Raw genomic sequence first — 288,358 nt, forward strand, 5'->3', positions numbered from 1 at the left:
CAAGAGACTGACACCCACCTGGCTACAACCTCCTTTCAGGTAGTTGTAGAGAGTCATAAGGTCTCCCCTGAGCCTCCTTTTCTCCAAGATAAACAAACCCAGTTCCCTCAGGTGCTCCTCAGAGGACTTGCTCTCTAGACCCTTCAACCAGCTCTGTTGCCCTTCTCTGGACTTGCTCCAGCACCTCAGTGTCCCTCTTGCAGTGAGGGGCCCAACTCTGAACACAGCGTTGGAGGTGCAGCCTCAACAGTGCCGGGTACAGGGGGACAATCACTTCCCTAGTTCTGCTGGCCACACTGTTTGTGGTACAAGCCAGGATGCTGTTGGCCTTCTTGGCCACCTGGGCACACTCCTGGTTCATGTTCAGCCGGCTGTCGACCAGCACCTCCAGGTCCTTTTCTTCCAGGCAGCTTCCCAGCCACTCTTCCCCAATCCTGTGGAGTTGCGTGGGCTTGTTGTGACCCAGGTGCAGGACCTGGCACTGAGCCTTGTTGAACCTCATACAGTTGGCCTTGGCCCTATTGATCCAGCCTGTCCAGTTCCCTTTGCAGAGCCCTCCTACAGCCAAGCAGATCAACACTCCTGCACAGCTTGATGTCATCTGAAAACTGACTGAGAGTGCAGTTGAACACCTTCTCCAGATCATTTATAAAGATATTGTTGTTAGGTAAGAGTGCGTACACTTTGGTAGGAACTGAAATCAGTGTGTGGGTACTGTTATCAATGGTGGCTGCTCTCACAACAGGGGTAACGGTCACACCACATCTCGCAGGTAGATGCATCCCATTAAAATATCTTATGTGCCTGTCCTTCTTACCTCCTGACACTGCCCTTTAGAGACTACAGGGCTCTGCAGTATCCAATTACATGCCCATTTATAAACAAGTATAGATGATTAAATTGCAGGAATCAAGTCATTTGGTTAATGTTAGGTCAATTATTAAAGTAGGTTGCACCTTCTGGCATGTCAGATATCTCTAGTTTGGTCCTGTGATTCTGTCCCTGTTTACTGCCTGCAGCATACTGCTGTTAGCATCGTCCAAAAGACATTTTTTCCTCAGTTTTATGTATCACACTTTCAGTTTCAAAATAACTTAGTATTTTTTTTCTACAGCTAGCATTTATAGTAAAAAATAAACGCAAACACAGACCACAAGTTAAAAAGTATATAATCACAGATCTAGCTTTAGTTCAGTTCCATGAGAATTTCTTATAACACTTACATACATATTTAAATATTTTCTGAATCAGAATTCTTTAGGATGATTGTCCAGAAATCCTTATATCGTTCTTCAGTTTCAAAAGAAATGTTTCAGCAAGTCTGTTCATCTGTGACTTAAATGCCTTTTGGACTATATATTTAAAAAAAAAAAAAAGAAAAAAAAATCAGGGAAAAAATATACCTTAAGGCATAAAAGGGGTTCTTTCTTTTTCTATTGGATGAAGTAAAAGGTATTAAAATTTGCAAAGTTAATCTGGCATCTCTATCATGAAAATTGATGGAAACATTTTCACTTCAGTGCCAAGTGGCATTTCAAAGACTTGACTCAGGTAAAGTCTTAAAAACAAAACAATAACAAGAAGACAACATTAAATTAATTTATCCAAATGGAGGTGAGACTGATCAGATTTTTAAAGATATAACTTGTGATTAAAATGACATTACTGAAGCACCTTAAAGACTCACTGTATTCATTGATTTCTTATGTTCTTCAAAGTCTTTTTCAGTGTTTGCACACTGCTTAAAGAAATGCTCATGGTCATACTGTGTGTTGTTGCCTTTCTAGAAAGGTGTCCAGATGGAAAATACGTGATTCCTCTTCGACTTCTATCTTGAGTAATCATTTATGTCTCTAATAAAGTGATGTAATATAGGGAGATTAAAAGTCTGGTCTTAGCAGCTTTGTAATGTTTTCTGTGCATGTATTTATTTTAAAGCAAGTAACTATGTCTTTGTATGAGTATAGTATGTGACCATGTGTTCTGATTTCAGCTGGGATACAGTTGATTTTCTTATTAGTAGCTGGTGCAGTGCTGTGCTTTGGATTTGGTGTGAGAACAACATTGATAACACACAGATGGTTTTAGTTGTTGCTGGGTGATGTTTGTACTAAGTCAAGGACTTTTCAGTTTCTCAGGCCCTGCCAGCGAGGGGGCTGGAGGGGCCCAAGGAACTGGGAGGGGACACAGCCAGGACAGGTGACCTGAACTAGCCAGAGAGATATTCCATACCATGGGATGTCATGCTGGGTATATAAACTGAGGAGGTTGGCTGGGGTGGGCTGATCATTGCTTGGGGACTGGCTGGGTCAGCGGGTAGTGAGAAATTGTACTGTGCATCACTTCTTTTCTTTCTTCCCTTCCCCTTGGATTTCATTCCTCTCCCCTGCTCCCTCCTTTTCACTATAATTGTTGTTGTTTTAGTAGTAGTTGTTGTTGTTGTTATTATTATTATTATTATTGCTCTTTCACTTTTATTTCGTTTCAATTATTAAATTGTTCTTATCTTAACCCTTGAGTTTTACATTCTTTTCCAATTCTGCTCCCCATACCTCTGGGTGAGGAGGGAAGGAGTGAGCAGCTGTGTGGCACTTAGTTACCAGCTAGGGTTAAACCACATCATATTTTTAGGAAAAACCTGGGGATACTATATAACTAATTGTCTAAATCTAAATCTAATTCATTTATTTACATGAATTAGCTGAGTTTTTAGACAGTCTCCTAAGACTTTATCTGGGGTCTTGAAGTACTTTTCACAATGAGATAAATGACCAAAGCAAGCAGATGACCATGCCCACTAGAACTGGAAAAGATTCTTGTAGCAAATGATTCTGTATCCCATTTCATTTACTTTCACCACTAGTTTAGAATTATCTGTAAGGAAGTCAAAAGAATTGTACTAATGTAAGTTAAAGGGCAACTGGATATGTTAGTTTTCCTAGCTCTTAGTACTATGTATAGAGTACAGAGTACAGTATGGTGTTTTGTCTCACGGTCAGGTAAGTTGTCCATGAAGCATACAGAAATCCTAAAGCAGAACATGATCTCTAGCGGAACCATTTCTAGTGCAAGCAGCTAGAAGACTCCCAAACATTCTTTTTGATCCCATTTTCTTATTCTTAACAATCTGAACTTCTTGGGAGAATATGCTTCCCCATTCCCACTTGCTCATGCAGCTTCTGGGTTCAAGGAAGGAAAAATTTAGTTCATTATGTTTACAAAAACCTTTGAAGTTAAAAAGTTGCAGTAATGTAAAACTATAATATATTGTCTTCACTTTTAAAAATCTGGTTAATTAATTTTAATATTGGCTCACTGTAATTTATATTTATGTTTTATTTATATTGATACTTTATATATAAGGTTTGTTTCATACTACTTTGTAAACCAAAGGAGATGCCATGAAAATATATATGAAAAGATGAAATTTAAAGTTCAGTTTCCTAAACTGATATGATAATTCTTCTGATACTAATGAATGTGCAAGATTTTTCTCTGTTACTTACATGGAAGCTTTGGAAATCTTCTAGGCTGCCTACCCTGATACAAAGTTACCACAATCTCATGCTCCTTCTAGAACTGCAAGATGGGACAATGGTATGGACATCTGAGCTGGCCCTGCCTTTGGTCTGGAAATGCACATTCTGCTACATTCAGACAGTGCTTAACCTGATCTAATAAATGTTACCTAGAGAGGCTGTGAAGAGGCTTATAATAATTAAATAGAATTATGGGTATATTGGATTGGGTGAGTAAAAGCTTATGGACACTTACAATTATGATCCAAAGTGTTAGCAGATCCATATCTATATGTAAGTCTGTATTCAGCCCTAAAGGAAAAGGCACCAGGTCAGTGAGGTAATACTAGAAGTACATTCAGTTTATAAAGTTCTAAGAGCTATCCTGCTGCCACTAGAAGTGAAGAGTTTTTTTCATTTAATCAAGTACAATCATGTTTAGAAACTTTATACAAAAATCATATGGAAGTTAACTTACACGCTTAACATTTACAAACCATCAAATTTAAGAGTAGGGGGGAAGCCCAGTAGGAAAAGAGAACAAGAGTAAATTTCTTGTGGTAAGGAACTGGATGAAGGTAAATAGTTTAGAAGAAATATTAGTATTTCAAGAGAAAAAAAATAAAGAAGGTGTCCTAAGTTATTATAAATATAAGTCATTTATAATGACTGTACTTTGGACATGCTTCAAACACTAATCAAAGACTGAAAGTGTATAAATATAGCACAAGCCTTCCTTGACTGAGTTCCAGTGGTGACCAGCCGAAGGGAATATTTGATGAAATGATAAAAGAGTTACATAGTTTGAGGTTTGTAATGTTTTATTAAATATGAGTAATTCAGAGTCCTGTAAGTTAGCATGGAACATTAATTACACAATGGCAACTAGACAGGAAAAAAAAAAAAAAGAAAAGAAAAAAGAAAAGGAAAATGCAATTTTTCTGTAAGATCAGTCTTTGCAGAAAATTACAGAGAACAATTAATATAATGCAGATTTCTTGCAATTTCCTCACAGGAGGTAGTTTCTGAAAGAATACTGAGATTTGTAACGGAATCAAGACTGTGGCAAAAGAACTGTATTGCATAATTTTACAGTTAAGATGCTATTTTGGTTGGTTGTTGGTGTTTTTTGGGGGGAGGTGGCTTTTTTTTCCTAGCATTTAACTAAATGTAGACAGGTTTAACTTGCAAGAAACTTTTTCCCTACAGTGACTGCTCTGGTTGATCATAATATTCCATTTCCTTTCCTGAAATCAAGTTTTTAATCTGAGACAACTTCAACATGCGATGAATCCTGCCAAAGAAGTTTCATTTCTATATTTGTGTTTGACATCTAAAATCCTCACTGTAGATAACTGTGAAATCCATCCATCCTTTGCTGTGGTTAGTACACCCCTATTCTGTCCACTAGAAGTTTTCCCTGATGTTAAAGATCTTTTTAGCTTGTTTTCATTTGCCTGACAGTGAACAGATAGGTCTCCATTTCTGTTGTTTTCACGGAGTAATTAAACTGTCTACATTGAAAGGGAAAATCATAGCAAATTGGTGTCTTCACTATAAATCTCCCCATGCAGTCAAGAGAGCAGGAGCGTGCTCTTAAAATTGAGGGGGGAAAAGGGGAGAAGGGGCAGTAGAGAGGAAGGCCCCTTCAATTTATCTGTGACTCACAGTAAAACCCTATTCTATTTACAGGATCACATTCTGGAAGTTAGAAGGGCTTAGGAAAAAAAATTGTTTGCTTTCCTATACAACACATCATCTTCTGTTACCCAATATCCTAAAGTGCTAAAACTTGTATCTTTCCTAGTGTTTCTTCAAATTCCATCAAAAAGTCCAGGACTGCTTTTGGAGTTTCTACCAGTGTTATTCGCACACCACTAAAAATTTGTGAGCTGGTGTTTTATTTTCTTGAAAAGCAAGTTTTCAATGAGGTTATCTATCAGGAACCTCTAAGATGAGTTTTTGAAACCTCTTGTTATGAGGGCAGAGCTCTGTTCACTTGTGATCCTTGACTGTCTCACTCATATTTGCTTTTCTAGCTCAAATTTCTCAGGAAGGTGGCTACATGTAGTGAACAGTTCACTTCCCTCCCCGTAATTTTTGTATGCATGTCTAAATGCATAGAAAATAAACCAGAATCTAAATACAAAGACACGTTTTCCTGTTTTCTTGCTATATACACATAAGTATAAAAAGATAAAAGATAGAGGGTTATTCACTTTTATGACACTGTTGTATATAAATGCTTATCTTAGTTCTCTGCCATGGTTTAATTGCATTATTAGTTGAACATCCCAAAAGAGAATATTCCCTAGTTTCTTGACGTCAAATTTGTCTTTGCATAACATTTTAATTTAAGTTACTGTTTAAGCACCTAGTGAGCTCTGCATGTTGCAAGATAAAAAATATAACCATGTGCCTGTTTTGAATATTTTACATAACAAAGGAGGGTACATATTTTGAGTTAATTTCCACAAGGTATACAGGGTATAAGACATACTCAAATGACCCTTTTGGTCTATTTGAAAAACCCACTGTTTTCTTTAAAGTGCAGTAACTTTAAGCACATCTCCAAACCTTTTACAGGTCTCTTGTAGAATGTAGGCATGAAGAAATTGTATGTATATTACATGTTCAAAGTTGTCTTTGCTACAGAGACAATTGCAAATGCATGAGTTGTTTTATTTCTAGATTGAAATAATGATTTTAGTTCCTTTTATGTATTGAAACAATTGGAGACAACAACAAATAAAAATAGCAGTGGCTAACATCCATAGTTTTGCACTGCCCAGTAAGGCCTGATCAGAAGAGAAATTGTGATGGCTGTGAGATCTGCTTTTTGCAAAAAATAGGAGTTTGGAGCTGTTTGGTAAACTAGGTGAAGAAGATATGCAGCAATATTGCTTAGTTATGGAAAATTCTGGAGAGAGAGACTTAAAAGTATGGATGAGGGAAGTGCCTTATTTTGAGAACCATATCGCTAGGGAAACAGGATTCTTGTGTATGTTTTTTTGCATGAGATACCTTATCAGTTTGCCCTATTAGAACAGTCCTGCTAGACACCAAATACTGTTAATCATTATGAACATAGGAACAGTCACGTGCAAAGGTAAGCTAAAATGGGCATTTATAGTGGATATCTTTTACTGCCTACTTTGCCATGCTAGCAGTGTCATTAAGCTGCTACAAGAGCAAATGTGATATATTTGTAGTTTAATCTGCCATTAGGCAGAGATAGGTTTCCTTATCCCTCTATGTATATAGCTTCTAGGGGAATAGAGTCCTTACAAGTACTAGTAAGTACCTCTATGGAAAGAATAACTATTGTCAGTCTATAGGTGAGCTGAATGGCTGTTCATGGGACTGGTCCAGAACTGTTGTGTATGATGGAGGCCACCAGCTTCTCCAGTATCCACATGAATAAGGAATCCAAGGTTCTTCTTCCATTTTCAACCTTTGATACAAGTAACAGTTTGATCTTCTCACATACTGGTTTTATCTATTTTGTGTACTATTTAGGAAAGAAAATATTTAAAACATTATGTTGTAGGATAAGTATGTTGATAAATGCAGATTTAAAGCCTCCTGGGTATGCCTGGAGGCATAGTTCGAACATTGCCTCCATGTTCCCCTTTTGGGACCCTTTAAGGCTGCTGACACATCATAAGACATTCATTCAGAGCAAACCCTCTTTATGTGTGGCTGATCAAAAATATATGATACAGCATTAATAATAAACTTCTGTAGGAATACTGTTCCTGGGCTTCTGAATCTGATTATCTCCAGCAAAAATTAAGGTGAAATAAATTATGACTTTCTTTAAGCACAGTTCATCTGAGACTTAGGTCAGATAAACCAGCTGATTTTTGCTGGGAAAAGATCTGGTGGTTTATTTACTCTTTCTTCTAGAATTTTATATGATTTAATATAGCTCATAGGGTAAACGGAAACTTGCATGCTGTGTCACGCAGAGTGGCATATTCTTTGAGCAATGCTTGGTAACTTAACAAAATGCTTATAATAAGTTGTAAACCTCATCCCAAAATACTAATAATGAAAGAATTATCAACTCTCTGCTTATCTCACTTTTCAATAAAAAAAAAAATTGTGGGTCACTGCAGAAAGTTTAATATATGTGGCATTATTACCAAGTATTCTATTAGCTCCATATTACAGAAACATAAAAAGGTTCAGAATTTGGGGGGGGGGGGGGGGGGGGGGGCGGGGCAGGGGGAAGGGGGCAGGGGCATGAAACTGTAGAACACATACCTGCAAAAACCACAAAGATTGGGAATGATTTTCAAAATGGGAATAAACTTTAAGGAGAAACTGACTTGTATGCAGACTTCCCTTTGGTAGGATTTACAGATGAGCCTTGAAGAGGAAGACAAAATCAATCTGATTCTCAAAGAAAGCCCTACATAAAAATTATCATTTTCTCAGAAAAGAAAAGGGAGAGAGAGCAGGGGAGGGGTGAGAAGGGAAGAACTACACTATTCTTATCAATATCTCAAAAACAGGCTTTCATTTCTTGATTGTACCTCATGCTGACGTGGATAAAGGAAGCAAAAAACATCAAGGCAAAGATTTCAAGAAACAGTCTACATCATTCACTCTTCCTGTGAATAGGAACATGGACAGAATATTAAGAAGAAAAAATGCTGTCACTAATAAGCTACAAGGAAGTACATGCATACAGAGTACTTCTACATTCATTCGCCAACCAGGAGGATGTAAAGGCTTAAGTTACAATATTAAGGACCAGAGAATCTGTCCATAGATGTTGCTCAGGAGACATAAAGCTGAACCAAGGAGGGAAGGGAAGGGAAGATTATTTCTCTTGGGCAGGGTGTTGATGGTGGGGATGATAGAATGTAAGTTTTCAAAGCCGATACAGTTAAGTGACTGTGCTCAGTGCTTTGAAAACATACCTGCTAATAACACAGTGTAATGCTCAGGTGGATTTGTTGTGTCCCTAAGCTAATTGGTATGAAAAATAATATGCATTTGGAGCCTGGAAGAATGAAGAAGCAGTGAAATGGCATAAATCATGCCACCGTAAGCCACTGAAATCAGCTGCTGGGAGTACACTTGGATTTTATTAACTTGAATGCAAGTTTCATTTGGTTCCTGTGTCTAACTCCAAACACTAAGGAAAAATAGCCTGAAAAAGGAAAAAAAAAAACAAAAACAAAAACAAAACAGCTTTTGGGTAGAGCCTGTCTAGAAGTACTCGATTTGACAGACTTAGCACCTGGTGACAACAGATGAGCCACCTTGTAGCCATATGCACACCGAAAAAAAAGCTTACAGTAGTATGCCCCTGAGAGGAAGAAAATGGAGTTGCCTTTTTTTTCTCCAGATTTTTTTTTTCCTGTTTTGCTACATCTAGCTAAAAGATTAAATAAAATATTTTAAAAAAAGTTTTACTATACCAAGGACAATCATTGTAGCTTTAACAACATGGTCATCTGGAGAAAGACCTTTGAAGACATTTTTGAGATGAGTTCTTAAAAATCTGTTCTTACTTTCTGAAGAAATAACAGTGGTGTTAAGCAACCTGAGCACTTTAGATTTTGGAGTAAAAATTATGTGACCCTAGATAAGTTCCCTCAATGTCTTAGAAAAGTGATAGCCTTTTCCCCAGGGGAGACTCTTTTCATTCACATGCAATTACTCTTATACTTGTTTATGTTACTGACTTAAAATGTCCCCTGTGAAATCTGTATCAGCAAGAAAACCATTCTGGATTCACTGGACACTAGGAATCCCACACTGCTTGCCATATTGCCATATCTGGCCACAAATATTACAGCTAGCAAGGTCAATGAATAGCATTTAGACCAGACATAATCAGACCTTTTAAAGTAATAAATGGCTATTGCGTTTTCTAGCAGAGAAATTCAGGTCTATTTTTAAAGAAAAATCTGATGTATTTCTCGTTTCTTCAACAGAGGCATCGGTCTGTGTGTTTAAGTGTTTGTAAGCAGTGTTGTCTGCTCTGTCATGGTATGCCACTTTTTTGCTTCAGTTGTGATAAAATACAATTCTTTTGAATTAAATGCCTTGGTATGATTCTCTGATGATATTGATACTTTAATAACTTGAAAGATATTTTCCCAGAATTACCACAGCTAGTAACAGGTCAGACACTTGCCTTGCTTTTTACTGCTTTCAACAGAAGCCTAAGGCTGTCTCCAACCTGTCTCTTCCATTTCTTACATTTCTTATATTCCAGTAAGAATGTGATTTCTTTATTTATCTGTTTAATTATTTATTTCTATGAATGGCAAGAACCTCCCCTACATTCAGGACAAGTTTTGCATTTTGTGTTTGTACTGGTGAGGGGTGGGGAGACAAAAGGAGCATTTGCTGTGGAAAGAAAGAAGGTTTGGCCTGGAAGAAGATCTGTCTGTTTCATACTTCTTTCATGTACTCTCCTTGAGTGAAGAGCAGTAGATCCATAAAACATTAATGGTCATGCTGGGGGCTTTATTTAATCCCAGCCAAGCTGGCATGGAAAGACTTGACGATTCAATAACTCAGAGTTGTTATTTAGATGTATTTGTTGGGTTTTCATAGGTAAGGGAAATGAAAAGAGATACTGTAGTAGGTGGTTAATGGTATTCCATGTACCTGTTGATGAATACAACACTCATGGGAAAAATATTTTATCCTCTCTCTTCCTAGTGGAAAAAAAAAATAAATCAGGTTTTGTGGCTGCTAAAGAGGAAGTTTAGATAAGCATTTCATATTGTAAGGAGTCATTGAAAGCATGTTTAAAGTGCTGTTTTTTATGGACATATTTTTAAACTGCATTTTCTCAGCCTAAGCAAAAGTAGGAAGGCAAAAAAGTGTGGTAAATAATATTTGTGTTATTCATTTCACACATTTAGGGGATAACCTTTACTTGAAACCAAGAATGGAGTAGCATATGGTAAAATCTGTATTGATTTGACCCTACTAAATTGGTATCCAATGTGTCTGTTTAAATAGCCACTTTCCTTGTACCTATACATATGTTGTAAAGAAATTCAATAATGAATTTTTTAATCAGTGTTTAGCATATCTTATGAAACAAAATTTGCTTTAATGCACATTAATTTTATACTCCACATGAGTTTCAAAGATATTAACATGGTTGGAGGACTTCAATGATATTTACCTGTCAATTAGACTTTTCTGAATTTGCCTTATCATGGCACAGACTGGCTCTAGAAACAGTTTAGAAAACCCTGCCTGGGTAGCATTGGGCTGTTTCTAGGTTTTCTTTCTCTTAATAGTGTGTGAGCAGGAAGCATGACTCTAAAGTAAAACAAAGTACTTTGAGAATTTCAGAGCATCCATTGTTATTATAAACTTAATTTTTAGGGTCTAACACTGTGTTGTAGGAAAGGTCTGGATTTAAACAGCATTTTATTCATAAAAATGAACTTTTCCAGATGTTTACTATCATCTCAGGACTATGAAATGAAGTAGCAGAAGCTCTGTAAAGTCTTGCTTTGAGTTGATTTAGATGCAGAAGCTGGTGGTCTCAGTTGGGAGACAGAGTTAGTTCAGTTTGCTAAATATAAGCTATGTAGCAAAGTCAAAGTGCTGTGAACCTAGGAGTAAGGAAAGAAAAAGAATTAATATCAAAGGTAGCTTTTGTTTACATATGGAAAGTACCTCCATGGACATAACAGATGTTTATACTGGATTTGTCTCTGCTGCTGCAAAGAGCAAAGAAATGACATTGAACATAAAGGAATCTCCTTTTTTTCTTTTTTTTTCTCCTTCCAATTTAATTTCAAAGATTCACTACACAGTCCTAGGTAATGTGTAACAGAAAGGAGTATCTTATTTCTTAAAGCTGCAAGTAACAGATTAAAACTGTGTCATGTGTGTCATCATCCTTTTGGAACTAAACACGCAAAAGAAACTGTTCAGCATATAAAGGTAATGTCAGAAAACTAAATATAATTGTATCACAAATTGTTTGAAAGAAGGAAGAATGGGTAGTGAATGGCTTCATCCAGAAATTCTATCGCTTAGACTAAAACAAATAAAAAAGAAACCCCTACTTCCCAAAACAAGCAAACAAATTGACAGATCTTTTATTTTGCTATGCCTGAAATTGCTGACCAGGAGGCAGTGTGGTCACCTCTGCTCTCAGCCATGATCATGGCATCAAAAAGTGTCATTGTGAGAAATTGGAAAAGCACAGAAATTCCATCAATGACTGAGTGGACACACACAATACAGGATGTGCTTGTTGTGGAAAAAATTGACACATTACTTTTAAGATAAAAGCAACAACAAGGCTGCCACCTGGTACCCTGCTTTTTTAGTTTTAAGGGGTTTTTTTTGCTTTTTTTCATTTTTTATTCTCTTCAGATGTTGTATACTTTCTAGTCACCAAAATTTGAGCAGTTTTAGACATATAAAAGTTAACACATACGAAGAAGCTAGCTCTGTGTGCGCTGCTAAGACAATGGCTTGCAGGCTGCACTGGGGCTGTCTAGCACTGTTGTTCATTTATTATTGGATAGTGTGCTGTAGCAACAATTTAATTTACCAAGAAAAACCTATCAGGGACAGCCAGTGGTGGCACTGATAGTGGTGCACAAAGATTTCATTTACAACATTAAGACAGAGTATAAATTGTTTGTGTATTCCAGGAAAAAGTTGGATATATTCTTGTTTAGAACCACCTAAGAAAGTCCATGGGTTTTGAAATGGCATTTTAAAGTACATGTTATGCTAGTATTTGTATTTTATTTGTATTATACAAATACAACATTTTTAGGTGTTATCTGATATCCTATTTTTTTCATCATTCATGTTCTGAATATTCTCTCCCAATATTATAAATATGTTTGCAGTAGTGGTCTTTAATGATAATTACACAAGATAGATGTTAAGTTTTTTGACACAGGATTGTAAAAATGTGCTTTTCTAAAAAATGAATGTGTAACAAAACACTTCAAGCACTCTAATGCCTCTTAGAAGCAGTTTTCACTGCACCTCTACCTCTTATGGTCTGACATGAGAAGTATAAGCTGACTATTTTTTACTAGTAGTACATCTGAGGTGTATAAATACATGAAAAACATGTACATCTCAGAAGAGTGCCAGATGAACTCACTTGTTACTCACTGGTGAAACTCTTGTTCTGCAGCTTAAACCAGGGCTTAAGTAGCATCGCCAAGACTGGAACTCTTCAGTATAATACAGGAAAAGGAAATACAGCGGTCTAATTTTTGCACATGTACCTCAGGCCACCATCACTCTGGTTACTAGTAAAATCGGAGTAATTACAGCAGGCTGAATAACAAAATCAAAGTTGTTCAAAAACTTTTTCAGTTTATAAAAATGTATGAAAATACGTTTTCCAGTGTATGGAAAGTCTTTAAAGAAAGCATCAGAGGTATTGATATAATGAATAACCTTTTTCTGCCTTATTTTATAGAACTGTATTACATGGAAGTACTTGGGGAGCAGCATACCACACCGCTGCGTACATGAGACAGATTTGGATCTTCAGTTGTATTTGCAGGCATCATGATACAAGTGTGATTCGTGTATGGTACAGAAATTATTTTGATTAACACAAAGTTGGGACTATAGTCACTGTGCTCAGTTTCTAGATGGCAGATGAATTGGACAAAGTTTGCTATTATTTGAGATGTTTAGTAGTATGAAAGAAATAAGAAAACTTACCAAGGGAGGCACCCTGCAGTCTGAGTAAATGTACCACCATGTATCCTTTGCATTTGGGTTCCAGATATCCTGTCTGTAATAACTTCAAATATCAGCTTCGTGTTCCTATGCAATTTACTTCTACTTTCTATTGTCCTACACACTTGAGAGGGTCATTAAATTCTCTTGGTGAAGACAGTGATACAGTTTCACTTGTAAGATTTCTGATAGGACATTAGTTGGAGGGGCATCAACAAGGAATTTTCTGACCTTGTTAACTGATCTTGCAGAAATATTATTTCGTCTAAAGAGAGGGAAAGGTTCCAACTGACTTGACTGATATTTTATTTCTAAATCATTCCATTCAGGAGAATATGATTACTAAAGATTTCTTTCAGAGTAAAATATCAGTCATTGTAGATTACAGCGTGGGAATTTGGCCTATATTCTTAATATTTCTCCCTTTTGATGGGAGGGAGAGAAAAGCTATAAAAATAACAAACCTGACCACACCGGTGTGATACTTCTCATGGAAAATACTTTCTAGAGATATTGATGTCTAAACGGTGAATCTAAAAAATTTCATTTTTCCTACCCAAACATTTCAGCATTTGAGTGAGATATGATGCTGTTTTTCATATTTTGGTGTATAATATGACTTATTACACTCTTAAATAGCTACATAGTCTGCCTTCAGAGCTGTATTTCACTCACATCAGGTGTTATGTCAGATGATTCCAGAAGCAGTAAAATAAAAACTACTAGAAAAAAACAGAAAGCTAGTCTGTTCCTCTGGGTTTTTTTTATAATCATGCACTAAATCTTTTTTGTAGTCAGATATAGAAGAGAGCTATTGCTTCCATAGAAAAGCTTTGGAAGCTGAAGTATACACTGGGAGAAGTCAGTGCCAGTCATCCACTCTTATCACTCACTTGCTTTGTGACCTGAGGAACCCCGTTCTGTACTTTTAATCTGCTGAATGAAAACTCTTTAACAGCTGATGACAGCTGTTGTGCTCTTCATGCTTGCACTTAAACAGTGAGAAATGCAACACTTCTTTGTGGTTGTATGCTCTGGATATGAGAGTATTAAACAAAACAAAATAAAGCAAAACAAAATAAAAAGTTTAAAAAGCTGAGTTAACTAGCAAGAACTGATAATATTGAAAACCTAACTTTTCTTGCAAACCAAATTTAACTGTACTGGGATCGTCCATCAGAAGATTAAGTGAACCCTGAAAAGATAAAACTAAAGTTAATCTGGGGTGAACTAGTCAGGTGGTTAGGCAGTAAATAATTAAAGTTACCAGATGACTAGAGATCAACCTGTTGTGATGTCACACTGGGAAATATAGCAGAACATACAGCTTTGGAAGAAACAATCTATTCCCAAATTTGTTGATATTTGCCTTTAAATAACATTGGTTTTGAAGTGGGATAGTCGTTTCAGGACAAATGTTACTCATTCCGCCCACAGCTTCCTCTGCTTAAGTACTAGTCTGCATGCCAGTCCAAATGGATGTTCAATTTTTAATAAAACTGATTTTTTGCAAATACAGATTTCTAGAGAGCCTTACATTGGAACTCCGCAAAATTGGGGATAAGCATACTCCCATTAGTGAGTAAAGAAATTCAGATATGGAAGTTTCTGGACTCAATGTTGACTTGCTAGTATTGCCAGTGTAAACAGTTTGTCAGGCATCATCTTGTGTTACAGGTGCGTCAAATATCTGACTAACAGATCTTAGTAGCAAGCTGAGAAGCTTCTAAAATGGAAAGTACAGGCATCTGAGATAGGATAGGTCACCAGCATCCTTATAAGTGTGCAACTGCAATTCTCAAGCTTTTCAAACTATGATTAGTCATCTAATTGTGCGTCCAAATTTAGTTGGTGCATTTTGCATGCATAATTAATTGATTTCCTGAAGATCTCTCCTAATTTTTAATTACAGCTGAAGCTAGCGTTAAATATGGAGTGAGCCAGTCTGCACACCAATTTCCTTTAGAAACTGGATGCAGACAGCTTGTGACAAGCATGAGTATTCATGGAATACAGAAACTGGCTGCTGTCTAGGCTGGGATATGTGAACTTGACCACATGTTCAGGTTAATTCACTTGCTGTCTGACTGAAGTCATTCAGTCTTAATTGGTTACTGGAGCATTGCTCAAATATCGGCATAGGAGGAAAACTTACATTTAAAGAAACTCTTCTGAAGCTCTTGCCATTTATACCTGTTAATTATACAAAAATAAAAAAGCATAATACAGAGTGACAGAAACTTTTATCTAATCTGATTTTCAGTGCTGAAATCAGAAACTAGATGATAGTGTATCTGCCTTGTTATGGTGTATATTTCCATACCTTGTTAATCAGATGAAAACCTCTGCATGCAACAATTATCTGAACAACAATATGAGACAAACAGGAGCTTTGTTCAAGCAAGGACTTAGTGATTTGGCACACCCCTTTCCTCTAATTCATGCTGTTTTGTGAATATGAGGAATTTTTCTTTTAGGTGTACATCCCAAAACTACACAGTTACCCCACACATACACTAAAAATGGTAGCAGCACTAAACTAATGCTCTGTGTGAAAGAGCTTTGCCTTTTGCTAACAAAAAGGTCACAAATTTGCTGAAGATGTCCCTATTAGCAACACCCTATCGCATTCCCCTTTCTCCATCATCTAGCAACAAATGGCTTTAATAAGCTTTCTTTTTTTTTTAACAGCTTTGCTGCTGTTTTCCAATTTTCATCTGAGTCTCTGCGCTGCTTCTGTAGAGCAAATCTTGACAAACAAAAAATGGAGGTCCTAGCTCCATTTTCTATTTGTTCTTTCTTGCCTTGTTAAGTTAAACTGTTAGTGTGTAAATTAACTTAAATATGCTCCATTAGCCTTTTCCAAAGGAAAGGGGTAGTGTTGGTCAAACAGGAGATCACAGGAAATAGTGTTTTTCACTTGTATGGCTTCTTTAACATCCCAAAGCACTTCACAAAGTGAAGCATTAAACTTTCTGGATTGTAGGGGGTGAATGTTCAAACCACAAGAAAGTAAAAATATGGAGGAGTAACTGATTCTGTCACCTGCAGGACAGCCATAGGTAAAGTTTAATTCATATAATTACCAAATCATTTACATATATTTTATATTCCCAAAACTGAGATATATGTACTGGGATGTATTTAAAACAAACTTCTCTCTTACGCATTTTTTCACTTTATTAAACATGCATTGTATTTTATGGCTGCTGTGGTGGTAGATGTTACCAGTAGGGCCATAAAGGGGCTAGACAAATCTGTGTTCAAATCAGTGGACATTGAAAGAACCAGTCTGGGGTGTCCTGTCTAGTTTTTCTGATATCACAGGTACAGATATTGGGTGAGTACAAAGGGAACAATACACACAAAATTACCAAGTCCATGTGTTTAAATAGGGTTTCCTATTGTTACTGCCAGACACAAATTTGGCCACAGAGACTATTGGGCTTATCCATTAAGGCATTTCCTCTGTTTTTATGTATAGTTTCTTCCTGCTGATATGCCCAGCACCAATCCTTCTATTATAAGTAAAAAATTTGACACAGATATTACAAAATGTATCAAAGGAGTTTTCTTTCCTTCTACTTTCATGAATGTACCAAATATGCCTGTCACTTAAACTTATCAAATATTCTAATTAAATTTTGTTTTTAAAGAAACTGTGAAAAGTGTCCAAGCAAAAAGTTCAGTAAGCACTTACAGGTTTTGTTTTGTTGTGCTTTTTGTTTTTTTAAACTACATCAGGTCTTTGACTGTAAGAAAATCCCAAGCTTTAAACTGAAAACTAATTCTGTTTTTCAGATGAATGCCTCATCATGACTCAAAATGGTTTTCTGTTCATACAGATGTGGCTAGTAACTGTTTCCTTCCACTCATCTCTTGTGCTGGTCTATGGTCTTTTCACTCTGTATCTCACTTGTACAATCTCCTGTCTTTAAAGAAAATTGTAACCCTTCACAGGTAATTATATTATTCTACTAGAAGCCAACCTCTAAAAGAAATGGAAACCTCCTTTACTTTTAACTTATTCTTCAAACTATAAAATCTACTTTGTCCTCCCATGGAGTTCCAAAATTGCAGTAACAACTATTGATTATTGACATACTTTTCTATAATCCAACCCTTACTCATGTGTCCATTAGTACACATTTCTTTTTTATATGTATTTTGCAGTTTATTTACTCTGTTTGGATTCCGTATTTATTCATTGGTTTATAATTTAGCAGAAAATGTGCAGGGTGTTATGTGTGCTCATAACTCTATTGATGAAATACATACCATATAAAAAAATCAGTATCTTGTACTAATATTCCTCAGTCTTCCAGTATGACCAAGAATATTTACTGTTTTAAGACCTGCAGTGTCAATTCTAACTGGCATGAGTAAGACTGTTAATATATCCAGAGGATATCATAATAGCCGCTCCATCAGAAGAAGCTCTGTTATTTCAAAGGCAGTATCTTATTTAATAAATGCCTAAAGTAACAAAAAAGTGTAAAAAGTTACTTTGTGTTGAAAAACCAATATGATGACACGATTTTGGTTGAACTTTCCAAATATTGTAGTAGAATTGGGAAGAGTTCGTGCTTGAAGTCAAACTTTGCCTGCAAGGACTGAAAGCTTTTCCACATGTATACTAGATACAGCTGTACTAATTTCATCATTGGCTTTAGATATTTGACTTCAGCTGCATAAGAATAGGGACTTGTCCAGGTGTTTTATGTGACTGTGGGGTTTTGTGCTACAGACAACAAAGTTTGTCTTGTTGTCTTGTCTGACTTGTTCTTTTAAATTCCAGACAAATTCTAGTGCCATTTTTCAGACAAAATACAGTTTTACACACAGCAGCGCGTGGAATTTAAGTTAATGGGTCCATTTGGACTTCCACTCAGTGCAGTTATGGGATTTGGGATGTAATTCTCTATGATGACCACCGAAGGGATACTGTCTAAGAACCACCATCCTTGCACATAACTATCTTTTCAAATGCACAGCCCTTGTTCTGAGTTTGCAGAGAACCTTTCTGGAATAAGATCATGTCTGAGTGATGTTTCTGCTGCAATAAATACCATGCAATGTAAAAAGTATGGAAATGTGATCTTTTTAAAAAGTTTTTAGAGACTTCAGCAGTTTTCAGTTATAATTTGTTTTTGTGGCGTCTTCTAATTTCTGTTTCTAGAATATAAATCCATTAGGGTAACATCATGGAAATGTTACTGAAGGGAAGTTTCAGAACTAATTGCAAGATTTTCTTAACAGCGGCTACTGGTTACACAAGTCTGATTCTGCTAAATCAGGAGAGGATTATATATCCTGCTAACAATGCACCCTCAACCAGCTCTTTCCATATAGACTGGACTACCAGTTGCACACTGTGGTTGTGACAGGGTAAGGCACAAGGAGAGATTTATTTGGATATATTCCATGTCATATAGAAATCTATAGTATATTTCAAATATTTCTGCAGTTAGATTCTGAAATCCTTCTTAAAGTTTCTGCAATCAGATTACTCCTCCCTCTCACTCAAACACATCCATGAAGAGAGGTTTAAGAAAAAAGGCTATATTGTACAACTTGGATGTCTGAAATTCCTTACCAGATATAAAATATAATTTCAGGATGAAAACCAATAGACATCATGTGCAGAGTTAGTATTCAAAAGAAAAGATATTTAGAAACGGAAAGAAAAATACTATCCTTGCTGTAGATACTGTTTGGGTTTTTTTGTTGTTGTTCTTTGGGCTTTTTTGTCTGAAAAACGTAAACTTAAGTGATCAATGGCAAACTTAGACTACTGTTCAGGGTGAAATTATTAGTCCACCTCCTAGATCCTCTCTTTTCTCACCCAATAATCATTAACTGTTTTTTTTTGTCTGCTTTTTTTTCTGCAGCCATTTCGTACCCTTGCACACTGGGTAGTCAAATTAAGTGACACAGACACAAGACTAAGAACTGATGCAGAATAGCTGTGTTATCTTACATTTAAAAATGAAGACAATATTTGGTGTGATTGTGAATTTGTGTACATGTCCACACATGCTCTTGCGTATCTGTAACATGTACATAATTGCTTTTAATTATAGACAATATGTCACAAAGAAAATCTTTGAAATATTATTTTCATTTGAATTTCATTCCTTAATATTACTAAAATGCTAGATCTTTTCTTCATACAATATGGAAGAGTAAGAACAGAGAACACAAGTATCCATAATATTACTGACAAGTAAGATACATCAACACATACATGTATGTATATGTGCCTTACCCTGACACAACCACAGTGTGCAACTGGTAGTCCAGTCTATGTGGAAAGAGCTGGTTGGGGGTGCATATTTGTCTACACTTTTGCTTGCTCAGTTCAATAATAGAACATCTTTACAGGCAGAATCTGCTTGTTCTTAACCTAGCATGTTAAGGACCTCATTTCTGATCTGGGAGCTCCTCGCAGTAATATAATATACCTTATCCCAAGTCTTATCCCAAGTAATATTTTCCTTTAGATTTCACAATATTCTAGTCATTATTTGGAGGGCTGGGCAATATCAAGCCAGACTGTTCTGAACAAATGTGACTAAGAGAGAAGCCTCTCCTTTAAAGACCTAGTCCTTAATGTAAATAAAGAAACAAAGAACATGTTCAAATATCAAATAATGCAATGACTCACAAACTTAGTAATTATTTCAAAGGAATGGCCTTAAAGAAGTCATTTGACTTCACAAAGATGTTGCCATGTACTTAAGCTGATGTGTCAGAGTGGAGGATTCGCACTGAAAGGAGATTGCTGGCAACTTTAGGTTTGTATTTCCAAATTAGGAATCAGAAACATGCTATGGATTCTCTAATCCATTTGGCAAATTGAAAATCAGCATTTTATCTTCTGATACAGCTGTAATAGAGAGAGAATGGAAACTGTCTTATGTTTGTTTTTAATTTCTGCACATTACAAACATTAACGATGTCCTGTACACTCTATGTAATGGGGAAGTACTGCAGCAAATGAGATTCTTTCATCAGTGAAAAACTTCTATATTTGCCAAACAACTTCTGAATGTTTCTAAGTGTTATGATTAGAAATGCAAATAATTCAGAGGATTTTATTTTCAAAAAAGTGTAAATATTTTTACACACACACAATCATATACCTATATATGATGCTAGATGATCATACCCCAAAAATGCAACATTTTAGTTTTATGAAGAAATATAGTAGAACTCTCTGATAATAAGCAGGCCAATTAACTGGAATTTTCTTTTATTTCAGTGTGTTGTGGTTTAACCCCAGCTGGCAACTAAGCCCCACACAGCCACTGGCCCAGCCACCCCCCACCCCCCACCCTGGTGGGATGGGGGAGAGAATCGGAAGGGTAAAGTGAGAAAACTCACAGGTTGAGATTAAGACAGTTTAATAGGTAAAGCAAAAGCTGTGTATGCAAGCAAAGCAAAACAATCAATTCCCCACTCCCCAACATCAGGCAGGTGTTCAGCCATCTCCAGGAAAACTGGGCTCCATCACACACAACAGTTACTTGGGAAGACAAATGCCATCACTGCAAACGTCCCTCCCTTCCCTTTTTCTTCCCCCAGCTTATATACTGAGCATGATGTCATATGGTATGGAATATCCTTTTGCCCAGTTGGGGTCAGCTGTACTGGCTGTGTTCCTTTCCAACATCTTCTGCTCCTCCAGCCCTCTCATTGGCAGGTCCTCAGAAGCTGAAAAATCCTTGATTTAATATAAACACTACTTAGTAGACAATGAAATACATCAGTGTGTTATCAAAATTACTCTTAAACTAAATTCAAATCATCCCTGCACCAGCTACTAAGAAAATTAGCTCTACCCCAGCTGAAACCAGGACACAGTGTTTTAGTGATATGCAGTGTGCTACCATCTGGAATGTCAGGGGTACTACACAGATCAAAATTCTCAATATCTACTCATCTAAAAAGGTCATTCATATTTGCTTTGAGACTAAGATTAGATGATGAAATATGTTTATTGGTTAAATCTGGTCTCCAGGAGCATTTACAGAGGGACATCATAAATTTCCCATGGGTATATTTTGGCAATGAAGGCCTGCAGCATCAGAAATACATGCTGAATACTAGTAACAGCCATGAAACTTTCTCTGTAACTTCCTCAATTTGAAGTATGATGGCCTATTGGCAAAGACCAATTGCCAAAATTAAAGAAAGAAGAAAAAAAAAAAGTATGTTTATACAGCAGAAGTCAGTGAAAGACAGTACTTTATGATTTTTTACATTAAATTCATGAAAATCAATTATTAGCCACAGCCAGGACCTACTGAATGGATCTGACCATGCTACTGTTGGTTTTCCTTTGTCAATACTTTATCTGTGCTTCTGTAAACTTCTCAAAAAGGAAGAGTACAGCTGAAAACTAACAGAGTAAACTTGCTTTACATGAGCAATAATTATAGAATTACTGTAGACTGATTAGGCAAGCATCCCAGAGAACAGACCTATAGATCTGGGGACACATTTATTCTCAGTATCACTGAATACCTATCATGAATATTAGTTGATCATTTTTTCTTGTAATTTTTTATAAAAATGAGTGATTCCCATAATAAAAGTTCTTTTCAAAAGAAACAAAGTATATCTGGTGGAAAATAATTTATTATCCAGAATGAATAATAGCACAGTACAGATTCACATTGAATAATAGCACAGTACAGATTCACATTTGTATATTCTTTCTCCGCCCTTCCCCCCTCACCCTTTTTTTTTTGTGTGTGTGTGTAAAAAACTATTATATTTTTTGACAGTCACAACAAAAGAACAAGTGACAATATTTGAAGTGTTATAATTATTCATGACTTAGGCGGAAGAAAGCCCTCTTTCTCTCTCCACATTTGCAGGCTCTCCAAAGCATGCACCGTTAAATGATCAAACATTCCAGTCATACTTAGGGAACAGTTTAATGTGTTCTAAAGTCAATGGGAATCTTTCCACTACTCTTTGCATTAACTTGTTAGTTCATAGAGTTTTTAAGATGGGGATTGTCTTTTCATTAGGCACAAACCACGCAAAACAAACATTATTTCAATCTTGATAACTTAGTGCAGATATAATTATCATAGAAAATAGTACTGGGTTTTCAATCCAATGTGTCAATGTGTAACCTATGTGAGGAAAAAAAAACCTCAGTAATACTTTAAAATATTTCCCTTTTTTCTTTCTCTTTTCAGTGCTAGGTGACATCCCAGCCTCTGTTACATTAACTTGCCTTTGGTATTGACTTTAGCAGTGCCAAGATTTTTCTGAAAGTATCAGTCTAACACACAATTCTACATGATTTTATTTAAGGTAATTTGATGCTATAATATTTTTCAATTTTTTCTAATTGGTTCCCATCACCTACTTTCTAACAAATTTTTGACTAAAACACAATGAAATAGATGTTAAATACTGAAAGATAGATGAAATTAGATAAAGTATTTTACAATGCTTCAGACTTGCAAATAATCCATAGGATTCCTATAGGTTGGAGCTCGTTTACCAGATAGCACCAAATGTTTACCATAAGATATATTACAAGTTGGTTTTGTTTGGTTTTGTTTTGTTTTTTTCTGTATTCAGAAGTATAACCTGTCAAAAGAATATGCCTTTTGCCTGGAAGTCTAAATATTTTTAGGTCAATTGATTCATATCTACTGCTTACTGTGCATTATTAGGTTAGTCAGCTGCTGACAAATTTTACATAGATTCCAAATAAGGTTATTTTTATATCACTGTTTACAAATCTGAGTTCTCAGCTGGGTTTAGGGAGATTAGAAAGCATAAACCATTAAAAAAAAAAAAATCATGAAGATGTGTCAGCTTGTGGTAAACCAGCAAATCTGTTATCATCTTTGGTTATCTTCTGTGTGTTTTGAACATAAATGTTGCCTATGGCTAAAATTACTCAGTAGAGACAAACAGTAGACACACATGGTATGTCCATACCATGCACAGTGTTCAACATACAAATTGGATTTTGGGTTCTAGTTGGATTCAGCTGGCCTCTAGCACAGCCTTAGGTTTTATGTCATCTGCACTGACAGACAGAAATGCCCAAGGAGCTGCTCTGCCAGAAAGGATCACAATGTCTCCTGCTCAAGCCCCCCTCTAACATACCGTCATGTCTGGAGGTGGCAAAAAGTCAATGTTCACTTGCACAAAGATACTCCTGCCTGAAGATACCATTCAGTTCCTTTACATTGCCAGACTGAAACAAGCTGTATTTTTGAGGGGTAAAGCCTGGACTTTAAATGGTTTAAAACATGTCTGCAGTAAGAACATAGTGCTCCCACAGCTAATCGAGTCAAGTCCAAAGGGATCCATAAATGGGAGTTTTTTGTCTTATTCACCCACAGCCTGATGTAAAAAGGTAAACTGTTGTAAACTGTTGTTATAACACAAGTTGCCACTTATAGCTGTGAATCCTAGTCTCAGTTAACAGAAAAATGGTAAACTCTGAAAACTGAGGAGCAGATGTGCTACCCATTCTATTGACCTTGCTATAATATGGCAGCACCTCACAGAGCAGCACAACAGACAGCTATATGTAGTAACCTGCTGAATAATCAAATCTTGTAAGCCAGAATGCTTAGAAACCACCTTCTGAAAAGACCTAAACAGCTGCTTGTATTGTTCAAAGGTATCAGCTGCTATTTGAAAGCTTGCTTCCTCCAAACCAAACTTTTGCAAGCAGAAACATTGCTTTCAGTTTTATGTGACCTTACCAAGACACACTTAACTTCATATAACCTCAGGGCTTCAGCTGGATTGCTTTTGCTTAATTATTTATTTATTATTTCTCTAGACACCTAAAAACCCAGTTATGGTGGCTTCACTCTGCAGGTTAAGTAGGAGAAACAACGCAGTCCAATGAGAGCTAAGCCACAGCTTTCTTTGGAGTCCTCTCAAAGTATTTGATGATAATATCCGTCGTTAACAGAGTGCTAATACAGTATTATTCCCAAACTGCAAAGGTGAACCCATGTGGAGATACAGCAGCAACAGTGTCGATGCTAGCTGTTATTTTGCATTTCAAGGAATCCAAGTTTGAGAAATTATTTATGTAAGTTATCATCTTTAAAAAGAGCTATCCAAAAAAGAGGAAACAAGCTTTTTTTAAAGTATTGAACTAACAATTATTCAAAATGTGTAGGAAAACTACATGCATGCTCTGTTAATATTGTCCAGAATATAGCATTTTTTTCCCAGCTTGCTAACTTAACTGACTTGGTTGAAGTTGAGGCAAACTGCAGTTTTTTCCAAATTTGGTCTTGACGAGTGCACTTCTAGCAGTGGGTTACAAAATGTTTTGTGAGTCATGTCAAATAGTGATAGAAATCCACTGCTTTCACCCCTCTCTCTTGAGTCCAGTGAGTGATCAAGGGGTGCTGAGAGACAGTAACTGCATTTGATCATAGCAGATTGTTTTCACTCACCCTGCTGGCAGCATGGAATGACTGACAACCATACAAGGAAATAATAAGTGCTAAAAGGGGCAATGATATGTTGGGAGAAAGGAAAAGAGAGAGCCAAAAATCACTCTGTTGTTAAAAATTTGTAGGTGATGGCTGTAATAGTTGCTTACCACTTTTCAAAAGTGTTTTTACTATAATCTTATACAATCTATGCTTCCACTTGCTGCATCCACCAGTTGTCATATTAAATATGTGTAATAACTGCTTTCAGGGTAGACACTGCCTTTTTTATGTGATTGTACTAAGCCTCATGGGATGAAACTGCAATAAATGTAATTGTTAATGCAAATAAGATATCAGTTAATATTACAGCTTTATTAATAATATGAAGTCAGGAAGGGCAGGTGACGACCAGCTAGGCCTGTCATTAGGGATGGCATTTTGTACAGTTCACCTTTTTTAAAAGGATAATACAATGCATCTTTTAATTTACAGTCCTGTAAAGAACACTGTCTGTGGTGGTGTTTGACAAAGAATTAGGAGATTTTTTTTAGATTGTCTAGTCTTATATGTATCCGTCCCCCCATTTTCCCAGGCTGTCACATGTGTAGACATATCAGAATCACATAATCATAGAATGGTTTGGGTTGGAAGAGACCTTAAAGATCATCTAGTTCCACCTGCTCTACCACAGGCATGGACACATTCCACTAGACCAAGTTGCTCAAAGCCCCATCCAACCTGGCCTGGAGCACTTCCAGGGATGGAACAATTATAACTTCTCTGGGCAGCCTGTTCTGATGTCTCACCACCCTCACAGTAAAGAATTTCTTCCTAATATCTAACCTAAATCTACCTTCCTTCAGTTTAATGTCAATTTCCCTTGTCCTATCATTACACGGCCTTGTAAATGTCCCTCTCCAGCTTCCTCATTGGGCCCTTTTAGGTGCTGGAAGGCTGCTAGAAGGTCTCCCCAGAGCCTTCTCTTCTCCAGGCTGAATAACCCTAACGTTCTCAGCCTGTCTTCATAGAAGAGGTTCTCCAGCCCTCTGATCATCTTTGTGCCGCTCCTCTGGACTCACTCCAACAGGTCCATGTCCTTCTTATGTTGAGGGACCCAGAGCTGGATGCAGCACTCCAGGTGGGGTCTCACCAGAGTGGAGTAGAAGGGGGAGAATCACCTCCCTCGACCTGCTGGCCACGCTTCTTTTGATACAGACCAGGATTCGGTTGGCTTTCTGGGCTGCAAGTGCACATTGTTGGGCCATATTGAGCCTTTCATCTACCAGCTCATCCAAGTCTTTTGACTCAGGGCTGCTCTCAATCCATTCTCTGCCTGGCCTGAATTGATACTGGGGGTTGCCTTGACCCAGGTGCAGGACCTTGCACTTGGCCTTGTTGAACTTAGTGAGGTTCACATGGGCCCACCTCTCAAGCCTGCCAAGGTCCGTCTGGATGGCATCCTTTACCTCCAGTGTGACAACTGTACCACACAGCTTGGTGTCATCGGCAAACATGCTAAGGGTGTACACGGTCCCACTGTCCATGTTGCCAACAAAGATGCTCAGCAACACTGGTCCCAGTACCGACCCCCTTCATTACTGGTCTCCACTGGGACATTGAGCTGTTGACCTCTACTCTCTGGGAAGTGCTGGGTCCTGTACTTGGGTCACAACAACTGCACCCACCACTATAGTCTTGGGGAAGAGTGGCTGGAAAGCTGCATGGAAGAAAAGGACCTGGGGGTGCTGGCTGATGGCCAGCTGAACATGAGCCAGCAGTGTGCCCAGGAGGCCAAGAAGGCCAATAGCATACTCCGTCTGAACTGTGTTCAGTTTTGGGCCCCTCATTGCAAGGGAGACGTTGAGGTGCTGTAGCGTGTCCAAAAAAGAGCAACGAAGCTGGTGAACGGTCTAGAGAATAAGTCTTGTGGGGAGCAGCTGAGGGAACTGGGGTTGTTTATCCTGGAGAAAAGGAGGCTCACGGGGAGACTTTATGACTCCCTACAACTACCTGACAGGAGGCTGTAGGCAGGTGGGGTAGGTCTCTCCCAGATAGCAACTGACAGGACAAGAGGAAACAGCCTCAAGCTATGCCAGGGCAGTTTTTAGATTGGATAATAGGAAAAACTTCTTCACCAAAAGGGTGGTGAAGCAGGCTGTGCAGGAAGATGGTGGAATCTCCATGCCTGGAAGTGTTTAAAAAATGTGTAGATGTCATGGTTTAGTAGTGGGCCTGGCAGTTAATGGTTGGACTCAATTATCTTAAATGCCTTTTCCTACATAAACAATTCTATGATTCTTTGAGTGCAACCATCCAGCCAATTCCTTATCCACTGAGTGGTCCATCTGTCAAATCCATGTTTCTCCAGTTAAGAGATAAGGATGTTGTAAGGGAGTGTCATATGCTTTGCATAAGTCTTTGAAGTCTATGGCAGGATTTAATTCTATCAGAGCTTTAGCCTTCTAACCTGATCCCTGGCTGCTCAGGCAAATTCTCTGTATTCCTCCAAGGCTACCTGTCCTTGCTTCCACCCTCTGTAGACTTCCTTTTTGTGTTTGAGTTTGTCCAGGAATTGCTTGTTCATACATGCAGGTTTCCTGGTGTTTTTGCCTGACTTCCTCTTCGTTGTTTTGTTTGCTCCTGAGCTTGAAGGAGGTGATCCTTGTATACTAACCAGCTTTCTTGGGCCCCTCTTCCCTTCAGGGCTTTAACACATGGTACTCTACCAAGCAGATCCCTCAAGAAGGCAGAGTCTGCTCTTCTGAAGTCCAAGGTAGTGAGTGTGCTGTGTGCCTTCCTTGCTGCCCTAAGGATCTTGAACTCCACCATTTTATGGTCACTGCTGCCAAGGCTGCCCTTTAGCTTCACATTCCCCACTAGACCCTCCTTGCTGGTGAGACCAAGGTGTAGCATAGCACCTTTCCTTGTTAGCTAGTCTGCCACTTGGAGAATAAAATTATCATCAAAACACTCCAGGAACCTGCTGGATTGCTTATGCCCTGCTGTGCTGTCCCTCCAACAGATATCAGGGTGGTTGAATCCCCCATGAGAACCAGGACTTGTGAATGTGAGGCTGCTCCCATCTGCCTCGTGTTTGATCTTCCTGGTTGGGTGGCCTGTAGCAGATGCCATAAACTCCGGGTTGATCAGCTCCTCATCCATCCCCAGGTGGAGCTCTGAGCACTCTTGCAAGTCACTGACATAGAGGGTGACACTTCTTTCTCTTTTCCCCTTCCTGTCCTTCTTAAAGAGCCTGTATCCTTTATTTCCAACACTCCAGTCACAGGAGCCCTCCCACCACGTCTCTGTGATGCCAATAAGATCTTAGCCTTGCGGGCATGTGCATGTCCATAACTCCACTTGTTTATTCCCCATGCTACATATGTTTGCATAGAAGCATTTAAGGTGAGCCCCTGATGAAGCTGACTACTAAGCAGTAAGACTGGTTGGAGTGGCTGGAAATCCCTTGTGCAGCTATATAAGACAAAGAAACTAAGCAAGATTGACTTTTCATTACTTGGCATGAATTTAACACAGCTTTAAGTCAAAACAAGCAGCAGAGCCATCAAACTAATGGAACACATGGTTAAATAAGTGTGCTTACTTACATTTATTACATATACCCATATTAGTTTTAAACATGTGTACTGTGATGGTATCCAAAGACTCCTATCAAAGTTAGGACCTGAGTGGAGATAGGTAAGAAAATATCTCTCCCAGAGAGTTATGTTCTAAATGTCACACAAGAAGATGAAGGCTGAGAAGGATATGACCTATAAATAAATGAACATGATGGTGACTGACACAGTTTTATTTATTAAATGTTTGTTGTTGCTGCTTTTCCCTAGATAACTCATCCTGGGGAATTATCTTACAAACTTGCTGAAAATAATTAGCAGAAAAAATATCCATGGCAGATGAGGTTTTCAAAGCTTTTGATAGATCCTGTCTAGGTCAATGGAATATTTTACCAATGAGGACTTTGATAGCAGTAATGGAAGTCCACCTGAGCCTCTACTGATGATAATACTACCAGCAGACACACTGATAAATTATAATGGGCACAGCAGCAGCAGCAGCAGCAGCAGCCACTCCAGAAACATCCTTAAAGTGAATTTCCTTTAATGGCTGGGAAGACAAATGGCTCACATTTTATCATTGGATTCCTCCTCTTTCAGAAAATTGCCAATAAACTTCCTGTTCTTAGCTGAAGATTTGGCAGCAACTTGGACATAACAAATTTAACCCATTCAGTGGCTTTCATCTGTTTATTTATGTCAGCTATTTGTTCAAACTGTTTTTCTTAAGCCGACCGATCTTATGTCTTTTCATACCTGAAATTAAGATAATTTGTTTTTTAAATGGCTCACCACTGAAGTAGTGTTTCTGAGGAGGCCAGACTCCTGTAAAGTTGTTATTCAAAAGTGATTGCCTGTACTGTAAGTACCTAAATTCATGAGGTACTTCCTATTTAGATTGGGGAGTTATTTTCTGGTCTTCCCAGACCCACTCAGCATGAACATCTTGTACCTAACTCTCCCTAAACCCAGCCAGAACCCCAGAGCATTAGCTGCGGGCACCAAACAAATGTCACCAAATTTCTGTGGCTTAATGAGCTACCTCACATTGGCTGAGCTTGTGTGGTCTGTTAGCACTCTGATTTTCTTTCACTTAGCAAACAGTTGGAGCAGCCACAGCTTGAGACATTATTCCCCTATCCCATATTCCCCTATCCCAAGTTGTTTGCTCTTGTTCTGCTGCTGAAGACATCCTTGCAGCCAGCGTGGCAGAACAAATATTCCTTTTCTCTTACAGGTTAGTTTAAACTCCTATTCACTGCTCATTTAATCTAGTGTGTTGCCTATACTAAGTGGTTAACACACATACAAACTTTCCTTCTGATGATTCAATTTCAGGGAATGATGATCTCTGGCAGTGGTACGGCACTGGAGATAGTTTCACTAGTGCTTGTATATAAATGCTTTAGCTCTTTTAATTACAAGGTAAAACACACGGAAACTGTGTGAAGGAAACTGCCTTACATTTGGGATGGGCTAACAACATGCTGATGAATAGGTGGCTCAGCTGACAGGTAAAACTTGACAGTGTTCTCATAGCTTGGGGATCTCATACCTTGGTCTGGTAAGTGGCTTGATACTTGAGGCATTTCAAAGAATATTTATGCATACCCAGATCGTCTTATGAAAGTCATTGTCAGGTACATTAATGCTTCCAGAATTGCCTGGTTGCTATATAATAGCTCTTTTAGCTCAAGCATTCAGTGAGAGAAGATAGGAGGCTTGGATTCAATGCCTCCATCAGTCTGTGGAGTTTCAAAAATATATTCTCAAAAGACTGCAGTATAATAGAGGTTAGTTTAGGTAGAAAGCACTCTCCACATTCTAGCTGAAACTGTACTTTGGATAGCAAAAGAAACAAAATTATTTTGGCCAGGAAAAGCATGAATGATGTAATCCAGTGAGAAAGGCATTTGGAAATAGATATCACTACCTACTACTGAGACTGTCTTTTATGTAATTATTTTGCAAAGAGGAAAATAATTCCAACACTTCTGATCTTTTAATTGTCTCTCTTTGTAGTCCAAAAGCAGGAGATTTTCTAACAACTTCTAAGAATGATTTTTGCAGAAAATTTACTTGTCATTTGAAGCTTGCAGCTATAGTATTCTTTTGAAGTCCACAGGTCTGTAAGCAACATTTTAGAGGCCACCAGCTGTCAAAGGAGTTACCTGCAGAGCTATTATGTTTGGTTTTGAACATCCAGATCCTTAATGTTGTGGCTGTAGATAAAATTTAAGTTGCTGAAGAAAGCCGTCTTGTGGGTGAATGTGAGCTGTGACATTAGCATTAGGTATTTAGGGACTGTGTTTCATTTCTCTGCTTTCATTTAATGATATTTCTGCTGTCCTTCCTGTGCTATTCAAGCGCAGTTTAAGTTGTACATATACACCAGTAAACTGCTTTTTGTTTCTGACACGGTGTTAGGCATATGCTTTTCTGTAATCCTTAAATTATGCTATAAATAATTCTTTCTAATATTAATAACTCATCGGTCTGTGTAGCACTTTAAAAGGTTACAGAGAGCTTGTAAGTTCTGACTCCAAGGCACTTTGATTCTAATCTAAAAGAGAATGGAAGCAGGGGTGGATAACTAGCCTCTGGTTAGCTCAATCTTTCATATCAATGAAAGTTCCAGACTACATTTGTCAAGATCAAATCAAGATTTCTACAGGTATGCAGGGCAAACTGCACTTTCAGTGTCAATGTGAACCGTACATAGAATTCCCCAAAAGTATTTATCTGAAGCAAAATCTAACCATATAAACCCTTAAAAAATGGGCTGATCTTACAGCACAGGGAATAATCACGCTTATTATTAAAGAAGACAGCATTTTGTCTGTCTGTGGTAGGAGCTTTTTTAATGCTATTAGTCACATGAACTACCACAGCACTCAAGGAGCCTGATGGCACTGTACCTGTACAGTGCCTAATACAGAAGATATAAGGGTCTGTCCTCCAAAGATACAGAGCTAAATGGCAATAGGGCTGTTGGCTGGGAGTATGCATAGGGATTGTCTTGAATCACTATAGTTATAAATATCACCTCAGGCCTTGTGCTGTGTTGATTAGATGCGGTGGTTTGCATGGGCAAACTGCATGGGTAGAGCAAGTTTTCAACTGTCTAAAATATATTGCACAGAAATACACTGTATATCCTTTTTGCCTGTTTCCAAACATGCAAAATGAAAATATACATTAATCTAATGGTTAACTCATTTGTGTCTGAGAGATATTCTGAAGATTAAAGACACTACGCTACAGAAATGTTGCTATTGTGGTGTTGTCAGATATCGATCACACAAGTATTAGCTTTTTATTATTATTATTCACTTTTTGTTGTAGAAAAAATCAGCAAAGGCTGAGCATGTGAGATCTTAGTAAGAATCTCAAGGACAACATTAAATAATTGCAGGAAAAGTTTACAAATGCTATCTATAATGAAAAATACCAATGGCAACCAACCAGCTCTCCATAGATGTTAGAAAAGATGTATGCATTATAAATTGATCTCATTATAGAGTGATACCTGTATTAAAACTGAGAACATAGGTCACATCTTAAGACGACAGAATCATCTTAATCAGGGAAAAAAAATGTAGACATGATGATTAGTAACTAGGAACATGAGTTCCCAGCTCAGACCAAATGTGATCCTTGTAAAAACAAAAATGAGAGTTTGGAGTAAAATACTGCAACAATATGACATCAATGACAATTCCATATCCTATTCCAGAGTTAACATTTTGAAAAGGATCTTGATAAATGGTGAAGGCTGAGAAAAGCCTTGTAAGGATGAATCATAGTCTGGAAAGCCTGACTTGTAGTAAGATGCTAACAAAACAGAATCTAATTATCTCAACAATGAAAAGGTTAGAAGGTGGACTAATCATGATCTGTGAAGTATGTAAGTTGCAAAAAGAAGTTAATACTAAAAGGCTCTTTAACAGACAAAGTCACAGTGAAGTTCAATTTTCTGAGACAATTCAGGAATGTGATTTTGACAGTGAGAGTAATTACATACTGGTAAAATTTACTCAGATGTTGTAGCACCTGCACAAAATGAAATATTTACTTCACCTCCCGCCCCACCCCCCAAAAAACCCCAATAACCCACATACCTATTTCAACAGTAACTAGATGGCTTTATGAAAAAATCCAAAACCAAAAAAACCAAACCCAACAAAAAAACCAAACTGATGAAGCAATAGCCTAAATGATTCAAAAGATCTCTGCAGATTATTATAATGGTCTCTTCCAGCTTTGAAATTACACAGGAAAGTCCAAAGCCCAGCAAATGCTTCCACTCCTTCTGGATTGAAATATTGGCTCCATTAAACCTGATATCTCTATCTCTTTCGGGAAGTTTAAGGTTGCATCTCAGAAGGTATGTAACTACATATTCCTGTACTTTGCTGTTTAAAAAAAGGACCTAAATAGTTGAAGTGATCTTTCTGTGCTGTTATCTGTGTCTACAATGATTTGGGTTTGCACTTTTTGGAGAAAACCACACTAAAATTTTTAGTAAAAAATGCTAAGGAGAATGCAATTAGAATATAAATAGAAAGTCAGGCACATATCATGACAAACATTGTACATTTGGGAAGCTCTAGTGAGTATTAGGTCTCACAGTACGCTACTCTGAAATTATCGTATTGGCCATGCAGGTGGGAGTCTGATTATGTGGCATGTAGTATAAACAGCAGTAGAGTAAGCATTTGATTTTACTAAAAATGAAAGACTTTAAATTTGAAAATATATATGTGATTTTTGTGGGTAGTATTTTTGTTAATTTGTGTAATTTTCTGTGAAAATAGTTACAGATCAACAACTTATTTTATCAGCAAGCCGTAAGAAGATAAGCCACACAGGAAAAAAATTTCTTTCTTGAAATTTAGTAAATAGCATTTTGGGGGTACTCAACTAGGAAGTATTTACTGTTTTCCCCAAATCTTAATTTTCTTCATGTTCATTTCAAAATCATCTCTGGGTTTGTCCTGTTTACTTGGTGGACCTGGTGGACACATTCTATTTCCTTTGAATTCCTTTCTGTTCTGCAGTTTGGCATGGATTTCTTCTGCAGTTCTGATTTACTTGAAGTCTACAAAACACTATGCCTGCTATGTATTATCACCCTTGTATTCGGCAAGTGAGCTCATTCAGGGACCTGAGTAGATTCATTGTGGATTTCACTCCACTGAACACGAGCCTTTTGCACCACGAAACTAGTGAAATATCCCTCCAACTGCATAAAGTGTGTTAGGACCATACTGGCTCATCCTTGCACAAAAGGGAATGGAAGTCCATTGGCATTATGAATATTTGAGTAAGAAGACCAAGCAGACAACAGGAAGCAGTAAAGAGTCAATTGTTGTTCGTGCAGTTGTACAAAGCCCCTCTTGTCCTGCTTTAAGTCTGCATTTTGAATACAAATTTTTTGGAATGAATAACTACCAAAACAAACAAAATTTGAGAGGCACTCCTTTTTCTTTTTTTCTTTTTCTTTTTCTTTTTTTTTCTTTTTCTTTTTTTCTTTTTTCTTTTCCTTTTTCCTCCTCCTTTTTCTCTTTTTCTTTCAGTTATAATTTCTTGCTGTTAATTTGAGCATCAATATGCAACTCACTATACCTGATTTAGAAATTAACCTGTGGAAACTTTGCAGTTACTGGACATGGAAGACCAAATCATGCCTCAGCTTGACGGACACAAAAAGAGGTTGCATGGGATGGAACCCAGCAGAGTCTGGCCTGTCTTCAGTCACACTCTCATGTACTGTGATTTCTTTAGATTTCACTGTTTACAAGTAGAGTCAAGTTGGGTTAATACTAGAATACAATGCCTCCTTGTAAGAAGCAATGGTGTTACTTTGCAAGTGGCATTGTTGTCTCTGAATGATTGTTCCTGGACTCCTGCTTGCAGTTATAAATATGCAGTGGTTTGCTCCAGATACCCTCCCAAATAAGCCACAGCTTCCAATTGTACATTTAGCATTCTGAAAGTTGTAAGAGGAGAAAAGTGCATTCCTGTGTTCTGACCAAATGCCTTTTACTTAAATCCTTTGATCATATACTTGTGTAGAGCCTATGGAAAGTTTAGCTTTACTGCTGTGTTTGAGAATATTTTGGTCATAGTTGCAAGCATTAGTTGCAGGCATTAGAAATGATCCTTCGGTAACCTGTAATAAATTGCCTCCTGATACTACAACACAGGTGGGAGATCATTATTCAGATTAACTAGTGCATACTTTAATATCCTCCAAATTTATCTTGTAAAATGCATGACATACTCATCAAAATAAAAAGACTGTCCTGCAAAATTTGGGACAGATGGCAGTGCAAGATGACATCTTTTCTAAATGTGTCAAAATGTTCACTCAGTCAAGCAATATGATTGGTTGCACATTCTGGGTGCGTTATTAAAATAACAAAAGCAGTAAAATTCACTTGCATGAACACCTGCTGCTAAAGTCACTTAAAATAAGTAAGGCAAAACATATAATTAAGTAATATAAAAATAATTATTTCACTGACAAATAAGTTAACAGTTTAATGTAGCTATTGCATTGCTTAAAATGTTTTAAGTCAGTGAATTACACCTGTACTTAGATTTACAATGTTCAAAACCAAAACACACCTCCCTAAGTGATACTGAAAGAAGTATCCTTCATACCATTTAACAAAACCCTATGTAAGAACAGACACACAACAGGCCTACTGTTGTCTACTAGATGGTATCTTTAAATCAGATACTATATATATTCCATTACCACTTGAAACAGGAGAGCGTAGAAGTGATTGATAGGTCCAATATCACAGCCAGAATTCAGATTTGAGAAAACAAAGCACTATCTGCTCTCTTCTGAGGATCTTACATGGTAGTAGAAAAAAAGCATCTAGAAAAGAAAAGCTGCTGATTATTTTTTTTTTCAACATCTGAAAATGTCAAAGACTCAGCTTATCAAGTCTAAGTGTTGTGGCATTAAGTCTTACCGAGGCATGAATATGGTTTTTCTTTCAAATTATGGAAAGGCCTTCAAGACCCCTTTATTTTTTCTGTGCTTTGTTCTCAGATAACTTGGTCAATCCTTACCTGGTGTCACTGTGAGGTCTCGTGCTCTGGGTAATGTTAAGTGCTGTTATGAAAATGATCGAAGGAACTTGCTGTGGAGTGAAACAGGACATATCTGCTGGAGATCTGAGCATGTTATTTGCTACAGCACCCTCAGTCTGAAATTATACACAGGAAGTGAACCAGAGACTCTGTGTTCTAATACTTGGCAATAACCACAGAGCCCCCTTTTCAGCCCTTACGCTTGACCTTCACAAGAGCGGATAGCTAACTAAAACATGGACATTAAATAACTGGTCTGCTTATGGGAAAAAAAATATGTTTAAAACCATTGGGCACTGGGCAAATGTCTGCTTTGCTATTTTTGTATGGGAGAAAGGGGAACAAGAACAAAATGCCTCAGTGGCTGGTATGCAGTTATACTGTTAGCTCCATGTAAATGCATATGGGCGAATATGGTAACAACAGGCTGGCACTGTAGGAACTGCGGCTTCAAAGGGTTAACAAAGACTGCACTTGCCGTGCGTGCACGGAGCGGGGACACCGGCTGTCCGAACGGCGCGGCTCCCCCGCCGCACGCACGGGCCGGGGCCGGGGCCGCTCCCCGCGCGCCATGCCCACCTGTTCGGCCCCCCAGGCCCCGGCCGGGCCCCGCCGCCGCCGCGCGCCGGGATGCGCCGCTCCTCGCAAGAGGCTGTGGATGGAGATACGGTTTCTGTAGTGATGGGGCCGACTGCGGAGAGCGATTGGCTGCCGGCTTTGTAAATTTCATTCAGTTTGGTCCAATAGCAGGAGGAGAGCGCCTGGTACAGCCTGGACCTCTCTCCCCCCTCTCTCGAGCTCGCTTCCCCCCCTCTCCCTCTCTCTCCCAGCTCGCCTTGCCTTGCAGATCAGTCTCTCCCCGGCTCGGGCTCTCTGCATAGGCAATCACAGCTCCTACTCGCAGACCCAACTCTCCCTCTCGCACCGATTGCAATGAATTTTCTGTTTGAATGTAGCTCGCTTACAACCGAGAACACGAGTTTCCTTCAAATCCAGTATTGTTGTCTTTCTTGTTGTTATTTTTGATCCCCCCCCCCCCTCCCCCTTCGTGGTCTTTGCATTCCTTTGGAGAAGCGAATCGCGTTGGATTCCAAAAAGGAGAGCAGGAACCGTGTGTGAATAATCCCGGCTGCATGATAGCCCGAGAGGATTTCCTGAAAGAATCTGGCTGTGTAAAAAAAGACCCCAATGCCTCTGCAGCTATTCCAGTGTTAAGGTAGGAGTACTGGATTTGCCGTTTGAGTGTTCATTTTCATTTTTTTCTCTTGCTTCCCCCCCCCCCCCTTTTTTTTTTTTTTTTTTTTTTTCCCGGCGAGGGTGGGGGAGAAAGGGAGAGGTGTTGCAGTTGGTACTGTGGCAAAGGGCGAGCAGTTTGCTGCAGTCGTCTGTGCTTTTACTTTTCCCATCATGATAAAGCGATACTTTCTTTCTGCCATCTCCACCATCATACGCGATCTCCTTGTCACATATGCATATATATGCAAATTTGTTTATTTTTTTATCCGCTTCGGTCTCGTCCCCGATATCCCTCTTGCACCATAATTTGTTTGGAGGCATTTTGCTGCAATCAGCTATTTGGAAAGGCTCTGGGGCTCTGTGTGAGATGTTTACAAAGTAGCTCTGCCTTACAGCCAAATAAACAGAAGAGTGTGGAGGAGAGGAGGGAAAAATATCTGCAGTACAGGCAGAGAAAGAGCGAAGCTACAGTTTTCTGCAAGCGCGGAGAGGGGCAGGAGCGGTACCTCATGCTCTGTGTGCGCCTGTGGTTTTCAGGGAAACACAAACCCAACACGAAGGTTTTTGGTTAACCGCTTCCCTCGCCACCACCACAACCACAGAAAAGCCAAAGGGGACGGGGGCTGGGGGCAGAACAAGGGAGGCGGCTGTTCAGAGGAAATCTTGGCTCTTCTTGAATTAAGCGGTTCACCCGCTTTGGTTTTAGCTATTCCGTGGTGGGGTTTCCTTCTTTTCCCCCCTCCCCCCCTCCTTTTTCCCAACCCTCTTCTTTTTTCTTATTTTCCTTTCTTTCTTTCCTTTCTGGGCTCGGGTAAAATGCCTGCTTTTGTGATGGGCATGGGTTTCCGCACGTGATGGAGCGGGGACTGGCACTGGGGAGAGCCAGCGTGCGCGGAGCGGTGGCGGTGGGGGGGTAAGAAAAGAAAGGAAAAAAAGACAAGACACGCAGCGCCACCGTCCCCCGCCCCCCCTCCCAGGTCGACAGTAAATTGGCTTCTCTGCAAAGCCGCGGCGGGGGCGGGCGGCGTAAGGCGCCTCCGTGGCTTTGCCCCTTTCCCGGGGGAAAGGCCGCTGCCAGCCCCCGGCTGCCCCGGGGAGCGGGGCCGGCCCCGCTGCAGCGGCCGTGATGGACGCTCGTCAGACGGGGGGGGGGGGGGGGGGGGGGGAGCGGGGGCGCCGGCAGCCGCCGTTCAGCCCGCCCGCCCCCACACACGGTTCCGCGGGCGCACAGGGTCGGGGCGGACAGGGCGCGCCCGCGCGCAGCCGCTGCGGAGGGGTTCGGGGGAGGGGGAGCGCGTCGGGGCGGGCGTCCCGCCGTCGTGCCTTGAGCGGGGCTAAGAATAGATGGCGGCGCGGCCGGGAAACTTGGCCGGTTTAGGCGCCCGGCGCGGGGGGAGCGAAGTTCGCGGGGGGCGCGGGCGGGCAGTGGCGGGGCGCGGCCGCCAGGTGGCGGTGCGGGCCCTCCCAGCCGCGCCGCAGCGCCGCGCGCCCCGCCGCGGGGCCGTCCCGCGCCCGCCGGCCGTGCGGGGCTCCGCCGGCAGGGAGCTGCGGGATCCGGCGGGCCAGAGCGGGGCTCCAAGGGGAGCTGACGTGGGTGTCCGGGTTGGGGTGCGGGTGAGAGCGGGGAGGTGGGAAGACTGGCGGCATTGGAGGTAGGGGCGCAGAGCCCCGCCGGAGGCAGGGTGCGATGCGGGGGAGCACCTGAGCGCGTGGCTGGGCCGGTGGGGCTGCCGGTGGTGGCCTCGGTGATGCAGCGAGCAGGGGGGGATGAGAGCCATTGAAACGGTGGTGCAAGGTGCCTGTGTGCAGCTTTTGGCATCTGTCGGCTTTGTGGAGGTGCTGCTTGTCACAAGGGTGGCAGGAAGGCATATGCAAGTTTAGCTGTTTTGCAGTTAAAAACAAACCACCAGGAGAAAAAAAAAAAAGAAAAAAAAAAAAGAAAAAAAAAAAGAGAGAGAAAAGAAAAAAGGGCTTTTTAGCCATATTTGATCGGTGTTGAAAGCAAACGCCTGTAAAACTCCAGACTGGTTTTTATTTCTAAATAATTGATAATGTTAAGGGCTTATATGCATATGTTTAGAAGCAGGTGATCAGAAAGCAAAGCATAATTGGATGAATTTACAAGCCATTACACCAAAACTGAAATCTCTGATATTTTTCTCCTCCAAAAACATAACTGCTAATTTAGATATCTCGTAAACTGAAGGGTAATAGTCCACATCCCATGGGACAAAAAATAAGTTTATTAATTATTAGATTTTAAAATCCTCTGTTAGCACTAAATAATTAAACTATTTTCTGTCACTCTAAGAAAATAAGTTATTTCCACTAACTTTAATTCCTAGGTAAGTACACAACTTTGCTTTGTTACAGTGAGCTATTTCGTATGTCAAATGAACTAAGCATTTTATTTTCATTTTACTTACAAAATAGGTATTTGATATTCTATTAATATCACCTATGTAAGCTTCTATATACATTGCACCCACATAAATATGCATTAAGGCAGGACATTTCAAATATTATTTGCTTATACTACTGAGTAGAGGTTGCATGCATTGTCTTATGAATCATATCCCAATGAATCATTAGAGACTGGCAATATGAAAGCATGTCATGCAGTTTCTGGTAACTCAGAACAAAAAGATCTATGATGGCATGTGTTTTCCTAAGAATAATATAAAATCAAATTTAATTTTTACCTACTCATTTTTATCATCTTGAAATTACTATCCCTTTGTGTATAAATACAGCTGTTACTGCTCTCTCTTTTCCCTATTGATATGCCTGTATATCATATAGATGCAATTATTGTTGGTATGCTGTGTGCAAGTACAACTTATTAAGTTGTACCAGATACTAAAACTGAAATGTAGTTTGGCATCCAAAATGCCTTGGTCCTCAAGAGGATTTAATTCAAGACTACTTTAAATCTCTTTTTTTCTTTTTTTTCGCCCCCACTTAATTTAACAGCCTTTAAGTTTGGTGTCTACTGGAAAGCATTTATGAACACAAGAAAATGTATTTTCTTCATTCTGCATTTCTCCCTAGAATTGTTTTAAAATGCAGTGAAGTATCACAAACATGTAGACTGTAAATTCAAAAATTCCCAATGTTTTTTCTTGATCAGGAAAGTGCAGAGGTCAGTGATTTCTCATTTCTTTTAAAGGCATCACAATGCAAGCAAACAAAATCAAGTCTCAAGAGCATGAATGAAACAGTCCAACTGGATTATATCAGGACAAGTGAAAAAAACAGTGGGTTTTAGTGGAGATGCCATGCTAGCCTATATATTTTTTTTCTTCTTACAAATATTTTATCTTTGTAGCTGATCCTATGTTCTTGGGCAGATCATTCACCTGACAATTTTTACATTTGATAAAAATGTCAATCTTAATAGGCATCCTTCAGCTGAAGACCTGTCATGTAGAGATGAAGGCAAGAGGCAGAAAGAAAAACTGTTTAACTGAAGCTCTGTATTAAAGATATCATATAGAAAAAAGGACTTGTTTTGCTTTTTCTTAAGAAAAGAGTGATTCAAGGAACATTTACTGACTGCTGCATAGAGGTTTGCACATTTGTTTTTGACAGGTTCTCAATACAGCCTCCTCTTGGCCTTTCAAACACGCATGCTGCTATTTGATGGCTGAATCACATAGTGTAAAGAACAGCTCCACCTGGGTAGGACAGGAATAAGCATCATACTATATAACCAGCATATAATTTAGTCATTCTGTCACTTGAAGACTTGTCATCGAGATTCAAGATCTCTTCTGCATGAATAAGATTGGTTAGTTATGTGCACTGAATTACAAGGATATGAGTCTTTAATTTTTTTTTTAAAATCTATTAAAACCAAAACAAACACGAGCTGCACAAATCAATATAAGTCTCTCATGTCCAACTGCAGCTATCCTCTGTCACTGTTCAACTCATGCTCCCAGGCAATGTTTGTAAAGCATTTATGCTGTGAGCCATTTCGATCCTCACACCTGACAAGGTTATGTACTCAACTCTGTCACCTTTTAATAGTTCTCAACTTCCCATTGTGTTTGTTTTAGTAGTCCTCAGATTGGATTTGAAAGAAAAAAGAGAAAAAAAAGCATCAATAAAAAACCCCCGACCGAATTAAAAAAAAACACGTTGCTGTCTAGTGGAGGAAAACCAAGTTTTATTAACAATACTCTTGGAAGATTATTTGCAATGAGATAGGACATAATGCTAATCGACTTTTCACAACTTAAAAATAGATCTAAAGATAGAGAAGAGAAAATTGAAAAATATTATTTATAGACAGTTTGCAGCAGTTTAATTTAAAAGGTAGGAATTTTTTTCTGAAGATGTTACAAGCAAATTCATCCCTCTTTAACTCATGTAAACTAATGGGATGAATAAGCTGTATATGAAACAGGGTTACTTTATGGCCTGCATGCGTAGCTCGCGTAAGGATCTGAATAGAAGCAGCCCTTGTAGAACACTGGCTTTTCCTGTGAGATCTGCAGTGGGCTTTACCAGTGTCATAGCTAATTCAAACTGAATGCATGACCACATGCTGGAACGATTCCTAGCTACGAATGCTCAGATTTGTACTGTAATAATCTAAAAATAAATTGTAGTCACTGATGTCACAATGTATGATTCTTTCTTTCGGCTGTCTTCTGTGCTGAGCCCACACACCACTCAGTGTCATAGGACATATTTCGGTACGTGTATGCCACTGACTAGCTTCAGTAGAGAGTTAGGATTTTCCATGCTTGTCTTTCCTCTGTTATTTATGTGCTCAGTGAGATTTGCAACTTGAGGGGAGGCTGAGCCTTTCAAGAGAGGTAAGCTTCAAAAATGAATGGCACTCTTACTAGAAAAAAATATTTGATACTATCACAGTGGACTGATTCAATTCACTTTGAAAACTGGAGGAGTACATAGCCGTCATAAATGTAATTATTCAAATAACTTCCTTTAAAATTATTCTTTTTCATTGCTTATAGAGGGACTATTTTAAAATATTGCACAGACTGAGTTTTGTATTAGACGGAATGTGGTATTTTAATAATAATGTAACTATAAGAGATTTGTAGAATAAAATGTTTGGTTTTCTTCCTAGAGTAGCCAGCAGTCAATTACAGCTAATTCTGCAGTGGATGTTATGATTTCATATACAGAATGAATTAGCTGATTTTTATTTACTTGTATATTAATTTATTTTTAAATAAATAAAAAGGTAATTTTGAGATTTAGTTACACAACTCATTGAGACTAAAACCAGTTTGGTATTTCACCATAATAGACAAATAGATGAGATAGTAGTGGCATGATTTGATAGTAGCAAACTTCCATCTAACAGCATCTTTCAGATTTGCATCTATTGAATGCAGTAGACAAAAATATATAGCCTGCTGCTGCTCAGTGCAAATGAGTCTAGAGGTAAGACCTTTCCTTTGTCCTCCAAGTGGAGGCAGTTACTGACATTTAGGAGAGAGGTCTAGCACAGCCAGGAATGGAAGAGGACAATCATGAATAGGATTTCTGTCCCGAAGTCTTGCTTGAAGTGCTCTAACTGCTTGATTATTTTGAAAACACCTATTGCTGTAGTGTCTAGGTAAGTTACAGGCCCAGTACAGACCAAGAAGAAACAGATTTTCAAACTCTTGAGACTGTGCTTTGTGGCGTGGCTGTCAATCCTCCTTCTGAGTAGGGCTGGCTGGCCATGCTGATCAGAGCCATCATGTGGTGATCCTGTGATACTGTTTCCAGACATCTCTAGGTTGATGGTCAAGCTTCTCTATGTTTTAAAGTCAGTTTGGACCCTTAGTGAAAAAATAGTCAGTTTAATGGCAACAAGTCCTCTTTCAGAAAACCTGTTTAGAAGTACTATGGACAGGGCTCAAAGAGTTACATTTTCTGTAACAGGATTTCTTTTATGCTTTTGAAATCTGGTGGAAAGTAAGTGGACGAACTTCAGTAGCTCTTCTGTTTGGTGGGTCTTTTTATTCCAAAACAGAATGCAGTAATCAGCTCCAAATACCTATTTTTTATATTCCAACAAACAAATATTACTTTATTTGTGATACTTTGACTTTTGAGATGCACAAGCCTTACTTCCTATCCATCCAAATGTAATAAATCAAGGGCAAAGCCTCATTTTGAAATAAAAAATTTGGAATGGAACCAAATTCTTGGTGTTTATTTTTATATCTTCCGTACAGATTGACTTTTATGGTCCTAATTTTAGACTTAATTTTTAAGGTTTTCATAAATCTTAAGCTAGATGTACCAGTCAGTTTTTATTTTGTTAAAGTTGTTTGCAGACACTACAGAATTCTGCCATTAAAAAGAGCAGGAAATTAGTCAACATTTATCAATAGTATAATTATATATCTAAAAATTAAAACTTTTCTTCCTTTCTATTACTTTACTTATTTTAGTCCACCAGTCTATATCACTTATCCATTAAATATCTCTTTCAAACACTTGGGCATATACAGAACAAATGATCTGAAAATGATATAGGGAATATATTTGTGCTCTGAGATATGATTCAACCTTTTCTGACCTTCTGTGTATGATTTTCAGATCTGTCTTTTCAAATAAACAAAATTAGTGTATTTTTCATATGGGACCATGTAAGTTATGGCTGTGTGCTGCCTAACATACAAGAAATTTTTACTCATTTTCTTATTGGATGTAGCATAAACCATTAATATTAAAAGACTTGTGTAACAGGACTGGCATTAACAGACCATTGACAGCTTAGTGTCATGGGATCAGTTCTTGTTGGATTCGGTACAAAAATTCTCTTAATTTCCAAAGGCTTTTGGTCAGGTCCTATGAGTAAGTACTGTTTGGATAGAATTATATGGGATATTTGCATAGAACTGGCAACATCATACAGCTTAAAAGTTTTCTCCCAACTTCATGTTAAGTTCTGCTAAGGAAATTGTCTTCAAACCTTTGTTGGAAAAGTAAAAAAGGAAGCAGTAGGTTCTGAAAAATGATGCATCTCCATCCCTTCCTTGAAGAGCTTGTTATAGGTGTGGATGTTTATGTGTACTAGAAAAGTATCCTTGAATATATAGGAGCATATACTGTCTCAATTCACGTTCTGTTGGTGACTCTGTTTATAAAGACAAATGGTTGTATAGAAATCTCTTGATTTCTTCCTGAAGTTTCTTGGATTTGTTTTTCAACAGAAGCTGGGTGCATGTTAGTAACCAGACTGATGGAGTACACACAGTTTGTACACCTTTCCATCCAGCCATCTTGTTAGCTGTGGTTGTGCTGAAGAGACAGTTTTTGCCTTACCTCCAAACTAGCTCTGTAGTACTGCTACGTTATCTCCCTGAATGTTCGGTTGTCCTAGTTTGGGATGAGAGATTTCAGTATTATTTTATAGATGATTGTGACAAAAGAGGGCAAAAATTCTCTCCTGGATTCCAGCGGAATTATGAAAGAAGAGGTGAAACCAATGTGAATCTTTGGTACAGCTGCCATTACCAAAACTCTCTCTGAAGTTTGTAAAGTAATAGGACTGTATCTGGATTTCATGGGATATGTCAGGCAAATAAAAAAAGATTCTAGCAACAACCAGAGGAAGAAGCTAGTGAGTTATCGCTGTATGTGATGTACCCTTCACCCAAACTTTAGAGCAGATGGTTCAGTGCAGTAGTTCAGGACAACCTTCATCAATCAGTGTTGCTTCTCAGTCAGGTACATAGTCACTGATTTGTTGGCTGAAGTCTCCCAAACCAAATGTATCTCTGTCACTAATACAATTATTATAATGCCTGCCTACTGCATTTTATATTATCTACATGAAAGCAAAGATAAGTTCTCAGTACACAATGGCGTAAAGGGAAGTAGAACTTCCTGCAAATTATGCACAGCTGGACAGATGAGCTGTGGTGCCCGAGGCTGTGAATTTGTATTAACACAGCCAGCAGTAGGTCTGCTGCCTGCATTAGAAATGTTCAGTGTGTCTAGTTTCCAATGTGCAGGTGGTGAATTGGGGGACAGATGATGTAGATCCACTGGTTTTGACAGATTAAATAACAGCAGTTGGCATAACTGGAAATTAATCACGGAGCTGAAGGAGATCTCCTTAGGGAAGAGCCAGCATATTAATTTCATGCTCATTGTGATAATACTTTGTGTTAGTGTAGGTGCACAAATTATAGTACAGGATAGGTGGACTTACTGCTTCAATCTAAACAGGTTAATAGTTATTAAGAAAATACATGACTTCGTTTAATCTGACTTTTTTTATGTCTTAAGATCTTGTAGCTGAACTGTGGATTATGGTTTTTGAAGGTAAATGCTTAGTGTGTATATTGCTTTGATGTCATCTTTACATATGTTTCAGATACAGTGCCTTAGGAATTTGATAATGCAGGTCAGCTGGCAGAAATATTTAAAGAACAGAGTAAATTAGAAGGACCAGTAAGACTTTTATACTACTGGACTGTGAAAGGCATGCAATATTGATTTGTCTGCCCTGATCTGGTACAGAGGTGAGATATTACTGAAATGCAGTGGGTTAATGGTGCAGTTAGCATGTACCGTTATCTTGCATTGAGTTGATAGGGTCATGGAGTAGCACGCAAGCACAAGCAAATGTAGTTCCCCTCTAGAATAGCTAGCTGGCCCATCCTCATTTGCACTACAGTGTATTAAATATATATTTCTCCTCAGAATTGCCAGTCTGTATTTTCCTTGCCCTGTTTGCTTTGAACATAAGATGTTACAGTGAAGTGTCCTCCTGCCCAAATCTGTCTTGTCTAAGAGTTTTGGCTTCAGAAAAGTGAAATTAAAACATGTAGTTAGGATCTTTCATTTTCTTCAATTCTGCCTTTCCTGCGAGTTGGTTGCTGTTTTTCTTTTTCTGTTTGTCTCTCTTTTTTTCTTTTCCTGTAACGTAATTTGTCTTAGCATCCCAGATCCTGTGAAGTGCTTTCTTCCATTTGTGACTTATTTAAAGGTGTAATACTAGTCAATATGATGATGATGGCTTCAATAGCTAAAGCAAAAACCCCATTATCTCTTTGGTGATTTGCATTAGCAGTTCTGTTATGCTTAATTTGAGTGCCTTTTTGTGAAGTATTTCTTGTTCTGGAAATAGAAATTATATTAGTAATGTAGAAGTTATATTAGCAAAGCTGTAGAAAGGACAGGAGATGGGAGTGATTGTAATAGTGGTAGTGTGTTGAATTCTGTTAGTTATTAGCTAGATAAGAATTGGAAGCTAAATAAATCTTTCATTTTGTATATGAGTAAATGAACACTGGACCATAACGCTTTGCAGAATCATCTTTCTGTGGCCCCTGGAGGGTGGCCATTTGGTTAGGCTTGGTATTTCACTGCTTTCTGAAAGCAGTTAGAGCTGGTTTATTCAAAAGCAACCAGAATACATTAAGTTGGTGAAGATACTGACTGGAGCCAAAGGCATCAATAAGGATGATGGAGAAACGGTCCAGTTCCATTTTTGAAGAAAATTCATGGGTTTCTTAACAGCAATGATAGCATTTGTGGCACCACTTCTCCCTCAGAATACATGAAAGCTAAGCGCTGCACATAATTGCGTCTGAGGAGATTCCATATTCCAGTTCTTACCTGTTCTTCTGTGCAAGATAAGGATGCTTCTTAAATGACCCAGTCTCTCCTCCTCTTATTCATCATTCCTACCTTTGCATGGTGTTTTCCTTCTCTTACTTTTCATCACCTCAAGATGCCCATCCTAGTCAGAGACTGTAAACAGGCAATGAGTCATAGACAGATTACCTGTTTCAGAAGAAGAAATAGAAGGTTAAGATGATTAACTTTCATACAAAAAGAGTAACAGAGAAGAGTGAGTGCGATGTGGTAAGAAGTCAGTTGCAGTTTTGGTAGTCTCAAAACAAATACAGGGCGCTCGCTAAAGAAGTAATATGAGAATGTAAGATAATGATAGGAATGCAGTGATGACACATAGGGACAGTGGACATGCTAGAGCATAGAGAATAGAGTAGTAAGAGGAGTGGCAGTTCAAATACTGGATTCTGGGGAGCTTATAATTAGTGGGATGCAAGTCAAGGCAGACTTACAAGAGGAGGTGATGCTTTTGGACATGACAGTTTTGTTTAGTCTGAGGGGGTGCAATACATTAGAATTAAGTTCACTATATGGATCAAGGTAAAAATATGATGCTTAGTATCATCATCATTCGATAGGGACCTAGATTGTACTCTTTGAAATTGAGTCTGTTTTCTTCTGAATAATCTTTTAAAATATTTTTTTTGTCCAAATAAAGCATTTATTAAAATATCACTATTGCTTTTTAAAGGAAACCATATCCAGTGGATCATCACTGAATATATTTCTATTTAGGATTATTTGTTTGGTTGGGTTTATCCCATTTTTCCCAAGAATCATAATAAATCATCCTTTCTGTTTCATTTCAAATACATTGGGGGTTTTTGGTGATTTTTGGGGTTTTTTTAGTTTGTTGGTTTTGTTTGTTTTGGGTTTTTTTCCCTTAGCATGGCAAAATTTACTATTAACCTGCAGTTCCTCAGAGAAATTAGTCTTGCAGAGAAGTCATACAGAATATGGAGAAATATACCTGGGATTATATAAAGGCAGGCTTAACAAAGTGTGTGGGTTCTGATGGTTCTGTCACTGGTACATGGAGGGGCTAGGGATTAGAGTAAAATGTATCTTCACATGTATCTTCATCCTACTCATAAACATCACTCAAATATGTTAATGTAATAGCTGCCAAAGAGTCTTTGAAGGGGCTGCTGTACCATTATTTCACATCTAAGTTATTTTCCATAGTTACAAATCTTTTCTCGGAACACTTTTATTTTTTTAAATTGATGTACCTCTGCACAGCCCAAAATATTGTCCTTTAAAATAGTAGATCTTTGGTGAGAAATAAAGCAGCCAGGAAATCAGTTTTTCCTCAGAGTATGCACAGTACTAGCCTTTCTTTCATGTCCTTAATAAAGAGGCTTCTCTTAATGGACATATTGCATACATCAGCACTTTTAAGAGCCATTTTTCTTCACTTGCTGTGAGCTGTATATTTAAAAGATTACAAACATGACTAAGATCTCATCGGCACTGTTTTTATATTGCTTTATACCACGCTCTTCAGTGGCACTGTGCCTAATATTTGAGCATCTAGAGATATTAATTTAGTGCTTAAAAACAGATAGTGAGGTTCCAGGATTTTTCTCCTCTTTTTGCAGCTAACTTCTCATCATTTAATGTATTAATTTGGCAGAGGTCTCTTTTCTGCCAAGAAGAACTTGTTCTCTGTGGAGTAAATTGTTTACCAGCCAGCCATATATGTTTGCCCTAGTGAATGTGTGTGAAATGGTCCATCACAAATTCATGTAACAGCATTAACCTTCTTGACACTATGAGTCTGAAAAGTTAAGACAAGGATAGAGGTGAATGACAGGAGGTGGTGAAAATGTGATTCTTGAACATGACACACATTTTACTATGTGTAAATAGGCTTAGAACTTGAGTGATTTTTAGAGATGAATTTATGTTCTAAATTTATTTCCCCCCTTTAGCAAATACAAAATAAATATAAAATAAAAATAAACAATATAGACAAAAAATATATTAAAAAAAAACCAGGAAGATTTTATTTTATCAGAATTTAAAGTCAAGTGGAAATGTTTTAAATTCTGAATCCATGCTAACTTCTAGTATGGGCTCAGGTTAGACAGAAGTTTCATGTACAGGAGGATGAATAATCAAATGGAGGAGGAAAAAAATCCCCTACAACTGACTTTATTACCTTATACCAATTCCTTTTTCTGCTCTGACATGCACCAGGATTGATTATTTATAGTACATACTTTCTATGAATAAGTAAGCATTGAATTTTATATAAGGAGATATCTCAGCTGAGAAGTAGTTTTCTAAAGAAGACTGATAAAAAGTTTTGCTGAGGAACTGAGTTTTTTGTAGAACAATATTTTGTCTTTGTTTGCAAAACCAAACATTTTTGACAAAAAATAAATAGAATAGATTAGAAAAACATAAAGAATCTAGACTGTGTCTAGACTGTTACATGCTTTCCAAAGTCTTTTATATATCTTTGAGAACAGATTTTTTTTGAGGGGGAGAGAGGAGCAAAGGAATTACTTTCTAGGTGTTTTGTTGTTGTTGTTGTTGTTGTTTTGTTTGTTTGTTTTTGTTCTGATTTTGGGTTTGTTTGTTTAGTTTTGATTTGGCTTATGTTCTGTAGGAGGGGAAATGGTTTTCAGGTATCTAGTCTGAGAAAATCCCAGACCTGCAATACTACTCAATCCTGCTTCAGAAGTGCACAAGATGGCCACTTTGGGAAGGAGGGGAGAAGGCGAGGATGCAAGTCTTGCTGAAATACAGAATCAGGATATAGCTCCAGCACTCTGACTGGGAAATGCTTCTGGGTTCTGTGATCTGGGTGTAACTAAAGTCATGCCAGGAGTCACTCTGGCCTCTCCACCACAATTTTGAAAGTAGTAAACTGGTTTCAGCTCTTTTCTTTTTCCCAGGCTGACAGCCTAGAGGCACAGGAAAGAATTTTCATTCTAGATTTTTGTAAGTATTTTTACACAAGGGTGTTTGGACAGGCTTACATACACAGAGTTGTATTAGCGTGATCTAATGCTTAATGCTACTTTGGGCAGAAAATACCAGAAAAATAGTAACCAAATGAGAGAGAGGAAAGGAAAGGGCAGACTCTCCCCAGTGGCAGGTCAGGAAAAGCAGTGGCAGTGGTGGGGAGTCCCTGATGAGCACCTTTCTCCGAGGTTTTTCTCTGGTGCAGCAAGCACAAACAATGAAGATGACAAGGTTGCTGATTCTTTTTTTTTTTTGGCCATGCTTCTCCCTTCACACTGTATACTCAAGACCATGTGAAAAATCCCATTGGTTGTTTCTAATCTTGATGCTATCAATGCTGATTGGACTATGGGAATTTTTAGGTTCAAGTGTTGCATGTTGGTTATTAACATTTATTATTGGTCAATATTTAATACATATTTAAATACCTATTATCTATTTTTCCGTGTGCTAAGTTTTGGGTTTCTCTATTATGAACTAAATTCTACAAAACAAAAGGTGAGGAAAGTTGGTGTGGGATGGTGGACAAAAGAAGGACCGTTCTCACTGTAGAGGGAGTTGTTTCCATGAGTGCTTACCATAGCAAAACTGTTGGGATTTGCAGTTTCAAGACTTTGAGAATAACAACACAAGACGTAGAGTTTGAGGACATCAAGGGAAAAAGAAAGCTACTGCTATAGAGGAAAGCTTACAAAGCCGTGAAATGCAGACCCTTGGCGTTACTAAGGCTGAGGTGCTAGCATACTCAAAGCAAAACGTTCCTTAACAACATTCAGGAATCAAAAATTCCTATTAGGTCACTTGAGCTTAACATCAGAGATATGAAAATTAGGATCATGTAGACATAGCTTAGCATGTTCTCCTGAATATTGCCTTTTCTTCAGAAAGGGAGAGTAGAGAGAATTCCAAGGGTCTTTTTGTTTGTCTAGCTTGCTTTAGGCAAAGGTACAGCATTTCAGAATACCTTCATTTTTAAACTATTCAGTGATCTTTTGAGACAACAAAAAAAAAGGGGGGAGGGAAGAAAAAAAAAGATAATTTACCTTATGTTTTGCTATATTCCTAAAACTAGAGCCAGTATTTGTTTGTACACTGTTTCAAAGTATAAGGTGACTTTGTATGCCCTTATAACTTCTATTATTTTATAATCTATCCTTTGGAAGGAAGGGTGTCCTCTCCTCCTAAGACTACATCATTTATCAAACAGTAATTGCCATGGTAAATTTAGATTCACTGTGACTTTGCAAATCACCACAAGAATTGCCCGATATCCACATTACCCTATGCCTCAAGGTATTCCAAATGACAAAATCTAGCCACAGGCACTAACAACACATACAGTGATTGCTGTCATATCTTGGTGCAGTTCCCAGAAATGCCACATTCAGCAGGCTGTACTTTGAGGAATGATGTTGTAGGATCAGATGGCTGACTTCATTAGAAGCTGAGGTACCACAACAGGGAGTAGAGTTATCCTTGATGATCTAGACTTTTGTAGTGGCAAACAGCAGTGCCCACAGAATTTCTTGAGCTGGGTACCAACTGATTGAGTCTTCCAAACATATTCCAACTGTGGCAGATTTCTTTTTTAATACATTTTCAAGCCTAGCTGCAGTTTTGTTTCCTGAGAAAGCTATACATTGAAGCAATACAAAAGTTCCTTAATAGTCGAAGTAACTACTTCAGATCATGAGATCAGTTGTCCAGTGGTTGAATGTCTCAGACTTAATAGAGGTTGGCTGATGCAAGGTGAAGAAGCTGAGGAATTGTGATTGTGTAGATTTGGGATTGTTCTGATGTAAGAACTGGGGACACCCCCCACCCCACCCCCATCCCCCCAAAAAGAACCAGCCCCTCCAAAAAAAAGTAACATACACACCATCACCCCACCCCCACCCCACCCATTATTTTGCCATATGCTTCACTTGGTATTAGTTGATGAAAGATCTTTGCAGGACTGCTACTCTGTTTCCCACTGTGAACTGTATATATGTTCAGTAAGGCTGTGTTTAAAATTATCAAATATCTATTGGATACATTAGACAAACTAGGATGTCTAGGAAGGAATGCATTATATTTTTAGGCTGAGAAATTTTAGATAACTAACTCATTTTCACATGTGCTGAGCTGTATGACAAAAATCTCATGCTGATATTTTTTTTCTACACCTGGTTCAGTGAAGATGACTTTGGCATGAGACACGAACAGCCTCTGGATTTCCCTGCTGGTGAATGAGCACCTCTCTCAAAGATGTCTCTGTCAGATCAGTGAGAGCTCTATCTGCCTGCCAGATCCCTTTACATCCTAAATCAGGCTTTTATACCTCTAGTTTAGCTCAGATGTCACTGAAAAACAATACCATAGTTCTGAATCTCTTGTAAATGCAGTGGGGTTTGGTTGCAACTAAGAAAAACTATAACTAAACATTTGTTACTCTTCCTTCAGTCTAGATGCTATCATATGCTGGCTAGATTAACTGTCTAGTAGGATTCATTAAAGGTATATGCAGATGACTGGAAGGTTTTTCTAAAGTTTTTAAGAGAAGACCTTGCTTGAGTCCCCTTGTGAGATGGTTTATCTTGCATACTACAGAGGTCTGTTTTCAAACTGTGGACAGTTGTGTGCAGACTAATTATTCTGGGCTGTCATTGCAATATTTAGGAAGAAATAAGAACTTTAGGATGCAGTTTACGTTTGTTAAGGTCTACTTTAGAATATGATTAAGCATTGTGATTAATGCATGTAAGTAATAAATTCATTTGATCAGGTGAAACCTGATAAATGTATGTAAATGTGATCTTGGTCAGTTTATGTTGTTCCACAGACTATACGCTGTGGTCTTTCGTGTTCTACAGCCTGAGACACCCATGTTATTTCTGGAGCAAAGGCCCTTTACAATTGTGTTTTATCATTATCTCTGTTTTAGAAAGTTAAGGGTCTCCTTTTAACATAAAGGTCTGCTCTTTTCATGGCAATACAGTTCTTGATGTTTGAACATTTGTGTCATTTTCAAACATGTTTTCCTTATTAAGGTGTGGGATTGTTGGATGTCTGATGTGCTTGAATGTTGTTGATAGTCTAGGCTCTAGCCTTAATTTGAGGTTATTACTGCACATACCAGAGGCCTGAATGATCGCATACTTGTCCTTTTTGAACTTTTCCATGCCAGCAGGTTTTTCAGTTTGTTCTGGGTTATTGGTGTCAAGAAACCTCATTCTTCCATCCAACATTGTCATTCAATGGGTTTAGTCAAATGTGAAAAATAGAAGCTACTCAGTTATGATGAATGCAGATCATTATGGATGAAAGAAAAAGTATTTTATATGCTTATTACCTACAAGTACATTCTGTGTGAGACATACTTTTGCAAAAATGTGTGGAGGTGTTTCATAGGGTTTTCAATTATTCTAAATTTAAAAGGGGTGAAAAAAATTATAGTAGGCATAGCATCTATTAGAAATAATTACAATAGATATGTTTTACTGTGGCTGAGGTTTAAGTACTCGGACTACCGTCTCTTATTCCTTTGCGAGTTTTGCTAAGCAGATAATAGTGGAGATGGCTGATTTTTTTGGGGGTAGGGAAGTGCAATGTAGAAGACTTACATTTAGAGAGCTAAATTTACAATATAGTCACTGGACATTTCATAGGTCTTTCAGAAGGAAAATCTCCATGTGAGTTACCTAGCTAAATGTCTTTAACTCAAGACATAAAATTTAAGCTTCCAAAAGCAGCAGTAAAACCAGCAGTTTCCATTTCTAGCCAATTCTGAACTTTCTAAACCCCAAACTTTTCTTTGCATTATGAATGAATTACAATATGAAAATTCGGAAGTAGAAGACTAGCTTCATTATTTATAATCATGGTTGAGCACCTTATATAACTCTAATTAATGACAAATACTTCAATTCTATTTTAAATTTTTAATAAAGTGTGCCAATCAAGGAAATAGCTCATGTAGTGGTTTTTGCAACACAGATCTCTCAATTCAAGAGCCACAGTTAGTATTTCTCACTAAAGGATTAGACATGTTTGGATATTTTCTTAATTGAAACTCATGGTAAAAATTATTTTTCAAATAAAAAAATGTAAAGTTCTAATACAAAAAGACATATATATGTATATGGATTCTTCAGCTCTGTTAAATGTTTGGTGTTTTTTATTGCCAAGCAAAAGAATGTATGTATCTACTTGATAATCTTGAATAGCTTTCTTTTCTTTAAATAAGTGATTTAAAAAAAAAATTGAAACAAATGTAAACTCCAATTTTAAAATGAAAAATGACCATCTGTAGTTGTTCTTTTACTGTGAACATCTGTCTCTTGAATACCAGCTAAGCTAGGGAGGTTTGTTTTTGTGAGGGCATACATTCTGCTTGGATTCCTGAGTGAAGAAATATCATTTCTTTGTGCATAGATAATCAGATAGTGACGATTTCTGTTTACATATTTGAAAGCGATTACATAACAAAAATCTCATTTTGAAAAAATATGACCTGTGTTTTCTATAGTTTGGATTTTTTTCCAATATCCCAAGTTCAATTTGAACTTCAGAGAATATTAGTAAAAAAATTATTTTTTTCCCTAAGATAATGCAAAGTTAAGAGTTCTGTTTAAAAATGACAACAAACTGCAGTGCTTTTATGTGTTTGTAAAAAACTTCAAATGGTTGCTTGCATGTAGAATATCTTCATTAGTATATTTACCTATGGCAAGAAATTTTTCTACAAATAGGCAATTACTTTTTGAAAAATTACATACATGGCATCTGGAGTCTGCAGTGCTCAAGAAAGACAAGGATTTCATTGCTGCAGTGGTTGGACACCAGAGGGGTCTTGTGAGGTATTAGGTTTTCAAAGCTTTTGAAAATCAGGTGACTTAGCTGCTGATGTGAGCTTACACTTTATTATTATCCTCCATATTAATACTGACTGCACATGTATGTTTCTGGAGTCTGTCTGTGCTCAGTAGTACTTCTACACAAATTTGGCAGCGCTGTACAATGCGTAACTCCAAGTTACTTGGAGAGCACATATCAGCACAGTGACACAGCAGTGCTGTTCAGCCCTCCACATGCTGAGTGCTTTGCTTGGGCAGAAAGTCCTGTGATGTTCAGCTTCTGGGACCTGAACTACTGTATTTGCACAGCACTACAGTGTAGTATGTGATATACCAGTTTAGTCAAATAGTTTTGTTTCTCCATATAATTCAAGGCATATGATGAATTCTTACAGCTTTTTGAGGTAAAATTTGTCTTGTGGTTTGCAAAATGGCAGCAGTTTTGCTTTTGTGCAACAGACTTCTAAAATATGTTTCTCTCTAATGCTGTAGTTGAGACCTTATGACAGTTATTGCTGTCACAACCATGCTCTTAGGTGTGATTTATAATTTTCCAGCAGCAGCTATCACTGAGTATAGTTTCCTATGTCTGGTCAGAATTTCCTCCCAAAATTAAGCGTCCAGTAGGCTGCAGCTAAGTATGAGACAGCAAATATGAAACATGGATACTTGGATGAACTTCTACAGTCTTCTGAACTCATAAGGACTTTTATTGACCTCAAAGGGCTCTGGATCAATCTCTCAGTTGTTGCTCAAGGCAACTGCAGCCTTTCTTCTGTTTTGGGAAGTAAAATATTAAAAGGCCAACATATTTATAACTCATTCACTCCTGATTATTTCTGTTCTTCCAAGTAACAGCAAGGCAGAGAAAAGCAATTGGCTTCTCAACCAGGTAAGTGGAAAGAGAGTGAAGATATTGGACTCGTGACAATCATAATTTTTTTGTTGTTGTTATGACCTCTAATCAACAGCATATGATATAACCTGTTGCTATTGCAGGCAGGTGACCTAAAGATGACTGACAGTCTTGAGCAAGGAAAGTCTAGCTGAAAACAGAATGTTCTAAATACAGAAAAATGACTTAAAATATATAGCCCTACAGTGTGAGAAATCTTTTCATTTCTCGCTCTGATGGGAGACAAGAGAGGATTTATTAGACTTTTGGGAAGCTTTAGAATCTTCAACAAATATTCCAAGATACGGGAAACGTTTTAGGCAACGTACTCAGTTCATGTAATGGTTTAAATAAATTTGCCAACATATTGATTTTCTGCCCTGGGGAAAGTTAAGGGCTTTTATTATTACTGTGTTTGTTACTAGCTTGTTCAATTAATTATTCTACACTGTCTGCTGCTAATTTTGGAGAATTCTAAATCTAATAGACTCAGTACACGGAGTGGTTGAGTAGCTGAGGATTGAGATAATCCAATGCCAGGAGTTCATGCTTTTTTGTGGGTGTTCCAGGAATCTATCATCACTGTTAACCACTATCTAACATCCGCTATGTGGTTCATTCAACACAGCTTTCTGCACGGATATCTTTTGAATACGTCAAACTTATGAAAAGGCTTTAGGGCCACATTCTCACTTGTTATATATGGTTTGAAGTCATTACATGCAAGGAAGGCACACAGAGTTCTCTTAAATTCTTGCCTCAGTGGTTACTTTTCTAAGATTTGTTTAAGGAACCTGTGAATTAGTTTGCTTCAATAAGAAAATATAAGTGGGTGTAAAAGTATAGATAGTATAGATGGCATATGTAGGGAGTATAGATAAGTATAGGCAGGGAGACATTAGTTTTTAAAGACAAAATAATATTTAAAAGCTATCACACCATTGTATATGTTCAGAAGATTGATAGACATATAGTAAACTTTTTGTGTGTGTGTGTCTAGCACATCCAGCAATTTAAGGTTAGGTGAGAGAGGAATAATAATTTGCACTGTAGAAGATGTATAGCAAATGGTAATAATGAATTGAATGGTGATATGCTTTGGTTTTCATCTTATATTAGTCTGCAAGCATAATTCAGAAGAAAAAGATAAAAAACTCAGAAGTTAAAATGTAGCACATTTAAGGTTGCTTAGGAAAAACAGTTTGTGCATCCAGAATATTAAGTTAAAAAAGCCAGGTAATTTAATTTCAAATTATATCCTTTAATATCATTGAATCATAAGGGGATCAAATTAAGATTGCTTTGGTTAATTCAGTTTAGCATTTGAATTCAAAACTGCAAAAATTAATAACATCCTTTCAACTTTATGACTTTTTTTTTTCTGTTGCCTTTTTGTATGGTCTTCACAGAATATTTTAAGTTATAGGAAAGGAGAAGAAAACCAAACCCCATATGATATTAAGTACAACATTTACCACACCTTCTGCAAAAAACCTTAAAGTCAAACTTTCAAGACTCATCATGGCCTGTTGTCACTTGAGCTACAGGAATTCATATTGCTTAGCTGACAGTAGAGTAACCTGGTAATGAAGAGGGAGGTTGGGCTGCAGGTGCCATGTCCTGATTGTAGAGGGAACCTAGTTTAGTTTTCTGTCTCAAAACATGGAGCTCACTCCCTGTCTCTGCCTCATTTGCTTCTTGAGATCAGGTAATGGTGTTGATCATGAGGTTCCTGTCCAGACAGGATCCCTTCTCTTTTAGTCTCCTCATGCACTCCCAATATAGTAGTAATGCTGGTAGCAGCTGCCATCATTGCTGTTACGTCACATTTTGGCTGTAAAAAAGGATACACATTTTAAAATATTTGCTTTTTTATATACTATGACTTTGGTAAACGGCCAAAACTTTCCTGAAAACAGATTATGAGAGAAGGGGAAAACTGATCGTTTCAAGTACAGCCCATATAAGCCAGAATAGAATTTAATTAGGGGAAAAAAGGTTTCCAGCAAAAGACTTTTTTCTCTTCATTGAACTTGAAGGAAAAGAAATGGGAATGTTAGATATAAATTCTCTGTAATTTGCAGTTGTTGCTTTTTGTTACCAAAGTAAGTTCTGGCTGTATTCAGACTGCAGGCTGGGGTAGGATTTGGAACAATTGAGGCAGACAGGGCTATGGACGGGTTGAAGCATGACCTGGAACTACTCTGTAGTTCCTTTTACTCCTCTCTTTGTGTTTACTCCTACTTAGTTATTTTATCCGTTGGCAGGAACCCCCACATACATAAAAAGGAAATGAACTATGATTTTACTGGGAGGCCTTGTGATTTAGACAACTGTAGGAAGGAGGCCTAGGGGAAGGTAGTAGAGACAGAGCCATTAAGCTGCAAAATAGTCATGTAAAACACAGTCTTGTGGGTTTCAAATGTGTGTGCTTACCCACAAGGCTATGTTTGCTGGATAGAGACTTCCTAAGTGCTTTTTGCTGGATAGAGACTGGAAAAGTGCTTTTCTCTTCTTGCCAGGGAGGCTAAAAGATGTGTAAGGGCACCTACACCCCATTTCATGTCAGTGAGGTCTTTGTAGTGCTGGAAGAAGACTGAGCTGTTTCTTTCCCCTTGTTCTGACTCTGCGACTCTGTTGGTAAGCAGGTGGCATGATGATATAAATCAAGCAGGAAAGAGTTAAAATATGTTTCTTCCCTTGTCTTTTTTGAGGACAGAACAACCCCTGAGATACAAGACTGTAGCAATCCCGGTTCTAATTGTCTTGAATCAGGCTTTTGCTCAGTTTTGACAAAGATAGTCACTTGAGATGTGGGAGATTATAGTTCAAGCTGGTCTTCAGTTGCTAATACCAAATGATGCTCCTCCATAAGGAGAAATAATGATCTGAGTAATTGATGAAGAGATTCACTGGCATGAATTAGACATAACCAAACACTGAACATCTGCTATAGCCTTCACAACAGGAGTCTGGCTTCTCTGAGTCAGGCAAGACTCATTTTGATGGCATGTTCTTCCTTGAAAAAGGTACATATATTCACAGATCACTGAAGCACAGAGTGAATGACTGATTGATGTTGGAAGGGACCACTGGAGGTCATTTTGTCCGACCCCTCTGCTTAAGCAGGGACATCTACATCTGGTTGCCCAGAACTATGTCCAGACAACATTTGAGTATGTCCAAGGAGAGAGACTACAACCTCTCAGAGCAACCTGTGCCAGTGCTTGGTCACCCTCACAGTAAAAATGTGTTTGCTGTTGTTCAGAGGGAACCTCATGTGTTTCAGGTTTTGTGCTTTGCCTCTGGTCCTGTTACGGGGTATCACTCAGGAAAGCCTGGCCCTGTGGTCTTTGCATCCTCCCTTCAGTTAGTTATAAACATTAATAAGATCCCCCCAAGCCTTTGTCTGCTCATCCAGCCCAGGTATCATCAGCTTCTCTATAAGGATCTTAGGGAAAGAGTGTTAAAGCCTTAATAAAGTCCAGGTGGACAATATCCGCTGCTGTCCCCTCATCTACCAAGCCAGTTGTTTCATCATAGTTTATCAAGTTGATCAAGCATGACTTGCTGTTGGTGAATCCATGCTGACTGCTCCTGATGACTGCCTTGTCCTCCATGTGCCTGGAAATGAATTCTGGAATTAGTTCCTTCATCACCTTAAGTTTTGAATTAAGAAAAGATGTCTAGAGAAATCTATTTAATCAATACTTGGATGCTTCTAGCCACACTGGTTGTTTTTGAAGACTGCTAAGATGATTCTGTGAAATCTGTGAACAGATTGCTGTTGTACTTTGGATTTGTTGCTCTGTACTCCCCAACCCCCTCACAAGTTATTTTTGTGATAATATTGTGTGTTCTTATTCACCAATCATTTTAAGACAAGTAAGGAGGCTGGAAAAACACATTCCTTGCCATTTAAATTGGGTAGGTTTTAGTCCATAGACCTATGTAGGATGTGATTATGTCTGCCCCTAGTTTGTGGTGATAATCTCTACGCAAGTAAAAGCCACTTAGAATAAATAAATTATTAAATACCTTTTGGAAGGAGAAGGGGCAAGTGATAGGGAAGGAGATAAAATTTCAAGGTAAATGAAAGGGATTTATGCCTAAATGATCTGAGGCTATAGTGCAGTGATAGCCACCTCTGTATATTTATTGCAGTCTGAGACATTTATTTTCACCTGATGATTTAATGCGAAATGCAGAGAGATGGAACCAGTAACTTCATTGCACCTTCTTTATATGATGCATTCCACTGGAATGGAAACCATTCTTATTTTATGTCATTTTTGATTGTTCAGTTTTAAGACAAGTTCTTGTGTTAAAATTTCAGTTAGGTAATCTCAATGTTTAGCAAGGTTTGTAAAGAGAGCTAACATCATTCATTTTACTAACAGATATACTTGGAAAAAATCATGAGGTTCTGGATGCAGAAGACCATCTCCTAAGGGACTGAAACCAAAGCAGCAAATTTTACACTGAACACTTGATAGCAAAAAGTGTTCTTAGCATTACCTCCTTAGGAAATGTAGATACAACCCCTTTACAACATAATTAACATATCAATTCGACAATCTGACAGGCAGCACCTCTGTAGCAGGTACAGGTGCAAAGCAGGCCGCTCAGACATGTAAAAACCATAAAAATAGGCTATAACAAAAAAAAACCCCTGAGAGCTTCTCCAGAGAAGGGGGCTTAGAGGCAGCAGTAAGATTCCTGTCTCTGTGGAGTCTGTAATTTTGAGTACTTATTGTAGTTAAGTAATTTAATGCTTATGTATATCTTGGAGCACTTAGTCTGGGTCGAGAAACAGGAAAAGTTTCAGTAGTAGAGGAATGTCATAAAAAATTTCAGTGGTACCTAGTTGTTTGCATTCTTGACTGTTCCTATGAGTTTATTCTGCTGCAGTGTTTGGCGTGGGATTTTCCTTGTTTACATGTTTGTTTCCTTTTAATCCACATAGTTTCTATGAAGGTGGCTGGGGAAAAACATGTCACAGGCTTAGGAGATGTGGATTGTGGTGGTTCTGTAACTGGGGTGGGGGGTGGGGGGAATGACAGCTGCCGCGAGAAGGTTGTGATCCTCATTTATCTCTCACCAAGGGTCTGGTTAGAGTTGGATTAATTTGCTGCGTGGGCAGTTCACTTGCAATTCTGAACTTGGTAACGTTGTGTCATGGCATCACAGGGGCCAAGAGCATTGGAGGCTCCCCACAGTGGATCAGGGCAGGGCCCGTCGCCCCCCAGCCAGGAGCAGCCGGGGGCACCGGGGCAGCCCCACCCCCGGGCATCGGGCACCTCCCTGGGGCCGGGGCCGGGCCGGGGCCGGGCCGAGGCCGGGGCGTGGGCCCGCGGGTGGGCCCGGCTCGGCAGGGGCCATGGCCGGGCAGGGCCGGGCTGGGGGAGCTGGAGACCGGCCGGGCTGGGGGAGCTGGAGACCGGCCCTGCTGCGGCCTCGCTGGGGCAGGGGCTGATGGCCGGGGGGTGGCAGGGGGCCCTGGGCCCTGGGCAGGGTGGGGGAGCCCCGGGGGGGCTGGGCAGGGGCAGGTAGGGCTTGTGACGCCCTTAGGAACATGATAGGCTAAAAGATTTTCTGTGGATATTTATTTTGGAGATACAATGTAGGTGGGTTGCATTCTATGTTTTCATTTTAATTTCATTCTGGAGACCTGGGAAACACCATGAAGGTGAAAACAAGAAAGAGCTCAGTTTTCAAAAGAAGGAAGTCTCAGAACTTCTGGTGATGTTACCATCAGTTGAGGCCCTCTGCCTTGTATCCCTGGAAACTTCTCAGTTTTGTCGACACTGTAGGGGAATAGCCTGCCTGTGTAAGTCCTGTCCATGGGAAAGATGTTTAGATAGTGTAGAAATGGAAATTTATGCAGCTAGATAGGCAAAGAACTAAATTTAGATAGATTCTGATCTGCTTTCAATCTGATGGCTGGGATTGCAATTTCTCTGTCCTTACACTGCATTTTTGGGGGGAAGGTATGTGAAAAAGAGCTCAGAGGCTTATATTTAACCATGCATTAACTAACGATAGTATCTGACACATCCTTTGTGTAAAGATAAATAGTTTTTCACTTAAGAGCGCGCTTTGATTTCTGCATTTTCACTGAATGATTTTTCAGCCGTTCCAGTCTTTCTTGCTATGAAAATTTTAAGAGAATTTAATCCTGAGTTACGTAGGTTCTTAAAAAAAAATCATATGGGAGAATGGCAGATATATTTGTCAGAGCTTGCTCGTGCACAGAGGAGCATATATGATTTTATCAAGGATAATTGCTTTACTAGTAATAACTTGGAAGTGACACAGATAGTCAACATTACCTCAAGCATAGCGAGAGCCTTGCTGTAATAGCTGCCTAAGTGCCTTTTTGTACATTTCTTGCTGTTAGTTTCAGAAACACAGGAATAATATTAAAAGGCCCAAGGAGACTTAACTATACACTTCAAGTGAGGATTGAACAGATGATCTGAACTTCATGCCACTGGGTGGATTATTCTGTCTTCTATACATCTGATTCCCCATCTACAGTCTCTGAATGCTGTAACTTGACAGGCTAGAGGGTTATTATGTGGAGCTCTTGCTGTTCCAACTGATCTTTAATTTCAGTATGTCTCAGCATGGTCTTGAAGCTCTCTTTGGATTCTATTCCTTTGACTTCGGGTTTGTCCTTAATCTTTTTTTTTTTCTTTTTTTTTTTTTTTAATTCAGTTTGGTCTTTTCCTCTCCCATTTTTGCTGTCTTTCTCCTTTAGCTGTATCTTGTCCTCCTTTTCCTCCTCCTCCTTAATCTCAGGCTTGACCTTTCTTTTACCCTTGACTTAAGAATCGGGGGGTTTTTTGACATAGGACTGGCACTCTCTTCCCTTCTCTTTGACCGCAGACTTAGCTTTTCTTATGTCCTTTGGGTTTACTATGTCTTATTCTACATGCTTTTTTGGCATTGTTACTTGCTGGCCTAGAGTTCCCCTAAGGGGATTTATTGTTCCATGTACCATTCAGAATTTCTTAACACTGCAAATCACTCTCTTCTGCATCAGCAGCATATCTCTTTGTGTTGCTGTTTTGGGCTCAGTCTTCCTGAGTTTAATTCTTCCTGACTTCTCATAGCAGTTTGCAAATTCTTCAGAAGATTTATTGTGTTTTGTTTTGAATCAAACTGAGTCTAACATCTGTGTTTCCAGCCTGCTTGTTGTGGTTTGGGTTTGTTTTGTTTTAGGGTTTTGGGTTTTTTTCCCCTCAGCATATTTTTTTTCTTCTGGAGCTTTTCAGGTTTTGGACCTGTAGTATTAATTATTAGGTTTGTCTGGAACCTCATTGCACTGATATTGTGATCCTTTCTTCGTCTAGATTTCCATTTGTTGGTGTTGCAAAAATCATCAAATTTTCTAATGGAACATGTATTATATGCTATTCAAATATTTAGCATCATTCATTCTTCTGATGAGTTTTTAATCTGTTTTATCTGCTGTATCACATGTGATATCTTTGTTTTGATAGGTAGTTTGTGGTGATTCTGATGTAGTCAACATGAGAAATGAACCTGTGTTTTGCCAGTCTTACTACCAAAGATTTGTAACTAAATACTTTTGAAGGCAAGAAGATTTTTCAAGAAATGTTAGTACTTTTTTTGAAAAAATAGGGAGCTCTGCAAATTCACATCACTTGTTCCTAGCTGCCATTGTGCCTTACAAACAGCTTTATTCCCCCTCCTGGTCTGCATCCTGTGGAGATGGCCTCAGCTTCTGTTTCTGTGTTACTGTTCTGCTGCTGCTGCAGTTGTGTTTTATGTTTGGTAGCAGCCCGTTTTCTGTAAAGAGCAGTCTCTGGTTGTCATTTGTGTTAGGCCGTTCTGCCTGCTTTCTCTGTTCATCTCTGGTCCCTGATAGCCTGTAGACCTTGCCACAGATTCATACATTCTGATTCTTTGTTTTTCTTGTACTTTCTCTCTGAAGCCACACACCTGTTCTGTGGGATATTCTAGTTGCTTGTGGCTGAGGAGACAGTCTCTGACTTCAGAGGAGTGTCAGTCTTTTTCCTGCCTTCTCTGAGTATGCTACCACAAGGGGATCCTTATGGAACAGGCAGGATTCACGACCAAAGACACAGATAGGCTTGTAGGTTTAACTATTTAAAGCAGAATGAGATGAGCAGAGAACCATAAGGAAGCTACTATGCCAGAGGAAGAGAGAAGCAACACATTCCACCAGATCTTTCTGATCTGCTTGAAGACAAGGAATACAACTCAGAATATATATATTTAGAGAGTGAGTGTGGATGAGAGGCTTCCTGTCCTCTGCTGGTGTGCTGCTTTTGTTTAAAGTGAAAAATGGGTCCCCAAACTGGGAGGTTTTTCTTGTTGATGTATTTCCTCTCTGTAGGCGAAGAGAAAGTTACTGCACATTTACCAAAGGAGAAGTTACATTTCACTGCCATTGCATTATTTGCTACTTACTTACATTTGTTTTCAGTAAAGAAAATAAGATTCCACCACTCATTTCTTAGATAGCTGTAAGTCAGCATTACCTCGGTATATGTGAAGAGTGGGTTGCTTGTTTGCTTACTTTATCCTACACTCATTGACTCATGGAGATAAATAAGCCTTCTATTGTTTGGGATGTCTATTTTTTTTTTCTTAAATACAAAGCAAGCCTGAGGACAGATTTAGTTATTTAGCTTTCAAATACCTCAATCGGAGAAAAAGTTGATTTCATTTGCATATCTCTGATACTCCTCTAGCTGGTCTGTGACCATTTCTTGCTGTGAGATCTACCTGTAGCTGTCTTTCCTCTTCTGAACAATTTACTCCTCCCAAACTGTCCATGCAAGAAACAGTTGAAATAGCATCATCTGCTTATCTGATATTCTTGCTTCTGGACTATTGATACTGAAAGAACATCACAGAACTTCCCAGATGCGTTTATCCATTCTTTAGTCAGTGATTTTCTAGTTATAGTTCCAAAAATTTGAAAACTTCATTGCTATGGAATGTATCACTATGTATGAAATTCTTGAATATAGCAGTGGGGAGAGCTTATTTTTAATGTCTTCAAAAGAAAGAACTTGATATGAAATTGAATCAGTCAGGAAAAGTATGTAAACACTGTAAAAGGGAGAGATTGAAAGATGTATTTAAACATGTTAAGATTGCATTTAAAAGGGTACATTTTTTCAGAGAGACTTCATGAAACTGCTCAAACTGAAGTTAATTACAATAGTTCAGTCATTGTGAAGAATAAAATTGAGTATTAAAGAACAAATTAATATTTATACCCTGTATCTGGGTATTCCCAAGAGCTGTCAGAGGTTTTGGCGATAGCTGGAGATATAGGGTGATCATGTCCAAAACAAAACAAAATTTTTATGAGACAGAGATTTTATTTCTCAGGTAAAGACGAAGATAACTGTGTAAATATAAGGACAGAGTGTCAGTCTTAGTCGCTTGTTGTTCTATCACATAAAATCAGAGGCTGTTGTGATAATTCTGAGAAATGAACCAGTTAAGTAACTTAAACTGAGTAACAGTACAACTAGGGTCAAGTATAGCACCATCAGATTTAAGTTACCTAAGAGTCTGTGGACTGGTGAGAAAAAACAGACTTCAGGAAAATATGGTTAGAAGGACTGCCAGATTCCCTTAATATTTTTATTAAAAAATTATAATTATGAGGAAATAAGTTGTTACAAATATGGTGATAAAAGACACTTTAAGAAAGAAAAATATATCTAGATGACATCTAAATTTTGTCTTAGAATTTGACTACCAGTCTTTTAACAAGTGTGACAATAATTTCTGATACAAAGGAAGTGCAGTATTTGCTGTTGGTTTTTTGAGAGCAATTGCATATTATAGAGGTAAAGTCTAAGCATGATCTGTAAATGGACAAGAGAGAACAGTGTGGTTTACTAGAATGTATAAAGTCTAAATTATAATCTAGTTGTCTACAATTAAGATCAGTCTGGCAAGGACAATTAGAAGATCTGTAAGACAAACTGAAGATGAAAAGGATGAAAATAGGTACAAAGGTAAACCTGGAACACCTAGTTCACAAATAGCACTTCATTCATTTTTCTGCTTTAAAGCTGAAGGATATTTTGGTGCTATGGAGAGATAGGAAATGCAGTCCCTGTGTTTACCAGTAAAGCTGAGATGAGTTTTGTTCTCTTCCTGTAGCAGGGATTAAGCTATAAAGGGTGCTAGAATAAAAAATATGCAAGTTTAAAATAACTGAGAAGGGAAGCTGTGTTAGGTTTAGTGGATTTTCACTGTCCAGCTATTCCTTAAATCCTTCCTTATTTCTTATATCCTAGGTTTAATCACCTACTGCTGTTGGATAATTGGAATGGCTGTCAAAGTCTACATGAGCAGTGAAATCTCCAGTAAAAGTGTCACTGTTTTGTGGAGAGATTTAAGACATTACCGAATGTTGGAATAAAGATTGCCCTAAACTTCAACATCTGATTCCTCAATGGGTGTGTATGAGAAGTTGCAGTGTTGCCAGGCTTCCCCTGCAGCAAGTGTCCAGATGGACACGTTAACAGTTTAGCTGGAGTGTTTCACACGTTCCTTATTCAAAGGAATTTCACTTCGCATCCCTATTCATGAATTTTTCCTTTTCACGTGTATATTCAGATAGCCATGCACTGATATTTATTTGCAATTTGTAAAGATAACTACCGTCTTTACGCAGAATTGAGGCCTGTGTTTGCAGCTGTTACAATGAATTGCACTTACAGGGAGTGGTTTGGCTGTAGTGAGCAAAACATTCATGAGAGGGAGTTATTCAGTCTGATTAAGATTGCATAATCTGCCACTAGCAAGTGTTAAAGCCTGATTTCATTTACACCATTAATTTTGGTCAAAAGTGAAGTCTAAAATCTGATTATTTTTCTTTAAGTGATATGAGAAAGTTTTCTGAAATAACAGATGGAAACTCAGTGCTGTGATCCTTAGGATCTTTATTGCAAAAAACTAATTTATTTCTTAAAATAAAATACATTGTTTGTGGTGATAGTCCATACTTATCAGTTATCTGGAAGTCATGTCTGTTCCTGCTGATGAATAACATGCAGGTGGACCCCGAAAGCAATAGAAGTTTGTGGAATATATTTGTTAGCATATTGCAGAAGTGTTTCTACAGTGTTAATAGACACTGCATTGTGGCCAAATGCCTTGTGTGATTTTTCAGAAATTGTAAGTTTGCTTGACGTATTAGCAAGGTAATAGGAATTTTTGATAGCCTCACCCTTGCTCATCTAATTTGTTTTCTAACATCTAATTTGTTTTCTAACAGTATTTTTCACACAAAGTGCTTCTCCATGTTGATCAACTTAATGAAAACAAGAATAAATGATCTTAAGTGCCTTGGTACTTTAAGAGATACAAAAAAAAAAATAATAATACAAGCAATGCATGAATTTTCCCTGCAAAATGTGGGCAGCTATAAATGCCATAAAATCAACTCTGCTGACCTTTTAGGGAAGAGAAATACTTCAGCTAATGCAGTCTTGGCGCCTATGCAAATTGCCTAAAAGAACTTTATTAACAATATTAAGTACTGAGTTTTAAATTGCAGTCTCAAGAAAGTCCTGACAGAAGATACGGTTGGTAAATATTGGTATTTATCTAAAAAGGATAGACTATTGGTAAATAGTTTGTCCATTGAAATGTCATTTGAAGTATAAGCTATAGTTTTGAATTACCCATAGGAAAGAATAAATAATAGTTAGATGGCTTTAAAAAATATTTTAATATTCTATTTGGATATATTTGAATATTTGAATTGTTATATTTTAGATTTGAATATGTATACTATATGTTTACAGCAATATTTTAAATCCAAGGGGTTTGTGGTAATTTTTATTTTCTTCTTTGAAGAACTTGCATTAGATTTTTTCCGCAGAATGTAAACTTTTGTGGTATATAGGTATAAAGACAATTCTGTTTTTGTAGCAGGGATCAGTCGGCAAAGAAAAGATATTGCTAATAATTTTCATATACTATGATCAATGTATTTATTCTCCGGGTACCAGTATTATGATTTTTCATATTTTTTATCTTGGATGACAGCATTACAGGTGATTTAATAAGTAGCGTTTTTTTCACCATTTGTGACTCATAATCATGCATTTTTTTTCTTCATTTACTGAAGAGCACTATATATTTCTTCCTAACAGGAAAAACTTCTGCTGCAACTAAAATGACATCATGCAGCCTCCTATGGGGGAATTCTGAAGCCTTCTCAAAAATACAACATAGTGGTAAGTACTGAAAGTATGCTCAGAACAATTCTGTTTTCTGTAAAATATATATATAATAGAAATGAGAGCAAGCCTCTGTGGCTGGTGTTCTTAAATGGATTTGAAATATATCTTTGCAATATATATATCCAGTTAAAATGCTTGTTTGCTACATGTTCATACAATGAGACATGGAATATAATCCATTCTAAACATTAGTGCTGTTTATGTGCTTTTTCATGATAAGCATGATTTTTATTTTTTTCCAGTTCTGTAAATACTAACAGATACCAATCAGTCTGTGGTTAAAAGACACAGGATTAAACCAGGCTGTTGTGGCACTGCTACTTAGTAAGGTTTGGGGTTTGCAGGCCACACTGTACCAGATAAAGCTGACAGTCTTCAGTTTACAAAACAAGCAAAGTAACAAGTCTGGATTCCAAAGTTCTTATGAGGCCATATAAATAAAGGGGCTTGGGTGCTGTTTCAACTGTTAACATAAATGTCTGTCTTTTCCTCTCATCTTATTAGCAAAATATGAGATAACATACTTTATGATACAATGTACACACAGATACATACATACATAGATATATGTATTTGTATATATACACATATATAAACATTCTTATGATATCAATATGAGATATGTGACAAGAGTTTAGTTTAGAAATACATACGTAGAATATATCCTATTTATAAAACACTTTTGATTAATGTAATTAGCATTCTTTCATACTGTGCCTGACACAGTGATTAATGAGAAGGGTAAGACATGTACAAATGACCAGAAGAGTTTCTCTCATGCGTAGTTCTTCCTTCTCACTTTATATGATCTATGAACTTGGAAGCAGATGTGACTTTTTCTGTAATCATTGTGCTAGCTGCAGTGCAATGATATTTCAATTCAGTGTTATCACTGCATCCTAAATTCAGGGAAAAGGAATAGTAATATATCTGATGTGATAGTAAAGTTGTGAATAAGCAGTAATTCAAAGTATGACAGGTTAGTTATGAGATCCAAGGGTGCCATTATGTGAAGTGTAAAAATCAGACAAAGAAAATAACAGCTTTGAAAACTCCTGTGATTTTTGCATCACTGAACCATGTTTATTCCAATTCATAGCAATTTAAATGTAATTGAATAAAAAACACTTTATGAACAGGAACCTGTTTAATAGTTTAGCATCCATGCTGATCATGATCATAGCTGAACTATTACTGGTTACTATAGTGAAGTGTACACATATGCATGAATGCCATACGCGGGATTCAATTAGTTTCCTCACAGAACTCATGACATTTTTTTCAGGAAAAAGGTAAGTAATTGATATAAAGAATACAAGGCTAATATAAAGAATAAAAAAGCTGAAGTCAATGTTGAAATAATCACTTAATTTCTTTGGAACTAATGATTTGTGGTAGATTTACATTGTCTTGCACCAGAATTAGCCACAGCCAGGTTCCAGGAAGGAAAAGTCTTATCTCAAGATCTGTCACAGTACACTGAGATAAACCACAGAACCTAGGGAAAGGAGTCTGAAGGGGAAGCTGAGGGACGGCGTGATTTTAGTTTTCACTGTTTTCTCAGCATTTTCTTTGTTCTTCATAATGCACAAGAGGGAAAGTCAAGGGAGAAGGGGAAGAAAGGGAAGCAAACAACATTAAACCAGAAAAGTGAGATAGAACCTATTGATGTCTGGCTTTTAACTCCCACTGCAAGTTAGTGGACATCAGAAGCCAGCTGTGCCTTTTGAAAATGTCCTTGTTCATGTGAAGTGATAATTGAACTATACATAAAAAACCCCAGGAGAGTAGAAAATGAAGTTGTAAAATGGCATCAGATTTAATTCAGCTTTTCTGCTTGCAAATTTCCTGAAGTATATGTAGCCACAAACATACATGTTCAACTACCAGCCCCAAGGCATGCAGAAAATGCACAACAGAAGTATGGCAATATAAGTTAAAGAATTGGGGGTTTTTGTCTGGAAAAAAATATGTTCTTATGAGAAGTTTTTCAAGACACAAACTGAAATGGATCTGAAGGTTTTCAGGAAAATGTACAACCCAAGCCAAACTAGGTTTGGAGATGTGTTTACAACAGACAATAGGGTTCCATTTGGATGAACAGAAGAACTCTGAGAGTGCTGTGTAGAATTATCGGTGTAGGTTCAAAAAACCAACAAGATATAGTAGCTTGGGTAGATTGTAACTGTGACTTTTGCTATATTGTACTCATATTTAAAAGAAATACAGAAAGAAATCCCCACACCTTGATCACATTTACTTTTCTCTTGCTATTGTTCTCATCCATAACTCCAGCTAAAATTCTTTGACAAAAACCACTGCTCTTTCTTTAGAAGGGAAAATTACAATTTATGTTTAGAATATGCAAGAAGTGCTTGCTGGCAATGCACAATATAGTAATAAAAATAAAAGCAAATAAATGGCCCATGCTTTGTCCTCAGATTTTGATCTTACATCACAGGTGTAAGCTCATTTAAATGGTGGGATTTTGATCTAAAATCCTGACCTGACAGCTGAGTGCACAGATGGAGCCCTGTGGTAGTCCATGGGGTGCTGAGTAGTTTCTTTGATGTAGCCACATACTGTCAGATTCTTGATCATGTTCTCAGACTCTGATCAAGCCTCTGCCTTGTATCATTTACGATAACAAATATGAAGGAATAATACAGCCTTCATATTAGAAGGCAGGAATAAACTGTTCCAGCTCTAGTCTTGGGAGTTTTAAGAAATGGATCATCTCTTAATTCTCTGAGGAAAATCAGGGTACAAGGTAATTCTCATTCTTAGAGCTGTCAGCTCTCCTCAGCCTACTTTTCAGCTCTTGGGATTCAGTGTTGTTGATCAGAATCTTTGCTTTGCCTCCTCTTGTCAGGGTTTATGGCTATAAATGGAAGAGCGCTTAGCTGAGCAGTCCATCCTCTGGTTAAGCAGTGCCTTCAACTCTTATTTCTAGTTTTCTTTTGAGGTTCTTACTGTATTATACATTCTTAGATGGAAGCAAAATACTTCCCACATGTATTCTCTGTTGGTGAAGTATTAGCATAATTTTATCATGAAAATCCATCAACTAAATAAGCTCCTAAGACCCTTACTATGATATAGAGGCTGTGCTGATGTTTTCTATAATGTACTCTCTTCCCACCATTTCTCTTAAATTTGAAACAGAAAGAAGGAAAGAACTCGATTTAAAATTCTTCTTTTTTATAAAGATAGGTGTGTTTTCCATACTGGAACATAATTGATAAGCAAGAGCAACCAATGAACTTATCGCTGAACATCCCAGACTTGATGCTCTGGTCATGTTAATTAATTGAGGCTGTTACTCAACATTTCAGTATGTTTCCAAATTGGGAACTGCATCTTCTTCAAGAAATGCAGGTGGTGTCACCTACTGTCTGGGAGTTTAACCAGGATTTAACAAGTCTGTCTAGATGTCGTTGCAGGATGTTCCACATCTCTCCATGCATCTATAAATCTGTGTCTAGGGAGAGTGTTCTGAAATCCTAGATTTGATATAGTTAACTGTGACTCAGCTGATCTAGAAAAAATAAAATAAGTTGCATCAGTTTCTTTGCTCTGAGATGTTACTGGTAAATCTAACCTTAGCAGATTCACTACATCACTGATGTCGTGTGTTTGCCACCTTCTATGAATACTGGAGTGAAAATGTTCAGATTCATTAATGAATATGAAAGGTGCCTTACCTCTGAATTTGATGTATCCGTTCATTTTTAATTGCAATATTTAGTTATGTGTTTCTGTATGACTGACCTTAACTACTTAAATGTAGGTGAACTCTAATGATCTCTAGCAATATGTGGAATTCTGAAGAACCCAAGTGAGAAATGCAAATATGAAGCATTTGCAAATATTATTCAAATATGAAAAAATAAACACCAAAACTTCCCAGGGCATTAAACTTACTTCCAGGTGGCAATGTGATTGAATAATTTTAACACCTTTCCCTAAAATCTTCAGCTTTAATAAAAGTTTTCAGGAAATAGTTGAATGGGTTTGTAGTGATTTGTTGTTGTTGTTGTTGTTAAAGTACAATTTCACTGATGACATCAGTTGGAAAATGTAAATATGTGTTGTGATTACCCTAAATCTTTAAGAAGCATAAACTATTCTTATCTAAGTAACAATTCCATAAATACAATTGATTTTGCAGAAAATTTATTTGAACACTACATTATGTAAAGCATTGTACAACAATAACAAAGAACTGTTAAAATTATGTAATTTCAACATTATGCAGACTGGATGGCCAACAGGAGTTCACTGAATTATTACATTGTAAGCAAGTGAAAGCAAAATGGGAAATAATCACGCTGTTTTGCATAGGCAGCTCATTTGATTGATTAAAGGTGCTTTTTAAAGTTGTCATGTTCAATTCAAAGAACTGGCGTGCAAATTTTACTACTGTCTGCAGTGCTTTAACTTGAAAATGTTTTATTACTGTGACTCATAATTTAAATCTATTGTACTGAACAAGTAGCAGTGTTATATCTGTTTTTACAGGGACCTCTTAACTCTTAAAAAAAGAGTTCAAAACGCCTCATTGTTGTTTTCTAAGAACAACAGTGAAGCTTTTGAACATACCAGTGTAAATGAATTACATGTAAGCAGTTGTCTTCATCTTATGAAGGTTCAAAACGTGCTGCATCTTCCTGAGTAACCACAAGACTGCAATGTTATGTTTGTTTTGTTTGGAGAACTCAGTAATATGGCAAGGGAAGACCATCTATATCTTTTACTAAATTGCTTCCCATTAGCCATTCAGCAGCTACCTTCCTCAGTATTTAAATAAAAGAAATCGCTCTGTTTAACAGCAAAATCTTTTATCTTCCTGGAGTCCCCGTGACTTAATCTGAGCTCTGCACACTGCAGTTTAAGTTGCTTTTAGAAACAACTTGACAGAAGATCATCTCTGGGATCATCAACTCCAATTTCTAGAACAGGAGTCAACCATATCATGTAACCCTTTTTATACAGGTTGTAAGGTAGGTTACGAAACCGAGGGCTCCATTGGTTATTGGTGGAAACCAGTAATAAGTGCTGCCCCTCAAGGGTCTACACTGCAACAATATTATTAAATGCCATATCAATGGCATAGAGGTAATGAATACACCCCCACCAAGTCTGTGGATGACACCAACATGAGTGGTGCAATTGATACACTTGAGTGAAGGAATGTCATCCAGGGGACCTTGACAGGCTTGAGAAGCGGGTCCTTGAGAATCTCACTAAGTTCAACAAGGCCAAGTGTAAGGTCCTGCACCTGGGTCATGGCAATCCCCAATACCAGTGCAGGCTGGGTGATGAGTGGATTGAGAACAGCCTTGCATAGAACAAACTTGGGGATATTGGTTGATGAAAATTTGGACATGAGACAGCAATGTGCACTTGCAGCCCAGAAAGCCCCTATCCAAGGCCATATAAAAGGAAGTGTGGCCAGCAGGTCAAGGGAGGTAAGTTCTTTCATTCACCTCTTCTGAGACCCCATCTGTGTCCAGCTCTGGGGTCCCTAGCACAAGAAAGGCGTGAACCTGATCAAGTGGGTCCAGAGGAGGGCCACAAAAATGATCAGAGGATTGGAACACCTCCCCTGTGAAGAAAGGCTGATAGAGTTGGGGTTGTTTAGCCTGGAGAAGAGAAGGCTCCAGGAAGACTTTATTGCAGCCTTTCAGTATATAAAGGAAGTTTATAAGAAATGTGGAGAGAGACTTTTTACCAGGGCCTGTACTGACACAGCAAGGGGCAATGGTTTTAAATTGAAAGAAGTTAGATTTAGAGTGGGTGTAAAATAACTTTTAAAATATATTTTTTACAGTGAGAGCGATGAGGCCTGGAACAGGTTGCCCAGGGAGGTTGTAGATGCCCCATCCTTGGAAGTATTCAAGGCCAGACTGAATGGGGCATTGAGTAACCTGGTTTAGTGGAAGGCGTCCCTGCGTATGGCAAGGCAGTTGGACTAGATGATCTTTAAGGTCCCTTCCAACTCAAACCATTTGATGATTCTAAGATTTGTCTAATATCATACAGTGATTATCTATGCATGCTTATAAAACATGCAAAACATTAAAGTAAATGGCCTAGTATGAACATAACTGATTAGTTTTAACACAAATATAGCACTATAAATAGCACTATAGGCAGCTCAATATCAGAAGTGGAATTTTGGGATAAAATGGGTGAAAAATCATTAATGATAGAATCAAAAAGTTTGGGGTTTTTTTTTCTGAACTTTTAAGAAATTATGTAAAGCTGAAACTTTTGAGTAACACTTTAATTGTGGCTACTTTCAACTAATTTCATGGATGAGTATGCTAGCTATAGCGCAAGGTTGTCTACTAATATCAGAAGAATTAAGGTTTTTGGTTCTTTGAAAGAGATTTGGGTTCTTAAAAACAGAATTCTAGTACAATTTTAGGAGTAAAACTTCTAGCACCACTCCAGAAAGCCTGGATATCCCCCAAGTCCTAGGTCATATCTGCTAGCTCTTTGTAGTGTTGAACACTCAAACTTATGTACCTATATTTCCATGTTCTGTATAGTTTTCTAGATTGTAATAACTGTCTAGATCAGGGGTCCTCAAACTTTTTAAACAGGGGGCCAGCGCATGAATTAAGTGGCAGGCCATTATCTGCGGCTGCTTGGTTTCCCCCCCAACCCCTGAGGGGGGGGGGGGGGGGGCGCAGCGGGGGCAGGGAGGCGGGGTGTTCTGTAAATACTGGGGGCCTGATTGAGGACCCTGGGGGGCCGTATCCAGCCCACGGGCCGTCGTTTGAGGACCCCTGGTCTAGATCCCTATTGATTTGCTAGACACCAAGCTCACAGGTAGACTACTTCATTTAGCAAAAAATAGGTGTCCACTATCTACAACTGAAAGTGGCCCCTTTTGATCTGAGAACAAACATATGTGAGATGCTGGGTGTCTGGTCAGTGCAGAAGTGTATTTTTTGTGTGTCTAGAGAAAACTGTGGTTTCAGTGAGCTTTTCAGGTGCTTAGAATATTTACTGGGATTTTGAGTGTTACATCTAAAAGTATACCTGGAAATTACTGTGGCTCTGGACCTCAGAGAGCATTATCATGCAAAAGAGAGGGTCTCTGGGAGTTTATGCACTTCTGAGGTTAACTAATAAGTTACATGGAGACTATTTGGATACTGTTCTGAATATAAATCTTGTGTTTGATACCCAGGATTATTTATTATTATTAATTTACCTCAATCCTCTGGAAGTGTATCTCATGGGAAACAGAGGACTGAAGAGCTCTTCAGAGGTTTTCTTCTGGGCAGTGAATGCTGACAAAATGAGACAGAGTTGTTCTGTACTGCTAGGAATTAATTTGGGAATGGCAGTGCTGCTAAGAAGGGTGGAGGAGAGCAAAATGGTCTGGGGTTTGGTTTTGAGAAGCTGACTGGGTATTCATTTAATTGTGTCTTTAAAAATCCTAGTATTGCATAGGTTGGGGAAACCGTAGCATGGCGTCCAAAGAAGGGCAGTGACACTGGTAAAGAAAGGGTCTAAAAAACAAGTGTTGTGAGGAGCTGCTGAAGGAACCCGGATTATCTAGTCTGGAGAAAAGGAGGCTGAGGGAAGGGACCTTATCACTCTCTACAACTACCTGAAAGGAGGGTGTAGTGAGCTGGGTGTTAGGTATGCAGCTGGACTCAATCTTTAAGGTCTTTTACAACCAAAATGATTCTATGATTCTGTAGTTCTTTAATGATGAAAAATACTGAATTATTTCTATTCTGTGCCAAATGCAAGTAATCCACCACAATTATGCTAATCACTGCCCTGAAAACAAATTGATACAGCTGTTGTGTGACTAGGGAAGATGATGGCATATTTCTTTCTTTTTCAAAGAAAAAAATAAAATGCTTTTGCCAGCAGGAAGCCACACTGCTTGTAAAAATGTCTTAGAACTGAAAATCACTATTTGATTCTGAAGGTAAATTTATTTGTTTGTATATGTAAATACAAAATAATTTAGTTTTAATTGCATGCCAATTTAGACCCAGATATCTGGTATTGTACATTTTAGAGCAGTATTTTGTTTTTATTTTCTACTGACTATGCAAAAAATACATATATACAGCATTTTTTATTGAACTTTAAATATGGAAGCTGAATGTCTCTAAAATACTCTTACTACAAGATTATTTTTTAAAAAACACAAAAATTTCCTTTTATATGTACTTCTTTGCATTCCATAGTTGTTTCCCAAGGAAAAAGCCCAAGAAAGGGAACAGAATACAAATATCATAATATTGTTATCCACTACCTGAAAAAAGTTCAGAATTATTTGTGTGTAGGTGAAACCACTCAGGTCAAGTAAAATGCAGATTGTCTGTTTTCAGGCATTGTAGTCTACTTCTGAAGAGGTATGAACTAATAGTATTGTCTTTTTCACCTGGTTGCAGCTGTATTGGTAGCAAAGATTTGCCCATCTGCACTCACAGCATGAACATGGATTTAAAGCTTACACAACTATTCACAGAAAGTTAGGAAAACCAGCTGAAATTTTTATGTTTTAATGTGATGTTAACAAATAAGTGACAAAATTTTGTGCTGTTATAATATTAAAAATCTGCAAGTTTTGTTAGTGTAAGAAATAATAATCTGCAATCAAATGTCTATTAAAATTTGTTTTGGCTCTCCATGGTGGAAACAAAGCTCTTTTATGTGGAACTAAATCATGCATTTAATTCTAATGTAGTTTGCAATCACTGGAGTTAATCATATTGAAAAATTTTTGTTGCTTCTATCATTTGAGACTTTGTGCTTTGCTTTAAATGTACATAGGTGATATTTCCTATGCTATGTTATACCCCTGTGATTGTAACTACTGTTAAGGGTAGACATATGTCATGGATTTGATTCATAAAGATGAGATGCAAATCTCTGAAAATTGCCTATGAATAACAAGGAATCTGTTATGCTTAGTTGCAGGCTACTCTTACTTAAATAGCATTACCAAAATAGAATGTTAGACAAAGTCATGTATTTGGACTGCCTGTAGACAGCCTTTAAGACTAATATCTTCTGCGTGTATTGTGCAAGAGTACTTGCAGAAAGCCTAACTTTGTCTTAATTATGAAATATTACTAAAGTGTGCCAATAGTCTGAATTATCTTCTTTCACTGTAGATATTTTTAATTTAGTTTTATTTTTCTATAAAAAATATACAAAGCTTTGTGTAAAGCTCTAAAAGATAACTCTTCTTCCATTTGCCATGCAACCTTCCAAAAAAGATACATTTACACATAGAATGACCTGAAATGTAAATCCCAAAAAAAGTATGGAAAGAACTTCCAGATACAACATATTAGTAAGCAAATGAACCGTACCTACTTTGTAATGAGTGATATAAAAGAAAATAACTATCACTATAGCTAATTTTCAATTAAAGTTACCATTTAATTTTCACTGTGTAGAAAAACACTTGCACCATATTTATATATTACTAATTCAAGGAATAAAAGAGGGGTGTTTTTTTAAGCAAAAGTTATTTCCATGTCCAGGTTTGCTTTTCTGAAGCTGATCTGAATTCTATCCAAACTCATGTAATAGCATTCCTGTCTTTTTACAAGGTGAGTGCATGCACATTGCCAAGATTCTTTGGGGAAATTAAGTTATCTGTACATATGATATTCATGTTATTCTGACCAAGGTACTTTGGTTCTATTGATTTTAGAGAATTAACAATGACAAAAAACCCCCAAACCTCAAATTGGAGACATTTGACAGAATTATGAAGACCTATTATGATAATTATTAGAATTGGGAAACCTATAAATGTAACAAAAATTCTGAAGAAATTTTTCTATTCTGCAATGCAGGCCAATTAAAATGACATTACAGCATAAACTGATCACACACTAACTTAAATTTAGCTATAATTCACGTTTCAAATTATTTATTTCAAATGCTCTTTTTCTATGTCATTTTGCTTTGAAAATGCAAGCTATCTTTGGGGAATTAAAATTCATTTTTCATTTGAATGATAGTTGATTGGCTTGTTTCAATGACATTTTAAGTGTCTGATACTGAATTCTTGTAAGAATATAAGTATTCAATAAATTGATTGGAAGGCTATTGTTAGCAAAAATATTCATGTGGATAATGTTTCTAGTGATTATGGTATAACTATCATGAGTGAAAAATAGTGTTTATTGCATATGCCCCAATCTTTTCAATATATTTTCTTTTAAAGAAAATAGTACTTTATCTGGGTAACTGTTACATATTGATTTTTTTTTTTTTTTTTTTTAATCTGAACATCAGAAGCTACTTTTTTACTGTGCAGGTGACAGAATATTGGCACAGGTTGCACAGAGATGTTGCAGAATCTCCATCCTTGGAGATACTTAAAAGCTGTATAGACATGGCTCCAGGTAGCAATCTTTAGGTGTCCCTGCTTGAGCAGAGGGGTTAGACCAGTTCACCTCAAAGGTCCCTTCCAATTTCAACCAGTCTATGATCCTGTGATCTTTACATAAGAGCATTCAAATTTTCTTCCCATGGATTTAAAACAACAATACGTCCCTTTCACTCGCATTACCTGGAAGTATCAAAAAAGAGCGAAAAACACACAAAAATTATGTTACAAGTTTGCATAATGACAATCAGTCACTTGAAAAGCTAGGTGATGGACAAAAGACTGAGAGCCTCTATTGTTATTACAGGTCTGTTTAAAGGAGGGTAGTTGCAAGAAATTAACATTATTTGGCCAAATGAATGGAAGTAAATATTTTAAAAGCTACTGAAATAAGGTTTATTTCAGATTTTTTATTAAGTATTAGTGAAATACAACTGATTGAGTGCAGTGGTGTGAATGGCAGAACCAGAATCTGTTTTCCATACGCTTAGAAGCTGTCATAACTAAAACCAAAAGTATAAACAGTGAGGTAATAAGCTACACAAGGGTACAAGAAATTCAGATCTGCTATTTTCAGCATAAACTGTAAATTAGTTTGAAAGCAGAATTCATTAAAGAACATGTATCTGAAAGACCAACCTTTGATGACAGTGTAGAAACGAAGTAATCTAAGTTCATTAATTTACAAAGCAAGAGTTTTCAATAGATGAACTTGACAAAGAAAATGAATGTATTAGAATTTCCTCTATGGAAATTGGAGCTGGGACAGAGCAATCACAGCAACAATAACTAAAAAATCACTGTCTTGGCAGCTTCATTGACTTTTAGAGTGTGGAATTTTCAGTGCTTTTAAATATTAGCATAGTATTAGTGCAACAGGATTCTGAGCTTGTTATCTTTGAAATATTACCACAGTAAGTTTTTGAGTTAATTTAAAAAATGGAGTTAAAGAGTTATCAAAACTTTTGGGCTTATGACTCTGATGTTCAGGACTGCAACATCAGACTTTTTTTTCCCAAATGTTCTATAATTAAAAAAAAGATAGCGGTCATTTGATGCAAAGTTGGGGGTCTTTTGTGTTTGTTTTTTTTTTTATTATTATCTCCTGGATAATTTCATTTAAATCCTCATCTGAACAATTTTTACCTATGGCTGTTTATGGTTTAGTGTTGGAAATGTACAGGCAGGGGATCAGAAAAATCAGAAAAAAGTGAAATAACTCTGAGTTTCTGGTAGTCCAAACCTTTTTGTTCAAAATATAAAGCATGTACTCAATATTGCCAGAATATGACAACAGTACTTACAGGTTTTAGTATTAGCAGTTTAGATCTGGTGTCCAGAAACACAATTATCTCAGTGCAAGAGTTTAGGAAATACAATTGATACAAATATGCCAAAATTGTTGTAAGATTTCAATACGACATGAAATCAGAGCCAGAGAAATAACGAATCAGGACTCCTGGATGGTTGTCTCCTGTGCCTATGGGAAACAATATTAAATTCCAAAAAGAAAGTGGTTAACAACTTGCCAAGGTGATAGTTATATCATCCTGGGGGGCAGACTTTGAGAAGAATAGCAGCTGTCTAAACAAAAGCAAAAAGGATGTGATATTCTTGTTCTAGGTATCAGTAAAAATACTGCTGATAAGACACAGGTGCACTTTCACATCACTTTAAAAATAAATAGTTATACGCAGCAGCAAGCAAGACTTTTAAATTATGTATCTTTCTCTGTCATGCCAAAGAAGGCATTATGGAAGGAATTATTTTGAGGAATAAAAGTGTAAGTCAGATCAGACAGGAATTACTGACATATCTCCAATATGAGGTAGAATAATCTTTTCCTCTGTCAAAGGGATTTAATTGTCTGCCCTGACCTCCATCTGTTCTATTAATTGACCGCATTAGTTTGTGGCAGATATTTTTGGTTAGTATGATGTTTTATTAGTGAGATTTCTTAAGATGATATAATAGAAGCACACAGGAAGCCATAATTCCTGCCATGTGGCATGGTGCATTTTTTTATTCAGCTTTCACCTAAATCAGTTGACTGAGGGAGGGAAAAAAAATAGATCAGTTCTTCCTAGTTAACTTGGCAACTGCAAATTGTCTTCTATTTTTTCTGCAATATCATCCCATATAGACATGAGAAAAGAAAAAAAAGGGAGGGGGAAAAAAACCCCCAAGAAATCCTTTTAAAAAAAATGAAATAGATTCCCTTTACAAAATAAAAGTCAATTTGACATTGAATTGTTGGGCATAGTTCTTTATATACCTTACATATATGTATAAACAGGTGAAGGGAAGCTAGAAACAAATGAGCAGGGAGAAGAAAAGATCTATAGGAGAGAATTATGATTTGGAAAAAAGAACAAGTGGCGTACACTCTGTGAGAAAGATTTGAGAATTAGACAGGGAACTGAGAAGGCCACATGCAAAAGAGTGAAAGGATGGAAGATACTTTTATGAGAACACATTTTCAAGCATGGGAGAACAAGAATAAGACAGGTCTTGGAAAGGTACTGAGGCATAATGTTTTGTCATGAAATCACATTGTTAAAAACTATTTCTTCTCGTTATGAAAGGTGCTAGTGTATTTGCTTACCTTCTCCTGTTCTCTTTTTTTCAACTGATCAGAAAATTATACCATGTAAGAATCTACAGTGCAGTTAGTGTGAGTATTGCTGTATGTATGTGTTACATGGTAAAAGCAATCTGTGAAAAAATGTGTGATTTATTTCTCTTATCTGTTTGCAATTTTGATAGTGCCCATGTACTTTTGAAATTCTCTGAAAACAGCTAGAGTGTGCTAAATAATATGATAACAACAGTGTTTCATGGATCCTCTTAGAAAGTCATTCGTGAATAGTCCTCATTGCATCCAAAAAGTAATGGGAAATATGTTTTCTGACAAGTTGAGAGACAAAATCAAAATGATCATACATTTCTAACATAATACTGTTTTTCCACAAACCTATCATTCCTATGTTAGTAAAGACTGACGTTAGGTGTAGGTGGTGAAAATGGATAAACTTGTTCATCAAGATATGTTTTTGCTTCAAGGAAGGTACCATGCAGAGGAGCTTTCAAAGTAACACAGAGATATCTATGGGAACTATTAATAGCAATAATAAAAATTAAAGGATAATGGGAATTGAATACTAGGCAAGAAAACACTTGAAGTGTAGTCTAAACACTGTATACTGAATTTCGTAGCAATGGATGCTGCATGATCTTTAATCAACCATCAGCAGAACTAATGAAAGAACAGAAAAAAAAGCCTATTAGAAACTTATAGCAGAACATGATCTACCTGATTTACTCACAAGGACTTCATTCATGTATGAAACTAACAGGAAAATTACAAGTTTCTTAACTTTGTGTATCACAGTTCTAATTATGTACATATTGGTAAAATGTGAAAAAGTCATCTTGCTGTACTTCAACTATCAGACAGTTAGTTGTCTAATCTAGGCTAATTACTTGGGCTCCTTAAACAAGCTTCAGGATGTTTTCATGGTTTGGCTTCAAATAATATTTAGTGTCAAATACCTATTTTACAGTAGGAAGAATTGCTGCCTGAAGTATATGCTTCTGCTTTAGAAAAAATACCTAATTTTCACACAAAGTTAGTGGGACAACAAAAAAGTGGGAGCTTTAGTGATGTGTCCAAAGTAGAGGAGGTACCTTTTCATTTTGCTATGCAAAAATAGAAACTTTCCAATAGGGAATGGAAGGGTGAGCAGGAACAGAAATAACAATAACTACATTTTTTGTTGGCTTTCCTTTTTTACTCTGATACCAGTTCTACACACTACAAAGAAAATATGATATATTGTGTTAGATTTATGAAAAGCCTTTGATGGAAAAAAATATAATTAACTAAATGTGAGATAGCTTTGAAGTTAAGCGTGTAGTAGAATGATAGGGGCTGTCATGCAGATAATTTTAAGAAATTTATTTTATATTTTTTACCTAAGAGAAAAGCATTCACTTAGTAATTCTGAGATTTCTTTCAGAATTGTTAAAAGACCGTGAAAAATGTTCTGATTTTTATCATTTGGGGAGGGTGGAGCTGGAAATGGAGGACCTTTTTAACTGAATAGAAAATTACCTACAAAATATTCGATTTTAATACCCTTTTCTTTTCTCATTCCATCTTAACTTTCTTTTCCTGATGCCCTTTTTGGCAACAAATAGATAAAGTTGAAAAAATAGTTATTAAGAACCTTCAAAACTCAAGTAACTGATATCAAGACATCTATTTCAATCTTATGTGTGGAATTATTCTTTGTAGTATATCTTATTGCTACTTTGTGTAACAACTTTAGAATTCATATTTCCAAAGGGATAGAATTTAAGAAGTCTGTTTCTTAGGCTTCAAGATTTTGTTGGACTGCTTGATATTTACTCAGCCTTTACTGTGGATTTGAAAATTAATCCCACTCTTGCTGTTGTTTTTGTTGTGTACATCCTCTCATATGAAAGGTTTGTCAACCTATCTGATGTAAGATTACAGCCATATTTCATTAATTTTATGGGGGAACAAACCCTCTATTTTTCCCCCCCCATTTCCCATATTTAAGCAAAAAATGTACCCTACATAAAAGCAGGCAGTCAGCCTTGGACTTCTGGCATCCATCACTGTGGAGGAGAGCTATATCTGGTGCTGTCTATGAGGGTATGTCTCTTTGTAAATAAAGTGGTCCAGATCCAGTTCTCTGCCCCTAAGGCCCCACAGCATAGCAGAGTTAGCATCTCTATAGATAAAACCCTTCTTACCTTAAAAAAAAAAAAAAAGCCTTATTTGTACTTTCTGTTGAGGAGAACCTCCAGCTTGTCCTGCTCCCTGGTAATGCCTGTGCATTGGCTGGAAGGTATGAATACTGTGGCAAGACGGTGCTGAAAGCAGTGCTCTGGCCTTATTTACTTTACTGCTTAGACCTAAATTCCAGCGCTTACTGCACTGGCCTAAAAGCAGACCAAAATCTGGATCCAAAATGGGACTTCTCTATGGTAATAATCTGCTTAACTTTAGGGGGGTCCACAGTGTATAATATAATTCACAACAGTACTTATATCAATTAGAAAGTTAAGAATTTCACACTTCATTATGAATTCAGTATAGACAGGACAATAAGTAGATTATATGACATGGACTGTCTTCCAGGCAGGCTTTCAAACTCAGTGTTTCGTGGGGAGAGGGGAAGGCAGCATAGGAATGGTTGCCTTGTTATTCTCTTCTAAGATCTAGCAAGTGATTCTGGTGATCTCATCCTTCATAACATTTTGTGAAGGCTTTTCTTGCTGAGGCAACCTCTCTCACCTCTAAAATAAGAGTGGCTCAAGCCAGCATTTAGGAGGAGAAAGCCCATTAAGTTAGGAGTATAGCAGCACAGAAACAAAAGTTGGGGGATGTTCTTCCCTTCTGCTGGTGAAGTTGTCCAACTTCTAGCAAAGAAAGAAAACTTAAAAGGGAAGAGTAAGCTGTAAAAAGTTTCATGACATGATAGCATAGTGAAGAATCTCCAGTCCCAATTTGTATTTCATGAAGTGATTCTCCTACAAACTGCATAAAGCTTGCTTGTAAGGGAGAATACCTGTCCAGCAGAGTTTCAGCTTTACAAGGCTGCAAAGTTAAGTTTTCTTATAGGCCAAGGATGAGAATCTGAGCAAAAGACAATGCTGCTCACAATCCTCATAGCCATCCGAGCTTTATTTTAAGTCTGTTCATTTTAAATCTAACTTTTGTAACTTGAAAGATGGGAGGTGAGAGTTCAACTTTCTCCAGGTTAACGAAAGTAGTCACTCAACTATCCCATTTCCAAGATGAGTGCATAATTCTGACATTATCATATGAATGAAGGCAGTATCACCACCTGGTAACTGAGCTAGGTAATGAAATGAAAGTGTCATGCCTGTGTCTCCTGTATAACCCAGTTTCAGGCTTTTATGCAATAGAGCAGCAACTGGCTTTTTTTGCCATATAACATACTGGGCAGGGGGGGCTATATGCCTAGCTGGTTTAAATTGCTTTTCCCAACATTTTTTGTTATTCTAACATTTGTTGTTTCCTCTTCGACTGGAATGCCAACAGGAAGATATCAAGTTCTAATAATTAAGTTGTCTTAGGAATCAAATTGCCTAACAATCAGTCCCTCAGTTTCAGACAATAGATTTAGTTTCTTCCATCCTTGAGGAGGGTACATACATAGGCTTAAGGGTGAAGAGAGAAAGAGAGGTATAAGACCTGTAAGTTTCTCTGTTTATTATTTAGACAAAACCTGATAGATTCCCTTAAGAATTTTCTTTTTCAGTCATTTGACCTTTCTTACTGGAGAGAAGTTAGACCCAGTCCATGTTAAAAATGTTCATTTTTTATGTCATGCAGTGGTAATAGATAATGATCTTTAATATTTTTGAAGGCTTAAATTTAAAAGTTCTATTCTGCAATCCTAAACAAAAAGTATGAAATAGGGATTTTTGTATTTTTCATTTTTTTTATACTCATGAATTATTTTCATATTCCGGGAATAAGGAATTTTACAGGAGCTTTTGCCTTACAGGAAGTCAGGTCTAAACATCCTGTTTCAGATCATAACCTTTTCTCTTGGAGTAACATATCTGAATTTAAGAAAACAGATGTGTGACAAAAAAAAGAATCAGAGCATGTTGTATTTCTTTTACAGGGTCATATTAGACGTAGAAGCTGGAAATGAAATTCACAATTGTGCTAGTTTGTACTGATGCTGTTTTTCGTACATTTCCCTAAAATATGGACTTGAAAAGCAGCATTTTCTTAAGACTTTGTAGCCACAATTAAACAAATAGACTATCAAATAAATATATCTTGCAATCATAGTCCACAGTCATATTTTAGGCATTGGACTCTTTCAGAGCAAAGAAAAGAGTTAGTACCCTGTCACATTACCTTGCAGCAAAAGTTAATTGTTGCTATATTATTTGAGAGTGTGTCATGACCTCTTCTGCATTGTAGCGTGAGACATTTGAATGGCTACAGTGTCCATTCAGTCCTAGGAAGCTTAAATTTATATCATGAATGGTCAAATTTTGATCTGAAGTGGAACACACCTGGAATAGCTAGTAGTTTCAAGTATGTTTGTAAACAGTTTATGCCACATTTTTTCCATCCCAATATTGAAACCTTATATTTATTTGCAATCTTCATTAATTTATCTCAAGAAGCAGGAAGTATCAGGAGAATTGGCCAACCACTGAAGTTTTTCCATGCTTTTTATGGCAACACCAGTTGAAATTAGAGTTCAAATCTTAGTCAGATAACTGCAACTGTCTTGACTGAGCATTTCCAGTTAGTCTTGGGTCCTCCTCACCAAAACGCTTTTTTTTAACATTTTAAATACAGGGGAAAAAAAATATGGGAAACCATCACAGCACTATCAAAACTAGCTGGCTGCAACAAGGCTTTTACCTTCACATACCATGTGAACTTCAATAAGTAGCTCTCACACCTTGCCTCAGCACAACTGCCAATCCTCATGAGGTTTCAACAGTCCATCTACTATCTGTGCTGTTTGTTCATCCTCTTCAGGCCAGTCCACCCTGCTTCTTGCCCCTGCTGTATCCATCACCAGGACCCCTTCTTCTCTCTGCTTCTCCTAGGGCCTCTCCTACATCCAGGGCACACACTCTGTCCTCCCTCTGCTTCTTCCAGGTCTCTCTTCATCCAGTGCTACTTTGCCACACGCCTTAGAGCTATTTAACTACTTAGCAGGAACCAGCCACAGCTGCACATCATCCACGGCAGCCAACCCTCCACCCCTGAAACAAATCCACAGCTGTGTATTATCAATGTTAATTAACCTGCCTTCATTTCCCTATAATTCCTCTACAGGAAACCATATCTGTGATTCTTCAGCAACAGCTTTTTATAGTTAGATCCAAACACCTGATTTTTTACAGAAGTGTAAAATGCTTAAGAAGTGTATTTCTTTGGTTTTACTTGAAAAGGAGTGATGATCACACTTTTTGTTTCCCTTTGCTTGCTTTTCAAATTGTTTTTTTTTTTTTTATGGAGAGAATTGCAGTTTCCAAAAACTATGTAGGGACCACACAGCCTTTCTTTATAGTCCTATCATTCTGTTTGAGAGTGTATGGGACTTCAAAATTCACAAGGCAGTCTAGCTGCAAGCAAGAAACAATGATATGAAATAAATGTGTGTCCATTTTCTGAAAAGTAAATGGTGATTGTAGATTCTAACCTGAGGGACCTGCTGACACTCCAAGCCTATCTGTGAGACTCACTGAAGAAATTCATAAGAAGGTAAATGCAGCGTGATATTTGGGGGGAAAAAAATCTATTTTATTTAATCTTTGTATATAATTTGCATTGCTTTTCAGGGTTTATTTCTAGATTTTTTAAAAAATAATATGAATTATCTATCTTTGTTCTCAGTTATTTTTAACCATACATCTAAGACCAACTTCAAGGTCCACAGTGATGTTTCTATACTTGGAATTTATCTTCATTTTAAGAAAGGAGATATCACAGTTCTTGAATTTGTATCACTGATGTTTTACTTTCTTTTCATCTTTAAACCTTCCAGAGAATATTAACTGTGAATTAATAAGATACATTAGAATGTGATGTAGAAGACAAATGATGGTATTCTGAACCACTAAAACCCCCTCCAATCCCTATTACCTGTTGAATTGCTGTGACTGAACAGCAGTGTGATACCACAGAAATCATACTGATGTATACCTTGGTCAATACATTAATAATGTTGGTACATAGGTCACATACTCATCCCTAGCAAAGTTTATAGTGGTAAGTTAGGGTTATTATAAGTCTGGATTTGGTTTTGGTTTGTTTGATTGGGGGGATGGGGAGGTGGGGCGTGCTGGGAGGTGGCTTTTTTTTTAATAGTATTTTAATAATACATTGTCGAAATCTATTCTTACTGGAAAATGCTTACAAAAACCCAACAAAATAAACATATAGCTTCTATTATGAAAAATAATTTCTCATAAGACTCTGCTGCATGTTAATTTGAAGGCAGGCATTGCTACTGTTGCAGTTCTGAGATTTAAAATATATCTGATTTCTCAATTTCAGTTAATAACCTTCCCACCAACCTTCTAGGTAATCTACTCCAGAAACTCCCCATTAGTTCATGATTGATGTTCCTTTGTGTTGTTCGCTATGACTTTGTCTGACTTTTCTGAATGACTTTACATAGCATGAGGAAGAACAAAGCTTACCTCGTTGCAGTGTAACAAGAAAATAGTCCTAGAACCTGGGGAAAAACAAACAAACAAATGAAAAAAACAAAAACAAAACCCCGAAATCCCTCCACAAACCTAAAGAAATTATAACTGGTTTTTATTTGAAAAATGGTAGACAAATCCAGTGTGCATTTACTGGTATTTGAAAGAATTGTTCCTGTGTGATTGAGCAAACATTTTGAACACAGTGACATTTAAGAGGTTGTAGTGCTGAATTTGAGTTAGAGTTGCATTTAAACCTGCTTTGGGAAGAGATTTTATGGAAAATCACAGTGTGATTAATTTTGGGCTGAAGTTCCAAATTTCATATATATATATATATGTATATATGTATATGTGTGTGTATATATGTATATGTGTGTGTATATATGTATATGTGTGTGTATATATGTATATGTGTGTGTATATATGTATATGTATATGTATGTATATATTGCTAAAGTTGATACTGTAGGCATATTCAAAAATTGCTGTCTTGGGTAGTTCTTATTTACAGTCTTCTACCAGTACATTTATTATAGAGTTTTATGTATGTTTAAAACAGGATGTTTTTAAATTACTTTTATTAAAAAACCCCAACAAACCACACACCCCTCCCCACACACAAAAAAGCCAAAATTAATGTTCTTAGTAAATGAAATATTTTTTTAAATTCCCATATTCTGTGAAATACTGTACAAAATATCAGTATAAGGAGAAAATTAAGTTTTATTGATTACATTATTTGTTATTTTTGTTCTGGTGACTAGCCAGGGTTCAGCTAATCAAGCCAACTCTATGCTTTCAGAACATATGTCTAAAGAGAGTTATGTGGGTATTTAGCCCTGATTTTGTATTGAGATCAAGCCTACGTACATATAAAAAACCTTGCCCCAGGGAATTTGAGCAGAAGGGACAGAGACCAAAAGTGGTCAGTGACTGAAAGCTGAGGTGCACAGTATTGCACTAGTTGGTTTAGATAAAGTCTGAGAAACCCTAGGAAATCATAGTCCCTTGCGCTCATATAGTTTATATTTGTGTTTGGTTTTCTTTTGACTGTCCATGACCTGGTGAAGCAGTTCAAAAAAAGTTGAAATCACTTCAGTGTTTCCTGTTCTATCCTGAACCAAAGAGGTCTTTTAAACCATCTCATATTTCCCCAGCAGGTGCAGAATTAGTATAGTGCTACTTACATACTCATCTGCTCAAGCTGAAAAAGGGCTAAATGCAGATCCTGCAAACCATCAGGTTAGCCCTGAAGGCCTGATTCATAGACTGTTTAAGCATCTGTAAGTGTGGCTTGGGGCATAGATTCATGATCGAGTACAAATGGTGCTTCTAAGAGATGCACATCCCTGTTAACTTCAATCTGCATTTACTTCATAGGTCATAAATGTCTCATTAGTCTCAAATTATACTTCTGTGCCAGTAAAGAAGTCATGTATGGATATGTGATCTCAGATCTCCTTTGACTTCTCTTTGTGTATTGTGTTGCCAGAAGTTACCGTTTTAAACAAAATATTTTTATTTGGATTGATTGTTTTGGATTGCTTGAGTGGGTAATGCTTCCAACTAGTAAGTTTTTGTAAGCAAGTTTGTACACATTTTTCTAATACTTGAAGAAGTAATAAAATAAATAAAAAATAAAAATGGAAAAAATCCAACAGTATTAGTGATAATAAATAAAGATATTACAAGTACATTTCTTCCTGTATACTCAGTATGTAAAGGTGTATTAAACAGCTGACTGGATGCATATAGATGTGCATCAAACTGGTTTTGATTTAGTGAATATCCAAAAGCATTCTAAAATGCATAGAGTTTTTGATTTAAGATTAATCTGTAATTGCAGTCTGGGATTCCTTGTTTGCATCTTCCAGTCTTTTTAATGATGTACATAGCATAATCAGCTAGTTCACGAATGTATAGCTAGCATGCCTTCTTTCTTATCTCTTGATATTCTTGCTGAAAATTATTCCATGTATCTTTCTCTGTGTATGAATGTGTATGTATTTCATAGTGTGAAACTAACCTTATTGAAATGGTAATTTCTCTAGTAGTAAGTCAATAAACTGAAAAGAAGGCCTAATGCTGTCTTTGCAAAACAGTTTTCTTCATGTGACTGTAAACAGTGGTCATATATAATTTATTATTTATGTAAACTTTTGGAAAAGACCTGTTTAATAAGTAATTACTAAAAAAATTTGATTGCTTCTGTTGCCGTTTAAATGGCTAACAACAATAACTTTTAATAACTAGAACTTGTTACAACAAATAGTGGTTTTATTGTGACTTATCATCTTAGAATTGCTCTTTTATGGTATATACCTTACCTGTGTTAATGCACTTCTCTCTATCTGCTCTTTGTTTATGTCTCTGCACTGGTCGGCAAAGGCTGCAGGTCTGTTATAGGTCAGACAGTGGGGCTGACAAAGCTGGCTATATTCTGTGAGTTAGCCAATGATTTGTTTCCTTATGTAGACATTTAGATCTTGAATCCATGTGCAAGAATCAGAAATGCAAACTTTGTGTATGCTCATATTAAGGTACAGGGGAAAATAAGGCACATTGTATGAGTGGATTTAATACCCATAAACCTAACTTTTGTTGGTCTGATTTGCTAGATAAGGAATCATATAGCAAATTCAGTTCCAGGTCAATAATGAGTGTTTCCCTTTTCCTGTCTGTTCACCCTATTCAAAATAATGGCATATCACCAGATATTTGATCCAAAGACACCCTGTAGTTTGTATGGATAAATATTATTTATGAAGTCACATTTGTGACAGTTGTGAATTATCTCTAGTATGCGTGTCAATTGATGATTTCCACTTTCCATCATGTTGTCATTTTTCATTCTCTCCATGCTGTTAATGTGTTTACTGTTGTTTATTTGTCATTCCCAGTTTGTTTTCTTGTTTTGTTTCCTCTTTTTTGCATTTGCTGTTTGTCCAGACAAGGCTTTTTCTCTGTCTTTTTTTCATTATCTTGATCACTGTCCTTCTACCTTCTCAATTTTCTCAGTGCTTTACTCCGCATTTCTTTTTCTTATCATGTTATTACAAACTTCTGCATTGTGGTTATCAAGAGAATATGATCTGTTGTTCCTCCTTGAACAGAGATTAAATCCTCATTTGAGTATGACTGGAAAATCTGGTTTGTGCTGCATGGTCAGAAAAGTGTACCAAAGTCAGGATGGGAGAGAGCATGAGGGAACACTGCCCAAAATCAATTGCCTGCTGCAGACTTCTGTTGTTAAAAGACAGTATCAAAAATCAGAGGGGAAGGAGATGCTTGAAGAGGAATTTTGAGTGACCAGTAGCTGGCTGACCACTCTTGAGTATCAGGGAACAACCAGAGTGGGGCTGTCCCATGGGGGAGGATGGGCCAGGGCGATACTCTTGCTGATGGGGCATCCTCCTAAAGAACCCATTGAGGCTGGGCTTGAGGACAAGGACAGGACCCTGCCACTGTCCAATGATTACCAGGCCAGGAAGGGTGAGGAGTCAGGTCCAAGGTCAATCTGGGGACCTAGTCAGGGCAAGATCCAGGCTGGGCATAGGTCTGGGCACAGGGCTTCCTGCAGCACAGCTCAGGAAGGGACTAATGGCCCTGGTGGTGCCCTGAGAGGCATGATGGAGCTGTCACTGATTCGTCTTTCAGAAATTGTACTTAGATTGCAAGTCCTTTGGAGACAGCATTTAAGCCTATTATCTACAAGTGAAAGTGTCAATAGAACTTTTGGTTCACCATAAATAACACATATCTGATATTTTTCTGGCCTCTGTTGTTCAGGTGTTTCAAAAATTTTGCAGTATGAGTGCTAAAATGAAATAATTGAAGAATTCCAGGGGTTGTGAAAGAATTAAATATCTTTCTTTCAAAAGACTTTCCTTGTCTTAAACAATCTGCATAGATGTCTGCTGTGGTTATTTTTGGGTTGTTTGGGTTATTTAATGGTTTGTTTTAGGGCTGTTTTTTTAATTTGAGATCACTGTCAATCGCTAATTTATTTTTTTTTTTTCTGCTTTTGAAAATTAATTGTGCATCTTCGTGAGACAAAGCCCTGACTGAAAAAGTGGACCTGGTAGTCCACTTAGATAAGTTTTATCTATAAATCTGTGTTCATCTTTTCAAATGGAAAGCACCAGTTTCCTATAACAAGGATCTCTTTAGGTGTAGAATTATCTGTGGTTTTGGGTTGAATAATGGGTAAAAATGAACTTTTTCATTTCTTGGGGCAGGGAGGAGAATGTAAGTATTAAGAAGTGCTGTGTGTTTATTTATACTACTTGTTATGGTTAGCATATTTATGTGACTTGGTTTTCATTAAGAATTAAGATAATTATTTTATGAATTGCCTTCTGTCTAAAAATTAAAAGCAGGAGCGTGCAAGAACGTAATATTACATAATTGTAACACTATGTGGGTCAAAATCTGACTTGAGAGATTGTATCATGCTTTTTTGTTCTTCTTTTCAGCTTCCAGTGTTCCTTTTTGTCAGACATAGAACAAAAAAAAAAAAAAAAAAAAAACAAAAAACCAAACAAAAAACTAAAACCCAACCCAGATATGAAAACCAATAATTTTGTATCTAATATTGAGTAACTGTTCTCACACTTGATTTGAACTAATGTAATGCTATTACATTATTTGGAATTTCTGAATTAGATGGAGGTAAATTAGGATGTCATACAGAAGAGTAGGCATACCCATGAAAAATACTCTATAGAAGTCATATCACAACAAAGAGAGATTATCCAGTGTGGCAAAACATTTAATGAATGTTTCTTGTGGGAGTGCAAATATGCTTAAAAAGGAGAAGCTGTTTATTTAGGACAGAAAATACCCTGAAGCTAGCACTTAAATGTGGTGCCATTCTTGAAAGCAGCAGTGTTTGGGCTGTGGTTTTGTTTGGAAGCGTATACAGAAGCGGAAATGTTTGGTTTGCGCCATAACCTCTGACAAGTCTGTGGCTTCAGTTTTCAGCTCTCTTACCTTACAAATCTTCGGAAACACATAGCTAACCATGGTGCCTAAAGTTCATAAAACATTTGTGGGCTTTGGCATGGAAGTGGTGTGTAAATTTAATTATATGGTTTGGTGTGGGTTTTTTAGATTTATGCCAATATGAATGTTTCTGTTGATTTGAATTGTTTGTTTTCTCTTGGCCACAGGCTGACTTAGTGGGCTGGACTTCACCAGAAGGAGCCATTTTGCTGTGGAAGTGGAATAACTGCAGATCTCCCCACACACTAGTTGCTGGAAAGTGCTGTGTGTTGCCAGGATTAAGCCAAGCTGAAATCTGGGATGGGCCTTAGGGGCAAACAGTCCCTTGTTTCTTCTGACACTGGGATTTGTCTGCAGCCAGTCAGCTGAGGCACCTACCACGCATCAGCTTTGGGGTTTTTGCTCCCTGAACAAGGTTACTTTTTGTCTCACTTCATCTCCTTCTGACTACTTTTTTATTTTGTTAGTTTTCATTTTCCTTGACTGATTACTTTTCTCCTGGCTGTGGAAAAAAGAGCCCTGCTGATGTTGATTTAAATAATGTCAAAACCAATGGGACTCCTATGGCTGCCTTTGATCTTCACCCCAGTGTGTGTCATGTTGAATTCTAACTTCCTCCTGTGGATAACTGCACTGGCTATAAGATTTACTCTCATCGATGGCCAAGCACAATACCCAGTTGTTACCACGAATTACGGCAAAATACGTGGCTTAAGAACACCTTTGCCTAATGAGATCCTTGGTCCAGTGGAGCAGTACCTGGGTGTTCCTTATGCCTCTCCTCCTACTGGAGAAAGGCGATTTCAGCCCCCGGAGCCACCATCGTCTTGGACGGGTGTCCGCAACGCCACACAGTTTGCCGCCGTCTGCCCGCAGTACCTGGATGAGAGGTCACTGCTCAATGACATGCTGCCCGTCTGGTTTACAGCCAATCTGGATACTGTGGTGACATACGTTCAAGATCAAAATGAAGACTGTCTGTATTTGAATATCTATGTGCCCACAGAAGATGGTAAGTACTCTAAAGACCACACTGCAGTTCACTCACAAGTTCTGCATGTGAGCGGTAGCCAGGTCTTTAAAGCACCTTGTTCACTTTCCTCCATGGTTTGTCTGTGGAAAGTGATCATGCCTCTGAACATGCATTATAAGTAATACTTCGTAGACTGAACACAATTGCATGAATTCTCGCTCATGTTTCAGTGTAACACCAAACCGCAATTTCTTTTGCAGGCAGTGGCCAGAGTGTGTAAGCCAGCTTTACATTTACATCTGAACTACAGCTGAGTATCAATCACAAGAGAGGAAAGGGGAATTAAACATTAACCAGAAGTAACATTATTTATTTGCCCATGCATGAATGGTACAAATACTGCCACATACTAATTTTTAGAGGACAATTTCCCTATTATTTTTCTCTAGGTTTATTGTAATACCTCTGATCTACTGCTAACTCTGCTTGATTTTAATAGAGAATAAAAAAATGTTATAGTAGTTCAGTCTGCAGTTTTTTTCCAGGATCTGTAGCTATGAAACTTTTCAGTCCAACTTGTTTTTCTTCATTCACCAAATTTAAAATTAAGTACACATTATTTTGTTATGCAGACCTTAACAGGTGGCCTTAAAATTTCATGGTTTCTGCAATCCTGTCACAAAAGGGCTACTTTAAACCACTTTCTATAGACATAAAGGATGAACACAACTGGTAACACACAACTCTGAAAGTTTTCACGATCTCAGTCTTAAAAATTCTAGCTTTATGGCATGCTGAATGTATCTTTTGTCATTTTGAATGATATTGCTTCCTACAAACAAGAATACCTGTTTTTTCAGGCCCCAAATCAGTTAAGTTTATTCTGTGTTACAAGGAAATAAAATATTCTACTGGCAATTTTGTTTAATATTCTGTTAAAAACCAGTTCTTTCAGCCACTTAGAATGTAGTTACCAACGCATAACGTGACAGATTTCTCCCAGATATGCAAATCCCTTCACTTTAGCTGAGTTGATTTGCATAACCAAAGGATTGTTATTCCTCAGTAACCATACTCTAAATATGCAAATTTTGTACTTCAATTATTATAATCCTTCTGCCTTGATTGGCTTCTTTACTCAGAATTTCCAAGTTGTTACCAGCAATAAAACATACCACCTTCTTTTCCTGTTCTCATCAGCTGAAGCAAAAACTTGAAAGCTAAAAATAAAGCGGTAAGGTTTGGGAATACTGGGAGCTCTGCAAACATGAATACTACCAAGCTACTTAAATGAAAAGTGCTCTAAAAGAAAAACTGTGTGTAGGGAGGCTGTGTGACTCTGTGTGTGTGTGCGCACGCGCATGCACGCACACGTGCATGCAGATGACGGAGCAGATCTTTCTGCTCAGTTCTTTCCCTCTTCCAGTCTCGTTGCGCTGCATCTCACTCCTTGGATAATAACATGGATAATTCCCAAATTTGTTTATGTTCCTCATTTTATCCTGCAGCTTTTAATTAGTGACTAGGTTAAGCTTGCCCCAAGAAAGCATTTCAGGTTTAGATTTTATTTGTTCATAGTGAAGGAATATCAGTTCTGCAAACTCAGTCTTATTGTAAAACCCAGTGTTGGTAAATTCATATATTCCTCCAATCTAGTAATAAGAAGTTTCATTCATTAATTAAGGAAGACAGGTATTTATACATGTCAAAATGTATACAAATGTCTAGGAAAAGAATTATTTGGTATCAAATGGATAAAAATAAAATACCATGTGCTGAATGACTAACCACCTTTACAATCCCTCACTTGGCGTGTAATAGCTAATGGCATTTGCTGTTAGACTAAAATAGAAAGGACCAATAAACTAAATTTTACCTGTTGTATATCTTTTAACCAACTTAACTCTGCAAAAAGTGTGTCTGACTCTTCGTCCTTGTTTTAGATTCTTTTTCTTTACACTAAATAGCATGTAAATGGAATCTATTTTCTTTTATATATCCTCTTCAAAATATAAACCTGTGCATAAAAGAGCATGTAGCTGAATAATGAGAGACAAGGTTTGGTGTCAGTGATGAGCTGAAGGCAAGATATTTCCTGTACAATATGACAAGCATTTCTAACAGGTTCTGATTGGGAATGAGAAACTTAAAAATTAATAAACGGAGTACATGATGTTTTAATTGCATGCAATATATCTTATCACTAGTTTAATAAAACTCAGTGTCGCTTTTTTTGGTGAGGAAAATATGCAGCCTTCTGTTCATAAAGATGATTAAGGAGAACCGACCTACAAATCACATCTCCTAAGTTAGTGTCTCCAAATCGTACTAAACATAAATGTTTTTGAATTGTAGTCCATACAATCTGATTAAATACATTATACTTCATTATATGAGTCTTAGTTGACAAAAATGAGCTACACTGTTATGGAGACAGACCATTAAATTACTTTTTGAAACAAGTTCTCAAAGTGAGTGACTGAGTTAAACTCACATTTTCAATTCTTTCTCAAGTACAGACTTATTTAAAAGCTTTGAAACTGTTTTCTGTCTGAAGGAAAAGGCAGATGGAATCATTCAAACCTAATTAATGCTCTGACTATGAAACTTAATCTGAATAATAATTTTATGCTATCTTTTTCTTTTCTTTTTTTTTTTAATTTCAGTGAAAAGAATTGGTGAACAGCTAATGAATTAACTGTGGGCACATGCAGAGATACTTCAAATCAATTCTAGTGAATAACTAATCAAAATGCAGCTCTAAGTTTGGCAGTTTTGTTGCTTTGGGGTTTTTTTCTTTTTTTTTGGGGGGGGGGGGGGTTGCTTTGTTGGGGGTGGGTGGGGGGTTTGCACTATATAGCCTGACCTGTTTCTTGTATCTTGTGTGGTTTGATTGAAGGGAACCAAACTTTGATCATGTACTTAGAATAAAAGAACTAAAGAATAAATGCACACACGCATTCATCTGATTTCAGAATTGCTTCAATGGAATTCTGCCAGTATAAACTATATGGAAATAGGAGTAGACTACAGTCCCTTTAACTGGGTAGATAAGATTAGTTATTTAGAATAAAATACTCTGAAATCTTGCTCTTCCAGTCTGAAGAAATATACTGAAATTAAATGACATGAAATTCTATAGTTCCTTAAAATAGCTGGAGCATCTAGGTAAAGAAATTAAAATGCCTTGTACCCACTTTATATCTGTATTAATCATAGCTTTTCTTTTGGCTCATAAGATTCTGGATTTCAAATGCAGAATCCTGCAAGAATTTACCATGTTAGTATGTTCTTACAAAGTAAAAAGTTATCTTTGGTTTTAGGGGCTTATTTTTTTCAGTTTAGATGAAAATAGTATTTATGATAGAAATCAAAATATATACCTAACAGAATATCTCTGCATTTCTATCCATGTGGATTTTTATTCTTTTGTTGTTCTTTACTGGACAAATGGCTTGTACTGACACTTTCCCTAGAGTTACACTTGTATTTCAAAGAATCCAGGGTAGCTGGAAAATTTCAATGTCTGTTTTCATTTGCCTTTGGAAGGGAAAGAATTGCAACCACTACAATCCATCAAGATTTTTTTTTTTTAGTTATACGTATAAATGATAATGCCTTTATTTTAAAGTTACACAGTACAAGCAATAGAACTAAAATTTAGCAAGCTGGTTTTGTTTTATATGTCAGACCTATAATCATAAGAAATTACTCAGAACTGAAGCAAATAAAGTATTTATAGTAAAATTATCATTTTATCCAAATTGCTTTCTAAATATTTGGCTTGATCTTCAGAATCAGTTGTGTGAGTATATATTTTCTTGTCTGCTTTTCCAGTTACTATAAACAGTAATTTTCCTCAAGAATACTTGAATGTCAGTTTTGAGGAGGTCATCTAGGGAAATGATATTGAGGACAGTCTGTTTATTATAACTTCAGTCTGAATATGGGTTTATCTACAGTGGAAATGCTAGATTGAAGAGGACACAGACTGTTAATCGGCTGTGCTTAATCCCTGGCCTTTATCATTTGAATCTGTGGATGCTGAAGGAGATTGATAACTCCTATCATAACTGGGAAAAAAAAATAACAAAAAAAAAAATCACAGAAAAGACCCTTAATTTTGATTTTTTTCTTGAAAAACTTCAAAACCATGTTAATAGCAATGTAAGATTAAAAAAAAATAAATAATCAAAAAAACATGAACAAGTCTTTACTTGTTTGTTCAAAACCTGTTCTGTTCAGATCAAAGCAGAGATGACTTTTTATTGTCTTGTGTGATCAATAGTAAGCTTATCTACTTTACTTATTTTGATATATTGATAAAGGGTACATTTTACACAAATGAGTAGCTACTCAACCACTATATATCTGTTAGGGATTAACTAATGAAGTACTTAGCATCTTCTGAGGTTTGCTGGCTAAAAATGCTCTGTGAGGTCATCTCATTTACATCACAATAAATACAGCTGAAGTGACAACAAAAAAAGGTGGTAGGCCATGATGATTATTAAGTCTGAATGGCTAGGTCATAAATTTTTCACTAGAATAGGGAAACTGAGTTTATTGTCCAGGATTAGTGGTATATTAACTGTGGGCTACCACGAAAGAAAAAGTCCTGGGCAAGAGCAAAGAGATCAACAGTGTTCCGTCTCTGGGCAGTGATGTGAAGGAAAGGTACCCGCATCTTTAGACTGTGTCTATTTGACTAAGAAATAAAGAAACTAAAAACTTGAACAAAGCTGATAAGATGTTTCTTAGGTCATTTGTATAACTTGTATACTGTGCCACTTTTTCATATTAGTTGAATGTCCTCTTAGAATATAACTGTTTGCAGCCACCTTCTTGTCATTGCTGTTGAATTACAATGTCTGTTTAACTTGGAAAATGTCTTCTTACCAAATTATACTGATAAAAATTAATTGATAAAAAATTAATTTTCTCCCCCCTTGTGTGTGTGTGTGTGGGAAAAGGTACTAGAAAGGTGAGTCCCACCTTTACAATTATTTGGTGACATGGCATATAAAAACCCTAAGCTTTTCAATGACTTCTTTATGAATATGAGAAATAAGGGTCCATACATAAAAATAGTATCTTAATGTATAAGATAGTACAATATTATAGAACATTATTTTTGTTGAATTATTAGTAGGTGATAATAGTGACAGTAACTTTTATTTTACAAATAAACCTGAATTTCTATACAATAAATTCTCCTAAACTGTATGTAATTTCAAATTTCAGTAAATGCATATCTGACATTTATCAGGTAATCTCAGAATTGCAATTATTCTATTATTTCTTCATTACATGTTAAAATTTAATTAGCTACTTATGAAATCAAATCCAGCATTTTTGTATATAGCTTCAAAAAGTCAAGAATCAAATATTTCTTGTTTACATTTTTATAGTATTGATTCTTCCTCAAAACCTCTATTATGTGGTTTTCAAAGTCAGTTATAATTAGTGTCACTGATGTAGGAACATAGAGTTTTACTTCTGTTTTGTGAAGTATTTTAAAGAGCAAATTATTTAAATTTAATTATTCTTAAAAATATTGAAATATCTTTTAAATCATATTTAGCACTGTTTCTTTAATAGATGATAATGTTTGAACAGTTTCATATGATAAATATTTTTTCTGAGACAAACCAGAATGTAACAAGATTTTGTTCTCAGTTTCAAAATTGTCACAGTTTTTGTCAATGACTGATTTATTTTTAACCTTCAGTCTTTCGGTCAATTCTTTGTCTTGTTTAGAAAAATACAAATTCGTTGTTAAAATTTTCTTGTTATTTAAATGTATTTCAGTTTATACTGTACAAAAACTATACACAATAAGACATAACCTTTTGTAAAATGCTTATATCACTTTGCAAAGTGAGAGGCATTAAGAGTAGATAAAAATTGCAATACAAAATGATATTATTGGAATTATTGCATATAATCCCATTTGAACATAACCAGAAACTTTTAAGTGTTGGAGAGAAAATTGCTGTCCATTGTGGAAGATAAACTCCCCATTGTGTCAGAGCACTCCAAGCCAATTCTTTCACCGTTTGGGTCCAGTATATCCCCTCCTCCTAATCCACAAATATTGCAACATCTGTGAGAAAGAAGAAGGCATATGTCTGACTATCCTCTGCCTACCAGGATAAAGCTGTGGGTAATCCAGTCCCTTACTTTACATTCTTGCTTTTAACAGTCACAAATACCTTCTGACACCAAAGAACAGAACTCTAATCTAGATGAAATAAAGTTCTTAAATCCTTAGAGTTAAATTCAGATTTAGTTGCTGATTTCAAAATGCTGTCCGTCCCTCCAGGAGCTGCCCATTCCACAGGCACTTTACAGGATTGCACCCAAAAGGCCTTTCCAGGAATTGATACGCAGTGAAGCCTAGCGAGAAGACTCAGCATGCAATCTGAACAGGATTTTTGGCACAGTTTCCTAGAGTCTCATCATTGCCTTATGTTGAAAAACCTGCTAGAATGGGGGGTTAAACCACCATGAATTAATGTTTCTTCCACAAAGACAAATTAATGTTATCATCCTTTTAGTCAGAGACAGTGCCTTTGGAGTTGTAGAGGCTGTGCCATTTGGCTTAGCGATGCAGAAGAAAGTGTAGTCATGTTGGTCAGGAGAGATCAGACAGGCAATTTTACTTTATTCTGCCCATTGACTCCCACTTGTCTCTTAAGGGTATATTTTGGATTTTTTTTTTGGTGTTGGTTTTTTTAATGTAGTTTTCCTTTGCACTTCTGCAAAACATGTCTTTGTGTGCTGCTGCTTTTCACTTTGTGTCTTCTTGCTTTCTGACAAAACACAAAAGAACATGACACCTACTAACACTGAGCAGTGCCTCTGTCCTAGGGCAGTGCAGTGGGTCCTTGGCAGGCCTCTGAGTAGTGAATAGTGTGGAACATGCTCAGACCTTAGCAGTGTCACGGCTATACCATTTCTATTAGCTTTGATTTCCTATTAAGGCTTTGTGACATCATTAATCTTCCTTCAGGTATTTTTTGCAAATGCTACAAAGTTTTGAAAACTATTTGTATCTTTTCACTGAAATTTGGTTCAGTTTCCCTTACTTAGCACATTAATTGTAGCTTCAAACAAAACCAACGCTTGCTGAACAGATCAACTAGCTCACAAGGCTCATAAATCTGTCCACATGTGTGGAAATACTTCAAGGAATTGTCCCCACATCAATATGATAGTCATAGGTTCTGTGTGAACCAGCCAAAGTTGCAATTCTGTTGTAGAAATTTTTAAGTATTTACAAAATAAATTAACACAGATTTGAAATAAAGCAAATGTGCATCATTTGCTCCTTAATTCCTGACAAAATTGTTGACAACTGATATGAAGACAAAAATTTCTCCTGAACGTAATAGCTTTTGGCAGAGTACTTTGGTTTTTCACCCTTTTTAAAGTGAAAGAATATCTCCAGCTTCCTAGTCTTTACAGCAGTGCTTCTCGCTTAGGATTCTGATGCCAAAATGGCACAGAGTAACTGCTCAGAGATGAATTTTGTCTTTAAGCAGCAAAGGTATTTATTTCGTGCAACGTTGGGGAGCTAGCCGATTCGCACCGGCAAACTAGCTCCAAAGTTTTCAGTGAAAAGTCAAGTAATTTATACAGTTTTCATGAGAGGTTACACAACATCTTCACATTTGATTTTGACACCTAATCATTCCATTCACAATAGGTGGGATCTAGGTGGAGTAGACCTTTCAATTTTCTTTGTTCAACGATTTCCTGACTTGATGGTCTCCTTATCTCCTTCAGGTGCCCACCTTCTCTTTTCTAATTATTCGGAGTACATTCCTTTCTCAACAGAAACAGAGCATCACCCAGAGCATTGTACCAAACTCATCCTGTCTATCTTTTTATTTTAAGACCTTGTTCTGTTTCAATTCCAGAAAAAAATCTCAGAATGGCATATAAGTAATTACATATATTCACATTTTGTGATACTATTAGTTGAATGCATTAGTTGCTATTCAAATGGAGGAAAAAAAAGAGAGAGGGGAAAAAAAAGAATGTTAAAGATAAAATATTTAATTTGTGTTTGTGATATTATCATCATCTGAGGGAATATGAATGAATTTATATTTTTAGGGTTTAGGGCTTTTTTTAATCCGGACGTTGCTGCTGGTACCCAAAGAGACAAAACAATAAGAAATAATTATAAAAGGATGAAAATGAACTAATGCTTTCAGCTATCTGCTGCTGATGTGTTAAAAATCCATTACAGAAATATTATAATAAAGGAAAAATTTGTCTTTTACAGCTCTTGCTGTAGGCAAACTTATAGTGAAGAATAAATTTACTTGCAATGCTAAGCCAAATTCCTACACTATATATAGGGAGTTTTTGTCACAAATAGAATTTCTGGTGCCTCGTTCCAAAATGCTTATTATTGCTGGGTTGGTGTTAAATGGATTTTTAATTGACAGGGTGTGACATATTTAATCTAATGGAGAGAAATTACTTTGTGCTGACTCAAATGACTATCCGATTAATCACTGGTAATGTTTACAAGCTATCATCATAGCTGGAAATTATGGATACATTGTCTGATTTATTAAATATGCAGTAGGGCAAATGAAAACCCAATCCAAATATATACATTTCATCATCTTACAAATAAATTACAATCAAATTATCCTCTGATGTGGTGTTTTTAGTGTGGCTAGGATATTTTAAATAATAATTCTGCATTTGTCATGCTGCCCCAATGGTTGTTTTCGGTTGCTCTTCATGCTTTATTCAGCCAGCAGAGGGAGCACAAGTTACCAGCAAACTGCTCGACATCGAGCGCGCCGCAGGTGATGCTGGTGAATAGAGTAGTAAAACATGCAAACAGGTGCTGGTTTATCCCCCTTAAGCAGATAGGAAGGGATCCTATCCACCTTTCCCAATATGAAAATTAATAACATTAAGAGCGTTCGTTCTGTTTTTGTGGATTGAGGCATTTATGTATAGAATAAAACTTATCCAAGCAAAAGATGCACTCACAAACTTACATGAAATTATTTTTTTATTATACAATAGTAAAAGTTTAGGTGAGAAGCATACTTGGAATACACCAGTTTGTAACTGAATAGCGAATAATAATACTTTCTTTCAAATTCTTACAAGGCATTCAATGGCAGAATTAATTCCAAATTAGAGAATTTAATCTGTTTGATTATGGTGAGTTAGCAGAGACATTCCTATGTAAAAAGGCATAATTTTGTCCTTCCAATTTATAGCTTCAACTTAGAGGCAGAATTTTTTTTCAGCGAATGCCATTGATTCTCCATTTTCTGTATTATGCAGCTGAATCATGCAAAATGCCAAAATGTTTTGCATTCTCTTATTTCACTTAGACAAAAAATATTAAGCATACCAAAGTTTCATCCTTACTGAAAGTATAGACCATGTAAAGTTTTTGCTATCATCATGTTGGAATTAACAGTATAATTAAGCTATATTATGTCATTCAAAGTGCCAAATTATGGAGGGCTTCCCCTCTAAAATAACTTGCTTCCAGGCATAATGTATCCGATTCAAAAGGACTGGTACGTTTATGGTCTTGCTGATTTGAGATGCTTTTAGCATCAGGACACCCTCTATCAAAACAATAGATCTTGCACTGCCTTGAGGGAATAGGTGTAAAAGGCTGAGTTGCAATTGATGTCTAGGGTGTGTCCTTGGGAGTTAGATCAAATCACGTTTATTGTGATAGTGGGTAAAACCATCCATGGAATAATTGCTATGCTTTGTCACTAACAATTATCTCAAAGGTATTAAAGTCAAAGAAAATGACACAAACACTGTACAGAAGAAAGCAGCTTAATATGATAGTCTCTCAGCGGGAATATTTTAATGAAAACATATTGAAGAAAGAACTGAATACAAATAAATGCAGTAACATGAATTTAAAAAAAATGGGAAGAGTTTCTAAAAATCATGCTGGATGGCTTATTCTTCATTTTCATTATCAAGGGATTATCTATAATGCCTTCAGTCTTATTCCCAGAACTAAACCATAGTAGAGGGATTGAACAGGTAAATTTTTATTCTTAACTGTAACCATTTTCACAATAAACTGCTGAGGGATGTTTAAACCATATTTATTTTCTCTTTATTCAGTTTCACTGTTCCTTGCAACTGCTTGCTACTGGCTTTTGCCATCATCTCTTTGCTCATAAGTGAATACCTTTGCTCACTTTACATGTGACATACCATAAAATAGATATAGCCTTGGTCTCTATTTCCACAAAAGGTGGATATTCCTCATTATCTTTTTTTTTTTTTTTTTTTTACCAAAGTTACACACAAGGAGCAGCAAAAGATAAGAAAACACCAGCTACAGCTCAAATAATTTTTGGAAGGGAGAGAGCGGACAAATAGGTGGACCAGAAAATAAGCTATGCAGTGGGTGTGAAAGGACCAAGCGAAGAGAGAAAGCCTGATTCTCTTACTCATGTCTTAGTCCTTCTGTACTGGACTCCAACAGTGGGCCACTCAGCTATGCCTGGCAAGCTGCGTTTGGGCTGTAAGGTAGTACGTGAGGATCCTAATATACCCTATGGTGGTACATTAGAGTTTTCTTTAATTTAGTTGTTTGTTGTTGTTGTTTTCATTTTTCATTTTTAACCAAACAGCTTTTGCTTGCCTTTTGGTTGTCATCGTGAAAGGCTCGTACCACATCCTATTGTATAAATATGCCCAGAAAGTATTTGGGATATTACAAGCTCAAGGTGGGGGTAAACTTCAGATATTGAAAGTATCAGTTCTCTAAATGCATAACGACTTATAAAAATGCCTGAGCATCTAGGAAGCCAGTGAAAGATCTCCATTGTGTAATACCTGTCTTGCTTTAGTTCAACCAGTCATTTTCAGCTTCTAGCACCTTTGAAATTGTGGCCTGTAATACTTAAGATAATTTTCTATTATTCTTAAATAAATGAAGAAGTTAGTAAGTAATGATAAGTTTAGAAGGTACTAACATCTATCAGATTTTAAAAATATGGTGAAATTAATATTTTATGCTATTTTTGATTGCTGCTTCTGATTTATTTCTTAATATTGTATCCAACTTCTAAAAGCATGCTATTTTACCATGGTTGTTTCGCATATCTAATACAGTAAATCAGGATGGCTTAGTGTTGAAATTATTAACTGACTTCTTTCAAGATCCAAATACACAGCTTTTGGATTTGCTTGTCTATAAGAGTTTTTTTCTATTCTGATCTTTTTCCCCCTTTTCCTCAACAAAAAGGATGATAATCACCATTAGTTCCTAAAACCAGATGATAAAACAGTTATTTCTGCATTATAAGTGGAGAAGTAGAGCTGTGGAACTAATTTAAAGTGTGTTTTTCTTCATGAGATACTTAGTGAATGTTATTTTAGCACAAGTAACTTTTTTTTTTCCATTTTGTGACTTTTCTGTTTCTTTCGTAAGCATTAATTGGAACCACAAACAACTACTAATTTACCTTCCTATTTCTCTATTTCTTGTACAGATTTGTTGTTTAATACAGAGACATAAAGCAAAATTGCCTGGTTTTTTTTATTTGTTTTGTTTTTTTTGGTTTTTCTTAATCTCCTAAAGAAGTGTATTGCTTAGACACATTGGGACTGAGGTGGTCTGAGGTAATTTCTAACAGAGATGTGAGATAGACTGTCTGCTGCCTTTGTACCTTGGTTGCCCATTTAGAAAATGAGGATCATATTAATTTTCTCTGATTGGGGTTAGAAACAACTGCAGGAAGGAAATTCCTCTGTGTGATAAAAGAGTCAGATTACTTCCTATATATTTTAAAATGAAAAAAACCCTACATTCTTACTTTTATTTGTGTGCATAGTTTTTTCTAGCCTCTATCTTATTTACCTCTGTGACCCATTTACTGGTAGCAAATATCATTGCATTGTATTATGACCTCTAAGCAAAAGTCTGGAAAGTCCAAACGGCAATAGATCTGGGAGCCATTGTACCATGATAATTTTAAAGAATTAATTAAAAAGGTTTTAAACTAGGGCATTTAAATGATGATCTGACTCATTTACTGATAGAAGAGTGAGGCCTTGCTATCAAAGTTTACATTTAATGCTTTACTCTCTATCTTCACAATGTAGACTCAGAAGTGAGATGGCGGTTTTCCAAGAGATGAAAGACATACATGGAGTAAGACTTAAACCAGAAGAGGATCCTAAGGCATTCAAATACTGAAAGATGGGAAAAACTTTGTGATTGTGTAAGGCATACAAGCTGCCAGTGTAATGTATTTAAACTCAGAAGGGATCAGATAAGTTACTGAGGAATGAAAAATGCTGTTACTAATATGTGATGGATAGTTAATAGATTTCTTTCATAAAGCTTACCAAAAGCATGAAATCAGAAATAGATTTTGGAAGAAAGTATGTTGTTTACACATACAACATAGTGGCTTGGAATGTTTCTGTGAGTCCTTTAATTTTCTTCATTATCTCTCAACTAGTTAAAAAATTACTCCTGAGTAAAATATAAACTGTTTGCTCTAGTAGATCTTCCAGCTGGCTATGACCTAGTTGGCATAACCCTTGTAGATCATTCTGAAATGAAGGCTTCACATGACCTATAAACAGCCTCCTGAGACTGGACCTAATCGGATAGGTTCTTGCATGCTGGGTTCAGCACTTTGGGACTGCCAGATGCATTTCTTATACATGGAACACATTTAGTGCCCTTTTCAGTCAGCTAAGACTGTGTACACCAAAGACCCTAACCTGTACTGACTATTTTTACTTTCTTCTGGCTGTTACACAACCCTTACAGGGAACAACCAACTACTTCTCTTTTAAGAGCTTAATTCTTTGAAGACATTACAATTTTTTTGCATGCAGCACGCTTATGTTGTCTAGAACTAGAAAATGTTGGTTTTTACATAATCCAAGAGGTAGTTATTATAAGAAAATATCATACCTTTCCCTGGTTCCTATTTCCTTGATACAACATTTGCTTGTGCATTCCCTAGCTTGCTTTCTCTGATCAGTTACCTGTAACCTTGATTTGATTTCAAAGTCTAAATGATTCTCTGATGGACACATCCCCTCTCTATGGACAGGTGCATTCCTCTGTCTTCCCCACAACTAAGAATGACTGAAAAGAGTTCAGACACAATTGGGCTGCTGCAGTATGAGATAACTACATGAGTGACTATGTGCATTCTTAGTCTATTATAAATGCCCTGACTTTTAATCTAGATGTAAAAATCATTAATGAAGGATGCTTAAGCTCATGCATTTTATCCTATGTTTATTGTGAGTTTGAGGTACATATACTGTGAAAAGCCAGTTTATCTAATGTGTTATAATGGTAGTGATTCACACCCTGATTAAACATGTGCCAGCTCTAGTAACCAAGATGACATATGAATATGTAATTGGTAATTTTATACTAGTTGTAGCTGAAGGTAATGTGAACTTCAGCTGAAACAGAGTAGAATAGCAAGGTCTAGCAGGCTTGTGTGTTCATCAGCATAAAACAAGGTTGACTTCTCCCACTCCCATATGAGATATTGATAAAATGAATTAACAAAGTTTTCTGTTTTCTTATCATTAATATGAATATGGTCATTTGAAAATCACAGATAGATTGTACCTGTGATTTTCTATGTTCTTTGTGGAAATTTTGAGACCAGCTTTTAATAGCACTATTTTTTGGCAACACAAAGAGTGACATACTCCTACAGTCTTGATGCCCTTCATATATAGCCTACAATAGCTCCTGAATTTATGAAGAAATAGATTTAGAAGACCTATGTATTGTTTTCCAAGAATATGTTGGCTTGTCTATAGCCCAGAAACTACATACACTTGTGTATTTTTCATGAACAATGAAAAAGCACTAACCTATTTGCCTGATACTTACTTTTTAAATTGCTTTCATATTTGATTGCTATTTCCTGCAAAATTTTCTGTATGCATTGATAATTTGTGTTACACTTCAATATTCCCTACTGTGCAATAGGGTAGCATAGATAAGGTCTCAGGTAAGAGAGCTAAGGTCAAACTCTACATTTTTGCTGAAAATTACACTTCGTAGGTAAAATCACTGGCCACAGAAATGAGCCAAGAAAAAACAGTGTTCCTTTAATCTCTAAAGAGGACTGTTACTGTTGTAGCTTGGAGGAAATGAATTTAAGGAAGCTGGTAGACCTGTCAATTTTCCCCTGAAAGGAAAACTACTGAGTACAGCCCTTATGATTTTAGGGGCGAGTTTTATGCTCTGTTAGATATAAGCACTGTATTTTTTTTCTTAATTTCAGCAGTCAGTAGGTTGATCTTGCCCAGCCTGCTGTCAGAACAGCCATTAAAGGACTATCTGAGAGCAGCCAAGTCAGGAAGTGTGCCCAAGTCAAATACTTGGGCTTAACGATGGAGAAAGCCAAGTACCTTTGGAGAGTAATCCAAAACTCTAACAAAGTGAAGAACTGCTAACAGTTAGCAAATGGCCATGACAACACATTTCTCTAGTTTGCACCTCACTGAGCAGGACTGACTTGCTAGACAAGGTTGCAGAAGGTGGAAGCAGGAGGGTCTGCCAAAAAAGTCACTAATTTTTATATTCACTGGGAAGCCTGGCTTGAATTCCTACCAGACCAAACGGTACACAGAGAGCATCATTCATCAGCTCTGGTGAGACTTGGGCCATGGCAAAGTAGATCTAAGATGATAAAGAAAACCTACATTCTCCCAAAAATAATAGGACAGATACCAAAGGACAAATGGTTAAAAAAAGTGTTGATGGGGCACAGACATTTCATTATGACCTTTCCGACTTAATTTGTTCCCAAATAGCACATCATCTTCACTATTTCTTAGCTATGCTGCCTTTAGAATATGTCTTCTGTTTTCTCTGCAAGTAAGGTACTTTTCTACATTAACCCTTAGCTTTTTATTTTCTCCTTTTAAAGCTTTTTTTCACAGGTCTGAATAGGCATATTGGTATTTCTTTTTTCATCTTTTAGTGTAGGCCAAAAGCAGTCCTTTTTTTAGTCATAAAAGCATTCATGTTTTCTAGAAAAGTCCTAACCTATACTATGATAATATCAAGAAGTCTTCTCAGGGTTTTATGTGCACAGAAACTAGTTTTGGAACAAGCAGTATGATAGGACCACATTGATGTGTAAAGAATTTGCGTCATACTTTAAAAGTTTAATAATACTGTAAGAAGTGGAAATGAGGTCCAGACAGGTTTTTTGTATTCATTTAAATGTGTTCATTCCAAGAACAGTTAAAATGGGATTTTGCATAAAGTCTTAGCGTGTAATATATCCCAAGTGTGTATATATACATATGTATGTTTGTACACATGTATGTACACACACACACACACAAATAAAATCTATTACTTTTGCCATATTTCTTCTTATCTAATCGATTCTTCAGTAATCTGAGATGAAACGGTTTAGCTGAAGGTGCAACCTGATCCCTTTTAAGGGCTGATGAGAGATTTTAATCTCAGAGAAGATCATGGTTACTTTGACTCATGAATTCTGAGTAGTTAAAGGGAATCTATTCCATTTGCATTTGAATGTATTAATTCTGCAGTTATTAATGAGCATTTATTGCCCGTGTACTTAGAAACTTCTCAGTTCTGCAGTCTTAAGCATCTTGCATCTTGCATATTCTGTCTCTAGAACTGTCATTCTCATTCCTCTCCAATCGTGATATTCCCTAGGATGTACTCCCAGCCATTTCTCCATTTCTTTTGTTTGATTGGTTTCCTTCATTGACACATCCTATGAACTTTACTATAGAAACATCAATAGTTCTTGGAGATTTAAAACGCTGTTTTGTTACATCTGTGCTATCTTGCTGACTCCTTTTTCCTCAATTCATTAGTTTCTTTCCCAGTATTTCTGATTGGAGCATTTGAAAACTGTAGTGCTGTACTTTGTTGCACGCAATAGCTGCCTGCCTATCTGTTGCACATTAATAGACACCTATTCATCCTTTTCTTTACTGTTTCTAACAATCCAGATGAATGTTCCTAATGAAAACAACAACAACAACAACAACAACAACAACAACAACAACAACAATAATAAAGGTTATAAAGTTTTTTTCATCATCACTTCTAATTGCCTACTTACCTATTGCACAATTACAGCACTGCATTCACTGGAGGTTTTGGTATCAGCCTGTACGCTTGAGATTTCACTGGACTGCTAAAGAAACACAAATTTATGCCCTTACAAAACAGATAACTTCCTTAGTTATTATTAATTAGCTTAGTAATTATTTGTTTGATTCTCTTATTTCCCTTTCTTCAAGAACAGGCATGTAAGTAACTCGAAATAAGTATTTGGAAATAAGATGCAAGTGTCATTTTACTGTTTCAAGTATCTTCAATATATACAAAAGAAACGCCACTCCTTGATCTGACATAAATATAGTCATATTTATATTCTTTTGCTGTACCCATCCTGTAGATAAATAGAATATCTCTGTCTTTAGAGCTGTCAGCATAGCACATTCATTAGCAATAAATAGCTTTAAACCTTTTAAATTAGCAGACTAATGGCCTCAAAGCCTGCAGAACAGCATCCAAGTTGTATGGCAATTTAGCTGGCCTTTAGGAAAGCTTTTCTAATTTAATTTATTCTGACATTTTTTGATGAACTCTTCAGTTTGCTCTAGTTGGATATAAATAAAATTTCTCTTTTTACACACACACCACACACACACATTTTCTCCTTAAACAACCACGGCACATATAATGCTAGTACTGATCTTTTTTTTGGTTGACAATGGTATGTCTAAATATAGCTTCATAATAAGCAGAATAAACTCCAGGTAGGAAGTCCTTGTTTTAAGCATACACATTGCCAATAATTAGTATATTCCAATAATTAGTGTTCTAGTCACCATGTGACTTGTCAGATTTATGTTCCAGTTTGATATACTTGGAAGCTATTGTGAAACACAATAACAATTGTTATTTTAATATTTTCAAATTCTTATTTTGATATTTTCAATCTTAGTATTTTTTTTCAGAAACTGATAGAGCTCAGATTTTAAAAAATGGTGTAAGACTGAAGAATGCAGGAAAGAGCTAGTTAAGAGCCAGAGAAAAGATCTAAAGAACTCTATCTGCTTAGCTTACCAAAAAGAAGATTGCAAGTGACTTGATTATGTGTTGAAGTACCTTCACAGGGAGAAAATAGACTCTTTAACAGAAAAAGCATAACAAGAACCCAGGGCTGAGATTTTGAAGCGAGACTACTTCAAATACTGCAAGCATTCCTAACTTTATGTTACTTAAGTTTTATTTTATATTTTTATTAGTAAGAGCAATTCAATTTTGTAACAAAATTCTAATGAAAGTGAAAAGTATTATTCATATCTGGAAGTTTCCATCTATGGTTTGCATTAGCGTAATGCAAGTTGTTGGGCTCGCAGGGTTTCATAATATAAAATATAATAGTAGAGACTTTATGAACATATTGAGTTAGATTTTTTTTTAAAAAAAAACACTTTAAAAGCACATTTTTAATATCTTTTTTTTTCAAGGATTTGGAAAATGCTTGTTACATGGCTAGCATTACCTTCCCCTTACCAGTATGGCTAGGCAATTTATTCCTACCAGAAAGTTTTCAGTCAGGCTGTGGGAAGCATATGTGGGACTGCACAGGTGGCGTTCAGCAGAATTAAAGGGGAGTGTCAGAGAAGAAATCTACCTGCAAACATACATTGTTATTGTTGTCGTTGCTGTGTGCACTCAGCTTCACTTCTTAGAAATAAATACAATTATGTCTTTTACTGACAGGGTCAAAGCAGCATGTGTGGAACTAATTGAAATTAACAATATCAGAGTAGAAGAAAACAGTATTGTGCAGAGTTAAGTTTTATTCTGTGCTAAGACCATATATTGTTTCAAACTATATCAAATAGATTCTAAGTCTAATGAATCCTGGAAATGGTGATTTCATTGTGTTATTGTTGTGTATGCAGATTCCAAAGAAATGTTGCCAATGGAATGTGTTTGCCTGAGCAAACCTGTTTGTTAGGAGTTAAATAGTGGTTTTCTAAAATGGGAGAAATTATTTTTTATTTGTATTTTATTTGTCACCAAGGGGCAAAGTCCCTTTGTTGCATTGCACATATTTATAATATGACCTATGTTGCAGCCTTTAGGCTAATATGAGGTTTAAAAGCAAATTTTCTCAGACTTTTAACACTTTTTTTCTGGAGTACTTTCAGGTAAAAGGAGAACAAAAGAAAAGTGGATTCTCTTTCATTCACTATCACACTTATAATGCATTTATCTAGAGTACAGCAGGCAATCCATCTGTTTCCTCTGTTAAAGGGACAAGAACCCACATGTTCCTCTCGAGGAAAGTGCTTCAACCACCATACCTACAGTAGGGTATTGCAGAGTGGCTTTTCTTAGCCATTTATATTTTGAGGGCATCAGATTGTTGAATGTTTGTTGATCTAGACAGCATCATAGAAAGGGTTGTTCACATGCTATTGAGGGAGGAAGACATCTGGTTTCTAATTCCTTTTTCTGTAATACTTACCTATTGTTAGCTCTAGATGTCGGAAATGAAATTACTTCAACAAAGTTTGAAGTTTTGAAGAAATAGAGTAAATACTTCAATATAAATCATATTGGTTACAAAAGCAGCTAAAATAAATTTATCTTTCTTTTAAACCTCCTTTGATACTGCCAAATTATTCAAATCTTATATTTTTTCTGTCTTGCTACTTTTAAGATTAAATCTCTTGACACCCTTGTTGGAATGCAAGTAAGCTTCACTGCACTCGGTTCACACTGGATATTTAACTAAATCTTTTTCCCTTCCTTTCCCTTTCCCTTTCCCTTTCCCTTTCCCTTTCCCTTTCCCTTTCCTTCTGTTCTTTTCTTCTGTTTTGTTTTTTTCCCCCAACTAAGTAAATAAGACTTACTTTCTTCCCTGGCAATTTTAACTATGCTAGTTTTATACTTTACACCAACCTAGTATAAATGTTCAATGCATTTTCACCCTTCCATTGTGGGGATAGTATTGTTTCTTTGTTGTCAACAGCTTTTGTGTTGGTCACGAATGTTATCCCAAATCTGGGTTCTTCACCCTGTGTTCAAAAGCCGATCAACTCGCAGAGTGGAGATACCTATTTATTTCACATCAGTACAGAGATGAGTGCTGGGTGGTAAACGCACAAAACTAGCATCCCAGTTAACACATGATAAAACATTTCATACACATTAAGCAACTGTTATCAGTTCTTTTACAGTTATGTTCAGTCACCCTTATTATTCTTTGTTCTTCTGAGCCTCATCTCCATTTAAAGGTACAGAGCTCTCTCTTCCCACTGGCTGTATAGGAAGGAGAATTTGTTAGTAGAGGGCTTTCTTTGCTCAGGGGTGGATCTTTTAGTATGCTAATTAGGGTAGTTCACACATAGTTCAAGTAATTTTATGTTTGGCCTTATTAACCATTTGGTTCTCCTTGAGCTTATCTTGCTATTCTTAGCTTGTCCTATTTATAGTGACCTTCTCCCAAGGCCATGTCTTGTTAACTATTCCTGTGGGTTGATTAACATCCTTTGTTTTTTAAAAATTCTTTTGACCTCTTGTTTTTCATTATATATATTTACATATTTCTTTAAATACTTCTTGTATCAAATGGTATCTTGTATTAAATAGTATCTTGTATCAAATCACCCCTTCGAGACTGTATAAAGGAAGAATTTATATTTTTTCCTTATATTAGTCTCAACTTGCCATTGGTTGGCCCACACGATATTAAACAACATCTCCATGCACATTGAATTAATCCATATATACTCACGAATATTAGAACTCCCAACAATCACAATGCATATCACTGTCTTTATACATGAACTTAAATCTGGTACCCAAGAGGTCAGACATTTCCACACTTCAGCCTCCCAAGGATCCTTTAATAGCTGCCTCTCAGGGTTTCTGCATTGTCCTTTCATAATTGAGCAAAGGGTAGCAATTTTGAGTATCGTTTCTTGTTACAAGGCAGTTAGTATTTCTCTGGATGCACTCTATTACTACTATAGCTCCTATTATTAGCATACAACAATATGAAATTAATCCTTGAGTATAGTCTAATTCAAGATACGATTTTACAGAATCCCAAGTACAGTTCATTAAACTTTAGAAAACTTTAATTTACAGCTTACACTTTGTTCAGTGGTCCACTGATTCATCATAAGGCCTTTCCCTACTCAGGTATAATATATTCAGGAGTTGACTCCTACTTTCACTGCTGTGTAAGCAGTCAGCAAAACAGTATATGGTTCTTTCCATTTTTCTTTTAGTGGTTTCTCTTTCCAGCTGCTGAGGTAAACCAAATCTACTGGTCAAAACTGATGCACTAGCAAATCCAAAAGCAAAGGAGCTCTTTGATTCACATATCTTAACGACTTCTCTTGCCCAATTGAAATGGCAATGGAAAGCTTTCAGCCATCCTGAAAAGATGCCTACTAAAACAAGCAAATACTTACACTGATTGCAGGTTGGTAACTCAGAAAAATCTATTTGCCAGTGTTTCCCAGGAGTAATTCCTCTTTCTTTACATATTTTGCTGGTATTTTCTTCTGGATTTTAGGATTATTCATACAACATGTCTGGTACTTTTTCACAGTGATGTCTGCAAGGGTCTGCATTTTTGGTCCTACTGCGTATCTTTTGATACTATCTACTAAGGAAACTTGCATGTTGTAGAGGTTTTTATTCTGGCAGTGGTAATAGGGTGGCAGGGTTCAGAGAGGTTACTGTTTTAAGGTTGGTATCTTGTTCCAGCAATACTGCTTTGTATCTTGCTATTCAACTAGGAGAGATCCAGTGATGTCCTTTCTGTTCTAGGATGCTGTCACTGCATGAGACAATAGGACAGTTATTGGTTGTCCTAAAGTTAATGTTCAAGCTTCTTCAATTAGTAATGCTGTGGCAGCTACAGCTTGTAGGCAAGCAGGCCAGCATTTACTTACTTCATCTTGTTTTGAAAAGTGACTGGCTGCTTCCAATCACCAATCACCTGAGTTAACACTCACAATGCCATCTGCTGTTTTTCATGCAGGTATAGCTGAAAAGGCTTATTGACGTTAAGCAAGCCCAAAGATGGAGCTTCCATCAACTTCCTTTATATTTCATCAAAACCTTTCCAAATTTTGGAGTCGATTCTAACAGTTCTCCAGGACCTTTTATGGCTTCATAGGAGGGCTTAGCCATTAGTCCAAAATCTGGTATCCACATTCTGTACCATCCTGCCATTTCTAAAAATCCTTGTAACTCTTTTTTTTTTCACTTTGACACTGCTATCCCACAAACAGACTTTTTTGACCAGTTCCACATTCTCTGTGCCCCCTTGAAACTTGAAACTAAGTATTGAACTTTTTCTTGAGCTATTTGTGCCTTCCTTTTTGAAACCTGGTAACCTGCAAGTTCCCTGTTGGTTTAATAAATGAACCTTTGCTTGCTTCCAAACAGCTATCACTGGCACCAACCAATACACCATCTACATATTGAAGCAAAGTAGTATCAGGGTATAATCTTGTCTTGGCTCCAGTTCCTTTGCCAATACATTCCCAGAGTGGGACTGTTCTTAAAATTTTATGGGAGCACACTCCAACACAACTGCACCTTTCTTCCAGTGGTAGGGTTTTCCCATTTAAAGGCAAAGAGAGTCTGACTCTGCTCAGCAACAGGTATGCAGAAGAAAGCATTTTACAAATCCAGAACTGAAAAATGAACATTTCTCTCAGGTATGGTAGTTAAAAGCATATATGGATACAGGATGAGCATCTATAGTGACCTGGTTTATTTCCCTTAAGTCTTGGACCAACATGTATTTCTTTACAGGCAATATGGGAGTATTACATTCAGATTGTCATTCTTGCAACAGTCCATGTTCTAGGAAGGTTTTAATTACTGGTTCCAACCCTTTCTTAGCTTTGATTTTATATAGGTCATTGTCTTTTCCTTACTAGTTTCACCTCAGTTTTCACCTCAGTTTTGATAGAAGACACATTCTTTGCTCTTCCTTGTTTCTTAGATGCTGAAACCAAGGAAATTAGTGCATTAAATACCACATTTGGGGTGTTGTCTTCAGGCTCCTCTAAAGTTTTATCTGTCAGCAAGTAAATTTGTGCTTTCCAAGTAGCATCAGGTGGGTTATGGAGCTGTACAAAATTCTCAGAGAGTTATCTGAGCTTTCAGTTTGTATAATAAGTTATATGTAGAAATCCATAAGTTAATTTAGTATTTCCAAGTGTGCATTCCGTTGGTTTAAGAAAAGCTGTATTGTTAGTTTCCCTATTGCTCCAGCAATCGAGACTGTCTTTTTACTTAAGGGTCCTTTACAACTAGTGATTACCAAATGAGTTGCTCTATTATCTATCAAAAAAGCAATAGTCTCATTCCCCAGCTTCATAGGAACCAGGGGATTGGCTGGGAAAATGTCAATTTTGTGCCCTGGTCCCCTTCACTCATCATCTGAATTTTCTAACAAATTAAGTTTTACATCCTTTTTGTCCCCTGACTCACTATTTCCCTGCTAGGTAGGACACTCGTTCTTCCAGTGTCCTTTTTTTTGCATATAGCACACTGGTTACATCCCAAGGGTGTCTGACCTTGCAGATTTCTTCCTAACGCCACTTCCATACTTCCTCTCTTTATTCTTCTTCTTCCCCTGCCTATTCCTGTTACCTGTAGCAGTCTCAGTTATAGCTGCTGCCAATAGAGATGCTTGCAATTTCATCCTATTCTGTTCATTTTTGTTAATTTTACTCCTCTCAGTTGTTATTCACTTTATAGGCTAACTCTATCAACTGCAAGATAGATATTCCTCCTCCCCTGTCAACCCTCTCCAACATTTTCTTATGTCTTGTGATGATTGTCCAATGAATAACATGTTAAACATTTTCTGATTACCTTCCTTGTCTGGATTTAAATCCATCCACCTTTTGGCTATCTTAAAACCTCTCATAAAAGGTCAACAGACTTTCTTTGGGACCCTGTCTCACCTCTTATAGGGATCATGAGTCAACATCATAGTTTCCAAAAGCTGGTACATCCCATCAGTGTTTTCCTGATAAGAGCCAACAGATTATTGTTTTCAGGCCAACAAATCTGAGGTAGCAAACAGCATGTGTACAAAAACTGGCAAGCCCTCCACCCCAACTCCTTGTCTCAGAAGTGCTTGAATAGCTGATCAGTCTTGCCTGCTTATCCTGATAGAAATAGGATTAAAATTTGGCCACTAATGGTTACAATATCTCTTAATTTTTTTCTTTATCATTGGATCATTCCCAAATTATTCCAATTTTTTTCAAAATATACCCCAAACAGCTACAGGGAGGAACTGTGGATTGGTCTGACCCCATCCTAACCAAAAGCAAATACTGCTGGCTGTGGCTGCTCTACAGCTTACCCCAATGCACACTCGGCTCTGACCCCCCTGGTCAATTAAGCCCCCTCTGGCTGGCATCTACACACAACTATTCTCACACTCAGCTCTGACCTCCCTGGTAAATTAAGACTCCTTTGGCTGGTATCTTTGTGTGAGAAATTTAATATCTTGTGAGAGTAAATTTCAAATGGGGTACCAATCCAGGAATTCTTCCCCCCTTTCACCCTTGCACAAACACTTCTATTTGGGTGGTGCACCTTTGAGTTGCTTGTCACTCCATCTTGGGAGAGAATCTGGAGGAATTCCCAATCAAGTTGTCAGTGCTCACTGGAGCTCTATCTGGTACAGTCCACTGTTGGGGACAATCCATGTGACCTGTGTGGGTTGCCAAAACCGTTATCCAATATGTGGGTTCTTCACCCAGTGTGAAAGAGCCAATGAACATACAGACATATTTACATATTTCTTTAAAGTAAATAGTTCTTGTGTCACCAATGCTAAACTGCGTGAGCAAAACAATACTGCTACTACTGTGTATAATAAGAAAAACATAAACAGAAAAGAAAAATCACAAAAAGGTTTTCATAATATAAGTTAGAACTAGCTTTTAATTTGGTCCTGTGGAATCACCATATCTTAATCTGTATATATTAACAGATTAAATTAATAAGAACAGAGAACTCCCCCTGACCAGCCCTCTCTGGTATTTAATGTTACGAGATATCCTACACAATAATGATAAATAATAGTCATTTGGATTAAAAAAGAAAGAATAATTGTTTCTTAAATGTTTTTACCTTTAGTCTCCTATTAAATTTCTCTGACTTCTTGTCTTTCACAGTATTCCCAGATCTTTCCATGTCCCATGTGGCAACTCAAGGCAGCAAGAGATGGCACCATTTTGGTTAGTCCTGACTTACACTCCAGCTGATCTGAACTGGTTACTATGGTTATGCTGGTTGGGCTGCCAGTTGTTGCAGTAGAGAAGGTAGACTTCCTGAGTCAACCCTTGCTTTCCTCAGAGGCAAGATTAGTTGGGATCTCTGCTATTCAGACTACAGATATTTTTTTGCAAAACTTCTAGCAACATAAGACATTGAAATTGAAGCTAAAATGAATTAATAGTGTAATTATTTGTAGAGAATAAGATACATAATCCAGGAAGCTCATTTGCTATGAAATCAAGTGAAAGACGTACTTTCAAAATAAATTTTACAGTCTTTCTCAGAAAAATTCTAGACCGGCCATACATACAGCAGTCAAAAAATGTAGAGCTTCCATCCTGGTTGTCATTGGATGTTTCAAACCAATCTGTGTAATTGATAAGCTTCATAAAAGATTTGTATTTGTAAAGAATAACGTATGTAATATAGCGAAATACTGGGAAATTGTCAATACACCTGGAATAGAGGGTAGTACCAGTTAGCACTGGTAACCAACAGAAAGCACCAAAACTCTCATGAATCAAATTTACTGTTTGACTGTGAAGTAAAAACAGCAGTGTCATATAAATAACTATCAGATATAGAATTGAGCCAAAAGAACTCTTGCTTTCTCCTGTAGAACCTTAATTAAAGCAGTAGAGTAAAATATTTTGCATAGAAAAGAGATTTAATGGTGCCATTAGAATAAGAAAATAGTTCATGACTTTCTGTATGAGAAAACTACTGTGATCTAAGGATAAACCCTTGTTAAATTTTGGACTGAACTTTTGTTTACCATTACCTATTTTGGTACAAAGCTATGACATAACTAGTGTTTTCTTATGTTGTTATTGTTGTTCTTGACAAAACAACCCAGCAAAAAAAAAAAAAACCAAAACATTGTGGGGATACCAGCTTCCTTCAAAGCTTCTCAGGATGGTAATTTTGTACAAATGTTCAACTCTAATGTTGCAGGTATTTCCACAGAAATGAATGCTAGTCAAAGCTAGGTGAAGCAGGACACTACGGGGTTATAAGAGGGCATACTGAAGGTGTCTCCTTCATGCTTATGTAGCACCCATCCCTGTTGTTTGATTGTATCTCTCTAACTGGATGTAGAATTTGACTTTTTCTTGTTACCCAAGAATATGTAACAGAAAGTCTGAGATCTGTTCAGACTGCTCAACATTAAAAATTAAGAACATGTAAGAGCCTACATGAAGCCTGCACATGAAGTCTTAAATACAGTCAGCTGTTGTAGAAAGCTTCATGATAGCAGATGTGGCTGTCACAAGTGTGAATGTGTAGTTCAGGGCAGGAGCCAGAGGACATGTACCCCAGACATGAGCCTTTCACCACAGACCACCTTGCAGATCCATTTCCCAGGTACAGCTCTGTGCCAGTGGCATGTGAGATTATAATTACAGCGAGGGGTGGTAGGCCAGGGTGATTGTCACTGAGAGTTATCAAAAGGGCATGGCACTTGGGACTTCACTGGTCTGAAACTGTGACAGTAGTACAGATAAGTAAATTGTATGTTTACTCTGAGGAATAGGAATAGAACGGTACAGATAAAGTGAATTCAGATTCATTAGATTATATTTTGGTGGTGCGTTTTCAGTCATGGTGAACTGTTTTAGCTGAATTTGCACAATATATATTTTTTTCGTTGTTGTTTAATTATTTTCTTTGAAGAAAATTCAAGTAAAAGGCTACCTAAAGTAGACTTTATCTATTTTTGTTTGGAAATCTAAATTGTAGTGCAAGTTTAGGCTTCTGAATTATATTTGTCTAAATCTTTGTAATAATGCAGCTTGTTTTTAGAAGGGAAAGGGAAGAACTAATCTGCTTTAATTTGGATTTTCCTTGTTCATAATAATTGGCAATAATACTATTTCATTTAATGAAATAAACCAAATGATAGCTTAATTTGTTGTAAATAGTAGTAATTAATTTTGGCAGGATTGGAGAGTCATTAGAAAGAGATTACTCTGTGTGCAGGTATTCATTTAAACTAATACTACATTTATTTCAGTTGTACCTGGCAAACAAAGCCATTATTGTACCACTGTATTGTTTCATTAACTTGTAACAAAAATTGTACATTTGTAATGCTGTAATAAAAAGGATTTTTTCTTCTGCAATTTTTCCCCTATGTAAACATTGCTATTTGATAGTACCAAATTCCTGATAGATACTCAAAGCAGATGCCATCAAAAACAATAAAAAACAAACGAAACAATACAGTGGCCTGTTTGTTAATTGGAGAATTTAGATGTCTTTATTTTGTTTAAAGAGGCTACTTTAATAGTCATGTGAAATTTATATTTTTCTGTATATATATAAAAATATATAAAGCAACCCTTACAAATACAAAAAAGTGTTTCAGAGAATGAATATAATACAGAGGGGGTTTAGCTACTAGAGGCAGAGAACATTGTCACTATAAAAATCTTATGATACACAGTTTACTTTTTGTGAGAAGGTTCAACCTCACATCTGGATTTTGGTCAGAAGCTCCATAGCTGTTCAGGATGCTTTGAAAAAATTATGAAAGTGTCATTACGTGTACTCTGTTATTTTAATTAATCTATTTATTTTCTTTACTGATATTCTTCATTTCTTTTCATGACATTACTATTTTGTAGGTTTCCAGTCCATTTGAATGAGTAGTTTATGTATTTGTGCATGGATTTCTGATTTTGGTTGCTCTTTGACTCTTTCTGATGCATTTGAATATAGTATAAGGCATGAAAATATTCCACTATGACCATTTATTTTGAAGTTTGCTCAGATGGTTACCTTTCGTGTTCCTCTAGTGTTTCTGATAGGTTATTGGTTTCCTTGTCAATTCCTGCCCTATGATATGAGATGTAGCCAGGTTATTCAATTGTGTGTGCCACATACAGCCTTCGATTAGGTTGCCCTGAGTTTTCAAAAGTAAACTGGACAGCAGCTTTTGGCCTATAGCATCACGCTGTTTCCAGAATGAATTCCCAAGGGAACAGAATTGAAGCTAGTGTCTTGCAGTGTGGTCTGAGGCAACTAGACAACAAAGGGAGGTAGTCAAGAAGAACAAGCATTTCTTTCTTTGTACACCATATCAGGGAGTAATAAAGGTCTCGTTGGAAGTTTCATGTAAACATGGTTCTTTTTTTTATTAGCTGAACTGTTTATTAATCTCCTGTTTGTAGGACTCGCTGTCTGCTTTCTACACATTCTCTTCAAGTTTTGTATGGCCACTTTGGAAAGGGACTTTAATGCTGGAACTGTTAAGGGTAACAGAAATGAGCAACAGGGTGAGCTTGTCATGGATCTTTGGGACCAGGTTATGCTGTTAAAACAGCTTCTTCAAAATTCAATGCCTAGAAAATATTTTCTATTTATCTATAGGTATCTCACTTATTTGGATGGACTACCAGAAGTAATGAGTTAGTAGCATGTGTTTTGCAGTTTCTTCTTGTAAATATTTGATATTTTTGTTTCTCTTTTAAATTGCAGGTGGACTTGAAATTATAGTTCTCTGTTAAACTCAAGCTTTCCTTTGTATCATTTCCAGGTTTCCATTTGCAGTATGTGTATAAGCAATGGAACATACAGTACATGGATACATAATTATGATTTGTCATTCTAGTAACATTTTTCGAATAAATGACAGTCACCCTAACAGATCTTATAGCCGAGTTTACATTATGCTTGGTTGTACTGAGGGTAAAGCAAGGACCAAAAATTAAATATCCTTTTTGCCTCTCTGCTACCTTTTGACCGTTTTAGAACTTTTAGGATCTACAAACACACATTTATGTGCACATACAATATAATCCATTTCAGAAAAGAGAAGGTGCTAAATTTAATGAGGGCTGAGGAGGCAGGATTTTAATATACTAACTTTGTCCTTTTCTAGCTCATTTTTCCTAAGCTGCTGAAGGCCCACTTTCCCCCCAATATTGTCTTCTTACAGCAAATGAATACAATAAAATAGTCTTCATCTCACTCCATCTACATAAAATAATAATGATATTTTGTGTGGAAACAGACATATTGTTTCATAACATTAATGAATGTAATCTATGCCTGTCCTGACACCAGTTGTTGTTTTTGCTGCTTATATGAAGATGCATTTCTACAAGTGCAATAAACAGTAAGATTGTCAAGCTTAAAATAGGGATTAGGACTTCGGTATTACAGCAGTGAAAATACTGACAACGTAATGACAGGATAAATAATTTTCAGTGTTCTATTCAGAGTACATGAGGTGAAAAGAATATATACACAGCATTCAAGATAGTAAATGACGTTATGTAAAATAATTTGTAATGGGATTAAAACTCCATGAGACTGGAACTTTTAAAGTTATTATTAGGTTCCACATGGCCCTGCTGTATCTCAACTAGTTATGTACTTAATTTTAAACTTCAGATAAATTTGACATTGTGGTTAGTTTGCAAACATGTGAATGAGAATATAAACAAACATCTGTGAAGATGCACATCAGTAAAAAAAAATAAAAAAATACATGCACTTATCTACTCAGAATTTATTTTCTTATGCCAGGGTGCATTTTTGCAACTTCTGCATCCTGGACTCTACTCTCAGACTGTATATTCCACCTGTTTTTTTTCCCATTGCAAATGTAAAATATGATGCCACAAACTTCATAAACCAAGACATCATTTTGCCAATGACTTCTCTTGTGGGTGACAAACTGCTGGAGTTTTCATTCTGCTAGACTCATTCCTCATTAGCAGAAGCCTGATCATTATAAATTAGCTTGTCATGTCATGAATACTTGTTACTTGGGTGCAGGAAAGACATAGTACTTTTGACTAAGGTGATAGAAATTCCAGAATAAATTGTCCTACTAATTATAACAAAATGTAGATGTTTTAGCATAACCCTTAGAGCAAATTCCTCCATAAACGTAAATTTTTCCTTTACAGGCTTTACATAATCTACAAAGGAATACTTTTCAGCTTACTTAGTGGTTATGGGATTCTGACCTGATTCAGAGTTTAACATTCTTGCTTTAGAAAAGAGTGAGTTTTTGCTGGAGTCAATGATATGAATAATTATTTATGGCTGGATTGTGCCTTTAGGCAAAGCCTTGAGTGAAAGCTGATGCATAATTAGCATTGTCCCAGAAGGAGCCCTGGTTGTCCCTAGTGCCTTAGGGACACCCTTCAAGCTCAGTCTGCTTTTTCTTTATTCTTGATTCAGGGATTCAGATATTTTAACACGACAGAGTTAAAAATTGGTTGCTATTTGCACACAGCATCTGAAGATTGTATTCTTCCTGTAAACCTACCCATATTGATATAATTACTCTGCCTGCACCACTGTATTTCCTTTTTTTTTTTTTTTTTTCCTTTAGAATGGGTCATTTGAGGTGTAACAACTTAACTTCTAGTAAAACAGACTCCAAATTGACCTGATTTCAAAGACGCTATATGCCTGATATGTGTAGACCTTTCCAAATTACCAAAATCAAGACCCCAATCCAGAAATGTGTTTGTCTTTCTTTTATCAATCATAGTTAGTCACTTTGACTATGTTGTGATCCCATTTCAGGCATTTAATTAGTATTTTTTAAAGATAAGAGTATTTTAATTGATTTTTATGTATAGCACGTTTTGTCATTAAAGAAGGACTAGGAAGAATATGAACAGAAATCGGATGAAGTACTTCTTTTGCATTTGGAGTCACAGTTTTTTAAGAATCAGCTGTACTGAGTGTCTTGAGGCTTATAACTCGTTGGCATCTACTCTTTTATCAATTGTAGCCCCTGCTTCCTGATGTTATAATACCACTTTGCTTTCTGACTCCATTCTTAGAGATTGAATTAATGTTTATCTTTTTCTAGTAAATTCTTAATCTTTCCTTTTCTGCTAACGACTTCTCACCTGCTTAAATATTTCAGAGAAGCAGATACATCCTTTTCCTACTGCATCTGTACCAGCAAAGTCACTGCTTGTCACCCTCCAAGACAGCAACTGCTGCCTCTGCTAGTGAAGCTACTAAGATGATTGTCTCCTAACCCATTTCAGTCAGAGTGTTTTAGCTTAATCAGTTTAAAGAGGTGTTCTTTGTTAACCTGACACATTTTTGTCTGAGATGAGCTCTGGAGAAATCACATGTGCAGTTGAATTAGCTTCTAGCAAGAAGACAGTAATAAGCAGATGACAGAAGGTTCAGAAAGGGTGGGATTTAGTTAAGAAATAGTAAATGTTTTCATGAATATAACTGCAAATGGAAGAGGATTCCTTTCACATCTAAATTGAAGATCATCCTTCAAAAATAGTCCATTTAAAATGAGTTCTTCAAGAGAAAATTATATTATCTGTTTGTGTGTGTGTGTGTGTTCGTGCAAGGTATGAGCGAAGTGTGCAAGTGGAGAGCAAAATCAGCAAGACGCTATACACCCTCTGTGTATACCATTTACAAAGATAGGCAGAATGTGAGAAACATTAACTGTGAAAATGCAGTGTGTTCAGCAGATTAGACAAAATTTATGCTCAAATCTTCAGCAGAAAAAGCAAGAGCATACTGGCATATGAAATCAGACCCTCCTTGCCAGCTTTTTTGTATCCTATGCAAATGGCCATTTCTCCATCTAAACTTGAATATTAAGGTTATGGGGCTAATAAAAAAGTTAATGGGTTTGTTACTATACCATTCATCTCTCCTATGTTTAAACATTTAGAAAAAAAGAGTGCTTCCCAAGGGGTAATGTGGAAAAACAAAGTGGAGAAATAACAAACGCATGGTGTTCTGTGACAGCTAAAATCTACAATTATGCATTCAAGTATCTGTCACATTTTCAGATAGAAGATATCTGGAAAAATTGCCCATAGCTAAATCCAAATGTTTCTGCTCAAGCAAGCACTGGCATCAAGGCTAGTCTAAGAAAAGAAAAGGGGAAAGGTAAAACAGAGATTAGGCTTGCTTGGGTTTAATCTTATAAGGTAGACCCTGCTGGGCAACAGCTCCACCATCTTTTTAGTGGTACATCTTTAGGTGGTACAGACTCCAGCATGTGCATTGGAGACACTGGTAATGGGGCTGTTTTGGTTCTTTCAGCAGCCTGCTGCTGCATGGAAATAATTTCTTCACCTAAAGCCGAAGCCTAGTTTAGTCGTGCAAGAGAATTACACCTATGACATATAGGAAAGCTTGCCCTAAAACTCTTACTTTAAAGTTCTATTTGACACATTCCATAAAAAAAAAGCCACCAAACTCTAACTGAACAATAAGATGTATTTTATCCTTAAAGAGCAAACATGCTTATAGTGAGAGTGAGGCATGTGATACTTCTCCTGTGATTTACTTCCTCCTAAATTTACTATATAACATATTAGTGTGGGTGGCTTTTCATATCGTCATGAGACCAAGCCTATCTGCGTGTTCTGCACATTTGTTTTTTATATTTAGAATACATTTCAGTTCTATTTGCCTTCCTTCTTTATCTTAAACCAAGGAAATTCATATTCATGAACAAGCAGAAATACCATAAAAATACAGTAATTTTAATTAAGACAATTAAACCTGTCTTGGCCACGGTGATCATGTGGACAAGCTGAAAAGGTGCTGACTGAATGCGATGTGTGCATTGCATTGCGACGGGTTACATCACTAGTCGTAACATGATGTAACCCAACGCAGCATGATGTAAGCGTCGTGATACATTGGAGATTTAAAGAAACATCAGCATTACCTTGTGTCCCTCTGCCCCTTTCCAGGAATGTGCTGTCATTCTTTGTCTAGAATTAATAAGCCATCCCCGCTGCCAGTCTGTGAATGCTCATGTCTTAATCTTATTCTTACTTATATTCATAATCTCTCCTCTAATTATAGGCAATGCAGCCTGAATACTTAAAAGACAGATGTTAATTTTTGTTTTCTATGTACATGTGTTCAGTTGCTCTCTGTCAGTTATCATAGACATCTGATGAAGAATTTTTTAAAAATCATGCTATGTTTAAAAATGTTTTTCACAGATCTGAAGGGTACAAATAATTTACTCCATTTTTTTAGTTGTTTAGCTAAATCCAGAGTTGAAATATTTTGATTTGCACTGCCAGTTGCATGTGGGAAGGAGGGTCAGGCTTGTCTCTTTTTTTTGTCTTTTTTTTTTTTTTTTCTTTGTCTTTTTTTCTTTCCTAATTGCAATTTGGTGCAGTTTTTACAATGCCATTGCAGCTCTGAACTAGTTCAGCCTGTCTTCTGCATGGATGTTAGGGTGATTTGCTTTGTGCTTCTTATTGCCACTGCTTCTTTCAGGACGTATGTTTGCACATTCCTTTTATTACTGTGTCCATTCTGAAAGTAAGCTAGCAGGCACATACACTGCAAATTTGAATTAACCTTAGAAACTAAGGCACTCTTCTTTTGTGTACAAGCAATTGTGTGCTTGGCTTTTATGTTTTGAGAAAGACTATTTTAAGACAACTGTGAAGCACACATAATTTTCTAGAGATGAACAGAGGCCCACATTTTATCCCTTAACAAAATAGTATTTCTTTTATGATGCTAAAGTTGGAAGAGAATATGATCAAATAGTACAGTAAGTTTTAAAGGTGGAATTAAAACAAAACAACAAAAGAAAACTTCCAATAAATTTTATTCTATGATTCCAGATGAGGACGAGGGACAGTAACAACTCCTGTCTTTAGTCCTAATACCGCTCTAACACCTGCTTTGGATTTCACTGCTGTCACATCTTGAATTACTATGTTGTTATAAAAGTCAGTTCACTCCATGACACCAAACTGGAGTTGAAAGTGTTGTATGATACCACACCAAAATCTGTTATCCTGTTGCATTCTCTCAAATTGGCAGCTCTCATGCATCAGGGTAAGGAAGACTGTTGGTGCAAGAGATTTCTGTCTCAACTAAACTTCACTGGAATTATCCCCCCAGATAGTTCAGTGGCTGATCTATGCTGTGAAACAGACAATTCATGATCTCTGCCCCATAAGCTTAATTTTGAACATAAAGCAGTCCTACTTATTTCAATAAAATTAGACATAACCATCTGTTTGCCTTTGTTGAGTTGTTGGTGTCAGTTCTATGGCATAACACAATTAAAAGTTACCTCAAAATGCTAATAATATAATGCTAATACATGTTTGGTATTTCTGTATGTTATAACTTTATTGCTTTTTTTAAGCATCGACCATTGTTGTTGAGCTGTTCAAGTTTAATAGCTTTTAAATATATTCAGTGATTTAGAGGAATTCAGCACTCTTTGTATTCACAGGAAAGTTAAGTCTCACTTCATACATGCTATAAGTGAACAATAAAATAATGATATCCTTTTCATGTTTCTGTTCTCTAGATGTAATTGAGGGTTCTAATTGAATCTCTTTTCATACAAAACTATTTTGGTCTTCCAGCAATATAGAGTACTGATGGAAGACTTTCTATTTTTGCTATGTTCTCTGTGAAAATGAAACAGGATGTGAATGTATCATTCTTAATAAGACCCACATACCTGGTTATTATACACTAATCTTAAATTGCTGTATTTTCAGAAATACTTCATGCTGTGCTTTGATATTGAGTGTTGTATTTGCCTATTTTTTTAAGGTTCTCATTGCTATGACCTTTTTCTTTGGAAGTTATGGATAATTCGGAATCTAACAGTTGTTTATCTGGCTCAAGTTATCATTTCTGCTGTGCATGACTATTAGTTTTTAAATATACCTCCGTCCCTGTGCTAAGCTTAATTTTTATTCAGAGAGAAAAAAGAGAAAAAAATCACACCTTGTTTGCAATTCATTTTAACCTGGGACAGATATTCTTTATCTCCATTGACTGTTGAGTGACTAGGCCATATTTCACAGGCATTTAGATGTATGTTTGACTTCAGTTCAAAAAGTAGCACCTTAAGCATCATCCATCATTTATCTAGCTTTAAAAACTCTCTTTGAAGATACTTATATTCACTCTGTCTCATGTAGTTTCTGTTACTGGAAAATTGTACAATACCATAATTCATCCCTTTTTCCAGATCATTAACAGAATGTTAAACAACATCAGATTAATATGGACAATACTCCACTAGATCATTAATCTTTTAGTACATTGAAAATTGATCTCCGGTTACAACTTAACATACTCTGTGTAGCTTGTTTTTAATCCATGATGTTACTTCACCTCTTTCTCTGTGAATAATTATGTTCTCAACATCTTTCCACAGAAAAGGATTTATCAAAGGCTTTTTGAAAACCCAAATAAATTTTATTGACAAGTTTCTTTTATCAAGTATTCTATGGAGAGTCCTAAAGATTTCTAGCAGATCAGAGAGTGATGGGTTTTATTAAAGACAGCTGTGGGTTATTTCCTATCAATGTATCTAAATGCTTTATGATGCTTTTAACTGCTTTTTTCCTCAGGCTATAGTAACATTATTTTTCTTGATTTTGATACGCACATTATCTATTCCTACTAATCTTCTATTATAGCAGCTTATTTTAATTAAACACTGAAGTATTTCACTGGCAGATCAATAATTTTTTCCTCAAACCCTTTTTGAAAATAAAATGCTGGTTTATCCTTAATGCATCTAAGGATATAGTGGTAGTGTTTACTCTTCTGACACTTCAGTTGTCAAAACATGGTTTGTTGTAACTCTCTTGTACGTATCTTTAATTCCTAGATACTCTAAGAGAAATGCACATTATCTTGTTGCTTCTTGTAAAACTAGATACCTAAAGAAGAAAAAGAGAGTAAATGTAGAACAAAGTAAGGCTAACAAATATGAAATCAGAGAAACTGAAATAGCATTCAGCTATTACTGAATGCTGAAGATGGGCAATAACTGAAGACAGCATGGGGTTGAATTAGTTTTGATTGCTTAGCATAGTAGAGTATCTGTTATGGGTAGTTAAGCATGACCCTAGGGTAAAGTTAACTAAAAAATGGAACACCGTGAAATAAAAGAATGAGGGAAAAGAAGGATCAAAGTCTTTTAAGGAAGAAGTAAGAACATCATTTTAGAAAGCTAATCACTGTGAAGAAAAGGATGGTGCTAGAGGATGCAATAATGTGTAAAGGAATGAAGAAAGAGTTGGAAGAAAATAACTTGTCAGATAATGTCAGTTTCTTGGTGTGGAAATCTGTGCACTGCTCTTGAGAGAGGGACCATTATCAATTATTTTAATAGTCTGTTTTGTACCCTATTGCATGTACAAACATAGATTTGGAACCTATTTTCAAAGGCTAGAGTCTGAATCACAAATTAGGTGTTGTGACTGGAATTGCTGCTTTTCACAACAGAAATTCTTAATAAAGAGAATAGGGAAACATGCAGAGACCTGTGAAATGAGATACTAAAATGAAATGTAGTAAAGTCAATATGGGACAGAGAAGGGGAATGCACTTTGATCACTAGGAAAATTATATCATCAGAGTTAAAATGGGTGACAGCAAAAGTTTATTTAAATGCTAAAATGTGTAAAGATGTTTGCACTGAACTAGATGCAAATGTTGCAGAACATCCCATCATAGTTTTGTTGCAGGAATTATTACACATATACCAAAACTAATGTGTCATAGATTTCAGAAAACGTGCAAAATAAAACCACACCCCTCAGCAATGCTGGACACACTTTTTTTTATGCAGTCAAGGGTACGATTGGCTTTCTGGGCTCCAAGAGCACATTGCCATCTCATGTCCAATTTTTTTCATCCACGACTGTCTCAAAGTCCTTCTCTTCAAGGCTGCTCTCAACCCATTCATTCCCAGTGTTACTGATACTGGGGATCACCCAGAACGAGGTGCAGGATCTTGCACTTAGCGTTGTTGAACCACATGAGGTTCACATGGGCTCACTTTTCAAGCCTGTCAACGTCCCTCTGAATGGTATCGCTTCCCTCAAGTATCAACTGCACCACTCAGCTTGGTGCTGTCTGCAAACTTGCTAATCAATTCAATCCCACTATGTCACTGATGAAGATATTAAATAGCATTGAACCAGTATAGACCATTGAGGGACACCACTGTTTTTTTGTTTGCACTTGGAGATTGAGCCATTGGCTGTAATCCTTTGGATAACAGCCATGCAGCCAATTCCTTATCCATCTAATAGTCCATCCATCAAATGCTTATCTCTCCAATTTAGCAGCAAATATATCGTGGGGAGCTATACCAAAGACCTTACAGAAGTCTAGGTAGATGACATGCATAGCTTTTCTTTTGTCCAATGATGTAGTTACTCCATTGTAGAAGGCCACTAGATTAGTAAGGCATGATTTGCCTTATTTGATTTTCTTTCTTTTCCTTCCTCCACTTTCTATGGCAAATTTCTATGGCAAATCAGGGATTGCTGGTAAGAAGTATGAAATTATCCACTGTGGTACCTGAAAAGCAAACTACAATGCAATGGACATTCTCAGCATTTTCCTGTGTGGCTAAAAGATCCAGGCATGGAAGCTTAAAAAGAGTGTGAGAACATGGCAAAAAGAGTGTGAACATGGCAAATTTCACACAGACACACATATACAACCACAGACACACAGTGAAACCAACTAAATTGTCCTTCTGGCAGTTTCCCAGCTACAAAAGTCACCTTTCACCTGGTCCCTTTTTTCCTTCCAAATTTTGCCTCAGGTGGAAAAGAGTTGGCAGAAATTGGGTGTTCTTTAGAGTGGAGGAGAGAGTTCAAGTTCACGGAGTAAGTTCATTCTGCTACACCATATAGTCTTTGTCAGGAGGCTTTGAGCTTGGACAGATTTTGTTAATGCCAAGAGAAAACTAAAGTAATACCCTGAAAGATTTGATCACAGCAATATTTTTGCTGTGTTTTTAAGTCTGATACCTTCTTCTGTTGCTGTTAGTGGTAGGGAAGTTGGCTGTGGTGTTGGTGTTTCTGTTTGTTCTTATAAGTGTATTTCAGTACTGATATGACTGCATAGAGGCAGGTACAATTTGGACCAGTGCTGTGCCAGTTCTACCTTCAGACAACCTTGTTAACTCATTTTATCAGTGACCTTCAACACATTTAAGCTCCATGGCTCATTTTCCTGAGCAAAACTGCCAATTATAGTTAATCTCCTTTAAATAGATGGTAGGTTTTTTAAATTGTAAATTGCACTGATTGAGATAAAGAAATATTCAGATCTCTTTTACAGCTGAATACAAATGCAGTACTATGGTTTTTGTTTGGGTTTTTTTGTCCTGTAGGAACTGAAGTACATATAACTACAGATAACATCAGCACACATACAATAATATTGCTTAAATAAATCAAAAGAAGAAAAGCTAAACCTATTCCTTTTCACAAGAACTATTTATATTTAGCCAAGGATGACTGGAATTTGATTTCCCAGAAGTAATTGCATACATAAGCTGTATCATTTCACAAATGATTCTATATAGTTCATACATGATTCCCTTTAAATGCAAAATTCCACAATTCAACTTGCCTTTCTACAGGTAGAATAGTAAAATAGTATTATAATGCATTGATATTATATCATTGTGTAATATTGTATGATACCAGATGGCACATGCCATGTAGTTACTATATCATAAAGGACTTTTTTTTTATTTGCTTCAATTTCCTAGTTCTGTCACATAATCACAATTTACAAGCTACTCTTATTCCTTTCTAAATTTTGAGTAAAGCATGAACAACAACCTTGGAAACATTAAGCTTGAATTATGCTTGAAACATTGCAAAATGGAAAACCAAAATGAGACATGAATTCTCATTAACTTGGGTCAATAGAGAAAAGATTATTCCACCAGAACAGATCTATAATCCACAAACATAGTATGTATCAAAACAAACTAAATGATATTGTCAAATAATGAAGTTTAGATGGATCATATCCTAGTGAGATCAGTGCTGTGGTGTTGAAAGTTTAAATCATGATTCTGACCAACTCTTTTGATGCTAGATTAATATAATTGATAATTTTATAACATATGAATCAAAATTATCCTTGTTCAGCTTTAACATTTGTAAGTAAAATCTCACAGCTTCATAATATGCTCAGAACTTATGTTTTGAAGCAGTTAGAATGTAAATAATATGGAATTCTGCAATTTTGGTCTGTGCTTTTCCCTACCTCCTAACATTTTTCTGTTAAAAATCCAAAAATCTTACCAAGTTGAGGACAAAAAAATATTATCAGAAATACTGTGTTTTCAAGCTCCTTCTAGTATGGACTGAATGTATTTTTTACAGTTGTTGCTAGTATAGATGCATGAAAATCAAATCCTTATGCATAAAGTCCTACAACTGCTTAATCCTCATTAATGCTGCATGCACTAACTTTGCATGCCACAAACTGAAACCTCACAAACAGTAACACAAATGTAAAAGAAATTTCTTCTCAGTTTCTAGAATGTTTTGTTTAAGTTTAGATCTGCTCCATTTCATATACAGGGTCTTAGTGAGACTGGGAAGTAGTCTGCTCATGAAGTCCTTGCCTGTTACCCTCTAAACAATCTCCTGACATTTGGATAGAGTTGCACTTTTTCTGTGTGTCCCAATCATAATTCGGTGGAAATAATGAAAAAGTAGAATGCAAGATTTTCTCTATTAAAAGTATGTTTTATTTAGAAGTCCTCCGGTCAGTATTTCCCTTGGTATCTTCTCACAGCTTAAGTTCTTTGGGATAAGGACACTAATTTTCATTTGGCAAAGTAATTTATGTTTTCATTACTGTGTAATAATGAATAAAATGTTTAAATGAACTTTCCTTTCCAGCTTCTATCATATTTCCTAGGCATTTGATATTCAATGCTAGGGAAAATCTTTTCTGTGCACATACTATTTTTGGAAGTATTAGAATAATTAAATATTCATATTTCAGATTATAAAGCTCTTCATTGTATCCACCTTAGTTCTGTTTTTCCCTGAAATAGCTACAGTATATTATGTCCCACCTTTTCTTTTCATTTTTAATTTTTAACTCCTTTTATTAACATTTTAGTTGTTAATCTAATTGTTTAGTTACTTTGATATTGCTAATTCCAGTAGGAATTAATACATTGTGTTGTGTGTAGGTGAAGATGTAGTTGAAATGTAGTAGAAAAAAACCCAACAAAAACCAACAAACCTGGAAAATTTATTATGTGCTAAAAAACAAACAAACAAACAAATGAAGAAATAAAAAATAAAAACCAACCCTGGATAAAGTTTTGCATATATCTCCTTTGGATGTCTTATATAGACCTCCTGCTTATCTGTAACTAACACTGCCATGATTCCCAAACAAAAACTAAGATGTCAGAGATCCAGTAAACATCAAAATTAGAAGGGAATATGGTGCCAAACTATTCTATGAGCTATTACGATGAAATAAAATTTCATTCTCACAGGATCCACTGAAATAACACACACAATTATTTCCTGAATTCTCCAAAGGCAATTGCAAAGTGAGCTTGTGTTCAAAATGAAGAATTAAAATAGCTGCATCAAATAATTAGAGGTATTCGTAAGAGTTGATTATTCAGTTCACAGCTTCCAGTGGTGCCTACAGTGCCCAAAGGGAGAGTTTGCACAAACAACTTCACCAGCAGTAGTTAAGAGCAGAGTATGTGCTTGTATTGTGCAGAAAGGGTGTAACAGTTCTCTTTAGTTATTAAAACTGGCTGTTAATTCCCTTTTTTTACACGTTCTTTCACATTCATTTCAAATGTTGGTACTTATGTCTCTTAAGCTTATTTAAAGTATTCACCCTTTAGTAATAGACAATGTTAGATTAGCATTACCAAATTCTTTCTGCAGAGTCTAGTTACCTAGATTGCCTGGAGTGTAGTTCCATCTAGGCTTGGGAATTTTGATTAATAACAAATGTTGATTTGTGCCTTCTAATCTGGAAATCCTAAACATTCCTGGAAACTTAATTGTAGTATAATAATCATGCTAACAACCTTATTCCCCTCTGCAGCTAACTGTACTCTACCCATCTTTTATACCTGCTGACTTCCCAGTGCAGTATACTATGTATACTTCTGGACAAACTTTGCAGTGGCATTTATATACCCTACAGGGGCTCTCGTGTTCTTGGATCTTTACTGTAGTATTTACTGTAGAATTATGTTCTTGGTCCTTAGACAGGACTGAAGCCAGCTACATCACAGTGTCACCGAAAGTTGGGAATAAAACTCCACACCACCACCACAGCACTAAGCAGCAGGCATCACTCACTGCGGGCCGGCTGCACGGGGGATCGCTCCACCCGCCATGCATGACAAACTGTTCTGTGCCTCCTGTTTTGTGATACACAGCTATACATATTTATTACATTTCCAGGAATTATTTGCATATGTATGAAGTCTTCCCAGGACCTTCATTACTATTATGATGCCCTTTTACCCCTGTGTAGTTATGCCTGTATGTGGTTGTCTTAGTGGTCTGGTGGTCGTTACTTCCTCTTCACTCCCCTTCATCCCGTTGTTTGCCCCATGACCCCCTAAGTTCTTGCACAGACCCCTTACTTGGCACTCCTTCACAAACCCCAGAACCAGCTTGGCCTTGTTCGTCTGCTGCAGACCCTCTCATCACTTAACACATTCCCTGACTAAGGTAAACACTTCCTTAGATGGTAGCTACATATAAGAACTACAGAGCCTAAACAATAGGTGGCCCCAAGGATACAGCTGACCTGCAAATAAAAGCTAGTTTCTTCATACACTAGAACAAAGGTTCGTGCAGCAATTACAGCATTGTATCAAGTAATACAACTTAAGTTTTGGGTTTTTTGTGGGTTTTTTTGTTACTTTTGTTACAAAAATTACTGGTATTTTCTTTGTAGTGCACAGGACTTCTCATGGGCTTAAAACTGTCTGTGTCTCAGAGCTTTGCCAGCACAGAGCCAGCCCACTTAACACAAAGGGAAACAGTGCCGGTTAAAACATTTCAGTATACTGAACTGATTGTTATATTTTGAATACTGTAATTCAAGAAGGCAGCATGTAGTTATCTTTTCTATATTTCAAAATGGCTTTGCTGATGAGGAAGGTGAGACGGGTGCTGGCAAACGTTGTGCTTTTACATAGCAGTATTGTGCACTCAGACATGTTAGCGTTTTTACTTTCATACCTCATGAAGTGCATCCATTTAGCAGAGAAATGTAAGCTATTTGGGGTCACTGCAACACTTTCATGCTGACAGTGTTCCTCCTGATGTTTGTCCAGAAAAATGTGTGCTTCTGTCTGAATTAATTTAAATAACTATATGGTAGATTTATGCTTTTTAATGAGTAATTAATTATTCAGTCAGTAAGCATTGCAGGCTCACTCCAGCCCTCCATCAAATAGAGCTGATTCAGTTACACTGGAAATGCAGGAAACACTCCCCTGATCTGCTGGAGGTCACTGAAAGGATAGGCTGCACAATGCCTTCTTTCTTTTGAGCCGTTATAGGCTGTTATGTCAAAGCAATGTACTGTATTTAGAAGACCTAAGGTTTAGATGTGGTGCAACTTGCATAACAAAAATCTTTATTAAAAATATTACTAAATTTATGTACCTTCTTAATTTCTATATTAGTTACTAATCTTCTAAAATAATAATTTCTCTATTAAAAATTATCAATACAATAAATCTGTTAAACATGAATGTAGCATTTTTTGAAATTATTATTCTCAGTAATTATTTTTCAAACTTGTTTTGTTTTGTTTTTTTTTGTAAAAAATGGACCAAAATGGATTGATATAGGATCAAAGATAAAAATCATTAGTTTTATAAATTTTTCCAGGATGAATAAATACAAACTAAATAAATGCAGTTATTTTCAGAATAAGAAATAGCTTTCAGGTGTGTTTCTTTTAGTAACTATGACAAAAATTCAGTGTAAATACCAGTGTTTATCTTCATCATAGACCTATATTTAACAATCTTCTTAAAAAAAAATAGCTCACTTGCCAAAAATGAAAAATATAGGAAGCTTTGAAAATTTTGACCAAAGGGAATAGTAGATATACTATTGACCAAAGTTACATAACTCAAAGTTTTAACTTTTGTATTTTACTTGGAATAAGAGTCAATAGCATTTAGCTGCTGAATACAGTATAGTATAATCATAATGTAGACAGACCAAATCTTCATGTAACGACATAGCTCCTAAGTGATGTGTTGTTGACGTTTTTTGTAAGCTCTTTTTTGTCCTAACCAGTGATCAGGATCACATATCATTTGTACAGATAGTTTGAAAATTTTTCCCTACCCTGGAATGTGTGTGAATATTGTATTTTCTCCATTGAGATGGATCCGGTGTAGAATAAACTTGTAAAGAAAGGAACTCCCATATCAATCACAGCACTAATAATTCATACTAAATGATAGTAAATATTTCCACAACATCCCTACTTTTGAAAAGTGCTTGTATTCTTCTGTGGAGCTATACAGGACAACACAGTCACTCTGTATGACAATATATTCCATTGCCCTGTATTAGCTTGTTGGAAGATATAAACTCATTTGAAGTATGTGAAACTGAGTGATGGATGGATTTAATGTACTTGTTGTTGTCCAGGAAAACAGCTTGGGAAAGCAAGTAATTTAGGGCATGGAGCAGTCATTATTTCTGTCTTTATTTGGGAGGAACAGTATACAGAGTATTGGCATTTATAAAATATTATGAATTTCATGCTGCTTTCATTCTCTGTGCGTGGAACAATTAATGCACAGACAGATGCAAGCAATTTTTCTGAAAACAAAGGTGTGTATAATCATGTAATTGAAAACTATAGGCAACACAGAGTACACAGCTGAGGTAAAATTAGAATTTTGTATTTTTTATGTAACTCCTTTTTCAACGGTATAATTTTTCTTTTTCCGTAGAAGCATCTATGTAGATTTTTTTATTGGGTCTCTAAAACTATTTGAAAGAAGCCTATGAAATCACATTTTCTTTTTGTTTTAATCCTCACTGACACATGGAACACAAAATTTTGCAGGGATTTTTGTTGCATTTTCTTACGGTCCATCTAATTTTGAATATGACACAAAATTGTCATTTAATTATCTTTTCTTGAAAAGAAACTTCTCCTGGTTATATACCAGCATCTATACATTTGTTATGGCTTGGAATTCTAGTGAGTGTGTGTGTGTGTGCGTGCACGTCTGTGCACGTCTGTGCACGTGTGTGTGTGTGTGCATGTGTGTGTTGCTGCTGGAGCCATTAAGAACAAAATTTCAATTATGTCACATGATCCATACTTAAATTTTGCTGCTATACAGAGCTAGCAGTTGCGACCCAAGTTGTTTTACTGTTCTTGTTAATGGTATTAGAATAATGGCCACTGTAATTGTTTGTCTTCTGTTGTTCAGTGATAACATAGGAATTATACCAAAACCAAACACATCTAATTCAGGCAAATTTAAGTAAAATTCTGAGCTTGCATTGGCTTCCACATTAAAAGCTACCTAGAACAGTAGGAATCTAAGTCTTCATATTATTTAGGAGAGTTATATGGAAGGCATCTAATTTATGGCTAAGGACTGCTTTGAAATCATTGAATGTGGCTGTTTGCTGGAGTTATGCACACTGCTGACAGATTATAATTTCATTTTAACACCATTAAGGGAAAGGAGTGCCAGACTAAAAAAACCTGTGTTCTTTATGGATGACTGTAAACTGTACAAAGTGTTTTCATATACATATATGCCTATATATTTCCACATATGTATATACCCATACAAAACTGCACACACATGTTGCCAGTATTCAGTAAATTAATAAGAAATAATGGTTATTTAAATCTAGACAATATGCATATATTTCTTTTTCTCCAGTTCAAATTAATAAGCTTCTGAAAATACAGGTATATAGATATGTTGCCTTTCTTTGTGATCTCTTCTAACATAGGTGATCCACATTTAATTTCTAAGACACTTTGACAAGCTGTAATTCTCAATAATCCTTTTCCTCTGCTTCTATTTGAAATGCCAAATGCCTCTTTTGATCTTTCTTCAGCTGCCAAATGGGAACTTCTTGGTACAGCTATAAAGGTAGCTGGAGAATCTTGGCCATAGCTCTGAGCCAGGGACAGTGTTTTAACAGTCAAACTCCCCCACGGACAGACCACTCTCTTGGGGCATTAAATGACTTAAGGCTTGTAGCTAAGTGAGACTCAAAGTAAAGCTAACTCACCGGGATTGGGAGAATCGCAGGAAGGGAAGTACAGTTCTGCTTTCGTAATGCTCCCTCGAGACTGTAATGAACTGTTGACTTGAGCTGATTGTAAAATTATAATAGTCCTCATGGGACAGGAAGCCAAGAGCTTTAAAGATCTATGGAAATGGCTGCATAAATAAGACACATAACTGATAGAATGACTATTAAATCCTGTATTAATCTGGTTTCAGATGGAAGTTTCCAGAAGGTTGAGCATGCTCTATTTGAAACTGGGAGGTCATACAAATAATAATGGGCTCTGTGATTTCTGAAAACTGAGCCCTTTCCCAAAATTAAATGGGGTCAAAAGGTATACTGTGTGACAGATGGAGCAATTACACATAAAATGCAAAGAAATGGCATCAGCTTAAGCAGTAGTTGATAATTTTCTGCTGCCATTAGAGGCTTCAGAAGAGATGCCTAAAATGTAAGCACTGGTAAACTGCTTGCAAGGGACCTGACTACATTACGTATATATGATACATATTATCTGAATGGGGAAGGATGTAGCATAAATTGTGAATAAATCTGGGAAGATCTGCAATCCTAGAAAATCTGTTTCTGAATGAGATTTTTATTCATTATCAAAGGAAATATGAGTCAGAGGATGGCTACAGTGGACTAACTTCTTCATTTGTGATGTATGCATAACATCAAGAATGCATCTGGGAATACAAGGTGACTTTACATCCATAGATAAATGAAATCAAGTATTTTTTTAAAAAAAAATTATTAGCACATGGGTCGGTGTTTCAGATTTAAAAACCCTTAAAGACAGATGCTTACCGAATAAAAGTTTACAGCTGCATAGCACATATGAAGGAGGGAAAAAAGTAGCCCACATGAAACTCTGCTTTATTATGGCTGTATTTAGTAGCACTAGTTTGGAACTGGCTCATATATGACTACATTGTTCTGTAAGTGTATTATCACCACTATATCTTAAAAAAAAAAAAAAAAAAGATTAAAAAAAGAAACTTCTTTTGGCAAGCCAAAATCCTTCACAAAAGAGATTTGACACAGTTCAGTAAGGAAGTATAACATGCCTTTTTCATTCAGCAATGAATGAATTGTAGGACAAATGAAAAGAGTTCACCTGATATGTAATATATACATTATGAAGTCACATCTTTTGTCATTAACAGTAAGACTTCTTAGATCTTTCTAAAACATGAACTTTTATTCAAATGTAACATTCAATAGAGCTACAAAACCTACAGCATATATAGTATATGTAATTAAATAGTTCTGTCCTTGACCATTCAGAAAATAATTCCCCATCCTGTTAACATTTTGAAATATCTTTCTTTGGCACTTTTCGTCAGCATTAAAAATGAAATGCAAACCTTGCAAACCAAGTATTCCAGTCAAACCCTAGGCTGGTCAACAGAGATGCTCCTGGAGTTCAGTCTTTAATGTGCTAGATCACCCCTGCTGTCTTCCCTGCTCTCTGCCCTACTGCCGGTTCCAGGATTGCTAAGATTTACCATCCATGTTTCACATGGTATGAACGAGTAAACACTTCTTAGACTGCAGAAGGGCCAAATCCATTTTCATAGTGATAATGTTCACTTGGTGGATTGGAATCCAAGGCTAAAATTCATGCTTCTGTGATTATTCATATATGAGGAAGGAAAATGTCGCAACCGTGAACACCTGCAAATAAAGCTGCAAAGCAGAGGGAAACACTAGTCTGTGGGGCAAGCAGTGGTTGCAGGCAGGGAATTCTCCTTAGCCATAGGAGTTTCCAAGTCACATTTCCATTCTGTCTCCTAGATTAATGACTTCAAGTGAAACCTTAAGCTGACCTTAGAGACATAGCAAGTCTTTTATTTTCTGATGACAGGGAATATCATCTTGGTGAAGTTTCAGGACAAATTAATTAACATTTTTAACAAAAAAAAGGCAATGTGCTTGGAAAATTCCGATTTTTCCTCTCTTTATAAGATAATATGTTTCTGGAAGCTTATAGTCCGAGATGATCTATATAATTTTTCTAAGCAATGCCTCTGAGTATCTGAAGTGGTTTTGGTGCTACTGAAATGATTCCAACAATAACATTTCTGTTCTCTTCAAACAGCTCAATACCAACATTATTGCCCACATGACTTGTACCAGAAATCAGGACTAAGGGAAGTGATTGTCCCCCTGTACTTGGCACTGGTGGGGCTGCACCTTGAATACTGTGTTCAGTGTTGGGCCCCTCACTGCAAGAGGGGCATAGAGGTGGTGGAGCATGTCCGGAGATGGGCAATGGAGCTGGTGAAGGGTCTGGAGAGCAAGTCTTGTGAGGGGTGGCTGAGGGAACTGGGGTTGTTTAAACTGGAGAAAAGAAGGGTCAGGGGAGAACTTATCACTCACTACAACTACCTGAAGAGGTTGTAGGCAGGTGCATGTTGGTCTCTTCGCCAAGTGATAAGTGATAGAACAAGAGGAAATGGCCTCAGATTGTTTGAGGGGAGGTTTAGATTGGATACTAAGAAAAAATTCTTCACCAAAAGGGTTGTCAAGCATTGGAATAGGCTGCCTAGGGAGGTGGTTGAGTCACCATCCCTGGAAGTGTTTAAAAGACATGTAGATGACTTAGGGTTATGGTTTAGTTGATAGGCTTGGCAGTGTCAGGTTTATGGCTGGTCTCAATGATCTAAAAAGATCTTTTCCGACCTAAACAGTTCTATGATTCTATGATTCTAGGGCTAGTACCCACAGTACGAAAAAAAAGTCATTGTGGTAGAAACACAGAAACCCAGTGTGAGAATTCATTGATGTAATCCATTTTATCAGATCTCAAAATGAATTTTAAACCCCCTCAAATTCAAGAACTTAGTTATAAAAATATATTTAAATTACCAATAGACAAATGAAAGATTGTTCCACAATATGTAAGAAAAATAGCATTCCCACCCACATTGTAATTAAATGCATTTTAGAATTATATTAGGTTGTTGTGAAAATTGGTTGCTCCATGATTTCTTCAAGCTTTGAAAAAGAAAAAAGAAATAAAGTTTAATTCAAGAATTGCAGATAACCTTCTATCACATACCTGTGTCATGTGATATTTGTGTCTCATCACATCTAGCAGCATGGTGTGGTGACATTTTCTAAATTCTCATTACATTTCTGTTGTTCTTTCTGAAGTACACTAAACCACTGAGGAAGAACATTAAAGAGAAAATCCTTGCAATTTGTTTTTTATATATATATGTTCATATATATATTATATGTCAGGGAGGATAGTAGCTGAACTAAAATGTTTTTAGAAACTTCTACTTCTTTCACTCAAAGTACTTCAAATATGCATTACAGCCTAAATAACTGCACCTTTTTTTTTTTTTCCTACAGGCACAGTATATATGAGGTCACAGTGATTTTTTAATTCATGGGAATTTATTTAATTAAATTTAATAAAATTTAATTAAAAAGTTACTTTTTAATTCATGGGAATTATATGTAGTAGTTGATTTTATATTTGACATATGATAATAATTTTTTTCAATCTAAAAAACTAGATTACCACCTCACTGGGGGAACTAAGTTCAAAACTTCTTATATTATCTGCTTTCAAACTTGTGTGTACGTGCATTTTTTGTCTATAAATATTGATTTCCCAGTATTTTTTTACATGAATCAAAAATATTTTAAGGGCATTTTATGGGTAGAGTACTTGGTTTATCTAAATACAAAATTAATTTTATTTGGGTAGCACCTGGGAAAGGAGTCATCCTTCATTGGGCTAAAACTAACCTCGAAAAATGAAAAAAACAAACTTCAAAATTTAGGTGGTGACTGAGATTTAAAGCCTGTATCTAACATTAAAAAAAAAAAAGAAAAAAAAAAAAGGTAGATTAGGAAAAGCTGTATTTCATTGTTAGTGATATTTTACCTAGCTAATTATGTACTGAATATATATATATACTTGAATGTACTAATGTACTACATATACAGTAACTTTTGTACACCTGCAATGAAGATGCAGGCTTTTTGTGGTCTCAGATAGAGTCTCAGACACTGCTTTTCACATTTTGACTCACTAATCACTGTCACTGCACATGTAATGGCAATGTTTCCAGAAAATTTCTATAGAAAACTGTATTTTGTCTGTATCAAGAAGACAAAGCAGTGTACAGAACCCAAAACTATATATGTTAACAAAACTTAAGTACTTTAGTAACAATTAACCATATTCTGTAACCACAATCATAGGCATATTTACATGAAAGCTTGAATTTTGAGGGATATAGGGATATTTTAAATAGTAGAATAAAAGCAAGTAATAAAATAATTATTTTAGATAAATTTGAAGTCTCTGTCACATAATCAGATGTCATCAATAAACTCATACGTAAAGAAGTTAATAAAGTATACTGTTCTTTTTCATTATGTCTTAAAAACAAACTTCCAAATAAAGACTATTCAGGAACAAAATGGTTAGTGGTTGACTTAGACCATTTTATTTATTTAGTAACCATATTTCATTTCTAAACTAAATTGGAAATTGAGTTTCCTATTCATGTTTCACTCTTTATCAAGTAATCTTTTACATTACAGAGAGATACTTGCTACAGGAGTAAGCACAGTATGATGAAACACTGGGTGCAAAGATAGCTTGGTGTGTCTTTTTTTTTTTCCCCTTTTTTTTTGTCAGAAAACAGAAGTGTTGCCTAAAGAGAGGGGTGGGGAAAACTATGTTTATTTCCTCTTGCTCCTATCAGCAAAAACTATGGCATGTATGAATGAACATGTGTGTTTCTATTTGTGTGTGTTTGTGTGCGTGTGCATGTATACACCTCAAAGGTATTTGAGAAAGCATATTGAATACCAATTAAAATGTATTCTTTACTGAATCTTGTAATAAATAAGTGCAAGTTTTTTATCATGGTAAGTAACTGTTTTCAGGTAATTTCTAGGTTTTTCTAAAGAGCATGAAATGTGGTATAATATGAACCAAGGCTACTTTTTAACCTATTTCCTGTCTGTGATTGACTTAATTTTGTTTCATCTTTGTTTACAGTCTACTGTTTTAAATATCTTTTTGCCCATATGGGAAGCAAGATTAAATTTTAAGGAGGTCTTTATGGTTTGTCTTGGTCCATTCAAGTTGTGTAAGAGTCAATGATAATTTTGTTTGCATTGTTTCCATCTAAAATTCAGGTTGTGGCTAATTCTTAGTAAATCCTAATAAGGATGAATGAAATGTTAATTCATCAAAGATAGTGACTGAAGATAATATTTCTTCAAGGTTTCAGAGCAAAATGAAATAAATTGCATTTCTTATGTAGAAACCATAATTTGGTAAATTTTTTAACATACTTTTTTGGTTTATATTATTCTTTTTTAATAGCACATTACTTTTGTTTTTGCAGAAATCACTTTTAACTGAAGTAACTGCATTGTCACAGAATATGATACAGTTTTTCAAATATTTTCAATTTGTTCTTCTTGACATTTTATGTTTATGTGCAGTTTGCATCTTTTTTTTGTTTTTCAATATCAAATGTAACAGATTTTGACATTTTTGTTACATTTTTTTGTACTAGTGGTTTTTTATTTTTTATTTTTGAGAACCTGCTGTTTTTGAATTCTCTTTTTTCCCTTTATTCTCCTCCTCACAATGATCCCAGGAGCCAACACAAAGAAAAGCGCAGATGATATAACCAGTAATGATCGTGGTGAAGATGAAGGTATTTTTTGTTTTTTCAAAGCTCAACCCTGATGCATGAACATAAACTTTTTAATTTTTATAATTATTATTATTATTATTGTTATTGTTATTATTGCTGTTATTTCAACATGAATTTTAGTCCCTTATTTGCAGGAGCACACTTCTGTGTGCTTCTTTATTTTGATCTTTATAAATTACTTTCATTGTTTTTCTTTTTAAAATCCAAATTAGTATATAGATGACTGCGGTTTCTCTGTGGCATAGGTGTAAAGGTTGTTCCTAAATCTATGTGAAGTGAGTAACACAAATGTTATTTGAAACTATGTACTCCCCCCCACACCCCCCACCCCGTTCTTTCTTAGGTTGAGAAAATGGAATTTAAAAACATGCATGTGCTCTTTCCCCTGCTACATATTTTGTAAAACCACCTGTTTGAAATTCATGAAAAAAACTCACATATATCCTTCCTTTCACTTCCACCGTTTCCCTGGCACACATGTTGTACATTGATGCAGTTGAATTGTGCTTTGTTTTTGCTATTTTTTTTTACTTATTAACTGTTTTCTCACAGGATGTGGTTTATTTCAGGACACAAAAATAAAGGAAGCTGTTGATATTGCTTTATTGGTTTTTTTCCTGTAATCAGCTAGCCTCTGAGATACATTTGTTCTGACTTGAACACATTCCCACGGAAATCAATGACAATCGTTTTCATTGACTTCTTTCAGAGTTGGATTGGATTCCCTGAAAGGAAATGTTAAAGTTCACAGTGAAGTACCCCAAAAAAGTTTTATAAGGAAATATTTTTTTCTTGCCTTGGCACAGCAAAGCTGTTTAGGATGCACCAAAATAGAAAGAAGTCATGAAATCCTCCTCTATTCTCACCCTTCCTTTTCATTAAAGTTACACTGAAAGTTTCTTTTACTTTATATATTTAACAAATTAAGAAAAAATATTTTCAAACTAATTGAGAAGATAAGAACCTTGGGTAGTTTACTGGTCTGGTTTTGGAGCAATGTGTTCCCTAATCCTCTCATTCTTGTCCAACCCAAAGTGTTACTCCATGCTCTTTTTCTGTTTTCTGCTCTCTGACATCAGTTCAAGTAACTTTGAAACATTTGTGCTCTCTGTTCTCCTTAGAATCACGCATATTGCAGTGAGGACACTGTCTCCTCTTTTCCTGGGAGTTCAGCTCTACTGTAGCTACTCTATCCATATATAAAATACTGTCATAAAAAATTCTGGTCTTTGATTCACACTGGTTGCCCTCTACTGTGCCACCTTAATCGCTGAATTACCCTATTTCTTATAACATAAAAATGTTGTGCAGAATACTAAAAAAAATTACTCTTTTTCTGAATATCACCTTCCTATTTCTGTGCAACGTTTGTTTTTTTTAAATGATGGTATCATAATTTCATATTCCAAATTTTGTAATTAATGTTAAAGCAAAAGATAAGTAAAAGATCGCTTTAAAAACTTGAGCTAGCTATTGGATTATGGATACATTAATATTCAGACTGCTTAAAAATTATAAAATGTTAGGGTTTCATGATTAACAGGGGCATCCACTTTAGATCTAAGCACATAAAGCATGAAGCTAATTTCCTTTATGTTGAAGCTAATCATGTTCCCATTGAAGGGGAAGAGGAAACCTCCCATTGACTTCAGCAGTGAAAGATTCAACCCTGAGGTAGAACTATGTAATAAAGAAAGATTAAATACAACAAATCATGACTTTGGAGAGAGAAGGGAAAGGTAATTCAGTAACAGAAACAATTGTGTTAAATAATTGTTGCTTTCATTTTTGAGGGCTTAGCTCTGTTTTCACAGAAGAAACAATTTCATGTACTTTGCTGAAAATGCTGAAGATAAAAATACATCCACTAGAATCCACCTCATTGCTTTATATGGTTTGTTCAATGACTGCATCACTCTTACAGTCATAACAATTAAAAAATCTTATCACAAAAATTTGTTCTGCTGCTCAAGTACAACACATAAAGTTCAACATGTAAAGTATGTATCTTTTTACGTAAAAAAGGTGGATTCTATGACAAGCCTTGAACTCTTGACAACTAGATGGGTGTACAAGGGAGCCTGAACATACATTCCTTGAACTCAGCTGACAATTTTTTATATTTAAGTTAGTGCATACACATGAGTAAAGTAAAAGTGAGCCATAGAAATATGACCAGTCAAAATTTACCTTTAAGTATGCTCAAAGTACTTCCACATACACAAAATATTATATATGTAGTATCTTATTGCTGATCACATTTTTGGTATCTTAGGGTATTTCCTAACACACCTGAGGAGAAGGAAGAGTTTTAGAAGGCTTTCAAAACCAGGTCCCCTAACTCTAGGTATTTAGCTCAGCTTTTTCTTCCTCCAATTCCCTTTTTCACTGTTCAATATATAGCTATTTTACTCTAAAGAGAACAGTACTTTTGTTTTGTTTTAATCCTGGTTGAATACTCAGACTCTGCTTTCCCTTGTATGCTGTACTATATGATTGAAAGAAGTGCTCCTATTCCACATGCAGATACACTTAATTACTTGCAAAAGGTGTGTATTTCTAACAGCAGCTTGCTGAATTGCCCTCTGCTTTTTAAAGAAGCTTAGCCCTTGTTCCCACTATTTCTGTAGAGAACATATGTTCCTAATTCAGGTAGTCTGAACCATTTCTGGGATCAGGCCCCTCAGTTTTTTGTTATAGAGGGAGGGAGATGAATCTGGTCCTAAATATGCCCCAAATCATTGATCAGTGCATCTTTATAACTCATTCTGAAGTATAAAAATATTTATATCAATTTCATGTAACTTTCTTTTAGAAATAAAGATCCTGCTGTTTACTTGTTTGAAAGTAGGCAAGAGCTTTTCTGTGTATACAGAAGATCAGCGATACCGTTAAGAAGCATTAATTCAAGGCTGTTATTTAAGGCTTAGCTACCATAACAAGGAAAAATACAACACAAAAGACATAATTTGATTTAAATACAAAGTTCTGGGCCATGAATTCACGTAAATTCTCTTTGGTTTTTTAACTCCTAGGATATTTGAAAGAAGGAACAGTTTACTATGTTTACTTTAATCAGAACAATTTGATTTTGTGCTATTATCTCTTACTGAACTATTGGGAATAAAATTTCAACAATTATGTCTCAGTGAGGAATGGTAAAGTGTGGATCATTATTGTAATTTTATTATTAGGTGTACAGATATTTCTAAATTGACATATACATGAATCAGAATATTCTAAAACCAGACAAGATTATTCCATAATTTGATTTTTCTATTTAGATTTTTAGACACTTATATTCAAATCAAATCCCTTGAAATATTGAAGGCATTTCAAGTGTTCTAAGAACATTTCAGAGGAAACAGTATTTGAAGTAACCAAGAGAAATAGTCATACTATAAATATTAGGCTTATAGGATGATCCTGAACTGTGTAAGTTAGCTGATTAAAGTGGTGGTGATGACATTGAAAACATAGGAAATAATTAAGAATATTTTTAGCACTGTTATAAATGGCTAATGCTGTATTTCCTTATTTTTTATTACTTTATTATGTTTTCCTTACTTGAATTTTTTCAGACATTCATGATCAGAACAGCAAGAAACCCGTTATGGTCTACATCCATGGTGGATCTTACATGGAGGGTACTGGCAATATGATTGATGGGAGCATTCTTGCAAGTTATGGAAATGTCATTGTTGTCACTCTCAATTACAGGCTGGGAGTTTTAGGTAAGTGACTCTTTTTTTCATCACCAATTACATAGAAATATTTGGTTGCTTAATTTATCCACTGATCAATCATAGATCCTTGGGCCAGTTTTGATTTTAAAAGAAAACATTCTTGCTGTTGGATTTTGAATTATTTTCAATATTTTATGGAAACTGGGCTAGGTTACATTCCTTTTTACAGCTGCCCTCACCTTAGACAAAAGTGACTGGATATTTATAACTATGTTAGTGCTGTTTTATGTTAAATTTGTCATTAGATCATATTTGCTCTTAGCTTAGTGATTTGCTCACAATTTACTCTTGGCTCAGCAATTGGTTCACAACCTGCATCCTTTTCTTATTAAAATCTGTTTGATTCCATGTAAAAAAAAAAAAAAAAAAGGAAAAGTAATCAAGAGTGAGTACTCACCAGTTTTAAAACAGTTGGTAATGTTAGGAAGAGGGTAAATATTACTATTTTCCTGTATTTATTATTTTTGTATGCGAATTGTGGTTTAGGGCAGAAGATGTAGAGGTAATACAGACAAAACAAGCTATATGCAGTGATGAAATTTATGTTGCAGGTAATATGGGTCAAGAGGTTTCAAAAGTAGTGTAAAATTATCTTCCTAAATATAAGGAACTCCATAATAACCATTTATTATATTGAGAGAAATTAATACTTCTGTGTTTCAAACAGAACAAGTTATGCATCTTCTTGACGTTATATTCCTTTGTCAGCGTTAGATTGAATAACAAAAGAAGCTTCAATCTATAACAATAGACCAAAAATCTTTCCTGTCTTTGTGATTCCAGCTCCTGGATGTTTGCATGTATGAAGCTTTTCACCAAATGAAAGTTTATTTATTGAAGTTCTACTTTTCCATAGAAAATTAAGCTAAAAATTTTCTCATAATAACAGATACAAAAAATATTTTTTATCATAATGAAAAGCAGACAGTTTCTATAGAATAGCATACGGATGGCTCAAATACTCATATTTGCAGCATTTTAGATATACAAGCTAAGGTATAGTAATTTTGTTTATGTGGTTTTTTGATTTAGTATGGCTTTTACAAAGATTTTTAATCTTGTTTTTCTTGATAGCAAACCTGTTCTGTATTCTTGGCATATACTATTTTGGAACACAGGAAACTTATTTTGCTGAGTTATCTGTTAACATGGTTAATGTGTTTCAACAATATTCTAGCTCACCAGAGTAAAGAGAATCTTTTTCCTGTCCCTGGTTTTGACTTTCATTTAAATACAAAAGGGTATTTTTTCTATGATAAAGTCAGATTGAAACATAAAGCTAGGAATATAAAAAGATATTTTGGTATATTTATACATACAATCTTTGTACTCATGACCACCCCCAAAGAAGAAGAAGAAGAAGAAGAAGAAAAAAAAAGATGAAAAAGAAAAAAAGGAAAGCAAAACTGTAACTAAAGAACTCCAGACTCATTTAAAAAAGAAAAGATTTGTTGTTGTCAAAGAAAGTGTATACCCAGGAACTTGGTAATAGATGTTTATCTGTAAAAAAGGTTATTTAATGGATCTCTTAAAAGGTTTTCTCTTCGTTTCTTAAAACTACCATTGTTGAAGGATACAGATGGTTATAAGCAATTTAGTGTTTCACTGTCCAGCAGCTTCATATAAGTCTAAAGGAGAAAATGTAATATTTGAATTGATTAATTCCTATTTTATGTATTTATATTGAAAGAAAAAAAGAAGAGAAAAAATGCTATATTTTAATATTGTGGCATTTAGGAAAAAAAGCACAATGCAGGGGCATTCATATAAGAAACTAAAAAGTAAGAACTGTGAGGATCTTAAATGGATTAGGAAAAATGTAGTGTTTTATTTAGCATTAAATACTCCTGAACAGAGGCAAATGTAACTTTTGAGACACTATGGAATTTATTCTTTGTTATAGAAGGTCTATGTTTGAATACCAGAAGACATTCAGAATATGCCTATAGCACTTAAAAATTCAGAGAAGTTGTGTTTTATGAGCATAGTTCATTTTTTTCTTCATGGTTAAAATGTAAATGTGATCCTTGGGAGCTCATTAGGTTCTGCCTAGATATTGGAATGTGGTAGGTGAATTCCACCTTTTTTTGACTTACTTCTTAAGTAAAGAAAATGAAAGAGAAAACACAAATTTATTCAGTTAAACAACCATATGGAAAGCAAACATGATTATTCATAAAAGTTAAAAAATTAGTAGAATTATTATGCCATACAAGTTGGCAAAGAGGCTCTTGCGTCAGTTAGTGAATTCCTGCAGAGTAGGCCCGGTCACTGGTAGAGTGGGCAGCGCTACCCACGTCCATGCCTTGCCTTCGTGAACTGCCACACAAACTGCTGCTGCTGCTGCCAACTGATGCCATCTGTGTTTGCACAGCCTGCTTGCAGTGCTCCTGGTGGCATTCCCCAGGGGCTGGTTATATGTGGTTTCCCATGCTTTGAACTGGCCTCAAGGACTGCTGGCGCTGTCTCATTCACCTGCCTTTTTTGCGACATCTGTCTCCTGCTGGCTGGTACCTCCCCCACCAGCATCCCAAGGGTGCTGAGGCCCCCGAAATCTCTTCAGACATTCCCTGGGGACCTGACAACCCTCAAAAATGCTCTTGGCAGGAGGCTACTGCTGCTACCACTGTTATCACTGCTAGCATCAGCTTTCAGAATTTGGAAATGCATCTTCATGGATGAGGGAAACCAAAAAACGTTAGGGACCTGTTACTTTACTTGACTATCCTTCACTGAGTTTGACCTCAAGAAATATCTATACAGCTATGAAATATGTGTCAAGGTAATAGAATATAAACTATATGGGTTTCTTTTACTGCCTTCTGATATAGTATAATTTTAGTTATATTTGAACAGTTCTGTGACCATCCTACAACTTAGTAAAAATCTTATGATTTGAAAAGACTTGGTTTTAACACACAACACCTCACCCTTTGAATTTTAAAATGAGGTTTTCATAGGCACCATAAAGACAAGGATTCTCCATTTTTTGTAGGTGGAAATCAAATTGCCTGTTGGCTATAACTGAGATACTGAAAATTCTAGTCTCAAGTTAACCAGAAAGTAGGCATCCTAGACAGACAAAAAAAAAAAAAAAAAAAAAGGCTTTACTTGCTGTAGCTGTAACATGGTGACCTTCAGGGCTATAAAACATTTTAACTGAATGATAGAGACAAATATCTTCATCTCTGTCTTTTTTTCTTGCTTCTGGCTAAAATATAAACCTTTAGATTGTGCACTGAACAATATTTATCTCTAAATCCAGAATACAGAAGCAGCACATCTCGTCTCTCTGTCTTGGAGGACTGCAGAGCTGCTCTGGGAATATGTACCTCATCTCTCTCTCTCTCTTTCTTTGTGTTCAAGTAGCACCAAGGCAAAACAGCAGACAGCTGGGCCCAAGACTTTCCAGCTTTTAAATTATCCTTCTTTATCCTTTGAATAAAAGTACTTCTGGAGTTATACTTCTTGAGATTTCTAGACTTGCAAGCATGCATGCAGTAATAATATGTGTTGTTGATGTTTAGAAAGCCATATTTTCCCTCTGAGTATAAGTTTGCATTTATCAAAATATATTCCATGGATAGGATACTTTTGGACAATAACAAAAAGATTTAGCTTTTCCTTTTGCGTATTGTGGTGTGCGCTATTCAAAAGGTGGCATGCTGTGGATCTGTGCTTAATTTCTTGGGCACTTTAGGGTTTGGGAGAATCCTGCCTCTGCCCAGCTCAGCAGTTTCTGTTTTGACTCATGCCTCAACACAATGATGACTGAAGACACTGCTGCAGTTAGATGAAATTGCTAACTTTTCCCAGTACAAGGCAGTGCTCTCGTATCTTGATAAATCCAATACTGTAACCCACATTAGTACTAAATCCTACTGTCTCCCCATCCACACCCTATGCTTTGAGCACATGTAGGATGATAGTATTTTTTATAATAAAATTATTTACCAGTTAAGTTGAAATTTCAAATTTCCCAAAATATTTAGAGAATTATTTAACTGAAATGATGGAAATTCAGCAGAGTGGGAAGATATAGCAAAATAGATATCCTAATTCAAAAAATGTTCTAGTATTACAGAAAATGGGATGGTTTGAACAACCTGACTCACTGTCTAGGTACTACTCAATTCCTCTTCATTATCTACATTCTTACTTTTCATGGATATGCTTTAAGAAGAAGTAATATCTTTCCAATCTAGCTATAAACACTGTTTTAGTGCCTTTTTCAGGATTATGTTGGCAGGAAAAATACAGAGAGCGATTTATGTTTATTATTGTTTTATAGTGACATGACTTGAATTGTCTGTCTCATGGTGAGATTTCAATATGCTGAATTCCTGTCTAGCTTGTGGAACAGTAAAAATTAAATCTGACAAATCACCCTCCCTCAAAAACCAAACCAAACCAAAACAATAAAACCAAAGCCCTAAAGCCCTAGCACAATTTTTTTATGCAGTTAAATTCAGTTGTAGTGATATGCACTTTGAAGAAAAAAATCTTAAGCAATCTTAAAAAAGTTATCATATTCAAATATGAACTTAGTGTTCTTGTGTGAGCTATTAAAGGCAAAGTCAGAGATGAATTCTAGAAATATGAAACAGGTATTTTGGAAGCTAGAGTTAAATGAAACATCTAGTGCATCAAATGAGATGCACCCAGAGTTCAAAATTGTGAAATTGGCTTAGCATTTCCAAGACCACTATTGCAGTTAAACATTTTCCTCCTCTTAAAATCCCAAATCATGCAGATAAGAATAGTCTATCTCTTATCTGTCTCCCTTTTTGGCAATAAGCATCCATTTTAAGTACTCTGTCTGAAAAGGCTGGACTTCCTTTTAGTAGAAATTATACCCACATGCAATTATAGCTCTCTATAAGTGATCATATTAGGCAGTGTAATATAAATCAGAGTTCAGTCTGCAAGGAGGCTTAGTACTTCTGCAAGTTCCTGAGAACCTCAGCTCTCTTTACTTCACTGAGCACCTGGGTTGCAAGTTAAAACATCAACGCACTGAAACAGTGTATATCATAAATGAACTGTTTAGTATTTGACTGATCATTTTAGGTGCCTTCCAACTGAAGTATATTCTATTCTGCTCTATCCTATTCTATTCTAGTCTATTCAGTGGTAATCAAAGTAAGTAGTATATGACCTCATGAGCCAGATTCTTTCATACTGGCAGCATACAACAGTCTAAAATCCAGCTAATTTTATCTTCACTAGTGTAATTGCTGTGGAGAATGACTGTATTTTAAATTCAGACTTGCAGCTATTTGTTCACTTTGTGCCTCCAGACAGCCCTCCTCTACCTCCAGTGTGTTTGACTCTGCTGGAACAGCAAACTTAAAGGTGATCTGCTGGCAGAATAGGCCAGGAGTAGATTAGTACACATGGGAATGACCCCAGAGCTGGAGAATGCTAAGTAAATCACAATTTCATGCTTACACAAGAAAAGAGGTTTATTTAAGCTCAGTTTAGCTCATAGAGACTGTTTGCATTGCTGAAGCCAATGCAAACTTCACTACATTGCCTCACTTACATCTCTAAGCTTCATGAAAAAGGTTTCCTGGCCAGTTTAGTCCCTGGCCTGTCTTCTTAGTTGGCCAATAATTGTGAGCTGATGTCAGTTGTCATAGCTGGTTTTCTACTTCAGTGGAACTCCCAAATTCGCAGCAATGACACATAAGTGTTAATTTCATTGCTATCAACACACTTTTGTAGACATCAGAATTATGTTATTTTTCAATTATTTTTTGTAAACCTTATCCTTTCCTCTTACTTTAAATCTATTGTTAAGTCACAGAAATTCTATTTGTGCAAATGCAAGGTGATAAACTCTGTCACTACATCTTCTGTTTCAAATATCAGAAGCAACAAGTGCATAAGTTAGTGTCATCAGAAGCTATGTGTACATTCATAGAGTTTGTAACCTTAGATACATTCCTTTCATAGTGTGAGTACACAGTAACAGTGTGATTATGTCATACAATCATAAATGTACTTAATAACTTGTTTTACTCTCATATGGCTTACTTTTATAGCATCTGAACTCCCAACAATCTTAGACAACTTCTATATAATTCTGTAGTCAGAGGCAAGCATGGACATCCTTGATGTGATTGTCAAAACCAAAATTTAGCAAGAACCTTTTGACAGAGAGCTCCTCTTACCTAAATGTAACAAAAACTGCTTCCTCCAGGCTTGATGGATTGACCCATCTGACTAAGCTAGTACAGTATGTTCTTAGAAAACAATTTTTATCATAGCCTATATAGTCAACCAGAACAAAAAGATACAAGAAAATGTAAAAGAAGTAAAAAGGATATGATTTTTAGGCAATTCACTGAGTTTTGGTAATTCACTGAGTAAGCTGATTCTTGTTCATCACTCTGAGTAAACTTACTTATTTTAAGAACAGTTTTTGTTACCTAAGATTTATAATATATCCTTTTAACAAGTTTATCCCTACCATGTGTGAAAAAAATACAGGTCTGTTTTTTGAAACTGTATACTTATGCTGGTATTTGGGCAGTGCAATAAGAGTGTCCTGATTTCATAAACATCTTCATAAATTATGAGTAACGGCTAGGTGTTCTGTCTCTTTTTGAGACAAATTTTTGTATTGATGTTCAAATATGGATAGAGTACCTGAACTTTAGATGGGAAACAGCAAGGACTTGTATATCTTAATAACAAATATGTGAAAGAAACCAATCAAAAGTTGACACTTTAAATAAACATTCTGATTTTATGCATTAGCTACTTCCAAAGGAAGAATCAAAGGCACACAGTGCTGCATGGATAGATATAAGCATGTGTAACATGCAGTTTTGAAAATGAGATAAAATCATTGTTTTACAAACTAAAAAGATATTTTTTAAAAAACATTCTGTGAGGTTGCCTGTGCAAATAAACTACAGTGAAAATATTAAACATACTTGTACAGTAAATGTAACTCGTTCAAATCTCTAGAAATAATTTGAAACTCACAAACATTTAGACACATTTTGGCGAGGTATATTTTTATGTAATTGAAAGTTTATTTGATAAAGATTTCTGGACATTATAAAGCGTATATATACAGTGAATTGTCACAGTCTGATGGTCAAAATTCTGATTTCATGAAATATTTTAGCATTAAGGTGGGGTTTTATATAATACATATAGTTTGTGAAGATTCCATGGTGGATCAGCTTACACAAAAGATGTCTTTATAAAATGTAAAGGACATTTTTCTGAATCTTATGTAAAAAATGTTGAATCTGTGTTCTCTATTTCTTCCTTTGATATTTTTAATTCCTAATGTCATTACTGATACTCTAAAATATTTATATTAATCAGTGACCTATTGGCACTAAATGTTAACATGCTATGAGGTAGTTCTAGGTTACGTAGTTTACATTTCCTAGTATTGCATACATGTGGAAGCACAGCAGTCATCATTTGAACATTTCTGGCAACATCAAGGTAAGTGTGACTCCATCTAGATTAATCTAAACCATTATTATGAATAAAAATGTGACTATGAAAAGTAACAATTTTTTCATAGTATGTATTAATTTAGTTATTAATTCAGTAATTTCTTTTTTCCTCTGTAATAACACTGACAAGAAAGTATTTCCTGCCGTGTCATTTATTTTTCAAATATCATGCTTTTAGATGATTTATCTGTATTTTTCTGTAAATTCCTAATTCCTTCCTTGAAATTGCATGGTTTTATACTTATTTGGGCAGTAATCATTCCATACGAGTAATATGCCTCTTAAAGAGGGTTTGAAGAACAACAAACAGGAATTATGATACCAGAACTTGCAAACAAGCAATAGTGAAAGTTTTTACTTTAAAAGTAAGAAGTCTTGACCATATTAGGGTTTTTGTTTGTTTTTGTTTGGGGTTTTTTGTGGTTTTTTTTAGACTGAAACTATATTTAACCGTAATTTCAATTCACTAGTACTGAGTGGAGATTTTGCCTGAAATTTTGCAAGAAAAGATCAGTTAGGGTCAAAGTCTATCCTCACATATACCTATAAGTAGGCTGACTGAACTAAAAAGCTTGGAGTATAGCCTGGCACCTATTGTTCATTCTTTTTTTTTCTAATGCATAGATTTTATGTGCTGTTACAAAATTCAGAAATTAACTCAATGACAGTGATAACTTGGTATAAACCTGAAAGTAATGCCTTACTGTCATTGTCTTAATTGGTGACAAAATTGTAACAAACTATTGAAAAAACCTGAGATTAAGCAACAGTCACTGTAAAAGGATAGTTAGCAAAAGACAGAAAGTGATTTTAAAGTTCAAGTGAAGATCGAATTTCCTGCCACAACTAATACAGTATGTACTGATTAAGGAAAAAACCCAACAACTCTCATTATAAAACCTTCCATTTATTCTTTGTTATTGACAAATCTATTTAAATCTGGAGTTACAGTTTGTTTTCTCACAACTACAGAATTTCAGTGTAAATTCTAAGGGGAGAAATGAAACTTACTGGTTTCTCATGCTTCCAAGGATGTGCTGGCCTGCTCTGCAGTTTCTTTCAAAAATCTCATCTTGCAGAATTGAATGACTTAATAAGTTATCCAGTTGATTTTTCTTTTGGGTTTATCTAAGCCTGTGTCAAAGCAGGCAGCTTGCAGGGCAATTTGTGGTAGGGACTTAGAACTTACTGGCCACACTGTGGTTCTTTTTCTACCCTATGCAACTAGTATTCCTTTTTTCAGGAGTTAATCTGATTAAAGTTTGCAGTTTTGGGAACTCCAAATGAGGCTGGACACAACAACACAGCAGACTGGAGTGCCTATCATAAGGCATGTAGAGCTCAGTTTGCATTTGCAAGGGACAAGCTGCTCTTAGCAACTTGCATGAAAGCTCATTTCCAGCTATATTTTGTAAAGACTTACTGGCAGCTGTCAAGTTTCTTATTAAGGCTGTTATAGAAATCAGATGCTGCTTAGGTTTGCTTGGTATTTTCCTTTGCTTATACCTTGTGAGCAGTGATAAAAACTCTTACAAAAGCATAAATTATATCAAATTTTTTGCAGTTAAGGAATTATATTGTCCACAAGAGAAATGAAAAAACGGTCGAAAGAGACCGTAGGAAATCTGAAACACTCTTGGATCTGTGCAAGAAATCTTTGAGTGGAAAGGCAGGACTTCTTCATTGTTTTCTTTTTCTTCATATTCTGGAGAACCAAGTCAGTCATAATATTTGGCTCCTTTTATAATGCTGTTCATACCTATGGGCTAGATCCTGTGGTGGGATAAATCATAAGGACTCTACTGGATATTGCCCATAATGTCAATTTCCCGCTTTTTTTCCTTTTTAAAATGTGTTATGCAACATATATACTTTCTGTCAGCTTAGATCATAAGGATTTTATTCACTGAAATCTGAAACTTTACACTTAACTTCATGTCAGTCAAAAGAAGGTGAGAGGTTTGGAATGCTTTTATATAAGAGAAAAAACATAGGGGAGAAGGAAGAGTCCATGTGTAATTTCTTGTCTTAACATGGATGTAAAATATTTTCACAATATTTATTAGATTCTCAGACCATAACAACTCTAATTTAGAGAACTGGGCTGAAATGCAACGATGATATAATGATAATATATGCATTGCTTATGTTGTAGCTTACCATAGAAAAAGAACTGTGGATGAAGTTCAAAGTGCATTGAAGTCAATACAGATTTAGTAGTCAACTCAAATGGGTCAAGCTTTTGATGCATTTAGTTGCTTCATTTCATAAGAAGCCACCAGCATGAGAGGTTGTGCTTTTAAACAGAGTTTTGTACAGTTTCCTCAAAAGTATAAATACATCCTTTTAATACTGTTACAAAGATTGTGGCTGACTAAAAGGAATAAGTGTTAAATCTTGCAAATTTTTCTGAAGTCCTCTATAATTGCAGGGCATTGCAGTATTTTATATAGAAATTAGAAGGAAAAAAGTGTAAAGTATAACTCAGTCTAACCATCCCTTGGAAATGAGCCTAATGAACCTGATAACAAAAGCAGAATGGCAAACGTGTGTGTGAGGTAGGTGATAATGTCAATATGCTCCTCACGAGGAGGCAGGGGAGCATTATGCAGTCATAGTGTTAAAGTGGCATGATTGCACCAGGCAATGACATATAGTCTTGGAAGGATAGCACAAAACAAATGCATTGTTTTGTGAATTATTTCAGACCTCCATGTCATTCCTTGCAATCACAGATTGACTGGCATTGAAGGATCAAAATCTGTTTACTGCTTCACAATACCCTACCAAGTCTCAGCTCTGTTGTACTAGCCACTGTACGAATATACAGTATACCGAGCTAAAAATATGCTCCTTGTGTGTTTTTTGGGGCTTCCGTTTCAGAACAGACAATTTTTTGCTTTAATAGCTCCAAAAGCCTATAAAAGGTATCTGAGAATACTGAATGAATAAAGCTTTTCCTGGTGATGGATGTTAAGTGCGTTCTTCAATAGATATCTGCAGGTAAAGGTTAGCAGCTGAGACAGGCCATCAATTTTCATCTTTTCACTTCTTTCTAATTGAAAACTATGACTTCCATTTACGGAATCAAAAGAATGTGTTCTTTTGGCATTCATTAGTGCCAGGTCTCCTGCAATAGCACGGGTTCATTTAGAGCTTAAATTGATTAGAAAAATGTATAGCAATGTAAGATCTAATAAAATTACTGTTGGAAAAGCTTTTAACAGGCAAAAAAAAAAAAAAAGAAAAGGCTTCAGAAATTTGTACTTTTATTTTTTCCCCCACTTCCCACACCATCTGTGGATTGTATCATATGTTTTGCCTAAAACTAAGTACCTTCTTTGGGATCTGGGAAAAGGTAAAATAAATCGTTATACTTTAGCAGAACTTAAGAGAAAAGAATGAAACCAGAAGGAACGTAGGTTTCCTCACTGATACAATGTTAATTTGCATAAAATCAGATCTTAGACATGTAAAGAAAATCAAAATCAATCTTTGTAAGTATGCTGCATAAGTTTGTGTTTTCATTTCTGCTAGGAATTTTAAACCAATGCATAACATTTACTCAGGTATGTGACTACTTTTGAAACAATATCATAAGTATGGTTTTTCACATTTCATTTGTGTTCCATGTACAACAAATTATATCTGATTGCAAATATTTGTGCTAAGTGAAAATATTTTTATGTTTGAAAAGCAAGTATCTACCTAACTCCACCATGCCTCTGTTATAGTCTTGTCCATAACTAATTGAGTTTCTATCAAAACCCATTTTAAACCAGTAGAAAGGTATCAAATAGTGCACTGATTTATATGGAAGATTGTCAAGCCCACAATCTGTGCCAGTTTGAGATGGATTAATTATGAAAAAAATTTCATGCCCATATACTTTCAATGGGATTGTGTTTGTCCTAGCAAGACACAATCAGTGAAACTTTTGTTCTGTTGACAGTCTTTTAGGGAGAAATACCACCATTAAAGCTTTGTATCTTTGGTACAGATGACCTAGTTACTGTAAACTTTTAGGAAATTTGACTGTGAAGCTTCTTAACTTCTGTATAATTTTCCTTTTATCAAATAAATATCACTAGAATTCCTGCTTCTTGGACAGAGCAGAAAAAAAGCCCAAACCAACCAACCAAAAAAACCCCACTCTCTCTACCTATCATTTTTTTTTTTTACTGTGGGAAATAGGAATCAATCACATTCTGCCCTAGGCTCTCAATTGTTTTTTATCAAGGACTTGGATTAGTCCTTGATAAAAATACAAGGAATTCAATTCTGAATATCCTTGAATAAAGAGTAGCTTACAGATATTGTGCTCCCAAAATAGAACAGGGAACAAGCTATGACTCATAAGGTCCTAATTTCATCTCTGCTTTTCCCTTGCTCTTGGGACAAATTACATTGCTTCATTTGATGACTTCTCAAAGCAGTGAAAGATTTCTCTTTCCTTCTAACCTGGATTACAGGCTGATAAATGGGGCAAGTATGTTTATTCATAGTAGTAATAGGAGAATAATTTCTTTTCTCCATACAACCATAACCACAATCTTTGACTGTGATTATCCAATTAAATCATAAAGTCTCTGAGGAAGGAACCATCTTTCTTATGATCGGTTTATCCAATGCAACAGCTGTCTCTGTCTGTGACTGCAGCTCCTAACTGTTAACGGCACAGAAACTGTTAAAAGTATGAGAAAAAAAGAACTTCCTTTCTGTTGTGTATGCACTAAGAGCTGTCAGAGCATGATCAGTCAGCTTGGCACCAACAGCTCCAGGGACTTCTGAATGGCTTTGCTCAAACACCTCATAATGAAGGTACAATAAAGCTTCCAGCTTGCAATCTGCCTCCTTGGACCTTATGACTGCATCTGCTTGTGTAGATGCACATGGTCTCTATGATGCCAGACTCACCAATTTTTTTTTCTTTCAGAAATGGTCTCATCTTCATTTGCAAATGCTAAAAGTCTGTTTTCAAAGGAAAGACATTTTAATCACTTATCATGGTGCATGGAAATATTTGCTGCTTTTCAAAGTGCAGAGTTTAAATTGCATGGTTATTTTATCAGGAAAGAAAAATGAGGCCTTTGTGAAAAACCTATGGACTCTCATATATTTGATAGAGTAGAATATTTCAGTTGGAAGGCACCCTGCAGTGACCATCTAGTCCAACTACCTGACCAATTCAGGGCTGACCAAGAGTTAAAGCATGTTATTAAGGGCATTTTCCAAATACCTCTTAAACACTGATAGGCCTGGGGCATCAACCACCTTTCTAGAAAACCTGTTCCACTGTTTGACCACCCTCTGTCAGTAAAGAAATGCTTCCTAATGTTCAGTCTAAACCTCCCCTGGCAGTTTTGAACCATTCCCATGAGTCCTGCCAGTGCATCCCAGAAAAAATTGCTCAGCACCTCCCTCTCCGCTTCCCCTCCTCAGGAAGCTGTAGAGAGCAGTGAGGCTGCCCCTCAGCCTCCTTTTCTCCAAACTAGACAAGCCAAAAGTCCTCAGCCACTCCTCATAGGACATGCCTTCTAGCTCTTACACCAGCTTTGTTGCTGTCCTCTGGATATGTTCAAGGACCTTAACCTCCAGCTTTTGGCCAGCTGGCTGTGCTGTCTTTGATGCCCCCCAGGGTGCAGGTCTTTCTCTTGGCTACTGGAGTGCACTGCTGAGCCTGCTGTCAGCAGTACCCCTAGATCCCCTTCTGCAGGGCTGCTCTCCAGCTATTCCTCTCCCAGTTTATACTTGTGATTTTTCCTAGGATTTTAATCAAGGCCCAGTTGAAATGCAACCTAGTTTTACTGACATCTTTAAAGTGCCTACTGAAGCCAACTAGCCATGCCTCTGTTTGGTAAGAAAGAATCAAACTTTGCTAGTCTTCTACTTTTCTATAAGGGTTGCTGATGTATTTTAGCTCTTAGGCCCCCTTATGAAGTTATTTAATAAAAAAATACCCATCTATCCTCATAAAGAATATTTTTATTAAAACTCAATAGTTTGCCCCATGACCTTCATAAAGAATATGTACATGGGCAGCATTTATGACAAAATATTCTAGAGATTTACTTCAAATAGTCTTCTGAAAGAGAAAACGTATAAAGAGGAAAAAATCCATTGTGCATGCCTACTAAAATAACACGAGCTTGAATTATTATTTCTTCTTCATAACTGCATTCAATATGTTCAATAACCTGTGGGACAAATTTTTCTCACATTCATGATGAAATTCTCCTGCTGTTTAAATCAATAGAAGTTTTACCTTTCAATTTAAGGCATCCAGTTTTCACCTTCAGATTGCTTTCCTTAAAAGGCAACATCTTCTCTTACTGCAGAGACTGTCTTCCTTTCATTTTAATAACTTGACTCTGACATTTGCAAAGATAACAGGAAGCAAATCACTCAGACAAAGAGGTATCTCAGTCTGGTAATCAATTACCTATACAGCTGACTCATCAAGGACAAATTGCCTGCATCTCGGTATCAGTCAAAATATAGTACCTGAAAGAATATATTAAAATTCCTTTATCTGGAAACATTTTCCATGTTGTCTTATTGAGGAAAATATACATTTAGAACTTACAGAAGTTCTAAATTGGTGACATTTTACCCTTTCCACTTTTGCCTCCACCCCCCACCCCCATCCCCCACCCGAAGGCAGTACTCAGTGTGCATGACATTAATATACCCTGCCTAAGGGAAATCAGACTCGTGGCTTAGGGGAATAATATATAGATACTGCTTTAGAAATTTTAATGAATCATCTATGCAATTTTCTGTTTATAACAAGAAGTAAACAGAAGACAGGATCAGAAAAATAAGAAAGAGCAACGTTTGTCAGATATTAATATTTTTAGTATGTATACAATATAATCTGTTTTACTTAGGAACCAACTGAGCATCTTCCCTTTATTGGTAAAATGAAACATGCTTACTGTTGTTTACAGGAAAAACAAGACTGCACAAAAAAATTCTGAGCAGGGTCTTTGTTTAGTCTCACTGATCACTGCCACATGGTATTTGTTAACAGCGTAATTGATGCAGGTTGGTTCAGCAGAAAGTTCCTGTACTCAAGACTATGATAACAGAAGTTTACTCAGCATGCTGGTAGGCAAGTTGGGATTTTCTGACTTTCTGTTTTATGTTTTTTAAGGACAAATGCAGGATCAGCTTGAACTACAATAATATTCAAAGAACTACATCCAATTCAGTGTGCTGTAATATTGTATTCTACATTGTTTTTCCTTGATACTTCAGGAGAACTAGAATAATTGATCAAAAAGACAGCATCCTACAAGTGGCAAGGCTGACTTGCAGATGTTAAACAAATTTGGTTAAGTTGCCTGTAAGCAACTACTTGTATTTTAGCAACTGTGACATTTTACAAAATCTTACAAAATATTCAAAACTACATTGGTTTAAGGTAGGGGTTTTGTCCATATAACTTTAATCCTGAATACACACATTCTTTTAATGGCTAGGAAATAGCATAGTTCCCTTTATGTACAGTCATGGAAGACAATAATCTGGAATATTTGCAAAATAAATTTATGATGATGTACTGGAAGGGCTATTAGCACCTCAGCTTGGAAAAAAAAATGATCAGGCAAGCAGCACTTGCATATAAAAAATACTTTTTAGTTTTCTTGAATGTCTTGTGAGTTATAGTTTAGGGGGTAACCCAGAGTTCTGAATATGACACACAACAAAAGTTATTACGTATTTACTTCTATTGCTTTATAGTGATTGTGAGGTAGAATATAATTAAATAGCTTCAAATAACATTTGCTTTTCAAGACAAAGTGTTTGAAAAAGTTTATTTAGGCCAAACTCTTTGAACTTTGTACATCACTCAGAAAAAAATCTTAGCTAAAACTGTTCATTTACTGAGCTTCCTCACAGAGAAATACATACGTTTACTTTGAAGGTAAACAGTAGCGAGAACATAGCAAGAGGCAATAACTTCTTGAAGACATTCAGAAGATCAATGGTGAATTCAAGAATACCAGTCCCATTCTTTGACTCCTAGGCTAGTATGTTTTGTAATAGGCAATGACTATTTAGAAACAGCTGCTATAGACACCTTTAACATGACCAACACATCAGGTATGAACAGACTCAATTACACACACACACAAATGTAGTATGTTTATTTTACTTTTATTAAAAGGATCCCTTTTCTGTGATCTTTTCTGAATATTTAATTCAACAGGAAACCAGTGTAAGAGATTTTTAGTTTTTGTCAAGAAAAGAAAATACACTCTCTTAATGTAACAGAAATGGTATGTTTCTGTCTGCCTTTCCCCCTTCCTGTTTGGTTACTGAACAGAAAATGAAGTATTTGTTTGAACCTACACAGTTTATTTTTCAAATGGTTATGCATAAGACTGGTGCTTATCTGAGAAATGAATTTACAAAATTAATTAAAATTAAAACTAAAATTTAAAATGTGTAACTATTACCACACTTTTAAATAATGGGCCTTCATTACTTAAAACTATCATACATTTTTTTAATTGAGAAAACCCACAGTTTTGGAGAAATTGCAGGTGTAACTATTACATAATTTCCTAATAAATATCCTCTAATATATAAAGAGCAACATTACTTCTGGAAAATATGGACTAGTTAAGAAAACCCCAACATTTGGCATATCTCTTCTAGGCCTAAGTGGTAACATCTTTTATATTTTTATCTTTCAGTATATGTTAATGCTGCAAGTAGAAAATATGGTTTGCAGATACAATGATTATTAAAATACTGGACATTTTAAAGTATGATGATCTTAAGAGGCACAATAACAGAGAGGTAGTGAAGAACCTATTGACTGGAATGTTATTTTCTTCCTATACTGTTTTTGCACACACACACACACACACGCAACCCCTGAGTTTTACCAGTTCCCTAATTTTGGCTACAGTTGAAATAAGGTCAAACATTTCTAATAGCAGCTGTTACAAGAAATATCTTCTTACGTGGACATTTCCCTAGGGCACCGACTCTTTTCTGTGTCCTATAAAATAGGACTTTTCCTGATTAAAGTAACACTTTAAATATTGAAGCTTCTGGCACTAGTGCTTAAGATAACAATTTGTTATATTGTAAGGCCAAGAAATCAGTGATTGCCAACAAGTATTCCTTATTTGGAATCAACCAGAAATATGAGTACTCAAAGATAATTTTTAACACTATTTACTGTGTAGCATAGGGGAAAAAAATCTGGTTCCCCCACCTTGAAGTATAAGAGTGAGATCTTGTGTAAAGCCGTAACTCCTGATTCTTGATTCTTTCAACATACAGTAATTGCTCTGTTATTCTGTATTTCATTTTTCGTTATGTGCAGCGTTAATTAAAAGTTGTAGCTTGGTCATGATTGTGTCTGAAAATTTCAGACCACATGAGGTGCTTGCTGACTTTGAAATCCCTGTAACAGTCTTTGAGCACTGTATTTTTCCTGCTCCCATTTCTCTTTTAATGGTAGGTTAGGACACAGGATGGGGATCTGGAGGACTTGCCTTGAACTGTATAATGAGAAAATCAGAGGTAAAGTTCCTTACTTTAGCATGCTCTAGTAAACATGCAGCTGTGGGTTGAGAGAAACCATCTTACAGATCCAATTGAAAGCAGTTTCTGCAAATGATTGTTGTAGATTTTGGTAAACTCACCCATTTCACCTGTGGCCACAAAAATGTTAGAGCGGACATAAGCGAGATAACAGGAATGTGAGCACATGTATTGCAGCCTGAAGTTTAAAACAATCATGAAAGGAATAGATCAGAGTTCCATTCTCAGATGTTTTCATTGCAAGAAGTAGAACATCTCTAAAAATAATGAGTGTATCAGAAACTCTGCAGCCCAGCTCTTTGATACAGAACTGGGCTGAAATGTGTTCATAAGACTTCCATCACCTGCTTCTTCTATCTCTTTTTCTGAAAGATACTGCTTTAAACTTGTCGTATTCCTTATAATGCTCCCTGTCTTCTTGTGGTGCCAAGTAGGTTGTACATAATATCCTTGAAAACATGATTACTCAAATGCAATCAAAGGATCATGAATGTAAAGCTTGTAAAAAAATAATGAAAAAACACCTCTGAAATGGTGTGATTTTTCAATTTTTTTTTTTTCTGTGGACTTGGACATGCTTTGATTTGTCTCATTACATATTTTTGTTGTGTGTAGTGTTTTTTTGGGTTGTAGTCAGACCATGTAAAGTTGTAGATATACCAGTTACAATGCAGAAAAGAAAGGAAAATTTAAAAAGCCTTTCTGGTTCAAGCCACTGGTATTTTTGTTCTTTAACTCTGCTGAGTGTATTCTATCACTTATGCCACATAAAGCAGTAATCTTTGACCCATTGATGCAGGGACATAAAATGTCCTATTTCCTTAGGCTGATTGTTTTCATATATTCCTCCTGTTTATACTGTGTATATTTATTCATCCTGGTAAACTAGGAATCACATTCAAATCCCCTTAGTCGGAGCTGACTCTTTTTTGTGTGTATGAGCATCAGATGTCTCTTGAATACTGCCAAAGGACTATAGGGCTGAAGGTTACCTCTGACATGGTTTCAAGGTCTGATTGCACTTTGTGCCATAATAATTTTCTGAAGCATGCTGTGTATTTTGCACATGGACTGCCTGGACAGTTATGTTCAAGGGGATGATGGTCTTCTAGAATAAGAAAAATTAAAAATAAAAAGGGAAAGAGCAAAACTGAATGCCAGGAGCAGCGAAAATACCCAGATACCATGTGAAAGAAAAAGCAGATGCAACTAAATCAGAACTGGATAATTATCCTGTTGAATTCAGGCTGGATTTGGTGATGAGGCTTCAGACAAAAGAACCTTCAATTCTTAGAGTAGTTATTAAGTATTGATATATTTTAAAATGTATTGTTTTAATAACATGCCCTTTTAGTTGCTCTACAGATTGCCTCCTACAATTACTATTTTTTATAATTGATTAATTATCTAAAGCTTCAATGCTTTTATATGACGGAGGCCAAACAGCAAGAATAACTGCATGAATGATGCAAGTGTACACTGAAGGGAAGGCTTATGATCTGTAACAGAAGTATTGTGTCCTGTGGCTATCACTAAACTAGATGTGAACTTGCCTAGTAAAAGCCCTGGTGGTATGATTGACAGGCTTGTATATTTAGAAAACAGTCTGATCTGGAAAACCTAGCTTGAGCCAAGAAACAATTAAAAATACATAAATGTTATTTATTTTCAAAACAGCTTTCTTAAAGGAAGGCATAAGTAACAATAGGTTGTACATGCATATATTTTATCTGTATTAACTTTTCTAAAGTCATGCCTATAGTAGCACTCAATTATGTTTGAGAGATTTGCTTATTTTCCCTATTCTAATTACTTTGTGTTATAAATTGTAATTATCTTTCTCTTTAAATGAGCTGTTTTGAAATCCTCTGAAAGTTTCTTTTACAAGAATATTCAAACTTAATTTGCAATAGTGGAAATCTGGGTTTTGTGTAAGCGAGTTCTAGAGTTTGTAAGAATGTGGAAAATAGAACAGGTGTAGTATTTTTATGTATACGTCTCAGTAGTAATATTTAGTTTTAAGTGAATCTAATCCTCATCTACGCAATTTGTTGGGCTCAAATTTCATTTGTTTATTTCTCTGCTTATATTCCATACAGATAGGTATGTAACTTTTTACAAGTGCCATGATCATTATTATAGAATAGGTGGAAATGACATACATTTATTTCCTCATAGAGAGAAAAATCTTATCAAAGACCTTGACAAAAATAGAAGGAAAACAATTACCTGTTTCTGAAGAGTAGTGTATGGTGTAGTGGGAATTATTGCATTCCCCGCTGGTATGAACAAGCAATCTTTTTGATTAAAAAAAACCCCAGCCAGTTCTTTAAATTGGCTCTTGCACAGTGTATGAAAGACTAGTGCACTAACACATTGTAATTATTCTAAAGTGCATTCTAAGCACATTCTGAATAATTCTGTTTGGGATTTTTTTTTCCATAAACGGTTTTCTCTTTTGAATTTTATGTTTTCCACACTTAAATGTTACCACAAGTTGAAGGATCAAATTTTGCAGTTTAAGTTTTTCCTTGTAAGGTTTTCAGTGAAGAAGTAGGGGTTTCAGTGGTAGCTTTACAAGACAGCTCTTTTTTATGGTCATGGCACAGACTATCACAGCCATGTCTATAACAAGCTCTGGCTATTCAAAGTAGAAGTTCCTTAAGCACGAATAAGAACTTGAACATGTTTGTTCATGAATATCTTTGTGATTAAATTAAAGTGAATCGCATTTGAATATCTTGAATAAATGCCCTTTTCACAATCAATATGTAAGTAATTCATGTGTTGAATTTTCTTATTAAATTCTTGTCTAATGTTTATTGATCATTACTTACTTAGTGAAGATTATGTCCTAAAATCTAATCCCAGCCTTCAAAGAGCAGAAAAGACTAAACTAAATAATTACCAGCAAATACGTGCTGTAATAAACACAAGGGGAAAAGCTGGCTATTTGAGTCCTTTTCAGTGCTTTGAATACCAGGAGTTAGCATAGCTTAATACCAGTGATATGATACATGTGTTTTTTATAATTTCCATGGATTTAGTCAGAAAATATAATTTATCCTGTTATCTTGCCCTAAAGAATTTACTCATTTGTGTATATGAGATGATGTGTTCACATAGATAACCATATGAGCTGGTCTGCACAGTAGCCAAGAAGAGGGAAGGACTGGTCATATACTGGCTAAACTAACCACAGGAGTAATCTAACTGAATACAAAGAGAACTGCCATGCTAAAGACACTTAATGGCACCTTGTCCTTTAAAATCAAGGAGGCTATGGATATGAATGAAGTATGGCTGAGGCCTGAGGTCTCACAACTGGAGTCAGGAACAAGACTACATGGAAGGGGTTCTGCATAAAAGGGAGACCTCGCTACCAAGACAAAAGACATATGAGTTATAAGTGAGTCCTGGACCCTCAAATGGATGCTGAGTCTGTAGAAAAGTTCTGAAATGCACATTCTTATTTCCACTTTCTCTGTGGACATATCTAAAGATTCCCCTGGAAAGTGTTTTCTTTATGGCGCCCAAAGAGTTAAAAAGTAAAAAGTAGTAGCCCCTTAAAATTAGAGATCTTGGTCTTTTCACAAACATATTTATACTACTAGTGTGACTGAGAAGCCATCATCATTCATACTGAAATCCCCTTTTATGGCTTTCAACAACTTTATATGCAGGGGCTGACCGGGATCAGCCAGGGTGTGAGGGCAGTGGGATCCCGGGTCAGGGGGCTCTGTATTGAGGGAAGGGGCTCCGTCGGGTCAGGGAGTGCTGCAGAGCAGCAGCCTGCTGCGGTTGAACCCCCTCCAGGAGAGCCCTGATGTCTCACTAACTCTACTAGGAAAACAGGAAAGACTATGTTTCTTATATAAATACATAAATTCAGTTACTTCATTTAAAACAAATCAAACATCTTCCTTCTGGGGGAAAGGGGCCGGGGGAAGATTCCCCCCACCCCCACCCCCACCCCTTCTGCTGTACAGGAAATCTTCAGTCCTGAGGGTTTGGGGGTTTGGGGTTCTTTTCTTGGGGGTGGGTTTTGTTTGGTTTTTCGGTTGTTTTGGTTTGATTTGTGGTTTTTTTGTAAGAGCTAGGAACTCTTAAAGAGTGAGGGAGAAAGATTATAGGACCCTAACAACACAGTAAGATATTGACAGCATTTATATAGGTTTATATATTTCTCTGGCAGCTATGGTGGGCACAAACCACAAAAAAAAAAAAAAAAAAGAATGGAAAAAATAGGGAGAATATAGTAAGATGATTAGAGAAAAACATTTTAAGTTAGTAACTGAAAGGAAAACAACTGTCCAAACAATAATGGCTTGGTCTAAAATACAGTGAACTTTCAAGGTTGTGTTCAGGTTTTTATTTATTTATTTTAAATTCTGAAAATGTCAACAACTCTATAGGAAGTTAATTCAACAGGCAAAAATCAACAAGATCAGTTAAAGACTGGTGCCACACAGAAATTGGAAGTGCCTGTCAGGCTTGGTGGTACCAAAGAAATGTTTGTATTGTAGATAGAAAAATATACATAAAGGGAACTGATGGAGAAGACTGGGGGCTGCACAGTGGTCCAGGAGCGCAGGGGGGCCTGGGCAGAGTTGGGGGAGCCCCGTGGCGGGGGGGGAGGTGGCAGGGAGCCCCGGGCCCTGGGCAGGGTGGGGGGAGTCCCAGGGGTGAGTGGGCAGGGACTGGCAGGGCTGGTGCCTGACAGGCAAATTTCAGTGTAAAACGGCAGAGTCACAAATACAGAGAAAGAAAATTATATTAACGTGCAAACAGTAAGATTACTTCAGTCCTCTTGTTCTCTACAAGTCTGTTTCACAGTCAGCTGTGTCAAAGCATATTATCAGATGATCTGAACAGAAAGATATATATAAAACTTTTATTTTCAAAATGACAGGCTCCATCATCAAATTAATTAATTTAACACTTGATTCTGTAAGGTGCTGAACAGTTGACTATGATCCAGCAAAATGTTTCCCTTCTACTTCATTTTCATTAATTTCTCAGTTCACCTAAAATGCACTGAAAATTCATTGTTAGAAAGAAGGATAAAAACCCCAAACAACCTGTCAACCCAAGGAGGCAAATAAAGCAGGTTCATTCATCCAGTGAGCTATTCTAGTGTATTGTAAAGATCTACTTTTAAAGCAGCAAAGAATTGATGAAAATTTGAAATATTCTTTGTTTATTGTGAAAGTGTTATTCTTTCCTTCACTTTTTTTTTTTTCTTTTTCCTTAAAGTAGGTAGGAAGGTATTTTCTCTCCTTGCATGCCCCTTTTTTTTTTTTTCAATTGCTATCATGAGGAATAGACCTGGCCTTATCTAATATTTTTGAAAGATCACAGGAGGATCACTCTATCAAAAGATATACAGTGTACATGTATTATCATCATTATTTTATTGAAACATATTAATGTGAAACAAAATCTTTAATGAAGTATTCTCTGATTTAGAAAATTTTCCTGGTTCAAGTCTATCTAAATGTAATATAGGAAAGAGTCTGAAAAGGAAGGACTAGGTCTCTAAAGTGAAGTAGCACTAAATAGAATAATATTTTATATTTTCAGTGCTTGTGTACACAAGAGGTTATAGGAAAAACAGAAGCTGAAAAATAAACTGAACAAGCAAAACATCAAAAAATAACTAAAGACCCCCCCTCCCTAGGGAGCTTGAACTCACAACAGTTGTTTTTCTGGCTGTAAACAAGACAGCTTTTGAGAAAGAACAGAAAGAAAGAACCACCACAAAACCTAAGATTAATTGGGGGTTGAGGGGGTGGAGGGTATGTCACCTCCTTACCTACCTGTTGCACTGAGATCCAGTACAGGCAGGTTTTGGATAACTTTCTGAGAACTTGGATTTCTTGGGGAAACCCTAGAAGCTAGATAATGTCAGGATTATAGCTTCTTTTGACCTGGTGATTATGGTGGGTAACAGTCTGGTGGTTACAGTATTACAGAAAGTGGGGTCCTAATCTGTACTGAACATTGTAGAAAATGTAACCAGTAATTCTGTGCTCAGGTAGATTTGAATCTGACTTCTGCCCTTTTCTACCTTAAATTTTGGCTTGCTCTACTTTTTCTCTGCTATTCCTGAAATCTTGCTTTCTCAGCCACATATTTTCTCAGCTTGATGAAAAGGAGCAGTCGAGAGTACTATGCAAGGATTCAACATGTCTTGGTGGATAGGACACTTCTGGAAACATGGTGTTGTCTGAAAACACCACTTTGTTTTACTTAAGTTACTTCTCATCTTCAGAATGAAGCCTGAAGTTTCAGTAAATAACATTGCATGGTACTTTCCATACTTGGTGGAGAAGTCTAAGATCTGACATGGGTAGACTAGATCACCTTTCTGTATTTATGAGAAGGCCCTAAGTTAAATACTAATTTGAATAAAGCAGATTACTCTTCTTGTCTTTGAAAGTGAATTTCAACCAGAAATAATAGAAACTGGTTGATTAATAATTTTACTATGGAGGTAACAGACTACCTGCACAAAATTTTAATGCTAAAGCATGAGAATGGAATGGAAAATAAAGTCTCAAATGCTAACAGACATCTGGTCATTTGTACTCCCCTACATGATTCTCAAAATGGCAAAATACAAAACTTTTTAGAAATATTTTTTTGCATGGATGTTTAATGATTCTAACTCTATCTACAAGCTTGGATTTATGGAGTTGGGGTACTTTCTACATGATGCAACAGTATCACCTCTTGAGGACTTGTGAGGTGAAGTCTAGTTGGGAGCTCAGCTCATCAAGTAGACTGGGAATATCCATCTGCAACTTAGATGTCTATCTGTATGTGATGTATTCTTTCCACATAGTAGTGGTAGGCAAAGTTAATTTGATTAATTTTGGGCAATGAATTAGGAAATACAGTCTGAACTTACTGCAAAGAATGCCTTGGCAGCTCACGTAGATTTAAAAGTCTATATTTTTTAGGTGAATTGTACCTTATAATTGCAAATAATATTTGACTGAAATATTATGGCAGTCTTCTGAATCACATTTTTTCCTCTGTTTTGGCCATAAAAAAATAAAAAATAATTTCAAGGGGTTGTAGTATCAGGAAAAGGAGAAGTTTTCTATTGATGGTGGGAACTGTTCACAATATGTTCTGCTGAGTCTAATCTAGTGTCTAGTTAAAACAGCTGTGGTGTTTTGAAGTTACTTTCACTATTTTTTGTGCATGCCTTTTAATAATAGAAACTTTAATAATACCAGTGTACCACAAGTTACTTTATTCCAGTCATTCCCACATGAATTAATGTTAACAATAGAATTATTTTAATTGCTTTAGCACAGTCAAACACATTCTATAAAACAGATTTTTGTTCCATTTTATGCATGTTATTTTGATGAGACTTTTAAGAATAGATAACTTACATGAAATTGGCAGTACGAGATGAGCTGTGCATAGCATTGTAAAATTTGCAATGAAAGATATATGCCTTTACTGTTGGCTGTGAAAAAATACTTCGAATGCTTAAGAATCAGTGAAATTTTTAAAACAATGTCCTCTCTATTCTCCTGGCACAGGTACAAACATCTTCAGGGTGCAAGAGAAAAAGCAGGCAAACAAAACAAAACTCTTCCTCAAAGTTTCTCACTCTTTTTAATAGAAGATGGTTATCTAAAAAGTTACCTATTGCAATCTGATAATAGCTTAAGAAAAAAAAATATATGATGCTTGTCCGTCATTAATTCAAAACATGATTTTAATTCTAATGAATTTTTGTTTCCTGAAGGGTTTCAAAAAAATAATAGAAATGAGGAATACCATTTAAAAAATATATTTTTAAAAATATACCCTCTTTAATCTGAATTCAAAAGCACTTAAAATTATATCATCTATATCATGTAAGAAAAATATTCTTACAGAAACATTGAAAAATTGAGAAATTTATAATTACAGTCGTTAAAACTGATTATATTGAGAGGAGTCAGAAAGTATTAAGGAGGATAATTTTCATGCGCTAAATGGAATACATAAGTAATAAGCTTGTGAGCTACAGCTGTTGAAAAAGAGTAAAAAAATCCCTTTTTTCAGCAGGGTCATTTTCAGGTAATGGGAACCAACAATTTGAGTTAACATTCAAGTAATGATAACAACTATTTGCACTAGGAAAAACCTTTCTCTGTAGGACTCCTGAAAGTCCTGAAATGTTTAGGGGATTAGAATTTGTCTGCAATGGAATTCAAAACAGGCCTGTCACTGGAGATGACAGCTCTTTTCAGTTACCTTGTACAGGGTAACCAGCAAGACAAGGCTAAGGGCTGCAGATGATTCAGAATCACCTGTTAAGATGATGATTCTGAAAATAGTTTCTGGGGGGCACAGGAAGGTGATGCTATTTCTGGAAATATTTCCTGCACTATTAAAATAATAATTCAAACTGAAGTTACCTGTTGTTTGGGAGTTTTAGCCGTCTTTCTGGTTTTGGCTGTGCTTTTTTCCCCCTGAAAAAGTCAGTTTTGCTGGATTGTAGAATATGAGAACTTTGAGAAAAACTATAATTGGCATCATGGAATACCTGTTTTGTCTATGATGTGACCTGAGCCATGTCATTACTTGACACTGCAGTGTATGTACAAGCATAATTTCTTCTGTTATATTTTTGTTATGAGGTAATCATGTAAGTCAGATAATATCTTTAGTTTTCTTTCTTTGTACTGAAAGTTTATTTTCTAAGTGGAGCTTTTTATAGACTTGCTTGAATAAGAAAACTGGAAATGTAGTCTTAACTTTTGGAGGTCTGTAAAGAGGAATTTTGTTTGATCCAGTTAACCAGATAACTGTTCAACAACATAGGTGGAGTCAAAACATTTATTTCTGATGAGTTTGGAGGCAATCTTTGGAATGAGTTGTTCATTATCACAGTAAGTAATTTCTGTTCCTGGGAAATAATTTGTCATTTTCAAATAGAGAACAATCAAAGCCAGCAAAATATGCAAACATTTAAACAAACTTTTTAAGTTATTTTAGAGCAAAATTATACTTTCTATGCTTGGCAATCTGGTAAGCACTAAATACATGGGATTCCCAAGAATATGGGATCTTATTATCTGACAGTTATCTAATATTCTTCACCAGCCTTTTCAACTATGTATTCTTCTCAGCCTGAGTTGATTGAAGGAATAGTGTTAACAATATGTGTAAACTTTGGAGATAAAAAAGATATTATATATGTGAAACATCAAATAGCAGTGTCACAGTGACACACACGCTGGCATCATTTACAGTGCAAGACATGGTGAATGAAAGGAATCCTGACACAATTCCCAGAGGGGACAATGTACACAATATATAATGGGAGCACTGCAATTCAATTCAGAAACATGGAGAAGACCTGACAGCACTAACAGCTTTGACAGCAGAAGATGTAGCTCCAGTGTACGGCATCTGACCTTTAAGAAAAAAAATCTGTCTCCCTAGTTATTAAATGCAAAGAATAAAAAGGATTTGTCAGAATGGGGTGACTGAGTCACCGTTTTCTTCAGCATGACTAAATCCAGGACAAAACAGGGCACAAATATTCTTCTTTCCAAAGTTGGTCATTTACCTTATTAAATGACAAATAAACATTTATACCAAAAGAACAGAATATTGTAACATTTTGTAAAATTTAATAAAATTTGACAACAACAAATTGAAATGAATTTTTTACGTGACCCCACGTTATGCACACAATGATCTTGTAGATGGATGAACTCATGGCAATAAAACTAATGCATAAGAGAACTCTTTGTATGGCAGAAAAGAGTATCTTCATTGTAATTTAAAGGGCCTGAAAAGGTATCTAAGGGCAGTAAGACAAATTAATAAAATTATGTAAGACATAATTTTCCTATTTTGTCATAAATCTTCAGCAATTTTCAGTTTGCAAGTGAGATGTTACATGCATGACTCTCAGATTACATGAGATATTCTAGTGTAAGCCACCTCAAAAACTTTTTATACAGAAAATTAGTTCAACTATTTTGCTCAGTTGATGCATAAGATATTGGAGCAGCCTGAGAAAGGAATAGATAATCAAAGTAAAAAATGGCACATGGACTAAAAAGGAATTGAAACGTTCATTTTTGTATCTTGCAGCTTGTTCAACAACCTACATTCTAGATACATAGATATTCATATAATGATTAAATATCTTCCTTAAAGAACTAGCTTGCCACTTGCTTTGTAATAATCATACAAAGTTACTTTGACCACCTAAATCTGGTTTTTAAATACTGAAGTTGCTAAAACTAATTTATCTTCCAATGTTCCAGTGAGGGAAAAGATTACATTACTGGTGAAAATAACAGCTTACAGTCATAAACAGGAGCCATCATTTTGCCATTCCTTTTGTTCTTCAAATGCAAGGCAGTATTTAAAATAAATAAAAGATTAATCTACGGGATATAACAGTACTGAAATAATGTGAAATTTCTCTTACAGACCTAATTTTAGTTTTCACAGAAATTTTTGATGGTTTCACTTATAAAATGCCTACATGCATAAATTTCTTCAGGAAAAGCTACTGTGATGAGATTTAATATGCTTCTCTTTTGATCCCGTTCTCCTCAATTCTTCTAATACACTTCACCTACTGTAGACTGAACTCGAACTCTATCTATGCAGTGTCTCCTTTCTCCAAGTAGGAAGTTATTTTGAATACTAGCACATACACAGACTGAGACAACTGGCCTTTAACAGAGAATGAAGCTATGGACTACAATCACAACAATTTGCTTTTAAATAAAACTCATAAATGTAATTTTGGCTGAAATTCACAACTAAAATGGAATTTTGATTGATAAATCTCTGTGTATTTTTTCTGCATAAAGATGGATAATTACCTAGATTTATTGAAATTTATACACAGTTACAAGACAATTATTTTTTACCCATAAGATTCCTGGAGGAAAGTTATGTAAGTGATACTCTTCTAGAAAACGGGTGACATTCTGCATTTCCAGAATGATGAAATTTACAGCTTCGCTGCCACTTAATTTGATCAAACTAGAAATAGCACTGCTATGCAAAGTATTTAATGCACAAAGATACTCTTGAGACAATCAACAAGTGGAAAGAAATTGAAAAAAATATCACTTTACCACCAGCTACTTATTTAAAGGGCCTATTAATGAGATTTTGAGTTTTCCTGATTAGATGACATCCTCATCTTTGTCTAAAAGTACAGGACATATGGCAGAGTCAACCATCTGCACCATCAGTCCTTGTCTGCAGGAATAACTTTTATCAATATTGTAATCAGCCAACATGATTTACAGGAGCTCAACCACTGCTTATATAGTGTATGAGCATGCTAAATGTGATGTCTTTATGAACAAACCTTTAAAGACTGAATCCAAGCTCCACTTCGCATCATTATGTGTCTTTCTGTCTTCCACCTGATTATGCATGTGGCCTGCTCAGTTTGTAGCAATACTCTGACAATGCACCTCACTTACCTCCTCTGTTTTCACACCAAAATACCTGCAGGTCTTCTTACTGTCCTTCTTAAAGGTTTTCAGTCAATGCCCGTAAAAGAAATGGCCTATACAGGTATTAGCTTGGACTAGTGAAAACGATGTATATTATTCACAAATATTTATATTATTATCTTTCTCTGTAATCTTCTTATCCCCTTGTTTTGCTTACATACTGTCGGCATGTGCACCTGGCTTTCACACAGATCAACAGGATCAGGAGATAGTCATGCCCTGGGCTCAAGCCCAGCATACATTTTATAGGGTTACGATTTTCTCCCTGAGCACTAGCCCAGCAGTAATCCTGGAAGGTCAGAGCTTGATGACTGGAAAATTTTTAATGAGTGAATATTTGATTGCAGGGATGAGCCATTTTAAGGTGCTTTGGGAATATTGGCTGTGGATTAAGTTGTCTCTATATATGTAGCCACTGTTTATATAGCACAATACTCAAAAGAAAAATGTGTGGTTTAAAGCTATGTTTGTGTATGCAACTGTTGTATGATAAGGGTACCTTCACAGTACAGGTGGCATGTACAGGGTTTGCTATGTATGTTTTCAAGGTAGTTTAGTTGAACAGATTTTGAAAGTTTTCATATGTGTTTAAAAATAAAGATAAAAGGTTGTAAGGTGAAAGATATCATTTATCTTCTGGGTTGTATAAAACTACATAGTAATGTAGTAAGGAAAGGCCAGCATGTGCCTATATGTATTTCTGATGTGCACAGGTTAGTCTGTTGATATAAATAGTTGTGAGCTGTGTTCTGTGCCTTTTCTGTTAATATATCATAGGTGGAAATTGCCTAATGTTTCAAATTTCCATTTGAAATTTATATTCAAATTAGAAAGGAAAGAAGGACCCTGTAAGAAAAGAGAACAAAAATATGGTACAGCTTCTTCATGTCTTTGCTAAGCTTTTGTTTTAGGCAAGGGCATAAGTAACTTAAGTTGAATTATTTTACCACTTTGAATCAATGAATATTTTATGCAATGGATTTTACATAAATTTGAGTGAATTTACATAAAGATTATGTATAAAGAAATAAAAATATTGAATACACTATAATTAGGGAAAAAACTAAAAATTGTTGTAGCAGAAAGCCTAGTGTTACCGACAGAAGGGGGAATTCAGGGCTAGGTTCAAACAGAGAAATTTAGATGTCTTCACTGTGGGTTTTTGAATGCAAGTTAGGTCCAATCAGTGAATTCCAATTCAGCTCTCACTAAAGTAGATGCCTACATGAGGCCAACCAACCAATACACTCAGTTGCATTGGCTGCTTTGTTTAGAGCTCAGCTGCTTACAGTGGGAGTGTAGACACCTATCTTAGTTGTTAACCTCAACCCTGAAGACATCTGAATTTAGATTTTTAATATGAAATGAATAAAATACTGAATGTGTATATAGTCTGTGATCTTACTGGAGTGAACAGATTCATGTGTTTATTATTATTATCTAGGAATAGGGTACAGACCATTCTAAAGTTTACATTTACTTAAATAACAGATTTTGTCCTTGCAGTAGCAGAATAAAAGAAATTGAAAGAGAATCACTGTGTGGTAAAGAAATTAAGTCCTGAGCTTTTTCTTACTCTCTGACCAGATAATAATTTTCCTGCCAAAATGCAAAGATGCAGTCTAGACAGCAGAAGGTTTCATATATAATAAAGATTCATAAATGTTATAGATTGGCAGGAACTTAAATAATATTTGATTTCAAAATTATGTAGCGATAACTTTCAAATGTCCTCAAGATTGGCTTCTGCTGATGGTTTTGGGGGTGATGTTTTTATTTTCTTTATGATCCTATGTGATTATTTTTTAGGAATAAATTTTGAGACTTCTGTTGGTCTACTTACAGCTGAAATCTTATTTATGGGAAAATGTACCAATGATGTAAACAAATCGGTTTTACTGCTAAAAAATTTCATCAGTGAGTTTAAAGTATTTTAATTCCTAGAGAGAAATATAATCCAATGGGTTAGACATCTGAACTCTCTAGAACATTTTCTGTTTATTCACTTCTTTAGCTCTAGTTCCTTTGCTGCCTCATGCCTCTTGAATTCCTGTTTGTTCAGCTTGGTATTAGTAGGAAAACAAATCATGTAAGAAGGATTTTGTGTAGAGGACTCTTTGTGTAATGTTTGGAAAACTCTTCTGGAGTGTAGGAAATGTGGTTTCAGTTCCTGTGTGGTCAAGCAGAACCAAGAATCAGAGAGAGAGACTGTCTTAATTTTGTGACATCCTTCTCAGCTTCCATTGACACCATAAAGATGACTAAAGAGGTTCATCCAGTGAATTATAGAGGATGTATTAGAAGGGTGGAGTTAAGTATGTCATCTGGTAGAAGTACTGGGTCTATTATATTTTTTCATGGCTTGTCCCAGAAATACAGTCTATTTACATAACTGGCATTTTCTGGGAAATATCAGGAAAGTACAGAAATCCAATCTTTACATTCACTTTGTATGCTAGGAACATCCCTCGCTGTCTTCCTGGGTTTTGTTGTTTGGTTGTTTTTTTGTAAAATATTCTTTTTAATTCCATTTTATGTGAATATAGAGGTCCCATTATGTAATTTCACAATTCACATATTATTTATGTTGATTTGAAAAGATCTCTGACTCAGCTATGGCCACCAACTCTACCCCAATTGATCCCTACACAAGAGCTTTATTTTCTGCATTAGTACAGCATTACATTGGCACTGGTATACTGGTCTTTGGATTTTGTTTTATGATATCACAAAAAGAGCAACATTCTCTGCCAATGTAAAATAAAACAGCTACACTGATGTAGCTGAAGTATTGCCCATTTACATCAGCAGACAATCTGGCCAATTTTTTAGCCAATTGTATCAGAAGATTTATTAGGGAATGCAAGGTTATTGCCTCTTTGCTTTATCAGAATGCTGAAGTAAAGGCCCAATAGACTTAATAATTACATTACCCTCTAATTTACCTACACAGAGTGTTGGTCTGATCCCTTGAATCCATGAAGGATACTTTCTGGCAATATTCAGCAAAATGATATTTCTTAAGAGAGGAATTTCTCACCAGAGTAGTTTCTCAGTGCAACTGTTCATCGTTATGTACAGTGAGCCACTCTATTGCCACCATCTTTCACATAAAAGGAAATGTTGTGCGTTTCTGCCCCTTAGAGACAACACTGTACCTCAACAAAGTCCTTATGCCTTCTGTAAATTCTTTATGAAAGTGTGAACAATTGCTAAGGATTTCTATTTTATTAAAAAAACACCAGGAATTTTCTCGTATAAAATAATATGAAACATATCCACTGAAATAAGTCAGCATTTAAACTTCAAACTCCCCTTAAGCTTAAAGTGGATGTGTATTCAGTAGTAGAAAAAACGTTTCTTCTCCTTCCTTAAAATAAAGACATTAAGCACTACGAAGAAGAAATGTTCAATTTACACCTCATTTTCACACTTATATTTCATTTTTATTGAACAAAATTGTTGAAATTTCAAGTGTGGCTTTGGAATTTGGCTCATGAGTCTTTATTATTCTGCTCAGCTTTTGGACAATGTACCTACACACAACAGTTTTGAATATTTTACTTTTGTGATTAATTGAGGAGAAGAAATGACACAATATATTAAGATGATCAACTTATTCATCTGGAAACTGAAAATTGGCTCTTTCAATCTAAAAGACTTTCTGTGCTGTGACATGAAAGGATTGCAGGATTAGAATATTGCTTCCTCACCTCCCCCACTACTTCTAGAAGATTTCACATAAACAGATATTTCTTTGAGTATTCCAGTGCATAAAATGCCTTCCTAATCTTATCAAAATATTGTGAGTGCCTAAGTCAAATAAATTGCATGAATTTTGTATAAACTTTGTGGGTTAAAATCCTGACATAACAGAAAACAGTAATGAAGTGTTTTTCTGAATTAAATTAAGCCTACTTAAAATCTATTGAAGTTTGCTAGTACTATTGCTATTGCTACTATTACTGATGCTATTAGTATGATTTGCCATGCAATATTTTGGTGCTAGGTACAGTGATTTCCACTGATAATCTTTGAAAATTGAGTCTGGTTTCTTGTAGATGCAACAGTCATGGACAATACAGTTTGGATATTGACAGGAATACATATTGCTATTTCTCACAGACATTATACATAATAAAACTTTACTGATTTTCAAGAATTATCCCTTGCTGTAAATGCTATTTTGACATTCTTTTAATATAAAAAATTACAAGTGAAATTCTGTGTTTTGTGTTTGATATGAATTTGATAAAGACAAACTTTTCTGTAGGTATTTATTTCCCTAATAACGCTGTGAGAGATTTATCCTTCATATGATTTATTTTCTAAAGATTGAAACTATTGTTTTCTTGTTCTGCTTTGTATTTGTATCCCTCTGTATAAGCCTTTGACACTCAACACTTTTAGGGATGATTGTCAGTATCAGATTTCGTAGCTACTACATAAAGTGATTTGGTAATCTTTTGAAAGTATGGAGAGGAGCTGATTTTTCCTTCTTTATTTTCATTAAGAAAGGATTGTTGTTGGCTTTTGGATTTGGGTTTGGTTGGTTTTTTGTGGGTTTTGTGGTTTGGGGTTTTTTTTTGGTTTGGTTTGGTTTTTTTTTTGTAGTCCTAGTATGTAACCTGAATATATGCTATGAAATATGAGTAACCTTTGATAGTGTGTCATAGTTTACCCCACCTGATAACTAAGTACCATGTAGCCACTCACTTGCTGCCCCCTCTCCCTCACTGGGATTGGGAGGAGAATCAGATAAAGGTAAAGCTCAAGGGTTGAGATAAAAAGAGTTTAGTAATTGAAATAAAGTAAAATATAATAATAGCATCAACATTAGTAATAAATAATTATTATAATTATAATTTTAATGAAAAGGGGGGAGGGGAGAGAGAGAAAGAGTAAACCCCAAGAAAAACAAGGGATGCACAATACAATTGCTCACCCCCATTCTGACTGATGCCCAAACAGTCCCTGAGCAGCCAGCCAACTCCCCTGTTTATATACAGAGCATGACGTTCTATGGTATGGAATATCCCTTTGGCTAGTTTAGGTCAGCTGTCTTGGCTGTGCTCCCTCCTGGCTTCTTGTGCACCTGATCACCGGCAGAGCATGGGAAACTGAAAAGTCCTTGATTTAGTGTAAGCACTACTTAGCAACAACTAAAGTACCAGTATGTTATCAACATTATTCTCATACTAAACCCAAAACACAGCTCTGTACCAGCTACTAGGAAGAAAATTAACTCTGTCCCAGCTGAAACCTGGACATGGTGTCAGGGGAGATATTTTTGCTCCCTTTAGGCAGCACTTGCCCTTAGGATTTAAGCATGTTTTCTTCTTGTGGGACTTAAAAGAACGATACCTGACCCTGTTAAAGAGTGCACAGACACAGAGCAGCAGGCAATCTCTCTTCCGAAATCTTATTTTAAACAGACAGTCACAGGCTAATGAGAGGAGGATAACAGAGGTGCATAGAGATTATGGTGGTGGGAGAAGTAATGGATCATTATTTGAATAGAAGGCAGTCTTAGGAGGATAATCTAGTGGAAAGAAATAAGAAATAGGTAGAGGCAAAGGATGATAAGCTGAGGTCAATATGCTAAAGAAAGGATAGCTAAGAAAAATGAAAATGGTGTAGAAGATACAGAAAAAATATAGACAAAGCACTCTCATTCAAAAATTACTAATTATTTACATGCCCAAATTTGACTTCTACATAGCTGCTTCTACTAGTCTGACTTCTTTATTGTCTTGTCTCTTCTGTCTTGTACCAGCATAAGACTGAGGAGAAATGTGCCATTTAATGTCTTTGCATCTGGGGACAGCTTCCTCTAGTAGCTTGCATCAAGGAACATCAAACAGGAGAGGAGTCTCCAGGCAGTGCAGTCTTTGGTTTGGTTGCTTGTGCTCTTACCGGTTTCAGCTGGTTCTTGTCTGCAGTCTTTTTCTGTGTCTACTTTGACTTATTTGTTGACCTACCTAAATGATTATCCTTCCTAAATAGCATAAGAATGCAATGGAGTATCATAACATGGAAAGATGAGTCAGTTACTGCATGTTACCATAACAAACAAAAAAAAGTGAATTCCTGTTTTGATTCACATGGGTTATCAATGTAATTTCAGTGTTATAATAAATCTTTGCTATTTAGTTATTTTCAAAACATTGCTTTCAGTAAAATTGACTCTGTGTTTCTTTTACAAGAGTACTTGAAAAAACAAAGACCAAGTGATACTTCTTTGAAAACACTTCTTTGGGTGTAGGGGTGGGGGAGGTTGGGGGGGTGGGGAGGAAACAAGGTAAAAATAAATCAGATGACAGAGAAGAAAAAGGTAAAGATAGCATTTTTTTATCTGTACTTGTAACAGTAAGAGCTATACTTTTTTCACTTGTGAATTATTTAACCACATTTAAGTTTTTCTCATTTCGTAATTTTTCCTCTCTTGAAGAGACACTAGTCACTTCCTTGTAGAGTTACAGGTAATTTATTTCTGACAGGAAGTCAAACCCACAGTAAAGGAGGCTGAAAGCATTTGCTGTTTCTCTCATTTGCATACATTGAGTCAGACAAACATTCATACATTCTCTACTCTACAGAACTAAAACTGGGAAAAAAGCCATACAGAGCAAGTAGTTTATTTCATGCAATGAAACATGTAAAAGTTGGATCTGAAGAACTGATTTTCTGACCAAAATCTCTCTCACTAGCAAGTCTAATGATACTGTTTTCTTATTCAGTTATAACTCAGTTGTTACCTCTGTGAAGGTTGGGTCCTAGCAAAGAATAAAAATAAGGCAAATAAGTCACATCAGACTGGTCACATATTACTCTGTCTAGTCTTGTCTCACAACAAAATGATTTCATTCTGTCAATTGCAGTCTTTCATAACCTACTAGCAAACAGCATACTGAATTTTATCCTTCATTTGGTAGGGATCTTTTAATTCATCCTTTCCTATCAGAACACTGTATTGAGGGAAATTATTTGATCTCTTGCTATTCTTATCTCTGTTGAAAAAATAACAGTAAATAACAGTAAGTTTTCATTTTACAGAAATAATAAGAATGGAAATTATGGTTTTGTTTGTAATCTACAATGAATATTTCACTGTATGTTAGCATTTTCCTTAGTATTTGGATATCCAGCAGCTATAACATCCATTGAAAATATGTAACTGTCAGAAGGACTGATTTACCAAAACAGGCTTTGGTGCTGTTTCTGGGAATTTGGATGAGTTGTTGAGCAACAGGAGACAAAACCTATAATTTATAGGAAGTTTTTAAGAATCTCCTGTGGAAAAGATATTTTAGAAAGATAGTGTAAGATTAAAACAATACCTTTTCTACCACATGTTGTTTTTTTAAAAGTCATGCCCATTTTACATTTATTTAATAATTGAAATAATCTAGGTTTCTGTAACAGCTTCGCTGTGAGAGCTGTAATTCTAAAATGAATCAGAGGGCATTGGTATTGCTTTCTTTTCTGTGAAATAGTAAGTGCAATATAGAAATAAACTGACCATGAGTCTTTATGAGGGATTAGGTAGCAAATAAAGTGGAAACTGAAATAAATGTCTTTGACCAAAGAAAATAAGTCAAGCAAAACCAAAATGACTTCTGAGCTTAAAGACAACTAATACTGAAAATGGAATAGACATCTGAATATGTCATTGTTTTTGAGCATATATATTATTCTTCTGTAGTGTCAGTTTAGGCTTGAACTAGAAATGTGGCTGATAATGGTCTGTGTACATAGTATAAATATTTGTCTAGCCTTCAACACAGCAGATTTATTCGCAGTGTCACAAAATCATCTTTTTCTTGCAGTAACATTTATTTCCAGGTTTAAAAGGCATGAAAGATTTTTTTTGACAAGTTTATATTCCCATCTTTATAAATGAGACACTTGTGTTGATTTGAGAGGAGTAAATCTAAAGTGAAGAAAAAAGCCCCCACAGTGTGTCTGCAGAGGGAGCTATCTTGAAAGAGATACCGAAAAATACCTCATGACTAGCATCCAGTCGATCTTTGTGCAAGGATACTTGGCTTCTTGCTTCTTAGCTATGTAGATGATACAAAGAACCCCAACTGTCCTCGACGTTCTGGTTTTTGGTTTTGTTGTTTTTGTTGTTTGGGTTTTTTTTCTTGTGCTTGGGTTTGCTCTTTTCTCCTTTTTCCAGACATCATGTGTACACACTGGAATTCCTGGGTACATAGTCATGATGATAAGAAAATGATTTCTCTTTCTAGCACTGAGTTTGCTTGGGTAACAGGACAAAAATATAAAAGTCTACATTGTTCAAAACATATTGATATCAATTACAAATGCCTATCCTTTGGCTGTACTGCCAAGTGCAGGATTATGTGAGAGTTCTGAAGATCCTGTACAAAACCTGTGTTATAAATCCTGCATTTATAACTCTGTAGATGCTCATACAACATTCACGTGTACATAGCTGTTGAAGAATTTAGCATAAAATAAGTGACTACATTTTACTTAATCATCCATTTCAGAAATTCTGAGTAATAGTAATCCCTTACTATTAACTGCAGCACAGAAGGACTAAAACAAAGGCTCATAACTCTTTGCCTACATAAACAATTGGGCAGAGTTGCCATTAGGTAGTTTCTATTGACTGAGTAAAAGAAGAACCTGGATGATAAGATTCAGAAAGGTCCTTAACCTTCGTAAAGTTAGATGAAGAGGAATCCTACTCTTAAAAACTTTCCTGAAGTCTCCAAGTTTGGCTAAGCTTCCTTAATACCTGAATACCTTCAGGTGATCTTAGGTAGACATCATTTTCATCACTACCTGATTATTTTGAGGCCCACTAAGAGGAGGGAACTCGGCTCTGTATCCTCTTTGCTTTCTGCTGTGTATGTGTTCAGACTGTATGCATAAGAAAAGTCTCATAAGCAGACCAGTATGCTAAAAATCTGAAAGGAAGACAACAATCTGGGACATACCATTTCCAATTTGATTTTCACTTGCTATGTTAAAAAATATTTGGATTAAACCAAAAACCGTTTCCCAAAATGACTGAGAACACATAAAAAATATATTGAAAGTTTGAACTGACTCATGTTTTTCAGTATTCAAGGGAAAAAATGACTTTTCCAGTGCTAATGGGGCTTCAAGCTGACACTGACGTTTTAATGTATAAAGTTTAGCTTTTTTTACTCCTGTGTCTTCTGTTAATAGCTGAAAAGACATTTAACATATTTAATGCTTTACATAATGCCACAGAACAGTCTGTTAAAGCTCGGATTTCATATTTTAGAAGACGACTGTTGTGCTAATTGTATGGTAACTCTCCATAGATAGATAACTCCTGTAGTTCCTGTGCATAATTCAGATTACTAGTACTTAATGGTCCTTAATTTTTTTATTCACTGTTTTAAATGAAACTCTCATTGATTTTAAGGAGATTTATCCTGAATGAAAACTGCTGCATCTCTTACTATGCTTTTTTATCCAAACCTTCTTGAGCCAATGGGCATCTCCCTACAGACTTGCATGGATTTGGGTCTTACGCTGTTGAAAAGGAAGGGTGCCCTTTCAATTAAGCTTGAGAGAATGGGGCTCACTTCCAAAGATCTGCAGACTACATGCCTGATCTTAGATTTATTCTCAAAAGAATATAAGCACCCAAAATTCAGTTTTGTTCTGTGTTACACAATTCTATCTCATTGCCCTTTCTGTAATAAAGGGATGATTACACATTCTCCCACCAATTGTTCAACTTATCTGTCTGAAGACTAGGGCCACAATTTAAAGCAGGTAAGTACTGATGTTAATGCGTAACTGCTATTTTTGAAACCTCTATTCAGATACTGCCTAATCCTTTAAGAAGTAAGATCTCTTTTGATTCTCTGTCTGAAGTTATTCCCAGAAAAGGTTTCCTACATCTTCTTAGTAATATTCAGAAGCTTTTTCTCCATATTTTCCCCTTTCATTCCTTTTTCTGAAGTCTTTCTTTAATGAGTCTTAAAAGACAGTGAGGATAGTGGCATAAACAAACATTTTACTTCATTATTTTAGTCTGCATATTGCAAATGGATTATTATTGAAATAACAAGCTTGCTTTTTTTTGTTTTGTTTGTTTTTAGTAACAACTATCAAGCTGTCTTCATGTTTACCATACAATAGTAAAGAAATATTCTTAAAATAGCTATGGTCTGATTCTAAACTCTACCACACTATATTACAGTGTCAGAACTAGAAAAACATGGCTTTGGAAACTGAGTAAAATACACAAACATGGATATGGAACCTGTTTTGAGATGTGAAAAGAAATAAAGAATATTAATTTTAAGAATTTAAATTATTCGAAGCCCTCAATTATACATGAACACATAACCTGCGGTATTCCAGTCTGTTAGAAATGCCATCACTTTAAAGCAGTAACAAGAAAATCTTTAGCTGATGATCATAAATCTATCTATATCTGATCATATGCTAGAAAGATCCGAAAAAAATCTTTATGAGAATATAACTTGAACCATAAGTCAGAAATTATCTTTTGTTTTGGGCTGTTATGCCATTCATTTTCTGTATTATTTATTTCATTGAAAGAAGCACAATTTTTTATGTGCTATCAGAAAGAATATGTAGACAATAATAAAATGCAAAAGTATAGATGAGGTGAGTGGGGAATAAAATCAAAAGCAGAATTCAATATGCCATAAATATTTCTTGCTATCTTGTTTCCTGATTTTCAAATAGCGAGTTTTATCATGTTGAAAAGTTCTGGTCTGTCAAAACCAAATGTTTTCATTAAAATCCATTTATTTAGAAAAGAGTTCACTAGGAAATCAAGGACAGAATGACTGTTTGGGAAAGTCACTCAACAATGCAGCTAAAACACACATACCAAGGTATCGTTTTTCTCAGGGATGCAAGAAGTGGGGAGATTACATAAGGGAGCCAGTTTGAAATCTCTGCTCATCTTAATTTGGAGAAGAGAGATAAACTTGGGACTACCCTTTCCCAGAGGAGTATCCCTATCTCTCGTAACATAAAGTGATATGAAAGAAGTCCTGTGTGCACAGATTAAATAGAATTCAGATGTGTCTAGAGAAACACCTGAAGCAGCAATGGTCATTCTAGCTTGAGGTGAAAACTGTTTCTCAGTTTATTGTTCACATTGAAGTCTATAAGGACAAGGGAAAAATCTCTCCCTAATATTTTTGGTTCCTTTGTCATTGCTGACAATTGGGAAAGAACATATTTTTAAATTACCACCTGGTTCTTACTAAGCACCATCCTTTCATGGGAATAACTAAGATGGAAGAGAGAGGGATGAGAAAAAAGGACACATGAAATGCAACTAAAATCTTTCCAATGACAGTGCATACTGCCTCAAAGCTCAGTATGTAGTATTCTACCTACTCTTCCCTTTTGCATTGTTCTGAGACCAAAAAGGACTAAAATGAAATCATGATAGTTAAAATTATGAACTGAGTGTACTAGGTGATGTTTTACTACTGCTGTGGATGAGAGGAAGTTCTTACATGTTCTGCCCTTTGTCCATAACTCTTAGATCTGAAATGTTAATATCCTATGATCTCATTTACTTGTGAAACTTTTTATACTGGCAAAGGGTGCTTCTCCTAAGGTCTGATAGATTGGGTTACTGCTGGAGGAGCCATGCTTTTTAACTTCCTTTCAGTTTGACAAACAGGCTGCCATTTGTGGAAGTTGTTCCTCCTGTAATATAGATATGGTTGCAACTGGAGAAGACGGTTTCAAATCATTCAGCTTTAGACTAATGAGGGAAGTAAGTAATAGAAAACCTTCTTCTGTAGTGGAAAGTGCATCACAGGCTGGTATTTTTAGATAAAGCCTAGTTTGCTGGCAGATGGTAAACATTAAATTTGCAGCTACTGGATTTTGCATTTGGGAATTGGATCCTACAGGATATGCAGTCTGATTTTGTAAACAGTTAAGAATGTGAGTAGGCCCATTGAATTCAAGAGACCTAATCACGTGTAAAAAACTATCCTTGTCCATAGTATTTGTAAGACTGGGATTTAAGCAGATTGTCTGCCTAAACCCAAAAATAAATAAAAAAACCCTAACCAACCAACCAAATAAAACAAAAACCTGTTATCATAGCTGTGTTAGACTGCAAAGGTTAGAGTAATTCTTCATTTCAGCATTTTATTTTGCTTCACACAGGAGGCCTATTAAGTCACAAGTGAATCTGTTGTTTGTTTTGGGCTCTGTTTTAATTTAATTTCTTTGCATTCTCATGGCAATGTCCTTTTAACAAGTATTGTGAGGCATTTAATAAGTAGGCAAATGCATGTTCCACTATGAACTGCTCAGCTTAGAAGTTACAATAGTCTGTGCTGTTGTCTTAAAATTAAATAACCAGATACTGAAAATGCTGGTTACATACTTTTTTCTCTGTTGTTCATTCCATGACATTTATCTACATCATTTGGTTCCTTGTAATAGATTAGTTAAAATCCAATTTAAGATGCAGATTTGAACCATATTTTTTCAGTGATTTACACTTGTGGTCTAACCAGTTACTGCCTTTATAATTGTGTCTTATAGTTAAATGTAATGATTGGTTTTATTTTTTCAGTTCTCTTTCTCAAATAATCTTTTAGAAAAGGCCTAATTTCTGTGTAAAATATTTTTATCTCTTTATTTCAGTGACAAGAAGAACATATAAATGTGATTATTCATGACATAGCAACAGTATAATTGCATTGTCTTATATTCGTGGCACAGTAGTATTGTGTTACATTGTTTCTATTATTAACATTTTTAAAGGAATATGGCCTTCTTTACCAGGCGTCAACTTAAACTGTGAATTCCCCTTCCCCCAGTCCTCCTGAAATATGTTACAAACGTGTCTATGAATTTTTGTCTTTTTCCCAGAATATCAACTCATCTTATATAAAAAATTGACTCACCATGAGAAGAAAATAATCCTTAGCTACAGTTGTAATAAATAACAGTTTCCCTATAAAAGACCAGAAAAACTGGTTTAGCTGCAGCATGTATTCAGAAGAAATCATAGGCAAAGCTAATATCTTTGTTAAGCACTTTGTTAAGCAACTAAACACTTTTCATTTTAAATGGAATTACTGGTTGTTGCTGTAATGAAAAGGCAACATCTCTCAGAGATTCTGAGGGAAGCACAATTTCTTATAGAACTGATAATTTAATGCCATGGTGGAAAGCAGCTGAACTGCCAGTCTAAACAAACTATGCAGGACAAGATGAAGGGACAAATTGTTCCCTGACTGTTGTATAGGTGATCAGAAGTTAACACATGAAAAACACTCTTTTGTCATAGAGTAACAGCAATACACATTCACAACACTGTGATCAGCTGCCTCTATTTAGGATGTGCAATTCAAGAAGCTGAACTGAATATATGCCAGTGCCTGGCCTCTAGTATAATAGTGTAAGGGAAGGAGAATTTGGTCAGGAAAAATATAGTTACAAAATAATGTAATTGAATATTAATAGAAAAACTGCATAGAAATAAGAATTATTCCTTCCTCATGAGTGAAGGAGCTTCCACCAATCTACAAAATTGAAATACTTAGTCAAATGGTCAAATCTGATGAGTGGTTTCTTATGCTAGTACTTTGCTTAGTGCTGCCGGTTTAATTCTTGCTATGTAAGGTTGTTCTATTCCCCAGTAACTGCTACCAGTGGGTTCATAGCTATACCATTCACTTCATGTACATAGGAGCTTATATGTAATTTTTAATGGGTAAGAAGAAGTTTGAAAAGAGTCATCTTTTGGTCCTAGACTAGAACATAAACTTCAGTTCCCTTCGTTACTGGCAGACTGAAAGATAAACTGTGTCCATCGAAATTGTAATAATATAGCCACACAGCATCTTGAAAGTTGCCTTTCAGTAGGCAAAGATGTGTTTTGTGAGATAAAGTAAGTCCTCACTTAAATTTTAAGCTACTATATTTACTTCTTAGTTGAGTTGTATCAGCATCATGAACTAACCATTAGATTAAAGTATTATCATTACTTGTCTTTAAAAAAAAACACCAAAACCTACATGGTTTATACCTCATTTGAATTTGTCTGACTTTAGCTCATAGCCTTTTTGTTGTTATTTTAATGACTTTTCCTTGCTAAGTAAGTGAGTTTTTGTGATCAGAAGGGTATTTTTACATTGCAATTAAGGCATGTCTCAATCTTTTTGAAAAAGCTCAGCAGACTTGGGCTCCAAAGTCTAAAGAATAAGATTATTTTCATTAAATATGTATGCCTAAAACTTAGTAGATATTTGTTATCATTGACATTAAAGGGAAGCCTAGAGGACCAACTCAGCTGTCTACACTGACAGCATTTCAAAGTAGGAGAAGTGAATCCTTTTGGTTTTTTCTCTGTCATTTCCCTGAGTTGCTAAATTTTTTGTCTTATCCCTCATTCACACTGATAATCTTTTAAAATAAAAACTTTTGAATGGATTGTAGTGTTCTTAGTAGGGATGAAGTAATCCCTCTTTTCTTAACTGTTTCCTCCATATATATCTAAAGCCAGCATCATCAATCTATCACATTGGAGTCTTCTCTTCAGTTTTTCTAAAGAAACTTCCAAACTCCTAGGGCTTTTTTAGTCATATATTTGTAGGGTACTGCTCATTGCTCCTCTCATGTTCACATATATTCTGTAGCTATGGCTTCCATTCCTTGTTCCTGTATAAATCGATGTTTTGCTTTGGATAAAGAATTGTTGTTTGAAGAAAAAAGAATAGAATACTAAGTGGATATGTATCATGCTTCCTGAGTGTTTTATCCTTATTAGATCAGTCATCTATAAGATTTCTTATCAGTGATTTTCTATTTACTTTCAATTTTTGATGAAAACATTCACTTTACTGCATGCTAGGCTTAGGGCTGGGAGCCATGTACTTCTTTATTCTATTAGTAGTTCTAAAAGTGATTTTTTCAGTATCATAGGTTTTCATTTTCTCCGTTCCAGTTTCTTAATTTGTAAAATAAAGATAATTCTACTTTCTAACTCTCAAAGGCATGGTAGCAGTAAAGTATCATGACCTGGTACCAAAAGAAAAAAAAAAAAAAAGCCATTGGAAAGAGACAAGAGGTGACGAGAAGGCAGGAGAGGGTGAGTTTAAAATAATCCTACCAAAGAAATTACTTTGTAGGCCTATACTCATGTGGTGTGGCTAGAGAACATTTATACATGCTTGTCTGTCTCTCCCATATTTACTTTTTCCATCCATTCCTTTTCCAGAACAGCAAATTATTAGGGATTTGTGCACTTCCTTTACTCATTGCAACATTTATTATCTGGGTGATACCAGAAGAATCATAGACATAGACTTGTAGTAATTTCAGATAAAGTCCCTTGGTATTAAACTGTCAAAAAAATCTTTGTTTTTTTTACTGGAATTCACAACATTTATTTCACTTGATTTGAAAAGAGTCTTAGATTCTTCAAAATTCTGTGCAAATAAGATTTTTTTTAAAATCCAAATTACGAAGTGAGGGAGTTTGGAACTTGGAAGTACAAGGGAACTTGGAGCCTGGCACTTTGAGATTTTCATCTCTCTGTGTAGCTGAAAATTTCTGCCAAATGACATGGATATGACCTAAAGTTTAAGACCCTGGAAGCAATAGATATGGTGCATTAACAAGGAACTAAACATTCTCAAATCAGCCTATGAAAATTAAAATCCTTGTATCCATATGCCTTCTTGCTGGAAAGGAGATTATGTATATTTAGATTAATTCTTTATTTTTAAATTTCTTTTAATGTATGTGTGTGTATGTTAAATATTTCAGATCAAACAAATGTTAAAAATACACTGAACCTCTGTCCAGGAGGTTGAGTATTTTTTATTCTAATTTCCATTCTCAGAGACTATATTCTGGTAATACACAACACAGATGAATATATCCAAGCACTGATGATATGTCTGCAGCTCTTTCTCAGGAGTCTATTCATACGATGAGAAATCTTGGATAAAAACAGGGAAAAAGGAAAAACTGTGAATGGGCTCAATGACCCACTTACAAAAATATTTGGTGACCTGCCATGAAATAGTTAGAGAATGAGAAAAGCACCATAAAAATTCTGCATCCTGTTGGGAGCTCTGATATCTTCAGTAAGAATATTGGTACAAAGGCTTGTTGTCGCAGACAAATAGTGCTTGTGAGTCATTGCTTTTGATCGCAAAGTAGCATGCAAGCAAAATGGTCTCTTTACATAATGCAACAAATTCAGCAAATGATGACAAACAACTCACCAACTCACATAAAAGAACACTCACAATATCTATGCTGCTTTAAAAGTTCCACTGATTGTTAGTCAAATACCAATCACCACTAGCTGTTTTACCACTACTCATGTATTCTGTAAACTTTTGCAATGCAAAAGCAAAGCCCTCTCTGTCTTACAGACTTGAGGATCTGAAACAGGGAGCTTTCTAGGAGTACTCATTAAGTTCATTTTTTCTGAATATTCTATAGTAAGCAGTAATGTTGAGATGTTTATGTGGCAGCCCTTCCTTTTAGTTAGATGCTCAACTCCGACACCTATCTCCATGGACCGTGCAGATGCCTGACTCCACAGTTAAGGTCTGTTCTACAAAAATAAAGTGGTTTTAAGTTAGTAATGCAGTCAGTGGAGAAAGTTAGGCAGATCTGAAAACCTTAGGAAAGACTGACTTTTTCTAGTATAGGTTTCTCCTAAGTTAAGACAAAGCAACCATCCTACAGAAAGAAGAAACCACTGGGAGTCTTCCCCTTGGGAACCAGTCCGACTTGCATTCGTTTCTAAACAGCTATTTCTCATCTCACCCTGCTAGTATTCACCCTGCTAGTATTCACCCAAGATGTGGGAATCCTATTTTACAGACCGGGTGACTATTCAGACAGGCTAGAAATATCATGGGGCTATAAAATGAAAAGGCAAAAGGAAGTTGTGTGCATGAATGATGCACATTAGAAAATGGTAGGATCTGAGTACACGTCTGTTCTTTTTTTTTTTTTAGATTTCATTAGTATTACTGTTTAAGTTCCCATGGGGAAAAAAAACCCCAACAAACAAAACCAAAACAAAGCAACCACAGTCCAGAGAGTAGGTTCTGCAATTTAACAATTCATTTTTCCTGCATTTCCACCTCTAGTGATAAATACCACTTAATGGGTTGAAGTATTAGACAAAAGAGGGTTTGGTTTTTTAGTAGTTACTTAATGAACACTAAATACATTTAAATAAATAAATATATGAAAATTCCATAGGAGATCAGTATGTACAGAAAACATACATAGGAAAAAAAAAAGTACAGTTCAAATTAAAAACAAGGAAGAGAATTACAATTTCTGCATAATAACAGTAAGAAGTTGTGCAGTTCCAAAAATGTATCTGAAATAATGTATTCCTCTACTATTTTTCGAATGAGAACAAAATTAGAGAAACAGTATTTCTTTAAAATTCTCCTGTGATGTATTTTGGAAAACTCAGCTCAAGATAATCCTACGGGTTTTTCAAGGACACTTTGCAACATATTGACATACAAATAAAATTAGAGGAGTAAGTAAAGTTAGGAATGTTGAATGCTATAGCTTATCCTCTTTGTGCCAGCAATCTAGTGAATGGGTGCAATAACCAATGTACAAAATTAGCTGGTGGAATGCTTTGAATGTAAAAGAAAGACCATAAAATCCTGCTAGAGTTGTAAGTATCTTCAGTAAGAATGTTTTTATTGTCACAATATATGGATTGATGGTAACAAAAAAACCCAACAAAACAAAACAAAGAAGGGTAAAGAAAAGAATAGAATAATTTTCATCTTTGATTACTTTGTTCATGTGAATTAGTTAAATAAAGTAGCCTTCTGTTCTGTATTTAGGCAACAAAAAATTGTTCCATTTTAATTGTAAAATATAAGAGTAAGTAATCATTTTAATAGGCACATACTGCAAAAGAAAAAAAATGAGTGGTTTACTCTTCTGTTAGGGTAAAGAGAAGCAGAAAATATATATATTTTTTTAACAAAAAGCCAACAATAATTAGATTTACTAAAGCTTTCCACAACATACAAGCATAAATATGAAAATGTCCTTTGATTTTTTCTCTGATAACATAACATTAAGAGACTTTTGTACAAAGTTGCCCTCACTTCTGCTTCTCTTCATTGGGAAGATTATTTTCATTCCTATGAATGCTCTAGGTAGACAGATCAGAAATAGCTGCTTCTGTTGATCCAAATATGAAAACAAATTCACAGCTTTTTTCCCCTCAGATTATTCAATACTTAACACTTTATTGCCAGGATTCTTTACAAGTGTGATAGAGTGGAGGGTAAAAAAAAAAAGTTCTGTCTAGTCATTCCTAGAAGTTCTTCCTTTGGCTAAGCAATAACCTAGGGACAGATAACATGCAGTGAAAGTACTTTTAGTGTGGTTAATGGTAACTTTTTTTGTTAACTTTCAGAAGACTGAGAGGCTTTTAATTTTAGCATTATGTTCTCAAATACATAATAGTAGGGAGACGTATGAAATATGATGGCTTCATTTTGTGCAAGCACTTTTTCTTTCTTTTTTTTTTCAAGCCTATAAATTCCTGAAATCAAAGGATAGGGCCAACAAAGCATGTCTGGCTTTCTGTAGAAACCAGCACAAAGAGCCTAGCCAAAACTGCAGAATGTGAACTCCTAGTCTTCAGAACTGGTTTCTAAAGAAACAATTATTTCTGTTACATTCTTTGGTCAAAAATAACAAATAGAAAATTATCATTTTTATAATACTATTTTGAAACATTTGAAATGTGAGTATTGAACAGTTCCTAAGCCTTTTTTTCTCTCCCAAGATAACATCTGTTTCATAACCAGAAGAATACAGGATAGAAGTCCATGTACTCCACATTTACTTATCATAAAATAGGATGTATATGTCTCAATTCAGATGCAATTTCAGCTTTTTTTGTGTGTGTGTTTTTAACACATCTTTTAGGACTTTTTTGTTTTATCTTTTACTATCTTAAAGTATCTGAAGGCATCAGAATTGTTCCAGGAAATAAATACTTTTGGCTTTATAACCAAACTTAATCAAAGCTTCTCAGGTTTCTCAGATATATTTTCTGCTATGGAGAATCATTTCAGAAGATCTGACTTTATCTCACCTGAGTAACCAACCTAAAGTATGGAAATAGTCATACTACTCTTTATAAAATATTCTTATTTTCTTTTGCTGTAGATAGATTTCTTTCATCATTTATGCCTGGTACTGCTGGATGATAACTATCGTATTCTCACAACTATTTTGCTAGATTTTGCGCCCTAGAACATTTTAGCTTTGCTTGTTTTGTAGAGGTTCTGAGTTAACTTAATAAACTGAGGATCTTTTGGAGTAGAAATTAGTAAAGACTCATCTTTTACTAGTGATAACGTTGAGTGTGGGTGTGTTAAGAGTATTTGCTTTATGCTTGAATGTATGACAGTTAATGTCAGAAGGAGAGCTGGATTGATTCTGCAGGAAGGAGATTCATGTGGGAGATTTTGATAGCATGTTTCATTTTTGTAAAAGAAGTGGTAGTATAAATTAGGATGTGAAGTATGATAGATTTGAGAAGCATGTTAACTGCTGGCACAACCTTGCCTAGCCCTGACAGGCAGCAGCAATCTTTCCAGCCAGCCATCTGACCTGTGCTGCTTTCCAAAAGGGATCTCCATAATTTCCATTGTACTTCTACTTTAGTAAGTGATCTACTCCTTCCTTTGCACTTTGCTGTATTGGAAGATGAGTTCCGTCTGATACACTTCTGTGGGCGCTTCTCTTGCTTGCCCCTGGTGGCACATAGCAGGTGCTGAGGCTGTGTACCAGTCCCATTAAACTCCTGTTGTTGGTGTAGAGAGTGATTACTTCAGTGGCAGTTCAGAGCAGGAGTGCAATTCAGTGTTTTAATTTGCCCTCTAGAAAAGGTAGATCTTTGTCTCAGAAGTCAAATTCTTTATACTGTTGTGGATATTTTCTAGGAACTGATCAAGGATTTGTGTCATTTTGCTTTTAAAATGTGTTGTTTTGAGTACAATGGTGGTGTGCATTGGGGAGAGGAGAGGGAAAGGTGTCCCCAAAAATCACCTCTGAGAGCAGGGATTGTAACTACATGATTTCCAGTGGTCTTTCAGAAATCAGCAAAACTGAATCCACCCTGAAGTAAAAATGAAGAGCTGGAGCATAATTTGGAGATATTTAGTAACCCCAGAATGTGTAATAAAGCCAATTTTAGTTGAATGTCTTTATTCCAGTATTTCTAGCTTTCTCACACAGTATTAAAATCACTACACTGACATGTAAACATAAGCAGTGTAATAACTAAAACCATTAGGCTGAACAAAGTAATTTTATCCTGAGACATACTTTAAAAAAAAAGAGAGAATAATAATTCATTAATGTTAGCCTTTAAAATGATTTAGTGCTATAAAACATATATTACTAATTAGAGAAGTAAGCACAGAAAAAAGCACCAAACCCAAAACCAGGTGCAAATATAGTAGTGGGGAAAATCCCACATTACTTGGAAGTTTAAATTAAACAAATCTAATTGTCATTTCCTTTTCTAAATTATGAATGTAATAATTGAAAATCTAATTCTTCCCTAAGGCCTAGATTAATTCTATTAGGAAGCAATTATATACTGCTTAAGAGAAGGAAGTTTATGTGACACCTATGAAATGATGGCTATTGTAACATGAACTCAGCTATCAACATTTGATTTCTCTATTAAAATGTCCAAAATTTACATCTTGGTTCTTTCATCTTATTTTTAATGATAAGCTTTACCACACATGTTACTACAACTTTAATAAGGACAAAGAATCAAAGAAAAGCACCAAAGCATGAATAATTAGATGCAAAGACAGAAATACTGCCATATAAGTGAAAAGTGAACAAGTAGGACAATCTTCCATCAGGACCATGTGTCATAGAATAGTTGGCATAAGAAGTCCCTTCCCACCTCTATTGCATTTTTATGGTTACATTTTTATGTATATACTATATTTTGATGATCATATATTTGTGATTTATGCTTATATGTAGTATGATTGAGAATAAGCCTAACTGAATGCCCTGTAAAATCTTCAATGTGATACTTAATTTCAAACTAAGGGCTGCAAAGTTGAATGAGGAGGATATATGTCTTTCTAAATCATCAGATATTGGTCAAGACTGGTACAAAATAGCAAAAATATTTGACCTGCTATGATAATGTGGTAGAGCAAGACTGATCATGACCTTCCAAAGTTATTCAGAACTTTATAGAAAACTTGTGAAATAATGTGTTAAAACAAAGAAGCAACTCCAAGTTTTCATTGATTTGAGCATATTATCTTCAAATACCTCTTTTTTTTTTTTTCAGGCTGAAGAAGTGCCTCAGATTACCTAATTTATGACTCCAGTTTTATGATTTTTTTTAACATAGTTATAGATATTTAGAGTATTCATGGAGAAACATCAAGCTAAGTTAAAATTGTCAACGTATACTTTAAAAAATTTAAGACTTCTGTGTTGAAATGATTGGATTAGCTGAGGCTATGGAAGTGTTAAGAAGAAGTTTATATTTGCTTTTTTCTCTTTAAGAAGAGTAATTGTGGCACATAATAGTTCTACTGTCATGGTAAACAACTCGTTAGAAATGCTAATTGAGAATATTCTGTGTGTTTGAATGTGCAGAAGAATTGATTTGGTTCACTTTGTTAGAACTATGAATCTTGAGGCACACTATTTAAACCTATTTATTTCTCACTGGGTATTCACGACGTACAAAACCAGTCTAAGAAAATGTTTTAATATATTTTCTGGACTTCACTGTCAAAGGCTTAGAAAAGATAGTTTTGTCTTTTTTTTTTTTTTTTTTTTAATAAAAAAAATAACCCAGAAAGTAAATTTGTATATAGGACAGTGAAAGAATGAAGTTTAAGTGTTATCACAGCCTACTTAGCCCACCTATAGCTGCAGGGTCATATGATCTAATTTTGGGATACAGACACCTAAGATATCTTCACATGCTAACCATTTGTAATGAAAAAGATTAAGTACACCCTCATGTGATCCTCCCGGACATTGCCATTTTGGTATATTCAGCAACAAAACTGATAACCTTTGCACTCTGGTTTACCAATTAGTTCTGATTAACACAAAGTAATTTTGACAATTTATTGAGTATGTTAAGAAGGAACAAAAAGTAGAACACCAGAAGATATTTTATTTTTCTTCAAGCCTTTCTTAAAAACTGATGCCAAAGGAAATTTGGTATTGGCATATGCCAATATCCTCAGACATTAAAAAATTTTTTTTTTTACATGTTCTATGTAATCTGCTGCTTTATTAAATCATGATTTTGTTTGAGTGGGATGCATTGCCTGCATCTGCTGACCAGCTTCATCAGCAGGCATTTTAGATGTTGCATAGGAAATTGCATTGTAAATAAGCATTTAGTACAAATAAACTAGTGGATCAAGATAAAGAATTATGCATCATTTACTCTGGTTGAAAACCATTTGTGCTATCCCTTTCTCAAAGGGGTATGTATAGTATAATTATTGATCATTTTTAGAAAATAAGTACAGAGTATGTAGCATAAGAAGACTATTTATTATTTATAGCCTCACTTTTCAACTTTATTTTTGGCTCCCAGGAATTTTATTAAATGTTTTGTCAGTGATTAGTCACTGTCAGATTATCAAGTGGTAAGGCTCATTTCTCCCCAGTCCTTCTCCTTAGTACGTTGTCAAGAAGCTGAGCATTTTTCAGATTATTAAGGGTATTATGAATTCTAGTCAAATATCAACAGAGCTGGTTTGCTGAATTTCTCAGAAAATCCTACTACATGTTACATGAGGTTTCAGAATAGCATGCTACTTAGTTTGAAGGTTATTGACACCATACTTCACAATGGTATACACCAGAAATAAATAAGACAAGGACATTATCAATTTTTTTTAATAAAGATGTCAGAATGTAATTAGCTTCTCAGAACAACCATTTGTTAAGATTAAAATAATGCATCATTCCTGCTATTTTTTAACAATTCACTATTAATTTAAAAATATGTAGTCACTGATGATTTAAAAATCCACATCATGAAAAGCTAGATTCTTATGTGAACCTAAACATAACATTATTTATGATGAAAAATAAAAGTTTATGATTTTTTTTTCTTTTACTTACTAGTAGAATTTTTTTTGAAACTAAAATCACAATGGAAGGTAGAGAAATAGTGCTAATGCTTTATTTGTGCATAGTCAATTTAGCTTTTCTCCTGGTACCATAAGTGATTGTTTTCTGTGCTTATCAACAACAGTTTGCTTTTGCTTCACCAGTGTTCAAAGTATGTTTTTGAAGGCAATGTCTAGAACTGATCCATAACCAATTGATGGTTCCTGCACAGGACATTGATGAGTGTCCAGGCTTTAAGCCAGCCAAACATTACCAACAAGAAATCTTTTTCCTGAAAGAGGAAGGGTCGACTTGGATGCTTTTTTCCTCATAAATTAACTGGCACTAATGCAGTAACTTCTGGCTTTCAAATGCTGCTGAGTGAATAATATCTGGTGCGTTGAGCCCGGTACAATTGTTGTATTCCAGTTTTGTGCTTGTAAGCATCTTCTTCCTCTGTAAGCATACGAAAGGAAGCAGCAGCAGCCACAAGTAACTGAACTGAAATTTGTAGACCTAAAATGAGGTGCTCTGTTTGTGACCAATGTGTTTCTCTGAAATTAACGGTTAAAAATAGCTTGTTCTTTAAGTGTATATATTTGCTATTGTTATAGATAGCAATACAGTTGTTCTTCCCTAAAGCTTCAAACTTTGCAACAAAACATTACCAAAAAACACCCTTCTATCTGGAAAATGGGGAGTTTGTTCTTTTCATCTGCTTAGTTACATAGTTATTTCCATTCAAACTAAAAAAGGATATTTTTCTTTTTAATAGGGTTTTAATTGTGAGGCTAGTATTCTGTGTTCCGGAAGTATGATACATTGCTGTCTTTTAATATTTCTAGCTGAAAAAGGGAAAAGAATAAGAAGCGCAGTCTATTTTTAGTTTTATGGTCTAAGCTGTCTAAATGTTACCCACTGTTTGCTAGTTTAGTGGAATGGAGTTTATAACCAAGAACAGGAAGCAGCACAACCCAATGAAGTTACTCATTATTTCTGCTTCTTGCAACTGACAGTGGTGCTGAAGTGGATAAGACAGTTCACCCTGGAGCAGCAGATAAGTGAGACCATTGCTAATGATCACTTGTTAACCATCACCTTTTTCCAAGTGGTCAGTCCTCATAAGAAGCCTACCATTTGAAATCACATAGCCATTTATAATAGATTAATGATGTCAGGCTACCTAGTAGGAAAATAGTTTTTATTAGATGCTGTTTTCTCTTCCTTGCATTGTCCTACTTTTTGCATTTAAATGTGCTTAGCTCCACAAGAAGCTGATTCAACCTAAACAAATTTAATTTTTTTTTAATGATGTGTCTTGTGTGATATATTAGTTGTTCAATATATGTTAGCTAGTCCTCTGCTTTCTGATATTTTGTTGCATTCATTCTTCCGACTATGAATGCAGCGTTGAGATCAAAATGAGACACACAGGAAATATGTGAATAGAAGCACAAAAATTTAGTTTCCTTTGAGGAACATGCATTGTGCCTTGGGGATGAGATGATAACTGACCTTTGTTTTTACATTGATAGCGGGACCGCTCTCCAATCAGGTCAGCTCACTGAAAGTCACAGTTTGTGCCAGCTATCTGCATGTCACTGGGGCATTTTTGGAGCTTTTTTGATCACTGAAGATTTTTCTCAGATCATCTGTTCTGCAATTCTAAGGTGCTGATCTGTAAATTCCTGGAATAGTTTTAAGGGTGTTACAGACAGAGCTGCAAGAGGCCACAATCCCAAACTAAAGTGACTCTTGCCACAGTTGTTTTTTTTTTCCTGCATGACTCTTTTCCCACTATAGGGCCAATGCAGAGAATGAGCATTATCCTACTTCCATTTCATCATCCAGTGAATCCTTACACTCAGCTCATATAATCACAGAATCATTTAGGTTGGAAAAGACCTTTAAGATCATCACGTCCAACCATTGACCCAGGACCGTCAAGTCCATCACTCATCTCCCTGCAAGAAGTTTATGAGCTGGAGGTTACCTTTAGGGTATCTGTTGCATCAATATGCAACTGCCTCGACTTCAGTGAATTCATAGATCAAGGTCTCTCTACTATTTTTGTTAGATAACATAATATTTATTTATATAAATAATATTTATAAATATATATATTAAAGTGATATTTATTTTAAAAGTGATATTTTGTTAGTTAATTATTTAGTCACTTATCTACAGAAACATAGAGTTCCAAGTGTCTTTCCATTGGAGGTAGTAGGCATGTACCTAATTAATGGTTCAGGTCAAACAAATTGAGTGGAAAATGTTTGTAGGCAATGGGAATAACGTACTCAGATTGGCATGCTAATGGCCTTTATCTAGTATGTAAAAAATACTGCTTCTATGTAAAACCATTTTCTAATAATTTCATTCAATCAAGACAAAGGGATTAGTTTTGGTGCTGCTAGTTGCCATCCAGTTCTTACATAAGACAGCAAAAAGAAGTATTCCTGTGGGAGAAGTGGCTATGGTATAAGAAAATAAAACTGGGTGTCAGAAGATACATGTCAGTGCTGGTGACTACTTCCTAAACTGCCAACAAGATTTGCTGGAGGGCCACTTGGGGTGACTTTTAACTTGGTTGAATACAGAACCAAATATTTGGCTTAAGAGGATCTGCCTTTTTCCAGAGGTAATAGTACCATTATACTAACAGCCTATTAACCAGTAGAGAAATTTCTGTTTTGGTGAGTTTCTTTACAGTTCAACAGAGAGCTATGGGTTTACAGTGCAATTTTATTTCTCTTAAAAGTAGCATAATATAAAAACAACAAAAACTGTTGGGTAACTTTGTTTTAAGTACTAAAAAAAAAACCCCAATGAAGTTCTTAATATTGTGAGCCCTTATTTCTCATTTTTACAGTGACTTGTAAGCACTTGGGTTTTGGCACCAGTATATTAATGCAATCAATATCGTCTGCTTGGTCACTTAGTGTTTTTCCTAGCAAGTAAAAAATTATGCCTAATCTCCTATAACCCCTTTTTTTCAAAAGATTCTGATCTTTTTAAGCTGATAATTAAAGATAAAAATCCTTTTGCTGTTTTTACAGCTGGTTGCCATTTATGTCATGCAGATTAACTTCCCTGTCACTTGTAGAGGTAAACCTAATGTCTTTGCCTGTCTTTAATACATGTAACTTTTTTCTGTGTCCTATTTGTATTTCTATATTATGAATGACCAGTTAAAGGTGTTGTCTCTTCATCATAATATTGATAATTTAGTTAAAAAAAATCAAAAGTATATTAATTTAGTTTGTTTAATGTAGATTTCATCTATATTCTATAATAATAATTAAAAAAATATAGTCCAGCTTTCACAGACCTACAGCACACCTCTTCCTGATGAAATATGCACTTCTAAAAAGTGACCAGGTGGAGATTGTACCCCAGCTATGGAATAATGTAATGAGTCTGGCTGGGATGGAATTAAATTTCTTCAGAGCAGCCCACATGGTGCTGTGTTTTGGTTTTATGGCTAAAACAGTGTTGATAACACACCAATGTTTCAGCTGCTGCTAAACAGTGCTTGCACAGGGCCAAGGCTTTTTATTTTTCCCACTTTACCCCAGGGCCAGTAAGCCATAGGTTGGCAAGAGGTTGGGAGGTTGAGCAAGAGTCAAGACGGCTGACCCAAATTGGCCAGGGGGATATCCCATGCAGTGTATCAACATGCTCAGAGGACATAACATCAGAGGAAGAAGTGGGGTGTGTTTGGCTTCTAAGTAGCTGTTGTTCAAAGACTGGCTAGGCATTGATCTGTGGGAACTAGTGAGTGATGTCCTTTCAGTTGTTTTTTTCTCTTTCAGCTATTATGCTGTCTTTATCTCAACCCACAAGTTTTCTTGTGTTTACTTTTGTCATTTTCTCCTGGTGTATTTCTGTTGGGGGTGTGACTGCACAGCAGCTTTATGGGTACTTGGCTGTTGGGCAGGGTCAACACACCACGAAAAGGTAGTGGCTTATTCAATTTTTTTGTGTACTCATAGTGAATTTCTCTTGTTAAATGCCTTGTATTTGATCATTTAGATCCCTGGTTAGAGAATATTTTCCAAGCATAGGCTGATTGAGTACACCAGGTATTGGTCAGTCTCTCCTCCAAAACATACAATTTTTTTTTCCTTTTTTTAACATCCCCCCCCCCATATGCCTCCGCCCCCAAGCAATGACATTTTTAGAGCAACTCATTGTTTTTAGCTTGTTTTGGCTTGGTTTTAATCAGACTCTATTCAACAACAATCTTTTTATTGGACCTGTTGTTTTATTGATTGTGTTTTATGTAATGACAGGTTTAACTTGTGAGTATTTCGGTAAACAGTAAGTAAGAAGACAACAGATCAATGACTGTGCTCTGCAATGTTTGTTGCTGTCAGCTTTATTTGCTGTATTTTAAAATTGGCAAAGGTGTCTTCAATGACACCATATTGTTATGTGCTAGTCATGATGAATAATGACAATAGAATTAAATGTTGAGAATGCCTTTAATCTCTAATTCTATAGCTAGCAGTCGTCGGCCTAACCTCATTACACAATAGTTTCAGAGCATTTTACAATGAATAAGGCAAATTTAAAAACAGTTAAGGTGTCATGCACAAATTTAAATTGGATTCATTAAAACTCTTTCATTGTAGAAATATCATAATGGCTTAACTCAAGGAAATTTGTTGACCTCCCTAGTACTCTGATAAATTTATGCTCTCTAAGAAGCTTTTCACTATTTAGAAAGGTGTATAAAAATAGGGTTTAGATCTTGTTAAAATGCATCTTATTATTTTTCTCATTCATTTCCCCTTAAGCGTTCTCAAAACCCACATGCTATCCAGGACATCTTCAAAAGGCTTTCATTTATTGAAGACTAGATATTCTCCTGAATTTTAAAGAACTTGCTTAGGTTTCAGTATGGAAGCAATATAGAAACAAATAATAATATTCTCACTTCACCTCTCTGACCTGTTTTTTTGTATTGCATGTGATAATGAGATGTTCTTTCTAGACAACCAGATTTAGGTTTTGTCTTCACAATAGAAGTAATTTGAAAAAATCCATCATGGTAAAATTGTAAGAGACTGTTTTCTTGCTTAAGCCTAAGTTAGAAAATTGGATTAAAGGCATCACTATCCTTTATATTTTACCTGAATCTATTAACTCATACAAAAATTCTAAGCTGAGTTGTCTTTACTACTTTTTTCTCCTCACTTATCATATCTTGAGTTAAAATTTAAATGAGTGTTACAAGGAGCTGGGTAGCGTAAGTAACTATAGCAGGGAAACGTTTCTTTCTGTGACCAGTACTTTAGAATAGCTGGGAATACTACTGCATGAGTTGCTCAATATAAAAAAAAAAAAAATTGCTTTGACAGTAACACCTGAAAATTTCAAACCATTTTGCAGCTGAAGGAAAAGCATTATTGTTTTATTTTCAGGATGAAGAAGTATCTGTGTAACATTATTTCTGCACAGACCCATACGTGGCCACTCCACAGTCCTCCCGTTTATCTTGGTCACCTGACAGCTGTCTCAGACTCTCTGCACAGAGTGGGTCAGTGCAGCAATGATGCTTACTCAGGTTTGCATTAGTTATTCGTGCTACAGGAAAATTCAGCCATGTTTTTCTTTCTGATAAACATGTGCCAAGGTCACCATCACTCCATCTTGCATGCCACCATCTTTGCAGTAGTTTAAACGGCACTGCTACAGTTACATATAGAGTCAAACCAAAAAGGAATATATAGGTATATTGATTCCGGCATGAGGTCCAACTATCTGTTGTAGACTCACTCTTGCATGGCATGCTAAAATAGAGGTGGCCTCCAGCCACAAGACAAGGCTGGAGCTGGACAGAAGTAAACTCTCTGGGTGGATTTTGTAGATACTGGTTCCTGCTGTTTGTCACTGTGAGTGCCCATATAGCTTTTTAGTAGTAAAGAGGAAATACCACCACTGATTTATTGGGGTTTGTTTAGTCTTTCAGTAAGATTCCTGTGGCACAGTGGGAAAACCAACTATATAAAGGTAGACCTGAGGATTTCCTCTTGTGTAAGTAGGACCTAAAGGAGCTCTGTGTGTAGCTTTGTCTTCACTGCATTATCAAAACAGTGCAAGTTACAGCATGTAGCTTATGAATACATTCATTTTTAAATGTGTTGGAAAAGAAAAATTCCCAGTAGCTTCTATGTGTAGTCTTCTTCCTCCTTGACTGTAGCTAACCTAGTAGGTTAAAACTAAAGCATTCATCTAGAATGCTTCCATTAATGGGATCAGAAAAAAATAAATAAAACTGTTCCTTCAGAAGCCTCAATTTAAAGAAGCATTACTTTCCTTTACGGGAAAGAATGTAGAAAAAATGAGATCAAGATTAATTACAAGAAATACAGCAAAACAAATTAAGAATACCTTATGTTTCCTCTTACAAAATTATGCATTTTATTTTTGAAGAATAAACTGTCATAGGGAAAAGCTGTTCAATTCATGTGGTTTAAATCAAATCAGTATCAAAGCAGTTTATTAATTTCTTAATGACATATACTTTCAGGATCAATATCAACAATACAAAACATAAACTACAATACTAGACACTTAAGAAAGGTTAGTAAACAGTTGCAGGTTTCTAAACACCCTTCTAAAATCTCCAAAAGTTCTAGTCACAGACACAAACTCACAGAGCTAGGTGTGCACCAAGCCACCCACAGACTGTGTGGGCCACCAGCAGCCCCATCAGGGGGGCGTGGAGGTTCTCCCATTCTCCATGTGGGACATATGGATGCTCCAGCATTGGGTGAACTCCTGACACTCCTGACAACCCACGAACCCACACAGGGGAAAACCCCCATCCCACGAGAAAGCACACACACCAAGAGGGTCCCTGTGCACCAACCTACGTGGACAGCCCCTAGCTGGGTGCAGGTTCCCCATAGGAGGGTGCCCTGTCCAGGCTGGAGGGAGTTTGCGATGTTGATGTTGTCAGCCACTTCTGGCAATATCAAACCATGTGCAGCTGTTACCCTCTTCTCAGCTCCCTCTCTCTACTTTTACAAATTGATATGTTTCTTTTGCCTTTCTTTTCAATCTGACCTTTGCTTCAGAAGGCTCTAATTCCCTGGTTACTACTACTTACAGCAGGTGGTCATCTTTCCCTCTGGCACAGTGAGTTTAGAACAAATGTCCGCTAAGATAATTCGGGGTATTTCACTCAACAAACATTTGATGTGCTCACATTCCCTTTTTTTAAGCTGTTGCTGTCCATGGCATTTTGCAGTGGGAGAGCCATGTGGTCACCCTTCCAAATCATTATTTAATGGAAGACAGATCTTTGACATCAAGAACTGAATATTACCGTTAACACCTTTCTGTATCATTATGTGGGGAGAAAAAACCAACAAACAAACCAACCCTCTTCGTTTTCCATATTCAACTATTGTCACTCCTTCCTCTGTGGCATTAGGCTCATGAGAAGAACTTCCAGATTCTATCAAAACTCCAACCTAAGGATTTTCAGATCACAAAATGCCCTTCAAATCATGCCAAACCATAAATGGGAAATATTGATAATTGTACTTAAAAACATGCATGTTAAAAGCACAGAGTATAAATCACCATCTCAGAAAAGAAGCTGCATTCCTGTTTATTCAGGATTTTAGAGTCACATATGAAGATACTGTTCTGAAATCTTCACAGTGTTCACAGAAAAAAAATAATCTCTTAGTTTTATGTGTTTCTGGACAAATAGTTACTCCTTGCCTGAATGTCTTGTAATGGCTTTGAACAAATATTTTAATTTGGTATTCAGAGCATGAAAGAAAGTATATCCTCATCAAGAAAAGACAGATTTATGAATTCAGTTTGCATCATGTGAGGCTGACACTTTGCCATGATGATTAGTTTTTAAATTAAGAAAATTTGTTCTTGCAATTAATGAGAATCAGCAGAGAAGTGTGGAAACAAAAAATCTTCATTTGTCTAACATCAGATATTCATTGACTACAGTTTTACTCAGTCACCTTTTAGTACATTTGGAAAGAATTCAAAATCACAAAGATCAACCAGCTTTAGCTTGATGCTGCTAGAAGAGCTAAAATGTGTTTAGGCTCTGAATATTAATTACCATGCTGCTTTAAAGGTTACAACAGTCACTTTCTCCCAGGGAGGTCATAGTTCTGATTGAATAAAGGCTTAATTATAGAATATTATAGAATATTGCAGTGAGCTGCAGCAACAAACTAGCAAGTGGGTTATTCTTTCTTTAACAGTCCTAAAAAGATAACAAAGGCATGTGAAAGAGAAAAACACATTTGTTAAAAAAAAATAAATTGAGGCAATTATGGATTAATAGTTTGTTTGTTTTTTTCCCCATTGGTGTAGTATAGAATAAAAGAACATGTAACTGCTATTCTAACTACTGTGCTTGCCATTATTAGAGACTTTTTTATGAGAAGGCTGTATCAAGTGCTATTTAGCAATAAGGATATGATTTGTATTACTGCAAGTGCACCACTTTTTTGAAAAATACAAAGACTCATGAGGCACTTGCTGACATTAAATAGCTATTAATAATTACTAAATAAGTATGAAAAAGATTCTTTTGGGTGCAAGGTAATACATTCCATTAAGTCATGCCTGACTTTGCATGCAGGAATCGATGCCACCATAACATAGGCCATATAGCATTCTATATTTAGAGTTTAGTCCTTATGTGATCTTGCTTCTAAACCTCGAGGCTGGGTTTTGCATCTCATTGTAGGAATTTTACCATAGAAAATATTAGGATGAAATTCTGACAGGTGAATGTCCTGCACCTCTGAATTCTTCATTTCTTTTCCCTTCTCTTCTGCTTCCCCCATATTGTGAATCTCTTCCACTCTGTGAATTTTCATTCTTCCTATCACTGAAAAAATAACTATAGCCAGTGCAAAGATCTGTTCCCCTTTGCCAAAGCAGTCGAAATGTACTGCAAGGCTTTTTTCTTTCCCTAGGGACCCCAGGCTTCCCTTGCAGTCCTTACGAGGAGCATGAAGGTCTTGTCACAGTAGGCTAAAGTGGCTCAAGATTACAGACCCTCTCATCTCAAACTGCACCAGGACTCCAGATCTCCTGAGTCCTGGGGCCCTCTTCTGGCAAATTAATCTGAACTGGTAATTAGCTTGGAGACACCAGCCAAGTGATTTTCGTGTTTTGTCTTGATAAGCAGCTGTCAGTGGTGCCTAAATCAGTAACGTCTATCTGAAAACTTGGTATGATGTAAGGTATTTCTAATAGACTTCTGACTTCCAGTTGTCTGAGAGAAAAAGGTCTGTGGGACTTAAAAAGAAGAGTGTTAGTACATGGCTCAATGTGGTGATTTGGATTTAGCACAAAGTCTTAAGGGTGAGTGATAGGCAGCACAGATAACTGCAATGTTTCACTTTAGCTGGTTTCAGAAAAACAAAATTAATCTCAGTCCTAGTCTTTCAGTCATTTTGGTTTTAGTTGCAAGACAAGCAGCAAACGTGTCATGCTTTGTTTCTAAAATCTGATAACTATAGTACAGGAACAAAAAATAACAGTGCAGATTTCCCTGCAGTTTCCAAGGAAAGAGACAAAACTTGATTTGTTCAGATAAAATCTCCCTACCAAAGGCTGAATTCCTGAGGATTTACCTGCTATCTTCTTAATAAATATCCTCTGTGAAATTGGAGAGTATTTTTTCCCTATGTTTTTCCCTGTTCCTTTTAGTACTTTCTTCATCCTTCTTTTTCTGTTTCTGAGTATGTCTCTCCATAACACAAGTACAATGATTCAAAAGGCTATGCTTTAGAACAATTTCAGTCCATGGTAAGAAACATTTAAATTAATTTGTTAGGAAAAACAATCCAAAGCCGAACAGTGTACAGAATGAATTCCACTGCCTGCACTGGAGACATTTAGCTAGGACCATGACCTTTAAAAAAGACAAGAAAAAAAAATAAATCCCAGAAGATGAAAAGAGGGGGAGATGTGTTTTGAATATATGCATACCCTGTAGTTAACTCTGTATCTGGTGAACTAAAATTATCTTTTTTACCTTATAGGCTTTTTAAGTACTGGGGACCAAGCTGCAAAAGGCAACTATGGATTGCTTGACCAAATCCAAGCTTTGCGTTGGATTGAAGAAAATATTGGATCTTTTGGAGGAGACCCAAAAAGAGTTACTATTTTTGGATCTGGGGCAGGAGCTTCCTGTGTCAGTCTCCTGACGCTCTCTCACTATTCAGAAGGTAACAATCTTCCGAGCAAAGCACTTTTTTTTTAAAAAAAAAAAAACCCAAACAACATTATAGTGTAACAAAAATGGCTGTATCAGGCAGGCTGAATTAGAATTACATGAGGTCTGTAATTTTTGTAAAATACCTACTAGCTCGTACTCTGGATTTTTATTAGTTAACATAAATATTTTTATATGAAAACATTAAATGCTGTTATAGCAGAAATTTCATGCAACAAATGCTATGGGCAGTATACTTTTTCTAGCTTTATTAACAGTCTCCACTGGCTCTTCTACCAAAGAATTTTCCCTAAATGAAATTGGAAAACGGCAGTGACCTTTTTTATTTTTTACACACTCTTGTCTGTACTCCGCACATATATTGAGATGCTTTCCTTATCTAATAACAACATATTTTAACCTTCTTAAAAAACTTATTTAACTCCCCACAAGCACCGTATGATCCCACACAGAGTTCTTAAAATTTTGGTAAGTGTTTGAACTGTGGGATTAACTACCCTCAAGATCTCACCCCCCAAAAAAACCCCAACAAACCCAAGAATGTACAGCACCAGTACTGAACCAGAAGTACTCCCAGTGATAAGGCAAAATCTGCAAACAGTTTATAAAAGAAGACAAGACCAAAATATCTATTGTATTTATAAGTCCATGCTACTTCTATTACATTAAAACAATCTGAAATCTATGAGACAATGCTAAGCCCTAGTGAGCAGTTGTAGCAGAGTGGCTGGTAAACACACCCTATTTGGAAATACATAGAATTATGCCTGACAGTTCAGTCTAATTATACAAATAGGGTGCAGTGAATAACTGTTGAGTAAACCATGCCAAAACCAAGCAGATGGAACCATGAAAAACTTAACTAATCCCATCACTAAAATTTTGTAGTGTGTACAGTAAGTAATCATCACAAAGGTATATCAACCACAGCCACTTTTTTCCCTAAATGCTTCAAGGTCTCTAAATGTTTTTGTAGCTGTTGTTGTCTTGACAGTAGAAATCATATATAGAAGAGACCCAGGCATTTTATTTTGAGTATAAAATAGGCCATTTTACTGATCTTACCAGGAAGAAACAGATGGAGCAGATTCACCAGTAAGCTCCAGTTGCTTCTCCGTGCCCTGACAAAGTAGCTCTTCAGACTGGGTCTGTCATCTCACTTTATATTAGTACCTATAAAACAACCACAAGGAACTATTGCATCTCATCTTAATGTCTTCCCAGAAATGTAAATGTATTTTAATTCAACATATAGGCAGTGCTAACACACATACACACACACACACAAATAATAAAAAAAATAGGATGGTTAAAGAAAAAATTATGTCACAGTAGAACTCAAGCCTATTAAATTGATTTTAGCAGAGCAGATTTTTTCAAATTATATGATGCATGGCTTCTCTGAAGGAAATGAGAGTGTGTAATTTTCATTTGACCTTTAAACCACTGAAGAGTGCATTTATGAGAGTCATTTACATGGTGAAGAGGATATGATTGCTTGTAGCTGCCACTCCTTTAAAGAAATTTTACAGGACCACCACTGTGCTAAAGCCAGCAAACTTCCATTAAAGGTGCAAGAGAACTGCAGTACGAGTTTCATTCTTGAAACGATAACCTGAAACCTTCATGTTTTATGTGTGTGAGCATCAAGAACAAGAGAAATTTTAATTAGTAGCCTATTAGAGATACAATAAAAAGGGAGGAGTGATTAGAATATATGGAAATTGAATTGAAATTTAGGTATATGCATCTGTTACTTATTATATAATCAAAGCTTTCTTTGCTTAATGAAAGCTGATTTTTTTTTGTAATTAAAAAAAAAAATATAATTGGATTTGCATTTAAACAATTTACACCTGCAGGTTTGTTCCAAAAGGCAATCATACAGAGTGGAACAGCCCTGTCCAGCTGGGCAGTGAACTATCAGCCTGCCAAGTACACTCGGATATTGGCAGATAAAGTGGGCTGCGACATGCTGGATACCACTGATTTGGTTGAATGTCTTCGGAATAAGAATTACAAAGAACTCATTCAACAGACCATCACTCCAGCCACGTACCACATTGCCTTTGGGCCTGTGATAGATGGAGATGTGATTCCAGATGACCCTCAGATTCTCATGGAGCAAGGGGAATTCCTTAACTATGATATAATGCTGGGTGTGAATCAAGGGGAAGGTTTAAAATTTGTGGATGGCATTGTAGACAATGAAGATGGTGTTTCCCCCAATGATTTTGACTTTTCTGTCTCCAATTTTGTGGACAATCTATATGGTTATCCAGAAGGGAAAGATACACTGCGAGAGACCATTAAATTCATGTACACAGACTGGGCAGACAAAGAAAACCCTGAAACAAGACGGAAGACCTTGGTTGCTCTTTTTACAGACCATCAGTGGGTTGCTCCTGCTGTTGCTACTGCTGACCTGCATGCCCAGTATGGATCTCCAACATATTTCTATGCATTTTATCACCATTGCCAAAGTGAAATGAAACCCAGCTGGGCTGATTCAGCTCATGGTGATGAAGTCCCTTATGTGTTTGGGATTCCCATGATTGGCCCCACGGAGCTGTTCAACTGTAACTTTTCCAAGAATGATGTCATGCTCAGCGCAGTGGTTATGACGTACTGGACTAACTTTGCCAAAACTGGGTAAGTTTGACTCCCAGCACTCCTTTTTGTTGGTAGCCTACTTATAAAATAGTCAGTATCCTATTGCAGTGGCTTCAAACCCTGATCTTGCAGTAGTATTATAACACTGTCTGCCTAAGACAGAAAGTAACTGGGTCTTATTCATATTTAATAGATTTCTAATTGGTGTGTTCCCTCAAACTATTTTCTTTCAGTAGCTCAGTAATAATAATAATGCACTGTATTTTTTATTCAAAAAATAGGGCAATTACTAAGATAAAGCATGCCTCAGAGAAAAGGCAGCTCACCAAGATACTGAAAAATCAGAGGCAACGTCTGCTACTTGAAGAAGGAACTGTCAGGCCTATAGCACTTATCTGCTGCAAAAGAAAGGAAGTTCTTGTTTTTAGCGACCTTCACATGGATGGGGACTCAGGGAGGAATTGGAACAGAAGGGAAGACACTGGAAAGATTTTTCCCTCTGAGGGCTATAATGTCAATAATAAGTACTTGACTGGAATGAAGAAGAGACTCAGATATAAATTTTGCTTTGAGGAGGTTAAAAACTTAAATTAATTCTGGTTACAAAACAAAATGAAGATATCAATTTTTTGCTGAAACAGAGTTGTAAACATCAAGGAAAGAACCCTCAAAGCAGCTTAATCTGCAAGTGCTATTAATAATTTCTGTCCTCTTCTTATAGCATTCCTTTAAAGAGTATTGCAGTGTTTTACTTGAGTAGCAAGGGCTTTTTTGTTAACCTTGAGTCTTTGGTATGAATTAAAACAAAGATACTTGTGGCACAAAGGGGCTGTAAATCTTTCCAATGAATCTTTAATGGCAAGATTGAGCTCTGGAAACTGCAGCTTTACTGCACTGCAGTGAATGGTATGCAGCCATATAAGAAAAAAAAAATCAGTGATATCTAGTGTGAAACACTCAGAGGCTTCAGCAGCTCTTGCAGCCTTTAATGAATCCAAATGACGTTCAAGGAAGACAGATTTTGCAGTCTTAACAAGAACCTCAAGCGTGATTCGAGTAAAAAACAATCAAATGCTTCAGGTCAATTTATAAGGCAAAAAGAAAGCTTTTGTTGCACTGCACTTTAGAAAAAAAGGTACTTTTACATGCAAAATCTCACAGTACTGCAACAATCGTGAATGAACTGTGGAATATTTAGATATGTATTTGGCAACAAACAGACATCAGTACTGGGATGGGCAAACTTCAGGATGAAAGCTTGGTTTATGGACAGAGAATCCACATGCTGGCTGTACCACACACTGAGAAAGATGATTATACTATCAGTCTGTCTTTATTCTTATAGATGAAGTGCCACATATGCATAGAAGACTACATCAGTGCAATTATTATGGTGATGCAAGATCTCTACAGTCTCACTATCATTTACAATTACTTTATGACTATTCCCTGTAAAATAAGAAGTCATATTTAAGCAATTTTCTGAAGCCGAGAGAAGCTTCTCACAGTCCCAGCTGCCACCATTACTTGTAATTGCAAGCACTTTCCAGCTGTTGCTGCTTGAAAGCTAATTTCAGCAGGCTATACATGCCACCACCCAGTTCTCTGGTTATGAAGCCATTGTCGTACTACACCTAAAGGCACAACAGGTGCTTTGGGAGAGCTCCTAGACATTTCAGAAGCTTCACCATTCCTAATAAGCCAGGAGTGAGGTCTATCTTCTACTACGAATTTGCCCATTTATAGACAGTCTGAAAGATGTGTTATTGAAAATGACCTCTAGCTGTAAAATCTCAGTTTGTGCAAGGAAAGGAAAAGAGCAACACAAGATGCTTTACCATGCTGGTTTTTTTCTTGATTGTAGCAGCAATGATGAATTGTTCTGGATAGTACAAAAGGATACTTGGAGGAAAATAATATTTTAATTTTATATTTACTATACACCTCTGATGCCTCCAGTAGAAAAGGGAAGGTTGTAGCACCTCAAGCCTAGAGCAACAGGGGACATCTGGGGTAACCATTCTCCTTTCTACTCTCCCACATGCAATCTGAAATCCATATGCCCACTCATGTCCTCCAACGCTCAGAAAGATTGGTACGGTTCAAGACTGTTGTTGGGAGCTTTGTTTTGGGTTTTTTTCCCACCTTTTCTTAAATTAATCATTTCCCATCCTTATTCTGACAGAACTTGGCTTGCTTTGTTTTTGTACCCATGGCAACACATATGAAAAATCTGTTAAATGTAAGATTTCATTATTCCACATTTCCCTGTAGGTGAGCCTTGAACGTTAAAACTGCAGATTTATTTATTTAATTTTAATGTCTTTGAGACTTTTCCAGTCTTGATGACTCTCCTATAGAGATTGCATCCAGATACTTACTGTATAATTACTGCTCAGGTGGTGCATTCTGATGGACTGTGCTGGGCTTTCAACTGACATGCCACCTGCTGCTGAAAAACCCACATTGTTTAATGGGCCTACTGCCAAGGCTGGGCCTGAAGGGCAGGTCAGTCTTGTAAAGTCACTGGGTGTCAAAGGCACAGCCCAAGGCACAGTGCTTTTATTGTGTTTTACTTTGAAGTCAGTTACTGACGCTAGCAAATAGGAGGTGACAGAGTGTTTACAGGCAAATGGATCGTGCTTGAAATGAATATGTGGAAGCTGCATTTTACTAATCCTCCATTTTCTACCTTGCTATGACTTCTTCCTTTCCTTCCTTTCCTTCCTTTCCTTCCTTTCCTTCCTTTGTTCAGTCATTTTGGCCTTTTCAAAACTATATTTCCAACATGCCTCAAAAATAGAAAAGCAATTTGTTATGGAGTAGGTATGAGGAACTACATTTGTGATACAAAAATGACATGAAAATTCAGCTATTGATTTCACTGTGTGCAAAACCGTATGTGAAAGCTTCATTAAGAGGTGCACTTAAAGCTTCAGTCTGCTGCCAGTAGTACTATCCTAACTGTAATGGTAATTTTATATGCTCAAATGTTCTGTTAGTTAGGGCCACATTACATCCTTCACAGATACATCAGCAGGAGAAGAGGGAATGATATGAGGGGACATGCGCCAGTCCTTGATAGACACTCTGCCAGCTACTGTTATGAAGAAGGATTTGAAGTTTCAGGGAGTAGATAGAAAGCCATGCTCCCCTTAGAGGAATCTATTGAGTTTCTAAAAATTACCCTCTTTTAAGGAGTTACAGTACTCTATTTTTGGTCCTATTCAGTCAGCTTTACCTAGGTTAGTGATGGGAAATATAAAGGCTTAAAGGATATATCCTTGTTTTCTTTGTAATCCAGAGAAATACGCCCAAATTATTTTATTACTGTTGATTCTGAAGCAAAAAACCTGAGTTATTAAGGATGTCTGTGTTTAGAATTTGGTTTGGCTCTCTAATGGAAGACACAATTAAACTCACAAAGATTAAAAAGTATTTTCTGTTCTCTTTGAACTCCTTTATAAGGCTGTTGCATTTCTTTTTGATGTTTTTGTCTGAAGAAATAACTGTCTCCAAAGGCCAATCTGTGTTAGTCAAACAAAACAGTGTACTTATGGTTTGCTTTCCTTAATAGTTAAAATAGCTGGCTGGGAGTGTGGCAACAGTGGGATCTGGTGATAAGTGAAGAAAGGCTGAAAGGGAAAATATTGTTTTGTACCATTGCTTCAGGTAGGAATGGCTGTACCATTAGTAATATTGTAATAACATGAAAAATCAGTGGAAGCATGAAGAAATGCCACACTTCCCCCTCCCCCCCCCCCCCCTTTTTTTTTTGTCCCCATATGGAGAAAAGAGGACTGCTGAAAGAAAAGAAATGATCAAGGGGCCTTTCAGTATCCCGGGGACAGACTCAGTATGTAGCTGTTAAGACATTTTGCTCTCCAACGATGTTAGAGAATTACGCAAAAGAATAAAACACTTTAAGTGTAAGTGTGTTAATATAACAGTTCCATTGCCTTGAGTGACAGTTAATGCTGTTGTAGAAGTAGTTAAAAGATAAATGGGATTTCAATATGTTATATGGAATTCAGGATAAGAGAAAACTTCTTAAGATCATTCTTCCCATGCCATTATCACCAGATAGGAAATACTCAGTCCCCCTGTAGGTCAGCTACTAATTCATCCTGTGAACAGCAATGTCTGTTGCTCTTCAGTCAGCATCCATTGCAGATGCACGTACTTTATATCACCTGAGGGAAAAAAAAAATAATCAATGCTTTGGATGTACATTTGTAGCCCATGAGGAGTGAATTGAATGACAATAAACAGCAACATGTTAAATTGAGCAAAATCAGTGCAGACTGAAAGTGGGGGAAAAAGTGATAGGTAAAATCAGATGATTCTGCAGATTAATAAAAAAAATACCTTAGCTAAGACAAGAAAGACCACCATATGGTCTTCTAACATATGGGAGGCAAGTTCAGGCATTTCATGATGGGGGCATTTTTTGGTGGAGAAGCTGTTTAAATTGAATTCTAAAGGTGGTGAAAAATAATCAGAGTGAAATGAGCAACAATAATTATCAATTTTGTTTCAGTACTATAAGGAGAAAAAAAAAAAAAAAGCCTCCCTGCCAACTAGTAGGATTGGGAAACAAGTTATCTAGTCCCTATGAGAGCCATTACTGGAAGAAGTACAGAACTGAAAATTTATTATTCAGATTATATTTTTATTACCACAATCACAGTGGGTTTTTAAAGGAAGGTTTCTTAGCAGCCTTTTGTTCTGTGATTACACACTTGAGCCTCAAGAATATCCAGAAACACAAAGGTGATGTGAAATGCTAAAAAATGCAAAAAACAATTTGTAGTTAAATTAACAGACCAAAAGGTTTGTCAAACAGCTGATTTGTTAGGAGAAATTATTTTATGCACATCTACGCTTTATGCCTACCTGTAATACTGAAAAAGTGTTCATAATAAGAGAAGCTGCCCAACTACCTAAGAAAAAGAGTTAAAATGTAGTAAGTTGTAACTTTATGATTTTATGAATTGTCTTCAGTGTATGTAGGAGAACGGTGTAGGAAAATAAAAGTCCTCTTAAGTATATCCACTGAATATTCTTAGTAAATTATCATTAGTCTGTAAAACCAAGATACATGCATTATTAGAGCCTCTATTCAGGACTGGACTTAATTATTCCATTTTCCTATGAAAAACAAACCCCCCACTATTTAGATGCCTATCCTCCAAATTGAGAGAGAATGTTCAGACCACTTATTCAGTTAAGTGATCAACCCTAGAGCTGATGCCAATGGTAAAGTTCTGATACCCTCAGCCAAAAAATTACTTGTCTATATGGCTGATTTTTTTTTCTTTTCCTAGTTTCAATGGACGGCTTTATGCCTACATTAAGCCGTGTAAACAAATCCTGAAATACAAGACTAGTCTCATGTAATGTAATTTTCTCTCTTGTTGTTTGGTGGAGGTGGCAGCATAACTGGCTATTCCTGATAGATAAAGTTAAAAAGACAGAGGTAGAGAATGGAAAAGAGGGAAAGACAAGGGAGGTTGATATTTACTTGTTCTGTAGGCTGTTTGTAGGGGTAGAGAATGCAAATTAAAAAAAAATATTTAGTTGCTAAAATCATCTTCTGCTGTGATTTTTATAGGGCCATTAAAAAAAGAAAGAATAAAAAAAAAAGTGCATGTCCCACTTGGCTCATTGAAATCAGCTCTCAGCTTTTTCATCTCCTGTGCTGCACATCAAGTACAACTTGTTTACTTGAGCTAGCTCAATTTATGCTTTCTGTAGGACCCTTCCCAGTGTCTTTTGTGCTGCAAGTCAGAACAGCAAGTGGGGACAACACAAGATGGGTTTTGTGCTGTAACTCTTGAAGGATTTTGAGTTTCAGACAAGTTTTGCATTTTGATAATCTTGCTGATTTTTAATTTGATTTGGAATTCATGTGAAGAGCCTCAAACTACCGTAAGAGTAGATCTATTGAAATGGGCCAATATCTTCTCTGGATCTGCCAAATCTTTCAGGCTGTTCTTTAAGAACTAAAAGACATACTTTTATTTCCTTCTTGAATGTGTGTTAGAATCCCTCAAAGTAGCAGCATACATCTTCTGTTTTACTGCTTGGAAGTGGACATTACTCCTCTAGCTTCAATTAGGATGAACAATTGCTTAGCAATTATCTTTTTGCTCAGAATTAACACAATCTGTCTATCACTACAGAAAATTAAAAATGATAGATAGATAGATAGATAGATAGATAGATAGATAGATAGATAGATAGATAGATAGATAGATAGATAGATAGGTAGATAGATAGATAGATAAATAGCCACAGTTCTAGAACCCCTAGTTTATATCTTGTTGAGAGGGAAAAGATTTGATACAATACAATATAAAAAACCCACACCAAACCACCCCCAAACACCTAAAACCACAAATGGAAGTAAACCTAAGTATGAAAATTATATAGAAAAAGAATTCTTCCTTTCACTTAAGATAAGACAATTTTTTTCAGGTAGATAGATGAATACAGGAATTACAAGATTATTAAAGTCAAATTACCAGTCTGGGTTAAGAACTAAGGAACAGCTCTTTATGAACAGCAAAGGAATGCTTAAGTAGGCAATCTTGTTCATGAGCTTTTGAAAATGGAAAACCAAAAAACCTAAGAGGCTTCAAAATCTGTAGCAGTGGATCTTGTTATTCCCGTAACATACATAAGAGTATGTTGAAAAAAAAAAAGGAAAATATTAGAATCGTTTTCACAGGAAATAAATCAATGCATATGGGAATGGAAAGGATAATGGAAAGTTCTGAGAGTGATGCACAGAAAATAAATCATGTACTCTCAATATAATATATCATAAAATCCCAGAAAATACTTTTTGCTGCAAAAGGAGATTCAAACTAATACACAGCAGAATATTAAATTCAGTATTAGCAATTTTAAATTTCTGCATTTTTTCATGCCAGAAGAAGGCATATTTATGTAAAGTTTACAGACATTAACCACATTTAAATGCTTTTTTTTTTTTTTTTTGCCATTGGTTTGTCTTTATTCTGAACCTATAAGGCGAAAAGAAAAAAGAATAGATGGGAAAAACATAAGTTCAGTTAAATATTTGGGTTACCAATTCTGAAATTATCTCTGATTAGTATTATACTCTGATCTCTACTACTACTATAACTTAACTATTTTAAAACTTGTTATGTCAGCTAATATATTTCTCATCCCTACAAACTGGGACAGAATTAAGGCTTACTGTCCTACAGCCATTATACATAGTTATTTAATAGCAATAAGCACATGGAACTTGCTAATAGTAATCTCCTAATGCAAATGAATAAAAGATTTGCAACATACAAATACTTCAAAGACTTCTCCCTAAAGTAGATATTTGAATGAAGGGGGACTAATAGTTCATTAAAGCAACGCTAAGAGAAATAGTTCCCAGTTTACATGTATTTAGCATTGCTGCTTCATGTTTTAAAGTTTTTTATTAATATACACATCTAGTATAAATTCTTATGGTCACATGGACTTCCATAATTGCCATAGAGATTAGATGCTCATATATACTACTTACAGCAGTGGAAGTAGTGGTACTTTAAATGAGAAACTTAATGTTAAACCTTTAGAAGAGCTGAACCTACACCTTTACTATAAGGAAAGGTAGTTAGTACCTCTCTGTGACAGCTTTGGTGTATGATACTGAATCACAGAACTTCAGATGAGTTTTCAGGAGCTGAAAAACAACCCTTTCTCCATTTTCATTTAAAAAAGTATTATACGATCTGAGACACACTGTACAGTAAGTAATTTTTCTTTTGTTTATTTCTAAATACCTGTTGTTTAGGGAGGGTTATTTAGCTTGCATTTTTAGGTTATGTCAATTATCAGATGAACCATTAACTAAAGGATGGAAAGACATTTGGGTTTTGCTTTTGTTTTTGTTTTTTTAATGACTACAATGTTGCCTGGTTTTGTTTTTGTAGAGATCCAAACCAGCCTGTTCCACAGGACACAAAGTTCATCCACACAAAACCCAACCGCTTTGAAGAAGTAGCCTGGTCCAAATACAATCCTAAAGACCAGCTTTATCTGCATATTGGCCTGAAACCCCGAGTTCGTGATCACTACCGAGCCACAAAAGTCGCTTTCTGGTTGGAGCTCGTACCGCACCTTCACAATCTGAACGAAATATTTCAGTATGTTTCCACAACAACTAAAGTTCCTCCTCCTGACATGACATCGTTTCCTTATGTGACACGACGTTCTCCTGGTAAATTGTGGCCAGCCACCAAACGCCCAGCAATGACACCTGCCAACAATCCCAAACATTCAAAAGACACTCATAAAACATCTCCGGAGGATACAACAGTTCTGATAGAAAACAAGCGAGATTATTCCACAGAGCTGAGTGTCACCATTGCTGTGGGGGCATCCTTGCTGTTCCTCAATATTTTAGCTTTTGCTGCATTATATTACAAGAAGGACAAGCGACGTCACGAGACTCACAGGCGCCCTAGCCCCCAGAGGAACACAACCAACGATATAGCACACATACAAAATGAAGAAATTATGTCATTGCAGATGAAACAGCTAGAACATGACCATGAGTGTGAATCGCTGCAGGCCCATGACACACTGAGACTAACCTGTCCACCTGACTACACGCTCACTTTGAGAAGGTCCCCAGATGACATCCCGCTAATGACACCCAACACCATAACCATGATTCCAAATACATTAACAGGAATGCAGCCTTTGCATACTTTCAACACCTTCAGTGGAGGACAAAACAGTACAAATTTGCCCCATGGACATTCGACCACTAGGGTATAGCTCAGCCCTTCCCCCTCTACCCTCACAAGCCACTTGGAAGAAAGAAAAACAAACAAAAAAACAAAAAAAAAAAAAAAAGAAGAGGAAAAAGTTATAATACCATCCATTGAACACCTTGTCAAAATCTAAAGTAAAAACAAGTAAAAGAGAAGGACAGTCATTATTTTCTTACTGATCCTTCCCACAGAAACTCACTGATGTTAAAGATCAGCCACAAACCCTGTGAAATGTGAAAAGTGTACATTGCTGTTGCGATACTGCTTTAAGATCTCAGCCACTTTGATTGAAATTTGAGGCCAGAAGAAGTCACTTAAAATGGTGTTTTGAGTGTAACAAGCAAAGCAGAGTCTTCTGGAACACAGAGCCAGTGACTGTACAGGTGTTTTGTTTTGTTTTGTTTTTAAATAAATAAAATAATAAAAAAATTCTTTATGTGCCATACCATGAATGGCCCTTGTTAAAACAAAGACATCACCACGGGCTTTTACCCAGCATATGAAGCTGTAATCCAGATGGGGGAAATAGAATTTTATTATTAAAAAAAAAAATGAAAAAAAAAGAGGAGGACTGACTATGCAGTAAAATACGTATAGTTCTGTGCAAAGAGATGAATTGCCAGCCTGAACTATATTTAAAGAAACTTTGTAAAAATGTACATAGCTGTGAGTTTAAAAACAAACAAAAAAGAAGCAGCTTTTATTGATGTTTTCAGTTTGAAAAGAGCTTTTAGAAAGATTGTGCATTCGGTTGTGACCTATGTGTATATACGTTAGTCATATCACCTCTGTTTCCTCCAAGACCAAAGGAGGAATTTCTTCTTAATTACTAGTGGTAAACAAAAAACATGACTTTTTTCTAACATGTTTCATTTATATGAGGCCATGGTGTCATGCAGAGGATACAGTTGTCTGTGTGACCTGTGCATTTTCTCTTACAGGTTACACTAGTGCATGTTAAAGTATTCATAGGAGGTTGTTGTTCTTTTCTGAAACTTTTTTTTCTATAATTTAATTTTGTGTTAGCCTTTGTTAAATTGCAACACAGCAATGGATTGGAAAATTGAGAAAAAAAAAAACCACAAAAGAAAATAATTACTATTTTAAGCTTGTTGAACTGAACCAAGAAACATGAATAATATGTATTCAGAGTCCAGTTTGTAGTTCTTGATTATTGTGATACATTAGGAAGAGTTTTGTGCCCTGACAAAAGCAAAGAAAGCCTGTGTTTTGATCAGCCTTTTCTGAGGAAAACTAGCTCTATATTCACCAGCAGTTGCAGCAGAATCTCAGCTGAGAAAGCACCTTCTTAGCTTTGCTAAATGAAATAAAACCACAATTTGAAAGTGGAGAAATGGTGGGTTGGTTGGCTGGCTGTTTTTTAAAGTGTTCAAAAATGATCAGTGTGTAAAGAGCTTCTCTGTCGAGTATCCTGTTTTGTGCTTGAGAGCGTACTAGTCAGAAATATTTTTTTTGCTGATTTATTACACAGCAGTCCCATAGTCAGTGAACATTATGGGGAAAGAAGCAGAGATGTTTAGTGTTCTGCATCTGAATAAAGCTGAAAATCCCAGAAAGCATCACTCTCAGGAAGGGCAAAATTCTTAGCTGTTTATTCCCTTCTTCCCTTCCTTCACTAAGAAATCAGGGGCTAAGCAGAGCTATCAAACAAAGGAACTGAACAGTTTGATTCGAACAGCTGATTTGAATGTGAAAATCTAGAAATAAGTTCTCGCAGATGAAGATTGCTTTCTATTTTGTCTTTGAAAGTTACTCCATCATTGAGACATAGTAACCAAAGATATTTGAACAAATTGGTCTGCACTTGAACATGATTATCCCAGATGTATTTTCTATTATTAATTCACAACTAAGCTGCATCAATATCATATGTCCCATAAGTATCTAACACAAGATGCCTTGTACCTCTTCTTGTTTTCTATGCTTTTTGTTTTCTAATAAAATGTCTTGGAATAGTCACCCCTACAAATAAAATCAAAGACAAGGTGATTCACTGAGGTCTATTCATCTGGACAACCCCTTGTTGTAGCAGACAGTAAAACTGATTCTGAAGGAAAAAATAAAAGGAAAGTTAATGACATGGTTAAAAATGCAACAGGTGGCTAATACAATCCTTTATCTGTAATAAATGTGTTATAGACCTGACCTGGATGCTCAGGCTGGAATGTGATGAAGTACAACTAGTAGCAAATGGAAAGCTGTTTTTTGGTTTTTTTCACTGATCCATCACATAATATTGATTAATGCTGACTCTATACCAGGCCATTTCCACCACCTATGTAATGCCTCAGCTGAGATGCAGCAGTTCATAAGTCTTAAAAAAAAAAAGTTTTAAAAAAAAAAAGAAAAAAAGAAAAAAAGTAAAAAAAGGTAATGATGCTTGGCATCATAATCAGTTGGGTATGTTTGTAATGTGAATTACAGTATTTGTTTAGTACTTCCAATTGTCTTCTGCTAGCAATATGTACAGTACTGTGTCAGGCTTGTGACATTTGGGTAAAAAAAGAAGTTCCTGTAAGTGGATGATTTTAGCTTTTAAAAGTAATTGCAATCAAGTTGATTTAATAATTTGATACATCTGGACTGATGTATGATTTATAGAGGGAACAGATTTATAGGGTCTTCATAGAATTCTATAATAATTATATCAAAATATACTTTGCAAACTGTAAAAGAAAAACAAAAGTACTTTCCCGGGCTTATATTCTTGACCTTAAGAGGCACACAGGGTTTAATGGTTTCTTCTGTTATTGGTTTGCAATTTTTTTGTTTTTCGCCTTAAGTAATGATAGAAGATATATATGGCTGGACACATATGTATAAACTTTTCAGCAGCATTTTTAATAATAAAATATCACAGTATTTTCTAATGCTTTGTGCAAAGAACTACGTGTTCATCCTTTTGTGTAGAAAGTCTTTCAGAGGTGTGTTTTCTGCCCCATCTCCATTTCATTATCTAATGTAAGCAATGCCTTGATACACAGTACAAAGATATTAAAGTAACAGAGGTTGCACTTTTGAGTTAGCATTGAGTTTTCATGGTTTTTGTAGTTCTATAAGCCTGCCAGTAAAAGGAAAGAAACTCAGACATTGAAGATATAAGAGAATAAGCTCCATATATTTATTACTTGTATGCACTGCAACTCCCATTGAAGCAAGGGTTTAATTGTTTTGTCAGTATTTTCTGTAGCACTGAAAAAAAGCTTAGGTAAGCAGCTTCCCATATTAATGTATAGCTTAGCAGCTGAGAAATGTATCTTCCAAATTAGGGATCAAAAAAATTTAGATAAATCTAATAAATCCAGCCTCCACAAGTAAATATACTTTCATTTTGTATTTAAAATTTAGATAAACAATGACTTTTGTTAGAAAAAAATATGTAAGAGTAGCAACATGAGTTACTCGTATATATTTAAGGGATTTACATATACTGCAGGTATGTTAATATCATTCCTCCTTCAAAAGCTGAGTAAGTAAGTATATTTTCTTCTTTTATGGTCTTAAATTCCATCTATCAACCAGGTTTCCTTTCACTGGAAAGGTACATAGATATTTTAGTAATTTGAGCTGGGTATTGTTTGCTTTCTGTAACTATTCTGCTGAATAGAGGTACTAACAATAATGTTTGATGAATTTTGAGCATATTATTGAAGAGTATTTGCAAAAAGCAAATTCTGAATGATTCATATCAGATTTTTGATATGAATAATCAAGCTTCTGAGATAGAAACTTATTATGTGCCTACTGACCTAATCAAGCAGCTTGAATTTTGAATATTGAATTTGTATATAGAGCTTTTGCAAATAAACTGCAGATTTAGAATTGTTCAAATATGTTTAATTACAGGTACACTCAGAAATTCCACAGCTTGCTCTAAGATAATTCATACAAAAGAAAAGGGGTTACAATTGTATAATTTCTGTGAATTGTTCACCTTAAATTGCTGGGTGAACTCAATAAATTGCCTTCATTTCAGTTAATCAATTGCACATTAAAAAAAAAAGAAAAGCTTCGGAATTGTTCATGCTTACTAAATATTGTGTTGTTTTATTTCTTTACTTTCTGAAATCTGCAGATTAGTATGTTCGTATTTCGACTTCGCTAAGAATATGAAAACTTAATGGTATTTAATATCACATAAAAAAATCATATGAAATAATACCATGGCAATTATGTACTTGTCTCAGATTTGTAGTTTTACATTTGTATTATTTAATTATTGTCAACTGTTTCTCGTATTTTCATCTACAGCTGTTTGACATCACAAACCTCATCAGGCTGAATCCCTCCAGAGGCCATTAGCAACTGGTAAAAACTGGGATTTTCATCCCACTAGAGATTATGATATTATGTATTTAATATCATAATATGTTAAAATGCTTCTCAGCAACTCAAATTAGCAAGATATTGAAGATCAAGATATTAACCTTTTATTAATGAAAATGGAAAATAAGGAAGGGGTTTGGAAATGTGTAACATCTTGTTTGAGCTGTAGCATAATAAATATCATTTCACTTTGGGATGAAGTTTTGATTCAAACCATTCTGTTTGGTGTTCCACTGTGGCCACCAAGGTCCCCACTGTGTCTTCTAAAAGTTATGTTTTAAGTAAGTTATATTTTCTCAGACTTTTATAGCTCACCCAGACTTTTATCCAAAATTTATCCAAATTTTACTGTGGCAGAGAAACCCAGATCACTCAGGGATGACAGAGAAACAATCCAGTCACAAAGTCAAGACCAGCGCAAGAATTTTGTCATAAACCAATTGAACTGCAGCTCTCATGAGACACAGTGGTATTTAAGGAGAATATTAATAATCCAAAAATTCAAAGGTAAAATAAGCATGTAATAAATTAGGTGCATTCTTCCTTTTTTTTTTTTTTTAATGGAAAGTTGACAAATTTCTGCAACACATTTTTCCAACTTTATTTTCCACCCTTCCCCACAAAAAATAACAAAATATTTTCAGCCAGTTCTAGTCATTTCTGGAATACCTATTTATTTAAATGAAATAGATGATATCTTTTTGTTTTCCCTCCTACATGAAGACCTGAAGACCCTCAATTACTAAGAGCAAAAAAGTTCTTCCTCTACTACCTTTTATTAGGGATTATAAGTTATACAAGTGCTTCAGAGTAGTCCTGTTCCCAAGAGCCCAGGCTTAAGTAAAAGGGAAAAGCCAAACACAGAACTGGCTTATATTGACTTTGACTTCAACTAGAGAGCAGATACAGGTTTCTCTCCAACTGCCAACAATATGGCACAAAAAATGTATGAACTTTTTTTATGTTTTATTTTTAAAATATTGCAGTTCTAGAGACCACTTCCTCTTTTTTTTTCCAGCTTTTTGCGTCTGATGTCATGCTTTTTGCTGTAGCTAACTCACAGCCCTCACTCATTTCATGTCACCTCATATCTTTTATCACAGTTTCATCAGATGCTTCCCTGAGAGGTACAGATATGTTTTCATGTGGGTTTTGTTTAGTTTCTTTCTGTCATAATAGTTAAGTCTGGCGCTACATTTGTTCCATTCTATGCTGCATGGGTGTGAGAGAGGTGGGTTTTTTTTTGATCTGACATTTTCCTTGCTGCTTTTAGTGTTAAAGAAGCTCCACTGAAGGAATACTTACATGACAGTATTCATCATCCTTGAAATGCATCAGTCTCTATGGCTGTCTACATTTTGTGCCAGCCCAACAGCTTTGGTTTGACATAGCGTGTGTCTTAGTGGGAAGTGTCAGCTTGAAGCCAGGCTCATCTGTTACTCTGCAGTTTATATTATTGTCACTATTCACTTTTGGCATTTGTTTCTTTTCTATATTTAACTTTGATGAAGGATAAATTAAATTAGTCTGTCATTCTATTCCACAGTGAGACTCCTCAAACCCTAAAAGGTCATTGTGCTTAACTCTTGTTTAGCTAATGCTAATTACACTGTACCATCAAAACATAAGAACGTTCTTAAGCCGTTCACATTTCTTAATTCTCCCATCGGTGCAAACTAATAGAGTACTAGCACAGTTAGCCTTGTATGAGAAAAAATCATGGTATACTACCTTCCACTTGCTGGGGACTTGTTTCACATATTGGGGGAAATAAATACAATTACCATTTTCATGCATCAAAATTTCATTACATCATGTCAAAGGTAAGCAAGACCCAAGGTAAAATTTATAGAAACTGCCAATACTGAGGCTCATGCTCTAGTATCCTGCACCAGTGGTTATTTTGTAAAGGCAACAATTTCCAGGTTGATAGAGAGCAGTTGCATGAGTGCTTAGTACACTTCAGTCACTGGATATCACTTCAAAAGCTAGAGTGGACTTTGTGGATTTCAGGAAATGAAGAAGATATTGCAAAAGTATTTTTAATGGAGTTTGTGCTTTCAAGAATGCCTATAAGCAGCAGCAAGGAAACTGCAGGAAGAATGGTTTAAAATAAATAGGACTGAAAAGAAGATTGTTTCTAAATGAATATAACAGGAAGAAATGTAATATGGCGTGACATGGTATGACCTTAAAATAATGTGATAGATTTCTTTTGTGTGAAGGGAAAACAGAAAAAAGGACAAATATCTCAAATAATACATTTTTACAGGGACTAATCAAATGAAATCACTGCAGATAATGGGACTATAATGGGACTTCGAACAGAGATGTTGTATCATAATGCTATACCATATGGATTTAGATATGTTGAACATAACGTACAGTGTTCATCTGAGTACTGAGAAGTATAAAATTAGATCCCAAGATGCCCTACTTTAACCAGCCAACAGTGCTGCCATGGTAGATAATACAGCAAATGAAATGTGCACTTGTTTCAGGGAATGACAAAAGGAACATTCAACTCATTTCATTTCAAGAAAGGCAAAGTGCCAGACTCAATAAATAGGGAATAATGACAGTACAAGCCAGGCACAGGTCCTGCCTGGAGAACCATCTTGCATGTAGAGGCCAACAGAGGGATTATGCTCCAAATCTGTTTTTTAACTCGCTTTCCTGGTGGGAGGGGCATGGAGAGGGAAGGTCCCTGGAATACACTGTGTTCCAGTAACCAACTGGCCCTTGAGCCGTCAAAAATCACTGACAACTGATATATGTTAGATGTCACTCTAAGCTGGAGCTGGGACGAAGGAGCAAGGAATAGGAGCTGCTTGCTTGTTACTAGCATTCGTTTCTCTTCTCAGTGAGGGAGAATCAGGAACAACTAAGGGAAGAACAGCAGTGTTCTGTCAGCTTTCCCCAGTACTCGGGGAGAGCCAGCCCGGCTTCTTATTTCGTTTTCAGTAGGGCTGCCAGCTGCAAAAAAAGGCAATGGAGGTACTCGAAGAGTAGTGGTCAGTGAGGGAGTTGCTGAAGATGGGACAAGAGTCATTTGCTGTGTTGATTTGTGAGGCTTGAGTGCCTCTCTCTCTCCCCCATTATAATGGGCTTATTAAAAATTTTCTGTGCTGCTCCCCCAACTGTAGATTCTATACCATTAATTTAGGAGAAAGTCAGTAAGAATGTGATTAAAAATTAATCCAATAAAAATTTCAAATCATTCAACCAAAAATTAAGGTTCCAGCATGTGTAAGAGAAGTAATGGTGTTGCTTGAATCTTGTGATCTAGCTGTAGATGTGTCTTTATATCTCCAAAGCAGACACTTACAATAGGGAATTTTGATGGAAGCATTAGGATAAATCATCAGATATATGTGCACATAGCTAGGATGTGGTGCTTCATTTGCAACAACTCTATAAATTGCCACTTCAATAAATAGTAAGTTTGAAGTTACTTACCTTTTCTTGCTGAGTCTGTGGAATGTGAAGTAGTATATGCCAAGGACACATGGAACAACTGCCAGCAGCTCTCAGACCTACAGCACACAGCTAAAGAAAAATGAAGACATAAGTTTCTGGAACCTTGGACAACGGAGATCTATATTAGGAACTTGGTCTTCAGCTCCTGCTCCCAACACAAGACCAGATCTTACATGTAATGAAGTTTCCTGTGGAGAACTGTTTCTTCCTCCAGAAGGCTGACATGTAACCAGGGACTAGCACGGGCTGAAAACAAAAAATATCTCCTCAGGGTTATGATAACATCTTAGTGACTACACTGAGCTCTGCAGAGCAGGTTTACAAATTTCCTTGACACTCAGCAGTTTACTAATAGACGATCAATAAGAAACAGAAAAATACTCAATAAGTACCACGTGAGAGAGAATACCAGCCACAAAACAGAATTGTGTATAATTTCTGTTAATAAGATTACTGTGGTTTAGAAGCACTTCAGCAATTGCAAAAAATCTTTATGAATCTGGCATATCACACAACAATCTGGAGACTGCAGGTAATCCTGCGGGAACAGATAACACTAAAAAGCACAGGTGTGTGCATTTTTACTAAGCTGGTTATAATTCTCCATTTTGAACTCCAGAACTGATCTCATCTATATTTGTCACCTGGAATTATTTGGTTTTATGCCTTTTTGCATAGTTGGGGAGTCTACACATTCTGAAGTTGTAGAGTTTTACTGTCATCTCTGCTTACCTTAAAAATAGAATAATTAACAATGGAAAAATTAACACATTTTAGTCATCTCAATGATTGCCTGAAGGAGACAGCAAAGCTGTTTGAGAGACAACATATTTGAGCGTACAGCTTTCTACAACTGTCAGATTCTTACTGATTTTATCACTGGGGGTCAATTCTTTCACATTTTACAAATGATACCTTTATGAGTAGGTAAGATTGCTCTGCCCCTTTTAATTTCACAGGAACAGTTGCTTTAGATCTGAAGCAGATGACTAATTATTACTTTCTGTATTGTTTTCTTTTCCAGCTGTTAAGAAAATGTTAAGGTATAATAGATTTTTTTCCCTTGATGGGGCAGAGTCCTATCCAACTTGACATTTCTTAAGACTATAATGTTTTTCCTCAGGAAGAATTTAAAAACTTATAAAACAAATGCAAACTGACTCAAAGAGGTAAACAATAACACTTACCTTTTTTTTTTTTTTTTTTTTTTTTTTTAAAGTAGAAAATTAAAATTTATATTAGGAAAAAAAACCCAAGAAAACCCAAACTGTATTGCTTTTACTACTGGGTTTATCATATGTCTCCACAACTTTAACAATTGGTTTCAAAGCGCTTTCTTCATTGTAAGCTTTGAAATGTGAAAATATGAAAACAACATAGTTTTATAGGATATTTAATTTGGGCAAAGAAGGTTTTGGTAGATATACAATTGCAATTCTTTTATTGGGCAATACAATGATTTATGTGCAAATACAGAACCTTTTTAGGAGCTCCTGCTAACTGAGGATTTTTATTTTTTTTGATCTAGAAGTCTACATATTTAGATATCTGGTATGTATTTTTACCTCTATCTGTATGTGCAGATACAATTATGAATATATATATATACGCACATACGCGTATATGGTTATTATCTGCTTCTTTGATGCCAGTTTTCACTGTCAGAATATAAAAACTATTTTTAATTAGTTATGACTCACAGAATATGAAAAATATCAATGCGTCTCACAGCTATTTTGGAACTGGTTCTTTTAAACAGGTTGGGTTTGTTTTGGTTTTTTTTTTTCTATTTTCAGAAATATACACAAACTTTTGCTCAGAAGACACACACTCAAATGTAACTGAGGGAAAGGTGAGAAGATATCTTGTCTATTTTCACTCGGTGAAAATAACTCCTCAGTAGTAATAGTTCTGTTGCAGAATCTAGTTGCAGTTGTTCCTCAGAGAAAAAGAATGAATGCCATTCATTTGTGAAAAATGGGGTTACAGAAATGTGGGTAAAAGCAAGCGATGCATAATGGATAAAGCCAAGTTCAGGAGGATGGCAGGAGCTACAGAAGAAATGTAGCTGTTAACCCAGGACACATGAGGAGGAGCTGGAAGGTGATCTGAGCCTGGATCAACAGAACTCAGAGGAAGTTCAGAAGAAAAGTATAAACTAGAAACCAGGAAAAGAAAAGAACCAGAAGACGCATTAATAGTGAGAATAAAAGTTCAGAAGATAGCGCACAGGACAAAGAAATAGTATTAGACTGCCAAGGTGTGCTCACATTAGGTTTTTTTGTTTGGATCAGGAATATACTTTTAAAGGAAATCTCTCAATCACTATTTATCCACCTTTCCTCACAAACTAAACTTTGGTGTGCATTATGAGTGATCTTGGAGCAGATGAGCTGGATTTCTTTTGCAAGTATATACTGAAAGATATGATCTAGGAGTGCACCCCATGCCTCCAAGCAAACCACTGAGATTTGTGGATGAAAACGATTCTCTGGCATTCCCCTACAGACCTGGTATCAGCCCTTGTCCCTCTCATGTTTAACAGGCTAGCAATTTAGCAATATGGCCTGTGGGTATAAAACAATAGACTTTTCCTGCCGCATCAAGGCTAATTCATCCTGCTAAGTTCAGTTCATGGCACAGTGCCTTTGATTTCAGTCCCCAAATGGATGCAAACTGCCAAGTCCTGAAACCATTTACAAAACATTTCCCCATTTTTAAAATTCTGCTCAACACTATGAAAAAGGGAAAGGGCAAATCCCACTGTTGACTTTGCACAGCAGATTATTCTAACAAAAGGATATTTCTTTTCTCTTTTCCTTTTAATAAAGCAGGCACAAATTTAATACTAAATCTAGCTCTGCTCCTGGTGGTTTAAGGATTCAGCAGTGCACTGAAACTTACTTGTTCTTTTCAGAATGTGAAATCCTTTGTTAAATATTTTAGTGGGAAAATATGCATCCTCGCTTTTATGTTGTATGTTCCTAACACTGACCTAAAAGTGCCAGCCACCTGCAGATGCTGGGAGTGGACATATGCAACATTTAAAAAGGGGAAAAAAACCGGTTCACAATTTTAAAGAGGTTTTTTGGTTTTTTAATGCTTCATTCTATTTTAATCCTTTTCATTATTAAATCTGGATGCTGCCTAGCATAATTTTTAATAAGTGTTATTTTACTAATTTTGGTAATTATTTCATTACAAGGTCTGGGGGGAATGAATTATGAATATCGGTGTTTGTTAGAGTGCATGGTTCTTCCGTGCTTATATCTTCTAAGCAAATATTACAGCCATGGACAACAGGTTGGTCACTCCACTCTGCAAAAGGAACAGTATGTTTTCTGGTATGACTTCTGGTTCCTTTTCTACCTTTTCACTGTACCAGGCACAGTGATGATTTTCATGTCAAAGATGGGCTTATCATTAATTTAGTCTCGGATATTCAAGTTACAAGCCCCTGTTTTAACTGAGAAAGGGACACAGAACAACACATACTTTCCATACTTCCATGACAATTCTGATAGCAGATCAAATGAAAGAACAACTAGAATATCTCATCATGTACTGCAAAGCCTAAACTTTGAGATTTTTTCAATTTAAGGTATGTAGGAATGTACCTCTTTCAATCCATAAATTAACTTGCAACAGTGTCTTTCTGCAAAAACAGAACAACACAAAACAAACAAACAAACAAAAAAAAACCCACCCCAAAAATTTACATATCTATGAAGGACAAAACTGTAGAAGGCATTCTACTCTTGGACAAAACAAAACTTGCACCTTATATCAAACCTGATCCACATCACATGTGGTAGCCACTAGTCTAAATACAGGTCTTCTGTGGTCTTCAAAAGTACAAATTAACAGAACCATTTAAAAAATATATATTCTCCATGTTAAGTATGATAGAGGTTAAGTTTGAATAAATTAAAGGTTTTTAAAGATGGTACTTAAAATCTCATTTAATTTCTCTTTTTCTTTTTTTTATCTACTGAAAAATCATTAGCTTAAACTTTTAAAGGCTCTCAAATGTGAAATCTTTAGAAGAAAGAATTTATATAAAATCACATATCACTCCAAAGAATCAGAGTAAAACATCTGTTTACATACAGTTATCATGTTTTATACTCTTAGTGAAATAGCATGAATATAAAAAAAATAATCCATTGATATTTGTAGAAAAAGGAAGTTTAACCTAAAGTAATATAGCTGAATTGAGTTTTTAATGCAGTTGTGAATGACAGAGTCAGCATATCAAATTATCTTGATTAAGCAAAATGTCCTGTTTCATTTTAGCAAATCTACCACTCCATGCAAAAATTTAGTATTAGAAGGACTAGAAGAGCAATTTGCATAAAGTAATTTCAAATCCAGCTACAAAATTAAACAGGAATATTCTCAGACCTGAGGAAAATATTTTTTTTTCTTTACTGAGTAGTTGAATTATGTCAACTTGATCCTTATTTTTTTCTGAATATCTGAATCTCCTACGCATGAATAAAATTGTTTATTGCAATGTTTTAATCAGAATAAATTTCTCAAAACTGATTTTGATATGTATATTGAATAAAAAGGTTAGAAACAGTAAGCAAAAATAAATAAAAATAAGGCCTGAACAAAGTGGTTAGTAAAAGGTATAAATACTTCATGGTTTTAATCATCGATATATGTGGGAAGTGTGAAGTATTGTAATGCCTCACATAAAAAGCTGAAGTAATGAAAATTATTGTATATTGGCAAAGAAGATATGACCCTCAAATGGCAAAGTTTCTCCTGTGGAGATGTTTTATTTTCTAAAATTCCTTAAACATTTCTGGGATATCTGATTGGTAGCCCCTGCAAACACATTAGCTAAGTAGGATAAGACCAGAAAACATGTATATTGCATCTGTATGTACAAAAACCCTTTCTGATAAAAAGGTAATGTTTAGTCAATTAGAAGGAAAACAAACCTATTTAGTTATTATAAGACATTCCAAGAAAATCAGAAGTTCTGTATCTGGATGTTAACATAGTTGTTGGGTCTGCTGTTCATAACCCAATGCCCTATCAGCAATAAGATAATTTGAAATGATTAAAGCTCCTTTTAATCATTACGAAGGGGAACCAGGTGATAACATTGTTTTTAATGAGGCAGTGAAAACAGTCCTTGTAAACTGAAAGTGGAGTCTGCAAACATGAAATGGAAAAACATTCCCAACAGATGTTCAGAAATGTATTTTTCCGTAAAGAAAATGCTTCTATTGCTGTTAAAGCATTTGGAAAACACAGATATTCTTTAATTCTCTCTTTTCATGAATAGCTTTTCCATGACACTTAATATTAACGAATCAGATGATCTGCATATTCAAATAGCTGATACTTAAATATTTCAGAGCACAGTGATTTACAGATTTAGGAACTACAGATATCAGTATGGCAGTCTTAGTGGTTTAGGAAATTGCCTCTTACTGACTGCTTCCTTGTGTATAAATAAATAAGATTATTGCACCAGGCAAGCAGAGTTCCTTCTTCCTGTTCAGCTGTTCAGGTTGGGGATAAGAAGGAAGACTAGAATGCATTCAGCAGCTCAGAGCTGCTCCATTGTGGTTCAACTGCAACTATCCTTCAAGCTGTCCACACCTGTGAATGAAGATAGAGTTTTCAAATTCCTCTATGCACTCTGCTAACACCTAGCCTAAGAATAAAGAGTAATGGGGCAGAGAATGGAGGGTAGAGAACCCTGTCGTTCTGTCACTCTGCAGTCATTTATCTATTAAGAAGAAAAGGAAGAATGGAAAGACATAAAAGGAAAGTGAATCCTGAGAAGAGACACCTGTGGAGGAGGTAGGAGCAGAATGAATATGGCACTGCACTTGGAAAAAAGAATGCTGGAGCAATGAGTTGAAGGGCTGTGGTCTAGAGTTTTGTAGAGCTGGAGATAAAGCTGATGAAAAAAATTAAGAGGGCAAAACTGACTTGGTGTTCAGGTAAATAACTAATTTTCAATAATAAAAATTGAATTGCTAATGTAGTTGTCCAATATTTTTTTGAAATTACTGTAAGCACAAAAATATATGCACTTGCAGAAGTTTATGAAAACCATATTATGCCCAGCTCTGTTTGGAACAATGAGTTACATCATTAAAGCCTGGAGTCTTTAAGATGTAAGTGTATGCAGAGTGGGACAAGAACTACAACACCACCTATATAGTTTCATGGTATTATAGCTGTAGTATTTTTCCCTGGCATCAAGCAAAAAGCATGATCCAGCAATATACAGACTTCATTTTCTGGTCTTCAGCAGAGCAGGCTAGGCAGGCCAGTAGCCTTTCTCTATGATTTTCCTAGTTGGTGAATCAGTTTTCTAGTGGCATGCTCCACCAACAGTAATTGAAATGACCACAAGGACTTTTGGGAGAGGAATTGCAAGTGGAAGCTACAGTTGTGGACTGCCTGTATCAAGTATCTCTGAGGCAACATTCTGTGAGCTCAATATTTGTGCTGAGATTTCACAATGAAAAAGAAGCTGCTGTTTGGACAGGGAACAAAGATATGAAAGAACTATAACATAAAACTCAGAAAAAGTGAAAGCAGGGTTTATATTTGCACGAGTGTGATAATGGCCATGTGTAACAATGCAGAAGAATGAAATATAGTGTATGAGAGAGATCAGGAGGAAGATAACTATTAGAAAATATTTACAAGGCAAAACCAGAAGACTAGGAATATATAAAATAGCAACAGATAAACAACGTGGCTGAAAAAACGTTCTTGCATTCTTTTTTATATGTCTAGATACCTGTTATAGAAATACTATGCAGAGGTGTGTAATGTCTGTGTTAGAAGTCTGTATAACATGTACATAATAGCTATATCAGTAATGGGCAGCAGAGGCTGGTGAAATGTAGATATTGTGAGAACTTGCACATGCAATCATATTGTGCAGAATTCATGCATTCCCACATTATAAATTACATAGTCCTGTCAGTTCTGGCATTTTCTGGAACACAGGGACTATTTTGACTTGTTCTTATGTCTTCTGGTATGATCTGGGCTGTAGTGGCATATGGGTAATGTTGGTAAGTCCATGACTGCAGTCTGAGTTTTCCATGGAAAAGGTGAGTGACTGCAACCAGAAGACACAAGAGTAGGTTTTGTTCATTCTAGAAAATAAGGTACTGTGTTCTGCTCAGTTTTTCTTCTAAACATACAGAATACCTTAATGTGTCATCATGACAGTCCATTCTTTTCTTAAGCTGTAGAACATTGCAATAACCTCTACATTATCCAATACTGAAAGCCAGCTATTTCAGCATCCAGTTTGTGATTACTAAAATCAGCATTCCCTTTTCAAAATTGTTTCCTCCCCCCCTTCTAACACCTATTGTGAAATGTTTGGGCGTAAGAGGAAGTACCTGGTTCCTGCTTCCAGTACTGTATTTCATTTTGTCGCTCTTCTGAGAACAAAAAAAAGAAAACAAAACCCAAGGGGCAAGAGTCCTATCTTGCATAGTGCTTCACCCACTAGATTATGCTATGTAACTAGTATTTAACTGTCCTGCGTTTCCTTCTCCTTCTGTATGTACATACACAGAGGCATGCATTTTACCTGAGCCTTGCAGGAGCCAGATAAAGCATGAATGTAGACTTAGGAATACATCCAGAAGCAGTTTGGACCTAGCATGTGAGACTTGGTTTTTCCTGGCTTGCTCTGTGTCTTCCCACCATTACCTCAAGGGACCTGCTAGATTGGTCCTCAGGTGCTCCTTGGCCAGTGCCAAGCCATGACCCATGAGGAGGAAAAGCTACCCTTTCCTTGGCCATTTCTGAGAGAAGAATTCATTGATTCATGCACCTGCAATCAAAACTCTCATTTCAATTACCTGGACAAGCATTCTCAAGCAGTAGAAGGTCAGATGGTGGAATAGCAAAACACTATACCGGAGAGAAAGGACTGAATGAAGAATAACAGCCTCGGGTATGAAGAGGCACCTTATGCTATGAAGACATGCCAATAACACTGTGGTGGTCTGTCAAGGGATCTTTTGGACACTGTAGTTGAGAAAATTCCCTCCTAGCTCCCTAAGAGGAGGGAAGTAAATTCCTTAAATTGGACTATTTTGAAAATACCCCTGCCCCCACCCCCCCTGCTTCTTTTCATATTACATTGAAATATGTACTTCAGAATTAGAGTGAATTAACATGGAAAGACTGCAACCATTCACAGAAAAATTCCCACTGGAAGACAATTAAGTGTTGAGGAATGCATTTCCCTTTGTTCACTCCGCTCTCATAGGTTTTCTCATCAAGGTCAAATGAACAAAAAAAATGCAGACATTAAGTCTGCAAGGGCTAGGTTCCCATTTGTGGCTTTAGAAAGCACTGTGCATTCTTCTGCAAAGCTGGTTCTTTAATCACAGATGTGCATATTGATCTAAATATTGTCCGTTTAAAATCAATTACAACATTTCCACTGAATCCAACACTGCTGAACCAAGAACAATTATCAACCTCTCTTAAAAATAAAACAAATGCATAGCAGTTGCTTTGTCATTTGTAAACTGAGGTCTTTTCTATCTGTTTTTCCTCTGTTAGAAGCTGTATAAAATAATTGCTGGCACCATATTCACAATGCACTTGAACTTTATCCATAGCAAGAAATTTACAGTTAAGACAGTCTTTATCGAGCATATGCAGGATTTAGGTGGATCTGGTTAAAAAAGCATTTGGCAGCCAGGTTTTTTATTAAAAATATCACTAGAAGTGGTATTCCAATACTAAGTATCCAATTTTAAGTCATGTGAGAGTTTGAGTCATAATTTGTCACTGAAGATTGAGAACAATGAAAACATGTTATGAAACAACACCCAGTTTTATAAGCACCTTGCTAGAGAAAGTACTATAGAAATTCCACATGCTGAAAAGAAAATGAAGCCCCAAGAAAAATTTTCTTTCTCAAAGAGCTGTTCAAATTACTTCACTGACATCAAAGAATGTTTTATTCTATTGTTAGCAAAATCTATTTTTTTTTTCTTGATAAAATGAAGATTTCCTATTTATATATGAAAGACTTCCTATTTATACAGGAAAGATTTCCTATTTATACAGGAAATCTCTTAGTTGGATACATATTAATAATCCTGACCTTTTCTAGTTCATAGTAAAATGGGGTGACTGACATGTGAGAGAAATAACAAAAATTGCAAAATTAGAAAAAATTCAAATTAAATGTCACTTTAAATTTTAATATATGCCTGCTTCTGTCAGTGTGGACAGTTCACTATTAGATTCAATTCACATATAGACAAATCATAATTGTCTGTAAGAATTTCCTACTGTTTTTTTTTTTTAATATTGGGGGGAAGGGGGAATGATAAAATGATTCAATTTTTATTATACTAGAAAATTTTCACTGAAATGTATTCAAATTGAAATTTTTCAGTATATTTTTCCAGAAATAAAATAATAAAACTTGGTTATCTTTGAAGAATATGAAAGCAGAGTGACTTTGATTTTTTATACTTCGTAAAAACAGCTTTCTAATTTTTAAACAGCGTAAGACATAAAGAAGGCCAAGATAAATGATTGTGCACAATCAGTAAATCATGCTCTTTTGGCCCAAAGAAGTAACATCATAAACAAAAGGCTAAACCCTTGTACCAAAGAAACACAATCATACTCATAACATCATACTAACAAACACACACTGTACCATGACTTACACACAAGTGCATTCTTAAAAGCACCAATGCAATTCACAAAGAACTAAAGGGAAAAAGATATACAGTAGTTGGTGTATCTCATCAAACTGTAGTTGAAAAAGTAAATACGTTTAAGCCTTCAAATGGATAAAAGAAGAAAAATCACATATGACATGATATTGACCTGAAAGTTGTATGTTTGTTTATCTCAAAGTGAGTAAGGTTATTATTATTATTATTATTATTATTACTACTACTACTATTATTATTATTATTATCATTATCATTATCATTAAAATCTGCAATAAATAAATAATCATCAATGAAACAAGAGTTTGAGATTTTCCTATGTGACACCGGTGACATGCTAGAAAAATAACTGTCCTCATTAACTAGACTACACCTTCACTTTATGCTTGTTTTACAGAAAAGGTTGAAAGGTGGGTTTGATTTGATATGGACATTTATGACACAGTAGCATTTAATATAGAACCAGATAAAAAGGATCAAAGTAAAACCAGTTTGTCAAAGCAAGACCAGAGTACTTTTTCTGACAGTGATACTGAAACAGAATAAGTCACACCACTGATTTAAATGGAGCTTTGTCTATGGCAGATGAAGATTTGTCACAGCAAGACTTCCTTGCATTTTTTTGCTACAGATCATCTTTTTTGTTGTTGTTGTTGTTGTCTACTTACTGTTAATGAAGATAACTGAACCGCGTGTACTCTGTGCTTTGAAAGCAGTATAAACAGGTGATTGAAAATGCTAGTTCCCATAGTACTGTAATTCTCAGATCAGTTTTTGCCGCTGTGTCATCACTGTCACCGTATTTGTCTTAATTTAAAGATAATTTGGGATACTTGAGACAATTTTAGCTAGGCTACTTTCCAATAAATGTCTAGTTATTGATGCATATTAATCTATAAAAGTAACATGAAACTAAATTAACAACTTGCATAGCTTTCACCAAGGACTTCCCCCCTCCCCCTTTTTTTTCATGATACAAAGTCAGCCTGACCAGATATATGAGGGCTATGTTTGTCACCTATTTTTCTCTTCAGTTTAACAGCAGTACTGACATTATTTCGTATCTCTGGGTTTTGGGTTTTTTTTACCTTTCACTGTTACATGGCTATTCTATACTGTAATTGGCACCATGCCTGATGTAGTATTATTCTGTCTGGGGGTTTGTTTGTGTGTTTGTTTTTTAAGGTTTATTGCTTTTTGGGCTGCTTTTTTTTTTTCCCTCCTCTGCTTTTTCTTAAAAGGGTTATTTCCTATTTCATTATTTCAATGCTATTTCAGCAATTTTTCAGTGAATTTTCACTCTTTAAAGTCAGTTTCTGTCAGGAGTAAAACACATAATCTGTTCCCTGAGCCCTTCAATTGCCACAGTGTTTGTCTTCAGATGAAGTTGCCAGCAAAATATAAAATCACAGAAGGAAGCAAACAAATGATCATATGAAGCTACAGGAAAAAGTGGGAAGCACTGCTAAATAACCATCCATTCTCCAAGAAACCTGGTTTGAGGGTGGAAGGAATTGAAATATTTGTATCTGGATGGAAGAAATTGCTCTACTTGTTCTCCAGTCCTTCTCCACATCTATGTTTTAGGTCTTGAACCTATTCTTACTGACAATCCTCAAAGCAGAAACCTATTCCCTAATAAAATATTCATACACCACATTTTAGGGAAGAGTATATTCTACTCTTTGCCACAGATTGTTGCTGTGGACTTCACAGAATCACAGGATAATAAAAAAGTTGAGGTTAACTTGACTTTGTTTACCTGGCATTTTAATTTTTTTAATAAAAGCCAATGCTTTGTGGGAACCTCTCCCCTCTCCCATATCTACCAAGAAGTTTTGCTTTAGAGACAAAATAGAATAAATTCCCATATGGGACCTACAAGGTGTTTTGAAAAGATCAGCTTCTCTGGATTTCTTCATGCCTTTGAAAGGAGAAAGAAGACTGCCTGTCTTGCCTTTGGGGTCGTTATGCTTTGTAGCAGAATACAGAGAAAGCGTACGAATGAACAACAGTAGAAAAATTTATTTATTTCTATATAAATCTTTTGGGTTTCTTCACCCAGATTTTTACTTTACTCCCTACTGCTTAATAACTGCTTTCCTAGACTGTACTTTAACACAGCCATTACTCTATGGCTGAGTGAAAAGAACAGCAACAAAAATGAAAAAAGAACATAAGGAAGAACATGAATTTCAGTGTATCCTCCTTGATTTGTAGCCATCATCTTAGTCATGTACAACAGGATTTTTCAAAATTCAGTTCATTACTTAAAAAGGATCTATTTCTTTCCTTTCCAGAGCTTGGTTTATAGTCTCTGAAGAACACTGATGATGGTTTTTTTCTTTCAAAGAGGTTTTCAAGAACCTGAACAAGTAAAATCTGCACTATGTTACACTGCTGCTAATTTTTCTAAAGCCAGGTTCATTGGCAGATAGAATTTGGGAAAGCGATGCCTTAACTCATTTCTCGAATTTTGTCCTGTGCTTTATCCCTAAGAATTTTCAGTGACTTCTTTTTATGTTACTACTAGAGTCTGCTACAAGCCAGAGATCTATTAGCTCTAATTCCTAGCAGGGAAGTGAGTTTTCTTGAACCGTTAAAACTTGTAACATAAGATAAGGCCATGAATCAAGCAAAGCCATGCAATCTAACCTGGACATCATAATATAAACTGTATAATTTTGTAATCCCACCAAAAAAACATTGTTAGTTGTCCTTATTGAAGGACAAGAATAAAGTTATGATAATTGAGAAAGAAGCAAATGAAAGGATTTCTGTATCTACTGCTTTCTTTTTAAACATTTTCCCCTTAAATAATTCAAATCAACATTACCATCATCTGCATGCTTCTGGCCTCATATGCCATGCTACATTAATAAAATTTGCTAAATTGATGCAATGCCCTGACAATAACAGCTTGGCAGATCAGTTGTGATGGTAATAATAACAGCAGCAACAAGAGCTTCCTGCTTTCAACTGACTAATGCTATTAACCCTGTGACTCATCATTCCTCATAGTCCTGTCAAGCAGGGCAAAAAATCTTCACAAACTTAATGTCATCATTTAACCATAGATGAAAACCATTATTTTAGATAATGAGAAATAGTTATTTTCTTTTTGTTCCCCATCCCCATGTCCCTCAGCTCCTTAAATTTCTCTAAAGATGATCTCAAGTAAACCCTTTGATGTCAGACTTCTATGTCTACAAGTGACATTGGTACTTTGATGAAAATAATGCCTGAATAATCAACCAGATCTCTAAAGTAATCTATCAATTCCCAGTATTGCAGAAGAGCTAAAATATGTAAAAATAAAGTAGCACTTTTGGAAGTATATTGATGTTACAGGTCTGTAACTAAAACATTTGATGAATTTTACAGGTATTATAAACTCATTTATGCATTTATCCCAGAAATCTTTATTTTTTTGTTTTGATATTTGTTGCTCTCTGAAATAAAATTGGAGGTTAAAACAAAAAGCTTTCATGATTTGAAAATTCAAAATGTATCTTTGTTTTACAGTGATACAAGATATTTCATATAATCTGAATTGAGATTTTGAATTTAAATAGATTGGATATGAATCTTGCTTCTGTGGAACTAGTTAGCGATAGCCCCAGAATTTTAATATACATTCACAGAATATCCTTCAACTATACATCCATAAAATATATCAAAAAAATCATATGTAAACTGAGCAATTAGAACACATTTTATCTCATGTTTTTTATTGTATTTTTCAAATCAGAAGAAAAGAAACAAGAAATCCAAATATTTTTTTTAGCTTTTGCAGAAAATAAAAATATTCTGGTTGCTTGTGCCCCTGATTTTATCTGTTTTAAAGGTTTGATAGGCAAAAGCCACACAAGGATAAGGAAAATTCTCAATGGCATTGCCAAACTTGTCATTTCTGTTTCTATCTTTGCATGAGGAAGAACCAGTTTAAAAGGTAAGGAACCTTCACAGATTGCAAGGAGAAAATTTTCTCCCATTTATTCTGCTAGTCAAATAATTTATGATGAGTGCCCCATATACAAAATATCAAAGTATTCAAGAGAAAATAAAAACAAAATTCATCTTATTAGATCCTTTAAGGAATCTGTCCTGCATTATTTCTCATGGAATATTTAATAGTATATTATGAAATTGATCATGTGGCTTGATCAATGAGACTTTAGTCACTTCTCTTGGGAATTCAAAGATTAACAATAGGTCTTATCAGTAGGATATCTCTCTTCCTCATTTCCTTTGTCCATAATTATATTTCATCCTTTTACTTGTCATGGCAGTTTCTCATAAATTGTCCTTATTTGGTGATGATTATGTCTCTCTAGATGTCTGTGATGAAGTATTTAATATGCTTCTGTAAAAGCAATCCAAAACCGTGTTGAGTTTCTGCTGTTGAATTGTTTCACTTTACATTGTAAGCTATTAACATTATATAATACAAGCTCCACTACTGTTGCTGGGGATAAAGAAGTCAGAAGAAACTTTACTGGAACAAATTAAGTAGATACCTTTTACTGAGTAAAGATACAAATCACTCAACCTATTGTTTTCTATGAAAAGTTATCTTTGGGACTGAGTCTGTAAAAATTAAAATTTTTACAGTTGTTATGAATGAAATGGATAAACATCTTCACCCTCATCTTCTTCCTCATCTCATTCCAGACCAAGTGATTTTTTTCCAACTTTTGGAATGGGAAGATAAGAAGTAGAAAATGACAGTTTCAAAGTACAGGATTTATTTATTTATGTATGTATGTATTTATTTATTTATTTGTGTGTGTTTATTTGGTATTTTTGTTTGTTATTTTGAAATCAACATGTAGTAATTGTTAATGTAATGGCTTTCTGTTTAAAAAAGAAAGATCTTCCAAATAAAAGACAGTATCTTGTAACTTACAGAATTTCTGCTTCAGAAAGATGATTCAATAAGGTTTTACTGCTATAACCCTGTGTAAATTGCAGTATTTTAATACTTTATTTTTCAGCAGCAGAATAAAAAAATATTAACTTCTCACACAGTATTGATTCAGTGCTATGTAGCATACTTATAACACCTCAACATTGCATCTTTTTGTTTCTTTCCCTTTTTTTTGTTCTTATTAATTATATACTTTCATAGCAAATTACCTGACACAGCATCTTAGTTTTTGTTTAATACCTAATCATACTATGTATCATCCTTGTTACTAATCTTTGTGTATAAAAAACATTGGTAGGTTATCAGCTGCATGTTGAAAACATGCAACTTCTCTTAATGAAGTACTCTTATATTGTATTTACCTGACATTCATTTTTCTTACTTTTATCTTTCAGACTGTCATGTATGTTAGGGATCAGTCTATCACATATCCCCAGAATATGTTAAAAACAATAGGTCTGATATTTTATCATGATTCATACTTGCTGTTGTTTCATGATGTAAAAGGTGATCAGGCATTGGATGACCAGTACAAGGAAAGAACTGCCAAACCTTCCAAACTGTTTCCACTCCAGCAAACTCTTCCTACTACATATGGCTGTTCATGCTTGCTGGAACATTAATTTCTGTACAACATTTATTATCCCCCAGCAGACATGTAGCAAGATGAAGTCATCATCTGAGAGACAATAGCAACATGACTATGAACCTTGAGAGGAGAGCACAGAGAAAACCAGTGTTTTCAATAAAACTTCTGACCAACATGCAGAAAAACACTCTGTATGGATGAGATGAGCATTTGAATATAATGAAGGCAAGGATGAAAACAAGCTCTTTTAAAGCACTTCTTTGTATAAATTCAGGGAATGGAGCCCTGGGTGGGGGACACCTGTGATTTTTTTGGTGTATTTTTGACAAATTGAAACTATATGAAAACCTTGCAAAATTTTCCTTGTGCTTGTCTTACACTGATTTCTTCTCCTTCATCTTTCTGTTCCCACAAACAGGTTCCCCTTTAAATTATATTTTATGTTTTTCACACAGAAACTGGTCTAAACTTTATGACTATTGCAGGACATACACCTGTAGCTGGAACACAGACAAAATGCAAAAAATCTGTATCATGGCCAAACTGCAGCAGAACATGTTTCCTTCAGATCCCAGCAAAGAGCCCTAGAAAGCTGAGTTATGTGCTTCTCTAGGGGCAGCAAACAGCCATGCCTCCTTTTCTCCCACTAAAAGGAGTTTCAGCAAAAAGCCAGTGTATTTTCCAACAATGTGGGCTCTTCTCCATCTGGAGGTGTGAAGGTTTCCAGTATATCATGTCTTATGTAGGGTAGCCTCATGGACAGAGAGATATATTAAGTATCAAAAGGCATTAAACAGGAATGTTCAGGAAATAGAATCCAATCATGTATTTGTATTTCTATGATCTCCTACTTCAAGGCTACCATTGAGTGTTCTGTACACATCTATTGAGAAAAAGTGGTAAATGGGAAAGAAGTTCTCCTTCAGATTCACATGCTTAAAGTTAGGTTTTTGTAATATCAGGGTACACTTTAGATTATGTGTCTATGCTGTTGTATAGCCCACAGTCATCTGAATTTACTGAACTAGTGTATTCATCCTAAAGTAGAAACTTACTGGCCAGCTGAGGAGCTTTTCAGCCTTCAGCAATAGTATTGCCTAGACCTTTGATTACAACCACGTTTTATAAAGCCATTTTATCTGTGAATTTAGGTTCCAACAGCCTGGCTGTGAGTCTCATCTCTGGTGTTCATGACAATGTGGAGCCACACTATTAGCAGCTCAGAACATCCCAAGTATTTCCAACATCTATAGTTAATAGGAAGCCATAGTGCTATCTCAGCAACATACCTTAGAATAACTGAGATCTTATATTCTACTGTATCATGGGGGCAATCAATTTATATATTGTTATTTTGTCTCTCTATAATTTCTCTTTTTTTTTATTCCCAGTTGAGATATTAATTTATTCTTGTTTTATCCCTATTTCACATTGCTTCTCCTTTTACTTCTGTTTCTTCATCTCATTAACATTTCACATCTCTTAATTTCTTTCTTGGATTTAAGCAATTTAGTCTTATTAGCACTTCAAAAATCAGAGTGAGAACTTTGAGCAGATTGCTTAATTATATGAGTACTTAATTTGCCATTACATAGAAATTCATACATAGTAAGCGGTCTTTAACTTTTTAAAATTTCTAATGAAGATTACACTATGAAAGAATTAAAAAACTTTTTTTTTTTACTAATTGTTCCTACAATGTTTTGAAACAAATTGTAAAAAGGAGTTAAATAATGTATTTTAGTACTTGCTCTTGTCAAAACTTTGTCTAAAACTAATGCCACACCACAGGTCCCCTTTATCTCTTTACCTAATGCACTCTGAAGTCGTAGCTATCTATCAGAGTCTTAGATTGAAAAGAGAGAATCTCCATAATGATGTTCCAAATCGATTCATAAACTTAGCAGTATTTTTTATATCCCCTGGGAAAAGCCTTGTCAAATGTCTAACCCAAACCTGTATAACAATTTAGAGATACTGATACTGTTTTTTCTTCTTTTAGAGTTTTTACTTCATTGTTGACGGTTTTTAATTCTACAAGGAGCTTGTGATAAGGTCCTGGGCCTCCAAACACAAACTCTCTGTTCTTTCATCTTTCAAAGGAATAATACATGAGTGCAGGTACGAAGCAAAAATTGGCAGAGGTGGCTTTAGGTCATAAAAAGACTTTACCCCTGTAAGTTAACCCATCCAGTCTGGTGAAGAGTTGCAAGCTCTGATTTTTCTTTTCCCATGCAAGCAACTTGGAGAGCAAGAAGGAGAGGGAGAGGGGGCAATTCTAATCTAGAACAAAATACTTCAAATCATAGAATTGTAAAATCATAAAATCATTTAGGTTGCAAAAGAACTTTGAAATCATCAAGCTCAACCACTAACTTAGGACTTCCAAGTGCATCATTAAACAATGTCCCTAAGCTGCACATCCACGTGTTTTTTAAACACCTCACGGATGGTGATTCTGCCACCTCCCTGGGTAGCCTGTTCCAATGCTCCACCAACTTTTCAGTGAAGAAATTGTTTGTAATATCCAATCTAAACCTCCCCCAGCATAACTTGAGGCCATTTCCTCTTGTCCTGTCATTTGTTATCTAGCAGAAAAGACCGACCTCCACCTGCACACAACTTCCTGTCAGGTAGTTGTAGAGAGCAATAAGGTCCCCTCTCAGTATCCTTCTCTCCAGACTAAACAACCCTGGTTCCCTCAGCTGCTCCTCAGAAGACTTGTTCTCCAGACCCTTCACCAGCTTTGTTGCCCTTCACTGACATGCTCTAGTACCTCTATGTCCCTCTTGCAGTGAAGGGCCGAACTCTGAACACAATATTTGAGGAGCGGCCTCATCAGTGACAAGTACAGGGGGATGATCACCTCCCTTGTCCTGTTGGCCACACTGTTTCAAATACAAACCAGGATGGTATTGGCTTTCTTGGCTACCTGGGCACATGTAGAGGAATGAAGCTGGGTTAATTAACATTGATAACACACAGCTGTGGGCTGGCTTCAGGGGTGTGGGTTGGCTGATGTAGATCAGGTGCAGCTGTGGCTGGTTCTGTTAAGAGGTTGGGCAGCCAAGGAAGAGAGAGCAGCTGAGGGAGAAGCAGAGAGAAGGGGGAGAAAGAGTGTGTGTGCACATCCCCTGGATGAGGAGAGACTAGGAGAAGGCAGCAGAGGGACTGGCATGAAGAGTATGTTGGTATAATGGTAACAGACTTCGTTGCGGCCAGCTAGTTTGGAAAGTGCTGTGACAGGCCCACTGCTGGCTCATGTTCAGCCATACAACAACCAGCCACCCCAGGTCCTTTTCCACCAGGCAGCTTTCTAGACACTCTGTCCCCAGCCTGTAGCACTGCTTGCAGTTGTTGTGACCCAAGTGCGGGACCTGGCACTGAGCTTTGTTGAACCTCATAGAGTTGGCCTTGGCCCATCAATACAGCCTGTCCAGATTCCTTTGCAGGGCCTTCCTACCCTCAAGCAGATTAACACTCCTGCCCAGCTTGGTGTCATCTGCAAACTTACTAAGGGTGAACTCGATCCCCTCATCCAGATTATTGATAAAGATATTAAACAGAACTGGCCCCAGTACTGAGCCCTCGGGAACACCACTTGTGACTGGCCTCCAGCTGGATGTAACTCCATTCACCACCACCCTTTGGGCATGGCTGTTCAGCCAGGCTTTTCTCAGCACAGAGTACACTCATCCAAGCCATGAGCAGCCAGTTTCCCCAGGGGAGTGCTGTGGGAGACAGTGTCAAAGGCTTTACTAAGGTCCAGGTAGACAACATCCACAGCATTTCCCTCATCCACTAGGTGAGTCATCTTGTTGTAGAAGGAGATCAGGTTCATCAAGCAGGACCTGCATTCATAAACCCATGCTGACTGGGCTTGATCGTCCAGCTGTCCTGCACCTGCTACATGATGGCGCCCAGGATGATCTGCTCCATAACCTTTCCTAGCCCCAAGGTCAGGCTGACAGGTCTATAGTTTCCTGGATCCTCCTTCCTGCCCTTCTGTTAAATGAGCATCACATTCACTAACCTCCAGTCTTCTGGGATCTCCTGCGTTAGCCAAAAACTTAGTTCAACTAGAGTCCAAAATGTTTAAGGTTTTTAAATTACAAGGCTACTTAGACTTGTGTTCTCTGAAGACCAGACTGTGGATAGGTGTAGGTACATCCCACTGTAATCAATGTATCTTTAAAATGCCTGTCCAATGACTCTGACTTACAAAAAAAGTGCTGTTCAAAATCCAGCTGGAGTACAAGTCACTGTGTCTCATTCATCCTCTCTTCTCTTAGGTTCTTCTACCTCTTGTTTGCTGTATAGACTGTTCAGTTTCCTCTGAGACAGATCCTGAAAGAGCACATTTTACAGCCTAATGTATTAATTAGGATAAAATTTGTGCATGTTTCTTTTTAAAAAGTCAGGATGATTCAGCAATATCTTCAAAAGTCAGCTATGTGGTAAAAATAGGAATCCTTGATGGAAGGGACTACACTGGAAGAAGGACAAACCCCTTCCTCAAAGCAAGTCATCTCCACTAAAGTAAAATATCTGTACATCCCAACTTGAGAAAGTAATTCAGTATGAAGAGGGTAATATACACTTCTGCAAATTCTTTATTTTAAAATTATAAAATCTGGAGAGAATGAAACTATTTACCAACAGATTCAGTGAAAAAAGTTATTTTATTTTTATTGAAGGTTTCATATAAACATTTGCAAAGTGAAATATTTATATTGGGGTTTTTTAAACTTTTTTTTCCATTTTGAAAATTTTAAAAATAATAACTAAAAATATTTTTCTTTCCCCTTATATAAGGAGAATTTTACCTAGGGCAAATGCAATGCTTTGTTTGACCTTTGATAATTCTGCAAAAATTAACACAGATATGATTCTAATTATCCCACATTTCTCTCTTTTAAACCTAATTAAAAAATTCAGTGCCACAGCCAAAGAATCAGTTTCTTGTACAGCTCTATTTAGGATTCTAAGTCCCATTGAGTTTCAATGAGTCTTTGTGTTTGATACTGTCCCACTGAAGTCAATGGGTGCAGGATGAATCCCTTTATCCCTCATACTTTGTAAATGCATGAGTCACACACCATGCAGCCAGGGAAGTGAGGCTATCAGCCAGAATTGTCAGGACTGAAGCCAGCACTGCTTTGTTCATCTGCTGGTAGGAAGAGCCATAGAAGAATGCAAATTAGTCCTCGCCCTTTGCTGAAACGAAAAGCACTACTTAATGCTTCTAGATGCCTCAGTTCCAGACAAATATCCTCAAAATGTTGCTATATTCTAACTTCCCAGACTGTGTTTTGTAACTGTAAAACCACTTCAAGTGGGACTTCTGCTTAATTTTTATTAGTATTTTTACAGCTTAAAAAAATATTTTTTTTTATTCTAAATATATGCAGCAGTTTTGATATGCATATATATATGACATCTTCATTGGTTCCCCACTAGTTTAGAGATAACATTTAATAATTCTTGACAAATAAAAAATACACACACAAAAATCACCTATCAATGTATTAGGCTTGAAATTTATGGTAGGACTTGACAGAACCTAATTATACTGACAGGTGCTATTACAGTGCTTTTAAAGCATTACTGAAAACAAGTGGAACAGCACCACAGCTGTTCATCTACTTCAAGATATATTCATCCTCTCCTTGTACGGATAGAATACATAGAGGACCTTTGAAAACAAAAGTCTTGACTGTAAAAATTATAGTGCTGCAGATAGTGCTATTGTAATGTATTTATCAATAAAAAGAATTACGAGATTGAACCTGTGTAAGCAAAAGGAATAATTTAACAAGAACACTGTCTGTTTGTACCAGGTTGTTTCTATGTACCACATTTCAGCAAACCAACAAGGGAGGAACCCTTCCCGACAATGAGCATCTCTATTGCCGTGGAGTATTTTCCTTGACTCTGTTCGATGAAAAATGAGCCTTTTAGTGACAGAGGAGTATTATGTTCAGTGTTCAGAATTAATCCAGCTCTCAGCTGGATTAACTGGTCCACAGATTCTTTGGGCAGACCACCAGAGCGCAGAGGACAATATATATAATGGAACTTTCTGAAATTATTTCCAGTCCAGATATATTCTCTTGTCTCTTCACACTTACAAACCACAAAAGGGAGGGCTTGAAGCCTGCTGGGAAGTTAGCAAGTTCTTTGCCAAGAGTCACAAGTGCCAGATAATGAGAAAGTTACACGGTCATCTTGCTTTTGCATTTAGAATTACCTGTTTCTCAAAGCTAATTATTTATCCCTTTCAGCTCTAGAAAACTGCCAGATCACAAACTCCTGCAACCAAATACTTCATTAATCCTTTTAAGCCAATTAAAGAAAGAAAATGAAATGACAAGTAAATAAAGAGGTTGGAGGAAATGCTTTTTTTCCTACATTTTCTGTTCAATTTTATACTTGGGATAGTGGCACATGCTAGGACACATGATCAGCATTTTACAGGTAAACAAGAGGGTGATGCCATCAGCACCTTACCTTAGTGCCAGCCTTCTGTGCTGCTTTCACAGAATAAGGAAAGCAGGATTAAAGGAATTCTGGCTTGCAAATTGGCAAAGACAGTACTTCATACTTTACCAGATAGTACTTTGTTCTTTACCATCCTCTTCTTCTCTTAAACCCACTGAATCCCCCAAGGGGCTGAGAGGAGGATCACCATGCCTGACACTACTGAGACAGCTAGACACTGCATGACAGCCCTCCCTCAGGAAAGGTAAATGGATATTGTCAGTGCTTATTTACATTCATTTCCCCTGCTATTTGAAAACTTCTTTTTATGTATGAGACATGGAAAAATAGTTTTAAAGATGCTTCCGACATCCTGGTTCCCACCAGAGAGAAACTGAGAGAAACAAGGGCCATATGCAGGCACTAAAATAGTGTAACCCCATTTTGTCATGAACTCCCGTGGCAGAGTGGGTGATTCTTTGCATGTAGACATTTTGACATCTGGTGTAGTGCCAAAATTAGAAGTTCTATGTGTTGGTGTAAGAGCCAGTTGGAAAAAAACTGCAACAATAATCTAGTACTGAATAAAAACCCACACCAATGTTAAGTAGCAGTTTTCCCACAGAGCTCTGTGGTTTGGTTTCAGTGGAAGACAGGAATGAAGGAAAAATTTCCTTTTTCTCTTATTCACTCTTATAGCTTCACGCAAGTGTGATTAAGATCTTTAATGCACAAAAAAGGGTTCAAAATGAATTAACTAAGGAAAAGCACCACTTACTAAATTGTAACACAATTTTCTGGTTGGTAAATCTGTTGTTGGAGAAGATTCACTTAAATCTAATAGAAGATGTCTGATAGAAAGAAGAAATAATGGAAAGCATCCTCAGCCAGTCTGATTTCTTTAGTATTTCTTGGCACCATAGTAAATAAATTACTCTATTCAAATAGAAGGGGGCTGTATGCATTGTCTTATCTGCACTCCATATTCACATGCACAGATTTTTTTCTACTGCTCTTTCATCAGGAGTGCCTGACAACACAGAAAAACAAATCTTGAATTAGAAGCTGAGTTATGTTAGCACGTGAATTGTTTGCTTGCAGCAACACAGTGTATGAGGTGTGCATTATTTATTCTAACTACTTACATTGCTTGTCCACTTTAGTCCAGTGTAATTTTAGTAGTTTGAGTAAAACTATGTCAGTCAGGCATTTATTCAGGTAGGTATTAAACAGAACTCATCTGAGAAAAGAAACAACAACAACAACAACAACAACGAACTCAAACACTACCTTAAATTATTAGCATTAGTTTTTTTTTTATTTCCAGCTGTATCAAAGACTGCAACTGAAAACAGTATTAAATGCTGAAGTCTGTTTCTAAGCTGTAATTAATTATACCAAATGCAAATATTACTTGGGAGACCAGTGCAATAGAAAAGTTGTTTCTCAATCTACTGAAATCTGAGTGTTAGGGTTTTTTTTAAGACATATTGTTTATGTCTAGAGAGCAAGTGCAAACATACAATATTCTTGTTATAAATATCAGATTGATCTGGTTTTCCAATGAAATATCTATTATAAAATGAAAATAAAGGTATTATATCCAAACTAAAGCTTATGAATAAAAAAGTGGGCATGTAGGAGTAGCAGTGACAGAATTCTAGTGCTTTCATTACCAAAAGTTTTAATGCATTTTTGAGATAAGAGTTTAGCTTGAGAGATTAATGTAATTCTGATCATTAAGTAGTATACAGAAGGAAGCTATTTTCATAATAACAACTTGATGAACCTTCCTGTCTTTGAGAAACTGAACATTAGATGATGGTCTCTAGTAATCAAATCCAAACAAAAATTTAATTTTAAGGCATGCATAAATTGATCTAAATTGAAAACATGCTATGTTATGTCCAAGAGTCCTTCTTGTACTGATTGCCTAGATTCAGGTCTTGGTTGACAGCCACTTTGCAATCTTCTTAGTTGCATACACAAATTTCATGCATACCCAAAAACCAGGTGATAAAGAATACTTACAGACCAGGAGTCTGGAGGTGCCCATGGTATTTACCTGGAGTTATAGCCCTTGTTTCTAGTCTTTCTGTGAAAACTAAAAAAAAAAAAACAACAACAGAAACCCCCAAAAAAACCCCAACCAAAACCAAACACCACTCCCCCCCAAAACTACACAAAAAAAATAAACACCAAAGAACCAACAAAATCTATCCTGTCACCCTGTACAAAAAAGGAAATAGTAAAGACACTAAAAAGGAAAGAAATGAAACAAAAATATGAGCATTTAAAATAATGCAATCTTTGAGTTGTAATCAAACTTTTGACATATTTTAAGCACAAGATTTTGTGAAAATTAATTTTAAGCTACTATATAAAGTATTTTGCAAGAACCTTCAGAAGAGAAATGAAGATTAAACTGCATTACAGATTTATGACATGCTGAGATGGAAACAGAAGAAACAGATGAGAAAACAGAACAACAACAAAAAAAAACACCCAACTTTGCAAAGAAAGCTTAATAGATTTAACACTTGTGAAATGTAATTTAACAAGCCTTTATCATAACAAAGCAAAGCACTATGGACCTAAAATCAGTAAACAGTGTAAAAAACTTGTTACTAAATGAACATGGGAATAAATAAATTAGAGGAAAATGGAACTCTAAGGAATGCATTGTAGCAAAAGAATATAGTCCATCCTCTGAGCTGGGAAGAAAGAGATATACAATATACTTTTCTTACCCAATCCCAATCCATGTTAAAAAAGCATGGAAAAACCTTGAATAAGCCATATAAAACTGCTTTATCAGGTAGTCCATAAATCTGTGTAATGTCTCACATTTGAATTATTTGTAGTGAAATAATGATGGCTGATAGCTAACCAGCTGGCATAAAGAAATATCACTTTCTCACTTTATCGAAAGCTGGTAGGCAGAGCAAAATCTCGTATTATTTTGCAGATATAAAGAGGGAATACTTGAGCGTCTATTCATTGTCAAAGGTTTCAATCACTTTGCTCGGAGTTACAACACAGGTTAAACACATCTGAAAAAAATCTTTCGCCACCTCCCTCCCTCCCTCCCTCCCTTCCTTCTTTTCCCTCCTTTCCTTTCTGCCTTACTCCTTTCCTTCCTCTATCTCTTTCTCTGTCTTTTAAAATTTTTCCCTCTTTCAGGTCCTACATCTTTTTTCCCCAATTATTTATAATTGCTTATTAATGAATAATTATTAATTGCTTATAATTGCTTTCTAATAATATTTTAGTGGATTGTCAGTGTTAAGAGGGGAAAAAACAACCCTGAAACTTACTACTACATACAGCATTCGGTGCATGTAAATGCCATAATCATATTGTCCATAGACAACTAACCCCAAACGAAACAGGAAATGTTTAGGCTGCATATTGGGACTCAAGTACATCTACGAGCCCCACTATGTATATTCATATTGCTAAATGAAAGGGTTGAAGGGTGTCCAGCTCTGGGTCAAGTGGCACTAGTGAATTCACACTGACACTCTGTTGAGCTTGTATTTCCAATACCAGACTTGTTTTGGAGAAACTAAATTTCACAGCAGAGCTGAGGAATGCCCTAATAATTGAACAGCATGGTCATCTTGGGACCCAAGGCTTGAGTTTGCTTCGCTTGTATTTAGCAGCTCACATGTTCCTACTGTACTGCTAAGGGGGTGGGCATCACCTGAGGGGTTCCTGAGGACAGCTTTGAGCACATACATAAAGCATAATCCTTCATATAGGTGAATGAATTGATCCCTGGTGATAAAATCCTACTTATAGCAAGGCAAGTGACTGGTACTAGTCAAAAGGGTGAAAGAGTCCTTAATGGTGAGAAAGCACTCTTCTAAGGAGAAAGCTATTATTTAACAAAAGCAATTGGCATAAGGCTGTTTAATTATATGTACAATATGTTGCTTCAACTTCCTTTGTGCAGCTATGAACCCAAAAATGATCAGCATTAGAGCAAGACACTTTAGCTGATTATTATACATGTGCCTGCAAGTAAACTATAGTATCTCTTAATAAACTCATTATTTACATTTTAGTGATATAACAGAATAAAATCTGTCATAAATATTTAAGAATTAATCTGAGAAACTAATCAGTCCATGTTATTTTAAACAGATTGAAAGGGCATCCTCTTTTCTAGAAGTACTTCAGCAATTTGTGGTGGTATGTAATTGTGCTCTCTCTCAGTGTTGCAGCTCTGATGAACTGAATGGGTGAATTAGTGCTCCAAGGGGAAAAGCACATAATAAGCCCCTTTGAAACAACTTGAGAAGAACTGAATAAATTGTAGTTTTAGTTACGTTAATGAGACTTTGAGAGGACAACGCAGCTAGGAATCACAAGGATCCTACAACAATGTTGGTTTGCAGTAGCAGGTTGGAAATCCCTTTCATAACTCTCAAAGGCATGGCATCATTTTCTTATGATCAACAGACTGCCAGGACCTATCATTTTATTTCAAGGGCAGAGTATTTTTTGCCTCATGGCAACACGGGGCATGACTTTATCTGGGACAGAAAAAACACCAAACCAAACCAAAGCAAGCAAATAAAAAAAATATATATAAAAAATTAGTAATTCTCTAACACAGTTATCTTGAAATTGAGAGTTTTATTCTGGTCACGTGGCAAACCAAAACATTCTCCCATGGACGCCTATTGTCTCTCTATTAGTCTGTCTATATAAGTCAAATTCATAAGGTATGATTTCTACTATGGAAACTTCTTCATTTGCTATTTGTTCTAGTAAGTCTTGTTTGTCTTTATTAAATATTGAGGTTTATTTTCTTTAATTTGTTTGCTTGGAGTTGTGCATAGAATGCTATTAATAGATGAAGTCCTGACAACAGCAGTTACATTTAACCCCCCCATTCACTAGTACATGATATGTTCAGTTTGCTAAGATTTCCCCACTCCAGCTGTTGCACTGTGCAGGGGGTTCAGTAACCTGTTGTTCTGTCTCCTTTTCCATCTTGCCTTGTATTTTGAAGGTACTTTCACCGCAATGCTCACCACCATCAGCTGAATGAAACCACCAGCCTTAGGACCTGGAGGAACACAAAAAGCAAGAATATAACACCAGGAAAAGAGGTACAAACTAAGTGTGTGTATAACAATTTAAACTGCATTATTATTTTTTCTTTTTTTAAAAAGGTTAGCAATTAGATACAGACTGATAATGATTCTTGAACTAGGCTACTTCAGTTATAGTGACCATAAAGTCTTCACTTTACATAGGTAGCTTTATAAAGGGTGTAGGGGTTTTGCCCATAAGCAAGATTTTGAGCTTAGCCTATACATCTTTTGGGATCCAAGCTATGAATTGCACTGCAGTATGATTGCAAGAGTTTGGGAAGAATCTAACTCGGCTGTCCTTGCGTAGCAGTCCAAAGTATGGTATAGGCACTTCTTAACTGCCCTAAACTATAGACATTAAGTGTCTTCTGTGAAAAAAGAGCAACAAATCACACCAACCCTCATGCACACACACAGAAAAGGAAACACAATAACTCTCCCCCAACATTTTTCTTCCTGAAAACTCTTGTGTCTAGAAAGCTGATGGCTACCTGATCCCTCATATCCAGAAAGCTGATGGGGGTCTAATTCCTTTTTGATTTATGTGAAATTGCTGCCTAAATGACATCTAAGAGCAAGCAGAGTTCTACAAACTGGTTTTGGAATAGACAAAAAGTTTATCCTTTCCCCATTTTAAAGCGTGCTGCCTTTTCAAATGTCTTGGATATTCTTTATTTAAGACAGTGTAAGTAGAAATGCACAAGTTCCTTTTATTCCTTGCCTTTATAAGCCTCATTGTTTTGCACTTTGCTTTGGTCCCTGCTCAGAGAAAAGTTCTAAACATATAGTAAATTCTGTCACAAAAATTTCACTTCTTGTTAAAGAAGCCCCTATTATGATACTTTGTTTTCTCTTTACAGGTTGAATTGTATGAATACAAATTTAACTGCATAATCCCTTTAGAGTACGTGATACATTTAACACTATTTAGTTCAGTTTTAAATTCCACTTCTCTGACAGTATGTATTCTTAGTGAGTAGATGATACCTGGTGAAGCTAGTTACTAGTATCTTACTGATGTATCATACATCATGTATGAGAAATAAATTTTCTAACAAGATATCATAATTTCCTAGGCATTCTGTAGTAGTAGCCATTTTGATTCACACTGCTCCCATAGTCTCACAGGTTTTCAATGGCAAAGGGTAATAGTGGTGCAACTGGGACACTGCTTGTTTATTTTACTGTTGTTTGCTTTTGTTTTAGTCTTCTCTTATTATAGTGACATCTGAAACGTTAATATTTGGATGTCTCCTTAGTATTGCGTAATTCCCTGATACATATTTAGATTTCACTGTTAAGATCTCAGCTCATTCCTTCTCCAGTTGAACTGTTCCATTCTTCAAAAGATATTACAGGTGCTAAAAATGTAAAACTATTTTCAATAAGCATGATAAGCATGTGCTTCTCTGCATCCAAGGAGTTTTTTGATATGGACACACCCTCTTTATGGAAAAAGGATATAAAGTAATTCAGAGAAAAGCTTATGGTGATTACTAGTAAATAACAATAATTAAAAAGTACAGATGTATTTTTCAAAGAGTTAGAACCCTTTGGAAATTTAGAGCAAGACCAAAAAACCCTCACACAAACAGCTACCTAAACCCCCCAGATTTCAACCATTTTGCAAACATTTTCTGCTCCATGTAAAGCATGTAAACATTTTGTACTCTACATAGTTCACAACGTTCACAAACAGAAAAATCTTTCTGGTGTCAATGGTCTCAAAATCAGAATACTTTAAGCCCACCAGTCACTCTAGTAAATTGGAAAACAGGGTTTGTCAGTGCAGTATGAATAATCATATCCTGGAAAGAGTACAGTTGCACTTGGTTTAGTTTTGTTTCATTTTGTTTTGCTTTTTGTGGTGGTGGGTTTTAGTAGGTAACTGATCTCTACAGTTCCTATTTTTCTGTTTTGTTTTGGTTTTTGTTTTTTGTTTTTTTGTTTTTTAAAGTAACATTGAGCCATGTGTAGCCATGAAGTAGAAACCAGAAATTTCAAGTAGCTTTGAGGCAAGAAATTGCATTTTTTACGTTATTGCTGCTATCTTAGAAATCTTCAAAACAGATAGGTGAGAAATTTCAAAAATGAAAGTGAATGGTATGTTTAAGGCTGGTATTTTCATAGTTAAAATAAATTAAATGTTAGTCTCTAGCTCAGCAGGGTGAAAGATATTATTAATCATTAATCTCTGTGTAGCTGCTAATGAAGTGACTTTGGAATAGCCATGGATAAAAGCTTAATTATAACAAGTTATACAGCTCAGCTTAAAATGGATTTCAAAGAAGAATATTAGCTCAGGTTAAGATGAATTTGGGACACAAGTTCTTCACGAAAATATTTAGGATCTCACTAACAAGATCAAAACCTTTAAATGTAATTATGTGTAGCAGTATAAATACAACAAATGTAGAAAATCAAGAAGCACAAAAATTTAACAATTCACAAAGCTGAAGATCTTAGAATTTACAGCTTGACATAACATCCACTTTGTGCAGATGTAATTGAAAAAGAATAAAATTTGATGACGTCAAGCAAGAATGCAATGCTATCCTAAAAAAAAAAAAAAAAAAAAAAAAAGCACGAAAGAACACCAGTCCTGATTCTGGATAAGAAAAAATTTCCCCAGCATAAATATCCAACCAGAAATCTACCCCTCAGATTTCTCTGCAGTGTCTTCATGACCTCACGCTCTACTTCTTTTCTGTGTCTTTTCAGTCCTATTACCTTTGCTAGATCTGACCCCCTTTTCTACTCTGTTCTTCTAAATTAAATAACATAGTGTCCCTTTTTCGTCTCTCGCTCCTAGTCTTAGTTTCTATATTAGTGCCCTAGCTCCTGCAGAGACCTTTCATCTCTTAATGATTAATACAAAAAGGGTTATTGTAGTCCTAGAATAGATTATGTTCAATGAGACAGAGCCTCAGGGCATTTTTTGTTGCAGTTCAGTGAGTCTCTGCTGAGACATTTTTGGAAGCATATCATCTAGCCAGATTTTTCTGTTTTCATTTGCAAAAGACCTTTCGTATATCTTTGCTCAATTTCATGCCACTACGTTGAGGGAATGGAAAAATGTCAGAACATAATGCCCCTTATCAGTGCTGCTACTGATCCTGCAAATCACGATCTGGAGTCAGATAGCACCATACATCCTGAATGTCATAGAGGGTAAGAGGAGAGGTAGTTCTTTCCTGAGTTCTGTGAGAAATAAAACCTTGCCCCAACATGCTAAATACCATCTTCTCGTGACAAGTTATCTTCTAAAATGCATTTTTGCTTTGTCAGTTAGTTCATACTGGTTGAGTTGAAAGATTTCACAGAAATGCAACAGTTTTGATTAAATTCCACTGGATCTTCAGAAGTGGGAATGTTGCCAGAACAAGAAAAGCCAAATATATCTTTGCTCTCTTTTAAAGTCAAAGGCTCCTGATTCCTCTCCAAGATAAGGCATGGATGGCAGACAAGGAGCTGATGAGGAGTCTCAGAACAGGTAAAAAAGGATATTATAAAGATTAAACAGAATGAGGAATGGAACTGGGTTATCAGGGAGGAGGCATTTGGGTCTGGTACAAGCAAGAGGAGACCTGATACCTACAAACTCTTCAAAGATATCAGTCCCAGTTCTTTGCTCCTGTTGAGACATGGGGCCGTATCATGCAAACACTACCTGTTTCACCCCTTGGATGTATCCCCTTGGATTTTATGATCAGAATGTGCAACTACTTTAGTATGTCTTTATAGTATGTCATGTTTCACACTCAAAAGCTGTGCTTGAACTAAGGTATATGCCAAAAAAAAAAAAAAAAAAAAGACATGTATTTAATTTTCAGTAATGACTATCCCACTGACAGAGAAGCCAGCACATTCTTCATGATCTATTCTAATATTTAGCTACATTTTCGGCTAAAAATCTATGTGAATTTGTACAGAAAATTAGTTTAATTCTAAATGATGGTTTTAATTAAATTCTTGTGTAGTAGACTGAGAAAACTATCTTACAAGTTCTTGTTAAAGGGTTGTGACCAAATTACGCTATTAATGTATATTAATAAATCAGATAGAATAAATTAACTAAGAATTCCATGTAGCAACATGATTTCCTGACCTTTTAGTCTTCCAGCTTAAATCCTTTACTTCCTGTTTTCCAAACAGTTTGTGCTTTGTGGATAGCAATGGCTTGACCCCTTAGCAATGGCTTGATAAGGGTCTGGAGCATCTCTCATATAAGGAAAAATTGAAAGCTGGTACTGTTCAGCTTGGAGAAAAGAAGCCTCAGGGGGATCTTATCGATGTACAAGAATACCTGGAGGGAGAGTGCAAAAAGGACAAAGCCAGGCTTTTATCACTGGTGCCTAATGACAGGACAAGAAGCAATGGCCACAAGCTGAAACATAGAAAGTTCCCTCTGAAAATGTGGAAACATTTTTTTTTTCTTTTTTGCTGTGAGGGTGACTGAGCACTGGCACAGGCTGCACAGAGAAGTTGTGGAGTCTTCTTTGGAGATATTAAAAAGGCATCAGGACATTCTCCTGTGTAATGGTCTACGTGGCCTTGCTTGAGCAGGTGGGTTAGACCACACGTGCTCCAGAGGTCCCTTCCCACCTCAATAATTCTTGTGGGTTTTTTTCAATAATTTGTGATTTAGCTGTCTACAAATAGGTGTCCAGTGAAGGCTGAGGTGTCCCAGAATATCCCACTGTAGAGCTTTGTAAAACACATATTAAGATTGCTATGAATTACCTATGAATTGATATGTGCATGTAGAGGTGTGCATGTAGAGGTGTGCATGTCTATAGCGAAGCCACCATAAGAAACAACAAAAGAAGTACCAGGAAGTATGTGTTAATGTCATACATGTGATTTCACTCAAATGAAGAGGAGAAGCAAACTAAAATAAAAATGAAATATCAAGCTGGTGAAGAATGGGACTGAAGTGGCAAAAAAGCCAGAATCAGCCATGGCACGGGAGCTGGACTAGACAATCTTTTGAAGTCCCCTCTGACGCAAGCCATTCTGTTATTCTATGATTCTATAAGGGAATTAAGAATTGTGAAGCTCAGAAATTTTCCATGAAACCTAGGAAGAGTGAAACAAAATAATGGTGCAAATGATCCCAATCAGCATCCACTTAAACAAGATTGAAGAGGAAGTTGAAAATCAGTTTGCTGCCACCAAGGAAGAAAAACTCCAGAGATGTAGTAAGGTTTGAACAGGTAGCTTGCCTCTTCCTGTTTTATATACAAACCAAGGGGTACACACAGCATTGTCTGATTTGATCCTGGCCAAACCACTTTCACTCACATATCTTGATACTTTCTGTATGTGCGTGTATGAGCATGAAGATGTAAAATTAACTTAGAGATTAAAAAAAAAAACACCAAAAAAAACCCCAAACCAGACCCAAACAAACCCTTTCCTTCCATAAGATTTCTCATTGATTTTTTTTTTTTTTAATATATATATACTACTTTTTCAATGCCATCTCTAAAACAGAACTAGATTTCTTTTGTGTAGGATGTTTGCATACTCCAATCTTAGTAAAACAGTTTGGAAAACAACAGCTGCTAAAGAGGAATGTGAGTGCAACAAGTGTGTGAATGAAATACCCAAAGATATCTGAGACTATGTTTGCCCCAAACTAACAAGATAGTGCTAGAGAGGAAGATGATAATAATTTTTATTTAACAGGAACTATGGAATTACAAAAATACTTTTAAAATAAAGGAAGCAGCCTAAAAAAAACTCCAAAAAACCAACCCACCAAAAAAACCAACCAACAAACAAAAACTCATGAACAATTGTAACAGAAAGACAGACATTGGAGTGAGAAGAGGGCAGTAGCCAAACAGGATTTGACACTGGGAAGTCCAGCCTGGACAGAGCACCCCTCTGTGGAACATCTGCACCTAGCTGGGCATCACTCACACAGGGCAGCATGCGGGGATCTCTTCAGGATGTGTGAGTTCTTGTGGGATTTTTCCCCCCCCATGCAGGTCAGTGGGCAGTAACGAGTGGTGGGGGCTCACCTGCCACTGGAGCATCCACCTCTCCCACAGGGAGAATGTGGGGACCCTTTGAGGGGAGGGTAGTGGGGACCTACACAGCCTGGGGAGAGCGGTGCACACCTACCTCTATGTGTAAGTACCTGCATGTGATTAGAACTTCTTGAGATTAATTATAGAATGGTGTTTTGAAATTTGTATCTGTTTCTGGGTTAATACTTTAGGAAAAAAAGCATGTGTGCCTTTAAATGCTTCTTGTGCTCAACCAGAAGGATGGTGGGGACAGGAAGGAGGTGGATGCGCTGGCTACCAAAATGTCTTTGTGGTACCCAACTGATCCAGACCATGGAAAGAATTGGCTGAGAAAAAACAGTCTTCTTTCTTGGGATAAAGATCAGATAGGTCCAATATGGTATCACTGTGGAAGATGTCTTCTAAAATAAGAGAAGAATAGTATGAGAAAAACAGGTGGTCAGAGTATCCGTTTATGTTGGCTATTAATGACTGCACTTCAGTAAGGGCAGGAGGCTGATTCTCAAAAGCTGGAAGACTGTTTAGATGGTTATAAACAGAGGAAAACCTATTGGCTGCTGAGGGATGCTCATCAGGCTCCAGGGTTAATGAAGATGGCAGTGACACTGGCCCCACAAAGGACTGAGCACACTGAGGCGAAAGAACAAGGGGAAACAGAACTGGGAAGCCCTAATGTCAGTCCTGAGTGAGGACTGGAGTCTGGAAACAGGAGATGGAGGTACTTGGGGGTTGAGTGGAGATGAAGAAGGAGAGTTGATTTTAGATCCAAATGAGACACAAGCTCCATTGCCATACCCCATGGTATGACATCTCCCACTTCAGAATGTTGTCCTTGATTTAATTCTTCTGTTGTTGCAGTATTCCAATTAGATGGTACCAGACAATAGTACTTTCATACCCACTAAAATTTGGAGGATTGTATGAGATTTTTTTTAGGAATGGTTTTATATCCTTGGATTTTCAGGTATGTATTTTTTTCTCTGTTAGCCCTTTTCTCATCTCACCACTATTTCAGAATTTCAGTGATTTTTTTCATGGTGCAGCCTTGTTATTTTTTGAGTGGGTGCTTAGAAAATAGATGTTCCATGTGACTCCTTCCATCTGTACATGCTTTTACTAAAAAACAACAGATTGCATTGATGGTGATATTCAGGGAAAAAAAATTCTCTGCTAATGACATTGTTTCTCTTTGCATGTTCCCCAGTATGATTTTCTTCTATCTGGTCATACTTATGAATCAACTCATTCATGCATAATGCTTTATAATTTTGAACTTTTAAAAATATATATAATCTTATTTGGTCAAGGGAAAAAAGAAATCTTTATAACAACCTTTCTAAGGTTTTCCCTTATAATTATTGAATAATGCCTCAGCTCTACTTCACGACCATAACTATTTACATCTTTTTATTGAGTGAATTATTAGGAAAAACTAAAATTGGAGAAGTGCAAAGTATTAAAAAAATCTGAATAATCAACTAATTGGTTTTCAACGGTCCATGAAATAGATGAATTATTCAGTCTTCACAGCAAATCTAAACTCTTCACATTTAGATAAGATAAATGGTCTCCAAAAGTACAGGATCAAAACTTTTTGAATTAGAAGTACATTCTGCTTCAAATGAGTGGAGATCATGGAATGTATTGTGAATTTTCATTGCATGGTAAGATGTGTCATGAATGCAAATGCTGACAAATACTGAAAAAAACAACTTTTTTTGCCTCCCTTTATATCCAGAAGCTGATAACTGAGTTGTTATTCTGTCGGAGATTTTGAAAATCAGCTGTGTAAAAGTGGGATGAATACTTGTATATCTGTGTTATCTAAAACAAAGCTTTCTTTCACAGAATCTTAGTGAAGAAAGTGAAATATTTTCATTTTACTGTTTAGTTATTTAGTATAAAAGGGCTTAGTAGCAAAAAGAAAATGTATGGCCACATATATTCCACTGCATTTTGATATTTCAGTATTGAAATTCAAACACCTTATCCCAGCAAGGCAGAGACTTAAATTGAATATAGAAGCTTCTTATCTAGCAAGCAGATGATTTCTTCTGGAGAGAGATCCAGATATCTCAAAAAAGTAACCTCCATTTTGTGTAAAACCCCTCTGGTGCTATGGGGTTGGTTTTGAATCTTGTGGGGTTCTCACAGCTTGCACACATTGAATGAGACACAATTGAAAAATAGCCAATATAATCTTACAGAAGATCAGTCACAGCAGTATGCCTGAAAAAATGCCTGTCTTCCTTCTAGAATTCCCTTCTGAAAGTCTATGCCTAACAGAGGAAGTAAGAACACATATTTGGATAAAAACCCTATTTATTGCAGAACTCAAGGAAGAAATACCTGGGTTGCCCATAATTCTCAGTTAGGGAGAATTTCAGCAAAATATTTCTACTCAGGCTCTAACCACCAGGCAGGATGCAAGATGGGACTTGTCTCCACTAGTCCTTTTGGAAGACTAAAATAAATGGGAACCTGACTTGGTAAATGTGATGACAAGGACAACTCCTGTCCAATCTCTTCTTTCACCCTAGTATGGATTAGACTAAATCCAGTGACCTTAAAGCAAAACACAAGATCTGAATTTGTAGAAAAACTGATGGAAGATGTAACATTTATCAATAACTATAACTGGCTTATACATAAATTCACATATAAATGTCTCACAAAACTTTTATAGACATATTTGGAGAACATGGACTTGGAGTGAGTCCAGAGGAGGGCCTCAAATATGATCAGAGGGCTGGAGAACCTCTTCTATGAAGACAGGCTGAGAACGTTAGGGTTATTCAGCCTGGAGAGAGAAGGCTCTGGGGAGACCTTCTAGCAGCCTTCCAGCACCTAAAAGGGCCCTACAAGGAACCTGGAGAGGGACATTTTACAAGGCCGTGTACTGATAGGACAAGGGGGAGTGGCATTAAACTGAAGGAAGGTAGATTTAGGTTAGATATTAGGAAGAAATTCTTTACTCTGAGGGTGGTGAGACACTAGCATAGGTTGCCCAGAGAAGTTGCAGATGCCCCACCCCTGGAAGTGTTCAAGGCCAGGTTCCAACCCAAATAATTACATGATTCTATATTTTAATCTCACACCTAAATTCAGACCCTTACAGTGAAACTGTGTCAGTGCTTTTAGACTCTGAGAGAAGGCATTCTCTTATTTTAGATGTTGACATTGCACTATATCAATCTTTGGGATCCTCTCCAAAAGCAACTGCACTGCATCTAAATAGACATGTCAAGGAAAACACTAACACTGGATATGGTTACATTTGGTCCTCCAGTTTAAAAGCATTGCCACTGAAGTTAGTGCTTCACTTCCCGTATTTTCTTTTCTAATGTATTTTTGAATGCTATAACTTTGTTATTGTGTTGGGGAACACTTTTATCCAGTTGTAAATCTAAGAAATAAAAATTACATGTTACACTTTTAGCTTGTCTCTGCCAAATGCCAAATTGTTTCCTACTTGACTTGAGACCATCTTCAGCCTGCTGTACTTCTAAAAATCTCAGATAACTAGGATCTTATCAGTACCTTCAGAGATAAGTTCAATGTCTAGAGTATCTAATTTTTCCATTTTGCTATCTGCATGTATTTCTAATAATGTTCTTTATAGTATAAAAAATAAATCCTTTCATTCATTGATATTTATGTTCTTTAAATAACTGTAGATTAATTATTTACACAATAATATCTACGATCTTTTCTTATCTGCAGTGTCATTTAAGATTATTGCTATTAAAATATGGACATTTTCAAACAGCTGCTGAAGAGATCCAATTCACAGAAGGTCGTATTGATGGAAAATAACTTACTTTAACATGTACGACAAAGTCACTCCTAGCTGCATTAAAAGAATAGCAGTCCTGTTCCAGACTTGTCATAATGGGAAATATATCAAGTCTGTTAATGGGGATTGACAGCATAGAACTGAAATCTGAATCCTTCTGCTACTTTAAGCACTGTGCCATCTCTGACCAAGAGTCTCACAGACAGCAGCAAATGTTAATGAAGATTCTGTGTGATTGTCAGTATTTCTCTTCTCTCAAGAAAAAACACATCTAGCTTGATACAAAATCAAACATGCAAGCACGGTCTTCAGCATTGTTCAGACTTTGATATTCGAGTCAAAATAACTATATATAAGATCTTAGTCAGTTCTACACACTACCTCTCTTTTCCTCAGACTGACAGGCTAAAAGCACAAACCAGACTGTTAATTCACAGCACAGATGGTGCTGAAGACTAAAGACTGTGCTGAAACTACAGCAAACTATGCATATAGTTTGCGGATTATGTAAAATCTGGGACAATTTATCTTAAAAATTGCAAGGAAGCCTGGGTTCTTTTGTGTTGAAATGGTGAGGATTGGTAGCATCATTTGCATCTTGGCATGACATAAGATGCTGAGGCATGATTAATCAGATGGAACAAGTCTGAATTTGTCTGCAGGTATTTAAGTAGATACTGTATAGACAATGGCCAGATATTCATCACATTCTAGAGGTGTGTGTTATGAGTTTTTTGGTTTGTTTGTTTTGTTTTGTTTTAAGAGAACAGAAAATTAAGAAAAAAGCAAAAGTGTATTTGAAAAGTATTGAGACACCTGGGTTGGTCAGGTAAAGTTATTATTGCATAGAAATTTGGACTTACATTTTTACCCATTTAAAGAGAAAAATGAAAACATAGCATGTACTTAGGGATTTGTTTCTGTTTATTACAGAAAAGGAAGTTGTGGAAGTTGTGTTAGGACAATATTCATTCTCTCCAGCAAGAGTATGGAAAGGAGCATTGTAAAGAAATTTTTTTTCTGCATTCCATGTTGATGTAGCTAAGAAAATACAAATAAAGATTTAAGGCTACTAGGCATAGTAGCTTTCCACTGTAGTATAAAGAGTAGAACAGATTCTTTCATCAGTCATAACTTCAATCCAAGATCTTTTAAACACAGGAACTTACTTTAACAAAATCAACAAATTCCAAGACAACTATCTATCTATATATAGAAAGATTTCTTTCTGACATAAACCCAAAGCATAAGTCAAAACTAATGCGTTTAATTTCCTTATTTAGGCTATGGCATGATCTTTGTCTGCGTGTGACACTCTATATCTATTCCTGCGGCTAAAAAAATTTGTGGCTAGCTCTGTGTTTCAAATACTGGTTAATTGGGGTGAGGTTTACTACTTTAATCAAAGCAATCTTGCTGTTATCAACAAAAGGAAACTGCTGTCTTAATTGCCATTTTAATATAAATAAATATGGTTTTCCTTTTTTTCAGTTTAGGTATATTTTTTTTCAAATATTGTTAATATGTAAATAGATATATTCACGATATTTAGTAAAGAACAGTCTTCCAGGGAGGCTCTTTTCATATCATGCTTATTATTTTCTGTACTTGTCTGAAATTTTGAAAAAAACCAATTGTTATTTATGACCCACTTTCAAAAGCATTCTTTTAAAACTATGGCTTTACTCACATTCTTGACTGTAGCTGAACTGAGCACACTTTAATGCATTTAACTAGGACTTACTCGCACAAAAGGACAGAAAATAGTCAGAAAATCTTTAATTCAGACAAATTATGTCACCTGTTTTCTTAATTAATACATCAAACAAATACTGGTTTTAATGCTTTGACTAAAAATCCACAAGGTTTTAAATTATTCTTTAATGTTTATTTTAAAAGTAAAGGTGAAATTTTTGCAATCTAGAGAGATCACAAAATACCTTGCACTCCATCAATAGTCAGGGAGGACATGTTAGTGCCTTAATCAATAGGTTGTCTCTTGCTTTCATGTGTATATATAGATATTCGTTGGTTACCAAATATTATGTAGAATTATGTATATCTATTATGCATTGATATTCACAACAGTATTAAAAAGATGTGTGCTCTTATATGTAATCTTATTTGCTCAGCAATCATTTAGCTCAATTTTGTTCCTTGGCCTGGTGAGAAAATTGAGTTATAGCAGAATTGCAATTACATCTCTAGACCAGAATCCTACCTGGAAGCAAATCCAAATGTCAACTAATCTGTATTGTTAAAATTTTTGCAATTCTAAATTGAAGTGTTAGAACACCTAGGCATGAACGTTGTAACTTTTGGTGCATACAGCCACTGTTGAAAAAGCATGCTAGGTTTGAATGAAATACGCTTCACAAATAAATCAATTGTTCTGCACTGAAAGATGTCCCTTACAATAACGTGACCCAGTAGCCTGTGCACATTGGCACGAACAAGTTAAATCATTCAGGCATAATGATGAGGTTGTATCCTTCCTAAAGAAAATGGAGGTACCTCAAGAGTCCATTGAAAAACCCTATTCAGCTAACAAGACCGATTGAAAGCATGAACAGGATGTTGACATTGTTAAGAAAGAGACAGACGTCATACAGAAATATGGAAAATGTTATGGTTTTATTATTATGTCAGTAATTCATCCATAGGTTAAATGCCGCATCTAACATTTTAAAGTGATATTTCAGAACTATAAAAAATTTATATAACAAATCAAATTTTCACTGGTGAGGAGGATGGGGTAAAGGGCTCTATTCAGTGAAATGATGGAAAGGCTTAGGATATTTGATTTGGAGAAAGAGGGATGGAGAGTAAATGTGATAGTATAACATTAAAGTAAGGCTAATAGGACTGTAGGATCAATTGTGTCAGATCTCTTTATCTGATGTTAACATAATAATGGTTTATTTTATTTCAATAGTGGTTCATCTAAATTTATAGCACTGAAAGGTTGGAAAAATAAAATCTGGGTCAGACATTCTGTGGAAAGAAAGGAATGTATGAATGGATATAAGGGGGAATGAGGATAAACATATCTTGCGTGGATTCTTGTCAGCATAGGTAGCTGCACAGAAAAAAGTGATGATCGACTTAATTTCTGCTTATGTTATTTTGTAAGAAATGTATACTGATAAATCAGTCTAACAAAGAAATCTTGTGATAAATTCCTTTTATCATATCAGCTAATGTAAAATCAGGTAAAGACTTGATAAAAAATATGCCTCAAATTAAAGAGCAAATAAATTGCTAACTGCCCTTGATTCTTGCCTTTTCTAATCGTAAGACCTTTTCCATAAGAAAAAGAGCATTTGAAATTGTTATATCGCAAGAAACAAAAACAATTTATTAAATATTTTTCTCCTCATCTTTACTAAAGAAAAGGTATTTCTTCAGCTTCATGAAATGCAGCATCTAGTGGATTTGCTTCCTTAAGGCAGACTTTATTAAATCTTTCATCTTGATGATGAATTCTAAAGTGAACTCCAGATTACCTAATCTGTAACACCTCAGGGATGTGGGCTAGCCAGTAGGTGTGTTCTGTTTCGGTATGTTTCTAATGGAAGCAACTATGTTTCTTAAACCAAGAGAGTTATATAATGGAGTATTAATTGATAGTGCATGTCTTCTCTCCACTGGGTCTCTGAGTTAGTTGATAAGCTACATAAAGCCTACTATACAGAAAAACGTACACCCAGGCATTTAAGGCATAAATTCATACTTCTTTCTGTACACACAGTTACTGATTGATGCTGTAAGGTTATGTGGAAGGTGACTGCTTCTTCAAGGCTAACAGGTCAAAGTCTTTCTCAATGGCCAAGGGTCTTTTCAATGCAAAAAGGCATGATAAGAAATGGAGGAAGCTGTAAGCAAGACCACACAGAAGCACAAACCTGACCAAGAGATAGTAAGAGAGGTAGTGATGACAGAAACCTGGTTACACACTCTAATTGGTAAGGATAGAGGAGTGTGGAAATGTGTATTTTTTCAGTAAGATTATTTGACTAAGGACATTGTCAAGTTGGGATGATGAGGAAAGGAAGTGAGACAAACACACAGAGACATAAAATCTGACCATGCCAGTAGTCTGGGCATCCACAAGTGTGTGTGTTATTATTATTTTGGAATATAGTATTTGTATATAAAACATTTGATAACAATAAATATAATTGTATTATAAAAATAAAACATTATATAATCATTTGTTTATCTGTTTAGTTATTTAGTTATTCCATTGCTCATGTGTGAAAGTTTAATTTCAAGGTGCTTTTTCTGTGAGTGGTTAGGATGGCTGCATGATAGTGCACCAAATAATTATCTAGCCTTATTTCAGAGGGGACATTTCATCTTTCCCCCTCAGGTCTCACATCCATTTCTGTGTCAAGAACATTCCATCAAGACATTTTGAGGACTAAATTTATTTCTAAAACTGCTCCAGAGAAGCTTGTCTGATTGTGTCCTATTAAGGACAGTACATTCCTTCTAAAGGATATTTAAAAAAGTAATCTATATGTTCCCTATGAAGGAAAAAAAAGCTTAGAATTGCTGGAGTGGTTTGTCAAGGACTGACTGCATAGTGAGAACACCTTTCTCCATCTAGCTAAATATGTGGTTTTCTCTGATCAGGCTAGACATCTGAACAGGCTCACTCTGAGTGAAAACAATGTGCTAGAGTTCATCTCTTAGCTGTATTACTGGTTTTAGAAGCATTTTGGGAGGTATTTTTCTGGCTGGAATATCAATTCTTAGTATGGTTTGCTTAGTCTGGAGCTCCAGACTGGATCACCTTTTCCCAGGATCAAACCAAAACGGTCACTAACCAAATCCATTCTAAAGTCACACCCTTTCCTTTTAAAAGAAATGGACTTTTCATTAATCTCTTACCTTCACTATGTAGTAGCATTCATTTAACCTGTTGGTATTGCATTGCATGCTGTTAGCCAAACTGCATCCTGCTGTGCTCCAAGAAAGGAGATGGGCAGGACCACAAAGCTATGGAATGCTGCTGCTGTGGATGTTACATTCAGAGCTTCCTTGTAAAGGGGAAGAAGAATCATAGAAATAAAGCAGTAAACATTAGTCAACCATCCAGTTTATCTTGTATTCCGGTTACTTTTTGTTTGCTTTAATTTTGTTTTAAATACCTTTAGAAACTATGGATTGACCACAGATAGCATTTTAAAAAATAAACTAAAAGAAAACAGTGTAGAATATCTGTTCACAAAGGAAACATAATTATATGTTTTCCTTAAGAATTTTTATAAATAATTCTTATACATATATTGAAGAGAACTAATTAGTTATTCTGTAAAAAGAAAACTCTCCATGAAAACAACCATAGGCACTGATTGCCAGCATGAATAGATCTTTAATTATCATTCTCCGAGTGCAAATATTTTTTCTATAAGTTTCCAAATTACTGGCAACAACAAGAAACTAAAAAGAACCTCTTTTGTGGAATGTGGGGAAAAAGAATAATGTCAAAAAAAAAAAAAAAAAAAGTAAAAAGTTAGGTAATGTGAAGGTGACACCAGTTAAAACCAAACTGAAATTCTGAAATTAATCCTACATTATCCAGAGTGATATCCTAGGAAATCCACCTCTGAATTGTTTCTCTGTTGTTTTATTGTGCCTTTTTAATTATCTGAAAAAGACCCAGATTTTTGTACATGTTTTATGAGAAACTGATAAATAAAACCTGCAAATTAAGAATGCCATCTTTTCAGAAGGCGAGTGGGTAGTTAGAACTGGTAATTTTTGTTGGTTTATGCCAAAATACATAATTCAACAATTCATTCCACCAAGGCGATTTACCATTCTGCACAGATAGATATGTCTTTGAGGAAGATGAGGGCAAAGATTCCCTGAAGGAAATTTATGAATCACTGAGTATCTTTTAGAGAGACAGCATAAGCTATATAATATCGGTCAATAACAAAAGAAATATAAATCCCAAGCTTGTCTAAAACAAATTCTTTGCCTCTCTGTGTTAGGATTTATACTCAGGTTGGTCTTCAATTCCACTTAAGAAGGGAGGAATTCCTACCAATGCAGAAAGCCAACTCAAATACTGTCCCATGTTGATGTCCTATATTAGCCCAGTTTTGAAGGTTTAATGTAAAGCCTGTATCCTTATCTGATTCTGTGCATAAAAATAGACTTCTAAGGAAAGAAATACTATATTTTCTTTTGTCAGTCCTTTAGAGGAAAACCAAACCAAACTGTTGATCACCCTGTTCCAAAAAGGATAAATTTGTCTATCCCTCATGTTTTAAAGGTTATGAAAACAGATAAAAAGTTACTGAGGTATTGGAATTTTGGTTTGGTTTTTTTTGCTTGTCAGAAGTTTGTGTTCCTCTTAAAACACGTTGTGTGAGACATTCAAAGTTTCCTATAGGAGATGACCAATTCTTCTTTATATGTAAGTGCATTTAACCTTACACAATCAGGACTGTGTGCTCCCTTATCTGATATGTTGTGCTTTTAGATACGAAATCATGTTTAAGAACACTGAGAAAGCTTTCAGGATTAGGAGGATATCTAACCAACTTCACAAAGACAATGAAAAATGTTAGGGTTTTGTAAAGATCTTCAGGTTGCTGCAAAGTCTGATGAAATAAATGAAAACACTTGTCCTTTGTTTGAGTCCTCTGTCACGTGTAAGACAGACTATACAGTAAATAGGAAGGCCAAACTTAATTGTATTCGATGTACTAACATAACAGTAATTTCTGAAGGTATAAAATGAATTGGAAAAATCAGTTTTAAAAGAGTGTATGGAGACTAAATACAAGAATATGTGAGGGGATTTATTTTGCTTATATGAAATCGAAATGAGTATTAATTTTCTTCTGAGTGGCCTGCCCATATTACAACAATGGTAAGGTTTTTTCCTATTCATAAACTGAGCTATATTAAACTCCTGCTTATGGACACATTTGTAAAAGTCATTATTCAGCAACAGCCTTAACCATGCCTTAAATTATATAAATAGCACATTGAAATATTTTTCTGAGACTCTATTTTACTATTTTGAAGACTGTTTTCTCTACATATTTTTCACATGCCCTCTCTAGAGGGCACAACCTGTCCATGTGTCATACTGCTGCTGGATTTTATGAGTTGACCCCAGCTAAATACTTCTGAGCGTTTTGGTAGGAAGCACGCTGTTGCATTGAGCGTGCTGTATTCCCATGGTTCTGACAGGGACTCTAGTCCAACTTCTGTTCTTTCATTGCACAGAACTTCTTTTCATGCCTCTCAAGCAGAATCACTCCTTCCTACTAGAAGTGCTTTCAGCACTTGATGTTAACAAACTCCGTGATTCCTGCTGCGATGATCGTAGGAATGTAATGAGCTTCTGGCATTGTATGATGCCACCATGCACTCTGCTAAGGGAGTTACAGCTAGTTACTCAAGAAGACAACATTATTACGCCTGAGATTTTGTTTGCCTGTTAAATAATCTAATTAGGTTCATGAAGGAAACAGGTCTGCTTTGCACTGGAACATTGGCTAAATGAATGTCTGAACAAAGATATATCCTTCATAAATACTATTTAGTATTATTAAATAAGCCCTTGACCAACCTGTTCTGAGTAGAACATCTACCTTTCAAGTAATGCATATGCAAAAATGATTAGTAGTTTGCACATTTATAATATTGTAATACACATAATGAAATGAAAATTTATGCAGAATTCAACATGAGTTCCTCTCCTGCTTTTATCTTACAAAAATGAAATCTAAGTCAATTTCATAGAAGTCTTTGCTCACTGTTGAAACTATTCTAACAAATTATCTTTTTTTTCTTTAAGTGCATATGAATTTTAAAAAGAGATATGCACAAATTTAAGATTTACAGGATGGTTTTAAAGTAATTCCTCACAGAAAATGAGGCCCAGACAGTTTTGATCAGTGTAGTTAAAATGATTAAGACATGAAAGCACTAAGCACCATAATAGTCTAGGTGTTTCTGAGAAAACGTACAAAAATATGATTTTTATACAGCTCTGGTGATACACGAAGAAGATATAGAAAAAAAGAGAGGTTTGATATATTTAATGCTCCACTTGCCATCATTCTATTCTAAACTTGTCCTTTCTTTCCACATTTTGTTACAGCTTTTTTTCAGATACCTGATTTTTTTCTGACTCCTATCTTACACATATCTTCCTCTGAGCCCTGAAATCCACTGAAGGTTAAGCTTGTCTTATAATTCATTCAGAGCGACACAGAAATACTGCTACACCACATTCTTCTGAAAGTCACTTCTGAAGTAAACAGATATGAAGTAGATGTTCTTCCTCAGCAGGGGAATTAAAAAATACATTTAAAATATCAGAAAGTTGATTAAATATCTAACATCAGAGAATGAATTCCATTATAACCTGAAATTATTTTGTGGGGTTTCTCATTAGAGAAAGCTTATATCATATACGAATATACACAAATCAACACAATGCTAAACTATTGGGATGAGATTCGCTAACTAAATAAGATCCCCACTTATTTCTCTGAAATACAGAGGGATAGGAAACTGGATTAAAATTATCATCAGAGAATTCCCTTTCTATTAGATAATTTCCTCTTATTTCACATGGCAAACTGAAGCCATCCACCTGCTGTTTAGGAAAAACACAAGCTTAAAAAAAATAAATAATGGAGCTACAGTTTGTATTTCCACAGCTAAGAACATTTCATCACTGGTAGAGTCGGATTTCCATGACGGCTGTCTTGTTTCCATTGGGTTATTGGTGACTATTCCAAAGAGCTCCTGGAGAGGCACAAAGGCATTCTACTCTTGCCTGGTTTTTGGTAAGGAGGAAACTACCATCAAGACAGGAACATTTTGTTTTAAGAATTAAGTGCTACCTCTCTGTAGTTACTAACAAGAATTTTAACACAAGATTTTTAATATCTTGACAAGAAAGGAAAAACTAATAATTCCATGTATATTTTAAAAAATTTAGCAACACTTCAAATTTTAATGTTAAAGACTTTTTTATATATATACCATGTTATTAGAACAAGGAACTAAGACTAAGAAAATTAACCCTTGACACTCTGACCATAGCTGGACCTAAACTGAAGAGTAATTTGGAGTCTTTTCTGATTTGGTAGTGCTTGATTTGGGAATTATTGTAACATTCTCATTAAAGTTTTGCTATAAAATTAGTATTGCACACTCAGCTTTGAAGAAAGATTTTTCTGGGAACTATTTATAAGATATATGTTGTTCTGCATTTGCTGCCACATTTATCTTTTCCTCAGCCCTCTCTTTATGTCTTGATAGTTGCTTAGGAAAGGGAATATATATTCTTTTACACATTTCATTTTTATTTTTCATTCACAGTTCAATTTTCCTCTAATTTATCCTAAATCCTTGTATCCAGTAATTATTTAAAAATTCAGTGACTAAGTAGCAAGGGGAGACTAACTTTCCCATATAGCTATTTGTGAAATATACTGTTACTCTATAGGCTGAACTCCGATAGTTATAGAGTAGCTATTTCCCACTATACTGTAGTAGTAAGTCTCCTCCAAAACATAAGACAGTAATTAGCTTGCAGGATGAAGCATGAGCACTGCTGAAGCTGTCTGTAACTTTGTGATATGAAACTTTTTTTTATTTTATTTCTTCTTCCTTGTAATTAAAGTCGATGGGTATTTCTACAAATATGAAATATTAAATCTTTTCCTACTATAGCTGAAAAACAATGCTGGACTGCTGAGTCAAAGATAAAATATAAAATGTTTGTATTTAGTACTATAAAGGATTTACATGACCTAAAATTACTACAGTGAGTAACAATTCAAGCCATTCAAAAAGGTCTTGCTTCATTCTTGCAGTTGCTATTGTGCTTTCTTTCTTTTTTCTTGATAATAATGGATCCAGCTGCCTGTGATTTCTCTTTCCTAAGCTCATTTGGAGCTGCTTCTGAGACCAAAGACACATTAAGAAATGAAAGGGTATACAGCACTCCTCTTTCTGTTTTCCCTTACTCAGGGCTGTCCTCTTCAGTCAGCGTAGGCTGAGGAAAGCTTAATTTCTTTCAGGCTGTGTACCTCAGGTAAAATTTTGTTCCTATCCATCATATTTATTTGCTGTAAGCCTTAGAAAAATTTCTTCCAATTATCTGAACTTCTTCTGTTGGTGTTATTGTGTTGTGAATACTGTTGTATTTCACACCTTCACTGTATAGGCACCAACCTGAAATGGCTGCTTCCAAAGGATTTATTCTTTCCTCTCTTCTTTTTCTTAGCATTTTGGTGAAACAAAGCAAATGAGCAGTGAGTTTCTAGCTTTAAGAATAGCATTCAGGTTGAATTTCCCAATCTGATCCTTATGATGCCAGAATAAAGGTCAAGCTTTTCATCCTTTCCTGAGCTATTTATGTTATTTCAGAAGATCCAAACTGATACATTTCATCCATATTTTATTCATAATCAGTTTTCTTTTCAGATGCTTGGAGTGTTTTTTTCCCCTGAAATAATTTGGATTTTCTTTTGAATATCCTTTTATCTCTTACTTCATATATTACATAGAAAATCTCCTGATTTCTTTTCAAGGGCATTCTAGGACAAGAGCACTGCTTGGAGAGAAGAATGAGTTTTTAAGAAGCTCATTCAGTTTTCTATAATGGTATGAATATAATGTACAGATATCAAATGCAAGTGTATGTAGAATATATGCCCATGCGTACATTTAAGTGCATCTGTGTATACTGGTACACACGTATACATATGCATGTGTGTGTGTATATATATAAAAATATATAAAGTTATATGGTTTGAATTGTAGACATATTTAAAAATAAGTGAAATCGTTTTTTTATAGGTTTCTTGTATACTTCTAGAGACAGACCCAGGCATGCCTGTTTGCATCAATATTTATGAATAGAAATCCTGGGCTGAAAATACTGCATGTTATCTGAAATGTGGTAACATGTGCTTGTAGAGGAGTGAAGGCAGTGGGTTGGTTAGCATTGATAACATGCAGCTGTGGTCTTGCCTGGAAGGCAGTGGGTTGATTGACATGGATGATGTCTAGCTGCAGTTCGTTCCTGCTAAGTAGTTAAATAGCCCTGAGGATTGTGGGAAATGGTGTTGGATGGAGGAGGAGCAGTGTCGTCTGACCTCTGGAGGAAGGAAAAACAGCATGGACAGTAGAATCTGACTGACTGTAAAAGACTTGTTGCACCTTACTAGTTTGTTTGTGCTGCAACATGTGCTCATGTATTTTCTTCATCCAATTGAGATTAAGATAAAATTTTCTTAGAGTATAATTATTTTCCTCTATTTTATAGAAAAATACAATCGATTACTCTAATGACCTGTTGAGACCACTTCAACCCTTTGGTTAAGCTGATTGATAAAAACTGAAATACAATTTGAATAGTTAAGTACATAGCTCAAAAATTATATTGGGGTAACTTCACATCCATTGAAGAAGTTATTAAAAGAAAATATGGTGACACAGGCTATAAATTCAGGATATAACATGAGCAGCTGATGTTTGACATATGTGCTGAAATCCATACACATGAGTAAACACGAAAAGGTCAAGTACAGCTTGGAGGAACGCTTCAAATATACCGTCATGGTTTAACCCTGGCCCACAACCAAACACACCACTCCCCCCCACACACACACCCGAAGGGGTGAGGAAGAGAATCAGAAAGGAATGCAAAACTCGAGGGTTGAGATAAAAAAAAAAAAAAAAAATTAAACAGAATAAAAAGGAAATAACAATAATAACAACAATAACAGTTATAATGGAAAGGTGTCGAAAACGATAAAATCCAAAGGAAAAGGGAGAAAAGAAAACAAGTGATGCACAGTACACTGCTCACACCTGCTGACCGATGCCCAGCCAGTCCATGAGCAACGTTTCCCCCCAGCTAACCTCCCAAGTCTGACATACCTTTTCGGCTGTTTCAGGTCACCTGTCTTGGCTGTGTCCCCTCCCAGTTTCCCATGTGCCTCCAGCCCTCTTGCTGGCAGGGTGAGAAACCAAAAAGTTCTTGACTTGGTATAAACATTACCCAGCAACAACTAAAACCATCCATGTGCTATCAACATTGTTCTCACATCAGACCCAAAACACAGCACTGCACCAGCTACTAAGAAGAAAGTTAACTCCATCCCAGCCAAAACCAGGACATGTATCCAGCTCCAGATTCTTCTCTTTTATCTTCCTGATCCAAAGCCTTTGCTGAATTACAAAAAATACTTCTTCTAGCTAATAATAAAATAAGTATACCAATCTATAGTATTGTTCGATACAAGAAAATTCCTGCCCTTCCCCCAGAAAATGAAACTTCACAAAACCTAAGGAAAAAAATGAGTACTCTTTCTGTGTCTATTCTGTATAGTCTGCAAGGTATTTCCAAACACAGAACATATAATAGCTAGACATTGTTCTTTGGAGTATATGCTCATTCTAAAGCTGCCAGAGAAGGCTCACTTCTCAAGCTTGTCAAGGTCCTCCTCAATAGCATCCCTTTCCTGCAGCTTGTTGACCATACCACACTAGTTGGTGTCAGCAAACTTGCTGAGGGTGCACTCAGTGCCAGTGTTCGTGTCACTGACAAAGATGTTAACCAGCACCAGTCCTAGTACCTGACCCAGAGGAACCCTACCTGTCACTGTCGTCTCCACTTGGACATTGAACCCTTGACACAGCAATTCTTTACTGTAAGACTGGTGAGAAACTGGAACAGATTGCTCAGAGAAGTTATCGAAGTCTCATCATTGGAAGTCTCCAAGGTCAGGTTGGACGGGCTTTGAGAAACCTGTTCTTCTGAAAGATGTCCCTGCCCATGGCAGGGGGTTGTACTAGATCATCTTTGAAGGTCCCTTTCAAGGCAATCTATTCTAGAATTATATGATTCTAGAAGCCTTTAACAAACTAATTGGGTAATAATAAAAAATATTTTTAACAAAAATGTTTCTACAATCTCTTCAAACATCGTTTATCCTATATCACCATCTAAGAGCAGCCATGGAATTTTTTCATAATGTTTGTACTGGGAAATTATTTTGTAAAGTGTGGTTTTTAAAAAAAATTAGTTAAACTCAAAAATCAAAGGGATTTATATTGCACAATGCTAATATAATGAATACTACCAACTGTATTACAGCTGAACACAATAAGTTTTTTCTTAGAGATTAATGGATAATAAAGCTAGCTAATGGATTCTAGAACAGATTGAATTATCAAACATATCAAAACTCATATATTGTATTGGCATACAATAAACTATAAACAAATAATCTTAAACTTAAGTAAGATTAACGTGAGAAAGAAAAGTTTGATGCTACTGTTATAGGAAAAAAATCTACCAAGCTATAACTGGAATATTTACTTCTGCTGCATTGAGAAATGGAAAAGCTATACTGTTTTGTTATTTCATGTTTTTTAATTGCATAGCCAATAAAAATTATGTCAATAGGATTTTAGTTTCACATGTTATAAGAAAATGAGTGCAGCGATCATTCAAAAGACACATTTTTTATCTTTTTGTTTCAGAGGACAACTGATGTCTGCAAAGAGGAAAGCATTTTTTTTTTCTCCTCAAAGTAGTAACATTTCAAAAACAGTAAAAATTTCCTTGTGTCAAGCTATTTTTCTTAGCCTAAGCCATATGGCGAAGTACCTCAATAAATTCTTGTTGCTTTCTCTTATTTTAAAAATACTTTTGCCTGATGAAGACTCCAGAGATTAGAGAGTCACAGACTGATAAACCACTTCCTCAAATAGAATTAACAAAGACATACTGATAACACACCTATTGAAGATTAGGTAGTACATGATGACCTAAACTATCATTAGTCATTACTAACACTTGTGATTCAATTCCTGTTCTATTTTTTCTGTTCACACACACCAGCCCTCAGAGTTTCCCTAGTCTTTATGGTTGTACCTAGCTGTGTATTTGTGAAACACAGCATCTGAGTGTTCTTAGCTGCTATTTAGTAGCTTTGGGTTTGGGGTTTTTTTGGTTGGTTGGTTGTTGGGTTTTTTATTATTTTTTCTTTTGTTTTTATTCAAAGTTAAGTTTTCAATGTTTTATAAAATACTTAATTATTTTGGAGTGTGGTATTTGTTGGGCCACAACTGTCACTGAACACCAGTCAAGGAATGTTTACCATTCTGGACAAGTGAGCACTTGAGCGTGTAATACAAACTATTGCAGCTTTAGCGGCAAATATTAAGTGATATAGCCTCAGTGCTTACTATCTGATCAATGACAAGAACACTCCCCTTTGAAAGAACAAATTCCTATGAAACTCAAGTCTGTGTTTTCAATAGTTTAAAGAAAAAAATTACTGATATTTCCACTTCCCTGTGGGTGATGTTTTACCATTAAGATGCGAGTAAACTGAATATGCACTCTGCAGTCCTGGAAGATTATGTGCCTTCAGAAATTCTTAGACCTTAAACAAATCTTTTAAATTTAGAATTTGGCATCAAAGGCAGTTCAGAAATACCTTCAGCTGTCATTCCTCCATCCAACAGTGATGTGAAGCAAATGTTCATGTTAGTAATAAAAAGCAAAATACATAGAATATTCTAAAAACAGAAGGGAAGTCATAAGAGGAAAAAAATCTGTGATCAAACTGAAGATTAGAAAATGAAGAAATGTCATTCAGTTTCTGTAGGACAAGGCCTCAAGGACAAGAGTCCAAGTACTGATAGCCTGATGAATAGACTTGTTAGAACTTGTAGGGCACAAGCCCTGGGAGCAAAGGAACAAGCTAACAGCAGACCCCTGAGCCATCACAGTTGAGGAGGCAACCAGACGGACAGAGAAACAAGTAGCCAGATAAGGGAACGGATGGCGCCGATATGTAATCAAGAAAGCCGCGTAGAAAGAAACTCCCTAACCTTGGAATAGAAATTATTGCTAGGTCAAGATAAACTAGTAAGTACCTATTGTTCTAACGGTGTGCCTTAAATATTAACCAATCAGTGTTTTTTACGCTTAAGATTTAACCAATCAGTGTGTAATATGTAGAAGGTAGAAACATATATAATTGTAAGAAAATCACTAATAAATGGACACTTGCTTGCATCAAGCTGCATCCCGTCTCTTCATTTGCCGCAAATTGGTGACCCCGACGTGATACGTTTAAGGATCTAACGTGAAGGGCTCTCGAATCGCCTATCTGAGCGACATGCAGCGAATCCCACAGAACTTTGAATGATCTGCTGAAAGGAAGCAGGAGCTGGCTGGCCATAAATCCCTCCGGAGTTGAGAGGTGAGCTGTGGGAAATCTGTAACGGGGAATCAGGCTTCGTCCCCAGAAAGAGACGTATATATCTAGTCAGATCAGGGAGTCCATGCCTCAATCTCCTCAAGTTTCTCTCTTAACTTTGTATCTGAATGTTTATCATCGTATGTTAGAAATGTCAAAGAGAAAGAAATAACTCCTTTCCTTGCAGCTCTGCCATTGGAGTGGAACAGATTAAGATTTGTGTGTGGTAAACTCACTATATGCAGCATTTGATCTTTGAACCTTTGGGGATCCAGCAAAAAAATTCCAACAATTAGAGACCTGCAAGAAAGTCTGTTGTAAGAGATAGCCATTGGCCTGATACAAAGAGAATTCCAGTCTTTTACTTCAGAGCCTTAAAGGGTTTAAAACAGAGATAAATACTGCTAGATTCCTATTATGTGCTAGCTACATACTGATTAAATATAGTGAAGATAAAGTGCTTGTGTAGATCAGCGCTTTTCAAACATGGTTTAAAGGCTTACCCAGCTAAAGCATGCCTAGAGGCCTTCAAATGTTCACCATGTAATCCATTTTCTTCCATAGTACACTCTCACCTGAATTCAAAGTCAGAATCTGTTGTAATGTTTTTAATGACAACAGTACTACTATACAGCATGATCCAAAGGGGTTGGTATTAAAAATTATATCTAAAATGACCTGCAGAGATGGAAGGAATTAGTGAAGAGGCAATGTCTACATTTTAAAAGGTCACATTCACTCATTCATCAACAAATACTTACAGAAATACATACATACCGAATTTTGCTCACTGCTGATTGAATTGGTATGTCCAGCTTTTGTTCTCTGTGGACAGCTGACTACCTCTTCTTCACCAAGGCATTGTGTAAAATATAGCATTAAGATTTTTAAACACATTCCAGTTAAATTAAGATGTGATCACTGTAAAAATATTTACTCATGCGAAATCTAATATTAAGTTCAAATACTTATATTTTTTGTGTGTATGTGTCTAAATACATATCTTTAAATATATATACACATAGGTATAAATAAGTAGACTGGTTTTGTTTAATTTTTCTATTTTTTTTCCATTGTCAAGCTGTTGTATCTGTCATATCTCAAGATGAACAGATTTTATTCACCAGGATGATATCATCTACGTATTTTTTTATGAACATTTTTCTCTCTGTAGAGCAACAAAAGTAACACAGTTAAATCACATCAAGATGTGTAAAAAATGAAAATATTTTCTGGATGTTTAGGTTCATATTCATGGGATTCTCTAAAAAATATGGGGATAGTATCTGTAATGTCACACTACTGTGCCTTGTTATCCTTGCTATCTTCCTCACTGAAGCAGAAATATTTAAATAAGTGAAAAATTGATGTTAATGTTCTGCATCTGCTTAATTATGGAGGAAAAAAATGCACCTTTGGACATAATGTCATAGAATCAATGCTATATTTGTGGAGGTCACTATTAATAAATACAGACAGTTTTTACTTTTACTAAGTGGAAAAAAAGTAATAATGCCACAATATATAAGGGGGTTTGGATGAAAACACTAAGGATGGTATGACTATAGCAGCACAACCAGCTGTAAGCAGTCCAGGAGATTCTCAAAGTGTGTCAAGGATAATTTCTGAATCCAGGTGACAGACAGCCCAAGTAGAGGATAAGCATTACTAGACCTATTGCTTATGAATACAGAAGAACTAATTAGAAAGGTCAAGATTGGTGCCAGCTTGGGCTGTAGTGTTCATGTCCTGGTAGAATTCAGAGTCTTGAGGGATATGAACCAGGTGAAGAGTAGAGTCAAAATACTGAATTTTAGGAAAAAGACTTTTCATTTTTTTTAAGGAATTAGTGGCTGCAACTCCCTGGAAAACTGCCTTCAGGGATAAAGGAGTAGAACAGTACTGGTAGCTCTTTAAGGGCATCTTTTTTAGTGTCTGGGAACTCTCAGTTCCCAGGTGTAAGAAATCCAGCAGGGAAGGCAGGAAACCATCGTGGTTGAGTAAGGATCTCCTGGTCAAACTAAAGTGTAAGAAGGAAATGTACAGGCACGAAAACCAGAGATATGTACCTTAGCAAGAATACTGGGACATGGCATGAATCTGTAGGGGTGGGATCAGGAAAGGTAAGGCACAGTTGGTGCTGAATTTGGAAAGGAATGTGAAGAGTAATACGATGGCTTTCTACAGGTATGTGGCTCAGAAAAGGCAGATGTACTCCCCAATAAATAAGACAGGCAAACTAGTGAAAACTAGCATGGTAAAGGCTGACCTACTCAACAATATTTTACCTCAGCTGTCACTGGCAATCAGTCTTCTCTTAAGTACCTGAAACTCAATGCAGGGGCTGGGGGAACAAAGACACTCCTACTGTAGAAGAAGATCAGGTTTGAGACCACCTGAGGAACCTGAACATACCCAAGACTATGGGACTCAGTAAGATAAATCCCAGGGTCCTGAAGGAACTGGCAGATGTAGTCATCAAGCCACTTTCAATCACGTTTGAAAAATCATGACAGTCGGGGAAAATCCCCAGTGACTGAAGAGGAGGGAATGTCCCCCCCATTTTTAAAAAGGGTAATAAGGAGGACCCTGGGAACTATAGATCAGCCAGCCTTACCTCCATGCCTGGCAAGAGCATGGAAAAGATACTCCTGGAAGACATGTCAAAACATATGGAAGACAAGGAAGTGATGTTAACATGGTTTCACCAAGGGCAAGTCATGACTGAGTAATAAAGTAGCCTGTATTGGACTGATTGTATCAGTAGACAAGGGAAAAGCAACTGATGTTATCTACCTGGATTACTGTAAGGCCTTTGATAGGGTCCCCCACAACATCTTTCCCTCTAAATTGGAGAGGTATGGATTTGATGGATGGACTGTTAGATGGGTAAGAAATTGGTCACATGGCCGCATCCAAAGAGTTAGTGTCAATGGCTCAACGTCCAAGTGGAAACCAGTAACCATTGGTATCCCCCAAGAATCCATACTGGGATGAAAACTATATGATATCTTAATCAGTGACATAGATATTGGGATGGAGTGTACCCTCAGCAAGTCGGCAGGTGACACCAAGCTGAGTGGTGTGGTTGATTCGCTAGAAGGAAGGGATGCCATCCAGAGGGACACTGACAGGCTTGAGGTATGGGCTTGTGAGAACCTCATGAAGTTCAACAAGACCAAGTACAAAGTCCTGCACATGGGCTGAGGCAATCCCCTGTATTGATACAGAATGGGGAACTAATGAATTGAGAACAGCAGGTTTTAGGGATACTTGTTAATGAAAACTTGGATATGAGACAGTAATGTACACTTGCAGCCCAGAAAGCCAATCATATCCTGGGCTGCATAAAACCAGGCATGGCCATCAGGTCTAGTGAAATGATCCTTGTCCTCTACTCTGCTGTGTTGGGATCCCACCTGGAGTACAGCATCCAAAGTTGATTTGGATGAACAAGGTTTTAAACAGAGAGAGGGTGCATTTAGACTGAAGAGAAGAATTACTTTTCTTTTTTTTTTTTTTTTTTTTTTTTTTCATGATGAGGGTGGTAAGACGCTGGAACAGATTGCCCAGAGATGTTATGTAAGCCCTATAATTGGATGTGTCCAAGGTCAAGTTGGATGGGGCTTTGAGCAACTTGTTGCTGTGAAAGATGTCCCTGTGTAGGGGATGAAAGTTGACCTTGTAGAGAAACAAGGCTGAATTGGCAGAGTTGGTAGTGTACAGATAAGCGGCCAAATTTGGCAGTGAAACTACAAGTGTGTGAACAGGTCATAATGAGCAACTGCTTTACTACACATAGAAAAATTTCCAGGTGCGTGCTGCATGCAAGCACATTCCAGGGCAGAACTTGGTTAGATAAGCGTTTGTATATAACTAACACATATATACAATAAATAATCTCACTTCTTCACTGACTTGGGGTCTGTGCCTTCATACACCACATCCCTGCCCAAAGCAGGTGGGTTGGACTAGATGATCTCTGAATGTCCCTTCCAACCCAAACCGTTCTACGATTCTATGAGCATTGCATTTGATTGTGCCTATTTGGGATCATAATCTATTACTGCAGAATGTGAGAATGGGAATGGTAGTCAGATACTGAGAAAGCAGAGAACTGTCTTGTATTTCTTGCTAGTGATACAAAATATTATAAACACTGAAATATGGGAAAAAGGTATGGAAATATATGCAGATAGTTTTATGCAGCAAATCAATAGTATTTATTTCAGCTTAACTTAAATGCTTTTTATCTCCCAACTAAACACAGCCACCTAGGTAACTTTTTAAGTTAGGTTTTTAATCTTATTCTATTCTTTCTCTATGGTCAACGGGGACCACTCATCTCTTCTAAAAGAGGTGTTCAGTGTAAGCAGGATGAATAACCCGTTCCATGAACTGAAGGGAAAACCTAGGTGATAACAGTAATCAACTTTTTCACAAGCTAAAGTGAGGTTGACTGAATCCAATGCAACAGGGATATATATTTTTCTGAAGTGAGGATCTAGGTAAAGTGTTATTTATTAATATCTCATAAAGCTGTTAAATGAAATAAATGCACTTAGTTGATTCAGACTATGATTAAACAAAACAAGTTAAGGCATATAATAGAAAAGTGAGCATTTGTGGCACCAGTGTTATTTTTGCAAAGCATTGTGAAAGGAAAGAGAATGGAAAAACTTTCTCATGCGCCATGTGCATTTTCTTAATAACTCTAGATGTTAAAGCTAAAGGCTTGTAGAATACATGTTATTCTTAGGCCTCCATCAGCCTAAGTAAGATGAAATCTTTAAAGCAGTCCGTGCCTCTAAACTGATGAACAAATTATTCAGCTACTTTACTGATAAATATTTCAGCATTATTTCAGTGGTAGAAGTTAAATTCTGGCCCATTCAGAAGTCTTTGTATAATATCACATATTTAAGTTGTCTGGCATGTGTTTTCCTAGGAATTTCACTGATTACCTCTTTAAAAGCACAAGGAAAATACTCTTAAATAAAATGAAATGTTATGATACAACTCTCTGTATTGCTTGTCCATAATTCACCTTTGAAATAATAGAGATGAAACAAAGTCTTCTTTCAGCTCCCTCTAATAGCAAAAGTCCTTTTGAACGAAGTCTTGTGTATTAAGTTGGCAATAATTTTGCCAAAAAAAGCCCAGGTGATGATAACATCCCTGTTTTATAAAAGCTTCATTGCACGAGGATGGTTGGTGTTCTTTAGAATTCTGCTCCAGGACAGATTTCCTCAGCCTCCATGGTTTTAATTCTTTTGATCTCTTCAGAAGCTAACCTTACCACATAGAGCACATAACTGTTCTTTGAATTAAGAGTTCTTATTTGAGAACCTACCATCGCATCATCTAACCAGATTGCCATGACTTAGGAGTTAGTGATTGAAATCCTTTGGTGTAATCAAGATCAGTGAAAAAAGTGAAGCAAAACACATCGCTTGTATAGTCTTGTCACTTGCTTCTGAGACACATTCTCTCCATGACTTCAACTTTCAGTGCTTAATGTAGTGACTTACCTAACTGCATGTTTTATTCTAGCTTTCCTAGGGCACTCTGCATTAACTGAGTCTTTGATGTCTATTTTACATTATTAACATTTGCTTATAGAAAACAAATCATGTTCTTGACAGTTGCTTCCCCCTTCCTTCCTTAATATAGCACCATGTGTATTTATGCATGTACTTTTTCATTTTAGGTATACAAAGTATATGAAGTACATATTACTCATTTTAAGTATAGCAAAGTCATAACATAATTATATTTGTAGATTAACTACAGTATTTTCTGCTACTATTTCTTTTTTGTTCAGGATGTTACACTACAGAACAGATAGAAAGTAAGCTACAGACATTTTTATGCTAAAAAGGGTCCTTTTTCCTTTTTGTTTCACTATGACTTTCAATATTTAGACCTGTGTTTTTTTATATTATCCAAAGTTTTTTTAACCAATAACTGAGTACAAATAATAAAATATGTAGATATATATGTACAAGGTAAAACTCAGTATTTTCCAAACCTTTACTTTAGAATTTCAGTGTTTCAAATTAGCTGGCCTTAGATATAATCTCTATAATATATTCTTTCTTTCCTTAAGTTTCCATGAATGTTTGCTCTATCTTCTCAATAGCTGCAGCAAATTTAAGGGCTTGTTCTTGTCATAGCTTTTGCTTGCTGGATTTTTTTAAGGTTATCAGTTAATCATAATTTATTTTTAAATTTCCAAAAATAATTGTAGCAAATGAACTTTTATATGGCTTCCTAGTGCTATCACAATGCACAAAATGCTGATGAATAGCACACATTTTGACATGCCTTTTGTAGTTTATACCTTCATCATGTTTAATGCCTGTGATTTCCAAATTAACTTGTACCATAGGATTTTAAAGGCATATAAATGAGTAGTATAAAGTAGCCTATTCACACTATTTATACTGTATGATCAGTGGGTGTCATAAATTATGAACCAAATGTGATTCTGTTATTTGCAAGAGTAGTTGTTTTGTGTGAATAGGGTGGGAGATTCATTTAAAGCAAATACAGAAAAGGTTATATAGAAACTTAATTTTAAAGGAATTTTATCCATGTTAAACGTTGCACCTCTCCTCTCTAAATTTCACACAAAAATCAAGTAATTCAGGCTAAAAAGAGGTTTTTTAAAAAAGAATTTTTAACAGATGACACAGAATAGAACTTTGTCTTTTATTTGTGGGAAGAGTGGAAAAGAGATAATATAATAAACAAGGACACTGGCTAAATTATATGTATGAAAAGCAATAGCAAAAGATGTGCATTCATATACCTTTGTTTCTGCAGTAGATCTCAAACACAAATTCATCTGCAGACGTAACGTCCATTCATAATGTCACGGTGTCACGGGGTCAAGCTTACCCAAAAGCACTTCCCTGACAAGGGAGACTTTGGCCTCATGTGACCAGCTCTGACTGACTAGATTAATCTAGATGATCTGGAAGACAAAGACACATGAGACAAATTATGCAATGCAAACCATGCTTTTGTAGCAAATCTGGGAAAGGAAACCAGGTGGTGGCAGAAAGCCTGGTGAAAGCAGCTCTTTATCCTTAGGTGCAGAAAACGTGAAAGAGATTGGCTTAGGGCTACAAGATTAGAAAAGCCATTGGAGACTTAGGTTATCAGTCTAATATAGAAAGGGAAAAAATAATTTAAAAAAAAACAGTCCCTTTTTTGTGGAGCAGAGCACATCCTCGTATGTCAGACAGAGTGCAGTAGGCTGAGTCTGCAGGGGAGTCATTGCACAAAGGTGCTGGATCTCCAGATAAGCCCAGCACATCAAGCAGTCAGGGTAAGTGCCCAGTTCCCCAGGGCCACGTGGTGGCAGAGGGGCAGCGTCAGTCACCGGTGTATATGGGAGTGAGCATGTGCGGGTTGTAGAGAAGAAATTCTGACCTGTGGATACAAATCCCTATAGAAAAGAGGTAACTCCATGAGGAAGGACAAGACCAGTGAATAAGAAAAGAGATTACCAGGAAGTATGATGAGAATATGCTTTCAAATTTTATTTGACATCCACCATTTCGTATAAAATCCCTTACCTACAATTCAAAATTCATGTCTCTTTTCTTCCTTTAATATCTTTTCTCTCCACTATACCATTCCATCTGAACCATTAACGTCTTGACTATAATTTTTGTGTTCCTGGTTTTACTGCAGAGAAATTCCATTGACTCCATGCAGTTTCTTCTGATGTATATCAGGATGAGGAAGATGAAATCCAAACTGTTTGTTTTTTCAGTGTAACAAAATGAGGAAAACTATGTCATAGCCTTTTGATACAATATATTCTGTTATAGCTTCAGGAAATGAATGCTGTAAAAAACCTCTCTCTGTTCCATTTTTTAATGTCTGGTTTAACCTTTCCAGCCACATTAACCTTTGTATTACTATTAATGGTTCAATTATTCATAAACTCCTTATCCTTAAAATATTTGATATGAGGCATATTTTACAGCTTCCATGACTTGAAATTTCTTATTAATTTACTTTTCAAAATTCTTGAACCTAATCAAAAAGGTGGTTTCCATTAGTGGGACTGTGCTTATGTCACTCAGTTTTGACATGCAGAACTGCATTTTTTTAGGCTGAATATATCCCATGATGGAAAAAAGCTTTGATTCCAGTAACGTGACTGATTGGTTTCTTTGTTTCTGTTGGACAGTTAGTAAATGTTAGTTATTCCGTGTTCAGCAAGTAGTAATTCAACAATTAGAAATAATGATGTTTTTTCTAATAAAAGAATAATAAAAAACAACAAAAGCAACAAAGAAAGAACAATGTATGGCTTTGGCTATACCATAAAGCAAATGCACTACTAAACATATTACAGAATTGTATGATCTATAAATGCTTTTATCTGAGTAAAATTTTCCAGCATTTAGCTGGAGTGGGACAGA

The 288,358-nt window shown here is 36.1% G+C and overlaps 1 protein-coding gene across 2 annotated transcripts; it reads left to right on the forward strand.

Moving 5' to 3' along the window:
* Positions 1 to 36,188: 36,188 nt before the first annotated feature.
* On the forward strand, positions 36,189 to 224,705 carry NLGN4X (neuroligin 4 X-linked). Of its 2 annotated transcripts, XR_003558092.2 has the most exons (8): positions 36,189 to 36,586; positions 67,125 to 67,208; positions 92,028 to 92,872; positions 146,583 to 146,735; positions 208,545 to 208,730; positions 210,601 to 211,390; positions 219,313 to 220,541; positions 224,431 to 224,705. XR_003558092.2 is itself a non-coding variant. In XM_027798686.2 (7 exons), exons 3-7 carry the CDS (start codon positions 92,401 to 92,403, stop codon positions 220,160 to 220,162), a joined length of 2,451 nt encoding a protein of 816 aa, XP_027654487.1. In that variant the 5' UTR covers positions 36,189 to 36,586; positions 67,125 to 67,208; positions 92,028 to 92,400; the 3' UTR covers positions 220,163 to 223,049. The 2 variants fall into 2 exon arrangements, 1 of the variants encoding a protein (XP_027654487.1); XM_027798686.2 differs by lacking the exon at positions 224,431 to 224,705 and having other exon boundaries at positions 219,313 to 223,049.
* Positions 224,706 to 288,358: the final 63,653 nt, after the last annotated feature.

This window comes from Falco cherrug, chromosome 2 (genome assembly GCF_023634085.1).
Source record: "Falco cherrug isolate bFalChe1 chromosome 2, bFalChe1.pri, whole genome shotgun sequence".
Classification (NCBI taxonomy): Eukaryota; Metazoa; Chordata; class Aves; order Falconiformes; family Falconidae; genus Falco; species Falco cherrug.

Excerpts from the sequence above, each read along its gene's own strand:
- NLGN4X (XM_027798686.2), top strand. The coding sequence starts at position 92,401 with ATGTCAAAACCAATGGGACTCCTATGGCTGCCTTTGATCTTCACCCCA. Across the intron at positions 92,873-146,582 it reads CTATGTGCCCACAGAAGATG|ACATTCATGATCAGAACAGC; the intron begins GTAAGTACTCTA and ends GAATTTTTTCAG. Across the intron at positions 146,736-208,544 it reads TTACAGGCTGGGAGTTTTAG|GCTTTTTAAGTACTGGGGAC; the intron begins GTAAGTGACTCT and ends TTTACCTTATAG.